Below are 288,358 nucleotides of genomic sequence, written 5' to 3' on the forward strand. Positions count from 1 at the left end.
TTTATGTACAGCTGTGTTATTATAGTTAACTAAAACCATAAAACTATTTTTGTTAAACTAAAATAATAAAATAAACTTTAACTGAAATAAAATAAACTGTTAAAATCTTAAATCTATTTATTTCTCATTTCAATGTAGTTTGTCATGATGTACGAAATTAAGAAAAGTAAACGAAAACACACACACAAAAAAACTAAAACTTTAAGGGAAATTATAATGAAATCAAATATAAAAATTAACTGAAATTATTTTATTTAAAATATTCCAAACTATAATAGTATTATTATTATTATAAATATTTTTAATAATTATTATTAATAATAGTTTTAATATTTAGACTCTTAAAAATATAATTTTAAAAAAGTATCTCAACTACTAAATAACCCTTATACTTAACCTCATACAAAAAATAATAATAATTAATAATAATAATAATAATAATAATAATAATAATAATAATAATAATAATAATAATAATAAATCATGGTACTACTTCAGTCCATATGCAAAGAAAAAAATAAATGAATCAAAAAGCATGGTAGTCCCATAATACATGACCAAATATAGTAGTTTGTATCTGTATTATTAAAAGCAGCATTGTTCCTCTGTCCAGAAGGACTGGAGGAGAATCAGCGTGACACTTCAACAAATAACAATATCACACTTTAGAGATTCAGAGACAAATGGAGTGATTTCTGGCCGCTCAGGACGAGCTGTAGGCAAGATTTCTGCCATTGCTCTGTCAGAATGATAACAGGTTCAGCAAACCATCCGTTTATCAGCTGCAAACAGACAGAAAACACTGAGAACAGCCTTTTACCACAGATCTGTCAAACTTCACTGTTGGAGAATGGCTAATGGTTCGTAAAGACATCACTGAATGAATGAATGAATGAATACATACAGAAACGCAGGAGAGCACGCAAATAAAATCCACTAATTCTGTAGATCTTGCATCTCTGTGTGATTTGTGCCATTTCATTATTAGTAGGAGTAGTATTTTAGGTTATAAACATAAAAAAATCGCCCTGATAAAAATAATAGCAACAATAATAATAAGCAAAAAACAAAAACAAAAAAAAGTTAAATAAAAACACTTGAAAAATATGATATAATGAAGACAACAGCAACAAATTAATATTAATAATTAATTTAATAAAATACTAAAACATTTATTTCTGTTATGTACTAAAATAAAAAAAATTATATAATAAAAATGATTTTAAATTAAAAATACATATATGGCTATACATTAAAAAATACAATGACAACAGAAATAATATCATTTTTGTTTATATAGTATTTTTATTTCATAACATTATTATTATTATCATTATATTTTAAACTATGAACCGTAAAATATGCTATAACAAAAATTATAACCATTATTATTATTATTATTATTAATTACTATTATTATTTTTAAGTGAAAATTACAAAGACTACATATACTATAATGACAACATTATTAACAAAATATCAGTTATTTTTTATTATTTATTATTGATTTATTTATTATTGTTTTATGGTCATTTGAAGCTATAGACAATAAATAACAATGACATCTGAAGTGAACTCTAGCGCCCCCTGGCGCACTGGGGGTTAATACACAAGCATGCACAAACTGACAAGTGCTGTGTATGTGTAAAATAGAGTTAAAGAGAGTATGAAAAAATGATAATGAAAAACTAAATGAGGTTTTTTACTATAAGGATGTTCTTATTGGATCTAAAGGGAAAATGAAACAATAAAAAGAAAGATATGCCATAAATCTTATTGAGCAAATGAGATTTCTTTCATCAAGATGCAACTCTGAGCAGATGGGAAGTGCAGCAGAATCAGCTCTTTAGCACCGCGGCGTCACCCAAACAGATGCTCCTGAAGAGCCATACTCTCTCTTTGAGGAGAAATGTGAGCTACACGACCCTCACTTCCCATCTCCATCGGAGGAAGAGATACTGAACTGGATCTCAATATGCATGATTAATTATGAGCAGTATAAGAGTGATGCTTGACTTCACAGAACCAGCAATAATCTACAGATTAACCAGGTTTCCATCCACCAGGACTTTTATTGCCAACTAAAACTTAAAAACTAACATTTATGTAAACTGAGAAAAAATAAACGTTAGCTGAAGTACAATATGAAAAAAATGTATTATGTAAATTAGTTTGTTAATAAATGTATTTTAATTCAGTTAGTTGTGAGGCCAACATTTCTCATTTTTGAAGCATAAAATTAACTAAAACGTACTGTAGCTAAACTAAAACAGAAATAAAAAAACAAAAACAAAACATAAAAATTATTTAAAATATTAATAAAAATATATTCTTATATTAACAATATTTAAAAAGACATTTAAAAAATAGTAAAAATCAAAGGAAAATTTAAAAGAAAAAGAAAAAGATAAATAAAAATGTAAATATGAATAAAAAATAAATACATTAACAATACTAAAATAGCTATTTGTGTAATTTTGGGCAAATATGGTTGGAAAGGTGTGTGTAAGAAAAACAAATGTTTGCTTAAAGTGAATAAAACTTAGTTATAGTTGAGGTACTAAATAAACAAAGTCTATTTATTATAAAAATAAATAGACATTTTAAACATTACAAAAAAATAAAATAAAATAATTTATCCAAAATATTAATAAAAGATACACTACTATATTAACAATACTAAATTATAAAACTATGCATTTGAATGCAAATTAGATGTGTTTTTGAGATATATGGTTTGAAAGGTGTGCATAGGAAATGCATATGTTTACTTTAGGTAGATAAAATCTAATTTTTGTTTAGTTAAAGTTGAAGTAGTAGAATAACTAAAAATTAAAATTACTAAACCGGATCTGAAATGAATCTTCATTATAAAAAAATTAAATTATATATTTTTTTTAATGATTAAAACTTTAAAATTAAAAAGAAAATGGAAACCATAAAAACTAATTTCTGATATTAATAAAACGATCTCTTTGTTAACAATACTAAAATAGCTATCTATGCTTTTATGCAAATTTCAGAATATATAGTGAGAAAAAATAAGACATGCATAGGGTTTGCATGAGTTTAGTTAAAGTTGAAATCTTATAAACTGAGGAGAACTCATGCAAAGTATTAATAAAACCTAGCAACACTAAAATTGAATTATTTTCATGTATTTTATGCACATTTTGGCATACATATAGTTGAATAGACGTGAATAAAATGCACATAAGAAATGCATACATCCACTTGATGTAGATGCATTTATATATTTAAAAAAAAGAAAATAGAAAAATGAGAAAAAAAGAAATGTGCTTAAAATGCAATGAAAACCCATTTAGCAAATGCATGTATAGATATGCATTAAAAAAAGTCATGTGAAATTTTCCCAGAAGTGATGATTCTGTTCTCTTGAACACAGGGAATGGAAACGCTGCTTTACTGACAAACTGTTTTTTTAGAATTTTGAATCAATTTAAATTGTCTTCCCTCACACACACACACACACACACACACACACACTGTGTCTTGTCTGATTTCTGGGGTCTCATCTGAACCCCTCCCTCTCTGGTCCAGCTGTGTGTGCAGTTGTTCTCAACATCTGTTCGTTTGGCAAAAGCCCCAGCATCCTTCAGCTGTGAGGTCCTGCACCTGCTGCTGGAGAACATGTGGAGCGACGGCTGGGAATCCAGCGCATCTCAATGATCATCAAGCTCACACTCGACTCAACACTTCCAGTCGACAGTCCCACAATGCAACGCCATGAACTCAGATATGGATTGCTGGCACCCTTTTCAATGCATTTCAGATCTCTTATATACAGTGGTGGCCAAAACGATTAGGACTGTAGTATTTCCACCAGATAAAAATGGCTTTAAGTCAGATATTTCTAATAGCTTATACAGTATTTTATTATTACTATTTTTATTCATTACAATATAATAATAATATATGACTATTTATAATTATTTAGCAAATAATGAGTATTATTATGAACCAACTATTGATTCATGTTTATATTTATATTATAAAAAATAAATTGTTGTTGTTAAGCTAGGAATTGCCCAGCACTACTATAGTTTATTTTGGTACTGCAATGCAATAAGGTGCTTTTATATTCAAGCACAAATCTCAAGCACACAGCAACAGTAAAGCACGGCACATTAGTGTGTTATTGTCCCTCTCGGCCCTTCATACGTCTCTGCTCTCTATTCAGTCCTGGTTAAGCTGAACTAACATGATAAGCTGCACGGAGCCGCATGAAGTAATGGAAATCACAGAGCACTGGAGTTTCTGGAAACTCATCAGGCTCCCACCGAGAGAGAGAGAGAGAGATGAACACATAGTCCACACAACAGCTCTTGGAAATGAACACTGGGGAAGCGTTAACGAACAATACCTGATACACAATATCTCAGCATCATATTTCATTCCTAGAATGCCACAGGAGGAGCCTCATGACACATTAACCATCAGCCAAAAACAGGAGCTTCCTCACCTCTGTCTTCAGTGGAGCGTCTTCTCTGGCTGAGAATAGCATAACATATACTATACATACAGTATGAATTCTGACCACAACGTGTAGTATTACTGTACACATGGAAAACCAGGTGAACTCTTACGAATATGAAATATTGAAACCCACAATGTAACATGATTAGCTTTTCATGCCATTGCAGCATACTTGATTATAGTTAAGAAGTTAAGAAAACAATAATTACTATTATTAGTAGTGGTAGTATTAATATACTTTTTAAGTAAAAAAAATATGGGAAATATGCTAATTAAAAATAAATAATAAAAATAATTTCAAATGTATTTTATTCAGCTCTAAATAATACACTATTATTATAAGCTAAAATGTGTTAAAAAAATAATATTATAATTGTTGTTATTCATTCGTTAGTTGTTGTTGTTATTAAAGCTAAAAATAAGCTAAATAAATAAAATATAGTAGAAACAATTATATTATTATAAAGTATTATTATTATTATTATTATTAATTTTACCATTTTTTTTTATCACTTTTACCAATAAGAGTAGTATTTGACTTGACAAATGAAAGACCATGATGAAATAAAATATTTGGTGGGACTATGAAAGTGTTATCATTTTGCACAAAATTGAATTAAAATTCAAAACAACTGTTTTTATTTCCATAAATAATGACCAACCATTGGTTGGAGGTTTAACTATATATTGCAGAAATACTGTAGTACTTTACTAGTCTGGATACAGTCTTACTGTTGCATATAATACATACTGTGTCTAAACAGCACAGTATTCATTAGTACGCTAGTGTTTTATTGTGTATTTCAGGCACTGAACAATAATATCTGCAAAGCATGTATTAATGTATTACTATCGTGTAAATATAATTAGTTTTCTTTATCATGTGAGACTTGACCAGATCCTGAAATCACAAAGGTACACACATTTATACACAAATGTAAATGAGCATTTAAATTGCATATAAACTGCAATAACCCGTTATAAGGGTTTCAGTTGCTCAAGCTGTTTTGTGTTATCATGGAAAAACATGACATCATGACACAGAGCCTGATGATTTCTGAGTCACTGTGAGTCAGCAGTTTTACACTAGTGGTAACCATCATCTTTATTGTGCTACATGTTAGGTTTTGTTATTTACATGTAAGCAATAACTATTTGTTGCTGCATAATATGATTCATAATGATATTAACACCAGAATCCAAGTAATCCAAAATATCAGACAGAATTTTTCTGATCATCTATTCACCCCTGCATGACTTTACTTTGTAATGTTTTTAATTGCATAATGCAGTTTGTTTGACATAGGGCCTACCGATTTTAGCAATATTTTACCTAAAAATTTGCTTTGGAGAGGGTTCCTGTATACTTTAAACAGCTTAATTAATATTCATGCCTTAATCCTTGGCCATACCCTTACTAAAATAATCCATGTTTTTAAACACATATACAGCCAAAAAATAAAATAAAATATAGAATAAGGTTACTATAGTTAAACCATGCTAACCACAGATTAACCATGGTTTTGTTACACTAACTATAGTTTAACCATGGTATTTGTAGTACAAGTGGTTATAAATGGTAATCAATACGAAAAAAAAAACTTGGTTACTACACTTTTACTAAGACCATTTTTTGTAGGATTCATATTTGCTAAACTAAACATATTTTACGCATGTAAGGATGCATTAGAGACATGTTTACAATTAAAACAGCTTAAAATCACTGTCAAATCCGCGTGGAACTTTTTACACATGTTTGCAGACAGAAGAGAGACTTTAAGAGGAGAATACAAACACACACCCTGTAAGAGTTTACAAAGGGTGTGAGAAACATCATCACCTACTGTTACAAATAAGATTAAGTGCTGTTGAAAGGGTTTTGTAAGTTTATTAAAAACGAATGACAAATGCCTCTAGGAAATAATAATGCAAGATTCTGTAAAGTCTTACTTCATGAATATGTAATACATCTAACGTGGTGCTAAAGCTCTTTTGCCGTTTCCAGGCTCGTAGGTTTAATAAAACTGTTTATTCAACAGTTTGAAGTTAAAGCTGCAGTAGGGAACTTTTGACGTTCTAGCGGTTAATAAACAGAACTGCTTGCATCTTGCGGAAGAACATCGTAGCCGGAACTACTTCTCTCTGTTTATGTCTATGAAGAATCACAAAGGTACTGGGTTACTCCGCCGCGGTAACCCCGAAGCAATCTAAAATAGTCCGAATATAAACACTTATTATAGGTGCACCCTAGTGATTCAGGACAAGCCAAAAACACGGTTTGGAAAATGGATTCATGGTGTACTCGCTTATTATATACATTTTTCTACATTTTGAACACAAACAAAGTTACGGACCGCAGCTCTGATTGGTTGTTTTTTACCGGGAGCGATGGAGTTTCTGCAAATGGCAATAGGACACTGGGAGGAGCCAGAGGAGCTTGATTTTTTCACAGATTATCTGTCTCATATTCTACTGTCAGGACATAATAACAGGTTTAACAAATATGTAAAAAATATATTTTTACAAAAGTTACCTACTGCAGCTTTAAGAGTCGCTAAGCGAACGTCAGGGTTTAATTAATATTCATGAGCAGGAAAAGCGGAAGTGGCGGTTAAGCCCGGCCCCTCCGGTATAAACTCACCTGTCCGCGGTCAGCTGAGCCAAGCGCAGACTCACGCGACGAGCAAATGGAGTCCAGACAGCTCTCAGGTAATTGAACTGGCTAAACATCTGGCAAATAAAATGAATGAGAAATTGAGCCTCTGTAATGCTTCTCTTTCATTTTTGTATACAGCGTTTTTTTCTTATTATTATTTGATGCAGTTTGAACTCTTTATTCAAATTTTTCATCCATTCAACCAATGACCTGCATAAATATTATATAGCACCTGAAAGAGTTTACTTGGCTTTTCATAAGCAATTTAGCCTATATTAATTTCTGACCTCTGACTTAAACTAGATAGATAGATAGATAGATAGATAGATAGATAGATAGATAGATAGATAGATAGATAGATTAAAGGGCATAGAAGTTAGACGTCCAAGGGCAGCTGGTTATAGAGAATTATTATTTAATGAATGATATTTGAAGATTTTAAAATAATTAAAATCTTTAATTAACTGTATATTTGCAGCTGCAGGCTCCGAGAGCAGGAATGAACTGGAGGATGGGGGCGTGGCCTGTTCCGTGATACTGTGTGACAACGATCCAAAAGTTCCAGGTGTGAGGGATGGAAAGGTAGGAAAGTTAAAAAAGCATTGTATTTAGATGGTTCACAATGAAGTTAAATTCATTTTCCTTTAACATCCACTGTGAAAGTATATTAATGCACATTTCTTCCTCTCAAGAATCACCCCTGGTCATGTGACAGCTCTGCATCCTCCTCTGATAGTGAGGATGATGAAAAAGACAAAAAAAAGAAGAAAAAGCTGAAGAAGAAAAGAAGCAAGGTACTTCGATTACGAAACAAGACAGAGCCCAGTAGCGAACCCTGAAGCATCCCGCTCATTCCACTTGCTTAACTAGAGCTTAATAAGCACATTAATTAACCTTTTACTGCATATTAATTTCACACCAGGAACTGTGTAGATACTGAACACTTGCTTTTGTTCCTGTTTTGTATATCACTTTGAATTAAATCATCTGCTTAATACATAAATATAACTGATATTTGACATAGATAAAGGAATGTTTTTTTGCATGCTAAACTTTATTAATCCAAGAATAATACATGCATTTTAGTACAAAACAGAGAAGAAAAGCATGATTATTACACTATTTTATGAGGTTTTCAGAATGCATGACCTTAATTTTTTTTACAACATTTAAAGAGAACAACTCCCTTCTTGTGCAAAGAGGGGAAAGAGCTGGAGGGCAGAACAAACACACACACACAGAAAAGTATGTCAACTGTCAGAAACAAGTTCTTGCAGGTGACAACTACTCTACACTTTCTCACACAGAAGTCCAGCTCATCTTCCTCATCATCGTCCTCTTCCTCATCATCATCCTCAACATCCTCATCCTCTTCATCCTCAGACAGTGACAGCAGTGAGGTGAACAGATTAACAAGTTTAACTGGTTTCATATTTAATTAACTTTTCAGTATGACAGTTATTGCACATGTTACAGTGTGGTTTTGCTGTCCTGTAATTAACTGTGGTAAGTAGAAATCTAGGGCTTGAAGTACTTGGGCAATTTGTATTTCTCACACATACTGATGAGTTGAAAGTGTCACAGTCTGCAGTGTTCTAGTGTGGAGATTTGTACTCTCCGACGTTAAACATAACCTAGAATGCACCTGTGCTCTACAACACCGCCAGTCAGAGTGACAGAGTTCACCAAATCAGCTTTTAACATTCATAAACACACACACACACACTACATCAACTTTGGTTATAGGGGGAACTTCAACTTTGCCTTGATTGTTTTTTGAAAGTAACATTAAAGCAAACACAAGAACAGTGTTTAACCAGTTTTTAGACTAGATGGTGTTTTATTTTTTATATTATATATTTATATTATTTATTTATTTATTTTCTTTGTGTTTAATTTTGAGCTGGACAGCTACTAATACTAATCATTGTATGCTCATGTTGAGTGGAAGAACAGCTCATTCTAATAAACATCTTGTTTTTGCATTCAGCCAAGGAATGAAAGTAATGGGGGTTTTTAACAGCGTGTGTTGTGACTTTCGGCTGAACTTTACATAAAGGCTGTGTTTATTTACCACTGTTTTCCTGCAGAGGAAGGAAAGTTGTCTGAGTCATGGCGTGCTTTTTAAAACAGGATTTGTAGAGTGTGTCTCATGGCTGCTGTCCTAATTATGAAATATGTGTGTTTACCACAAAACAACAACATTTACATCTTGACTTATCTGGGTCACGCTCCCAGATTTACTCATTCACGCATTCTCCTCAACAGGATGAAAAGAAGAAAAAGAAGAAAATGAAAATCAGCAAGACTGCAGAGCTAGGGATTCAAGCAGAAACCGGTAAGACGAATCGCAGGACAGGTGTTTCGTTGTGTGTGTGTCTTTCACTCCAGTGGTAATTTTACTTTATGAAACACCTCTGATTTCAGGCCTAAGATAGACAAACATTCATTTTATTTAAACAGACAAGTAAAAGCCTGAAATATCTGTGTGTGTGTGTGTGTGTGTGTGTGTGTGACACTACACCACAAAACCTTAAGTAACACAAGTATATTTGTAGCAGTTGCCAAGAATATATTGTATAGGTCAAAATATTTGATTTGGTGATTTTAATCGTTTATTTTTAATTTTACAAATTATTTATTTATGTATAATTATTTATTGCTATTCTTAATTTTATTTATTATAATTTATTGGGATGTATTTTTAATTGATTATTTTCTTTTTTGATATATGGGAATTTTTTTGAGATTTTATTTGAGTCACTGGTGGTCATTGTATTCTTTTGTTGTGTGGAAAAACAACTCGTTCTGCTGATCATCTTGACTTTTTCCAAGTGATCATCTTAAGTGTGTGATGTTTTCAGGTCTGGAGGGAAACACTGAATTAACCCCTGCAGGAGAAACTAAAGGAGACGAAGACAAGAAAAAGAAGAAAGACAAAGTAATTTCTCTTGTTTAAGACTGTCTCTGCCGTGTTATGTAAATTACCTTACTTTTTAAATTTTCAGAATAATGTCTCACATTTCATTCATTGCCTCAGTTTTTGTTTGCTCTCTTTTTAGTTCATATATTAATGAACTTTGCTTAATTTTTCCCAGGATGCAGCTGCAATCACTTCAGACAGCGAGAATGACAAGAAAAAGAAGAAGAAGAAAAAGAAAAAGAAACACAGAAAGAAACTGAAGAAGGACAAGAAAAGGAAGAAGAAAAAGAAGATGAAGAAGAAGAAGGTATAAAATTGCTTTAGTTTTACAGAATCCGTCTGGAAATCTGAAATCTCTGCATCTTCTGTATTTCTTAGGATTCCAGCTCATCTTCCTCCTCTGACAGTGAGGATGACCACAAGAAGAAAAAGAAGAAGAAAAAGAAGACCAAGAAGAGGAAGAAGAAGAAGGTAAAGCAGTGCATTAGTGTGATTTGTTGTTTCTATCTGTCCGTGTCTGTGTATGTGAGTGAAGTTAGACTTGACAAACTAAAATAATTGAAATAAAAAATTAATTTGACATTTCTTTAAAAAGCAGAAAACTTAAACTAAAACTAAGATGAAAATGGACAAATAGAAAATGCAACCATTCGAAATATTGCATTTTCATAATTGCAAGTTTATATCTTATCTTATATCTTGAATTGTGAGATAAAGTCACAACTACTAAGCGAGTTTCCATATTGTTTAATGCAAGTTCTCTCTTCTCTCAGGAATCAAGCAGTTCTTCCTCTGACAGCTCCAGTGATGATGAGAAGAAGAAGAAAAAGAAGAAAAAGGAAAAGAAGGTGCATTGCAGTTTAAAAGCATGAAATGCACCTGAATCACTCTTTTTAATGTTTGTGGAGACTAGTTTGAGTTCAAAGTGTTCAAATCGAATTGACTAATTGAGCTGACTATGCCTTGCAGGATTCAGGAGGCGACTCGGCATCGGCTGCAGAGAAAGAGGAGAAGGTAAGAAACCGCAGGATTGAGCTGAAGTCTCTGTTTGCTGAGAGTGAGTGTCAGAGTAACTCATGCAGCTCCTCTTCTGTCTGTCAGGAGCCTGAGCTCAAACACCAGGATGGAAAGCTCACAGAAGACACATCTTCATCTGGTGAATGCTTTAGTCTGTTCCTTTATTTGTGCAGATTTGAGTCTAGTCTAACCCTGTTTAGATTCTTTAATCCTAATTCTGGTTGGAGAAGGCAACATTTATATAACTTTTACAAAGGATTGACATGGTAATGCATGTGTTTTTATGGTTTGGAAAAGTCATAAAAATGTATAATATCTTAAAAGTCTCATAGAAACTTCTTTAGTAATGTAATAGAATTTAATTTTTTATGTTTTATTTTATTAATAATGGTCTAGTTATTATGTGGATCTAATCTTTTATGCAGGGTTAAACCTAAAACCTTACATTTACTTTAAATAAAATTATTTAAAATATACTTTAAAATATTATTTCAAATAAAATGGGCATTGAGCGAAGTAAAATTTAATAAAGTAGAACTTTAGTTCTCAGGAAAAACAACGTCTCATTTTCATTTAGTTTAACCTGATGTAATAAAATAACTAAAACTGAAACTGAAAAAAAAAAAAAAAAAAATTATGAAAACTATATACACATACAGTATTACTAAATCAAAAAATATATATATTTTTAGAAATTAATCTAAAGAAATACAACACAAGAAAACATTTAAAAATAAACTGAAAAAAATAAAAACAAATATTATTTTAATTTATTTTTACAAAATAGCACTGCGTGTGAGGAGCCTGCTTTACTCCGAACATGTTGAATTGATGTCTAATGGTGGTCACATGACTCATGTAAGCGACTTCCTGTCCTGTGCAGCACTTCCTGTGGCGTCTGCGGGTTTGACCGATGTCAGGGACGACGGTCACCTGTCTGATGATGAGGCCGAGGGAGCAGACGACAAACAGAAAGACAAAAAGAAGAAAATAAAGAAAAAGAAGAAGGTTTGTACATTAACACAAAAACATTGCTTCATTAATCATCCAACAACGTGTGTGAAAACACGCTTTCCCGTGAACCGCGCTAGTAAAAGTGAATCTTCTCTGTATGGAGGTGACAGATCTCCATCTCTCACTAATAACAGATTAGCTTTATTAATCATAACTTGGCAAAACATGATTTTCATGTCTTATACTCGTCTCTGTCTCTTTTAGAAGGAATCCAGTTCCTCCTCTTCATCGGACAGTTCTTCAGACAGTGAGGATGACAAGAAGAAGAAAAAGAAGAAAACCAAGAAAAAGAAGAAAGATAAAGTAAGCTTTAAGCTTCATCATAAACAGCTGCATATGTTATTGATGGGCTGGTTCAGAATTTACTTTTGTAAAATGCATTATTCAGACCGTAGAAGCAAATTGAAGCTGATTTAAAACGAATCAAATTCTACTCTAAACTAAAATTGAAATAAAATGAAGGGTGGGGTTTTATCCAGTGTGAATTAACTCGATGGAGAAAAGGCATTGTTCAGTATGAGAAATACAAGAACAGTTAATGTGATTACTAAAAATTAAAACCACTAAAAACATGCAGTACTTAAATAATAATAAAAAAATATTATTCCTTATTAAGAGCTATTATTCCTAACAGGACTCCAGCTCCTCTTCATCATCCGACAGCAGCTCCTCATCCTCCTCAGACAGCGACAATGACAAGAAGAAGAAGAAGAAGAAGAAGAAGAAGAAAGTGAAGAAGGTAAAGACTAGCTACCTGACCTTGAACTGATTTCCTACGATTTCTTAGCAGTTCTCTGACGAACAAGGCTTTTCTTGTTTCTCAAGGATTCATCTTCATCATCGAGTAGCTCCTCATCTTCTTCTGACAGTGATGATGACAAGAAGAAGAAGAAGAAGAAGAAGAAGAAAAAGAAGAAGAAGAAGAAAGTAAAGGTCAGATTGATTTCTATTCTTAAATGTAATATATGAAATACATTTCCATATATGAAGTCTTATGTTATGTGAGGTAGAAATGTATATGAAACCTATTAGAAAGTAGAAATGCATATATATATATATGTGTGACAAACACCGACTGAATAATTGCTCTGCTCTCGTTTCTCAAAGGATTCATCTTCATCTTCGTCATCAAGTAGCTCCTCATCTTCTTCTGACAGTGATGATGAGAAGAAGAAGAAGAAGAAGAAGAAGAAAAAGAAGAAGAAGAAGAAGAAGAAGAAGCATAAGAAAAAGGTAAAATCTAAAAGTAAAATCTCTCTTTATTAAATATTCACACGGAGTACATGAGAAATACATGAACCCTGAATATATTTGACCTCTCCATCCTCAGGAGTCCAGCTCCTCATCCTCCTCCTCCTCCTCAGACAGCGATGATGACAAGAAGAAGAAGAAGAAGAAAAGTGAAAAGGACAAGAAAAAGAAGAAAGACAAGAAGGAAAAGAAGAAGAAAGACAAGAAGAGTAAAAAGGTGGTTTCTCGTCAGTTCCTTCCATTAGAGACTCGTCTAAACCTGCAGGACTGGTTTAACACCTGGTTAACCCGCATTACCAGTCAATAAGATGTGAAGAAAATGTTGCAACTCATTTTAGAAAGTCAATCATTCGATTTTAAATAATTTATATATATACAGTATATATGTATATGTATATGTATCTATGTGTGTGTGTAGTATATGCAATTTCTATGTGCTGCATTGTTGTCAGACAGTCCTGTCAAGGTCAGATATTTGATGTAGTTTGTCTTGTTGCTTTTGTTTTAATCCCAGGACTCAGGAAAGTCTTCTGGATCAGAAAACAACCATGATGACAAGCATGTATGAGCTAATCCAAGCTGGTTTGTTTTAATCAGTGTTAGTTCTCAAGCATTATGACCGCTTTTATTTTCTGTAAGATCTAGAGGAAATTCACTTCTCCTTGTCGTGTGAAATGGTGGTGTAGTTCTCTCCCAGCAGTTAAACTGAATCTCTATTGTTATTCCTCTACAGAAGAAAGCCATATCAGATGATAAGGACGGAGAAAACTCCTCGGTGAAGACTGAAGGAGGGCCAGGGGGTTCGGGGTCATTCGGCACGAGAGATTTCAGCTGTGGCTCTCAGGTTTCTTCTTCTCTAGTTTACTCCAGCCTGCCTTCTGAAAGCCAGAGCCACACAGAGAGCAGCAGCGCCTCCCGCAGGCCTCTGTCTGCCATCGAGAGCCTGATGGGATATCCTGAGAGAAACACGCTGGAGACCGGCAGAGCCACGAGCAGCAGATACACCTCACACTTCACATCATGAGAAACACTTACACACAGTGCCATGTTCTGAGGGGTTTAGAGTGCTGCAGTGATGACGTATGTGTGTAAGACTCCTGCATGATTCTTACATCACATCTGTGTCCCTGGAGCACAGAAGCAGTCATCATTTGTAGCAATAGACAACAATACATTGTATGGGTCAAAATTAAATATTTTTCTTTTATGCTAAAAATCATTAGGATATTAAGATCATGTTCCAAGAAGATATATTTAGTAATTTTCTACCCTAAGTATATCAAAACTTAATTTTTCATTAGTAATATGCATTGCTAAGAAGTTCATTTGGACACCTTTACGGGTGATTTTCTTAATTCACCCATAAAGTAAAGTAAAATAGTTGTATCTCTCAGCCTCTTATGACTGGTTTTGTGCTCCAATGTCACAAATTAACAACTTAAGGCCTTAGAGGTAAAAAGCTAAACATAGGCCATACCCAGCTAACAAAAATATGATCTAAGAGCATTTTTCTAGCATTCCCATTAAGTTACAAAAACAGGATTTCTGTCTGTTCGCGTCACGTTCAAAATCTCTTTTAAATGCTTAAAAGGTGTTCTTTTTTTCAAACATTAAGTGAACATTCCATCTTATCATTTGGCAAACGTTATGGAAATGTTACTTTTGAATGTTCTCTGAACATTCCGAAACAAATTGTTACATTTAAAAAGAAATATAAGAATGTCCAACTAAAATTTTTCCGAAAAAAAAAAAAAAACAATTGTGTGAATGATATAGAAATAATGCTTAGAATGACTTTTCCCCCCCCTGCAATCTCCACTGTGATCTAAACTATTAACTAAACATTTTATTTTTCATTTGGGGAGCCCTGGAATATATATTTAACCATCTGATACAATCACTGAATGGCCACAGTACCTTTTTTTGTTATAGTGCTACGAAGATAGACTTTAAGACGTGAATGTTTATGATCAGTGTGTATTTGTTTTAGTCTGTGGTAGAGGGAATAGAATACAGCATTTAACCCACACTGTTGTCTATTGAATAATTATGTATCTTGCCTATTTCGGAGACTATTATGATTGTGAATGATACTATTAAAAAGCATGCAAGCGAACCACATGCAGTTCATGTGAAAATGATTCGAGGAGTGTTTTCTGTCATCATGTGCTGGAATAATCAGAAGCAGAGCATTTGTGGAGCAAAGGGCGTGAACAGAAACCAGATTCTTTCCTGAAGCGCCTCGGGCTGGGGCCATTTTTAGAGAAGTTCATCTACTTCCTGCCAGGGAGATATTTCTGGAGGATTTTTACATTGGGTGGAAACACAAGAGGAATAAAATCAGGGGGGTGTGTGCTTATTGCAGCAGGTTCCAGATGGCTTATTTGACATTTAAGCATTTGGCAGACACTTTTACCCAAAGACTTACAGTGCATTCATTTTAAACACTCCAAATGCTCATCATTCTGAGCGTTATACTAAAGCAGAGACACACCTGACACTCCTGCAGACTGATGTCTGGATACCAGAGGAAGAGCTTCAGAAACCGGTTGTGTTGGATAATCCTGTTTCTGTCAAAGCCCATGTTAACTCTTAAAACAGGATTTAGTGTTTTTAATGACTGGTTATATGAAATTGTTCACATTCACAGTAGTGCTAGTAGATACATGCATACATAAATACAGTACTTATTATCAACAATTATATTACAGTCTTTCTCAGTGGCTTTGGTGCATTTCTCAGATCAGAAATACAATTCTTAAAACTACTTATTGAACATGCACATCATCTAGTCACTTGTGCATATTATAAAAAACAGTTTTTCATTCTCTTAAACAAGTTGTGATTGATTTGGTACATTCATGCAACTGATGTGTTTTTGTCTAAGTGTCCATATTTCTGTTGCTTTCTTTCTTTCTTTGTATATCAAAATGACATTGTTATGTCTTTTTATTATTTATTTATTTATTTATCCAAAAGGGAGGGACATAGGGAGATATTGTGCTTTTTTAAAAAAATATAAGTTGTTGAATGTGTTTACACTTCAGATTAAAATTGTTACAGAAGACTCATACAAGCACTTCCCAAACAAAAGAAAACACATAACAAAAAAGAAGTAACAAAATATCAAATTAAATCACACCACACAACATAATTAATAAACACAAGCTATTTCTTATTTAGTCAGCTCACTCGACTACTCATCGACGTCTCTTAGCCAATCAGCTGAGACTATTTAATTAATATTCATGAGCAAAGCCGTCGCTAAGCACAGTAAGGAGTTTCGCTCATTCGAATGCATACTTACCGTTGTCTGTCTTTCAGCCAATCAGCTGCGGCGAATCTTCCGTCATGTGATTAATATTAATGAGGCACAAAAAGCAACTGTTTGGAAGCTCTGAGTCTGGGTGGATCCCGGTAGAAACATTATGTGGATGATAAATACTGCTGTCTTCTCGATCAGATCACATTCACTGCTTCATCATGGACTTCGATCTGGGCTCAGGTAAACAGATACAACAGTTATATATCTGTAAACACACACTGGTTGATTTCTAAGAGAAACTAACAGCTTTATTCCTGTTTTGAGCAGCTGTTGGAGATGATGAGGTGAAGAAGCAGGAGGGGAACGAGGTGGAGGGGCTCTTTGGGTTTGGAAAAAAAGATAAAGACAAAGAAAAAGATAAAGAGTGTAAGGACAAGGACAAAGATAGTGACAAGCCAAAGGTAAGAATATTGTATCATGATGCTCAATGAAAGTTTTCTAACACAGAGAAAAGTCTCTGTTATAAGAACATCAGCATGCATAATTACACATAATTTATAAATTACTGTAAATTTATAAAAAAAACTGTAATATCAATATGAAATATATAATATATATTATCAATAATGATGTTAAAATAACACATTTGGAAAGTGTTTATAATGTGAACTGACAGTTAAATCAAAGTGTTTGCATTGTCTTTTTAACCCCTTCCATTCCAAACACCTTTAAAGCCACTTTTCAGCTTCCTGATGTGTTTATAATCAGATTACAGAATCAAAATGTGTTGTGAACAGTGTTTTGTGTTGAGTTCAACCCAGAAGACTCCTTTCAAGAGTTCAAAAAATGTCGCTCAGCCCTTAAGGGGTTAACAATGACGTTAGAGATGTAAGAGATGTTACTACATGCTGGTGTATAGAATGTGATGCATTATACTCTTTTATGCATGCTTTTTTTCAGAGTGATTGCAAAGAGGATAAAGACAAGGACAAGTGCAAAGACAAAGACAAGGATAAGTGCAAAGACAAGGAAAAGGACAAGTGCAAAGACAAGGAAAAGGACAAGTGCAAAGACAAGGAAAAGAAGAAGGATAAAGAACACAAAAAGGGGCACGGGCATGATCATGGACACGGACACGGTCATGGACACGGACATGGTCATGGACACGGACACGGCCGGGGACGTGGACACAGATCATCCTCTTCATCCAGTGATGAGGTAACTTTGTGCTTTTACTACTTAATTAAAACAAGCCCAAATGAATTTGGTTTTGTGAGACACAGAAGGAGATCTTAAGCATATCAACTTCTTTTCTGTTGTTTTTTTGGTGCAGTTTGCTACCATTAGTTTGTCTATGAGCAGTCAAAGATTGAGTTAAGAGCAGGTTACTAACTTTTTATTCACATTTGTTAACCGAGGATGGATAAATGACGTGATAATGGCATCTCATAAAAACGGCTGATCTTGAGGCGTGGTGCACACTTACAGTCGTAAAGATGCACTATCTAGGGCACATGCTCCATTCTTCAGTTTTGCTTGACTACAGTTCAAAACAAAAGACTCAAATGAATCATTCTGATGATCTGATTGGATGAGCCATGTTTGAAGCTAATCTTCATAAATGTTCTACCAGTTGACTCACTTCCGTCATGTTTCATGTTCTTCATTATTACATGAATTTACTATATTATAAAACAAACCTGGCCAGTTTAAATGTGTCAGACTACTTTAAAAGCACCTGGTTGAAGTCGAGTGCTTTCATAGTCTGCTAGATGGGTCCGCCCCTGTAAAGCAGACAAACCGGTTTACTTGTTGAAGAGAGGACAAAAAATACACTCAAAAGATTTTTTTTCTGCAACCAGATGCATGAGATTTGTGTTTCTCAAATCATTTATGTAGAGTTAAATGCACTTGAACTGTCTTTTTTTTTTCATAGAAAATGAAAGTTAACATTAACTCTCTTTGTTTGCAGGACTAAAGCTGAAGACTGAAGACATGAGTAGGCCGGGGCAAGTTGTCACATAGGGAAAATGTCCTAAGGGATTCATGTTTATAGTAACAGGTTTTGAGTCAAAAAAAAATCCCATTGCAGAAATACTTGTTTTACATGTTGTTTTCAAACACCTAGTTGCAGCATTTATATTAAATTACAGTAATATTTTTGCAAACTAAAATTTCAGTAGTATTATTATCTGTTACATGAGTTCTGTGATGTACTGCATATACATTATCTATGAAAATCACCTGTTATTTTTTTATGTGTTAACAGTTTTTTGCAGTTTGTTTTGCTGTTAAAGACATCGTACAGCCTGTAATACATTTGAAATATTATATTGTGGAAAATGTATTGATTTTATGTTAGTATGTCATATTACAAATAATATATGTTTTCTCAAAACAGTTCCCATTCATGTTATTTATCCCATATATCGTGACAACATGGCCCAGTATATGTACACTGGATAATAATAATAGACATGTCCGATACTTGTTTCAGGTTTGTGACTAATGAAAAAGTGACAAAATAAACTTATTGTGAGAAATAAATTGGTGTAAAATGTTGTCCTAGACTCCTTTATTTACAATACAGTACAACACTATATACATATAGAGAGAGAGGGAGAGTGAGAGAGTGTGTGTGTGTGTGTGTGTGTGTGAGAGAGAGAGAGACCCTGGACCACGAAGCAATAGCCAAAAATACATAGTATGTCTCAAAATTATAGATTTTTCTTTTATGCCAAAAATCATTAGGATATTAAGTAAAGATCATGTTCCATTAAAATATTTTGTACATTTTCTAACATAAATATATCAAAACTTCATTTTGATTAGTAATATGCATTGCTAGGAACTTCATTTGGCTTTTTTCCCCTCAATATTTAGATTTGTTTTATAAGAGTGTGTGTATGTGTGTGTGTGTGTTCTGTATATGGGCGTGGATATGTTGTTATTGAAATAGGAGAGGAGAACAGATACTTCCGTGAATGCACACCTGAATAAATCACCTGAACGCGAGATTATACTTCGAGACCGCTTAGTCACACAACCTCATTAATATTCATGAGCCAAGCCTTGTGCTTATTCGCCGATTAACTGTCGTTTACCTGCTCGCGCCTATCGTTCAGCGAATCACATAACCCGACTGGGCGGACGTCAGATGACGTAAATTATATATTAATGAGACAAGCTCTTTTACTCTTCGACTGAAAACACAGAGCTTCACAAACGTCGATAACTACAGCAGTTCAACATGGCAGGTAAACCGCTGCAAAGCGAATTCAACATTTAATCTTTTTTATTTCTGAATCAAGGAACGAATGCATTGTTATTCACTCTTTCTCTTTCTCCAGATGAAGAGGTGAAGAAGTCAGAGGGCAAACAAGTGGAGGGGATCTTTGGGTTTGGAAAGAAGGATAAAGACAAGGAAAAGTCCAAAGACAAGGTAAACTCATTTATACATGATAATCTGATCAGAAACAACCATTAAAATTAAAATAGCCACTTGAGATATTAGTGTTGTGACTAATGGGTTAAAGATCTCAGAAATCACAGAGTTTCCTGTTTTAAAAACAAAAACATGTGATCATTATTGACATCTAGTGAGTGTTATTCTCTACAGTCTTCAAGATGAATGGAAAGTATTGATAACGGCTGTGTGGAAAACATCAGATATCTCTCAAAAAACTTTGCATATGGAAATAAGTTTGATACTGTAACAGATATTGAATTTTAATGATCTCTTTCGGGACAGTTGTCTTCTTCAGTTCAAGATTTTAAGTTCATATCTGTCAGCAGCACATCCATATATATATTTAAATAAAGGAACAAACTATTTCATGTGTCCCGTCCCAACTTCCTGTTTAAATAGGAAATATGAGTGTTCATAATCACTGACAAAGACTGCAGAAATCTAGTGACCGTCTGCTGTTTAATGGAATATGCGATGTTATTTTAATTGTATTTATTGGTTGTTTTCAGAGTGATTCTAAGGATAAAGATAAGCATAAGGAACACAAAGGTAAAGAACATAAAGACAAAGACAAGAAGAAGAAGAAAGACAAGGATCACAAGAAGAAGGACGGTCACAAGTCTTCGTCTTCCAGCGATTCGGTAACAGTTTTGCTTTTTTTTAAAACATAATTTTAATGCACAGCTACAGTTTGAAGATATTAATATGAGGAGCAAAGTTTAAGCCGGGAGTGAGTTATATTGTATTTATTAGCATTAATTATGACACTATGACCACAGGCAGCAGGGTTGGGCTCCATAAAGGCCGTGATAGTGGTGTCTGGTAAAACCAGTTGATCTGGAGGTGTGGTCCAGCTGAACGACTGGAATACAGACTTCATTCCTCAGGGTCTCCTGGAAAGTGTAGCTGTGACTCCTTTACCGTCCCACGCAGCATTCCTGCAGTTAGCACACATTTAGAGACACCCGGAATTCTGGAACTTAACCAAAATAACCGCTTTATTTATACACCGATAAGATCTCTGTATAAACACACCAAACAATACGCTAGAACCTTGTTATAAGCAAAACAATAACCTGTTTCGTGAGGACCGATCACCTCAGTATCACCTACACTTCTACAGGGAAAGTAGTTCAAAGAGAATTGATGAAAAAGTTACCTGATACATTGGTATTTTAAATAACAATGTGTCAACTATAAAAATATGCTATACTAAATATATATATATATATATATATATATATATATATATATATATATATATATATATATATATATATATATATATATATATATATATATATATAATAAAAAAATAAAAAATTATTTTTAATACACTAAAATAAATTACCTATATCTATCATATATATATATATATATATATATATATATATATATATAATAAAAAAATAAAAAATTATTTTTAATACACTAAAATAAATTACCTATATCTATCATATATATATATATATATATATATATATATATATATATATATATATATATATATATATATATATATATATATATTAGTATTATAATTTTCATTTTAACAAACTAATGAAATTATAAATAAACTAAATTTTAAATTACATTTAAATAGTGTGTATGTGTATGTGTGTGTGTGTGTGTGTGTGTGTGTGTGTGTGTGTGTATATATATATATATATATATATATATATATATATATATATATGCATGCATGCACGCACACATGCATACTGTATACATACACACACATATATTTGTATTATTCAAAAATTGCATACGCACACACATAGATAGATAATTGTTCCTGCTAGTCTTATGTTAACATGCATAACATTTTATATTTTTATTAATACGCTTTAGAAACCGTGTGCATTTTAGTATGTTTTCACCCATAGACATTCATAATAAGTGTATTTACCGTAACCTTTTTTTATTTTTTATTAAATGTGTATCACTTGCAACACTACCGAGATCTCTGCGCAGCAGTGCTAGAGATGCAGAATGAATGGTAATGTGGCAGCGGAGGGGTTTCGTGATGGGTGCAGTGTTTGATCTTTCATTCTGCGTGGTGTTCAGGATCATTTGTAGACGACTCGCGGCGAGAGTTACAGCAGAGCGTGAGCTGGTGATAAAAGCACATATCTATCACACAGTGACTGCAATGGAATGAAAGTGTGCACTTTAAGAGTCTCTCAGAGGCGATAACTGCCTCACATGGCCCTTATGTTCTTATAAAAATCTGAAGGTTAACGTTCGTCTTTCTCTCTCTGTTTTTTTTCTAGGACTAATGCAAGACTGAAGATTCATCTGATACCTCCAATATCATAATGTAAAATCTTTATTACATGATTTGTGTAGATGTATACATGCAATATTATGCAATGCAGGGGTGAATATTAAATCTTATGAAGTTTTCATGAAGTTTTTGAGCTGTAAGTACAAACTTCCACAAGGTGGCGCCACTTACATGCCAAATCCTGAGTGAGGCACTGGAATAAAGAAACTTATCAGCTATTGTGTGTGGAATTGTTTTCTGGTTTAATATATTCTGAAGTTTGAAATAAGTTTTCATCCATTATTTGATCTGATATTAACTTTATCAGTGGTTGCTGGTTAGTGAGCTGTTATTGTTTTGTTAAATCGTGCCCAGTTTGTTGTACGAATGTAAATTTGATCAATTTATGTGTGTAATATTCAAACTTAAAGCATTCAGCACAAATTAATTGCTATATATTCTCAAAATAAAACTTGATCTAGTAACTTAGTTCATTAGAAATCGGTTAAAGTGTGTTCGGTTATCCCACATCCTCTGATTTTCACAAAAAGTCAGTTGTCAGCATGACAATATCTTTGTCTAAACAGCACGCTTATGCAAATGCATGGCTGATTTTGAAGCTTTCAGCACAGATCTGTCTTGTTTGAGCACGATTTGTTTGCTTATTCATCTATGTTTGAGCATGGCACAGATAATTCATCTGAACAGCAGGGATGAAACGCAGCTGCTTCCAAACTCTGTTTTGGACGTTGTTTGCTGGGCTGAAGACAACTGTATGCCAGAGATAAGAGAACAGGACGATTGTTGCCCAGAGGCGGAAGAGAGGGATATTTCTCTCTGTCCGTCAGACTGAAACAGTCTTTCTCTCTTATTCTGTGCCAAATGCCTGCAGGATAAATGCAAAGCACTGGGTTGCTTTTTTTTTTTTCAGCCACACCCTGTCAATCTTTCACATGCATATTTGATCAAACACACTGAAGATGCTGAAAGTTTAATTGGGGGAAGAGTTGGCTTGTTTCGGTGGTTGGAGATGTTCGGTGCGGTCGAGGTCAGAGATCTGAACATCAGCAGAATCTCAGCAGCATCTGCTGCTCTGCACATTTCTCACAGAAGATGGATGTACATGCAGAGAGGTTTTTCCTCAGGTGTGTGAGGGGTTATTAGCTTTACTTTAAGGACAAGTTGGTCCCAGAAGTAACTAAATCATCTGTAAAAATTAAATTTAACATGAATAAATAAATAAATATTTTAAATATATAATAAATAATTACATTTAGTAACTGAAAACATTTTTAATGGATTACTTTTTTACTTTTTTTTATTTCTGTATTTAATAACTTTTATTTTCTTTGTTTTTTTGCTATAATTTTATTCTTTGAATATTTTTATATTTATTTATACATTCATTTATTGTTATATTTATTTATTCCCACGTCTTTTAATTAGTTACTTTTAGTACTTAATTTTCCTTTTATTATAAAAAAGGTTATATTTTTATTCTTTATTTTTAAATGTATTTAGGCATTAATTTATTGTTACTTTTATTTATTCCCACATCTCCATATTTATTTATTTATACATTATTTTATAAGCCAAAAAATGCTATTTCAATATAGATATTCAGTATCTTTCTGTTCTTTCAATATAGCTACAGTACTGTGTGTTTGGCTTGTTCTGTATCATAAATGTCAGATGGATGATAGACAGGTGTTTTATTGATTCTATCTCTAAACAGGTTTATTGATCAGTTAATCTATTCATTTGATCTTTGACAGACTAATTGAGAGCTCAAAGTGTAATAATTGTATATTACTGAACACTATAATAAATATAATGCAGCCACAGGCAAAAAAAGATCATTTATCCTCTCACATGTAGAAAGCTTGTTAAAATGGACTTGTTTGTATGGTGCACAAAATAATAGTATAATATACAAATAATTAAAAATATTTTAAATTAAATAAAATACAGTAGTAAAACTAGTTTACAAATGGACCGAGAATAAATCAATTTCACAATAAAACATTTTATTGTTTAAATGGTTGACTGTAAAAATATAAAAGTGGTTAATTTAATAATACTAAATGTCATTCAATAGAATGTGTTTTCCTGCGCGCACCTGACGCGCGGTCACACCGGGGCGCGGCGCCGCCGTGCGTGCGTGCGTGCGCGCTGCCACCTTTTCGCGCCAGAGGAGGGCACAGTTACCTCGCGCTTCGACTGGCGTCAGCGGTCTCTAGGCAACAGGCCAGTTGTCAGTCAGTCAGTCAGTCAGTCAGATTTCTCAATCGGAGCGGAGAACGGGAGCAGCGGCTTCGGTAACGGCCCTTTCAAAGATCCGCTGCACATTTAACCGGTTCACCGGGAGCAGCATGTGATTACAGCTCGGTGTCGTGCTGAAGAACAGATCCGGACACCCGGTACCGACCAAACCGGACGCGTTAACGCGGATCCCGACTCGAACGCGAGGCGAAGGTGTTCTCTGAGGGAATTTTACGCGCCGATTTAGCTCTTAGTTTCACATGTGGTCGTTGAAATATTTAAAAAATGCTTTATATTTAATTCGTGACTTTGATTTTAAGAGACAGTTACTTTCCCACCATCAAACTGTGGGAGAAAATCCTGACTTTGAACTTCATACTTCACACCACGACGACTTTCCCTCAGAAAAATGCTGAAATTTCATAATTCTGACCTGTGGATTGCTTGGCTGTTCTTCTTTTGCGTGAATGGTAAGTTTTATTATAATTATTATAATTTATGTGCAGCTCCTACACTTGCTTTTTATTTGCTTTTCAGTTCTTATTTATAGCGCTAATTGTTATGGACTAGTTGCGGTGACGTCACACAATCCTATACTTACAAGGAGTGTAAACAAGGTCTCGGGAGTAGTTCAGGATTTGATGTGCTAGAGAAAGTTTGATAACTTTCATGTGAATATGTTCCCGTTTTGTGTATGTCTTGGTGTGTGTTTGTGTCAGACACCAAAAATGCTCACGAATGACCTGTTTTCAGTGTTTTACACACACATACACGCTGCTGGGGTTTGATTCCTTGTGTGTTTTTGGCATGCAAAGTACAGTGTGATCTGAACAACACAAAGCTTGATGCTGGGAAATCGTGAGTGGGTCATGATGATCATGGAAGCAGATACATTGATGGACGGGCCAGACGGAGAGCCATAATCCAACCAGATTATGAAGAGCACTGCTCCACGTGATGCTTGTGACAGACAGATGCACGCATACACTCACACACACACTTACACACTTTCATTGTACCATCCTCTGTGGCATTCGGGTGATATTTGTTTGCAAATGTTGGTCCACACAAGGGACTTGAATTTGCACTCCAGTCTAGGATTGTATATTCATCCACTATCATCCAGATCAGCATATTGGATGTATCAACTGTGGAAAAAGTGGCTTTGTTGTTTCCTTGGGTTCTTTGGAATTTCTTAAGCTTCTGTAAACCATGTCTGAAGTCTATTTGTCACCGTAGATTCAGAGTAGAGTTTCGTTCAGACAAAACATTGTCCGTGTCTGAATATGCATTCATCCCCTACTGTATAATATGCAGTAAGCAACTCCTTTTGCATGCTAGTACACGTTAAAGTAAAAGTGTGAACACATTAATTCGTCCATTTATGATATCTTTGCACAGTTAAGGCTACTCAATGCCTGTTCAAAATTCAGTGTAAAGGTGCAATGCTTCATGAAAAAAAAACAAAAAACAAAAACAGACTAGTGCATTTCCACAGCAATTACAACTCTATGCTTTAATACTTGTGTCAGAGCAAGCAGGATTTAGTCACTAAATGCTACTTTCTGAGAAGCATTAAACAGTCTGCGTTAAGACACCTGAATGACACTTCAGAAGCGCCTCTGTGCCACCTTTGCAATGTAATTTGGCATTAAAGTTTGTTTCGCGCAATCATTTTTGCACAGTCCAACTTCCCTTTAAAATCAAACCAAACTGAATTCAATTTGATAAACAAAAGAAAGAAAAAACTTTATGATTTTTTAGGAGCAAAGTCAAATTAGGTTGAAATTTTTTTCCGAATTGTTGCCAAATAGGTTTCCCAAACCTTTTGTTTGTACTCACTGTATAGTGAACATTTTGAACTTCCAGAAAATTGCACACAAACACAATGAGATGCTATTAAAGTGAAATATTGTTTTGTTATAATAATATTGCACAATAGACTTTAAGAGAGATTGATGATAAATACAATATTTTCACATATCATTTCTGGGCAGTGTGTATTGACAGTATTGATTTTGTTTTATTGCCCTGCTGATTATTTTCATTACGAGTTTGAGTGCTGATCAGTGTTCGAGTCTTTTAGTAACACTGAGGTCTTGTTATAATTTTACATAATATTTAGAAAAAGTTTTAGTAATTTTATTATGTGTTTGAATAATTTTTATTAGTTTTTTATTCATTTATTTTTAATTTATTTAAAAAAAATTAATTTCAGTTGCAGTTTTAGTTATTTAAGTGCATCAAGTTAATTGAGAAATGTTGCTTTGGCAATTAGCAGGGAAAAAGGATTTTATATTTTATTTTACATCAAGTAATGAAAATATTATTTTTATGGTCTTATTTTAACTACAAATGGAGATGATGCTTAGTCTTGCAAAAATGATATGTACAACTTTTTTTGTACCATATAGTTTGGCATTGGCCTAATTCAATCTCCATGCAAGTTAGTTTCTCTCTCCATCTCTCTGTAAAGCATGTTGACGCTAAGCAGATGAGATAACAGCCCTGGATGTGTGTGTCTATTCAGACATGTCTCATTAATACATGCATGTTTGTGATAGCGTTTGCTGGTACATCCATGTAGGGACTCCACTGAACAAATACGCAGCGCTGTCGTCTCCAGCGCAGGATTCATTTACAGAGCACTTCCAGGTGTTTAGTTCTGTTCAGGAGCGGCACCCTGAGCGATATTCACTTTAAATGTGGGTGTAAAGTGTCATGAGAGCCAGAGCAATGGGTCGGGCTCCAGCGAAACCCTGTGTTTTTGTCCCACAGAGGCCTGTGCTCGTGGCGTTATGGATGTTGTTGTCGGAAACTGGGGCGTCTTCCAGAGCTCGCTGTATTTCCTGCGCCGCTGTCACTGTCAGTTTAGAGACATGTCCCTGCACATGATCACCGGATCTTCGGTCATTAATTTTGCATCTTCTACCATTAGGAAATGGCCAGGCAGCACGAAGGAAGGGCCACGGAGAGGCACCTCGAGGGCATGTGAGGGAAAAATGGGCATGCAAGTCTGAACTTTAAAAAGAAAAGTAGATCGATCGATGGGGACAGGGTTATGCACAGCCACTGACCAAGTCGTCATCTGAGGCCTGAGCTGCAATGAATGATTTCTTACAGTGTTTTGAAGGAGAGCTAGAGAGAGAGAGAGAGAGAGAGAGAGAGAGGGACGGAGGTTTCTCTTTGCTTGAGTTCTAATCATTGTATCGCTCTGCCTCAGGCTTCAGGAACCACAGCAGCGAACAGATCAATTCTGCCAATTAAAGTTCATCCGAAGCGGTGCTGCACTTTTTGACCCTGCGCTGAATGCAACTTCGCTTGAAAATTAAACCAAACTTAGTTAACATAAAAATGGATTTATCGTATAAAGTTTGCAGATAGTTTTCTTATGGATAGGAGCAAAGTTGAATAAGGGTGAATCTTCCTGCAAGTATTTTGTCTGATTTAACTTTAGTATCTGCTTTCATAAAATCTATTAGCATTTTTTTTTTCTTTTTTGTTAAATAATTTTTATTGATTGCATTTAATTTCCATGTACATCTACATTCCAAATATTGCTTTTTGCTCAACTCTTTCTGAGTGCAGTTTTTATAAAATACTTTTTAATGAACCCTCATAAAGTTTAAGTCAATTAAAAGCTAATTACTAGAAAGTAGTGTTGCACGGTGCACCGATACTTCAAAAGTATCGCGATTCTCGCAAATTAAAAACGTCACAATTCCTAAATTTAAGACGTATTTCATGTTGGTGTGTGTAACGCACGCTTCCAGTGCCTTCCTATGGACGTCTGTGTTTTTTCTCCTCATGAAGCAGCAAAAAAGCACTACAGCGAGATGCTGCATTAGTGGCTTTACTAAAACTGATCTGGCTTTACTAAAATGTGTGCATAATCGCATTAAATAGTTTAAATAAATTGTTCAGATGAACAAAGCATGAGGTTTTCTTGCATAATTAACATTTTAACTGTTTGGTCAGACAGTTTATATATAATATTCACATTAATCAGGGATTAAACATGGAGTTATGTTCTGTATGCTAAATATGAAAACGAGCGTATCTGCACAGCTCCTATAACTGCGCTTTGTATCTGCTGATCGAGATTTAGATGCTTGGCTCACTGACCCGGTATACTCTCAATCATTTCATTCACGAACAAGATGTATCAGTTCATTCAACTCATTCAAGAATGAGAAGATCTCTCGATCTCGTTCAGTGAAGGGCGGATTCGTTTCATTACATTCAACAAATCACATGCTCCGTCACATCTCGAGTAACTTTTTGAAAGGGTTAAACAGTTCACAGAGCTGTTCACGAGCTGCGCATGCGCTGCTGATAGCGCCGTGCTCGCGCGCTGCTATGCAGGGAGGAACTTCAGTGAACAAGAAATGAGAAAATAAATAAACTGGCTGAGTTTTCTCCTCTGAAAGAAAAGGTTGCACAACTGACAGAATAATTTTTACTTGAATGCCATTGCTTAAATTGATATTATTTATCTTTTGACATTGTTTAATATAATCACTGTTCATATTTTTATTCAAAGTTCAGAATCAAGATAAATTTATTACTGTTATGTTTCTTACGATAACTGAGATAATGCTGCTAAATTTATTCTTTCTTTACCTTGAATGTCATTGGTGTAATTTATTTTAAAATTTTGATATTTCATATTTTGTACAAATGTTTAATATATCTGCTGTTCGTATGTTCTTTTATTAGTGTGTTATATGATAAGAATGTTGTCCTGGTTTTAAAATAAAGCACAGTAACGATATTTGAGTGTATTTTCCCTTTTCAGGAAAAGTATCGAAAAAGTATCGAAATCGCAATTCTTGACTAGGTATCGGTATCGATAATTTTGGTATCGTGACAACACTACTACGTAGAAAGCTTGTTGGTCCAACAATGTGGGAACCCTTGTTTTCTTCTTCTTATTATTATTATTAATATTATTATTATTTATACAGCTATAGTATTTATTGATATTTTGAGTTAGCTTTTATTGTATATTTTTAGTTTTAGTTTGAGTAATTTTTTTATGTTCAGTTATCAGTTTTATTATGAAAATGTAAAATTAATTAAAACTTTTACATTATAATTATTAAAAGTAGAATCAATTTATTACTATTTCTATTTGGGTTCATTTATGTTTTCAGTTTCTAGTAATTGTAGTACTTCAAATATTTATTTTTATTTTTAACTGAAGTTTAATTTTGTAATTTAGTATTACATCATTTTCAGTTTTATTTCAATTAATAATTTTTTTTTTTCGTTTTAAGTTCTAGTAAACAAAAACAACACTCGTTAGAGCACTTTTTGGCACTAAGTAAAAACTGCAAATATGGCCTTACATTAAAAAAAAATAAAAAAAATTTTACTTACCCATTCCACTTTTGTGTTTAAAGAATTGAGGGTCAAACTGATGATGATGATGCCAATATAAATGCTTTTTTCTGCTAAAAAGCGGAGCAGCTGGAATGTGCAGAGGACAGATGGAAGTTTCCACCTCGATTATCTTCAGCTAAAAATATCCACTCAAAAATTAAACGACCACTGGGACTGCTAGCAAAGTGCCTGAGAGAGAAAGAGACGGGATAGGACGACTGCCATCCTTGGGTTTAGGGACAAGGAATGAATAAATGATATGAGATTTATGAGCGAGATAGAGAGTCACCTTCAAGAGATGTGAGGTCAGCAGCGGGCTAGAGGTCTAACCACAACACATCTCACCTGATTCCTGCTAAAACACCGCTGGCTAGATCAGTGCTTCTTCTCAACTGGTGGTTCGTGACCCAAAAAAAGACAGCAGGAAAAGATCATGTTAAATGCATGCACTAAAACCATTAAGACCGCAAAATAAATAAGAGATACATTCCAGTTTTTAAACCTCCTGTGTGTTGGGGTCAATTTGACCCACACTTGATTTTCAAATTGCTTGAAATTCTGGTTAAACTATTTAGATCTTTTTAAAATTTGGTGGATATTTCTCATCATCAAAGAAAAATCATTCAGATTTTGGATCTTAATCACTGGACCTTTGCCGCACACAAAAAGTGTGAGGAAACCACTTTACACTCACAAGGGTTTGAAAAAAAAAAGACATAAAAAGGCAGAGGAAGTATAAATAGCAATACGTATTTACATTAAGTACAAATAATGTCAGATACTATTAATACTTGTAACTACTAGAACCTCAGTATGCAAAAAATGTCCCATTTCTATTAGTTTCTGACAAGCTTCAATAGAGGATTTCTGTTTATTTTTAAATGAATCTTTAGTTTTTAGTGTCGATTTTTGGCGAATTGCATGCAAACCAATGTACTTTAGGTCAATTTGACCCATAATACTTTTTTTTGGAACACAACAGATTTATATTATGATTAATATAAGTAATGGCATATACTCCAGAGTTGAGTTTCACACAGAAATGGCTGTAAATGAATTGACTTTCAAGTGGAGAAGCTCTCTCTGGAGATGATATCCTCTCTTAAACAGTTCTCTGTTCGATAGTGTCTTTTAAAGAAGAATGTTCTTTCAGGAACTGGGCCGATCAGAGACTCACCGAGCTGTTCAAAGCAGCAGATATTCAGAGGAAGAAACCTCTTTATTAGGGCTCAAGCCCGAAGGGGCGAAGAGCCCTATTGTTCTTCTAAGGATTATTAGGGCTCAAGCCCGAAGGGGCGAAGAGCCCTATTGTTCCCCTAAGGATTATTCTTTTTCTTATTATTAGGGCCCGAGCACCGATGGTGTGAGGACCCTCTTGGAATTGCTCCGTTTATTAGGGCTCAAGCCCAAAGGGCGAGAGGCCTATTGTTTTCCTTAGGATTATTTTTTATTATTATTATTATTATTATTAGGGCTCAAGCCTGGAGGGCGAGAGCCCTATTGTTTTCCTTAGGATTATTTTTTTTTTTTTTTTTTTTTTTTTTTATTCTTCTAATTTTTTTCTAAGGTTTCGGGGGCTTTTGGGGTCCTTAACATGCTCAAAAACTCTTGAAAATTGGCACACACCTTGGAACCTGCGGCCATTAGGGCCGGGCAGAGTCTGATACACGGGCGTGGCACAGGGGCTCTACAGCGCCCCCTGTAGTACCGAGGGGCCATATATCATGCATACTTGCACGTATACATATGAAACTTGGTACATATATATAACTCATCAAACCAAACAACTTTCACACTGCATGTCATAAGCTCCGCCCAACAGGAAGTTGGCTATTTAGGGTTTTATGAAAAACACATGCTCTGGAATTTGATATACTCCTCTGAGGAACTCCACCCGTTCACCACAAAACTCGGTGAACACGATCTCAAGACATTGGGGATGCTAAATTGCGAAGAGATTTTTGATATCTCGAACGGTTTGCCCGTGGCGAGGCGTTGAAATTATGGCGAGAAATGAGAAACAAGAAATGTATAATAACATCCACATACATTTGCCGAATTTGATCAAACTTAATTGGTTTGTTCGTTGTATGATACCGATCGTATATATGTGACTTTTAGGAGTCAAAGTTATAGCGCCACCAACTGGCAGCAGGAAGTGAATCATTTTCAGAACGCTTTGAATTCAGCATCTTATTTTTACTTGATTTGCTTCAAACTTCATCAGAATAATGACAAAACACGGCCGAAGACAATCTGTCGTGGGGATATTTATATCTAATATAGTGTTGCCATGGCAACGTGTCAAACTTGAATGTTCTGTTCTGGTGATTTTTAGGCAGATAACTAGCTCAGATTTACATGAAACTCGAAACAGATATCAGTATTAAAGATAGCTAGACCATGGCAAAAGCTTTTAAAAGGGCGTGGAAGAGGCACTCTATAGCGCCACCTTTTGTCAAAAGTGGGGGGATTAGTTTTAGCTACAGACACCAAACTTGGTACATAAATTGTTCTTATCAAGACGGACAACTTTCTAATTCGCAGTCATAAGCTACGACCAACAGGAAGTTGGCTATTTTGACTTGAATATGGAGTTTTGGGAATTTTCTTTTGTGAATTAATGCATACTCCTCCCAGGGGAAGTACACTATACACACCAAACTTTGTCTACATTAAGAAAAACCATTGAGGAACTTAAATTGCGAACGGATTTTGGTTAGCTTGAACGGTTTTGTCGTGGTGAATTTTTGAAATGACAGTAAAAAGGGAAACATTAATTGTCTTGTATGTTTAAATTGCAGCTTCCAAACACTTCAAAGCATTTTTTCATACAAAGCTCAAATCATTCTGAGGAAATATGCATAGTTTCACGACTTTACAACACTGTATGGATAAAAGAAAATTAAAAAACTGTCAGACTTCTCAACTTACATGATCTCACTCTGGCCACCCTGTCTGTGTGAGGAAAGGGAGGGGGAGAGTGAGGGGGAGTGTGAGGGGGTTGGTGACTGTGACAGTGTGTGTGGACTGTAGGGAGGGGCTGTCTGGCAGAGAGAGAGAGAGAGAGACCTAATCATCCCTTTAATAATCAGAAAAAAAAAATCTGTATTTTAAATTGTTATTGTTTTTGTTGTTGCTAATGGTGGTGTTTTTTCCTTTCATTACAGGTTAAGAAATCTCTTAGGCCTATCCTTTTCTGACAGTTTTAGGGATTTAAAAACATCCTAAGAACACTAATTTGTGCTGCAAATAATAATTTCAAACTCATTTGATACTGACCTATGACAACCTGTGACGTGACATGACATTTATTAATCTCATGGATGTAACAGTAAAACTCTTCAACTGACAGAAAAAGCTGCAATGCAAGCAAAACTATTTCACAAATGCTTATAGGTCATTAAAATCACTACAAAACACTAATACATTATTTAAGGATTTGGTAACACTGTAAAATAATGTCTAATTTGTTAACATTAGTATATGCAATGGTAACACTTTATAATAATTGCACTCATTAGCTAAGCATTAGTAAATAGTTCATGATTATAAAGCCTTTTCCCTTAATAATAGTCATTATTAAGCAGTAATACATCTATAAATAAATTGTTCTTGGTTTAAAAGCACATATATTACAAAGGAGATTAAAGTCTCAGTTGTCTTATAAAATAAATAAATAAACACAACCCAGATTCAGAATTCAGAAATATTTATATCAAGATGCAATAAAAGGAAACTGTACACTTGAATAGCTTTTATGCGATTCTTGAAGGATTAGCATCACCTCCTCTTGTAAGATGGTTTGAGGAATATATCTTCGAGATTTTACCGCCGCTCCCTATATGCATAGTATGCAGTCTTCGTAGGGCACCAACTCCCAGAGGGGGCACCATCCCAGTTGCTCAAAAAAACAAAAAAAAAACATGCGCCATTCTCCCATCTGCGCTCGCGACCGCTCACACCTCATGTTTGCGGCTGAATGTTCGTAATTGATGGATGGACATCTATGCCTGGGTATAGGACATCAGCAATCCGGCACAGAGAAAAGAAAACTAAAGAAAATAAAACAGGCATAAAGTTGTCTTGACATTGGACTTTCTAGAGTCTCAAATTTAGGGCCGGTCTCTAAAGTTACATGTGATATTGTTATACACTTTAGTAGCATTTGAAGAGAATGACTTACAGTCATAAAAACAACTGTAATTGTTCATCTAGGTGACAGCTATAATGCACAATTAAATTGAATGTTTGATATTTATTACAACAAACTGTAAGTCATATGTAAATTATGCTACTTTTTCACATGGGCTCAAATGCAAATTTGAAGCTCAATAGCATTTGAGAAGAAAGACTTGCAGTCATAAAACAATTGTAATGTGTTCATATAGGTGTCAGCTACAATGCACACCTTATACATTTTTTATAAATATTAAAATAAAGTGTTACTAAAGTTATATATATTGTTCTGTGTATGTGATTTCAAAGTCTAGATTGGTCGGATTAACCCTTTAACTGCCGCATCCCTTAAAACTTGATTGTCAGAGGGTTACTGTAAATGCTTATGCCTGCTGGGCACAGTTATCCTGATGCCACCGGGGTGGCGTTGCACTGATGGCTTGAGCCCGACATCGCTGCTTGCAGCTATATTTATTATTATTATTATTATTATTATTATTTTTTTCCAACGTCTCGGGGGCTTTTGGGGCCCTTAACATGCTTAAAAAGTCTTGAAAATTGGCACACAGATTGGAACCTGCGGCCATTAGGGCCGGGCAGAGATTGATACACGGGCGTGGCACAGGGGCTCTACAGCGCCCCCTGGAATATGGAGGGCCATATATCATACATTCTTGCTCGTAGACGTATGAAACTCGGTACACATATAAATCTCATCAATCCAAACAACTTTTGTATTGCATATCATGGGCTCCGCCCAACAGGAAGTTGGCTATTTAGGGTTTAGTATTCAAATTTTTCGTCAAAGTTGTGGGGGCTTTTGGGGTCCTTAACATACTCAAAAACTCTTGAAAATTTGCGCACACTTTGGAATCTGTGGCCTTTAGGAGCCTGCAGAGGCTGGGACCCGGGCGTGGCACAGGGGCTCTACGGCGCCCCCTGGAACACAGTCAGAAATGTTGATGTATAGCTCACACATACTTGCACATATTCATATGAAACTCAGTACACATATAGATCTCATCGTGCCGAACAACTTTCGTATTGCATGTCATAGGCTCCACCCAACAGGAAGTCAGCTATTTAGAGTTATGTAAAAAGCGCATGCTCTGGAATTTGAAATACTTGTCATAGGTTTTTTTCTCGATTGCCGCCAAACTCGGTCAACATGATCTCAAGACACTGGGGATGAAAAATTGCCAGGGGATTTTTGATATCTCGAACGGTTTGCTCGTGGCGAGGCGTTGAAATTATGGCGAGAAATGAGAAACAGGAAGTGTCTAATACCATCCACATACATTTCCTGATTTTAATCAAACTTCATCAGATTATTCGTTGTATGATGTCGATCGCATATATGTGACTATTAGGAGTCAAAGTTATAGCGCCACCAACTGGCAGAAGGAAGTGTGTCATTTTCAAAATGATTTGAATTCAGCATCTTATTATTACTCGATTTGCTTCAAACTTCATCAGAATAATGTTAAAACACAGCTGATATAAATCTGCAAGGGGGATATTGATATCTAAAAAATTGTTGCCGTGGCAACATGTCAAACTGGAATACTTCTCAGGTGATTTTGAGGCAAATAACATACTTAGAATTTCACAAAACTCTGAACACACATCAGTATTTCTGATAGGAACTTAAATTGTGAATGGATTTTGGATAGCTTGAATGGTTTTGCCGTGGTGATTTTTTTAAATGACCTTACAAAGGGAATCATTATTGTATTTTTAAATTGCAGCTTCCAAACACGTCAAAGAATTTTTTCATACAGATGAAAAAGTCATTCTGAGGAAATATGCATAGTTTCACGACTTTACAACACTGTATGGATAACAGAAAATTAAAAAAACTGTCAGACATCTCATCTCACTCTGTCCCTCTGTTTGAGTATATGTGCTTCAGACTTCCATTGTCTGAGAGAAATAGCGCCCCTACAGGTTCAATTCCCGGACTTTTACTTTCACTTTTAAATCGGTTAAAAATACAAACAAATACTTAGATTTAATTCACACTGACAAGCTAAACCAACATATCTGATTATTACCGGTTCAGGGCTCATGGATAAATTATTTCTGGCCAGAGATACGTGAGAAATAGGAGAGATGAATCACCGCTGTGATCACGAGCGTCTGGAGTAAAGAGCTCAGAGAAAACGAATTTATTCCTGTTTTAAAGCTTTTAAAAATAAATTATTACAGCGATATCACACAATCAACCAATTAGAACACACCAAGAGCTAAATTAAGATGTTTTTGAACTGTTTGTGTGAAAATGAAATATTTGCAGCTGCCTATCTGAAATCACCGCCTCCGATCAGCGCGTACAGTGTCCAGCTCAAAACAAACGAATTTATTCTTGTTTAAGAGCTTTTTTAAATAAAATATTACCACAAATGCACACAATAAACCCATTGTAACACAACAAGAGCTAAATGCAGGTGTTTGTGACCTGTTTAAGTGTGCAAGACTATTTGAAAGCGCGACTGGCAGAATAACATATCTCTCGAGCTGCAGGTTTCTGTCTTTCGTCGTACGAACGAACACATAACGGACAAGATTATTTCAAAACACATAATAGCTTGGCGACTATAAACGAAAACAGCCACGTGAACATAAACTGGATCTACTGGATTTGAATATTAAAGTGACCACATTTACCACTTGCTTCTGTCTTCAATTTTAATCTATATAAAAAAGGAAACTCATTCGACTTGGCTGCTTTTTTAATGTGTGCGTATTTATTTATTTATCTTTTTAGACATTTTGTATAATTTCATAGTTTGTGTATTACAATTATAAAAACAAAAATAAAATTAGCCACTCACATAGAAATAGCTTAGGCCTTAACCTTTTTCTGACAGTTTTAGGGATTTTTAAAAATCCTAAAAAAACCTTATTTGTGCTGCAAATAATAATTTCAAACTCATTTGATACTGACCTATGACATCCTGTGACATTATATTTATTTTAATTTACATAATCTCATGGATGTAACAGTAAATCTGTTCAGCTCACAGATCAATACTAAGCTGTAATACAAGCAGAACTTTCACAAATGCTTATGAGTCATTTAAGGATTTGATAACACTGTAAAATAATGTCTAATTTGTTAACATTAGCAAATTCATTGATAACACTTTATAATAACTGCACTCATTATTAAATAGTCAGTTCATGCTTTATAAAGCCTTGTCCCAATATTAATAGTCAGTAGTAAGCAGTTTATAAATACAGCTATAAATAGCTTGTCCTTGGTTTATAAGCACATTTATTAAAAATGAGAGTAAGTTATCTTCCTATGAAAAATAAAAGATAAAAATAAACAAACAACAACACAGATTGATACAGAACTCAGAAATGTTATTGTGGATTTATGATAAAGCCTGCAAATGAATTCATACTCCTACTCATACTACTCCATACTCCTTTTTCAACATGATGCCAATATACTGAGATGTTAAATTGTGAATGGGTTTAGGATAGCTTAAATGGTGTTGCCATAGAGATTTATTAAAGTAACATAAAAAAATACAATAGTTATTTTACTATATCTTTACAATTTTTCATTCTAAATCTTCATAATTTTTTATATAAGTAGAAGTCCTCATTTGAAGGAAGCACAGTAAGTTTCATAGCTTTATCACTTTCAAGAGCCAGCATAAAATTTAAACTATCATAACTTATAAATCAAGCTTGCAATTCTTAGTACCTATAATGGCCACCAGAGGGAGCTATAGGATTACTTTTAAATAATTATTGTAGAAACGAGTATGATTTAAATCATTTATAGAAATCTTTCAAAAAAAAATGAATTGTATATATTTTACTGATAAAATGACCCTCACTTAATTAGAATAACAAGCTGAAGTATTTTGAACTGTATATTAAGAATAATTCTTTATAGGCTTTATGGACAGATACGTTTTGAGTGACTCTTGAAGGATCAGCACCACATCCTCTTTTACCACTGTTTAAAGAATTAATCTTACAGAATAGGTGTGAATGAATTTTGGATAGCTTGAATGGTTTTGCCGTGATGTTTTTTGAAATAATAGTAAAAAAGGAACCAGTAAATGTCTTTTTATTTTTTTAAAGTGCAGCTTCTAAACACTTTAAAAAAAAAAAAAAATGTACACATAGAAGACCAGTCATTCTGAGGCATATTTCCTCAGAATGACTGGTCTCATGACCATAGTTTCATGACTATACAACACTATATGGATGATAGAAAATTAAAAAAAAACTATCATACATCTGATGTCACTCAGTCCCACTGTCACTGTGGGTAATGTGTGTGTGTGTGTGTGTTAAGTGAATTAGGTGTGAAACTATCAGGGTGCATTTAGTCTCCAGCGCCAACATTTTACAGAACTGCCACTTTCCTGGAGTCTCCAGAATTACTCGGTGTCGGACTCTGAGAGACTTAAGATTCCAAAAAATGATTTAATTAGAATACCATGAAGTATTGTGAAATACTATATATTAAGGCTTTATATATAGGCTTTATGAACAGATTAGAGTGACTCGTGAAGGACCAGCACCACCTCCTCTTGTTCGATGGTTTGAGGAATATATCTTCCAGAATCCAGGATTAAGATTTAGGAGCTCATTTTTATTCCACCTCCTTTCCTGAAAAGTCTGTCTTGCAGAATTGACTAAAAATTAATCTTCACATTAATTACTAATTATTTTGCAATTCTTTTTGTCAGTTCTTCTTGACCTGCTTTTTTCTTCTTCTTTTCTGACCTCATGACCCAGTCAGTATTTTTTGTACAATGGTCAAGTCTTAACTTATCCATTTCTGTATTGCATTTGTGTTTGATATTTCTCATGGGTATTTCATAATTTTCGACCTTACAGTTTGAGTTAAAAGTCTATTTTAGCGCATTTCATCTGTAAAAGAAAACATGCCTAATAATTCTGCACACATGAATATAAGGAGTTTTTCTCTTCCAGCTTTCCTGGACTATTGTATAGCACTCATAAATGATTAAATAAAAAATAATGGTAGTTATTAAGATTTATATGGTTTGGAATTGGTAAAATGTACTTGGAAAAAAATCACAATAAAACAATGTTTTCATGTTTAAGTTTGGAATATTAACTGACATGAATGAATGCTATATAAATATTGTTCATGTTAACATAATGTTTATAAATGAAATCTTATTGTACAGTGTTACTAATATATATATTGTTCTGTGAATGTGATTTTAAAGTCTAGATGATTCGGATTAACCCTTTAACTGCCGTATCCTTTAAAACCTCACTGCCAGAGGGATATTGTGAATGCATGTGCCCGCTGGGCACAGTTTACCTGATGCCACCGGGGGTGGCGATGGCATTGGTGGCTTGAGCCCGCCATCGCTGCTTGCAGCTATATTTATTATTATTATTATTATTATTATTATTTTTTTCCAACGTCTCGGGGGCTTTTGGGGCCCTTAACGTGCTTAAAAAGTCTTGAAAATTGGCACACAGATTGGAACCTGCGGCCATTAGGGCCGGGCAGAGACTGATACACGGGCGTGGCACAGGGGCTCTACAGCGCCCCCTGGAATATGGAGGGCCATATATCATACATTCTTGCTCGTAGACGTATGAAACTCGGTACACATATAAATCTCATCAATCCAAACAACTTTTGTATTGCATATCATAGGCTCCGCCCAACAGGAAGTTGGCTATTTAGGGTTTAGTATTCAAATTTTTTGTCAAAGTTGTGGGGGCTTTTAGGGTCCTTAACATATTCAAAAACTCTTGAAAATTTGCGCACACTTTGGAATTGGTGGCCTTTAGGAGCCTGCAGAGGCTGGGACCCGGGCGTGGCACAGGGGCTCTACGGCGCCCCCTGGAACACAGTCAGAAATGTTGATGTATAGCTCACACATACTTGCACATATTCTTATGAAACTCAGTACACATATAGATCTCATCGTGCCGAACAACTTTCGTATTGCATGTCATAGGCTCCACCCAACAGGAAGTCAGCTATTTAGAGTTATGTAAAAAGCGCATGCTCTGGAATTTGAAATACTTGTCATAGGTTTTTTTCTCGATTGCCGCCAAACTCTGTCAACATGATCTCAAGACACTGGGGATGAAAAATTGCCAGGGGATTTTTGATATCTCAAACGGTTTGCTCGTGGCGAGGCGTTGAAATTATGGCGAGAAATGAGAAACAGGAAGTGTCTAATACCGTCCACATACATTTCCTGATTTTAATCAAACTTCATCAGATTATTCGTTGTATGATGTCGATCGCATATATGTGACTATTAGGAGTCAAAGTTATAGCGCCACCAACTGGCAGAAGGAAGTGTGTCATTTTCAAAATGATTTGAATTCAGCATCTTATTATTACTCGATTTGCTTCAAACTTCATCAGAATAATGTTATAACACAGCCGATATAAATCTGCAAGGGGGATATTGATATCTAAAAAATTGTTGGCGTGGCAACATGTCAAACTGGAATACTTCTCAGGTGATTTTGAGGCAAATAACATACTTAGAATTTCACAAAACTCTGAACACACATCAGTATTTCTGATAGGAACTTAAATTGTGAATGGATTTTGGATAGCTTGAATGATTTTGCAGTGGTGATTTTTTTAAATGACCTTACAAAGGGAATCATTATTGTATTTTTAAATTGCAGCTTCCAAACACATCAAAGAATTTTTTCATACAGATGAAAAAGTCATTCTGAGGAAATATGCATAGTTTCACGACTTTACAACACTGTATGGATAACAGAAAACTAAAAAACTGTCAGACATCTCATCTCACTTTGTCCCTCTGTTTGAGTATATGTGCTTCAGACTTCCATTGTCTGAGAGAAATTGCGCCCCTACAGGTGCAATTACCGGACTTTTACTTTCACTTTTAAATCGGTTAAAAATACAAATAAATACTTAGATTTAATTCACACTGACAAGCTAAACCAACATATCTGATTATTACCGGTTCAGGGCTCATGGATAAATTATTTCTGGCCAGAGATATGTGAGAAATAGGAGAGATGAATCGCCGCTGTGACCACGAGCGTCTGGAGTAAAGAGCTCAGAAAAAAACGAATTTATTCCTGTTTTAAAGCTTTTAAAAATAAATTATTACAGCGATATCACACAATCAACCAATTAGAACACACCAAGAGCTAAATTAAGATGTTTTTGAACTGTTTGTGTGAAAATGAAATATTTGTGGCTGCCTGTCTGAAATCACCGCTCCGATCAGCGCGTACAGTGTCGAGCTCAAAACAAACGAATTTATTCTTGTTTAAGAGCTTTTTTAAATAAAATATTACCACAAATGCACACAATAAACCCATTGTAACACTACAAGAGCTAAATGCAGGTGTTTGTGACCTGTTTAAGTGTGCAAGACTATTTGAAAGCGCGACTGGCAGAATAACATATCTCTCGAGCTGCAGGATTCTGGCTTTCGTCGTACGAACGAACACATAACGGACAAGATTATTTCAAAACACATAATAGCTTGGCGAATATAAACGAAAACAGCCACGTGAACATAAACTGTTGAGAAATAAATCTGAAGTGGATATACTGGATTTGAATATTAAAGTGACAACATTTACCACTTGCTTCTGTCTTCAATTGTAATCTATATAAAAAAGGAAACTCATTCTTGGCTGCTTTTTTAATGTGTGCGTATTTATTTATTTACCTTTTTATACATTTTGTATAATTTCATAGTTTGTGTATTACAATAAAAACAAAATCTCATGGATGTAACAGTACATCTGTTCAGCTCACAGATCAATACTAAGCTGTAATGCAAGCAGAACTTTCACAAATGCTTATGAGTCATTTAAGGATTTGATAACACTGTAAAATAATGTCTAATTTGTTAACATTAGCAAATGCATTGATAACACTTTATAATAACTGCACTCATTAGTAAATAGTCAGTTCATGCTTTATAAAGCCTTGTCCCAATATTAATAGTCAGTAGTAAGCAGTTTATAAATACAGCTATAAATAGCTTGTCCTTGGTTTATAAGCACATTTATTAAAAAGGAGAGTAAGTTATCTTCCTATGAAAAATAAAAGATTAAAATAAACAAACAACAACACAGATTGATACAGAACTCAGAAATTTTATTGTGGATTTATGATAAAATCAGCCTGTAAATGAATTCATACTCCTCCTCATACTACTCCATACTCCTTTTTCAACATGATGCCAATATACTGAGATGTTAAATTGTGAATGGGTTTAGGATAGCTTAAATGGTGTTGCCACAGAGATTTATTAAAGTAACATAAAAAAATACAATAGTTATTTTACTATATCTTTACAAATTTTCATTCTAACTCTTCATAATTTTTTATATAAGTAGAAGTCCTCATTTGAAGGAAGCACAGTAAGTTTCATAGCTTTATTTTTTTCAAGAGCCAGCATAAAATTAAAACTATCATAACTTATAAATCAAGCTTGCAATTCTTAGTACCTATAATGGCCACCAGAGGGAGCTATAGGATTACTTTTAAATAATTATTGTAGAAACAAGTATGATTTAAATCATTTATAGAAATCTTTCAAAGAAAAATAATATGAATTTTATGTATTTTACTGATAAAATGACCCTCACTTAATTAGAAAAACAAGCTGAAGTATTGTGAACCGTATATTAAGAATAATTCTTTATAGGCTTTATGGACAGATAAGTTTTGAGTGACTCTTGAAGGATCAGCACCACATCCTCTTTTACCACTGTTTAAAGAATTTATCTTACAGAAGAGGTGCGAATGAATTTTGGATAGCTTGAATGGTTTTGTCGTGGTGATTTTTTTTTAAATAACAGTAAAAAAGTAACCAGTAAATGTATTTTATTTTTTTAAAGTGCAGCTTATAAACACTTCAAAAAAATGTACACATAGAAGACAAGTCATTCTGAGGAAATATGCATAGTTTCATGACTATACAACACTATATGGATGATAGAAAATTAAAAAACTATCATACATCTGATGTCACTCTGTCCCTCTGTCACTGTGGGTAATGTGTGTGTGTGTGTGTGTGTGTGTGTGTGTGTGTGTTAAATGAATTAGGTGTGAAACTATCAGGGAGCATTTAGTCTCCAGCGCCAACATTTTACAGAACTGACACTTTCCTGGAGTCTCAGAATTACAATGTGTCAGGTTCTGAGAGATCTAAGATTCAAAAAAATGATTTAATTAGAATACCATGAAGTATTGTGAAATACTATATATTAAGACTTTATATATAGGCTTTCTGAACAGATTAGAGTGACTCGTGAAGGACCAGCACCACCTCCTCTTGTCCGATGGTTTGAGGAATATATCTTCCAGAATCCGGGATTAAGATTTAGGAGCTCATTTTTATTCCACCTCCTTTCCTGAAAAGTCTGTCTTGCAGAATTGACTAAAAATTAATCTTCACATTAATTCCTAATTATTTTGCAATTCTTTTTGTCAGTTCTTCTTGACCTGTTTTTTTCTTCTTCTTTTCTGACCTCATGACCCAGTCAGCATTTTTTGTACAATGGTCAAGTCTTAACTTATCCATTTCTGTATTGCATGTGTGTTTGATATTTATCATGGGTATTTCATAATTTTCGACTTTACAGTTTGAGTTAAAACTCTTTTTTTAGCGCATTTCATCTGTAAAAGAAAACATGCCTAATAATTCTGCACACATGAATATAAGGAGTTTTTCTCTTCCAGCTTTCCTGGACTATTATATAGCACTCATAAATGATTAAATGAAAAATAATGGTAGTTATTAAGATTGATATGGTTTGGAATTGGTCAAATGTGCTTGGAAAAAAAATCACAATAAAACAATGTTTTAATGTTTAATTTTGGAATATGAACTGACATGAATGAATGTTATATAAATATTGTTCATATTAACATAATGTTTACAAATGAAATCTTATTGTAAAGTGTTACTAAAGTTAAATATATATTGTTCTGTGAATGTGATTTTAAAGTCTAGATGATTCGGATTAACCCTTTATCTGGCGTATCCTTTAAAACCTCACTGCCAGAGGGATATTGTGAATGCATGTGCCCGCTGGGCACAGTTTACCTGATGCCACCGGGGTGGCGATGGCATTGGTGGCTTGAGCCCGCCATCGCTGCTTGCAGCTATATTATTATTATTATTATTATTATTATTATTATTATTATTCTTCTCCAAAATGAATCGCATTTTTGAGGGCCTAAACATGCTCGAAAAGTCATGAAACTTTGCACACACCTCAGAACTGGCGAAAATTTACGTCTGATATGGGTTTCAGAAGTGGGTGTGGCAAAATGACTCAACAGCGCCACCTATACACGTTCAACGGTGTGCGCCTCGAGCTACGTTTCATGTACATGTATGAAAATCGGTATACACATGTAACTCTCCAATACCTACAAAAAAGTCTCTTGGAGCAAAATCCGAAACCCAACAGGAAGTCGGTTATTACTAATATTATGAGCAAATTTTGTGTCATTTTTGTCATTTCCATGCGTTGTATTTTAATGAACTCCTCCTAGAGATTCATTCAGATCAACACCAAATTTGGTATGCCTAATCTGAAGGCCTTTGCGATGTTAAATTGCGAAGCTTTTGAGTTTTCGTTAATGGGCGTGTCCGTGGTGGCCTGGCAATTTTCGATGATTCGCCATGAAACAGGAAGTTGCTATAACTCACACATACAATGTCCAATCTGCCCCAAACTTCACATGTTTGATGAGACTCCTGACCTGAACAGATTGACATGCCCATATTCAGTTATAGTCATAGCGCCACCTACTGGCAACAGGAAGTGACATATTTTACACTGCGATGAACTACTCCTAGAAATTTTATGACATCAATGTATTTTTTGTGGTCAGTCTAATATAAAGGCCTGTGTGATGTTTAGTTGTGAAGATCTTGAGTTTTCATTAAAAGGCGTGTCCATGGCGCCGTCACGAAGTTCGATGTCTCGCCATAGGAATAGAAGATGTTATAACTCAGGCATAAAATGTCCGATCTTCCCCAAACTGCACATGTGTGATAAGAGTCCTGGCCTGAACACATCTGAAGGCCAACATTCCATCAGGTGTGGCAAAATGGCTCGATAGCGCCACCTATACACTTTCAACAGAGTGCGCCTCGAGCTATGTTTCACGTACATGTACAAAAATCGTTATACACATGTAACACACCAATACCTACAAAAAAGTCTCTTGGCACGAAATCCGAATCCCAACAGGAAGTCGGTTATTTAGAATTTTCTCTGCAAAATTGGCGTTGTTTTTGCCATTTTCAGGGGTTGTACTTTAACGAACTCCTCCTAGAGATTTATTCAGATCAACACCAAACCTGGTCAGTGTAATCTTAAGCCTTTTGCGATGTTAAATTGCGAAGATCTTTAGATTTCGTTAAAGGGCGTGTCCATAGCGGCCTGACAAATTTCGATGTTTCGCCATGAAAAAGGAAGTTGCTGTAACTCAGATATACAATGTCCAATCTGCCCCAAACTTCACATGTTAGATAAAACTTCTGCCCTTAACAGATCTACATGCCCACATTCAGTTATAGTCATAGCGCCACCTATTGGCAACAGGAAGTGACATGTTTTACGCTGCGAAAAACTACTCCTATAATTTTTTTGAGATTAACATACATTTTGTGGTCAGTCTAATCTAATGGCCTGTGCAATGTTAACTTTTGGAGATCTTGAGTTTTTGTTAAAGGGCGTTTCCATGGCGCCATGACAAAATTTGATGTCTTGCCACAGCAAGAGAAGTTGTTGTAACTTAAGCATAAAATGTTCAATCTTCCCCAAACTTCACATGTTTGATAAGAGTCCTGGCCTGAACACATCTGAAGGCCAATATTCCATTATAATGATAGCGCCACCTGCTGGCAACGGTAAGATTGGCACATATATGGGATATACTTTGATATATTCCACTTATATTTAGGACATTAAATGCATATTTCTCAACGTTCACCTTTTTACTAAAGCAACACGATGGCGGTGAGCCCGGGTGCGAGGGCCCGTTCATCGCTGCTTGCAGCTTTAATTAGGGCTCAAGCCCAAAGGGCGAGAGGCCTATTGTTTTCCTTAGGATTATTTTTTATTATTATTATTATTATTATTATTATTATTATTATTTTTTTCCAACGTCTCGGGGGCTTTTGGGGCCCTTAACGTGCTTAAAAAGTCTTGAAAATTGGCACACAGATTGGAACCTGCGGCCATTAGGGCCGGGCAGAGACTGATACACGGGCGTGGCACAGGGGCTCTACAGCGCCCCCTGGAATATGGAGGGCCATATATCATACATTCTTGCTCGTAGACGAATGAAACTCGGTACACATATAAATCTCATCAATCCAAACAACTTTTGTATTGCATATCATATGCTCCGCCCAACAGGAAGTTGGCTATTTAGGGTTTAGTATTCAAATTTTTCGTCAAAGTTGTGGGGGCTTTTGGGGTCCTTAACATACTCAAAAACTCTTGAAAATTTGCGCACACTTTGGAATCTGTGGCCTTTAGGAGCCTGCAGAGGCTGGGACCCGGGCGTGGCACAGGGGCTCTACGGCGCCCCCTGGAACACAGTCAGAAATGTTGATGTATAGCTCACACATACTTGCACATATTCATATGAAACTCAGTACACATATAGATCTCATCGTGCCAAACAACTTTCGTATTGCATGTCATAGGCTCCACCCAACAGGAAGTCAGCTATTTAGAGTTATGTAAAAAGCGCATGCTCTGGAATTTGAAATACTTGTCATAGGTTTTTTTCTCGATTGCCGCCAAACTCGGTCAACATGATCTCAAGACACTGGGGATGAAAAATTGCCAGGGGATTTTTGATATCTCGAACGGTTTGCTCGTGGCGAGGCGTTGAAATTATGGCGAGAAATGAGAAACAGGAAGTGTCTAATACCGTCCACATACATTTCCTGATTTTAATCAAACTTCATCAGATTATTCGTTGTATGATGTCGATCGCATATATGTGACTATTAGGAGTCAAAGTTATAGCGCCACCAACTGGCAGAAGGAAGTGTGTCATTTTCAAACTGATTTGAATTCAGCATCTTATTATTACTCGATTTGCTTCAAACTTCATCAGAATAATGTTAAAACACAGCCGATATAAATCTGCAAGGGGGATATTGATATCTAAAAAATTGTTGGCGTGACAACATGTCAAACTGGAATACTTCTCAGGTGATTTTGAGGCAAATAACATACTTAGAATTTCACAAAACTCTGAACACACATCAGTATTTCTGATAGGAACTTAAATTGTGAATGGATTTTGGATAGCTTGAATGGTTTTGCCGTGGTGATTTTTTTAAATGACCTTACAAAGGGAATCATTATTGTATTTTTAAATTGCAGCTTCCAAACACGTCAAAGAATTTTTTCATACAGATGAAAAAGTCATTCTGAGGAAATATGCATAGTTTAACGACTTTACAACACTGTATGGATAACAGAAAATTAAAAAACTGTCAGACATCTCATCTCACTCTGTCCCTCTGTTTGAGTATATGTGCTTAGACTTCCATTGTCTGAGAGAAATTGCGCCCCTACAGGTTCAATTACCGGACTTTTACTTTCACTTTTAAATCGGTTAAAAATACAAATAAATACTTAGATTTAATTCACACTGACAAGCTAAACCAACATATCTGATTATTACCGGTTCAGGGCTCATGGATAAATTATTTCTGGCCAGAGATACGTGAGAAATAGGAGAGATGAATCACCGCTGTGACCACGAGCGTCTGGAGTAAAGAGCTCAGAAAAAACGAATTTATTCCTGTTTTAAAGCTTTTAAAAATAAATTATTACAGCGATATCACACAATCAACCAATTAGAACACACCAAGAGCTAAATTCAGATGTTTTTGAACTGTTTGTGTGAAAATGAAATATTTGTGGCTGTCTATCTGAAATCACCGCCTCCGATCAGCGCGTACAGTGTCGAGCTCAAAACAAACGAATTTATTCTTGTTTAAGAGCTTTTTTAAATAAAATATTACCACAAATGCACACAATAAACCCATTGTAACACTACAAGAGCTAAATGCAGGTGTTTGTGACCTGTTTAAGTGTGCAAGACTATTTGAAAGCGCGACTGGCAGAATAACATATCTCTCGAGCTGCAGGTTTCTGTCTTTCGTCGTACGAACGAACACATCACGGACAAGATTATTTCAAAATACATAATAGCTTGGCGAATATAAATGAAAACAGCCACGTGAACATAAACTGGATCTACTGGATTTGAATATATAAAGTGACCACATTTACCACTTGCTTCTGTCTTCAATTTTAATCTATATAAAAAAGGAAACTCATTCGACTTGGCTGCTTTTTTAATGTGTGCGTATTTATTTATTTACCTTTTTATACATTTTGTATAATTTCATAGTTTGTGTATTACAATTATAAAAACAAAAATAAATTTAGCCACTCACATAGAAATAGCTTAGGGCTTAACCTTTTTCTGTCAGTTTTAGGGATTTTTAAAAATCCTAAAAAAAACTTATTTGTGCTGCAAATAATAATTTCAAACTCATTTGATACTGACCTATGACATCCTGTGACATTATATTTATTTGAATTTACATAATCTCATAGATGTAACAGTAAATCTGTTCAGCTCACAGATCAATACTAAGCTGTAATGCAAGCAGAACTTTCACAAATGCTTATGAGTCATTTAAGGATTTGATAACACTGTAAAATAATGTCTAATTTGTTAACATTAGCAAATTCATTGATAACACTTTATAATAACTGCACTCATTAGTAAATAGTCAGTTCATGCTTTATAAAGCCTTGTCCCAATATTAATAGTCAGTAGTAAGCAGTTTATAAATACAGCTATAAATAGCTTGTCCTTGGTTTATAAGCACATTTATTAAAAAGGAGAGTAAAGGGTCAGTTATCTTCCTATGAAAAATAAAAGATAAAAATAAACAAACAACAACACAGATTGATACAGAACTCAGAAATTTTATTGTGGATTTATGATAAAATCAGCCTGTAAATGAATTCATACTCCTCCTCATACTGCTCCATACTCCTTTTTCAACATGATGCCAATATACTGAGATGTTAAATTGTGAATGGGTTTAGGATAGCTTAAATGGTGTTGCCATAGAGATTTATTAAAGTAACATAAAAAATACAATAGTTATTTTACTATATCTTTAAAATTTTTCATTCTAACTCTTCATAATTTTTTTATATAAGTAGAAGTCCTCATTTGAAGGAAGCACAGTAAGTTTCATAGCTTTATCATTTTCAAGAGCCAGCATAAAATTAAAACTATCATAACTTATAAATCAAGCTTGCAATTCTTAGTACCTATAATGGCCACCAGAGGGAGCTATAGGATTACTTTTAAATAATTATTGGAGAAACGAGTATGATTTAAATAATTTATAGAAATTTTTCAAATAAAATAATATGTATTTTAGGAATTTTACTGATAAAATGACCCTCACTTAATTAGAATAACAAGCTGAAGTATTGTGAACTGTATATTAAGAATAATTCTTAATAGGCTTTATGGACAGATACGTTTTAAGTGACTCTTGAAGGTTCAGCACCACATCCTCTTTTACCACTGTTTAAAGAATTAATCTTACAGAACAGGTGTGAATGAATTTTGGATAGCTTGAATGGTTTTGTCGTGGTGATTTTTTGAAATAATAGTAAAAAAGGAACCAGTAAATGTCTTTTTTATTTTTTTAAAGTGCAGCTTCTAAACACTTTAAAAAAAAATGTACACATAAAAGACAAGTCATTCTGAGGCATATTTCCTCAGAATGACTGGTCTCATGACAATAGTTTCATGACTATACAACACTATATGGATGATAGAAAATTAAAAAACTATCATACATCTGATGTCACTCTGTCCCTCTGTCACTGTGGGTAATGTGTGTGTGTGTGTGTGTGTGTGTGTTAAGTGAATTAGGTGTGAAACTATCAGGGAGCATTTAGTCTCCAGCGCCAACATTTTACAGAACTGCCACTTTCCTGGAGTCTCCAGAATTACTCGGTGTCAGGCTCTGAGAGACTTAAGATTCCAAAAAATGATTTAATTAGAATACCATGAAGTATTGTGAAATACTATATATTAAGGCTTTATATATAGGCTTTATGAACAGATTAGAGAGACTCGTGAAGGACCAGCACCACCTCCTCTTGTTCGATGGTTTGAGGATTAAGATTTAGGAGCTCATTTTTATTCCACCTCCTTTCCTGAAAGTCTGTCTTGCAGAATTGACTAAAAATTAACCTTCACATTATTTCCTAATTATTTTGCAATTCTTTTTGTCAGTTCTTCTTGACCTGTTTTTCTCTTCCAGCTTTCCTGGACTATTGTATAGCACTCATAAATGATTAAATAAAAAATAATGGTAGTTATTAAGATTGATATGGTTTGGAATTGGTAAAATGTGCTTGGAAAAAAATCACAATAAAACAATGTTTTAATGTTTAAGTTTGGAATATTAACTGACATGAATGAATGCTATATAAATATTGTTCATGTTAACATAATGTTTATGAATGGAATCTTATTGTAAAGTGTTACTAAAGTTATATATATATATATTGTTCTGTGAATGGGATTTTAAAGTCTAGATGATTCGGATTAACCCTATAACTGCCATATCCTTTAAAACCTCACTGCCAGAGGGATATTGTGAATGCATGTGCCCGCTGGGCACAGTTTACCTGATGCCACCGGGGTGGCGATGGCACTGGTGGCTTGAGCCCGCCATCGCTGCTTGCAGCTATATTTAGGGCCCGAGCACCGAGGTGCGAGGACCCTCTTGTATCTGCTTTGTTTTTTATTATTATTATTCTTCTTCTTCTTCTTCTTCTTCTCCCGAATGAATTGCATTTTTGAGGGCTTTAACATGCTCAAAAAGTCATGAAACTTTGCACACTCGTCAAACCTGGTGAAAATTTTCGTCTGATATAGGATTCAGAAGAGGGTGTGGCAAAATGGCTCGACAGCGCCACCTATACCAAGAAAATCAACAGCCTTCCAGCTATGTTTCACGTACATGCACGAAAATTGGCACACATATGTAACACACCAATACCTACAAAAAAGACTCTTGGAGCGAAATTCTAAACCCAACAGGAAGTCGGTTATTTTTAATATTATGAGCATATTTTGTGTAATTTTGGTCATTTCCATGTGTTGTATTTTAACGAACTCCTCCTAGAGAGTTCTTCAAATCAACACCAAATTTGGTATGCCTAATCTAAAGGCCTTTGCGATGTTAAATTGCGAAGATCCTGACTTTTCGTTGAAGGGCGTGTCCGTGGCGGCCTGGCGAATTTCGATGATTCGCCATGAAAAATGAAGTTCCTATAACTCACACATACAATGACCAATCTGCCCCAAACTTCACATGTTTGATGAGACTCCGAACCTGAACAGATTGACATGCCCATATTCAGTTATAGTCATAGCGCCACCTATTGGCAACAGGAAGTGACATATTTTACGCTGCGACGAACTACTCCTAGAAATTTTATGACATCAATGTCTTTTTTGTGGTCAGTCTAATCTAAAGGCCTGTACGATGTTCAGTTGTGAAGATCTTGAGTTTTCGTTAAAAGGCTTGTTCATGGCGCCGCGACGAAGTTCGATGTCTCGCCATGGGAATAAAAGAAGTTATAACTCAGATATAAAATGTCCGATCTTCCCCAAACTTCACATGTGTGATAAGAGTCCTGGCCTGAACAGATCTGCAGGCCAATATTCCACCGGGTGTGGCAGAACAGCTCTATAGCGCCACCTGTACACTTTCAACAGAGTGCGCCTCGAGCTATGTTTCACTTACATGTACAAAAATTGGTATACACATGTAACACTCCAATACCTACAAAAAAGTCTGTTGGTATGAAATCCGGATCCCAACAGGAAGTCGGTTATTTTGAATTTTCCCTTCAAAATTGGTGTTGTTTTTGCCATTTTCAGGGGTTGTACTTTAACGAACTCCTCCTAGAGATTTATTCAGATCAACACCAAACTTGGTCAGTGTAATCTAAAGCCCTTTGCGATAATAAATTGCGAAGGACTTGAGGTTTCGTTAAAGGGCGGGTCCATGGCGGCCTGACAAATTTCGATGTTTCGCCATGAAAAAGGAAGTTGCTGTAACTCAGACATACAATGTCCAATCTGCCCCAAACTTCACATGTTGGATAAGACTCTTGACCTGAACAGATCTACATGCCAATATTCAGTTATAGTCATAGCGCCACCTATTGGCAACAGGAAGTTACATATTTTACACTGCGACAAACTACTCCTAGAAATTTTATGACATCAATGTCTTTTTTGTGGTCAGTCTAATCTAAATACCTGTGTGATGTTTAGTTGTGAAGATCTTGAGTTTTTGTTAAAAGGTGTGTTCATGGCGCCGTGATGAAGTTCGATGTCTCGCCATGGGAATAAAAGATGTTATAACTCAGGCATAAAATGTCCGATCTTGCCCAAACTTCACTTGTGTGATAAGGGTCCTGGCCTGAACAGATCTGAAGGCCAATATTCCATCGAGTGTGGCAAAATGGCTCGATAGCGCCACCTATACACTTTCAACGGAGTGCGTATACACTTTAAACGGAGTACGCCTCAAGCTATGTTTCACGTACATGTACAAAAATCGGTACACACATGTAACACACCAATATCTACGAAAAAGTCTCTTGGTACGAAATCCGAATCCCAACAGGAAGTCAGTTATTTCGAATTTTCTCTGCAAAATTAGTGTTGTTTTGGCCATTTTCAGGGGTTGTACTTTAACGAACTCCTCCTAGATATTTATTCAGATCAACACCAAACTTGGTCAGTGTAATCTAAAGCCTTTTGCGATCTTAAATTGCGAAGATCTTGAGGTTTCGTTAAAGGGCGTGTCCATGGCGGCCTGACAAATTTCGATGTTTCGCCATGAAGTAGGATGTTGTTGTAACTCAGGCATAAAATGTCCAATCCTCCCCAAACCTCACATGTTCGATAAAAGTCCTGCCCTGAACACATCTGAAGGCCAATATTCCATTATAATGATAGCGCCACCTGCTGGCAACAGGAAGATTGGCACATATATGGAATAAACATTGATATATTCTACTTATATTTATGAGTTTAAACGCATATTTCTCACCGTTCACCTATTAACTAAAGCCACTCGCTGTCGGTGAGCCCGGGTGCGAGGGCCCGTTCATCGCTGCTTGCAGCTTTAATTCTTCTTCTTCTTCTTCTTCTCCCGAATGAATCGCATTTTTGAGGGCTTTAACATGCTCAAAAAGTCATGAAACTTTGCACACGTGTCAAACCTGGTGAAAATTTTCGTCTGATATAGGATTCAGAAGAGGGTGTGGCAAAATGGCTCGACAGCGCCACCTATACCAAGAAAATCAACAGCCTTCAAGCTATGTTTCACGTACATGCACGAAAATTGGCACACATATGTAACACACCAATACCTACAAAAAAGACTCTTGGAGCAAAATTCTAAACCCAACAGGAAGTCGGTTATTTTTAATATTATGAGCAAATTTTGTGTAATTTTGGTCATTTCCATATGTTGTATTTTAACGAACTCCTCCTAGAGATTTCTTCAAATCAACACCAAATTTGGTATGCCTAATCTAAAGGCCTTTGCGATGTTAAATTGCGAAGATCTTGAGTTTTCGTCGAAGGGCGTGTCCGTGGCGGCCTGGCGAATTTCGATGATTCGCCATGAAAAACGAAGTTGCTATAACTCACACATACAATGTCCAATCTGCCCCAAACTTCACATGTTTGATGAGAGTCCAAACCTGAACAGATTGACATGCCCATATTCAGTTATAGTCATAGCGCCACCTATTGGCAACAGGAAGTGACATATTTTACGCTGCGACGAACTACTCCTAGAAATTTTATGCCATCAATGTCTTTTTTGTGGTCAGTCTAATCTAAAGGCCTGTGCGATGTTCAGTTGTGAAGATCTTGAGTTTTCGTTAAAAGGCTTGTTCATGGCGCCGCGACGAAGTTCGATGTCTCGCCATGGGAATAAAAGATGTTATAACTCAGGCATAAAATGTCTGATCTTCCCCAAACTTCACATGTGTGATAAGAGTCCTGGCCTGAACAGATCTGCAGGCCAATATTCCACCGGGTGTGGCAGAATGGCTCTATAGCGCCACCTAAACACTTTCAACGGAGTGCGCCTCGAGCTATGTGTCACGTACATGTACAAAAATTGGTACACACATGTAACACTCCAATACCTACAAAAAAGTCTCTTGGTACGAAATCCGGATCCCAACAGGAAGTTGGTTATTTTGAATTTTCCCTTCAAAATTGGTGTTGTTTTTGCCATTTTCAGAGGTTGTACTTTAACGAACTCCTCCTAGAGATTTATTCAGATCAACACCAAACTTGGTCAGTGTAATCTAAAGCCCTTTGCAATAATAAATTGCGAAGGACTTGAGGTTTCGTTAAAGGGCGGGTCCATGGCGGCCTGACAAATTTCGATGTTTCGCCATGAAAAAGGAAGTGGCTGTAACTCAGACATACAATGTCCAATCTGCCCCAAACTTCACATGTTGGATAAGACTCTTGACCTGAACAGATCTACATGCCAATATTCAGTTATAGTCATAGCGCCACCTATTGGCAACAGGAAGTTACATATTTTACACTGCGACAAACTACTCCTAGAAATTTTATGACATCAATGTCTTTTTTGTGGTCAGTCTAATCTAAAGACCTGTGTGATGTTTAGTTGTGAAGATCTTGAGTTTTTGTTAAAAGGTGTGTCCATGGTGCCGTGATGAATTTCGATGTCTCGCCATGGGAATAAAAGATGTTATAACTCAGGCATAAAATGTCCGATCTTGCCCAAACTTCACTTTTGTGATAAGGGTCCTGGCCTAAACAGATCTGAAGGCCAATATTCCATTGAGTGTGGCAAAATGGCTCGATAGCGCCACCTATACACTTTCAACGGAGTGCGTATACACATTAAACGGAGTGCGCCTCGAGCTATGTTTCACGTACATGTACAAAAATCGGTACACACATGTAACACACCAATATCTACGAAAAAGTCTCTTGGTACGAAATCCGAATCCCAACAGGAAGTCAGTTATTTAGAATTTTCTCTGCAAAATTAGTGTTGTTTTGGCCATTTTCAGGGGTTGTACTTTAACAAACTCCTCCTAGAGATTTATTCAGATCAACACCAAACTTGGTCAGTGTAATCTAAAGCCTTTTGTGATCTTAAATTCCGAAGATCTTGAGGTTTCGTTAAAGGGCGTGTCCATGGCGGCCTGACAAATTTTGATGTTTCGCCATGAAAAGGATGTTGTTGTAACTCAGGCATAAAATGTCCAATCCTCCCCAAACCTCACATGTTCGATAAAAGTCCTGCCCTGAACACATCTGAAGGCCAATATTTCTCACCGTTCACCTATTAACTAAAGCCACTCGCTGCCGGTGAGCCCGGGTGCGAGGGCCCGTTCATCGCTGCTTGCAGCTTTAATTAGGGCTCAAGCCTGGAGGGCGAGAGCCCTATTGTTTTCCTTAGGATTATTTGTTATTATTATTATTAGGGCTCAAGCCCAAAGGGCGAGAGGCCTATTGTTTTCCTTAGGATTATTTTTTATTATTATTATTATTATTTTTTTCCAACGTCTCGGGGGCTTTTGGGGCCCTTAACGTGCTTAAAAAGTCTTGAAAATTGGCACACAGATTGGAACCTGCGGCCATTAGGGCCGGGCAGAGACTGATACACGGGCGTGGCACAGGGGCTCTACAGCGCCCCCTGGAATATGGAGGGCCATATATCATACATTCTTGCTCGTAGACGTATGAAACTCGGTACACATATAAATCTCATCAATCCAAACAACTTTTGTATTGCATATCATGGGCTCCGCCCAACAGGAAGTTGGCTATTTAGGGTTTAGTATTAAAATTTTTCGTCAAAGTTGTGGGGGCTTTTGGGGTCCTTAACATACTCAAAAACTCTTGAAAATTTGCGCACACTTTGGAATATGTGGCCTTTAGGAGCCTGCAAAGGCTGGGACCCGGGCGTGGCACAGGGGCTCTACGGCGCCCCCTGGAACACAGTCATAAATGTTGATGTATAGCTCACACATACTTGCACATATTCATATGAAACTCAGTACACATATAGATCTCATCGTACCGAACAACTTTCGTATTGCATGTCATAGGCTCCACCCAACAGGAAGTCAGCTATTTAGAGTTATGTAAAAAGCGCATGCTCTGGAATTTGAAATACTTGTCATAGGTTTTTTTCTCGATTGCCGCCAAACTCGGTCAACATGATCTCAAGACACTGGGGATGAAAAATTGCCAGGGGATTTTTGATATCTCGAACGGTTTGCTCGTGGCGAGGCGTTGAAATTATGGCGAGAAATTAGAAACAGGAAGTGTCTAATACCATCCACATACATTTCCTGATTTTAATCAAACTTCATCAGATTATTCGTTGTATGATGTCGATCGCATATATGTGACTATTAGGAGTCAAAGTTATAGCGCCACCAACTGGCAGAAGGAAGTGTGTCATTTTCAAAATGATTTGAATTCAGCATCTTATTATTACTCGATTTGCTTCAAACTTCATCAGAATAATGTTAAAACACAGCTGATATAAATCTGCAAGGGGGATATTGATATCTAAAAAATTGTTGCCGTGGCAACATGTCAAACTGGAATACTTCTCAGGTGATTTTGAGGCAAATAACATACTTAGAATTTCACAAAACTCTGAACACACATCAGTATTTCTGATAGGAACTTAAATTGTGAATGGATTTTGGATAGCTTGAATGGTTTTGCCGTGGTGATTTTTTTAAATGACCTTACAAAGGGAATCATTATTGTATTTTTAAATTGCAGCTTCCAAACACGTCAAAGAATTTTTTCATACAGATGAAAAAGTCATTCTGAGGAAATATGGATAGTTTCACGACTTTACAACACTGTATGGATAACAGAAAATTAAAAAAACTGTCAGACATCTCATCTCACTCTGTCCCTCTGTTTGAGTGTATGTGCTTCAGACTTCCATTGTCTCAGAGAAATAGCGCCCCTACAGGTTCAATTCCCGAACTTTTACTTTCACTTTTAAATCGGTTAAAAATACAAACAAATACTTAGATTTAATTCACACTGACAAGCTAAACCAACATATCTGATTATTACCGGTTCAGGGCTCATGGATAAATTATTTCTGGCCAGAGATACGTGAGAAATAGGAGAGATGAATCACCGCTGTGACCACGAGCGTCTGGAGTAAAGAGCTCAGAGAAAACGAATTTATTCCTGTTTTAAAGCTTTTAAAAATAAATTATTACAGCGATATCACACAATCAACCAATTAGAACACACCAAGAGCTAAATTAAGATGTTTTTGAACTGTTTGTGTGAAAATGAAATATTTGTGGCTGCCTATCTGAAATCACCGCCTCCGATCAGCGCGTACAGTGTCCAGCTCAAAACAAACGAATTTATTCTTGTTTAAGAGCTTTTTTAAATAAAATATTACCACAAATGCACACAATAAACCCATTGTAACACAACAAGAGCTAAATGCAGGTGTTTGTGACCTGTTTAAGTGTGCAAGACTATTTGAAAGCGCGACTGGCAGAATAACATATCTCTCGAGCTGCAGGATTCTGTCTTTCGTCGTACGAACGAACACATCACGGACAAGATTATTTCAAAATACATAATAGCTTGGCGAATATAAACGAAAACAGCCACGTGAACATAAACTGGATCTACTGGATTTGAATATTAAAGTGACCACATTTACCACTTGCTTCTGTCTTCAATTTTAATCTATATAAAAAAGGAAACTCATTCGACTTGGCTGCTTTTTTAATGTGTGCGTATTTATTTATTTATCTTTTTATACATTTTGTATAATTTCATAGTTTGTGTATTACAATTATAAAAACAAAAATAAAATTAGCCACTCACATAGAAATAGCTTAGGCCTTAACCTTTTTCTGACAGTTTTAGGGATTTTTAAAAATCCTAAAAAAACCTTATTTGTGCTGCAAATAATAATTTCAAACTCATTTGATACTGACCTATGACATCCTGTGACATTATATTTATTTTAATTTACATAATCTCATGGATGTAACAGTAAATCTGTTCAGCTCACAGATCAATACTAAGCTGTAATACAAGCAGAACTTTCACAAATGCTTATGAGTCATTTAAGGATTTGATAACACTGTAAAATAATGTCTAATTTGTTAACATTAGCAAATTCATTGATAACACTTTATAATAACTGCACTCATTATTAAATAGTCAGTTCATGCTTTATAAAGCCTTGTCCCAATATTAATAGTCAGTAGTAAGCAGTTTATAAATACAGCTATGTAATGTGTGTGTGTGTTTGTGTGTTAAGTGTGTGTGTGTTAAGTGTGTGTGCTGAGTTTGTGTGAATGTGTGGGAGAGGGGATGGGCTTGGTGTCAGAGAGAGAGAGAGAGAGAGAGAGGGAGGGAGATTTAATCATCTCTTTAATCACCAGCAGAAAAAAAAGCAATTTTGTGTTGTTGTTGTTTTTTCATCATTACAGCTTAAGAAATATCTTAGGCCTCAACATCAACTGTTGCTGCTTTATATAGCCTTCTCCCAAAATTAATAGTCATTAGTAAGCATTTTATAAATACAGCTATAATTAAATTGTTCATGGTTTATATGCACATTTATTTTGAGGAGATTATAGGCTGTAATCTTCCTAAAAAAATAAATAAATAAAAAAAATAAACAAACACAGAACTCAGAAACATTTATTTCAAGATGCAATAAAAGAAAACTGCACACTATATATACATATATATACAATTGCATAAGTTTATATATATATTTTTTTTATCAAGTGTACAGCTAATAATAATAATAATAATAATAATAATAATAATGCATTTTATTTAAGGCGCATTTCAAACCACTCAAGGTCACCGTACAACAAGTAACAACAGTAACAATATTAAAACAAAAAATAACAGCAAATAACAATGTCAATAAAAAACCACAATAATATTAGAATAGCACAACATATTGTGGAATACTATATTAAGACTTTATATATAGGCTTTATGAACAGATAGGTTTTGAGAGATGCTTGAAGTACTAGCATCACCTCCTCTTGTACGACGGTTTGAGGAATATATCTTCCAGATAGTACCGCCGCTCCCTATATGCAGAATACGCAGTCTTCGTAGGGCACCAACTCACAGAGGGGGCACCATCCCAGTAGCTCAAAAAAAATAAAACATGCGCCATTCTCCCATCCGCGCTCGCCACCGCTCGGACATTTGCGGATGAATGTTCGTAATTGATGGATGGACATCTATGCCCGGGTAAAAGACATCAGCAATCCGGCACAGAGAAAAGAAAAATAAAGTAAAAAACAAAACAAAAACAGGCATAAAGTTGGCTTGACATTGGACATTCGAGAGTCTCAAATTTAGGGACCATCTCTAAAGTTACATGTGATATTGTTATACACTTTTCTAACGTCAGTAGCATTTGAAGAGAATGACTTACAGTCATAAAAACAACTGTAATTGTTCATCTAGGTGACAGCTATAATGCACCATTAAATTGAATGTTTGATATTTATTAAAACAAACTGTAAGTCATATGTAAATTATGCTACTTTTTCACATGGGCTCAAAAGCAAATTTGAAGCTCAATAGCATTTGAGGAGAAAGACTTGCAGTCATAAACCAATTGTAATGTGTTCATTTAGGTGTCAGCTACGATGCACAACTTATACATTTTTTATATATATTAAAATAAAGTGTTACTAAAGTTATATATATTGTTCTGTGTATGTGATTTCAAAGTCTAGATGGGTCGGATTAACCCTTTAACTGCCATATCCCTTAAAATTTGATTGCCAGAGGGTTACTGTAAATGCTTATGCCCGCTGGGCACAGTTTTCCCGATGCCACCGGGGTGGCGTTGCACTGACGGCTTGAGCCCGCCATCGCTGCTTGCAGCTATATTTATTATTATTTTTCTTCAAGGTTTCGGGGGCTTTTGGGGTCCTTAACATGCTCGAAAACTCTTGAAAATTGGCACAGAGATTGGAACCTGCGGCCATTAGGGCCGGGCAGAGACTGATACACGGGCGTGGCACAGGGGCTCTACAGCGCCCCCTGGAATACTGAGAGCCATATATCATACATACTTGCACGTAGACACATGAAACTCGGTACACATGTAGATCTCATCAAACCAAACAACTTTTGTACTGCATGTCATAGGCTCCGCCCAACAGGAAGTTGGCTATTTAAGGTTTAGTATTCGTATTTTTCGTCAAAGTTGTGGGGGCTTTTGGGGTCCCTAACATACTCAAAAACTCTTGAAAATTTGCACACACTTTGGAATCTTTGCCCTTTAGGAGCCTGCAGAGGCTGTGACCCGGGCGTGCCACAGGGGCTCTACAGCGCCCCCTGGAACACAGTCAGAAATGTTGATGTATAGCTCACACATACTTGCACATATTCATATGAAACTCAGTACACATATAGATCTCATTGTGCCGAACAATTTTCGTACCGCATGTAATTGGGCTCCGCCCAACAGGAAGTCAGCTATTTAGATTTATGTAAAAAGTGCATGCTCTGGAATTTGATATACTTGTCATAGGATTTTTACCCGATTGCCACCAAACTCGGTCAACATGATCTCAAGACATTGGGGATGAAAAATTGCCAGGGGATTTTTGATATCTCGAACGGCTTGCTCGTGGCGAGGCGTTGAAATTATGGCGAGAAATGAGAAACAGGAAGTGTCTAATACCATCCACATACATTTCCTGATTTTAATCAAACTTCATCAGATTAATCGTTGTATAATGTCAATCGCATATATGTGACTATTAGGAGTCAAAGTTATAGCGCCACCAACTGGCAGCAGGAAGTGTGTCATTTTCAAAATGCTTTGAATTCAGTATCTTATTTTTACTCGATTTGCTTCAAACTTCATCAGAATAATGTTAAAACACAGCCGATATGAATCTGCTGGGGGGATATTGATATCTAAAAATATTGTTGCCGTGGCAACATGTCAAACTGGAATACTTCTCAGGTGATTTTGAGGCATATAACAGGCTTAGAATTTCATCAAACTCAGAACACATATCAGTATTAATGATAACTAGACACTGGCAAAAGTTCATAAGAGGGCGTGGAAGAGGCACTCTATAGCGCCACCTTTTGTCAAAAGTGGGGGGGTTAGTTTTAGCTACAGACACCAAACTCGGTACATAAATTGTTCTTATCGAGACGGACAACTTTCTAACTCACAGTCATCAGCTACGACCAACAGGAAGTCGGCTATTTTGATTTGAATGTGGATTTTTTTTTACATTTAGCTGTGAATAAATGCATACTGCTCAGCGGAGAGTAACACTATACACACCAAACTTTGTCTACATGATGCCAAAACATTGAGGAACTTTAATTGCCAAAGGATTTTGGATAGCTTGAACGGTTTTGACGTGGTGATTTTTTTAAATGACAGTAAAAAGGGAATTATTAATTGTCCTGCATTTTTAAATTCCAAACACTTCAAAACTTTTTTCATACAGAAAAAAAGTCATTCTGAGTAAATATGGATAGTTTCACGACTTTACAACACTGTATGGGTAACAGAAAATTAAAAAACTGTCAGACATCTCATCTCACTCTGTCCCTCTGTTTGAGTATTATGTGCTGAGACTTACATTGTCTGAGAGAAAATGCGCCCCTACAGGTACAATTCCTGAAAAGGAAATTCGACTGAAAGGGAGGAGACTCTCTTTTAGTTTCATTTTTAAATCGGTTAAAATACAAATACCGGGTCAGGGCTCATTAATAATTGATGTGTGGTCAGTGATACGTGAGAAACATGAGAGATGAATCATTGCTCTGAGCAGGAGCGTGTGGAATGATGAGCTCAGAAAAAAACGAGTTTATTCTTGTTTTATAGCTTTTAAAATTAAAATATTAAAGCGATATCACACAATTCACCAATTAGAACACACCAGGAGCTAAATTCAGATGTTTTTGAACTGTTTGTGTGAAAATGAAATATTTGCAGCTGCCTATCTGAAATCACCGCATCCGATCAGCGCGTACAGAGTTCAAAACAAACAAATTTATTCTTGTTTAAGAGCATTTTTAAATAAAATATTGCCATAAATGCACACAATACACCCATTATAACACAAGAGCTAAATGCAGGTGTTTGTGACCCGTTTAAGTGTGCAGGACTATTTGAAAGCGCAACTGGCACAATATCTCTCGAGCTGCAGGATTCTGCCTTTCGTCGTACGAACGAACACATCACAGACAAGATTATTTCAAAATACATAATAGCTTGGCAAATATAAACGAAAACAGCCACATGGACATAAACTGTTGAGAAATAAATCTGAAGTAGATCTACTGGATTTGAATATTAAGTGACCGCATATACCAGCTGCTTCTGTCTTCAATTTTAATCTACATATAAAAAAGGAAACTCATTCATCTTGGCTGCTTTTTAATGTGTGTACGTATTTATTTATTTATTTATTTATTATTTTGCTCTAACAAGAATTAATCTATATTTAATTAAACCAATTACATTTTATTTTACATTTTATTTGTCCAATTCTGCATCTATACGCCTAAAAACCTAAAACATGCTCTATTATACTATTATTAGCAATTTCTTTATCGTCCAATTTATCTGGTGTACACACTTTTATTTTCATAATAAACTTGCTTGTTAGATTATACACAGTTACAGTGGTCTATAATAAATATTAACAGGTTTTATTCAAGCTGTTTAGAATGATTGCAGTAGGCTAATTTTTTTTAATGTAAATAAAAAAAAATAAAAAAAAATAAAAAAACATTGGAAAACAATAACTGTTGTACTTTTTCATACATTTTGTATAATTTCATAGTTTATGCATTATAGTTATAAAAACAAATAAATTTAGCCACTCACATAGAAATCTTAGGCCTTATCCTTTTCTGAAATTTTTAGGGATTTTTAAAAATCCAAAAAAACCTTATTTGTGCTGCAAATAATAATTTTAAACTCATTTGATACTGACCTCTGACATCCTGTGACATGATATTTATTTGAATTTACATAATCTCATGGATGTAACAGTAAAACTGTTCATCTCACAGATCAAGACTAAGCTGTAATGCAAGCAGAACTTTCACAAATGCTTGTAGGTCAATAAAATCATTACAAAAGAAAAATAATTTAAGGATTTGATAACACTGTAAAATAATGTCTAATTTGTTAACATTAGCAAATGCATTAATAACACTTTGTAACAACTGCACTCAATAGTAAATAGTCAGTTCATGCTTTATAAAGCCTTGTCCCAACATTAATAGTCATTAGTAAGCAGTTTATAAATACAGCTATAAATAGCTTGGTTTATAAGCACAATTATTAAAAAGGAGAGTAAAGGGTCAGTTATCTTCATATGAAAAATAAAAAAATAAAAATAAACAAACAACAACACAGATTGATACAGAACTCAGAAATGTTATTGTGGATTTATGATAAAATCAGCCTGTAAATGAATTCATACTCCTCCAAGAAGACACAATTATTTCACACCAAACTTTTTTAACATGAAGCCAATATACTGAAGATGTTAAATTGCGAATGGGTTTAGGATTCCTTAAATGGTGTGGCCATAGCGATTTATTAAAGTAACATAAAAAATACAATATTTATTTTACTATATGTTTAAAATTTTTCATTCCAACTCTTCATAATTTTTTATATACGTAGAAGTCATCATTTGAAGGAAGCACAGTAAGTTTCATAGCTTTATCATTTTCAAGAGCCAGCATAAAATTAAAACTATCATAACTTATAAATCAAGCTTGCAATTCTTAGTACCAATAATGGCCACCAGATGGAGCTATAGGATTACTTTTAAATACTTATTATAGAAACAAGTATGATTTAAAGGCACACTAAGTAGGAATTACTCCCATCTAGTGGTGAAATTGTATTTTGCATTCAAACTAATTTTGCTCTCCAGCACCTCGCTTTTTCAAATGTGCGTTGCATCTACGGTAGGCGATATGTACCAAAAAGCTTTGACGGGATGTCTTCTAATAGCACTTCGTCGAGTTTTCCTTCAGGTGAACAGGTGTGTTATTTCAAACAAACAGCAACATGACCATAAACAAACGAATGTTACAGTATGAATTACTGACTGTGGAAAACATGAAATATTGTAATTAGTAGTTATGTCTTCTTTATTCGTTATATTTTCTGAATAATGTGCATTGTTAGATATAAAAAAAAATATTGTAATATAGATTGTAACACTGACTTACCTGTCGAGAAGAAAACTGGCCACTTCAGCGTCTCTTTTGAAATCTTTGAAATTAGCTCTTTCCACCTAGAAAAAGCTTCCCCGACATTAACTCTTGTTTTCTGTAATCTACGGTCACGTTTCCTTTTACGTTCTATTTTTGACTGTTTTGGCGACGATGTTTTCTTCTCCTGTGGCGCGGAATATGTATGGTCCATAATAAGAATGCAATCCAGACTTTTAAACTTGCCGGTGCAGTTTCAAGCGCCTCTCACTGCTCTGCACCTGCGTTTCTGGCTCTGACTGAAAACGCGCTGTGGAAACGCGTTGGCTTAGTACTTTTTGTCCCTCTCTGCTATTATAGTTTTGCAAGATGGCGGAACTACATGGAAGCCTCCGTCGACCTACCCGTCCCATGTATATAAAGATAATAAATACTTCATTTACGAGGATTAGTTTAAACATTGGCATAGGTATTTGTACCCCATTGAGGGCATATTTATGAATAAAAATATTGATTTTAGATAATAAAATACCTAAAAAGTTACTTATTGTCCCTTTAAATCATTTATAGAAATCTTTCAAAAAATAATATGAATTTTATGTATTTTACTGATAAAATGACCCTCACTTAATTAGAATAACAAGCTGAAGTATTGTGAACTGTATATTAAGAATAATTCTTTATAGGCTTTATGGACAGATACGTTTTGAGTGACTCTTGAAGGTTCAGCACCACACCCTCTTTTACCACTGTTTAAAGAATTTATCTTACAGAACAGGTGCGAATGAATATTGGATAGCTTGAATGGTTTTGTCGTGGTGATTTTTTGAAATAAGAGTAAAAAAGTAACCAGTAAATGTCTTTTATTTTTTAAAAGTGCAGCTTCTAAACACTTCAAAAATATGTACACATAGAAGACAAGTCATTCTGAGGAAATATGCATAGTTTCATGACTATACAACATTATATGGATGATAGAAAATTAAAAAACTATCATACATCTGATGTCACTCTGTCCCTCTGTCACTGTGGGTAATGTGTGTGTGTGTGTGTGTGTTTGTGTGTGTGTTAAGTGAATTAGGTTGTGAAACTATTGCAATTCTTAGTACCAATAATGGCCACCAGATAGAGCTATATGATTACTTTTAAATAATTATTGTAGAAACAAGTATGATTTAAATCATTTATAGAAATCTTTCAAAGAAAAATAATATGTATTTTACTGATAAAATGACCCTCACTTAATTAGAATAATATGCTGAAGTATTGTGAAATACTGTGTATTAAGAATAATTCTTTATAGGCTTTATGGACAGATAAGTTTGGAGTGACTCTTGAAGGATCAGCACCACATCCTCTTTTACCACTGTTTAAAGAATGTATCTTACAGAACAGGTGCGAATTGATTTTGGATAGCTTGAATGGTTTTGTCATGGTGATTTTTTGAAATAACAGTAAAAAAGGAACCAGTAAATGTCTTTTATTTTTTTAAGTGTCTAAACACTTCAACAAAATGTACACATAGAAGACAAGTCATGCTGAGGAAATATGCATAGTTTCATGACTATACAACACTATATGGATGATAGAAAATTAAAAAACTACCATACATCTGATGTCACTCTGTCCCTCTGGGTAATGTGTGTGTGTGTGTGTGTGTGTGTGTGTGTGTGTGTGTGTGTGTGTGTGTTGTGTGTTAAGTGTGTGTGTGTTAAGTGTGTGTGCTGAGTTTGTGTGAATGTGTGGGAGGGGGGATGGGCTTGGTGTCAGAGAGAGAGAGAGAGAGAGAGAGAGAGAGAGAGAGGGAGGGAGGGAGACTTAATCATCTCTTTAATCACCAGCAGAAAAAAGCAATTTGGTGTTGTTGTTGTTTTTTCATCATTACAGCTTAAGAAATATCTTAGGCCTCAACATCAACTGTTGCTAGCCTACTCCCAAAATTAATAGTCATTAGTAAGCATTTTATAAATACAGCTATAATTAAATTGTTCATGGTTTATATGCACATTTATTTTGAGGAGATTAAAGGCTGTAATCTTCCTAAAAAAAATAAAAAAAATAAACAAACACAGAACTCAGAAACATTTATTTCAAGATGCAATAAAAGAAAACTGTACACTATATATATATATATATATATATATATATATATATATATATATATATATATATATATATATATATATATACAATTGCATAAGTTTATATTTATTTATTTTTTTATCAAGTGTACAGCTAATAATAATAATAATATTGCATTTTATTTAAGGCGCCTTTCAAACCACTCAAGGACACCGTACAACAAGTAACAACAGTAACAATATTAAAACAAAAAATAACAGCAAATAACAATGTCAATAAAAAAACACAATAATATTAGAATAGCACAACATATTGTGGAATACTATATTAAGACTTTATATATAGGCTTTATGCACAGATAGGTTTTGAGAGATTCTTGAAGTACTAGCATCACCTCCTCTTGTACGACGGTTTGAGGAATATATCTTCCAGATAGTACCGCCGCTCCCTATATGCAGAATACGCAGTCTTCGTAGGGCACCAACTCCCAGAGGGGGCACCATCCCAGTAGCTCAAAAAAAATAAAACATGCGCCATTCTCCCATCCGCGCTCGCGACCGCTCGGACATTTGCGGATGAATGTTCGTAATTGTTGGATGGACATCTATGCCCGGGTAAAAGACATCAGCAATCCGGCACAGAGAAAAGAAAAATAAAGTAAAAAACAAAACAAAAACAGGCATAAATTTGGCTTGACATTGGACATTTGAGAGTCTCAAATTTAGGGACCGTCTCTAAAGTTACATGTGATATTGTTATACACTTTTCTAACGTCAGTAGCATTTGAAGAGAATGACTTACAGTCATAAAAACAACTGTAATTATTCATCTAGGTGACAGCTATAATGCACCATTAAATTGAATGTTTGATATTTATTAAAACAAACTGTAAGTCATATGTAAATTATGCTACTTTTTCACATGGGCTCAAAAGCAAATTTGAAGCTCAATAGCATTTGAGGAGAAAGACTTGCAGTCATAAACCAATTGTAATGTGTTCATTTAGGTGTCAGCTACGATGCACAACTTATAAATTTTTTATATATATTAAAATAAAGTGTTACTAAAGTTATATATATTGTTCTGTGTATGTGATTTCAAAGTCTAGACGGGTCGGATTAACCCTTTAACTGCCATATCCCTTAAAATTTGATTGCCAGAGGGTTACTGTAAATCCTTATGCCCGCTGGGCACAGTTTTCCCGATGCCACCGGGGTGGTGTTGCACTGACGGCTTGAGCCCGCCATCGCTGCTTGCAGCTATATTTATTATTATTATTAGGGCCCGAGCACCGATGGTGTGAGGACCCTCTTGGAATTGCTCCGTTTATTATTATTATTATTAGGGCCCGAGCACCGATGGTGTGAGGACCCTCTTGGAATTGCTCCGTTTATTATTATTATTATTAGGGCCCGAGCACCGATGGTGTGAGGACCCTCTTGGAATTGCTCCGTTTATTATTATTATTATTATTATTATTATTATTATTATTATTCTTCTTCTCCAAAATGAATCGCATTTTTGAGGGCCTAAACATGCTCGAAAAGTCATGAAACTTTGCACACACCTCAGAACTGGCGAAAATTTACGTCTGATATGGGTTTCAGAAGTGGGTGTGGCAAAATGGCTCAACAGTGCCACCTATACACGTTCAACGGTGTGCGCCTCGAGCTACGTTTCATGTACATGTATGAAAATCGGTATACACATGTAACTCTCCAATACCTACAAAAAAGTCTCTTGGAGCAAAATCCGAAACCCAACAGGAAGTCGGTTATTCCTAATATTATGAGCAAATTTTGTGTCATTTTTGTCATTTCCATGCGTTGTATTTTAACGAACTCCTCCTAGAGATTCATTCAGATCAACACCAAATTTGCTATGCCTAATCTGAAGGCCTTTGCGATGTTAAATTGCGAAGCTTTTGAGTTTTCGTTAATGGGCGTGTCCGTGGCGGCCTGGCGAATTTCGATGATTCGCCATGAAACAGGAAGTTGCTATAACTCAGACATACAATGACCAATCTGCCCCAAACTTCACATGTTTGATGAGACTCCTGACCTGAACAGATTGACATGCCCATATTCAGTTATAGTCATAGCGCCACCTATTGGCAACAGGAAGTGACATATTTTACACTGCGATGAACTACTCCTAGAAATTTTATGACATCAATGTATTTTTTGTGGTCAGTCTAATCTAAAGGCCTGTGCGATGTTAAGTTGTGAAGATCTTGAGTTTTCGTTAAAAGGCGTGTCCATGGCGCCGTCACGAAGTTCGATGTCTCGCCATGGGAATAAAATATGTTATAACTCAGGCATAAAATGTCCGATCTTCCCCAAACTGCACATGTGTGATAAGAGTCCTGGCCTGAACACATCTGAAGGTCAAAATTCCATCAGGTGTGGCAAAATGGCTCGATAGCGCCACCTACACACTTTCAACAGAGTGTGCCTCGAGCTATGTTTCACGTACATGTACAAAAATCGGTATACACATGTAACACACCAATACCTACGAAAAAGTCTCTTGGTACGAAATCCGAATCCCAACAGGAAGTCGGTTATTTAGAATTTTCTCTGCAAAATTGGCGTTGTTTTTGCCATTTTCAGGGGTTGTACTTTAACGAACTCCTCCTAGAGATTTATTCAGATCAACACCAAATCTGGTCAGTGTAATCTTAAGCCCTTTGCGATGTTAAATTGCGAAGATCTTTAGATTTCGTTAAAGGGCGTGTCCATGGTGGCTTGACAAATTTCGATGTTTCGCCATGAAAAAGGAAGTTGCTGTAACTCAGACATACAATGTCCAATCTGCCCCAAACTTCACATGTTAGATAAAACATCTGCCCTTAACAGATCTACATGCCCACATTCAGTTATAGTCATAGCGCCACCTATTGGCAACAGGAAGTGACATGTTTTACGCTGCAACAAACTACTCCTATAATTATTTTGAGATTAACATATATTTTGTGGTCAGTCTAATCTAAAGGCCTGTGCAATGTTAACTTTTGAAGATCTTGAGTTTTTGTTAAAGGGTGTTTCCATGGCGGCATGACAAAATTTGATGTCTTGCCACAGCAAGAGAAGTTGTTGTAACTCAAGCATAAAATGTTCAATCTTCCCCAAACTTCACATGTTTGATAAGAGTCCTGGCCTGAACACCTCTGAAGGCCAATATTCCATTATAATTAGGGATGGCTGACGCGAAACTAACGTTTCGACACAGTGTCGAGATCCCGAAGCGTAGATGTTTCGAAACACTGCTCCGAACTGTGATTCAAAACACCCATGTCACGTGACTATGGCTAAACGAAGCTTCTGCGCGTTTCACAAGTGTCTCGACCGACAGGTGGCACGCTTGCCGAGTCTGCGTTTGATTGACAGGGGCGGGAACAAACCATACAATCGCACATCTGTCTCAACTGCCACAAAGTTTAAAAGAGGAGTTAATGCACCTTCACCTCGTGGGTTTTTGTGAGAGGAGAAAGATTTTGAGATAGCGTTTACGATTTATTGACATTTATAGTGCGATTTAGTTAGTTATATTTAGGTTACATTTAATTTAAATATATTTACTGATAAACTAAAGACAGTGACAGATAGTTAGGATAGATATAGTGACACATTTATATAGGCTAAGTTAGATATTGACAGATAGCACAGTAGTTAGAGATATAGAATTTAGATAGATTCATATATATATATAGATAGATAGATTCATAGATATATAAATTTATATATAGATTCATATATTAATATATATATAGAGAGAGAGAGAGATTCATATATATATATATATATATATATATATATATATATATATATATATATATATATACTTTCATAAATATATAGATTCATAGATAGATAGATATATATAGACATTAATAGAATAGATAGAAATGGAGGCTCCACAGAAGAGATGCCGTAAATCTGTGGTGTGGGAGCATTTCCATTTGGAAACCCCAAATAAAGTGAGATGTATGTATTGTGATAGGCAGCTAGCCTACTTCAACAATACATCATCCATGATGCGCCATTTGAGGAGCACTCATCCTGCCATTTTGCAGTGTGCAGAGGATGGTAACATTCCCCCTGTACCTAGGCCTGCTACTGACACTGCTGGGCCATCTAAACAAGGTATACATTGTTTGATATAATATGTACTTCATGTAACACTGTTTAGAAAGTCCATAGTTTTAAATAGACTTAGGCTTGTGTCCACCAGCCTTACAACGTAACGTCAATCTTTTCCAAAACTCCCAATCATGTTGAAAACAGCTTCACTCTGAATATGTAAATGTAACATCTCACAAACTTAGTCACTGTATTACATAGATATTTTTATAGGCTTGAAGACAACATTTTGGTTTTCCTAATTGTTGTAATTTTATATTGTATTTGATCTGTCTTTGCACACTGAGCATAAACTTTTCCAAACTTGAAAAAGCTTTTATTTTTTTTGAAATTTAGTTTTGTGAAAGTACTTTTAATCTTTTATCTTTATTTTCTTTTAAAAGGCAGACAGAGGGAATTGGATGAGGCTCTTGTAGACATGGTGGTAAAGGATTTGCAGCCCTTCACTATCGTGGAGGATGAGGATTTCATGGCTTTTGTGAACAAACTTGATCCAAGCTATGTCCTCCCATCCCGGAAGGCACTTAAAACGATGGTAACCGAAAGGTACAACATTTCTAAGGAGAAGACAATGGAGGACCTAAAAAAGGCAGATTTTGTTAGCCTTACAGCTGACATGTGGTCCTCCATTAATATGGACGGATACCTTGGTGTTACTTGCCACTACATAACACCAGAGGCAAAGCTGGCAACTGTTGTACTGGGTGTAAGGAGGTTTTACCAAACACACACAGCCCAGCATCTCATGGAGGCTAAAGCTTTGCTAATGGCCGAGTGGGGAATAACCACCAAAGTTCAGTGTATGGTGACTGATGATGCATCCAACATGATCTTAAGTGCCCAGCTACTGAACCTTCGACATGTCCCATGTTTTGCCCACAATTTAAATTTAATTGTAAAAAAGGCCCTAGATCAAACCCCACTCATCAATGAAATACGACAGAAAGCCAGAAAGATAGTGGGGTTATTTAGATCCAGCTGCAAAGCAAAGGACAAGCTTGTGGAGATGCAGGGCTTGATGGGCAGACCAGCTCTGAAACTGATGCAGGAGGTGGACACAAGATGGAACAGCACTTACGACATGTTGCAGCGCTTGTATGAGCAACGAGAGCCAGTGGGTGCAGCGCTATCAAATTTAAACAGTGATACTGCTCCGCTGACAAGTTTTGAGTATAACATTATACAAGAATCATTGTCACTACTGCAGCCTTTCAAACTCGCAACGACAGAGTTGTCAGAGGAACAGAGAGTGTCTGCTTCAAAGCTCATACCACTTTACAGGATGTTGCAGCACAAGCTATCGCAGAAAAAAGGCCAATCAGCACAGGAATCAACTGCACAATTAGGTAGGCCACAATGACCATACTACTGTATGTAATGTATTGGCCACAACTGTCATATTATTTTTTATCAATATAACCAATATGGTTTGCTTGTGTTTTGAACACGCACACACCTGCAAGAAGGTCTGCACTCAAGATGTGGTGGGTACGAGTCATTCAGAGCCTTGGCTCTGGCTACACTGCTGGACCCAAGGTTCAAAAATGTGGGTTTTGGAAATCCTGCCAAAGCCCAGGAGGCTGAAAAGCAGATCACACTGGAGTGTGCTTCGCTGATGCGTTCAAACACAGCAACTCCTGGTAAGCAGTTTCACTCTTCATCTGACATTATGGAGTTATGTCATCTGAATAATTATGTGACTTATACTTCATATATGCTGTCAGTTTAGACTTAGTAACTAATTGTTGTTTTTACTTTCATTCAGAGCCACAGTCAACATCAGGCCCATCATCATCATCATCAACAACAACATCAACAACAGAAACCCAGGACAGTTTATGGGAACTTTTTGATAGTCGTATCCATGAAACCCAGGCGATACACAGTGCCACAGTAGAAGTTAAAAAGTACCTAAAAGATGCATTTTTGCCAAGAACCCATGATCCACTAAGTTACTGGAAAGAGAGAGCTGTGATTTTTCCTCATTTGTATGTCCTTGCTAAAACATATCTATGCATGCCAGCAACAAGTGTCCCTTGTGAGAGGATTTTTTCTAAGGCTGGAGAAACTATCAGTAAAAAAAGAAGTAGGCTAAGCCCTTCCACAGCAGAGCAATTAATATTTTTGAATAAAAATCTTTAAAAAAAAAAAAATTAGACCATTGTGGATTTATTTGTTTTATTCATTTTTCATGACCAAAATAACCTAGTTATTATTATGATATAGGATTATATAGGATATTATTATAGGATTTTAAAATATCACCACATTAACGAAAACAAAATATTTGTATTTATTTTTAAATGGCTTGTTGTCAAAGTTGTTTCAGATAACATGGGCAATTGGCCACTAGGTGTCACCGTGGAGACGGGTGTCGGTAAAGTTTCGAAGCCTCGAAACAAATACGGCACTTTGCTTCAACTGTTTCAGTGTTTCATGAAGCCTCGCTCTGCCCACCACTAATTATAATGATAGCGCCACCTGCTGGCAACGGTAAGATTGGCATATATATGGGATATACTTTGATATATTCCACTTATATTTAGGACATTAAATGCATATTTCTCAACGTTCACCTTTTTACTAAAGCCACACGATGGCGGTGAGCCCGGGTGCGAGGGCCCGTTCATCGCTGCTTGCAGCTTTAATTATTATTATTATTAGGGCCCGAGCACCGATGGTGTGAGGACCCTCTTGGAATTGCTCCGTTTATTATTATTATTATTATTATTATTATACTTCTCCAAAATGAATCGCCTTTTTGAGGGCCTAAACATACTCAAAAAGTCACGAAACTTTGCACACACCTCAGAACTGGCGAAAATTTACATCTGATATAGGTTTCAGAAGTGGGTGTGGCAAAATGGCTCGACAGCGCCACCTATACACGTTCAACGGTGTGCGCCTCGAGCTATGTTTCACGTACATGTATGAAAGTCAGTACACATGTGTAACTCTCCATTACCTACAAAAAAGTCTCTTAGAGCAAAATTCTAAACCCAACAGGAAGTCGGTTATTTTTAATATTATGAGCATATTTTGTGTAATTTTGGTCATTTCCATGTGTTGTATTTTAACGAACTCCTCCTAGAGAGTTCTTCAAATCATCACCAAATTTGGTATGCCTAATCTAAAGGCCTTTGCGATGTTAAATTGCGAAGATCTTGAGTTTTTGTTGAAGGGCGTGTCCGTGGCGGCCTGGCGAATTTCGATGATTCGCCATGAAAAATGAAGTTGCTATAACTCAGACATACAATGACCAATCTGCCCCAAACTTCACATGTTTGATGAGACTCCGAAGCTGAACAGATTGACATGCCCTTATTCAGTTATAGTCATAGCGCCACCTATTGGCAACAGGAAGTGACATATTTTACGCTGCGAAGAACTACTCCTAGAAATTTTATGACATCAATGTCTTTTTTGTGGTCAGTCTAATCTAAAGGCCTGTGCGATGTTCAGTTGTGAAGATCTTGAGTTTTCGTTAAAAGGCTTGTTCATGGCGCCGTGACGAAGTTCGATGTCTCGCCATGAGAATAAAAGATGTTATAACTCAGGCATAAAATGTCCAATCTTCCCCAAACTTCACATGTGTGATAAGAGTCCTGGCCTGAACAGATCTGCAGGCCAATATTCCACCGGGTGTGGCAGAATGGCTCTATAGCGCCACCTATACACTTTCAACGGAGTGCGCCTCGAGCTATGTTTCACGTACATGTACAAAAATTGGTACACACATGTAACACTCCAATACCTACAAATAAGTCTCTTGGTACGAAATCCGGATCCCAACAGGAAGTCGGTTATTTTGCATTTTCCCTTCAAAATTGGTGTTGTTTTTGCCATTTTCAGGGGTTGTACTTTAACGAACTCCTCCTAGAGATTTATTCAGATCAACACCAAACTTGGTCAGTGTAATCTAAAGCCCTTTGCGATAATAAATTGCGAAGGACTTGAGGTTTCGTTAAAGGGCGGGTCCATGGCGGCCTGAAAAATTTCGATGTTTCGCCATGAAAAAGGAAGTTGCTGTAACTCAGACATACAATGTCCAATCTGCCCCAAACTTCACATGTTGGATAAGACTCTTGACCTGAACAGATCTACATGCCAATATTCAGTTATAGTGATAGCGCCACCTATTGGCAACAGGAAGTGGCATATTTTACGCTGCGACGAACTACTCCTAGAAATTTGATGACATCAATGTCTTTTTTTGTGGTCAGTCTAATCTAAAGACCTGTGTGATGTTTAGTTGTGAAGATCTTGAGTTTTTGTTAAAAGGCGTGTCCATGGCGCCGTGACGAAGTTCGATGTCTCGTCATGGGAATAAAAGATGTTATAACTCAGGCATAAAGTGTCCGATCTTGCCCAAACTTCACATGTGTGATAAGGGTCCTGGCCTGAACAGATCTGAAGGCCAATATTCCATTGGGTGTGGCAAAATGGCTCGATAGCGCCACCTATAAACTTTCAACAGAGTGCATATGCACATTCAATGGAGTGCGCCTCAAGCTATTTTTCACGTACATGTACAAAAATCGGTACACACATGTAACACACCAATACCTACAAAAAAGTCTCTTGGTACGAAATCTGAATCCCATCAGGAAGTCGGTTTTTAGAATTTTCTCTGCAAAATTGGCGTTGTTTTTGCCATTTTCAGGGGTTGTACTTTAACAAACTACTCCTAGAGATATATTCAGATCAACACCAAACTGGGTCAGTTAAATCTAAAGGTGTTTGCGATGTTAAATTGCGAAGATTTTGAGGTTTCGTTAAAGGGCGTGTCCATGGCGGCCTGACAAAATTCGATGTTTCGCCATGAAAAAGGAAGTTGCTGTTACTCAGACTTACAATGTCCAATCTGCCCCAAACTTCACATGTTAGATAAGACTTCTGCCCTTAACAGATCTACATGCCCATATTCAGTTATAGTCATAGCGCCACCTGCTGGCAACAGGAAGTGACATGTTGTATGCTGTGACAAACTACTCCTAGAATTTTTTTGAGATTAATGTATTTTTTGTAGTCAGTCTAATCTAAAGGCCTGTGCAATGTTAACTTGTGGAGATCTTGAGTTTTTGTTAAAGGGCATGTCCATGGCATCATGACAAATTTTGATGTCTCGCCACAGCAAGAGAAGTTGTTGTAACTCAGGCATAATTTGTTCGATCTTCCCCAAACTTCACATGTTCGATAAGAGTCCTGCCCTGAACACATCTGAAGGCCAATAGTCCATTATAATGAGAGCACCACCTGCTGGCAACACAAAGATTGGCACAAATAGGGAGTAAACTTTGATATATTCCACTTATATTTATGAGTTTAAATGCATGTTTCTCACCGTTCACCTATTTACTAAAGCCACTCGCTGCCGGTGAGCCCGTGTGCGAGGGCCCGTTCATCGCTGCTTGCAGCTTTAATTATTATTATTATTCTTCTTCTCCAAAATGAATCGCATTTTTGAGGGCCTAAACATGCTCGAAAAGTCATGAAACTTTGCACACACCTCAGAACTGGCGAAAATTTACGTCTGATATGGGTTTCAGAAGTGGGTGTGGCAAAATGGCTCAACAGCGCCACCTATACACGTTCAACGGTGTGCGCCTCGAGCTACGTTTCATGTACATGTATGAAAATCGGTATACTCATGTAACTCTCCAATACCTACAAAAAAGTCTCTTGGAGCAAAATCCGAAACCCAACAGGAAGTCGGTTATTACTAATATTATGAGCAAATTTTGTGCCATTTTTGTCATTTCCATGCGTTGTATTTTAACGAACTCCTCCTAGAGATTCATTCAGATCAACACCAAATTTGGTATGCCTAATCTGAAGGCCTTTGCGATGTTAAATTGCGAAGCTTTTGAGTTTTCGTTAATGGGCGTGTCCGTGGCGGCCTGGCGAATTTCGATGATTCGCCATGAAACAGGAAGTTGCTATAACTCAGACATACAATGACCAATCTGCCCCAAACTTCACATGTTTGATGAGACTCCTGACCTGAACAGATTGGCATGCCCATATTCAGTTATAGTCATAGCGCCACCTATTGGCAACAGGAAGTGACATATTTTACACTGCGATGAACTACTCCTAGAAATTTTATGACATCAATGTATTTTTTGTGGTCAGTCTAATCTAAAGGCCTGTGCGATGTTAAGTTGTGAAGATCTTGAGTTTTCGTTAAAAGGCGTGTCCATGGCGCCGTCACGAAGTTCGATGTCTCGCCATGGGAATAAAATATGTTATAACTCAGGCATAAAATGTCCGATCTTCCCCAAACTGCACATGTGTGATAAGAGTCCTGGCCTGAACACATCTGAAGGCCAAAATTCCATCAGGTGTGGCAAAATGGCTCGATAGCGCCACCTATACACTTTCAACAGAGTGCGCCTCGAGCTATGTTTCACGTACATGTACACAAATCGGTATACATATGTAACACACCAATACCTACAAAAAAGTCTCTTGGTACGAAATCCGAATCCCAACAGGAAGTTGGTTATTTAGAATTTTCTCTGCAAAATTGGCGTTGTTTTTGCCATTTTCAGGGGTTGTACTTTAACGAACTCCTCCTAGAGATTTAGTCAGATCAACACCAAACCTGGTCAGTGTAATCTTAAGCCCTTTGCGATGTTAAATTGCGAAGATCTTTAGATTTCGTTAAAGGGCGTGTCCATGGCGGCCTGACAAATTTCGATGTTTCGCCATGAAAAAGGAAGTTGCTGTAACTCAGACATACAATGTCCAATCTGCCCCAAACTTCACATGTTAGATAAAACTTCTGCCCTTAACAGATCTACATGCCCACATTCAGTTATAGTCATAGCGCCACCTATTGGCAACAGGAAGTGACATGTTTTACGCTGCGACAAACTACTCCTATAATTTTTTTGAGATTAACATATATTTTGTGGTCAGTCTAATCTAAAGGCATGTGCAATGTTAACTTTTGGAGATCTTGAGTTTTTGTTAAAGGGCGTTTCCATGGCGCCATGACAAAATTTGATATCTTGCCACAGCAAGAGAAGTTATTGTAACTCAAGCATAAAATGTTCAATCTTCCGCAAACTTCACATGTTTGATAAGACTCCTGGCCTGAACACATCTGAAGGCCAATATTCCATTATAATGATAGCGCCACCTGCTGGCAACAGTAAGATTGGCACATATATGGGATATACTTTGATATATTCCACTTATATTCAGGACATTAAATGCATATTTCTCAACGTTCACCTTTTTACTAAAGCCACACGATGGCGGTGAGCCCGGGTGCGAGGGCCCGTTCATCGCTGCTTGCAGCTTTAATTATTATTATTATTATTATTATTATTCTTCTTCTCCAAAATGAATCGCATTTTTGAGGGCCTAAACATGCTCGAAAAGTCATGAAACTTTGCACACACCTCAGAACTGGCGAAAATTTACGTCTGATATGGGTTTCAGAAGTGGGTGTGGTAAAATGGCTCAACAGCGCCACCTATACACGTTCAACGGTGTGCGCCTCGAGCTACGTTTCATGTACATGTATGAAAATCGGTGTACACATGTAACTCTCCAATACCTACAAAAAAGTCTCTTGGAGCAAAATCCGAAACCCAACAGGAAGTCGGTTATTACTAATATTATGAGCAAATTTTGTGTCATTTTTGTCATTTCCATGCGTTGTATTTTAACGAACTCCTCCTAGAGATTCATTCAGATCAACACCAAATTTGGTATGCCTAATCTGAAGGCCTTTGCGATGTTAAATTGCGAAGCTTTTGAGTTTTCGTTAATGGGCGTGTCCGTGGCGGCCTGGCGAATTTCGATGATTCGCCATGAAACAGGAAGTTGCTATAACTCAGACATACAATGACCAATCTGCCCCAAACTTCACATGTTTGATAAGACTCCTGACCTGAACAGATTGACATGCCCATATTCAGTTATAGTCATAGCGCCACCTATTGGCAACAGGAAGTGACATATTTTACACTGCGATGAACTACTCCTAGAAATTTTATGACATCAATGTATTTTTTGTGGTCAGTCTAATCTAAAGGCCTGTGCGATGTTAAGTTGTGAAGATCTTGAGTTTTCGTTAAAAGGCGTGTCCATGGCGCCGTCACGAAGTTCGATGTCTCGCCATGGGAATAAAAGATGTTATAACTCAGGCATAAAATGTCCGATCTTCCCCAAACTGCACATGTGTGATAAGAGTCCTGGCCTGAACACATCTGAAGGCCAAAATTCCATCAGGTGTGGCAAAATGGCTCGATAGCGCCACCTATACACTTTCAACAGAGTGCGCCTCGAGCTATGTTTCACGTACATGTACAAAAATCGGTATACACATGTAACACAGCAATACCTACAAAAAAGTCTCTTGGTATGAAATCCGAATCCCAACAGGAAGTCGGTTATTTAGAATTTTCTCTGCAAAATTGGCGTTTTTTTGGCCATTTTCAGGGGTTGTACTTTAACGAACTCCTCCTAGAGATTTATTCAGATCAACACCAAACCTTGTCAGTGTAATCTTAAGCCCTTTGCGATGTTAAATTGCGAAGATCTTTAGATTTCGTTAAAGGGTGTGTCCATGGCGGCCTGACAAATTTCGATGTTTCGCCATGAAAAAGGAAGTTGCTGTAACTCAGACATACAATGTCCAATCTGCCCCAAACTTCACATGTTAGATAAAACTTCTGCCCTTAACAGATCTCCATGCCCACATTCAGTTATAGTCATAGCGCCACCTATTGGCAACAGGAAGTGACATGTTTTACGCTGCGACAAACTACTCATATAATTTTTTTGAGATTAACATATATTTTGTGGTCAGTCTAATCTAAAGGCCTGTGCAATGTTAACTTTTGGAGATGTTGAGTTTTTGTTAAAGGGCGTTTCCATGGCGCCATGACAAAATTTGATGTCTTGTCCACAGCAAGAGAAGTTGTTGTAACTCAAGCATAAAATGTTCAATCTTCCCCAAACTTCACATGTTTGATAAGAGTCCTGGCCTGAACACATCTGAAGGCCAATATTCCATTATAATGATAGCGCCACCTGCTGGCAACGGTAAGATTGGCACATATATGGGATATACTTTGATATATTCCACTTATATTTAGGACATTAAATGCATATTTCTCAACGTTCACCTTTTTACTAAAGCCACACGATGGCGGTGAGCCCGGGTGCGAGGGCCCGTTCATCGCTGCTTGCAGCTTTAATTAGGGCCCGAGCACCGATGGTGTGAGGACCCTCTTGTATCTGCTTTGTTTATTATTATTATTATTATTATTATTAGGGCCCGAGCACCGAGGTGCGAGGACCCTCTTGTATCTGCTTTGTTTTTTATTATTATTATTCTTCTTCTTCTTCTTCTTCTTCTTCTCCCGAATGAATCGCATTTTTGAGGGCTTTAACATGCTCAAAAAGTCATGAAACTTTGCACACTCGTCAAACCTGGTGAAAATTTTCATCTGATATAGGATTCAGAAGAGGGTGTGGCAAAATGGCTCGACAGCGCCACCTATACCAAGAAAATCAACAGCCTTCCAGCTATGTTTCACGTACATGCACGAAAATTGGCACACATATGTAACACACCAATACCTACAAAAAAGACTCTTGGAGCGAAATTCTAAACCCAACAGGAAGTCGGTTATTTTTAATATTATGAGCATATTTTGTGTAATTTTGGTCATTTCCATGTGTTGTATTTTAACGAACTCCTCCTAGAGAGTTCTTCAAATCAACACCAAATTTGGTATGCCTAATCTAAAGGCCTTTGCGATGTTAAATTGCGAAGATCCTGACTTTTCGTTGAAGGGCGTGTCCGTGGCGGCCTGGCGAATTTCGATGATTCGCCATGAAAAATGAAGTTGCTATAACTCACACATACAATGACCAATCTGCCCCAAACTTCACATGTTTGATGAGACTCCGAACCTGAACAGATTGACATGCCCATATTAAGTTATAGTCATAGCGCCACCTATTGGCAACAGGAAGTGACATATTTTACGCTGCGACGAACTACTCCTAGAAATTTTATGACATCAATGTCTTTTTTGTGGTCAGTCTAATCTAAAGGCCTGTGCGATGTTCAGTTGTGAAGATCTTGAGTTTTCGTTAAAAGGCTTGTTCATGGCGCCGCGACGAAGTTCGATGTCTCGCCATGCGAATAAAAGATGTTATAACTCAGGCATAAGATGTCCGATCTACCCCAAACTTCACATGTGTGATAAGAGTCCTGGCCTGAACAGATCTTCAGGCCAATATTCCACCGGGTGTGGCAGAATGGCTCTATAGCGCCACCTATACACTTTCAACGGAGTGCGCCTCGAGCTATGTTTCACGTACATGTACAAAAATTGGTACACACATGTAACACTCCAATACCTACAAAAAAGTCTCTTGGTACGAAATCCGGATCCCAACAGGAAGTCGGTTATTTTGAATTTTCCCTTCAAAATTGCTGTTGTTTTTGCCATTTTCAGGGGTTGTACTTTAACGAACTCCTCCTAGAGATTTATTCAGATCAACACCAAACTTGGTCAGTGTAATCTAAAGCCCTTTGCGATAATAAATTGCGAAGGACTTGAGGTTTCGTTAAAGGGCGGGTCCATGGCGGCCTGACAAATTTCGATGTTTCGCCATGAAAAAGGAAGTTGCTGTAACTCAGACATACAATGTCCAATCTGCCCCAAACTTCACATGTTGGATAAGACTCTTGACCTGAACAGATCTACATGCCAATATTCAGTTATAGTCATAGCGCCACCTATTGGCAACAGGAAGTTACATATTTTACACTGCGACAAACTACTCCTAGAAATTTTATGACATCAATGTCTTTTTTGTGGTCAGTCTAATCTAAAGACCTGTGTGATGTTTGGTTGTGAAGATCTTGAGTTTTTGTTAAAAGGTGTGTCCATGGCGCCGTGATGAAGTTCAATGTCTCGCCATGGGAATAAAAGATGTTATAACTCAGGCATAAAATGTCCGATCTTGCCCAAACTTCACTTGTGTGATAAGGGTCCTGGCCTGGACAGATCTGAAGGCCAATATTCCATCGAGTGTGGCAAAATGGCTCAATAGCGCCACCTATACACTTTCAACGGAGTGCGTATACACTTTAAACGGAGTGCGCCTTGAGCTATGTTTCACGTACATGTACAAAAATCGGTACACATATGTAACACACCAATATCTACGAAAAAGTCTCTTGGTACGAAGTCCGAATCCCAACAGGAAGTCAGTTATTTGGAATATTCTCTGCAAAATTAGTGTTGTTTTGGCCATTTTCAGGGGTTGTACTTTAACGAACTCCTCCTAGATATTTATTCAGATCAACACCAAACTTGGTCAGTGTAATTTAAAGCCTTTTGCGATCTTAAATTGCGAAGATCTTGAGGTTTCGTTAAAGGGCGTGTCCATGGCGGCCTGACAAATTTCATTGTTTCGCCATGAAATAGGATGTTGTTGTAACTCAGGCATAAAATGTCCAATCCTCCCCAAACCTCACATGTTCGATAAAAGTCCCGCCCTGAACACATCTGAAGGCCAATATTCCATTATAATGATAGCGCCACCTGCTGGCAACAGGAAGATTGGCACATATATGGAATAAACATTGATATATTCTACTTATATTTATGAGTTTAAACGCATATTTCTCACCGTTCACCTATTAACTAAAGCCACTCGCTGCCGGTGAGCCCGGGTGCGAGGGCCCGTTCATCGCTGCTTGCAGCTTTAATTATTATTATTATTCTTCTTCTTCTTCTTCTCCCGAATGAATCGCATTTTTGAGGGCTTTAACATGCTCAAAAAGTCATGAAACTTTGCACACGCGTCAAACCTGGTGAAAATTTTCGTGTGATATAGGATTCAGAAGAGGGTGTGGCAAAATGGCTCGACAGCGCCACCTATACCAAGAAAATCAACAGCCTTCAAGCTATGTTTCACGTACATGCACGAAAATTGGCACACATATGTAACACACCAATACCTACAAAAAAGACTCTTGGAGCGAAATTCTAAACCCAACAGGAAGTCGGTTATTTTTAATATTATGAGCATTTTTTGTGTAATTTTGGTCATTTCCATGTGTTGTATTTTAACGAACTCCTCCTAGAGATTTCTTCAAATCAACACCAAATTTGGTATGCCTAATCTAAAGGCCTTAGCGATGTTAAATTGCGAAGATCTTGAGTTTTCGTTGAAGGGCGTGTCCGTGGCGGCCTGGCGAATTTCGATGATTCGCCATGAAAAATGAAGTTGCTATAACTCACACATACAATGTCCAATCTGCCCCAAACATCACATGTTTGATGAGACTCCGAACCTGAACAGATTGACATGCCCATATTCAGTTATAGTCATAGCGCCACCTATTGGCAACAGGAAGTGACATATTTTACGCTGCGACGAACTACTCCTACAAATTTTATGACATCAATGTCTTTTTTGTGGTCAGTCTAATCTAAAGGCCTGTGCCATGTTCAGTTGTGAAGATCTTGAGTTTTCGTTAAAAGGCTTGTTCATGGCGCCGCAACGAAGTTCGATGTCTCGCCATGGGAATAAAAGATGTTATAACTCAGGCATAAAATGTCCGATCTTCCCCAAACTTCACATGTGTGATAAGAGTCCTGGCCTGAACAGATCTGCAGGCCAATATTCCACCGGGTGTGGCAGAATGGCTCGATAGCGCCACCTATACACTTTAAACGGAGTGCGCCTCGAGCTATGTTTCACGTACATGTACAAAAATTGGTACACACATGTAACACTCCAATACCTACAAAAAAGTCTCTTGGTACGAAATCCGGATCCCAACAGGAAGTCGGTTATTTAGAATTTTCCCTTCAAAATTGGCGTTGTTTTTGCCATTTTCAGGGGTTGTACTTTAACGAACTCCTCCTAGAGATTTATTCAGATCAACACCAAACTTCTTCAATGTAATCTAAAGGCCTTTGTGATGTTAAATTGCGAAGATCTTGAGGTTTCGTTAAAGGGCGTGTCCATGGCGGCCTGACAAATTTCGATGTTTCGCCATGAAAAAGGAAGTTGCTGTAACTCAGACATACAATGTCCAATCTGCCCCAAACTTCAAATGTTGGATAAGACTCTTGACCTGAACAGATCTACATGCCAATATTCAGTTATAGTCATAGCGCCACCTATTGGCAACAGGAAGTTACATATTTTACACTGCGACAAACTACTCCTAGAAATTTTATGACATCAATGTCTTTTTTGTGGTCAATCTAATCTAAAGACCTGTGTGATGTTTAGTTGTGAAGATCTTGAGTTTTTGTTAAAAGGTGTGTCCATGGCGCCGTGATGAAGTTCGATGTCTCGCCATGGGAATAAAAGATGTTATAACTCAGGCATAAAATGTCCGATCTTGCCCAAACTTCACTTGTGTGATAAGGGTCCTGGCCTGAACAGATCTGAAGGCCAATATTCCATCGAGTGTGGCAAAATGGCTCGATATCGCCACCTATACACTTTCAACGGAGTGCGTATACACTTTAAACGGAGTGCGCCTCAAGCTATGTTTCACGTACATGTACGAAAATCGGTACACACATGTAACACACCAATATCTACAAAAAAGTATATTGGTACGAAATCCGAATCCCAACAGGAAGTCAGTTATTTCGAATTTTCTCTGCAAAATTAGTGTTGTTTTGGCCATTTTCAGGGGTTGTACTTCAACGAACTCCTCCTAGATATTTATTCAGATCAACACCAAACTTGGTCAGTGTAATCTAAAGCCTTTTGCGATCTTAAATTGCGAAGATCTTGAGGTTTCGTTAAAGGGCGTGTCCATGGCGGCCTGACAAATTTCGATGTTTCGCCATGAAATAGGATGTTGTTGTAACTCAGGCATAAAATGTCCAATCCTCCACAAACCTCACATGTTCGATAAAAGTCCTGCCCTGAACACATCTGAAGGCCAATATTCCATTATAATGATAGCGCCACCTGCTGGCAACAGGAAGATTGGCACATATATGGAATAAACATTGATATATTCTACTTGTATTTATGAGTTTAAACGCATATTTCTCACCGTTCACCTATTAACTAAAGCCACTCGCTGCCGGTGAGCCCGGGTGCGAGGGCCCGTTCATCGCTGCTTGCAGCTTTAATTAGGGCCCGAGCACCGATGGTGTGAGGACCCTCTTGTATCTGCTTTGTTTATTATTATTAGGGCCCGAGCACCGAGGTGCGAGGACCCTCTTGTATCTGCTTTGTTTTTTATTATTATTATTAGGGCCCGAGCACCGATGGTGTGAGGACCCTATTGGAATTGCTCCGTTTATTATTATTATTATTCCGCTTCTCCAAAATGAATCGCATTTTTGAGGGCCTAAACATGCTCAAAAAGTCACCAAATTTTGCACACGCCTTCGAACTGGCGAAAATTTACGTCTGATATGGGTTTCAGAAGTGGGCGTGGTAAAATGGCTCGACAGCGCCACCTATGCACGTTCAGCGGTGTGCGCCTCGAGCTACATTTCACGTACATGTATGAAAATCGGTACACACATGTAACACATCAATACCTACAAAAAAGACTCTTGGAGCAAAATTCTAAACCCAACAGGAAGTCGGTTATTTTTAATATTATGAGCAAATTTTGTGTCATTTTTGCCATTTCCATGCGTTGTATTTTAACGAACTCCTCCTAGAGATTTCTTCAAATCAACACCAAATTTGGTATGCCTAATCTAAAGGTTTTTGCGATGTTAAATTGCGAAGATTTTGAGTTTTCATTGAAGGGCGTGTCCGTGGCGGCCTGGCGAATTTCGATGACTCGCCATGAAAAATGAAGTTGCTATAACTCAGACATACAATGTCCAATCTGCCCCAAACTTCACATGGTTGATAAGACTCTGGAACAGAATAGATTGACATGCCCATATGCAGTTATAGTCATAGCGCCACCTATTGGCAACAGGAAGTGTCATATTTTATGCTGCGAAGAACTACTCCTAGAAATTTTATGACATCAATGTCTTTATTATGGTCAGTCTAATCTAAAGGCCTGTGCGATGTTAAGTTGTGAAGATCTTGAGTTTTCGTTAAAAGGCGTGTCCATGGTGCCGTCACGAAGTTTGATGTCTTGCCATGGGAATAAAAGATGTTATAACTCAGGCATAAAATGTCCGATCTTCCCCAAACTGCACATGTGTGATAAGAGTCCTGGCCTGAACACATCTGAAGGCCAAAATTCCATCAGGTGTGGCAAAATGGCTCGATAGCGCCACCTATACACTTTCAACAGAGTGCGCCTCGAGCTATGTTTCACGTACATGTACAAAAATTGGTATACACATGTAACACAGCAATACCTACAAAAAAGTCTCTTTGCACGAAATCCGAATCCCAACAGGAAGTCGGTTATTTAGAATTTTCTCTGCAAAATTGGCGTTGTTTTTGCCATTTTCAGGGGTTGTACTTTTTAACGAACTCCTCCTAGAGATTTATTCAGATCAACAACAAACTTGGTCAGTGTAATCTTAAGCCCTTTGCGATGTTAAATTGCGAAGATCTTTAGATTTCGTTAAAGGGCGTGTCCATGGCTGCCTGACAAATTTCGATGTTTCGCCATGAAAAAGGAAGTTGCTGTAACTCAGACATACAATGTCCAATCTGCCCCAAACTTCACATGTTAGATAAAACTTCTGCCCTTAACAGATCTACATGCCCACATTCAGTTATAGTCATAGCGCCACCTATTGGCAACAGGAAGTGACATGTTTTACGCTGCGACAAACTACTCCTATAATTTTTTTGAGATTAACATATATTTTGTGGTCAGTCTAATCTAAAGGCCTGTGCAATGTTAACTTTTGGAGATCTTGAGTTTTTGTTAAAGGGCGTTTCCATGGCGCCATGACAAAATTTGATGTCTTGCCACAGCAAGAGAAGTTGTTGTAACTCAAGCATAAAATGTTAAATCTTCCCCAAACTTCACATGTTTTATAAGAGTCCTGGCCTGAACACATCTGAAGGCCAATATTCCATTATAATGATAGCACCACCTGCTGGCAACGGTAAGATTGGCACATATATGGGATATACTTTGATATATTCCACTTATATTTATGACATTAAATGCATATTTCTCACCGTTCACCTTTTTACTAAAGCAACTCGCTGGTGGTGAGCCCGGGTGCGAGGGCCCGTTCATCGCTGCTTGCAGCTTTAATTAGGGCCCGAGCACCGATGGTGTGAGGACCCTATTGGAATTGCTCCGTTTATTATTATTATTATTCCGCTTCTCCAAAATGAATCGCATTTTTGAGGGCCTAAACATGCTCAAAAAGTCACCAAATTTTGCACACGCCTCCGAACTGGCGAAAATTTACGTCTGATATGGGTTTCAGAAGTGGGCGTGGTAAAATGGCTCGACAGCGCCACCTATGCACGTTCAGCGGTGTGCGCCTCGAGCTACATTTCACGTACATGTATGAAAATTGGTACACACATGTAACACATGAATACCTACAAAAAAGACTCTTGGAGCAAAATTCTAAACCCAACAGGAAGTCGGTTATTTTTAATATTATGAGCAAATTTTGTGTCATTTTTGCCATTTCCATGCGTTGTATTTTAACGAACTCCTCCTAGAGATTTTTTCAAATCAACACCAAATTTGGTATGCCTAATCTAAAGGCCTTTGCGATGTTAAATTGCGAAGATTTTGAGTTTTCGTTGAAGGGCGTGTCCGTGGCGGCCTGGCGAATTTCGATGACTCGCCATTAAAAATGAAGTTGCTATAACTCAGACATACAATGTCCAATCTGCCCCAAACTTCACATGGTTGATAAGACTCTGGAACAGAATAGATTGACATGCCCATATGCAGTTATAGTCATAGCGCCACCTATTGGCAACAGGAAGTGTCATATTTTATGCTGCGAAGAACTACTCCTAGAAATTTTATGACATCAATGTCTTTTTTGTGGTCAGTCTAATCTAAAGGCCTGTGCGATGTTAAGTTGTGAAGATCTTGAGTTTTCGTTAAAAGGCGTGTCCATGGCGCCGTCACGAAGTTCGATGTCTCGCCATGGGAATAAAAGATGTTATAACTCAGGCATAAAATGTCCGATCTTCCCCAAACTGCACATGTGTGATAAGAGTCCTGGCCTGAACACATCTGAAGGCCAAAATTCCATCAGGTGTGGCAAAATGGCTCGATAGCGCCACCTATACACTTTCAACAGAGTGCGACTCTAGCTATGTTTCACGTACATGTACAAAAATCGGTATACACATGTAACACAGCAATACCTACAAAAAAGTCTCTTCACACGAAATCCGAATCCCAACAGGAAGTCGGTTATTTCGAATTTTCTCTGCAAAATTGGCGTTGTTTTTGCCATTTTCAAGGGTTGTACTTTAACGAACTCCTCCTACAGATTTATTCAGATCAACACCAAACTTGGTCAGTTAAATCTAAAGGGCTTTACGATGTTAAATTGCGAAGATCTTGAGGTTTCGTTAAAGGGCGTGTCCATGGCGGCCTGACAAATTTCAATGTTTCGCCATGAAAAAGGAAGTTACTGTAACTCAGTCATACAATGTCCAATCTGCCCCAAACTTCACATGTTATATAAGACTTCTGCCCTTAACAGATCTACATGCCCATATTCAGTTATAGTCATAGCGCCACCTGCTGGCAACAGGAAGTGACATGTTTTACGCTGCGACAAACTGCTCCTAGAAATAGTATGACATTAATTTTTTTTTTTTTTTGTGGTCAGTCTAATATAAAGGCATGTGCAATGCTAAATTATGCAGATCTTGTTTTTTTTTAAAGGGCGTGTCCATGGCGCCATGACAAAATTTGTTGTCTCGCCACAGTAAAGGAAGTTGTTGTAACTCAGGCATAAAATGTTCGATCTTCCCCAAACTTCACATGTTCGATAAGAGTCCTGCCCTGAACACAACTGAAGGCCAATATTCCATTATAAGGATAGTGCCACCTGCTGGCAACAGGAAGATTGGCACATATATGGAATAACTTTGATTTATTCCACTTATATTTATGAGTTTAAATGCATATTTCTCACCGCTCACCTATTTAGTAAAGCCACTCGCTGCCGGTGAGCCCGGGTGCGAGGGCCCGTTCATCGCTGCTTGCAGCTTTAATTATTATTATTATTCTTCTTCTCTAAGATGAATCGCATTTTTGAGGGCCTAAACATGCTCGAAAAGTCATGAAACTTTGCACACACCTCAGAACTGGCGAAAATTTACGTCTGATATGGGTTTCAGAAGTGGGTGTGCCAAAATGGCTCAACAGCGCCACCTATACACGTTCAACGGTGTGCGCCTCGAGCTACGTTTCATGTACATGTATGAAAATCGGTATACACATGTAACTCTCCAATACCTACAAAAAAGTCTCTTGGAGCAAAATCCGAAACCCAACAGGAAGTCGGTTATTTCTAATATTATGAGCAAATTTTGTGTCATTTTTGTCATTTCCATGCGTTGTATTTTAACGAACTCCTCCTAGAGATTAATTCAGATCAACACCAAATTTGGTATGCCTAATCTAAAGGCCTTTGCGATATTAAATTGCGAAGCTTTTGAGTTTTCGTTGAAGGGCCTGTGTGTGGCGGCCTGGCGAATTTCGATGATTCGCCATGAAACAGGAAGTTGCTATAACTCAGACATACAATGACCAATCTGCCCCAAACTTCACATGTTGGATGAGACTCCTGTCCTGAACAGTTTGACACGACCATATTCAGTTATAGTCATAGCGCCACCTATTGGCAACAGGAAGTGACATATTTTACGCTGCGACAAACTACTCCTAGAAATTTTTGACATCAATGTCTTTTTTGTCGTCAGTCTAATCTAAAGGCCTGTACGATGTTAAATTGAGAAGATCTTGAGTTTTCGTTAAAGGGCGTGTCCATGGCGCCATGTCAAAGTTCGATGTCTCGCCATGGGAGTAGAAGTTGCTGTAACTCAGTCATAAAATATCGGATCTTGCCCAAACTTCAAATGTTTGATAAGAGTCCTGGCCTGAACACATCTGAAGGCCAAAATTCCATCAGGTGTGGCAAAATGGCTCTATAGCGCCACCTACACATTTTCAATGGAGTGCGCCTCGAGCTACATGTCATATACATGTACGAAAATCGGTAAACATATGTAACACACCAATAGCTACAAAAAAGTCTCTTGGTACGAAATCCGAATCCCAACAGGAAGTCGGTTATTTTTAATTTTCCCTGCAAAATTGGTGTTGTTTTTGTCATTTTCAGGGGTTGTATTTTAACGAACTCCTCCTAGAGATTTATTCAGATCAACACCAAACTTGGTCAGTGTAATCTAAAGCCCTTTGCCATTTTAAATTGCGAAGGAATTGAGGTTTCGTTAAAGGGCGTGTCCATGGCGGCCTGACAAATTTCGATGATTCGCCGTGAAAAATGATGGTGCTATAACTCACACATACAATGTCCAATCCGCCCCAAACTTCACATTTTTGTTAAGACTCTTCACCTGAACAGATCTACAAGCCAATATTCAGTTATAGTCATAGCGCCACCTATTGGCAACTGGAAGTGACATATTTTACACTGTGACAAACTACTCCTAGAAATTTTATGACATCAATGTCTTTTTTGTGGTCAGTCTAATCTAAAGACCTGTGTGATGTTTAGATGTGAAGATCTTGAATTTTTGTTAAAAGGCATGTCCATGTCGCCATGACGAAGTTCGATGTCTCGCCATGGAAATAAAAGATGTTATAACTCAGGTATAAAATGTCCGATCTTGCCCAAACTTCACATGTGTGATAAGGGTCCTGGCTTGAACACATCTGAAGGCCAATATTCCATTATAACGATAGCGCCACCTGCTGGCAACAGGAAGATTGGCACACATATGGAATAAACTTTGATATATTGCACTTATATTTATGAGTTTAAATGCATATTTCTCAACGTTCACCTTTTTACTAAAGCCACACGATGGCGGTGAGCCCGGGTGCGAGGGCCCGTTCATCGCTGCTTGCAGCTTTAATTATTATTATTATTCTTCTTCTCTAAGATGAATCGCATTTTTGAGGGCCTAAACATGCTCGAAAAGTCCTGAAACTTTGCACACACCTCAGAACTGGCGAAAATTTACGTCTGATATGGGTTTCAGAAGTGGGTGTGCCAAAATGGCTCAACAGCGCCACCTATACACGTTCAACGGTGTGCGCCTCGAGCTACGTTTCATGTACATGTATGAAAATCGGTATACACATGTAACTCTCCAATACCTACAAAAAAGTCTCTTGGAGCAAAATCCGAAACCCAACAGGAAGTCGGTTATTTCTAATATTATGAGCAAATTTTGTGTCATTTTTGTCATTTCCATGCGTTGTATTTTAACGAACTCCTCCTAGAGATTAATTCAGATCAACACCAAATTTGGTATGCCTAATCTAAAGGCCTTTGCGATGTTAAATTGCGAAGCTTTTGAGTTTTCATTGAAGGGCCTGTGTGTGGCGGCCTGGCGAATTTCGATGATTCGCCATGAAACAGGAAGTTGCTATAACTCAGACATACAATGACCAATCTGCCCCAAACTTCACATGTTGGATGAGACTCCTGTCCTGAACAGTTTGACATGACCATATTCAGTTATAGTCATAGCGCCACCTATTGGCAACAGGAAGTGACATATTTTACGCTGCGACAAACTACTCCTAGAAATTTTTGACATCAATGTCTTTTTTGTCGTCAGTCTAATCTAAAGGCCTGTACGATGTTAAATTGAGAAGATCTTGAGTTTTCGTTAAAGGGCGTGTCCATGGCGCCATGTCAAAGTTCGATGTCTCGCCATGGGAGTAGAAGTTGCTGTAACTCAGTCATAAAATATCAGATCTTGCCCAAACTTCAAATGTTTGATAAGAGTACTGACCTGAACACATCTGGAGGCTAATATTCCATTGGGTGTGGCAAAATGGCTCGATAGCGCCACCTATACATTTTCAATGGAGTGCGCCTCGAGCTACATGTCATATACATGTACGAAAATCGGTAAACATATGTAACACACCAATAGCTACAAAAAAGTCTCTTGGTACGAAATCCGAATCCCAACAGGAAGTCGGTTATTTTTAATTTTCCCTGCAAAATTGGTGTTGTTTTTGTCATTTTCAGGGGTTGTATTTTAACGAACTCCTCCTAGAGATTTATTCAGATCAACACCAAACTTGGTCAGTGTAATCTAAAGCCCTTTGCCATTTTAAATTGCGAAGGAATTGAGGTTTCGTTAAAGGGCGTGTCCATGGCGGCCTGACAAATTTCGATGATTCGCCGTGAAAAATGATGGTGCTATAACTCATACATACAATGTCCAATCCGCCCCAAACTTTACATTTTTGTTAAGACTCTTCACCTGAAAAGATCTACATGCCAATATTCAGTTATAGTCATAGCGCCACCTATTGGCAACTGGAAGTGACATATTTTACACTGTGACAAACTACTCCTAGAAATTTTATGACATCAATGTCTTTTTTGTGGTCAGTCTAATCTAAAGACCTGTGTGATGTTTAGTTGTGAAGATCTTGAATTTTTGTTAAAAGGCATGTCCATGTCGCCATGACGAAGTTCGATGTCTCGCCATGGGAATAAAAGATGTTATAACTCAGGCATAAAATGTCCGATCTTGCCCAAACTTCACATGTGTGATAAGGGTCCTGGCTTGAACACATCTGAAGGCCAATACTCCATTATAACGATAGCGCCACCTGCTGGCAACAGGAAGATTGGCACACATATGGAATAAACTTTGATATATTGCACTTATATTTATGAGTTTAAATGCATATTTCTCAAAGTTCACCTTTTTACTAAAGCCACACGATGGCGGTGAGCCCGGGTGCGAGGGCCCGTTCATCGCTGCTTGCAGCTTTAATTATTATTATTTTTTTTATTTTTTATTAAACCTTCCGGGGGTTTTTGGGGGCCTTAACATGCTCAAAAACTCTTGAAAATTGGCACACACATTGGAATCTGCGGCCATCAGGACGCCACAGAGACTGGGACCCGGGCGTGGCACAGGGGCTCTACAGCGCCCCCTGGAACACAGTCAGAAATCTTGAACCATAGCTCACACACACTTGCATATATTTATATGAAACTCAGTACACTTGTAGATCTCATTGAGCTGAACAACTTTCGCGCTCTATGTCAAAGGCTCCGCCCAACAGGAAGTCAGCTATTCATGGCTGTTTAAAAAAAGCATGTTCTGGAATTTGATATACTTGTCATAGGTTTTTTACATGATTGCCACCAAACTCGGTGAACATGATCTCAAGACATTGGGGATGAAAAATTGCGAGGGGATTTTTTATATCTCGAACGGTTTGCCCGTGGCGAGGCGTTGAAATTAGGGCAAAAAGTGAGAAACAGGAAATGCCTAATAACATCCACATACATTGCCTGAGTTTGATCAAACTTCATCGGTTTGTTCGATGTATGATACCGATCGTATATATGTGATTATTAAGAGTCAACGTTATAGCGCCACCAACTGGCAGCAGGAAGTGAGTCATTTTCAAAATGCTTTGAATTCAGCATCTTATTTTTACTCGATTTGCTTCAAACTTCATCAGAATAATGACAAAACATGGCCGATGTAAATCTGTTGTGGGGATATTGATATCTTATATATTGTTGCCATGGCAACGTGTCAAACTTGAATATTCTGTTATGGTGATTTTGAGGCAGATAACAACCTCAGATTTACATGAAACTCAAAACACATATCAGTATTCTTGATAGCTAGACAATGGAAAAAGCTTTTAAAAGGGCGTGGAAGAGGCACTCTATAGCGCCACCTTTTGTCAAAAGTGGGGGGGTTAGTTTTAGCTACAGACACCAAACTCGGTACAAAAATTGTTCTTATCAACACGGACAACTTTCTAATTCACAGTCATCAGCTACGATCAACAGGAAGTCAGCTATTTTGATTTGAATGTGGATTTTTTTTTTACATTTAGCTGTGAATTAATGCATACTGCTCAGAGGAGAGTAACACTATACACACCAAACTTTGTCTACATGATGCCAAAACATTTTAAACAACTTAAATTGCCAATGGATTTTGGATAGCTGAACGGTTTTGTCATGGTGATTTTTTTAAATGACAATAAAAATGGAATTATTAATTGTCCTGCATTTTTAAATTCCAAACACTTCAAAACCTTTTTTCATACAGAAAAAAAGTCATTCTGAGTAAATATGGATAGTTTCACGACTTTACAACACTGTATGGATAACAGAAAATTAAAAAACTGTCAGACATCTCATCTCACTCTGTCCCTCTGTTTGAGTATATGTGCTTCAGACTTCCATTGTCTGAGAGAAATAGCGCCCCTACAGGTGCAATTACCGGACTTTTACTTTCACTTTTAAATCGGTTAAAAATACAAATACATACTTAGATTTAATTCACACTGACAAGCTAAACCAACATATCTGATTATTACCGGTTCAGGGCTCATGGATAAATAATTTCTGGCCAGAGATACGTGAGAAATAGGAGAGATGAATCACCGCTCTGATCACGAGCGTCTGGAGTAAAGAGCTCAGAAAAAACGAATTTATTCCTGTTTTAAAGCTTTTAAAAATAAATTATTACAGCGATATCACACAATCAACCAATTAGAACACACCAAGAGCTAAATTCAGATGTTTTTGAACTGTTTGTGTGAAAATTAAATATTCGCGGCTGCCTGTCTGAAATCACCGCTCCGATCAGCGCTTACAGTGTCGAGCTCAAAACAAACGAATTTATTCTTGTTTAAGAGCTTTTTTAAATAAAATATTACCACAAATGCACACAATAAACCCATTGTAACACTGCAAGAGCTAAATGCAGGTGTTTGTGACTCGTTTAAGTGTGAAAGACTATTTGACACCGCGACTGGCAGAATAACATATCTCTCGAGCTGCAGGATTCTGCCTTTCGTCGTACGAACGAACACATAACGGACAAGATTATTTCAAAATAGCTTGGCGAATATGAACGAAAACAGCCAATTGAACATAAACTGTAGAGAAATAAATCTGAAGTGGATCTACTGGATTTGAATATTAAGTGACCGCATATACCAGCTGCTTCTGTCTTCAATTTGAATCTATAAAAAAAATGAAACTCATTCATCTTGGCTGCTTTTTTTAATGTGTGTACGTATGTATTTATTATTTCGCTCTAACAAGAATTAATCTATATTTAATTAAATCAATTACATTTTATTTTACATTTTATTTGTCCATTTCTGCATCTAAACGCCTAAAAACATAAAACATGATCTATTATACTATTGTTAGCAATTTCTTTATCGTCCAATTTTTCTGGTGTACACACTTTTATTTTCATAATAAACTTGTTTGTTAGATTATACACAGTTACAGTGGTCTATAATAAATATTGACAGGTTTTATTCAAGCTGTTTAGAATGATTGCAGTAGGCTAATTTTTTTAAATGTAAATCCAAAAAAAAAAAAAAAAAAAAATTAATAAAAAACATTGGAAAACAATAACTGTTGTACTTTTTTTTTATACATTTTGTATAATTTCATAGTTTATGCATTATAGTTATAAAAACAAATAAATGTAGCCACTCACATAGAAATAGGCCTTATCCTTTTCTGACAGTTTTAGGGATTTTTAAAAATCCTAAAAAACCTTATTTGTGCTGCAAATAATAATTTCAAACTCAAAAAGTAAATAGTCAGTTCATGCTTTATAAAGCCTTGTCCCAATATTAATAGTCAGTAGTAAGCAGTTTATAAATACAGCTATAAATAGCTTGTTTTTGGTTTATAAGCACATTTGTTAAAAAGGAGAGTAAAGGGTCAGTTATCTTCCTATGAAAAATAAAAAAATAAAAATAAACAAACAACAACACTGATTGATACAGAACTCAGAAATTCTATTGTGGATTTATGATAAAATCAGCCTGTAAATGATTTCATACTCCTCCAAGAAGACACAAGTAGTTCACACCAAACTTTTTTTAACATGAAGCCAATATACTGAGATGTTAAATTGTGAATGGGTTTAGGATAGCTTAAATGGTGTGGTCATAGCGATTTATTAAAGTAACATAAAAAAAATACAATAGTTATTTTACTATATCTTTAATTTTATTCATTCCAAACTCTTCATATTTTTTTATATACGTAGAAGTCATCATTTGAAGGAAGCACAGTAAGTTTAATAGCTTTATCATTTTCAAGAGCCAGCATAAAATTAAAACTATCATAACTTATAAATGAAGCTTGCAATTCTTAGTACCAATAATGGCCACCAGATGGAGGTATAGGATTACTTTTAAATAATTATTGTAGAAACAAGTATGATTTAAATCATTTATAGAAATCTTTCAAAGAAAAATAATATGAATTTTATGTATTTTACTGATAAAATGACCCTCACTTAATTAGAATAACAAGCTGAAATATTGTGAACTGTATATTAAGAATAATTCTTTATAGGCTTTATGGACAGACACGTTTTGAGTGACTCTTGAAGGTTCAGCCCCACATCCTCTTTTACCACTGTTTAAAGAATTTATCTTACAGAACAGATGCAAATTAATTTTGGATAGCTTGAATGGTTTTGTCGTGGTGATTTTTTGAAATAACAGTAAAAAAGTAACCAGTAAATGTCTTTTATTTTTTTAAGTGCAGCTTCTAAACACTTCAAAAAAATGTACACATAGAAGACAAGTCATTCTGAGGAAATATGCATAGTTTCATGACTATACAACACTATATGGATGATAGAAAATTAAAAAACTATCATAGATCTGATGTCACTCTGTCCCTCTGTCACAGTGGGTAGTGTGTGTGTGTGTGTGTGTGTGTTTGTGTGTGTGTTTGTGTGTGTGTTAAGTGAATTAGGTGTGAAACTATCAGGGAGCATTTAGTCTCCAGCGCCAACATTTTACAGAACTGACACTTTCCTGGAGTCTCAGAATTACTCGGCGTCAGGTTCTGAGAGATCTAAGATTCCAAAAAATTATTTAATTAGAATACCATGAAGTATTGTGAAATACTATATATTAAGGCTTTATATATAGGCTTTATGAACTGATTAGAGTGACTCGTGAAGGACCAGCACCACCTCCTCTTGTTCGATGGTTTGAGGAATATATCTTCCAGAATCCAGGATTAAGATTTAGGAGCTCATTTTTATTCCACCTCCTTTCCTGAAAAGTCTGGCTTGCAGAATTGACTAAAAATTAATCTTTTTTCACATTAATTCCTAATTATTTTGCAATTCTTTTTGTCAGTTCTTCTTGACCTGTTTTTCTTTTCCAGCTTTCCTGGAGTATTGTATAGCACTCATAAATGATTAAATAAAAAATAATGGTAGTTATTAAGATTGATATGGTTTGGAATTGGTAAAATGTGCTTGGAAAAAAATCACAATAAAACAATGTTTTAATGTTTAAGTTTGGAATATTAACTGACATGAATGAATGCTATATAAATATTGTTCATGTTAACATAATGTTTATAAATGGAATCTTATTGTAAAGTGTTACTAAAGTTATATATATATATATATATATATATATATATATATATATATATATATATATATATATATATATATATATATATATATATTGTTCTGTGAATGTGATTTTAAAGTCTAGATGATTCGGATTAACCCTTTAACTGCCATATCTTTTAAAACCACACTGCCAGAGGGATATTGTGAATGCATGTGCCCGCTGGGCACAGTTTACCTGATGCCACCGGGGTGGCGATGGCATTGGTGGCTTGAGCCCGCCATCGCTGCTTGCAGCTATATTTCTTCTTCTTATTAGGGCTCAAGCCCGAAGGGGCGAAGAGCCCTATTGTTCTTCTAAGGATTATTCTTCTTCTTATTATTATTTTTTTTATTTTTTATTAAACCTTCCGGGGGTTTTTGGAGGCCTTAACATGCTCAAAAACTCTTGAAAATTGGCACACACATTGGAATCTGCGGCCATCAGGACGCCACAGAGACTGGGACCCGGGCGTGGCACAGGGGCTCTACAGCGCCCCCTGGAACACAGTCAGAAATCTTGAACCATAGCTCACACACACTTTCATGTATTTATATGAAACTCAGTACACTTATAGATCTCATTGAGCCGAACAACTTTCGCACTCTATGTCATAGGCTCCGCCCAACAGGAAGTCAGCTATTTAGGGCTGTTTATAAAAAGCATGCTCTGGAATTTGATATACTTGTCATAGGTCTTTTACTTGATTGCCACCAAACTCGGTCAACATGATCTCAAGACATTGGGGATGAAAAATTGCGAGGGGATTTTTGATATCTCGAACGGTTTGCCCGTGGCGAGGCGTAGAAATTATGGCGAGAAATGAGAAACAGGAAATGTCTAATAACATCCACATACATTTCCTGAATTTGATCAAACTTCATTGGTTTGTTCGTTGTATGATACTGATCGTATATATGTGACTATTAAGAGTCAACATTATAGCGCCACCAACTGGCAGCAGGAAGTGTGTCATTTTCCAAATGCTTTGAATTCAGCATCTTATTTTTACTCTATTTACTTAAAACTTCATCAGAATAATGACAAAACACGGCCGATGTAAATCTGTTGTGGGGATATTGATATCTGATATAGTGTTGCCATGGCAACGTGTCAAACTTGAATGTTCTGTTATGGTGAGTTTGAGGCAGACAACAAGCTCAGATTTACATGAAACTCAAAACACATATCAGTATTAGTGATAGCTAGACAATGGCAAAAGCTTTTAAAAGGGCGTGAAGGAGGCACTCTATAGCGCCACCTTTTGTCAAAAGTGGGGGGGGTTAGTTTTAGCTACAGACACCAAACTTGGTACATAAATTGTTCTTTTCAAGACGGACAACTTTCTAATTCACAGTCATCAGCTACGACCAACAGGAAGTCGGCTATTTTGATTTGAATATTTAAATTGAGCTCTGATTTAATGCATACTCCTCACAGGAAATGTTCACTATACTCACCAAACTTTGTCTACATGTTGAAAAAACATTGAGGAACTTAAATTGCGAACGGATTTTGGTTAGCTTGAACGGTTTTGTCGTGGTGATTTTTTGTAATGACAGTAAAAAGGGAATCATTAATTGTCTTGTATTTTTAAATTGCAGCTTCCAAACACTTAAAAAAAAAAACATACAGAGATCAAATCATTCTGAGCACATATGCATAGTTTCATGACTTTACAACACTGTATGACTAAAAGAAAATAAAAAAAACTGTCAGACATCTCAACTCACTCTGTCCCTCTGTTTGAGGAATGTATGTGTGCTGACTGAGTGTGTGTGTGTGTGTCTGTGAGTGGGGGATGGGCATGAGCTGAGTGGCAGACACAATGAGAGAGAGAAAGAGAGAGAGAGAGAGAGAGACTTAATCATCTCTTTAATCACCAGAAAAAAATGTATTTTAAATTGTTATTTTTTGTTGCTTTTGCTAACATTGCTGTTTTCATTACAGCTTAAGAAATCTCTTAGGCCTTATCCTTTTCTGACAGTTTCAGGAATTAAAAACAAAATTCTAAAAATACTTATTTGTGCTGCAAATAATAATTTCAATCTCATTTGATACTGACCTATTCCATCCTGTGACATGACATTTATCTTAATTTACATAATCTCATGGATGTAACAGTAAAACTGTTCAGTTCACAAATCAAGACTAAGCTGTAATGCAAGCAGAACTTTAACAAATGCTTATAAGTCATTAAAGGATTTTATAACACTGTAAAATAATGTCTAATTTGTTAACATTAGTAAATGCATTGGTAACACTTTATAATAACTGCACTCATTAGTAAATAGTCAGTTCATGCTTTATAAAGTCTTGTCCCAACTTAAATAGTCATTAATAAGCAGCTTATAAATACAGCTATAAATAGCTTGATCTTGGTTTATAAGCACATTTATTAAAAAGGAGAGTAAAGGGTCAGTTATCTTCCTATGAAAAATAAAAAAATGAAAATAAACAAACAACAACACAGATTGATACAGAACTCAGAAATTTTATTGTGGATTTATGATCAAATCAGCCTGTAAATAAATCATACTCCTCCAAGAAGACAAAAGTAGTTCACACCAAACTTTTTCAACATGATGCCAATATACTGAAGATGTTAAATTGCGAATGGGTTTAGGATACCTTAAATGGTGTGGCCATACCGATTTATTAAAGTAACATAAAAAAATACAATAGTTATTTTACTATATCTTTAACATTCTTCATTCCAACTCTTCATAATTTTTTATATACGTAGAAGTCATCATTTGAAAGAAGCACAGCAAGTTTCATAGCTTTATCATTTTCAAGAGCCAGCTTAAAATTAAAACTATCATAACATATAAATCAAGCTTGCAATTCTTAGTACCAATAATGGCCACCAGATGGCGCTATATGATTACTTTTAAATAATTATTGTAGAAACAAGTATGATTTAAATCATTTATAGAAATCTTTCAAAGAAAAATAATATGTATTTTAGTGATAAAATGACCCTCACTTAATTAGAATAATATGCTGAAGTATTGTGAAATACTGTATATTAAGAATAATTCTTTATAGGCTTTATGGACAGATAAGTTTGGAGTGACTCTTGAAGGATCAGCACCACATCCTCTTTTACCACTGTTTAAAGAATTTATCTTACAGAACAGGTGCGAATTAATTTTGGATAGCTTGAATGGTTTTGTCATGGTGATTTTTTGAAATAATAGTAAAAAAGGAACCAGTAAATGTCTTTTATTTTTTTAAGTGCAAGTTCTAAACAATTCAACAAAATGTACACATAGAAGACAAGTCATGCTGAGGAAATATGCATAGTTTCATGACTATACAACACTATATGGATGATAGAAAATTAAAAAACTACCATACATCTGATGTCACTCTGTCCCTCTGGGTAATGTGTATGTGTGTGTGTGTGTTTGTGTGTTAAGTGTGTGTGTGTTAAGTGTGTGTGCTGAGTTTGTGTGAATGTGTGGGAGAGGGGATGGGCTTGGTGTCAGAGAGAGAGAGAGAGAGAGAGAGAGAGGGAGACTTAATCATCTCTTTAATCACCAGCAGAAAAAAAAGCAATTTTGTGTTGTTGTTGTTTTTTCATCATTACAGCTTAAAAAATATCTTAGGCCTCAACATCAACTGTTGCTAGCCTACTCCCAAAATTAATAGTCATTAGTAAGCATTTTATAAATACAGCTATAATTAAATTGTTCATGGTTTATATGCACATTTATTTTGAGGAGATTAAAGGCTGTAATCTTCCTAAAAAAAAATAAAAAAAAATAAAAATAAAAAAATAAACAAACACAGAACTCAGAAACATTTATTTCAAGATGCAATAAAAGAAAACTGTACACTATATATATATATATATATATATATATATATATACATACATATATATATATATATATATATATATATATATATATATATACAATTGCATAAGTTTATATTTAATTTTTTTTATCAAGTGTACAGCTAATAATAATAATAATAATAATAATGCATTTTATTTAAGGCGCCTTTCAAACCACTCAAGGTAACCGTACAACAAGTAACAACAGTAACAATATTAAAACAAAAAATAACAGCAAATAACAATGTCAGTAAAAAACCACAATAATATTAGAATAGCACAACATATTGTGGAATACTATATTAAGACTTTATATATAGGCTTTATGAACAGATAGGTTTTGAGAGATTCTTGAAGTACTAGCATCACCTCCTCTTGTATGATGGTTTGAGGAATATATTTTCCAGATAGTACCGCCGCTCCCTATATGCAGAATACGCAGTCTTCGTAGGGCACCAACTCCCAGAGGGGGCACCATCCCAGTAGCTCAAAAAAAATAAAACATGCGCCATTCTCCCATCCACGCTCGCGACCGCTCGGACATTTGCGGATGAATGTTCGTAATTGATGGATGGACATCTATGCCCGGGTAAAAGACATCAGCAATCCGGCACAGAGAAAAGAAAAATAAAGTAAAAAAACAAAACAAAAACAGGCATAACCGGATTAACCCTTTAACTGCCATATCCCTTAAAATTTGATTGCCAGAGGGTTACTGTAAATGCTCATGCCCGCTGGGCACAGTTTTCCCGATGCCACCGGGGTGGTGTTGCACTGACGGCTTGAGCCCGCCATCGCTGCTTGCAGCTATATTTATTATTATTTTTTTTATTTTTTATTAAACCTTCCGGGGGTTTTTGGAGGCCTTAACATGCTCAAAAACTCTTGAAAATTGGCACACACATTGGAATCTGCGGCCATCAGGACGCCACAGAGACTGGGCCCCGGGCGTGGCACAGGGACTCTACAGCGCCCCCTGGAACACAGTCAGAAATCTTGAACCATAGCTCACACACACTTTCATGTATTTATATGAAACTCAGTACACTTATAGATCTCATTGAGCCGAGCAACTTTCGCACTCTATGTCATAGGCTCCGCCCAACAGGAAGTCAGCTATTTAGGGCTGTTTATAAAAAGCATGCTCTGGAATTTGATATACTTGTCATAGGTCTTTTACTTGATTGCCACCAAACTCGGTCAACATGATCTCAAGACATTGGGGATGGAAAATTGCGAGGGGATTTTTGATATCTCGAACGGTTTGCCCGTGGCGAGGCGTTGAAATTATGGCGAGATATGAGAAACAGGAAATGTCTAATAACATCCACATACATTTCCTGAATTTGATCAAACTTCATTGGTTTGTTCGTTGTATGATACTGATCGTATATATGTGACTATTAAGAGTCAACATTATAGCGCCACCAACTGGCAGCAGGAAGTGTGCCATTTTCCAAATGCTTTGAATTCAGCATCTTATTTTTACTCTATTTACTTAAAACTTCATCAGAATAATGACAAAACACGGCCGATGTAAATCTGTTGTGGGGATATTGATATCTGATATAGTGTTGCCATGGCAACGTGTCAAACTTGAATGTTCTGTTATGGTGAGTTTGAGGCAGACAACAAGCTCAGATTTACATAAAACTCAAAACACATATCAGTATTAGTGATAGCTAGACAATGGCAAAAGCTTTTAAAAGGGCGTGAAGGAGGCACTCTATAGCGCCACCTTTTGTCAAAAGTGGGGGGGTTAGTTTTAGCTACAGACACCAAACTTGGTACATAAATTGTTCTTTTCAAGACGGACAACTTTCTAATTCACAGTCATCAGCTACGACCAACAGGAAGTCGGCTATTTTGATTTGAATATTTAAATTGAGCTCTGATTTAATGCATACTCCTCACAGGGGAAGTACACTATACACACCAAACTTTGTCTACATGAAGAAAAACCATTGAGGAACTTAAATTGCGAACGGATTTTGGTTAGCTTGAACGGTTTTGTCGTGGTGAATTTTTGAAATGACAGTAAAAAGGGAAACATTAATTGCCTTGTATGTTTAAATTGCAGCTTCCAAACACTTCAAAGCATTTTTTTATACAAAGATCAAATCATTTTGAGGAAATATGCATAGTTTCACGACTTTACAACACTGTATGGATAAAAGAAAATTAAAAAACTGTCAGACTTCTCAACTGACATGATCTCACTCTGGCCACCCTGTCTGTGTGAGGGAAGGGAGGGGGAGAGGGAGGGGGAGTGTGAGGGGGTTGGTGACTGTGACAGTGTGTGTGGACTGTAGGGAGGGGCTGTCTGGCAGAGAGAGAGACAGAGAGACCTAATCATCCCTTTAATAATCAGGAAAAAAAAAATCTGTATTTTAAATTGTTATTGTTTTTGTTGTTGCTAATGGTGGTGTTTTTTCCTTTCATTACAGGTTAAGAAATCTCTTAGGCCTTATCCTTTTCTGACAGTTTTAGGGATTTAAAAACATCCTAAGAACCCTAATTTGTGCTGCAAATAATAATTTCAAACTCATTTGATACTGACCTATGACAACCTGTGACGTGACATGACATTTATTAATCTCATGGATGTAACAGTAAAACTCTTCAACTGACAGATAAAGCTGTAATGCAAGCAAAACTATTTCACAAATGCTTATAGGTCATTAAAATCATTACAAAACACTAATACATTATTTAAGGATTTGGTAACACTGTAAAATAATGTCTAATTTGTTAACATTATGCAGTATAACATAGTATGCAGTCTTCGTAGGGCACCAACTCCCAGAGGGGGCACCATCCCAGTTGCTCAAAAAAAAAAAAAAAAAAAAAAAAACATGCGTCATTCTCCCATCCGCGCTCGCGACCGCTCACACCTCATGTTTGCGGCTGAATGTTCGTAATTGATGGATGGACATCTATGCCTGGGTATAGGACATCAGCAATCCGGCACAGAGAAAAGAAAACTAAAGAAAATAAAACAGGCATAAAGTTGTCTTGACATTGGACTTTCTAGAGTCTCAAATTTAGGGAAGGTCTCTAAAGTTACATGTGATATTGTTATACACTTTTCTAACGTCAGTAGCATTTGAAGAGAATGACTTACAGTCATAAAAACAACTGTAATTGTTCATCTAGGTGACAGCTATAATGCACAATTAAATTGAATGTTTGATATTTATTACAACAAACTGTAAGTCATATGTAAATTATGCAACTTTTTCACATGGGCTCAAATGCAAATTTGAAGCTCAATAGCATTTGAGAAGAAAGACTTGCAGTCACAAAGCAATTGTAATGTGTTCATATAGGTGTCAGCTACATTCACACCTTATACATTTTTTATAAATATTAAAATAAAGTGTTACTAAAGTTATATATATTGTTCTGTGTATGTGATTTCAAAGTCTAGATTGGTCGGATTAACCCTTTAACTGCCGCATCCCTTAAAACTGATTGTCAGAGGGTTACTGTAAATGCTTATGCCCGCTGGGCACAGTTATCCTGATGCCACCGGGGTGGCGTTGCACTGATGGCTTGAGCCCGACATCGCTGCTTGCAGCTATATTTCTACTTCTCCTTCCTTTTGTACTTTTATCTCTCCAAGAGCTGGTCCTCGAGGTATACAACCTGGTCTCACAATAAATTGTTCAAGTCGACAGAGATTCGAGTCTATTTCAAGCCAAAGTTTAATCTGTTCTGGGGAAAGTGCTCACTTAAGAAAAAAAGTTTCAAAAGGAGGTTTTCACAGCGGTGGCCAAGAAGAACCCATTTTCGGTTCCCAAATAAACCTACAGTGAACAGTTCTTAACAGTGTGAAGAATATAAGAAAAATCCAATAGAAACGTTTTGCATTATACAGAACCTTTTGTGTGAAGGAAAGATTCCATGGATGTTAAAGGTTCTACATGGAACCTTCATTGCCTATAAAAAAAAATTATCCTTCGATCTATTGAAAATATATCTGACAATAGTGAAGCAGTGTTTGTTCACAGACAGATGTCCCAGACGTCTTTTGATGGCATCTGTCTGTGATGTCACTCATCTTATGAAATTCAAACGATTTTTTTGTAATTCCAGAGGATTAAGCATGTTAGCCGATGGAAGCATGATGGTGTGCAATGTTTCTGTCTCGTATCCCAGTTTAATATCCAGAGAAAATTCTCGAAGCGTCTGAGCAGCAGCATCGATTGACCCATCCTAAAGACTGGTGAAACAGATCTGGAAAACTATTAGCATATCATTTTGCTATATTTTTTGGCATAGTGGTACAGAAATTAAAAGCTTAAGCTTTGAGATCTGTTTACACTGTATTTGATGACATTTTAAATTTGATTTGAACTAGTGAAAATATTCTGTTTCAAATACTTGTTTCAAAAGAAAAATGAATCCTTCTAAAACACACACACACACACACACACACTCCAGATGTTGTTTGTAGAGCGGGTGTCATGAACGATTCTGTGGGTGTGATTACAGAGGCTGATATAAATCAATAGGTCAGAGGGGTGTGTGTGTGTGTGTGTGTGTGTGTGTGAGATACTGGTAGCACCACTGTCCAGTAATTCACAACAAAGAAGGTCCTCTCTATCTCATTCTCTCAGTTTATCATTTTCTCTGGCAACCATCATTAACGTCCATTTTTTTGCTGTGTTTTTATTATATTGGATATTGCTTCTCTGCAGGAGAAACATATTATTTTATTTTTCTCCTTTAGAGGCTTTAGCATAAAAAACAACTAGATTTTTATGTCCCTTACGAAAGGAAAATATATTTACCAATATATTTCTTAAAATATATTGTAATATATTATTTTCCCTTTTTATTTTCTAATATTTTATATATTTGAATACATTTATTAATATATTTGTGATACATATATTATATAATATATGGCAAAATATACAAATGATTGCCGCTTTCAATATATTGCAATATTTTGGAAAAAAATAAATATATATAAGAATATATGCGTAATATATTACATGATATTTTCCAATATACTGCAATATATTTTTTGTTTCATTAGGGGTGTCCTCCACAACAAAATGTGCATAAAGTTAGCAAAATCTCACAGAATGCTTTGGATTTGTAGGTAGTTGCCAGCTTTAAGTTCTGTTAACACAGTATTTAGGCCTAATTCTGTTTTAGATTTGATTTAAAAATGCTATATTTGCAAATGCTGATGTTTACTAGATTTTTACATATTACAAATTTGAGTGATTGTTCCTGTGCTAAAATCTTCAAATGCTAAGGATTTGTAAATTAGCATTTTCATTCAGCCCTTTTGTCATTTCATAATCATTTACAGTATTTGGCTGAAATGGGAGGTTCACTATGATATAAAACAGTCCAAATAACGGTGCACTGACACAGTATTTAACATTTTTCTATGTGAATATATTTGTTACGCAATTTTTTGCATATTCTGAACAAAACACAAGTGATTTTTCCTGCTCTAATTCCAAATTGGAATGTTCATTTAGCCAGAATTCTGTGTTAGTGTCATTTGTAGGTGTTTATCTTATAAATGAGTCATTTCTAGCTTCTCAAATCAGTATTCAGTCCACTATCACTATAGTTATCATGAATGAGTTGTGTGTGTTTGCCGTTTGTGTTTCTGTGCGCTTTGAGATAACAGTAGTGTGGCTACTCTTGAGTCATTTTCCTCCTGTCTTGTCTGGCTGTAGTATTTACACCTTCTCTCTCTATCAAGGGGAATCAATATCTGGCTACAGAGAGCGCTTGCTGTGGGCAGTTAACATGAAAACGGTGTTAAAGTCTAATCAATAGACATTACTGATTTAAATAGATCGCTTGTGCAGGTGGACGCACGTGTGCTCATTTGTATTGTATTTGAGAAGAATGCTCTTTTCTTCTGATGTGTGTAGGAGTCATGTTTTCAGAGGGAAGTGTTGTGCTTTTACAGCTCAGGGTTTCTTCTGTTATCTCAGGTATTATTTATGAAGAAATGTTTGCATTAATATTAAGATCTCTGACTTTCGGTTGCTGATTTTGCTGTCTTGGCACAGTTTGAGACATTGTTTGGATCGCTTATGAAACTCTAGAGGACAAACCTATGAGGTCATTTTCTCAGGAGACACTTTAAGGAAGCAGAAGGATTTGAATTTGCTATTTGAATCGCTGTTTGCTTTCCAGTTTGATGAAACAAACAAATGAAATGTTAAAGAGATCTCATCTGCGATTTCTTTTTTCTTTATAAAGGCATTTCTACTATTTCTGCTGACCACTGAATGAATCAGTTAGTTTGAATAAATTGGTTAAATAAATGATTCACCGAATCACTCATAAAGAAAGTCCCTCATTTAATTCTTGAATGAATCAGTGTGTTTAAACAAATCAGTTGAACGATGTTATGATTCTCAAGTCAGATGTTCTGTTCCTTAATTAATCAGTATCTGAGAATGAATCGTTTGAGTTGGTGATTCTTTGACTCACTCATAATGATTGTGATTGTGATAAATAATTGAATGACTCACGCATAATGATAGTCATTTATTTGGTTCACTTTAAATACACAACTGAAATAATAATAATAAAAAAAACTTTTTACTTTTTTTTACATTATTTTATTAAATTATTAATTTTTTTATTTAAACTTGTTACAGCTTGTTTTTGCTTAGTTAAGGTTGAAGTACTAAAATAAAATTTTATTAAAATGTACAATTATTTAAATAAAAATGTAAGATATATTTCTTAAAATTAAAATAAAACAACAAAATAAAACATTGTATTCAAAATCTAATTCAAAATATTAGCAAACATGATTCCTACAAACACTGATTTCTCCAGTACAAATGTACCGTCTCCACCTGTTAATGTGTTCAGGTGGAGTCAGAACATCTCAAACATCTGCACGTTAGAGCTTTCTATCCGAATAACCTCTTGATTTATGCAGAGACAGATTCATACCTCTCGTTTCCCACCACCGTATGGAATTCTTGAACCGCAGAAGATCATCTGTCCTGTCAGATCCGTCGCTTCCTCTTCAATCTGTTCATTCTGACACCGGAAGAGCGGATGGAGGGCTGCAGGAACTGTGTGGCTCATTTCTTACCCAAGACGTTTAGAGATTGCAGCTGAGGCTTTACTTCTGCATGAGAAAATATCTGAGATTCATTTTAGCTTGAAAGAGAAAGAAAAGCTTTTACTTATGGCCACTAGGATGAATGTATGTGTCGTTCCCCTATGGAAATAATATTTTAAAGAACTGTAATGTAGACATTTGAAGCTCTTTATTTCTTCCCCTGGGAGTCCAGCCCACTTTAATATTTCTTTCAAGCAGTAATTAAACTGTCTGAATGTTCACTATCCTTATAAATGTGTGAAATGGGTAATGAATGAATCATTGACTCACTAATAAACACAGTCCAAAATTAATAAGTGTCATAGAATGAATAATTTTTGCAACTCACACATAATGATTGTGACTTAATTAATTTCTAAATAAATTAATGTGTTTGCACAAATTAATTAACTGACTCAAAATCAGTTAAAAAGAATGATTTATTTACTCACTCGTAATAATAGCCGCTATTTAATTGTGTGTTTGAACTGGTCATGATTCATTGAATCACTCATAATGATAGTCACTTGTTTTGTTCCTGAATGAATCGGTGTGTTTGCACGAATCGGTTGAATTAATGATTCACTGATTCGCTTGAAATGATAGACACTTGAATGAATCAGTGTTTTTGAACAAATCAATTGATCGAATGACTCACTCACTCGGCAGACTCGTAATGATAGTTTTTAGTTTAATTAATGAATATTTAGTTCATTAATCATACAAGTGATTTAACAATTCACTCATAAACAAATGAGTCATTTCTGAGTAAATCATAATTAGTTTTCAGTGAATCATTCGAATGAATGATTTGATATCTCCCTCATATGTAATCTACAGAAAAAGTTGTTGAAAAAAACATGTATCTTAATACCGACCTATTTTCTTATTGTTGTATAAAATAAATTTGACTCCTTTAAATCTAAAATCTGAACATTCACTTCTAGGAAATAAAGTATTAGACACACTGACTGCGAATAGAGCTTTAAACACAGTGAATGCACAGAAAACGCTGTTTGCTGCAGGTCATTTGTCTTCATATATGCTCGGGGAACGCGTCTCAAACCAACCGTTTCACCAGATAATTCTCTCCTGTTTCTGCCTCTGAAACACACACACATTAACACGTAGTCCCTCGCGAGGGCCGTTTGCTTCACATACACAACACCTCTTTGTCACGTTGACATTCCAGCCCTACAACTGAACCGAAATTGACCACAAGAGCCGAGATCATTAAGGAGATAATGAAAGGACTAATGACACACACACACACACACAGAGCAGATATTAGTGTCAGTGATCTCTGTGTGATCCATTAGTGTGATCCTGCACAGAAAGGCTTTTTTAAGTAGATTCAGGCTATTGGAAAGGTTTTAGTGGACATGTGTGTGCGTGTGTGAGATAAGGATGATAGTTTGTAAAACAGAGAAGTGCTCCTTTGTGTATTTGGGCCAAATCTTCCTCTAAAACATGCTTAGCTGAGCAGATTAGTGGGCAGTGATTTTATAGATTTATAGATTATGGATTTTTGGATTTGACGTATCAGTCAGACAGCACTTACATTGATCTACTGCTCTCACTTTCTCTGTGTCTCTATTTGTCCGTCTTTATATCTTCTTATTTTCCCTCTTAATTTGACCTTTTATATATATACAGTAAACCGATCAATACATCTGACGATATACATAAGTGTTCAAAAATGTGTGGTCAGTAAAATGTTTTACTGTTGAAAGAAGTCTCTTCTGCTGACCAAGGCAAGGCATTTATTTAATAAAAACCAAACTGTAAAATCAGTAAAATTGTGAAATAGACCTATTATTATAAAATCAAAGTAACTAATAAATAAAATGTGATGTATGCTCTGATGAAAGCTGTATTTTCAGCATCATTCCTCCAGTCTTCAGTGTCACATGATCTTCAGAAATCAGAATAATATGATGATTTACTGCTCAAGAAACATTTCTGATTATTATCAATGTTGAACACAGTTGTGCTGCACAATATATTTGTTGAAACTGTGATAGATTTTACTTTTCAGGATTCACAGATGAACGGAAAGTTCAAAAGAACAGCATTTATTTGAAATATAAATATTTTGTAACATTATTGTCACTTTCGATAATGCATCCTAACTGGATAAAAGTATACTTTTTTTTTTAATCTTACGGACCCCAAACTTTTGAAAGGGCGAGCGCATATAAGTATGAGTGTCACAGTACACAAAATGTATGTTTTGGTTGGAGTATTTTGTGTTAAATAGGTTGTTTTTCAAAAGCTGTTTATTTCATTGATTTCTATTGATGACTGCCATGTTAACATTTTAATTGTAAGCCTATCATTTATTTTATAGTAGACCTGTTTTAAAACACCTTATGTATTTTGTGGAGCAAATAGCCTAATCTTTTGTTATCCTCATCAATTATTAATTGTAATTATTGCGGGGCAAATTAATTGTAATTTTAATTTAATAATAAAAGTAACTTCATAATCATCTTCATAATTATAATAGGCCTAATAAAAATAAGAATGTAACTGGCCACTTTATTTTCAAGATGCCAAATATCTTAATATCGCCAAAAGGATATATAGTTATAGTCTCACAAACCTGCTTCTAACGAATGTAAAGCTCTCTCTATCATCAGTGTTTTTGTTCTTGTCATTCATCAGTCACCACTGTTTCAGTCTAAAGCTTAAGATGCTGTTAATGACGGCTCTTTATCTTCATCCGTGTTCCTCAGACTGTCCATCATATATAATTAATGCTGTTTTCTGGTCGACTAAACATCAGTGACAAACTGCTCATTTCCAACAGACTGAAACCAAACGCATCAGCGTTTAGAGCAGATCTAACGCAGACAGAAGTGCTTGTTTCACTGGACTTTATTGCAATTCTCACCGTCAAGAACTCGTCCAAAGTCCCTCTACGGTAAAAACCGACAGTGATGGATTTAGTTTTGGAACGGTAACCCATCTCGCTCTTTTCCCAGCTCACATCCGTCCAGAAATAGCTAAATATTTCCTCTATCTCGCAGCTCCCTCGACTCAACAGTTTTCTCTCACTTTCTCAGGTGCTTTTTAATGTGATGTGTACACTTTTGTAAGCATCTCTCTGAGACACAGTGATTTGTGCATGTATTAGTCCGTTAATAAGCCAGTCTCTTGTACAGTTAAACAATGAAGTTCCCTGAGCTCTGGCTTCAAGACTTTACAACACATGACCGGAGCGTGAAACCTGATATTATGGATCCTGAATACGACTCGGAGAAAAGTGTGATAAAAGCCAGACTCCCCTTCAAATGATTACACGGCCTCACTCGATGAAAATGAGCTCAATTATAATTAATCCTGATTTAAATACTGCTGCAGGAATTAATTAGACATTAGCATAAGGCTGAGTTCTTTGATAGTCTGTGTGCGTGTAGCGTAGAGAGAAAGAGAGCGAGATCGAGCGCTGTTTGCAGATAAGCTAATATTAAATCTGGGCTTTGCCTGATATATACATGTGCAGAAATGCATTTAATCTTTCTGTGCACCTGTGAAAGTAGAAAGCTGAAATAATGATGCTTTTTAGCTCCAAACATGCAGCATTTGTGTGTGAGGCTTAAATGATTCTTCCTGTTTCTTTCTGCTGCTGGATCATAAAACTTTCATTTCAGTCATTATTTATTATTATTTCACATTATCCGGTTTAGCTTTTTCTCAGAATATTCGATTTGATCTGAATTAAGTTCATTTTCATTTAATATTTATTCACCGCTGCATTAAATGTTAAAGTGATCACATTAAATCTTGTTGCATTAAAAAATCAGCACACATGCACTACAGACAGGAAGTGATGTCATGGAGCTCATCCTGTTTCCTGTCCGATTCTTCCGTTTGTCTCACACGACTGATTTAGACTCAGGTGTGCGTCTGTTAGACGGGCATCAGCTGATTTGGGGGAAAAATGCCCACATCATGCCAAAAGAGGTTGTTTTCTTCAAGCTTGAATTGTTGATTACATGATGTGTTTGATTTATTAGTTACTGGAAGCAGTAAGCCACCACTGCAGTGATTTTAGCACGGTAAAAGGTTGTTTTGAACAGCCTCAAGTGGTTTATTTCTTCACGTGGTCCTGAAACTGGCCGCTGTAAATACTGTGGCATTCTCCTCGTACCCTCAGCCGTGCCAGGCGTTCTGTTCTAGAGCCGGTTTCTGTGGTGATGGTTGTCCTAGTGAAGGCTTTGGAGCCAGACACGGCTTGTGTGCTTTGTTCCAGGTTATTAGCATGTGAATGCATCACTGCAGAAGAGTTTCCCTGAAACAACGAGCTCCCTGTTTGAGCGAACCTCGTGCAGGAGGGGCTTCGATACACGCTACTGCCCTAGAACTCTTCGTGACGCTCGGACCGTTGCCTTCAGGCTCTGTTTGTCATGTGCTTTTACATGTGGCTTGTTTAGTGTTGAATCAGCGACCATGCAATGCCCAGAGGAAGGTTTTTATTGCTCAGAGGTTGCTCTTTTTTATATCTCATATACCTATTTTGAGAAATGGTTGAGTTCATATTGAGATGTCAAACTTTTGATAGCTTTCAGTTTGAGTTTTACTCATGAACATCTGCTGTGCTTTTCTCAGGAACATTTTAATTGCTCAAAGGTGGCTCTTTCGTGTCTCATATCTCTACATACATTAGAATGTTATTTTATTGAGAAGTTTTTAAGTTCATAATGAGACTTTTTTGAGCACCGTTTTAGACACCATCAAGATGATTCGTGAAAGGAATCTAGAAATAAATCCGAGATGCAGGATATTTTGCATCTGATCTCCTTTTTTTCCTCATAGATTTTTAGGGGAGTTAGCCAAATGTGTGATGTTAAAATAATCTTTAGTTTGTGTGTTTTGAAATGAAGGACATTCAGTCACCAATCTCAGAAGTTGCTCATTTATGTCTCGGCAGATTTCTCAGATATGCTTCCTTGAAAGATCCGAAATGTTGACTATGAGATTGAGATCTGGGTCTTTTGATAGCTTTGGAGCACAGTTTGAGACATTGTTGAGACGTCTTCTACTCGTCTAGTGGACACGTGACATCACTAGGGGTTATTTCAATGGAGAAAAATCTAAGAAGTTGGAGATTTTCCATTCGATCTCATTCCCGTCTGGGAAAACTAATTGAGACGTTAAATATTACTATGTAAAGTTTGACTTTTAGCTTGTTTAATGATAAGCAATCATGCAATGCCTATAGGCCTGAAATATGTTGAGTTCACAGATGGAGATTCATATTGGCACAGATGCTTAGAAGAAAACACTGCCAGTTTCTGAGCAAAATACGTATATCATACACTATATAGACAGCCCGTGATTACCAAAGCGCTCGCTTTCACACTATCGACCTGCTGGAGAGCTGCTGATGAGGGCTGATTTCAATCAGTGACACAAATACTGTAGCAGATCACACAAAGGAACGAGGATCGATGACAAACATCAATGATCACGAAGCTGATGTTCGCTCGGATCCTTCAGGACACGAGCCTGATGGTGTTTGACTGTCTCTGTATTGATTTACAGCCGGGACCGCAGGCAGACGGATTTCACAGGGACCAATTAAAAGGTGTAATTGATGAGGTGCCACAGGCTGATTTACACTAAAGTGTCAAAAACCCCATGTGTGACAGAGAGAGACTGTTAGCTTCGTATCTGTGTTTTTCAGGTTCTACAGTTTATATATAGATAGATATGGATTGAAAGATCCCGTCCTGATGCGAGTGAACAGGATGTTTGAACTCACACTCGCTGGGTAATAATACAGTATGGTGAAGTTTTCTCCAGGGGGAAGGATTGTTATGGTTGTGTTTACTTCCTGTGTGAATAAAAGCTTCCAGCGTCTCCGTAATCTGTAAGAGCAGCACGCAGCGTTTATTCACGTAATCCACGCAAGACTTTAAAACAGCACACGGATTACACGTGTAAATTCCTACCTCTGCTCGTCCGCTAACCTCTGAACCCCGCGGCATCAGTTTATCCTGCAGTCAGTATCCTTACACAGACACACGTGTGTTTTCATCAATGCAGTTTGCTACATTTGCAACTATTTTATTTGATTAAAAAACAATATATATATATATATATATATATATATATATATATATATATATATATATATTTTTTTTTATTTGTATAATAATTTTTTGTATTTTTTTATATTATTTTATTTGTATTAAACAAATATTTGTATAATATAGGCTATATTATATTTGGATAATTTGCTGTAATATCCATCCTTGTGGTTTCAGAAACAGGTATTTTATTTTATGTATATCATATTTCTTATTTTTAATTAGCTTGTATTTTATTTTTTATGTCTTTTTATTATATTTTTTTATTTGCATTTTCCTAAGTGTTACTCATCTTTACACTATTTTATTTTATTTGTATAATATTTTTTCTAATTAGTTTCTATTTAATGTTTTTTACATTATTTTTTTTATTTTTTATTTATTTTTATTATATTTTTTTATTTGCATTTTCCTAAGTGTTACTCATCTTTACACTATTTTATTTTATTTGTATAATATTTTTTCTAATTAGTTTCTATTTATTTTTTTTACATTTTTTTTTTTATTTTTTTTTATTTTTATTATATTTTTTTATTTGCATTTTCCTCAGTGTTACTCATCTTTACACTATTTTATTTTATTTGTATAATATTTTTTCTAATTAGTTTCTATTTAATTTTTTTATTTAATTTTTTATTTATTTTTATTATATTTTTTATTAGCATTTTCCTAAGTATTACTCATCTTTACACTATTTTATTTTATTTGTATAATATTTTTTCTAATTAGTTTCTATTTAATTTTTTTTACATTTTAATTTTTTTTTTTTTTTTTTATGTGTATAATCGGTTGTGTTATTCATCCTTACACAGGCACAGTGTTTCATGCACTCTTTGTGGATGGTTTGATCATATCCTCATCTCGTCTCTAGCGTGCACACAAAAGCCATGATAGGCATCGATTATAAAGGTTGTAAATTGGACTCCTAATGCTTTTTAATGACAGAAAATTAATTGACACAGAAACATGTGTTCATCTACATGTCGGTTTCTCTCTAACACACACATGCTCTTCCACTGGCTGTTTTAGTTTCCATCTCTTTAGTTTCCGTCATTGAAATGAATGTGCATATAGTTCACGTATGTCTAAATTAAGCTTGCATGAGCCGTTCTGAAAGGTACGTTGAATGATTAATGATCTTTGTGATTTAATCTAGGTTAAGTCTCAGGAGATTAAAACAAATCAATATTCATGCACTCGTTGATATGTTCCTTATTAAAAAGTTTTACACTTTATAGTACATTAAAAAAAATGAGGTGGTTTTAAATGATGGTTCTAAACTTTAAGGTGGTGCAAAAGAGTAAATCTTGAGCTGAAATATGTGACAGCCAGTGATGATGCAGTTCTGTAGGGATAAAAGTGTTGCATTAGAGTCTCATCACTGTTGATTGGTGAAATGTGTCTAAACCATGTCTGTTTGTGTAAGATTTCATGTCCATCTATCACTTCATGACATCCAGCACTAAGGAATCAATAGCACACAGTTCAGGTTGAGTCTCAGTCTCATCCACTGGATGGTTTGAGATGTCAGACAGCGCGCTCATTTAATGTGATTGAAGGTCCAGTATTTACTTCGAAACGGCCATACGACTGATGGATGTGACACCACAGCAACCTTGGATTTGTTCTTTTCAGACTAAAGCCGATCGGCCCAAAGCTACAGAGACATTGAACGATACCAAGATAAACTCAATAAAGTGAGAACATTTTTTTTATTTTTAGATATTTTTTTATTTTCATTTATTTTGTTTATTTATTTTTATTTTATTTGTGTAATATTTTGTCAACTTTATTTTATATTTTATTATTTATTGTATTTGTTATCATTTTTATTTCATTTTAGTTTTCAATATAATTCAGTAATATAATTGTTTTATTTTTTTGTATATTTTTATTAGTAATTTAATTTTATTTTATATAGTACATTTTTATTTTATTTTATATAGTACATTTTTATTTAATTTTTTAATTTTTTAATTTTATTTTATTTTTTGTTATTTTATTTTATTTTATTTTATTTTATTTTAAAGCAGGTAAATAGATCTGTCCCATGGCCCACTCTTAAATAATAAATAAATAACCTGTGGTTTGACTTGAGGCAGCGAGCCATGAGAGCCACAGCTGCTTAGAGAGCAGGTATTGATCTGTTTCCCATCAGCTGGTTTAATGCTAATATAGCTCTCATGGTAAAGGGTTAACAGTGTCACATTCCTCTAGCAGACAAGCAGCGTTCACCATTGTTGAGCTGAGTTTATGGCTCAAAAAGCTCTTTCAAACTGTAGTTCAGAAAACCTTGTTTTCAATTATGTTTATGTTTGTCCTACAGTTCTTCAAGTGAATGGAATAAATACGTCGTTAATGTTTTGTTTTATTTTATTCTATCTTACTTTATTTTATTTTTACACCACAGAAATGGAAACCGGGCATCTATCAAATTAAGATGTGTTATTTTAACTTGCAGCCTCGCTGATAAAACGCGTGTCTGTAGTATAAAATGAAAAAAGGTACTAAAGCAAAAAGAAAAAATAAATATTATTGATCTAGTTAATTTAGTCAGATGTACACAATAGGACACTTCAGCAACTGTTGATATGTGGGTTTTTTTTCAGACTAAATCTGATTGACCAAAAAAATAATATACAAAAGCCAATGAAGTGAGAAATGTATTTAATAATTTAATTTGATATAATTCAATAATTTATTTTATTATTATAAATGAGTTCAGATTTAATGATTTTTATATAATCTGATTTATTTTAATTATTAATCATTATTTAAATATCACTTAAATATATTTATCTTTATTATTATTATTATTTGTCTAGTTTAATTTGATTTTATTATTTTGTTTTGTATTTATCTTGTGTGATTTCATTTTTTATTTGTCTTGCATAATTTTATTTATTTATTTTTTACACACCAGCAAACACAGCATCTGTCAGCTAAAGGTGTGTTGCATTTGAAGATCCATTGAAAAAAAAAACTGTGAATTTGTAGATAAATGCAGAAATAGAAAGTATAACTTGTACTTCAGTCTGTGTGAAACAGCAGTGATGTTGACGAGATGTAATTGATGATTTCTCCTGGAGATCAAAGCCTGAGCCGATGTCACAGTGAAGTCTGCACCTACTGATTTGTGCTCCATCAGTGCAAGGCGTCTGTGCGAGTCTGCAGCTGTAGCCATGGAAACAGACGTTCTTCTGGAGCCGCGTGCTGTTAGCAGCCATTGTTTGCCGCGGTAATGGGATGGAATTCTCGCTAAAGTGAATCAGTGGCTGAAATTAACTTCAGCACCAGAGCAGACGGTCAAACACACTGTAGTTACAGCAGCAAAGTGAGACGCCAGGAGAAAAAAACCTTCACGGTTAGCAGTGCTCAAAGGAAAAAACCACGCAAACAAATTGGAGGCGGTTCAGATGATTCAAAATGACAGTATGCGCAAGAAAAGACAGAGTGACAGAAAGAGAGAAGTGGCTCACGGGTTGTTCCCACTTCGTCTGCTGCCAGGAATCGAGTTTTTTTTTCACCAGCCAATTTTTATCTCTGATCCAAACCCTGCTGTCTAGATAGGGCTCTGCCTACAAAGACAGCATCTGGAATAAAAACAATGGAGTTTAAGTTTCTCCGTAGTCAGAAAGTCCAGGCGTCTCACAGATACTGCTCACCTCAAGCACTCGAGATTAGTGATCGACCGATATTGATTTTTTATAACCGATACCGATACCGATTATTTGTATGTTTATGTACCCGATAACCGATATGCAGAACCGATATTTATTTACTGTTATACTTCTGTTTCTGACAATTATTACAAAACAAATGAGCTGAACAAACCATTTTATTTATAACAATCACTCCCTCCTTGCTTACAAAAAAACAAAGCATTATATTTATACACAAATAAATAGAGGGGTCTGAGTCCAAAAAATTTAAGCGCACTGTTACTAAGTGTCTTTGTTTTAAAATAAAAGCTTTGATGAGGTAAAAAAATAAAAACAGGTAAAAAAATAAAGCACAAAAATTATTCTAACATATTGGTGGGGGCGGGAGGGCTATTTAGGAGTGCATAGCTAAATAGTAGTGTAACTTAATACTCCCAGTTAAGCAGAACTAGGTTTTAGTGTAGAAAACAGAGTCTTTCAGCATTCTGCCCAGTAAGCCTGCTTCCTTCAAAAATTTCATGCAGTGGCCGTGCTTGAGGCTTCCTGATCATCAACCCAGTCAGGTGCTGAGAAATATGAACGAACTTTTTTTCCCGAGACTATATAAAGTTAAACAGCACTTGTCAGTTGGCATTTTATGATCTAGATTCAATCTAACATTAGATCATGAAATGCCAACTGACAAAGTGCTGTTTGACTTTAATTTAATCAACCGCGATCACGCATGGAGATAATAAATAATTAATTTCCACAAAGCGGTATATGTAGCCTATATGTGTATTAGCGAAATAATTGTTATGTAGTAAATGATAATATAATCTAGGGTGTTTAAACAAGATAATCTTGTCAAAAGTTTCATTCAGTGACATTGCCTGAGGCTTCCTGATCATCAACCCAGTCAGGTGCTGAGCAATATGAACAAACTTTTTTCCCGAGACTATATAAAGTTAAACAGCACTTGTCAGTTGGCATTTTATGATCTAGATTCAATCTAACATTAGATCATGAAATGCCAACTGACAAAGTGCTGTTTGACTATAACTTAATCAACCGCGATCGCGCATGGAGATAATAAATAATTAATTTCCATAAAGCGGTAGGCTATATTTATATGTGTATTAGCGAAATAATTGTTATGTAGTAAATGATAATATAATCTAGGGTGTTTAAACAAGATAATCTTGTCAAAAGTTTAATTCAGTGGCCGTGCTTAAGCCTCCAATGAACAAACTTTCTCTTCTAGACTAATGGTGAGCAAATACAACAGATAAAGACTTAAATTCAACGCTTTTATTTTCAACATGCACTCATTCATATCTGTTTTATTTAATTCATGAAAAGATACGTCTTTATTGGGGCAGGATATGATGAATTACACTACGTGACTCAATGAGTTCGTCTCAATTGTTTAGAAACAAGCTGCATAAATTAACTATATCAGGAATTTATGTCTCAGATCTCATTTGTGCATGTCTGTTATGTTAAATAAAGTTTATTAATCAAAGCAAACCAAGTAGAACATATATTTACCTGTGCACTGCAATGGCGGAAATCTCAAAACGGCCACAAGATGGCGCCGTAAATCGGCGAATCCGATATTACAAAACCGATACCCGATTATGGAAAAATGCTTAAATATCGGGAAAAATATCGGTAAACAGATACATCGGTCGATCACTACTCGAGATCTAATTCATAGTTTGGATTTGTAATTTATTTTGTATTTGATGTTAGGAAATATGAATTTTTTAATTTGAAAGTGTTTGTTTGTGACTAATGCATGTGACAGTTTGAAGTGTTCTTGAAATCCAGTTAGCCCCGAAATACAAAGACACTACATTTTATTTGAATTCAAAGATTAATGTTAAATAAAAATAAATACATTTCAGATGTATTTGAATGCAAATAAAATAAAATGAATAAAAAAAATATATAATGCAAATTAAAAATATCAAATATAATACAAATAAATAAAATAATCAAAAATTAATTTTGTATAATTTTATTTCATTAATTTATTTTATTTTTACACAACATAAATATAAACACATCTATCAACAACTTTATATTTTAATTGAATACAAAATAAAATGAAACAAAATATTGTACAAATTAAATATACAAATAAAATAAAAACAAGATAAAATGATAATAAATAAAAATAAAATATATTTAAAAATAAGTCAGAATTGTTATTATTTTAGTTTGTCTTGTAATTTTATTTTTATTTGTCTTGTGCATATATATATCTATATATATATATATATAGATATATATATGTGTGTGTGTGTGTGTGTGTGTATAGCTGATTGCTGGAACAATCGGTTATCTGCAAAAATCCATGCCGATAGTTTTCCACGTGACGCTGCACGCTGAACAGAGCGAGAAACTTCAGACAGAAAACCCTGCCGCGCCTCAGATCGCCATTCACATAGTTTAACATTAAATTACATTATATTCACCCCGAATCATTGTTTATGTACATAATGAATTGTATATTGACCATTTCCATCGAAATGCTTGTCTTTCTGTGGCTCTAATAAAGTCTGTATAATAATTAATAATAATTCCTTACTTTTATATAGCGCGTTTCTAGGCACTCAGAGTTTAGATATAATATATAATATTAATAATAGATTAATAAAATAGTTTAATCCGTTTCGTTTCTCATCCAACACGCAAGAAGTTGAGCTGAACATCTCTTCACTGGCTCCGCGTGTGCAGGGCACGGACAGCTTCAGAGAGCAGGAAAGGGACTCTTATTTTGTACAGTCGGCTGTTCTCTTCCTGCTATCTGTGCCTCAGACGTGTAGCTGATGGCTACTTACAGCAGGATAATGCACCATGTCACAAAGCTCAGATCATCTCAGACTGGTTTCTTGAACATGACAAAGAGTTCACTTTACTCAGATGATCTCCACAGTCACCAGATCTCAGTCCAGTAGAGGAGGAACGGGAGATTTGCATCATGGATGTGCATATTTATATATATATTTTATCCTTCGGGAATTCAATAAAATGTTTCTTTTTGGCAGGTTCTTCCACCACACCATATAAGAGTTTGGTAATACCTGTGCTCATTATGCTCAAAACCAATCCTGTTTATTTAAGTTTAAATTCTTTTTGCTTGATTGTGATGACATACTCTTAAATCGATGACACAGAAAAGCATATGTGCTGGAGAATATAGTGGAGTCACATTAAACAGTTTTAAAGCGCAGAGCAGCAAACAGAGAGTTTTTATCGGTGTCTGAGGGACTTTGACTGCAGCTTTTATAGTTTGATGGAATTCATTTCCCAAGCCTCAATACTCCAGAGTCCTGCCAAGACGTTTGCATCTGAACAAATCTATTAGCAACGCAAAGTGTTCGACTCAGAGACTGCAGAATAATCTTTTGGGTTGTTTTTTGGACATGCTAATTAAGTTGACTGTACAAAACCAAACCTGATCAATAATGTCTGATTGTGTTGCTCACAGCGCTGGTTTTTCTATGGACAGCTGACAGGAAACACTCAATAGCGCAGTCGAGAGACTCGATCTGGATGTGCCAATGGCTTCGGGATCACACACAGATAGCGGAGAATCAGCTCGCATGGAAAGAGACGCTCAGATAGTTGGCTGGTAATTACATCATGAGCTGGGGTGGTTGGGTAAGTTTTAATTAGCTGTGCAATGAAGTGTGAGGAAAAATCAATCAACATTGGGCTTGTGTTGATGAGAGAGGCCGACTCAGGATACAGATTGTGATGAGATGCTGGCTGTTTGGATATATTGTCCAGCTCAATTGTTTTTCCGAAATAAAGCAATGGGATTACATGGAGAGTCTGCTGAAGTTTCAAGGATTGGAAATTAATTTTTTAATGAAAAGAATTCCAGCATTATTGACTAAAACTATTTAAAATAAAATTGAAATCAAATAACCGAATAGAAATATGAAATGAAAAACTTAAAATAATTTTAATAAAATGCTGAAATAAAATATAAATATTAAATGAAAAACCTAAACTTAAAATACTTTAACTTAAAACACTAAAAAAAAACACTAATATTAAAATAAAACATAAAAATAAAATTGAAAAATATATAAACAAAACTTAAAAAAATAATGAAATATCTACGAAATAAAATACTAAACGTAAAAACCTGTTGAAAATAAAATAAATAAAAACTCAACAGGAAAAACATAAACAAAAAAAATAAACAGACAAATTAATTCTTAAATAAAGTAAAAAAATTGCTTGAATATTAAATGAAAAAATTAAAGTTAAACTTGTTGTCTTGAAAGCTAACTAAAATAAAAGAAGTTTAAAAAACTGAAATGAAAATAAATTAAAAAAGCACATCACCAAATTATTCAAACAAATGCATTGAATCTAAAAATAAATCTTAATTTAAAATATTAATAAATAATATAATAGTATATGAATAATAATAATAATAAAGAAGCACTGGACCCCAGTAATCTCATTTGAGTTTCAGACTGTATCAAACATTCATCTCAATAATATGATACCGAGCAATCAAAATATGATTAAAATCTCTCATCAAATTTTCTCCAAAACAAACAATTTGAGCTGATCCACATCTCTTTATATCTTATATGCTCACGCTGTATTGCTCACATATTTTAGTTTTTATATATGAAGCAATTTTGAGAAACACCTGACACTACTAATAACTGATTGAAGTCTCGTGAGCTTTAAAAGAGCGATCCCATCCTCTTCAGAGTCAGGTCAGCGTCTTCACTGATGAGTCCAGGGCAGGTTTGTTTAGACACTAGATGTGGTTATCAGGCTTAATTACTATCATTTACAGCTTGTTAGAGCCAACGCTTATTTTAGAAGTATGCAAACTCACACACAAACACGTCTTCAGTGTTTAGACACTAAACAATTACAGTCTGAAGAACATAAATAGTCCCTGCGTCTCTGTCCTCCTCCGAACACGTGTAATCTCACATGTCATGTGCGTTTGACTGACCCAGTCTGTGCACGGACAGAAGCTCATTTCAGAGAGAAACAGAAAGAGAGAGAGAGAGTATTAGCAGAGGCTCAGGATGTCTCTCGCTCTCTCTCTCGCTCTCTCTCTTGTATGGGTATTTCTAACAGATGGAGTTTCTCTGGATGGCTCTCCCTCAGAGAATCATGGGAGTATTTTAGTCCAGAGTAATCCTGACCATCTGCTATCTTCCTCTCTGCCTCCAAGCTTGCCTCTCCTGGCCCTCCATCCGTCCACCCAGTGCCAGTTTGAGCGCCCGGTCCGTCTAATGCCCCGACCCTTCATTTAGCCGCTCTGTCCTGCTGCCCCCCTGCTGTCAGCACTGTTTTATTGCCCCGGTCTCCTCCTCTGACGCCCACAGCCATCTTCCAGCGAACGCCCTGATTTTCTGCTCCAGCTCTGTTGTCACAACAGTTTTACTGCCTCAGACTGAGCACCTGCATTTCCTGCAGCTCAGACACTAGATTCACTTTAGATAAACTCGAAAATAATATGTAAGCTTACATTCAAGATTTAGGCATTTAAATTGCATGGAAAACGTTCATGCATTTGGATTGTTTTAACATAAACTCATAAACTTGCCATGCATATTTGTACACAATAACCAGGTGTATGTATTTATCATCGATCAGTGTGATTTGTTTACTGTAGCTCAAACAGTACATTCACTCAAAAAAAGGATCTAATTAAATTGCATGCATGCATTTGGTTTACAGTAATAACATAAACAAGCTAATGTGATGCATATTTGTCAGTCATGCATAAATGAAACATCAGATTATTTAAATCATTTAAATAGATGCAAATATTTAATAATACTAACTGCCGGGATTATTATTATTTATTTTTTTTGAGTGCAGAAATCTTACCTGCTTCTTACCCTTTTCATTTATTTGTCACATTAAGTTTATCATATTATTAGTTTATTATAATTGTGTAGTCCAATTGCATGGAAATGTACATTCTATTCAAATACCTAAATCCTAAATGTTTTTTGTATAACCTAAAAATGGTCAATCTAAATTAATTGGTTTCATTCAAGCCAAAGCTTTTATTATATTATGATGGTGTTTACATCTTGCAATTCATGTTTTTTTGTTTTTGTTTTTGTTTTTTACCACAGAATACATTTTTAAATGCAATTAACCTTAATCTAATTCTCAATTATTAATTCGAACGATTCTGTGTATATCTCACAATTCTGGCTTTTTACCTCTGTACTGTGAGAAAATAAATTTGTGACATAAACTCAAAATTGACTGAGTTGTGTGCTAAAAAAAAGTCGCAATTAACTTTTCAGATTTGTATTTTGTGGTGGAAACAACTTCCTAATAAATTATCTGGTTTTACTCATGTCAAAAATATTATTTAACATCACAGAACCAACCTATAGAAATCAATTTGCACCCACAAAACTTAATATATAGCTATAATATATAATGAATAGCTCTTCAAGATAACAATAGCAGGTTCCATTTGTTACAGTGTGGGGAATGCATGAAGCAATAAAATGCAAACCTATAAGTTGCATTGGATAAAAGCGTCTGATAAATGCATAAATGCAACTCCTCTAATGCTGCTTTCTGCATTCCCAGCATGCATCTGTCCCTCCAGCAGAGGCAGAGCAAATCTGAGCGCACTGGAGCATTACAGCATGGCCATTTCTGCTGAGTGTGTAGATGTAGAGAGAGACTGTGGCATATAAACATGAACACACACCGTCAGTGTTTTTGATCATTAGACGCATCTAATGTAATCTTCCTCTCCCAGCATATGTCTTTATCATTCTTATGAGATTACAATAATTCTTCAATTCCTATTCAAAACAGCAGCTGATCAACTCTAAATGATAATCCACTTATAATAATGAAGTGTTTGAGAGTTACATCAGCGCATCAGATATTCCTCACACGCAGCAGAACCAGATCAATCTGACTAATATATTCAGTCAGACGTATCGCTCATGAAATCTGCCAAACGTTTTAATTTGTCTATGTTCAGATCCAATCATGCTGACTGATTGGAGGACGTAATGAAATTTTCATGTTGAGGTTTGTGTAAAACATGTCTTTTATTTTGCTCCTGTGGTTTTCATAGAACAGCGCTTTCAATTATTAATTGCTATCAAACTCTTGAATCTTCACTAAACAAACATACTCTCTCTCTCTCTCTTTCTCACACACACACACACACACACACACACTGATCGCCTGCTATGAAATATTTGTGTACTTTTAAGGGTTTGAATTGCTGTCTACTTTATTGTGCCCAAAGGATTTTTATGTACACTGATGCTGTAAACGTACAGAATACATTATCACTCACACAAATTCATAAATAAATAAGGTAAAAAATAAAACCATGTAACACATCATATCACAATAAAGGAATAAAAATGATTGAAAACCAATAAAAATACTATTTAAAACATTATAACACATTAAAACAAACCATCAAATATGTCAGTAGAAACACATCGTTTTATTTTTACGTAATTTTTCATTATAAAATGTATTATAAATTTGTGATTTGTGTTATGATTGCAATTATTAACTTAGTTTAATTTAGTTAATAATTAAAGCAGTTTTATTTATCATTTAGATTTTTGAATAAGTTTCTATTTTTATATTTTCATTTTATATATATATATATATATATATTTATTTATTTATTTATTTTTTCAAACATGTCTGCAAAGTTTGTATTACTTTATATTTTGGTAGTAGTTATTTTAGTACATCATTAAATTAAATAAAAATGAGAAATGTTGCTTTGGCAGATAGGTGAGAAAAAAACTGATTTTTGTTTAGTATTTTATTTCATTTCATTAAAATTTTATTTTATATCTTGTTACATTTGTTTGGCTTTGGTTTTAGTGAACTATAATAACCCTGAATTAAACCTATAATAGTTTTTGTTCATTTTCTTTTTACTCTTTTTTCAGGATAGTTTTTTTAGTATTCTAGTTTCAGTTTTTATTATTATTATTATTATTATTATTATTATTATTATTATTATTATTATTATTATTATAGTATTATGTTTAATGCAGGCAGGTTGTTTCACATTTTGTAATATATTGTATCCAAAAACAACACATTTTTACTTTTTATGTTTTCATTACTTTTTAGAATAACCCTAGACCGGACTGTTTTATTCTTTATTCATTATAGTTCATTTATGGATCACTTTACTGTTTGAGAGACATCCAGTGTGTGTGCATCGTACCGTGTGTTGAATATGATCGTATATTCTGTGCTCGTCTGAGGACACTCTCTAGAGACTCGTATGACTGTTGTTCAAACCGCACAGATTTGGCAACACAAGCACGCTGTGCATATTGAATCACGACAGCACAGTCATGCAGACAATCAGATCCTGACACGTGTAACAATACTACAGACATGATAGCACACATAATAGAGTATCTCGTGAAAACAATAAAGATGCAGCCCATCTAGGGACCAGGCAGCGCACCGCACGGGTAAATGAGGTACAATCACCCATTGTCCCATCACAGATCACAGCACGCTTAGACTTCATCACAATGATTCAGCTCACAAAAGCACAGAGCTCCAGCTACCAGTGAGAGACAGAGAGAAATAGAGATGGTCCCACATGCAGAATAAAGGACAATGGGACGCTCTCCTCCTCTAGAAACACAGGTTCGTTTATGTAAATGAGCAGACTTCTGCTGTTTTATATGAAGCCATTGCTTTCTGAATCAGATTCATTGGTGTCATGGTTTTACTGCTAGTTCAAGTGGTCTTATGAGAACCTGATAGTTAATAGTTGCTCTCTAGTTGCTAGTTGTGCAGTGAATTGGATTTTTGTCAGAGCTGTTATTACATCATCACTGGAGCACTGGATTGACCAATCAGAGCACAGAACTGCTTTATTATTGTTTTATATATATATATTTCTATCTTTTTTAAAATCTTATTTGAATTCATTTAGGCTTCCTAAAACATATGTAAAATGTATTTTTTCCCTGCAATTATGTTTTTATTTAATGTATTTAATATATAAACATAATATATATATATAATGTATTTCAAATTAATTATAAAATAATTTTTGTCAATGGTTTGAAACATGAAAATGGTTTAGTATATGTCTCTCTCTCTCTCTCTTTCTCTCTTTATACACACACACACACACACACACACACACACACACATGAATATGTACATATATACATACATTTATAAATGTATTATAGTTTTGTTTTTTGTTAACAATATCATTTTATTATTTACTTTATTTTTCTATCATGGAACAAAGTGTGTCTTGTCAGATTAAGGTCATTGATGGGAACAGTTTTGTCTCTAAAGTGTATCTAAATACACACACAGACACGAGGATTGACTTTTCCCCTCTCCCACTTTGTAATACTTAGCTTCCCGCATGCGTGACATGTGCTGATTAATGTGTGTGTGTGTGTGTGTGTGTGTGTGTGTGTGTGTGTGTGCGTGTGTGTGTGCGTGTGTGTGTGTATGCGTGTGTGTATGCGTGTGTGTGTGTGTGTGCGTGCGTGTGTGTGTGTGTGTGTATGCGTGTGTGTGTGTGTGTGTGCGTGTGTATGCGTGTGTGTGTATGCGTGTGCGTGTGTGTGTGTGTGTGTGTGCGTGTGTGTGTGTGTGTGTGTGTGTGTGTGTGTGTGTGTGTGCGTGTGTATGCGTGTGTGTGTATGCGAGTGTGTGTGTGTGTGTGCAGTCAGAGATGTCAGTGGTCTTGTCAGCACAGACAGATGCTCCACAGGCGTGTGTTAAAGCAGAGATCCTCTCTCTGTGGAGCCGCAGCCGGCCGTGGGTCTGCTCTGACACACACACGGTCCACAGAGATGCTCACGTTACTGTACTCAACATCTCAAGAAGACCGTGTGTGTGTCCAGAGCAAAGAGGAATCACAGATGAGCTCTCCGTAACACTTCAGCTGTTCATACTAGACCGATCCGAATCATGAACTGATTCCCAAAACTATTTACATTTTTATTAAGTTACTTATATAAGTACTTTTTAAAACAATTGTTTATGCATAATGTTACATAATAATAACTCACACAGTCTCTCACACACAGACTCTCTCTCACACACAGACTCTCTCTCTCACACACACACACACACACACACACACTCTCTTTCACACACACACACACACACACACCGCTGGATGTGTGAGACAGGAAATAAAGGCTTGTGCTTGGGCTCCAGAGGAAGTGGCTGTGTTTTATTCATCACTGTTGTTCTTGGGACACTCTGTCACACTGAGACATTCACTAAAGACTGCTGTACCAACACAACTTCCTGTTTCAGTGGGAAATACATCAACACAGGAAACAACTTCTTCCTTTTCTGCTGCTTCTTCTTTTTTCTCCTTCCTTTTCCTATTCTTCCTTTGCTCTTTATCTTCTTCTTCCTCATCCTCTTCTTCTACGACATCCAAATCTTTTTTCTTACATTTTCCTTCTTTGTCTTATCTTACTTTCTTCTTCTTCCACACCGTTAGACATTTCATAGGGTTTTTACAGTAACATACTGGCAACACTATTTCTCTTCTTCTTCTTTCTTTATCTTTCTCCTTCTCCTCTTCTTACTTTCTTCTTCCACTTCTTTTTCTGCTTCTTTTTCTTCTTCTTACTATTTCTGTTCTTTCTTTTATTTTCCCCTTCTTCCCCATCCTCTTCCTCTTCTTCCTCTTCTTTTCCTTTCCTGAAGTGTAATGAATGTGCTACTTCTTCTAGTTTGCTTGTTAGTTGTCTGCAGAAGTCGTTGTATATCTTCAGTTGTTGCTGGTTTGATTTCTGCTCACATCTGAGCAAGTTGAAAGCCATTTTTCTTCCTCCTGTCAGGATGGATCGATCTGATGGATTGCTCTGTACCTTCACTCATGTTTACGCCGTTGGTTTTGATGAATGCTAATGCTAATGCTCAGTCCACAAGCAGGATTGCAGCGCACTTGTGTCCGTGCACATGTGATGTTGAGAAGTTGGATTTGAATCTAAAGAGTTTTTCCGTGTGACTTCACATCATGAGGCGAAAGAAAGGTCCAGTGAGGTTCAGCGATGTCAGGATCGCGTTTAGCTTTTCATTCAGGGAGGGAGAAATCTGCGGCTCATGGTTTATTTATGCCAAATGAATTATTGAAGTTATGATGATATGCCTCTCTCTTCTCTCATATAAACATAAGAAAGAATAATCATAAGCGTCATTTGCCATCATCTCATCTCGAGTGCATGTGTGTGTGTTCAAGTGTTTTGCATTTAATCTCTCTGCTCTCTATTCATCCTTCTTCTCCTCCCTCTTTCTCTCATCCGTCCTGATCTCTACCCTTCACTCTGTTTCATCTCCTCTCATTCCCTCGTTCTTTGAACCTTCGCAGAATCTCACAATGAAGCTTTCAGTGCATCAAGAAAAATCACAACTCGAGTCTCTTTGGCTACTTTTTTACAAATTTTTCTCTGTTAAATCTCATGAGCAATAAAATAGCAACTTTTGAATTGCTTCTCTGACAGTCACCTTTCATTTAGAAGCATTTCAATACGAGTATGTTACTTTAATGGTTGAGAAAGTTGGCTTTACTGTTGCATTAACCGTAGAGTCTCGGAGTAACATGTTTTTTAAGTGTTCTGTGGCTAATCGAGCCCTGAAACCAGAATCAAAACAACACATTCACTTCTCTCCGACGTTCCTCCATGTCCTTCTGTTTCGTCTGAGTCACAAGTTCACAAGAAAACAGATTAGCGTTGCATCCAGAGAGCGACGGGCGCTTTTGAACAGAAGTTGATTGTCTTCAGGGGCCTCAGGACTTTGGAGACAGCTTGAAAAGGGGACGGCAGTTCGCTTCATGAAAGCCAAAACACAGACGTTGTAGCTCGAGGAGTCTTTAATTGTTTGAAAGGGAAGAAACCATTCTCTCGGGGATCCCAAACAAACCCGCAGCGGATCAGATCCGTTGGGAGTTTAATTGGTGGTATTTTAGCAGAAGCTAAAGATGATGGCAGAGTTTCAGACATTTTCTTCAAATAGAAAAGCGATGATAATGTAGGCATTCACAACACATTTACCTTCCTCTGTGAGTCATTTCTGAAGCAAACCGAATGCTCAGCATGAAATGATGTAGGTCAGGAGTTGATTTCATCCTGTGGGATTTGATTGGATTGCGTCTGCTCTGCACGAATGTAATATTATTACTGTGCTTGCCAGGTACATCTGTATTGAGATTTCTCTTGGGGTTGTTTTCTGCGTCATCTTTTTTGATGAATTAATTCATCTTGTTCTAATGCACAAACTCTAGAAGAGAAGAGAAAAGACCCAGAATGAGAATAATGACAGAAGTGAGTACTGTAATAAGATGAGGTTTACTCTAATCTGATTTCAGATTATTTCTCCTTGTTTTAACAGTTTGCTGTGTTTTAGAGCCTCTCTTGTAATAATTACAAATACACTGGAATAAAAACATTGGTGTCGAAAAACTTCCCACTCAGAAATAGTTTGGAAATTCTGGTTAGTTACAAACAAATGGCTTTTACTTAAATGGTTTTGACACTATAACACTTTTATATTTATTAGATCTAAGTCTGGTAAAGTTTTGGTAAAATCAACCAACTGTGTTGACGTCATTTACACAACGAGTCACAAATCTGTCATCTATATATCAAACTATTAATATTTTGATGAAAGATTATTAAAACAAATATTATTTAGAATTATATTATATACAAGCATTGATACATCATGTATAATAACAGTCGCTGTCCTACAGAACATGCAAATCTAGTTGGCTAATATTACTTTTTGGAGAAAGTACGTTTTAAATAAACATTATTAATGCAAACAATTTTTATTAAATAATTATAATATTTTAATAAATAGAATATATGTGTGTATATATATATTTATTTAATTATTTTAATATTTTTTAAATTATAAAATCAAATATTCTTGTATTGATGCATCATGCATAATTACCATTAACACATTCATTTTGATTTTGGATTATGAAAATGTAATGAATTGAATTGATATCTGTGCTTTTGGTAAATATATTGCATTAGAAACGGCATGTTTGCCATCAAGGTTCTGTTAAGATTAGGCTGAGGTCAGAGGTCAGCAGGACAGACGTGTCACAGAGAGTCCTGGAGTCTGACCGCATTGATCTGAGCCAGAAATACTCTCATCATTACACAAACCACAGCTCCTGCCTAACCTGCAATTTATGCATAAAAGCTTTAGAAGCCGCATCAAGTGGCACTTCAGACAGCTTTGCTTCGCTCTCTCTCTGTGATGGAGGAATATTGCTCATGAAGCTGGCATTATGCGAGCTATAGTTTATTATCAAATAAATGCAGACTTGACGAGCAGAAGAGACTTCTTTAAAAACACAAAAACCTTACCGATCCCAATTTGATTTAATGCATAATTGAACCATAACTCTTCGATTTCTTTGGTATTTTCCTCCCTACTCAATTCTGTTTTAGAGCTGATCTTTTTTGGCTTCTCCAGTTAAAAGCAGTGGTTCTCTGGCCACCCATCGCCTGGGTTTATTTATTCATACTCGGAGCCGAGAGCTGTCAGAAAGAAGCGTGGCCTTGCAGATGAGGAGAAGTTATTCCTCTGTATCTCAACTCTCTTAGGAGCGTCTTAGAGGCCAGAAACCCTCGGGAGCTCATTGATTGGATCACATTTATATCCAGGCAGCCTGATGGTCTAACGCATGCCACCCAGAAACAATATTAACGCATGAATACATTTTTCAGGCATTTCAAATTGTAATTTTTCATTTGGGCGCTCCAGTGCGGGTTTAGAGTTGTGGATGGGACAGAGAGACGAATGGAGAGCGTTTCCTTTCATGTCTGATATAAAGAAGCCTCTGTGTGCGTGACATTCCTCATAATGTGATTCATTACGACTCTCAGAGAATGCAGAGTCCCAGATCCGTCTCCTGAACATCTTCCTGTCACCCCGTCGCCCGCCTGCAGGCTCTTCCAGGTCACATTATAAATCCATAAGCATAATTCTCATCATTTATTACTGACAGTTCTCTCTAGTTTTTTATGCGTCATAGTAAAAAATATGTTTGCTAATAATGTTTCACATAAAAAATGTTATATGTATAAAAATTATATTTATTTCTAAATTTAAGTCATTTAACAATTAATAAATGTTGCATATATAACAATTTTTATTAATATAATTTCCACTTAATATTTCTAAATTAAATTAATTTAAATATCAATGTATTGTACATGTAATAATGTTTTAATTTAATAATTGTAAATTACATTTAATTAATAAACAATTTAATATAAAATGTTGTTTTATTAATAATCAGGTAAAACTTAAATTATTCATTTTTGTTTTGTTTTATTACAGTCAGAAGACAATGGAGATGTGTGTAATTGTCATTAAAAGTCACAAGGCAAAACAATCCAAAAATAGACTTTATTTTCTTTATGCAGTGTTTTTTTTTCTTCTTTTGATTTGATGAGTTAAACATGACCTAGACGCATGTTTTCTGCATATATAGAGTCATTTTATTGTTACATTTATGCACTTGGCAAACCCTTTTATCCAAAGTGACTTGCATTGCATTTAATGCATGTTTATATTTTTCCGGGTTCCTGTATTCCTGGGAATTGAACCCATGCTCTGTAGGCTTCATCAGACATCATTAAATGTGTGGTGTGAAATGGGATTGTTCCTCTGGAGGATTTGATCATTAATCACAGCTTTGTTTTAAAGTGACTTTCACACCTGAACTCACCTTCTTCAAGCGGAGCGGTCCTGACGTCTGCGTCCCGAGCGAAAAACATCACCAGTGCACATTCTTGCATTTGTCTGCAGAGTGATTCAGTAACAGAGCTGTTAATGAGATAAAGATATCTTGCTTAGGCTGTTTTCGGGGGAGAAAAGGAAGTTGCATAATTGAAGCATAAATGACTCTAGCTTCATTAATCAGAGAGTGTAGTTTTTATGTGGTTTAAATGAATGATCTTGTATCTTGTCTCTGCAGGTTTAATAGGAAATGCTGTTTAAAATCTTTAAAGGTGTAAGTCCTTGTAGACAAAGAGTTTTTGCATTTTTTTAAGTCTCTACTGCTCTTTTATTTGATTAGAAATACAGAAACAGTGTAAAAAAATTTAAATATTATTATGATTTAAAATAAGTGTCTGCTATGTGAATATCTGTTAAAGTCTAATTTATTTCTGTGATGCGCAGCTGTATTTTCAGCATTGGTAAGGTTTTTGTGTTTTTAAAGAAGTCTCTTCTGCTCGTCAAGTCTGCATTTATTTGATATAAAATACAGAAAAAATGTAAAATATTATTCTATTTTAAAATAGCGGTTTTCTCTGTGAATATCTGTTAAAGTGTAATTTATTTCTGTGATGCTCTGCTGTATTTTCAGCATCATTCCTCCAGTTTTCAGTGTCACATGATCTTCAGAAATCAGAATAATATGATGATTTACTGCTCAAGAAACATTTCTGATTATTATTAATGTTGAACACAGTTGTGCTGCACAATATTGTTGTGGAAACTGATACGTTTTATTTTTCAGAACTTCTTACAGTGATGTGAATGTCAAGGAAACATTCCATTGTATCATTTTGCAACATTATGCGAATGTTACTTTTAAACGTTCTCTGAAAATTCTAAAACTAGGAACATCTGAAAAACTTGAGTTAAACGTTCCATGGATGCTGTATGAATGACATTTCTGTGCTAATGTTTTGAAATCATTAATAAAGACCAGATGACTGTAAACAGACGTTCATTTGATGTTACCAGAAGAACTTTTACCAGAAGGTTCCCTAACACCTGGGTTTCTAATCTAGATCAACTAAAGCGGTTCCTCAGTCTGTGTGTGTTTAGGAGTGCTGGGTTCTTCCTGATGAAGCAGATGAGTGGGGTTTGGTAATGAGGAACAGATGTCTGGAGGCATTAGGAGTGAGATGGAGGTTGTTGAGAGTCTCGTGGGTTGAGCTGAGGAGCAGTGATGGATTGTGGGATGGCAGACCTGTCTCTCTGGCGCCCGAGGCGGTGTCGAGGCTCTTCTGCATGCTTCCACTGGCTGCTGTCTGATTCTGTTTGAATGCTATTGTGGTTTTACAAACTCCTTTTCACATGACGCTGTTGTCCGCGCTTGCTGTGACATGATCGCACTCGCTTAAAACACACACATGGACGTCTTATTTGCTGTAGAAATGTCATAAATGGCACAGAACACATAGAATTAGATGTGAAATTCTAAAGGGGAAAAAAATAATAAATAATATTTTCTTGAAAAAAAGAAATGTACAGTATATTCCAAGTCTTTAAAATCTTGTTGATACAAAGACGTAAGGATGTGTAATTTGGGGAAAAATTCTAATTGAGATTTTCTGATAAAACAATTTAAAGTGCAATAATAATGCATCTATGGAGGACATCACAATTAATTAGTATATGTCAATATAGCTTTAATAATAATAATAATAATGTTTGTCTGTGTGTGTTTTATATAGAGAGAGAGAGCCATGCTGTGATTTCTGTTTTATTTTGATTAATTGTCCAACTCTACGTACAAAACTGTTAGTTATTTGCTCAAATATTATTTTTAATTAATTAATTTTTATGTGTTATCATTTAATTTGTAATTTAGCTAAGGTTTGATCTTTAAAGTGCTTTTAAAGCCATTACATGAATAGCATGAATACGTTCACAAGACTGTGACACTATGCTGATTTTAGAAGCTTTGACAGAACTTATGGATCTGTGTGTGTGTGTGTGTGTGTGTGTGTGTGTGTTAATTAAACACTTTGAGTTTAATGCTGCGTATCATCAGAAATGTGCTGCTGAGAGACTCTCAGGCTGAAGATCTCACAGCTCATTTAACAGCAGTGTGTGTGTGTGTGTGTGTGTGTGTGTGTGTGGAGAGGGTCGTCTCCTCTAATCGCCCGTCTGGCCACCAGCTGTGGTCACATGGTCAATCACATGACTGTTGATCCCTCTCTGGTTCTGATGTCCAGACGAGAAGAAGTGAAAAATCTTTCTCTTTAAGAGTGTTTAATCTCTGTAAGTTCTCGGAGTACTAAGTAATTCTCAGTAAAAGTGTGTGTGTGTGTGTGTGTGTGTGTGTGTGTGAAATCTGCTGGATTCTTTCAGCACAAGCTCTTATAAGTTGAACCACGCTGATATAACGCTCTTTACAAAGAGGAAGAAGCAACATTGATCTGATCTAAAGCTGCAAAACTGATCCAGAAACACTCACACACACACTACAGTCATGAATTAAACATTATTGCTCAGCGGCTGCTCTTTCATACCTCTGGAAAATAATGTTCTATTATAAAGTATATATGAATATATTTTTACACTTGTGGACATGTAGGTCACATTTAAAAATGTCTCAGTTGCATTGCATTAGATACAAAATATATTTCTGAACTCGTGACAAAGAGAAATGTTATGAACATATAACCTAATATAAAAACACAAATATATATATATGTGTGTGTGTGTGTGTGTTGCTTTATAAAATATATAATAAAAGAGGTCATACGAAAAAATAATATATAAATAAATAATAAAAATAATTATTATAAATATACATATGTGTATATTCATACAGTACAATGTCATAAAATAAGATACAATTAAAAATATATACCATATTATTTTAAAAATGTAAATAAATAAAAATTGCTTTTTTTGAAAAATGAATTTCTATGTGTGGCTTCATGTTTTAAAACCCAACAAACTTTAAATATTTGTTATATATATATATATATATATATATATATATATATATATATATATATATATATATATATATATGTATATATATACAAACACACAATATAATGTCATAAAATATAACAAATTATTAAAATATGCAATATATAAAATAAGAGATTAGATGAACACTTAAGAGATCTGAGTGATTTTCTCTCCTGTGATTATCATGAACTCAGATGTGCTTCTGTTTTATCACCTTTGTGTTTTTGTGCATTTTAAGCACTCTGGTTTCTCAGGGTTATTTTTAATCTGCGGCAGCTGCAACATTTCACAAGCAAGAGTGAAATTTGTGTCAACAGTTATTTACAGAGACAGTAAACAGGCCCGGATCTAATCGCCGGATAACGCTAGTGTCCTGAGTGTGTGTGTGTGTGACTCGGGCCTTCAGGAGTCCCTGTCTCTGGTGAGCGGGGCGCTCTCGTGTTTCTTGATCTGGAGTGCAGGTCTATTCCAGGGTCTGGCTTTGGGTTTCATCTTTGTAATGTCTGAATACCAAGCCGGCAGGGTGTGTTGGTCTCCGGAGCTGTGAGACGCTGCCTCTCTCTGGAGCTTTCTTGGCTATTTTCACCTCTGCTTCGAGCCGACAGACGCTGAGACTCGTCTGACTGTGTCCAAACATGGTTACTTTGCCGCAGATACAATCAGAGCTCAGGGGTCAAATGCATGAACTGCTTAGACTAGTCTTTAAAATGTAGATTGTTTTCTTAAAGTTTTCTTCAAATGACTGTCATCACACTGCATTATTATTTAACTAGCTCATTTAACTTTCTTTAACTAGCTTGCTCAGCAAGGTTTACTTGTGTTTGTATGAATATATACATATATATTAAATGTAAAAATTTTATTATAATATTTATAATAGTTATTATTTTATTTTAATAATAATTTATGTGATGTATACATTATAATGTTATGCAAATCAAAAAAAATATAATTAATGTGAATATGCATTATTTTTAAGCATAAAACATCATACAAAATATGCAAATATAAAATTAAATAAATACACATTATACATATATATATATATATAATTTGTAAAATATGATTGTGATAAAATAAAAAAATAAAAAAAAGTTCTCAACATACAATATTTAATTTATGCTGTTTAATTTTATAATTGCATAAATAAAAATTAAGTATCATACAAATGTATATGAATAAGGTTTTTATTAATATATTTTAAAATGAGTAATATAAAAATATCAAATAAAGAAAAAAATATTAAAATGATTGATGTCATAATCATTAATTTTAGTGAATGAAAGTTGTTTTTGTAGTTTTTAGTAAATGCACTGAAGGTGACTGTGCTGTGATTGGCTGTTACTGTTTACTGTGCGTGGAATGGTGCGTTGTGATTGGCTGTTACTGTTTACTGTGCGTGGAATGGTGCGTTGTGATTGGCTGTTACTGTTTACTGTGCCTGGAATGGTGCGTTGTGATTGGCTGTTACTGTTTACAGTGCGAGGAATGGTGCGTTGTGATTGGCTGTTACTGTTTACAGTGCGTGGAATGGATGTATCGCATTCTTTAAAAAAGGAGACTGGCGTTTGTCGTGGTTTGGATATATACATACATTATTAAATTGTATGCTTTAAAAATACTTTAATGTATGTATATTGGTGTGTGTGTGTGTGTGTGTGTGTGTGTGTGTGTGTGTGTGTGTGTGTGTGTGTCTTTTCCCAGCCAGATATTCTCGTGATCAGCAGTGATGATGTGACGCTAGCGTGTTGAATGTTTTCTGGGAGTTTTGTGTGCTGAGACTGAACGTGAGAGAATATGAAGATCACTTTCTGCATCTTGTTCAAGCACCAATTAAGCACACACCCGTCGGAGGCCGTAAAGTGTGAGATTTCACAGAAAACGCGTGAAATCTTGCAGGCAAGGTTAAAATTATACCCGTCTCAGATCTCTGCCTCCTTCTGCTCTTCACCTGTGTCGAGAAACACATTCACATTCATATTTGATACATACAGATTCTGCCCTGAATGCTTGGCTGGAGTTTTATGATCTAGATCCGTCGACTTCATGCTGGGAGTCTAATATTTTCATTCAGAAACACTCTCATGCTGTTATGTGGATAATATCTGAATGTGTTTGTGTAAGATAACATTTCAGAGCACATTTCACATGTTGCATTCGTTTTCTTAACCATTTGAGCACCAACACGTTTTATGCACAAGAGAAATGAGTTTGAACAAACAAAGCTAGTCTTGGTTCCTGATCTGTTTGGGGAAGCTAATGGAGCTGTTCTTGTTTGAGTCTCAATATATCAGATCAGACTCCAGTAATTGATATTCTAAAGCCATTTAAACACGCCTCCAGCAAACTCTGCTTTATTAAAGCGGCGAGGGGAACTCGCACAACTTTTCTTGACTATCCAAGCTGAATTTTAAAGGTGCTGCGACTCTGCCAAGAGGCTCTTATGAAGAATATTTTATCATTAATTATCTTTTAAAAGCAAAAACATCAGTTGATAGATGTTTATTTCCATTATCCACTTTTTAGCTTCCTCTGACACTTTTCTTGTTGAGTTTATAATATTTTTTTAATGATTATTTTATTTATAGTTTATATATATATAATATATATATATATATATATATATATATATATATATATATATATATATATAAAATGCGTAAAAAATATATAAAATACATACATTTATAAATAAAATATATAAAGAATATTTTACTATGTGTGTGCATTATTATTTTAAGATATTAATTAGAAATCAATGAATAAAAATTATTCACTTAGATTTAAATATTCTAAATATAACGCATCTTGTTGAGGCTTTAATAAATTATTTTTTTCAATAAATATGTATTTTTTATGACTGTAGTTTTTAGTTATTATTAACTAGTCCTAATAATCATAGTTTTTATTATATTTAATATTTTATAATATTTTATTATAACTTTTTGTATTACATATACGTTTTGCATTACATGTTTAACATGTTAAATATTATTTAAATATAACAAAAATAATTAATTGTTGAGGTTATAATTGTTTTTGTAATAAATAATTATATTTTATAAAATGTTCACTATGAAGTTGTATATATATTAAGTATTGTATAACTTTCACTATAATATTTCTTTATATTTTTATATAATATTTAATACATTTTGTATGATGTATACATTTTGCATTATGTTTTACATAAAAAGGTTATACAGGTATTATTAAAAAAATATATATATATATATTTATATATTTTATAGTTCATAAAATAAAATAACATATATTACATTTTATGTTAAATAACATTTTAAGATGTCAAATCAGTATTATTTTATAATAATAACAAAAAACTGACAATTAAATAATTTAAATTAATAATTTAAATGCTTAAATATTAATTTAAATATTTGTGTATTTTATGAAACTGCTGTAAGATTTTCCAAAGGTATGTATTCAACTGAAGTCTTTATGCAGTACATTAGCATGAACACAAGTGTGCTTTAGTGTAGTCTATATTTCAGCTGTCACTGGCCTGATCACTGCACTTTTATTTTTAGCCTCATCAGCAGTTCTGAACACAGGCATCTATAAGCCAAACACCTTCATTCGCATTATTTCAGGAACAAATAAAGCTGATTTATGATGCAGGCTCTCAGAGGATCTGTGGTGAATCTCTGACGAAAACAACTGAATCTGAATTAGCAAGAGATTTCTGCCTCATCCCATGCATTCCAGACAGATTAGGTACAGAACTACGGATAAAACCATTAAAAAGTTAGTTATATATAAAAAAAAGATATCAAACATACATTATCTAATATTAAATGAATATAAAAATATTAAATTAATTTAGCTTTTTTTCCAGGATAAAATTCAGTTCACCTTCATGTACTAAAATAAAAATAATTAAAACAACAGATACATATACATATAGTAAATAAATAAAATAATGATAAAAATCACAAAAAAATTAACAAAGTTTGTACAATTAAGTACAAAATTAGTACAATAGTAAAACTTTAAGGATTATTTAAAATGAACATGAAAATATACAAATAAAAACGTATAATATTAATGAAAACTGTAATAGTATCTCAGTGATATAAATAACAATAATTATTAGATTATTAAAATAAATTAAAAATATATATTATTTCTAAAGTCATTTTTTGTTTTATACAAAATGTTGGGATCACAATCACAAAACAATCACTTTTTTTTCCTGATTGAGAATAATGTTCAATCACAAATGACACAGAATGAAGGATACTCAATATGTTACGTCATTAATAACTAATAAAAACTATAGACATATAAAAAAAAAGACAAATCACAAAATGAACACAACTTAACTATATTTAAAATGAGCACTACTATACTTAAAGCATTAAAAGAAACTAGCTTCTCAGTGATTTTAGAATAATTGTACAATAATTTTTACATTTCTAAAATAAGAATAAATAATAATTTATAAAAAATGTGTATGTTTTATGCAAAATGTTGGGATATATATATATATAAAAAAATAAATAAAAAATAAATAAATCTAGAATGAGCTGAAGACCTGTGAACACCTGTGAGTGACACAGAACCCAAATTATGTCACGGTTACGTCATCCAGTAAATAAGCTGCATGTGGATGCTGATATGGGTCAGAAGAGGGTTTCGGTGGGGTTCAGGTGTGTGTGGGACGGGTCTTCATGAATGACGTGGATGAGTTATATCAGGACTGAAAGCAGACTCTTGATTGCTGTGGCGATGACTGATGAACAGGAGGTAATTATCCACTCTATATCTGATTATCTGACTCCTTCACCAGGCTGATGGAGCGAATGAGCATCATTTAGAAACCTCTAGCTACTTCTTTTTTTTTGACGAAACTGGGGTGTTCACTATTTTTGGTATTTCTCGGTATGCATGAGCACACTGAGACAGATATGCATGAATTAAGTCTGAAAATCACTCTTAAGTCTAGTGAGCTGCCTATTCAGTTTGAGTTTCCTCCGCCAGGCATTTCTATATTTTCTAGTGTGACTAGATAAGAAAAACTTATATACAAACTTAACAAAATATATAACAACCTTAATAATATATGTTTTATAGAGACCTATAGAGGAGGCATCAGTGAACAAATATTACAAATATACTGTCTTTATGTTTTTTGTACATTAATTTGAAGGTTGAATGTGAAGTATTGCTTTAAAACTTTAATAATCGCGATCAAATGTGGGATTAATTTTTTTTTTTTTTTTATTGATTGACAGCACTAATATTTATAAAAATAAATGCTATACACAATATTTTTATCATGTATTTATTGTTTGTGTGTGTGTCATTTTTTAAAGAGCATTATGATTTTATTTATATATAAAAAAATAAAATAAAAATAGGAAATGAAAATATGCAAAATATAATTTCTAATTTTTACAATTTAAATTTTAGGGTGAAATATGAGCTGGAAGTATTCTCGGCAAACTTTGTGAATAAAATCATAAAGTCCCAAAATCTTTGAAATGTCAGATCTGTTGTGTTTTCACCCGTTCACCTGCAGGCCCCTGCACTCCCGTATCACTACCCATAATCCCAGGCCGCTCGTATCTGTAGACGAATCATCCACTGCAATAATACATCAGATCCTCGCATGCAGGGCTTCCCTGCTGTCATATCAGCATCTCACACAACAGCGAACGAATTACGCAATGGGCCACTGGGCCTTAATAGTGCATAAAACCCGATTACAGAGGATTATCTGTTCTTACAGCCCCGCCCCCTCACTCTCACTCCGCCTCCAGGGGGCGGGGCTTCTGTGACTCATGCCGTAAACAGTAGATCCAGATGGGTCCGTGCTAAGCAGCTTAGACTCGCATTAATCATGAGGCTAAGTTGGTGTCGCTGCAGTGTTCGCTAAGGGTCCGCGCACACACACAGTAAATATCGGTTAAAGCTGGAGACACAATATGGCAGCGTGTGTCACGCCAGCCGGAAAACATGAGCTCACTGATAACGAACATATTCTCATCATTCCCCAAAATGTCACAGTAAGATTTCTGAGCAGAATCGATTGTGGAAGGAGCTTTATTTTCCAGGCTGTGACAGTCACAGATGTCCCGCTCTATCACTCGTCCTTAAGGGCCGTTTAAGCTTATTGTGTCATTATACATCGTTAGCTCACATACACAACACTATTTAATAGATGCTTTACCTGCTGAAACTGGAGGAATAAAAAAAGCAGTTATTTTTATATTTTATTTATTCCCACATGTATTTATTTTGACATTTATTTATTATTTTTAATTATTTGGAGGATCAAACCTGCAAAAAAAAAAAAAAAATGCCATAATTTTTTTATATTTATTTATTCCCACATGTATTTATTTATACATGTATTTATTATTTTATTTTTTGGTGGACCAAACCTGCAAAAATTAACTTCAATTTTATTTATTTATTTATTTATGCAATTCTGGAGGACCAAACCTGTGAAATAAAACTTAACTGTTTGTTTGTTTGTTTGTTTGTAAAACAAATAAACAAATAATTAAATATTTATAACCGTTAGAAAAGTTGGAAAATGAATAAAGAAATGTACAATAAATTAAATACACCTAATTTTAATTAAATTTAATTATTAATTCATTTTTGATTAATTTATTATTTTCATGATTTATTTTAAACCATTATTTTTTAAATATATGTTAACTTAAATTTGTTTATTTATTTATACATTTATTTTTCCCACATGTATTTATTTCCATTTCTATTTATTTATATACACATTTATTTAATTATTATGTAATTACTTTTTTTCGGGGTTCGATCCACTATAGTTTATGTTTTAGTTTACTGTATGCTATGTTAAGAAATATGTAATTAAGGAATAAATGACTTATTTATAGTACAACTAATTTAATTTCATTTAGTCATTCAATTTTTATTTTAATATTTTCAGTATTTGTTTTAAATTCCTTTTTTTTAATGTTTTTTTCTTTAGTTTTTCCATTAGTTATGTGTTGTTATATATATAGATGTATAAAGCGAGGCGGACTGATTCTAGCTGTAAGTGTGTTAATGTGATGGCAGAGAAAAGCTCTTCTGTTGGGATATTTTATGCATGTATATCATAATAAGTTCTGTTTCTCACAGGAGGATGCTGCTTCGCTCCTAAACGAGAGAAAGAGATGCATGAATTTATTTACCTACATGAATATTCAATAGCTAGGATACCAACACAAAGCAAAGATTGTTTTATTCAGCAGTTTAGAATAATCTGCATATCCATCCATCTGTTGTTCTATCTATCCTTTTATCACTCCATCCATTGTTGTATATATCTATCTTTTTTTCTAGTTTATATTTAAAACTTAAATTGTATTCTGTAAATGTTAAGTGTCATTTACAGCACACATGTTATAAACATGTTATAAACTAAATAGTGACCTAAAATTGTAAACATCTTCATTAACTGGTTTTATTTAAAAAAAAAAAAAAAAGGATTACTTAACATCACTGAATCAACCAAATGACATTAATTGATGCAAAAAAAAAAAAAAAAAAAAAATCAGTTATGTATGTCACACTATAAATAAAATAAGACCAAGTACAGTATAAAATTAATAATTTTTTTTAGAAATAGCAATTAAACCATTCTACAAGCATTATAAAATGTAGCTTAAAATAATTTTAGATGAAGTATAGTAGATGGGACTTAAATAAAATAAAGAAATAATAAAATAAAAATGTAGATTAAAAAAATTTTAAGTGGAGTGTACCATATCACAGTGTAAAATAAAACCAAGCAATAAAATAAAAATAAAATAAAAATGAAAAATTTAATTTCCAACCATTTTAGATGGAGAATAGCATTTTACACTGTAAAATAAATAAAAGTGATTATAAAAATGCAGTTTAAAGCAATTTGATACTGAAAAAATAAATTGAATAAAATACAAAGAATTATATATCCATTAAAAATGTTGTTTAAAATCATTTTAGATGGAGTTTAACATGCAGGTTATCACCTTTCACAGTTAGCCAAGTCTGGACCTTATTTCTTTCTCTTTGTGCGTGTAAAGCGAGTCTATCCTTGCCATATATCGACTCCCTTTGGTCGAAACCGTGTCAGGATCCTGTCAGAGCTCTTTGCTCTTTTTAGAGGGTGTCGCTGTTGGACAGTGTTTTCTCTACTTCCTGTTGGCCTTCTGTAGCTAATCATAGCTCCATGTAGCTGTTTTTATTTTATATTTTTTCTTTATAATCTTTCTTACTATCACTGTCTGTTTGTTTTGTTTTTTTTAATTGTAAAATATAACTTAATTCACACCATATTTCTGATATTACCGATCAATCTTATCAGATTAACTTTGATCGTTCACTCTTCCGTGACTGCAGCACACCTGCAAAGCGTTAGCACTCGTTAGCTTGTCATTAGCGTTTTCTTTTCTCCTCTCCTCTCCTCTCTCACGCTGCAGTTTTCCACAAGGTCATCAAACAACCGCAGTGAGAATATTTCATCAAGCACGGTGAGTAATGGCTTCTCCTACAATTGTTATTTGCACCTCTTGCCACATGTACAGTTTATCTATCTCTGTCGCTGATGAGGGATTCACATGTGATAAATGCAGGGAAACAGTTAGGCTGACAGAGAAGATTTCAGAATTAGAGACACGCATCCAAACTTTAATTGAGGACAGTAAGAATGCTAGGGCTCTAGATATGGCTTTGGATGCGTCTAGCTCAGGGATTCCTGTACATTGTCCGGTTCCAGCAGAGCCCCTGCAGCAGGGCAACTGGGTGACGGTGAGGCAGCGTAGTCGTGGGTCAAAACACCGCTCTTCTGTTCCGATCAAAACATTAAACAGGTTCTCCCCACTCAGTGATGCACCCACTGAGAAACCTGATGAAAGTGCTCTAGTTATTGGCGATTCTATTGTACGGAACGTGAATATAGAGACACCAGCCACCATAGTCAAATGTTTACCGGGAGCCAGAGCGCCTGACATCTTGGCAAATTTAAAAGTGCTGGCTAATGCTAAACGTAAATACAGTAAGATTGTTATTCATGCCGGCGCTAATGATGTTCGACTTCGCCAGTCGGAGATCACTAAAAATAACTTTAAAGAGGTGTGTGAACTTGCAAGCACGATGTCAGACACTGTAATATGCTCTGGTCCCCTGCCTGCTTACCGTGGTGATGAGATGCATAGCAGATTGTCATCACTCAATGGCTGGATGTCTAAGTGGTGCCCACAGAATAACATAGGTTATATAGACAATTGGACGAGCTTTTGGGGCAGACCTGACCTGTTTAAAAGAGATGGTCTTCATCCCTCCTGGGGTGGCGCCACTCTTCTGTCTAGAAATATGGCAAATAGTCTTAGTGTTTATACTTGACTAACTGGGGCCCAGGTCAGGAAGCAGACAGACTGGCTAAACCGACCGTCTGCTAGCTGCCTCCCGTCACAGAGGTCAGTTAATTCTCAGCACATAGAGACTCTTTCACCTAGATATCACACTATAGAGACTGTGTCTGTTCCCCGAACTAGAAAATACAAAAAACGTCCAAACCAAGTTAAGGTTAACAATTTAATTGAGGTTCAACAAATAAAAAACAAATGCAATATGGATAAACAAATTATAAAGATTGGCTTATTAAATATCAGATCCATTTCTACGAAAACACTTTTTGTAAATAATATGATAACTGATCATAATATAGATGTGCTCTGCTTGACAGAAACCTGGCTAAAACCTGATGATTACATTATTTTAAATGAGTCCACCCCCCAAGATTATTGTTATAAACACGAGCCGCGTCTAAAAGGCAAAGGGGGAGGAGTTGCTTCAATTTATAATAACGTTTTCAGGATTTCTCAGAGGGCAGGCTTCAAGTATAACTCGTTTGAAGTAATGGTGCTTCATATAACATTATCCAGAGAAACCAATGTTAATGATAAATCCCCTGTTATGTTTGTACTGGCTACTGTATACAGGCCACCAGGGCACCATACAGACTTTATTAAAGAGTTTGGTGATTTTACATCTGAGTTAGTTCTGGCTGCAGATAAAGTTTTAATAGTTGGTGATTTTAATATCCATGTCGATAATGAAAAAGATGTATTGGGATCAGCATTTATAGACATTCTGAACTCTATTGGTGTTAGACAACACGTTTCAGGACCTACTCATTGTCGAAATCATACTCTAGATTTAATACTGTCACATGGAATTGATGTTGATAGTGTTGAAATTATTCAGCCAAGTGATGATATCTCAGATCATTATTTAGTTCTGTGTAAACTTCATATAGCCAAAATTGTAAATTCTACTTCTTGTTACAAGTATCGAAGAACCATCACTTCTACCACAAAAGACTGCTTTTTAAGTTATCTTCCAGATGTATCCGAATTCCTTAGCATATCCAAAACCTCAGAACAACTTGATGATGTAACAGAAACTATGGACTCTCTCTTTTCTAGCACTTTAAATACAGTTGCTCCTTTACGCTTAAGAAAGGTTAAGGAAAACAGTTTGACACCATGGTATAATGAGCATACTCGCACCCTAAAGAGAGCAGCCCGAAAAATGGAGCGCAGCTGGAGGAAAACAAAACTAGAGGTATTTCGTATTGCTTGGCGGGAAAGTAGCATATCCTACCGAAAAGCATTAAAAACTGCTAGATCTGATTACTTTTCTTCTCTTTTAGAAGAAAACAAACATAACCCCAGGTATTTATTCAATACAGTGGCTAAATTAACGAAAAATAAAGCCTCAACAAGTGTTGACATTTCCCAACACCACAGCAGTAATGACTTTATGAACTACTTTACTTCTAAAATCGATACTATTAGAGATAAAATTGCAGCCATTCAGCCGTCAGCTACAGTTTCGCATCAGACAGTGCACTATAGACCCCCTGAGGAACAGTTCCACTCATTCTCTACTATAGGAGAGGAAGAATTGTATAAACTTGTTAAATCATCTAAACTTACAACATGTATGTTAGACCCTGTACCATCTAAGCTCTTAAAAGAGGTGCTTCCAGAAGTCATAGGTCCTCTTCTGACTATTATTAATTCCTCATTGTTATTAGGACATGTCCCCAAAACCTTCAAACTGGCTGTTATTAAGCCTCTCATAAAAAAGCCACAACTTGACCCCAGAGAACTAGTTAATTATAGACCAATCTCGAATCTCCCTTTTCTGTCCAAGATACTAGAAAAGGTGGTATCCTCACAATTATATTCCTTCTTGGAGAAAAATGGTATATGTGAGGATTTCCAGTCAGGATTTAGACCGTATCATAGTACTGAAACTGCTCTCCTTAGAGTTACAAATGATCTGCTCTTATCATCTGATCGTGGGTGTATCTCTCTATTAGTTTTATTGGATCTTAGTGCTGCGTTTGACACAATTGACCACAACATTCTTTTGCATAGACTTGAACACTTTGTTGGCATCAGTGGAAGTGCATTAGCATGGTTTAAATCGTACTTATATGACCGCCATCAGTTCGTAGCAGTGAATGAAGATGTATCATATCAATCACAAGTGCAGTATGGAGTACCTCAAGGCTCAGTTCTAGGGCCGCTACTCTTCACGCTTTATATGTTACCCTTGGGAGATATCATCAGGAAACATGGTGTTAGCTTTCACTGTTATGCTGATGATACGCAGCTCTATATTTCCTCGCAGCCCGGTGAAACACACCAATTTGAAAAACTAATGGAATGCATAGTCGATATAAAAAATTGGATGACGAGTAATTTCTTACTGCTAAATTCAGAAAAAACAGAGGTGTTAATCATAGGGCCTAAAAACTCTACTTGTAATAACCTAGAACACTGTCTAAGACTTGATGGTTGCTCTGTCAATTCTTCGTCATCAGTTAGGAACCTAGGTGTGCTACTTGATCGCAATCTTTCCTTAGAAAGCCACGTTTCTAGCATTTGTAAAACTGCATTTTTCCATCTCAAAAATATATCTAAATTACGGCCTATGCTCTCAATGTCAAATGCAGAAATGTTAATCCATGCATTTATGACTTCAAGGTTAGACTACTGTAATGCTTTATTGGGTGGTTGTTCTGCACGCTTGGTAAACAAACTACAGCTAGTCCAAAATGCAGCAGCAAGAGTTCTTACTAGAACCAGGAAGTATGACCATATTAGCCCGGTCCTGTCCACACTGCACTGGCTCCCTATCAAACATCGTATAGATTTTAAAATATTGCTTATTACTTATAAAGCCCTGAATGGTTTAGCACCTCAGTATTTGAATGAGCTCCTTTTACATTATACTCCGTTACGTCCGCTACGTTCTCAAAACTCAGGCAATTTGATAATACCTAGAATATCAAAATCAACTGCGGGCGGCAGATCCTTTTCCTATTTGGCGCCTAAACTCTGGAATAACCTACCTAACATTGTTCGGGAGGCAGACACACTCTTGCAGTTTAAATCTAGATTAAAGACCCATCTCTTTAACCTGGCATACACATAACATACTAATATGCTTTTAATATCCAAATCCGTTAAAGGATTTTTAGGCTGCATTAATTAGGTAAACTGGAACCGGAACACTTCACATAACACCGTACTTTCTACATCATTAGAAGAATGGCATCTACGCTAATATTTGTCTGTTTCTCTCTTGTTCCGAGGTCACCGTGGCCACCAGATCCAGTCTGTGTCCAGATCAGAGGGTCACTGCAGTCACCCGGATCCAGTACGTATCCAGACCAGATGGTGGATCAGCACCTAGAAAGGACCTCTACTGCCCTGAAAGACAGCGGAGACCAGGACAACTAGAGCCCCAGATACAGATCCCCTGTAAAGACCTTGTCTCAGAGGAGCACCAGGACAAGACCACAGGAAACAGATGATTCTTCTGCACAATCTGACTTTGCTGCAGCCTGGAATTGAACTACTGGTTTTCGTCTGGTCAGAGGAGAACTGGCCCCCCAACTGAGCCTGGTTTCTCCCAAGGTTTTTTTCTCCATTCTGTCACCGATGGAGTTTCGGTTCCTTGCCGCTGTCGCCTCTGGCTTGCTTAGTTGGGGTCACTTCATCTACAGCGATATCGTTGACTTGATTGCAAATTAAAACAGACACTATTTCAACTGAACAGAGATGACATCAATGAATTCAATGATGAACTGCCTTTAACTATCATTTTGCATTATTGAGACACTGTTTTCCAAATGAATGTTGTTCAGTGCTTTGGCGCAATGTATTTTGTTTAAAGCACTATATAAATAAAGGTGATTGATTGATTGATTGATTTGGGAATCTCAGATCCTCTCCCTGAGCGTGGCATCTCTCACACAACATGTCAAAGATCTCCTCAGCATCTGTGACAGAAATAGAGCGCTGAATGCTGAATTTGAGCACGGCAATTAGGAAATGAATATAGCCCGTTCTTCCCAGGGCCCTGGGAAAGATAAAGAGATGAAAAGATGAAGCTGTGGGATGAATAGCTGGTCTGATTGAGGAGGACATGATGGAGGGCTCTGGGTGGGATGAAAGACATGAGTGGCTCACATGTGTGGAGGAATGCGCTAAACACTGGCAGAGATGTATTTCAGCATGCTCTCCAACATCTTGTGTGCTACAAGCATACGTATGTGACTTGTCTTCAGCATGTGTGATTCAGTTATTTTGGAAGCGTTATTTAAAGGTTGCACAAACGTTTCTCGCATCGTTCTACTGACTTTACTTTTACACAAAGACATGAAGTTATACAGACGTTAAAAGTGTCCAGTTTTCTTGATGTTGTTAGAAAATGAAATCATGAAAACATCCTGAGAATATCGGTCCGCTAACGTTTTCTCAACATTATGAAAACGTTTATAAAGAAGAAATAACATCATAAGTACTTTCTGAGAATGTTGTTCTAACGTTATGAGGACGTATGTTCAATATTAAGTTATTAGAACATTTTGTCCTAACACTTGTTCCCTGTTAGCTCGGTTGATATCAGATTTTCAGAAATATAATTGACAGTCACTTATAATATGACATTTAAGAAATCAAAATGGCTTTGCTATGTTTGCGTGACAGATATTGGTCCTCTAAGTCATTTTACAATCCAAGCTGCGAAGGATAAATGATGCAAAACCAAAACTTTTTCTAAGAAGTTTTTGCTAACATTGCCATTAAATTATGAAAGAGTTATTTCTGAATGTTTGCAGAACATAGTTTTTCTCAAATCTTAAAAAAAAAAGAGGTTTTTAGTTTTGTGAACTTAAGGGAACATTCAATTCAGCAACATTTTGGGAATGTTACTTTTAAATATTCTCAGAATGTTCTAAAATTTGTAGCAACATTTGAAAAACTTTAGAGGAACGTTAGATGAACTAAAATGTATCAGTGTTGATTTTTATTAACTTATTTTAATCCATTTTTTATTCATTTGTTTATTTAAGCTTACTTTTATTATATATTTGTTTATTTGAAAGCTTTTCTCTCTTTGCTCTAGAACGAGTCAATCTGTGCAAACAAAGAAATCACATTAGTTTAAGATAATGCACTTTAATATTCAGATCATTTTCTGATCGTTATGTCTTTAAGCACTCGTATATTCTTCTACTTATCTCTTTCTCTGTTCGTACTGAGGACATTATTTGCCTGTAACTCTGGCAGTGAGTAATTTTTGATTAAATCTGTGCTTTGGTCGTTTATTTCGAATACAATATCATGTAAGGAGCTCCGCAAACTCCTGACCAGTTTTCCCAGGCATTATTTCTCATGAATATTTATGAGGGAGGTCTATTGGAATATAAATCATGGAATAATTTACACAGAAACTGAATAAGGCAAGCTCATTTTCCTGGAGCTTATCTCTCTGATTGTATCAGTATGAATCAGTGGTAATGATTTTCAGATTTCATCCTCATTCATAACATCTTTGCTCGGTCTTAAGTTTCATATTTAATGTATGTTTGCATGTGTGATAAAATTCGTTATAGAGACAACTATTTTGAAATCTGTAATCTGAGGGTGCAAAAAAATCAAAACACTGATAAAATCACCTTTAAAGTCACTGTTTTATATGTAAATACATATATTTAATATCATATTATATTATATTGACATGAAATATATGTGTGTTAATAATTCTGTATGCTGACATAAATAATATTAGGGGCAACTTAAACCATAAATTATTATAATAAATTTAATTATAAAAAATATATATTTTTATTTATATATATAAAAAAAAAAATTATCTGAAACCTAATATAAAAAGGGAACATTTCTCGTTGTAAATTTGTTTCGTTTGATATACTAAAATAACTACAAATAAAATTAAATATTGACTATATACTCAGACAAAACACTGAACAAAATTACTAAAACTTTAAAATTAATAACAATTAAAAATTAAGTCCGCTCCAAATTTGCTAAAATACCACACACACAAAGAAATCATATATATATATATATATATTAGGGGTGTAACGGTTCACAAAATTCACGGTTCGGTTCGATACGATACACTGATGTCACGGTTCGGTTCGGTTCGGTTCGATACGTTTTAGATACAGCAAAATGTAAAAACATCTCAACTTTTCAGAATGCCGCAAGCGCACCGCGGGTCATGTGACAAGAACCAACCAATCAGCTTCATCCTTTCCCGTAACAACGTTGAGAGCTCAGCCAAGATGAAGGAACAGCTGATCATAGTTGTATATGGATTGCAATTTTGAAATAAATTTAGTAGCAGAGCTACTGCAAGCGATTTTTAGAGCTGCAAATCCATTTATCCTTCGCTGAAATTTCCGCGTCTCATGGAGAGAGCACGTCATTGTTGCTTAGCAAAGACAGACGCCTCATGAGCGCTTCTGCCCGAGCGCTTTGGAAAGGAGGAGAAAGACGCGCTTAGCGTTTTCCATGCGTTTTTAGGAGCGATATGTGAACGGCCCCTAAGGCGCTCGCTCACTCAGCACGCGCTGAAGGCTCGTTGCAAAATGTCTAATGCATTTAACAGACCAGAAATATAAGATCCTAAAATAACCAACAGGTCTGGTGTTTGGGTTGGATTCCCTGTAAGCTATAGTGTCTAAATGCTGCAGGGATAGTTTGCTGCGTGCATGTTTCTCCGTCTTTTCCCAGATAGTACTGACGCATATATCCCAGATATTCCCGCAGTTTTTTTTTTTTTTTTTATTCCCGCTGGTGTACCCTGTCATGTTGCAGATGCGACATACTGTTGTTTTTTTATCCACCACTCTCTTGCCATCACCATTATAGCTTAAAGGGAATCCAAAGTGCACCCAAACACCAGACCTGTTGGTTATTGGAGGATCTTCTCATTTCTAGTCTGTTAAACGCATTGGCTATTTTGCAACGAGCCTTCAGCGCGTACTGAGTGAGCGAGCGCCTGCTGAGTAGCCTAACATAAACATATAAGATGGTGTTTTTTTCTTCTTCGGGAGTGTCAGGGGCGTTGCCTGTTACGTTGTTTGGGTTATTGGGCTACCTTGTTGAACGCATATCATTATATTTCTTTCTCTCTCTTTTTTTTTTTTTCAAATATAATTAATTACTCCAACGAACCGTTCGGTATACATAATGCGTACCGCGTACCGAACCGAAAGCGTCGTACCGAACGGTTCAATACGAATACGCGTATCGTTACACCCCTAATATATATATATATATATATAAAATACTAAAATTACTAAAACACAAAAATAATTAAACGTACTAAAAGATAAATAGATATAAAAACTAAAAACTTATCTCAATGATACTAATCAAACACTATATGAACATATTTGATTGAATGTATGTGTATATTTATTTTGTCATAGTGTAAAGCTCCTACAGTATGTGTGAGGTTTCCAGAGGAAGGGGTTTCTCGAGCAGTTTGTGGTGTTCTGGATGAAACTCGTCCGTCTCTCGTGGCTCTGAAAGCCTGCTGTGACTCGTGTGGATCGATGCTCTCTTTATATTCCAGTCCTTCTCCTCTTCTGTCACTTATTGATCTTCATCCAGCTCACAGGAGCTCGACAGACGGAGACCCAGCCGACTTCAGACTGATTTTTACTCAATTTCAACAGAAGTCAGTTTATAGCATGTGTGTTCTTCATTAGTAAAACATTTATTATGTGTGTGTGAAGAATGGACATAATATTAAGACTTATTCACCAAGACACTGTGATATTGAAATGTTCCTTGCAGTAGTTTGGAACGGATTTCATTTGAATTTCTTAGTAAATGTGAACTTTTGGTATTTTTTATTTTGTGTGTGTGTGCTTTTGTAATTTTTTTTTTATTGTGTATTATGTGTAGAGTATTATGAGAAGTAGTTTGATTACAGCATTTATTCTTCAGCTCAGTCTCATATTCACAATAAAACAGTTTGAATGTCCGCTGTAGAAAGCCATCTGTTTTTACCTGAGCAATATTTATGTATTTATTCATTTTATGTTATGTTATTTTTAGTTATTTTACATGCACGTTAAACTAAATTAAAATGAGAAATGTCACCTTGGGCAACTAGCTTTTAAATTTTTTTTTTTTTTTTTTAACTATTTCAGTTCGTTTTATTTATTTTAAGTATAGTTTTAGTTTTAATAAACTATAATAATCCTGAATTAGTATTTCATCATATTTAATATCAACATTTAACAGCATACAATTAACAATTTATATATATATATATATATATATATATATATATATATATATATATATATATATATATATATATAAACACAATAATGTGTATATTATATATTCTGATAAATTTGTTGATATATAAAGAAAAAATTTTTTTTCCCCTTTTTAATAGTTTTCGTTTATTTGTTTAGTTTAGTTTATTAAATGAAATCTGATAAATTTAGTTGGCTATTTTTTTATTTTATTTTTTATCTCAGTTAGCATTTGTATTTCTACAAAAAAAAATAAAAAATTTAATTCCCAACAATAATAACAAAAAAAAATTTTATGAAATAAAATTTTATACATTTTGTGAGTTTAAAAAAAATAAAAATAAACTTAATTCAAAAGTAAAAAAGGATTTTACACTATTTATATTTACACTATTTTTTTTAAGTTTTCAGAAAACAAAATGCATTAAAAGTAATTTTGCTTCTGAAGTAAATGTATCTTGATTTATGAATGCATATATATTTGTGCTGATGTTTGCAGTGAATTCAGTGTGAAGGACAGTTTTGATTGACATGAACAAGCACACGTACATCTGTCTGGCGTCTGCAGGAACACAGCTCTTGCATATTGTCTTGTTGCTACTCGACAGCTTTATAGTGCGTCTACCACTGCGATTGGAGTTAGGTAAATGAAAGTCATTAATCAAAGCTCTGGGACGACTCTCATTACACACTGCAGCAGAGCAAACAGAGCGCATTCATAACACACAGCAAAACAAGCTTTCCAGCGCCCAACATGAGCCGTTTCAGCAGAGACCGCACTTTGCTGCGATTCAAATAAGATAAAAATGCTAATTCTGCAAAGGTTTGAGCAGCTGCCTTCCAGATCTGTGCCAGAAACTTTTGCACGGCCGTTTCTTAGAAATCAAAGCGGAGCACATGCTTCTTAATACTGCAGCAGTTCTCTTTAATAAAAAAGTAATAATCTTCCCCAGCGCTGCCATTACAGCCTTATTAGAAATCCTGACGCGTGGCTAAGAGCCCAAGATCTAGCGCTACACATCTATATCTGTCTTTATCAAAAACTTCTAATGGATCCTCATAAATAACATTTATTGCATGCTAGATGTTTCTGTGTAGTCGTTAATTCTTTATTGCACCTTACTAAGAACTCAAGAAACTCTTTAGGTTTTCACTCATACTTGGGATTTTCAATAGACTACACAAAAATAATTGACTTTGAAACTTTTTTCATTTAGAAATTGTCTGAATGATTACAAAGAAATGCTATGTAACATTAAATTAAGCATGAAGTTCAATAAAAAATAAATGAAATGTATTCCGATAATCTATATTTTTTAATTTCAGAAATCATTTTTTACGCTGGTTTGTATTAAAAGCTTCAGGTCTAAATTCTGTCTCCATATTCCTGGCCAGGTCACGACCTTTGACCTCTGCTGACCTCGGGCTAGGCTGGGGTCACCTGAGAGTGAAAGTGCTGATGTATTTCATTAGTCTGAACCAGAAATAAACCACCCTGAGATCCAGATTTAGCATTAATTGGCTCTTTGCAGAGTCTTTGATATGAGAAACGCTGACCGACTGCAACCAGCCAACTATGAGGATTTATTTGTGTACTTTACAGAATTTATGAATACATAATGAGTCTAGGAGATAGGACGATAGGAATATATACTGTTCAGAAGTTTATTTTTAAGAAATTGATACTTTTATTTTGCGAAGACGCATTAAACTGATAAAAAGACTATAGATAAATATAAATATAAAAGTAAATAGATTTATAATGGTACAAAAGATTTCTGCTTTTCTTTTGAACTTTCTATTTATCAAAGAATCCTGAAAGATAAAATATATCAAAGTGTCCACTAAAATATGAACTGTGTTCAACACTGATAATAATCAGAAATGTTTCTTGAGCAGTAAATCATCATATTTTCATGATTTCTGAAGATCATGTGACACTGAAGACTGGAGGAATGATGCTGAAAATACAGCGGAGCATCACAGAAATAAATTATAGTTTAACAGAGATTGCAGTAAAAAAAAACACTTATTATAAATGGTAATAGTATTTCACAATATTACTGTTTTTATAGTATTTTTGACCAAATAAATGTGGCCTTGATGTGCAGAGGTGACTTAAAAAAAACATAATACATCTTACCGACCCCAAACCTTTTAAAACAAAATAAAATATAGGATCACATCAGCAAATATAAACATGGTTTGTTCTGATCACAGTGTGTTTGTGCACCAAATCAATTTAAATAATAATAATTATGCATAAAATAAAATCTAGGGAAAAAAACAAGTTTAAAGTAACAAAATAAAATTGAATTTTGCTTTTGTTTATTAATTTTAAATGTGATCAGATTAAAGGTACATTATTCCACATGGGGGAAAAAATCTTAATATTTGAGTTTTTATTTTAGTGCTGACATAACCAAGGCTAATTTCAACCAAATCCTGTTTTAGTTAGTTTTTATTTGTAGTTTTTACTCTTTGCATTTAGTTTCACTCGTCTCATTAGGGAAGTAAATGTTTTTCACGCTGACTAATCAGAGAGAGCACAGAAAATGATTGTGCAGACATCGACTAACCAAAAGAGCTCATATTTGACACTTTTTCAGTGGTTCGTCAGTCTCGTTCTCATCAGAGATCCAGGGGATCGTGAGTCAGTCGCAGGAAGGCCCTCGTCCAGCGGGAGATCTCACTCCTTCTGATAGCCGAGGGAAGCTTCTTATCAGCGCGAAAATGAACGTGCCATGAGTGAGAGAGGCTATTTTTATCCTCACAATATTGTTGCCCTGCCAAGCACCCTGGGATAACGGCCAAATGCGGCGTAGAGGTGCCAGGTAACGGGAGTGATCTCACATCACACCAGCGCTCAGACGCTGATCCTTCAAAGCTCAGGACATGCACTGCAGTGTTTGAGAAAACATGCAAGTGAGCGTCATTGGAAGAGAAATGTTTGAGACTAAGAAGATATAAAAATACTTACGATGTTTGTCGAAGTTTCTTAGCAAATCGGAATTTGGTATCTGAGCATTTTTGAAATATTTTGCAAAGAGAGATTTGACAGATTTTTTAATAACCAGTATCAATACCGATTATCGGTATGTTAAAATGTCCGATAACCGATATGCAAAACCGATATTACATTTTTTACTTTATATTTTGTATCACAACAATAAAACCAACAAGAGCAGCAACGTTATTAATAATATAAACAGTTTTATAAAAAAATTTACCTATAAAAAAACATTAGTTTTATAAAAAATATTCAAATAAAAAAACGCAACAGTAATATTTACAATATTTTACAGTTTAAAAAAAAGATTCCAATAAAAAGCAACAAAAATACTAACAATGTTACATTTTCATTCAAAAAAATTAAAAAGGAAATAATATTAACAGTTTGTTACAGTTATATAAAAAGGATTAAACTATACAAATCAACAATCATATTAACAGTATGTTACAGTTTTATAAAAAAAAGTTTACATTATAAAAGCAGCAATCATATTAACAGTATTTTAGTTTTGTAAAATTAACTATAAGAAAGAAGTTAAAAAAAATTATTAAACTATAAATATTAGTTTTATATAAAAAAGTTTAACTATACAAATCAACAATCATATTAATAATATTTCAGTTTTATATTAAAAATAAAATACAATTAAGCAACAATTAACAATTTTATAATTTTATAAGTCAATTCAAGTCTGCTTTATAAAATAATTAAACTATAAAAAATATATAAAACAACTGCATCCTTTTGTTAAAAACTACATTTGGTTTAAATGTTCGAATTTCCTCCTTAAATGTTGTTTATTATGATAAAAATAAAAAGAAAACCCAAGTGTATTTAATGTTGGGCGTAAATCTGGGAATGAGTCTTGCTTGCGAAACTGATCTGAAACTGAATATTGGAAAAATATTTTAGTAAAACTGATTATCGGTTGATCTTTTTCTCGGGAGAAACATCAGTTGCTCTCCATTTAATCAGATTTCTCTGCAGACACAGTGGAGATATGAAGTGCTCTCATTGGGTCACACTGGGACGGAGCGTGTGAGTCTTTAATGAGTTAAACTGATCTCAGATCAGAGGATATTTTTAACACCGTGTGGGAGGGACTGATGAAGCATTGCCTGTTTTAGCTGACTAAAGGAAAGGTGTAAGAATAATTTTTGAATCTGTTTTTGCTGAAGTGGAGCAGTTACAGACTGAACTTTATGGAACTGACCTTTACTTACAGTGTGACATCATTTCCTGCTTCGCTGGCTGATAAAAAGTAGCTGCCTACCTAAGCAACATTTCTTGGCATCATAGTCATGTTCCTAATGTTGCATGCAATGCTACCCAAGACTGTGTGTGTGTGTGTGTGTGTGTGTGTGTGTGCGTGCAAATACAAACTATACACTAGTGCTCAACAGTATAGGGTTAGTAAGATTTGTTCAGTGTTTAAAAGAAGTCTCTTCTGCTCATCAAGGCTGCATTTATTTGACCAAAAATATTTTAGATAATTGTGAAATATTATTACAATTTAAAATAACTGTTTTCTGTGTGATTATCTGTTAAAGTGTAATTTATTTCTGTGATGCTCCGCTGTATTTTCAGCATCATTCCTCCAGTCTTCAGTGTCACATGATCTTCAGAAATCATGAAAATATGATGATTTACTGCTCAAGAAACATATAGTATTAATATTAAAACAGTTGTGCTGCTCAATATTTTTGTGGAAACGGATGCATTTTATTTTTTAGTATTAACAGACAAATAGAAAATTCAAAAGAACAGCATTTATTTGAAATAAAAACAATTTAAAACGATATAAATGTCTTTATTGGCACTTTTGATCAGTTTAATGCACCACTGATGAATAAAGGTATTAATTTCTTAAAATAAAAAAACGTTTGAAAGCTTGTGTGTGTGTGTGTGTGTGTGTGTGTGTGTGTGTTATTCATGGGTTTTAATATACAGTGTCACATCTTGAAATCTGACACCTCAGGATTCATTTAAAGTGTGAAACTTTAACCATTAAATGCCTAAAAAGGATGTCTAGGAAGGCAGTTTTCTTGGTTTTGAGACACAGCCGTCATGTTCATCGTGTTGTATGTCGTTTGGCTTTGTCCATATTTTTATTTCCTCTTCATGATACAAAGTGAGCAGGTGGCTTCTTGCTATGATCAGCATCCTGTAAACATGGGCTGTGTGTGTGTGTGTGTGTGTGTGTGTGTGTGTGCCAGCGACCCTCTGAAGGGAGCAGGAGTTTTTTTCCGTGTCACTTCCATCTTTACATTCTCTATTTTAATAGCTTCACAATCTTTATAAACCAGTATCATTTTTTCTTATTTAATTTTTTTTAGGTACATGATTAAAGATTGCACAGAGCTAAAGTTAAAGTGTTTTAAAGTTAAAAATGCCAGCTCTCAGACCTCAAACAGAACATGAGGATGAAGAGGTTTGGTCTGTTTGTTCTCATCAGGAGTGTGTGTTTTGCTCAGGTGATCAAATGTAGCAGAAAATACACACAATCCCAGAGCTTTGAAGTGTGTGTGTGTGTGTGTGTGTGTGTGTGAGAGAGTCCTGAGGCAGACTCAGGATATATGTGTAACTAATATTAATTAGTAGTTTTATTCTGTTTTTCCAGTGGCACCTCACAGTCACTTCCTTCCTCTCGTTTATTCCCAGAGCGTGTGACGAACGAGTTGCGTGTTGCATTATGTAAAACTAAATTCATTAACTATGTAAAATTTCTTAACCTCATAAATATCATGTATTCAATGCAGATTAATTAAATTAGCATCGTTTGAATGGATTATTTGGTTGTAATCTTCTTTCTCTTTAATTGCATGTGATTCGTTCAGAAGAACTCCTTCATGTGTCACAGTAATAAAGTGCCTGTCAAATGTCACTTCATTTATGAAATAAGATTCAGATCAGAATGATGTCAGCTGTTTTACATCTTATTTATATTAACGCTTTATATTAACTCTTATTTGTTATATTTCTGTTTCATTCTTTTATATTTTATTTATATTTATTCTTATTTTATCTTTATTCCAATTTCCACTTATTTAGATTTATTCTTATAAATAATAGTTCAAATAAATAAAATATGAAATGCCTTAATTATTATTTTTCATTTTATTTATATTTATTCTTATTTTATTTTATTCCTATTTCAATTTTATTTAGATTTATTATTTTAAAATAGTAGTTAATATAAACAAAATATAAAATACCTTAATTATTCTTTTGCATTTTATTTATATTTATATTTATTCTTATTTCATCTTTATACTATTTCATTCATATTGACTCTTATTTAATTTCTTCTTCATTCTACTTTACATATTCTTTATATTTACACTTATTTTACGTTATTTAAAATAACTTTTATTTTATTTTTATTTATTTGGTTTAGCATTTTTTATTAACTCATTTTTATTTCCATCTATTTAAAATGTTATTTCTAAAAGAATTGTTCATATAAATAAAATATAAAATACCTTAATATTTTTTTTGTCCATTTTATTTATATATTTTTTTATTTTATCTTTATACTATTTTATATTTCATTTATATTGTTTAATTCCCTCTTTATTCTGTTTTACATTTTATTTACATTTACACCTATTTTACATTATTATTTATTCTATTTAGCATTTTTAACACTTTTTTTATTTCCATCTATTTTAGATTTATTCTTATAAAATAATTGTTCATATAAATAAAATATAAAATACCTGAACTATTCCTTTACATTTTATTTATAATTATTCTTATTCAATTTTTATACCAGTTTCAATTTTATTTAGATTTATTATTTTTTTAATAATAGTTAATATACATAAAATATAAAATATTTAACTTTAATTATTCTTTTGCATTTTATTTATATCTAATATCTTCTTTATTATATTTTAGATTTTATTTATATTTATTCCAATTTTATCTTGTTTGTATTTATTCTTATTCTATATTTGAGCAAGAGATCTGGCTGATGATTTTGACAGTATTTTGTGCTTGAATTGTTCCCTGTAACACATTCATGAAAGAGAGAGTTTAGAAGAATGAGATGGATAGACAGATCCACCCCTCCCCTCTCTCCCTCCCTCTCTCTCCCTCTCTCTCTCTCTCTCTCTCTCTCTCTCTCTCTCCTTCATTAATAAACACTAAAGTTGACATTAGTGGAGTGAAGGCTGCAGGAGACTCCAGGCCGAGCGAGGTGACTTTCCCAATTAAATGCAAGGGATGGAGACGGAGCTCCTCTCCATAAATACAGAAACAGAGTAAGCAGGTGTCAGAGTGCTCTTGTACTCCCAGCAGCCCGCAGAGAGACGGATGGTGTGTTTAGAAACACACTCACACACACTGCAGAATACAGTACTTCTCACTGCGGCTGGACAGTATGTAGAAAATAATACTAGTACTATACTGTGCACTTTTTGTGTATGCATGATATAAATACCCAGATGATGTTCTGTGTTTGCCAAAATATGACATTTGCAACAGAGAACACAGTGTGAGATACTGTGTCCCACAATGCAGTGCACTTCATGTGACCTTCCAGTGTAACATCAGCTACAGTCTAACATCAGTTTCTTGACTCAGTGTTTGAGCAGTCTGCCAAAGTTAATGCACTTTTTACACTGAATCAAAAAAAAAAAAAAAAAAAAAAAAAAAAAATATATATATATATATATATATATATATATATATATATATTTTTTTTTTTTTTTTTTTTTTTGCATTTGCATTTGTCATTTTTATTTCAAAGGTGATCATTAATAAAATTATTTAATTAGATTAGATAATTAAAACAATTTTAGAAATGTTTTTACTAGTATTTTAGCAAATGCATTTTAACAAAATAATTTAAAGTTTGCTATTTTTAGCATTTAGTGTTTTTATTTCACAGGTCTTTCACTGAATTAAAGATGAACATATGAGATCTTGTGAGTGTTGCACATATACTACATTTGCATACTGCATACAGTTTCACATGCTGCTTTTAAAAAAGTTGCAGGTTTTTCAATCATAATCTGTTTTCTCAGTCTTTGTGAGGAGAGGACTGCGAGTGTTAATTTGTTGGACACAATGCAGTAGTCTGCTGGGCTTTGAACGCTTCTGAGAATGAAACAGGATTACAACACGATCCACAGCTCGGAGATTATGTGTGCGAGGATCCTTTGTGGATTCATCTGAGCTTGACTGTAATTAGGATCTGTGAAATGCATTAGTTATGTTCACAATGGAGTTCAGGCTGACTGCATGAGAAGCTGTATCCCAGAATGCAATGCACTCGACTTGACCTTCCATTTCTCTTAAAGGAATAGATGCATAAGATGTAGATGTGTTTGTTTCTTCATCAGATTTGGAGAAATGTAGCATTGCATTAGTGTCTCATCAATGGATGCTCTGCAGTGAATGGGTGCCGTCAGAATGACAAATGAATTTGTTTCAGCTTTTGTCTTCTCCAGATGTTCACTGATGGACTGGAGTGCTGTGATGTTTTTATCAGCTGTTTAGACTCTCATTCTGACGGCACCCATTCACTCCAGAGCATCCATTGATGATACACTGATTTTTTATGTGAACTTTTTCTTTAAGTACAGTTAATCCTGTGCGGTTTGTTAGCATTTCATTCTGAGCTGTCACTCACTGATGACTTGCAGCTGGTGAGGATCTGTCTTCCTCCCACGTGATTGGCCGGATGATCATCATGTGATATTGTGTAAACGAGGCATCTCTCCTAATTAGAGGCATTGTGCTGTTCATGCAGATGCTAATCCAATCAAATTCATGAATGAGGATGTGCTTTTTTTAAATAAACAATGTAACCATAAATAGCATTAAATAAATAACTGCACCTGGTAAAATCACGTGTTTATAGATGAAATACTTTGCTGTTCATAATGAGCCTGAGTTCAGATAACACCCGCAGACCTCGGAGGACGTAACCCAGTTTAAGATGTTTAATGTGTTTAGCTCATGAGTGTGTATCATTTGACACGGTGATTGAGTTTGACCTTATCACACCATCAAAACAGGATGTGAATTTTAGTTGTATTTTTACCCAGCAGGTATTTCTGAATTTAATAGTTTAAAATTATCCATTGGCTCAGGGAAAAATTATGTATGTGCATTCTGTATGCTTTTTGTATTTTTGCAAATTTAATCTACATTTATACTGCAATGTTGTTTCAATTTCATTTTTAAAATTACAATTTCAGTGTTTTTTGGGAAAAAAAAATATAATAAGATTTTGTGTGTTAACATTTATTAATTTTAGTTAATGCTACATTATTAAAAGTGTCCTGCACCTACTAGAAAAAATATATATATTTTTAGAAATAATTAATATTTTTTTGGTTTGAGTGTATATTTTTATATCATTATCATTCTCAATAATTAAGTTGAGTGTATTTTTTACCCGGTTGGCAGTGTTTGGTGTGTTTTATACAGTTTTATGACTTCTGTGTGTGTGTTTTCTCCTCAGTGTGTGTGCGTGCGCTGGAAGTGACGGTGAGTCAGAGCAGCGTTCAGGTGGCCAGAGGTCAGGCGGCTGTCCTGCCCTGTACATTCACCACCAGCGCCGCCCTCAATAATCTCTACATCATATGGATGGTCACACCGCTGGCAAACGCCAACCAGCCCGAGCAGGTGATAAACCAAACCTCACACAGATACACTGACCTTAACCACACTCACATGCACTTAACATCCATATTGTGCTGCATTCTGGACTTCAGCTGGAAACAATTCAGGAAAGTGCTTTATTATATCCATAAGGATTAACCCTACCAATGCATTTTACAGTCTGCATGCATTTTTTTTGACGTAGTTGTCTGTAAGCTTCATAACTTAATATGTTTTCAGCTAAAACCATATTGCATCTTATTAACAACCTCTTAGCAGCAAGTGAATGTGCAAAGATTTAAATGTTTTACAGTGTTATCATGTGTTTACTACATTAACCTTCATTTTTACTATTACAAATTTTGGAAATTCTTTCAAAATTGGTGTGATGAAAGAAAAACATATTTTAAATATTTGTGAGAAATTGTGTTTGAATATATTATTAAATTAAATTTATATGAAGATATAAAATGAGAATTACCATTGACTATTATTTATTTAAATTTATTTTACGCTTATTCATAAGCATTACTATGAAACCTACATATTAATTTTCTAACAAAACAACATCAATATTACTCTGAAAGGATTTCAAACTAAATATATTAATTTTACTTGCATATACATGGAATTTCTGATGAAAAATATAAAAATTTATGCTTCAGTGGTTCATCAATATTCATCAAAAGTCCCAAAAGTGTGTGATTTATGGGAAATAGGCTAAATATAATTTACAGAAGTATTCTTGAGATTATTGTAGATCCATAGATGTACAAAAGGTCTAAATAACATTATGCATAAAGCCTCGGTTGATTCTCGGGTCAAAATTGACCCAGAATCTTTCTTGTTAACACATTCATTTGATTGAATGCAAGTTCGTTGATTTGAATGGAAATTCAAAGAAAAGTCTTAAATCAATCTTCACATTTCATAGTCTCTCTTTCAAGACAGCATGCAACTGTAGACTTCCTGTTGAGATTTCGCACCTTCCCTGTGTTCATTAACAGACTTAAAAAGCTGAAGAGAAGGGCAGAAATCATGAGGATGTAGATCAGGTGCTGGGACAGAGACAGTGATTCATTTACTTAAAAAATGACCGTCATCTGACTTTGTGCATGGATGCAGTTCAGCGCCCCGTAAACATGCACCAGAATGACCACAAACATTCCCATGTTTACTGCTGGAGTATATATGCTGAAATGGCAAATAAACAAGTAAGATCAAGAGAAACTGCAAACCCGGGTCACGGCACCAGAAAAAGGACGTTATTATTTTTGCAGGCTGTTATAATGATTGTTTGTTTATGACTACTATATTAGAATATAATTAAGCAGCTTGTTCATTAGTACCAGACTAATGAGACTTACCTCGTTGAGAACGGTTGATTACATGCGAGTGCAACTGCACAGTGTTGTTTGTAGCTTTTTCTTTATTTTTCTGAAAACTAATTAGAGACCAGTTCTGCAAGCGGTTTCGTACATCACGTGTTTGCTATTATAGTTATTCAGAGCTAGATCTGATTTTACACACGAAAGGTCAAGAATTCACACCTGAATAACGTAGCATGACTTAACTAGCGGGTTTAATCACACAAGGCTTAAAATGAACACTCGCCAAGCACCAAATGCGAGGAAACATGATGAGCTTTTAAATATATATGAAAAAGTGTTGCTTGCTAGTTGGCCAGTAACTTTTTTATTAATTCTAACAATGCCTGAGCATGCATTATTATTGTTGTTGTTGTTGTTGTTTATCTTTTATTTATTTACTTAAAATAACAATGCAATTACAATACTTGCATTTGAATATTGGTATTCTAAAAAACATTGTCCTGTTGTTATATAAAAGGATAATACTATTAGTAATAAATATTATAATTATTAAATGAATTATTATTAATGTATAAATTAAAATTATACAATTTAAAACATTTTTATTGTTATAATAATATGATATAATTATATTTATATAATAATATTAGTAGTAAATACTACCTTATTTTATATTCCCTTATTTTTTTATCACTACCACTATTATTAATAATAATACTACTAATAATAATATATTTATTATTAATAACTAATAACAAAATAATTATTATTATTATGATTATTAGTTATTTATATTATAGAAATAAAAAAAGTAATATCACTATAAGTATTTAATATTAAAAAATGTGTAAAATAAATTAATATGTACAAACATTTAATAAAAATTGCAATTAGATGCATTTTCCTAATTTGTTCTGCCCGTTATTTTAATAAAGTAATACACATACAGTTTCATGGTTGGTGAAAATGATTTATGGCCAGTCACTGGCCATTGGCAGGTGTTTGTCTGAATGTTATCTAAATGTTTTTTTTAATTGTAACTGCTTGTATCAGAATGTTCAGAGAACATTGAACATTAATATTCCAGTAATGTTTGGAAAATGATACAATGGAACGTCCACACACACACATCTGTGCACTGCCTTCTGGGTAATGCACTCTTGTTAAAGCTCGGCCTCGGACATGAGTTGTGTGAGCTTTAGCACGGCTTCGAACACAGAGCACAGGTTTATCGCCTCAGCCTTTGATTCCGTCTGATTTATCTTCATGAATGACTGCAGGCCAAACCCCATTCACCTGCTGCACACACACACACACACACACACTTACCTGTGTGTAACTCTGTGAAGATAACCCAAAAACACGCACATATACTAACCTATCTGTATCTCTGTATATGACCTAAACACGCTCACACACACACACACACACCTGCCTCCAACTGTTTCAACAAAAAGTGCACAACAAACGAATCTTCTGCACTAATTAACCCAGAGCTGCACAGGCCAGGACACAACAGCTGCTCGTTACACAAGCACAAAACACACACACACACACACCAGAATTATACTGCTACACATGCACACGCTATCTGACAAGTTCAAAAAGCATTATTGTACTTCTAATCCACTTCATCCTTTTTTTTCTTATTAGTTGCTAAAATGTTACTTTAGTAAAATGTTACTTTAGTATTATTTATATACTATAGTAATCTAGTATTTATTAATATTTTGAATTATTATTTTTAATTTACTTTTTCTATTTTTTATTTTATTAAACCAGTTTTTGTACATTTGTAATGTGAATTGTTTTTATTGTTTTACTTTTATTGTTCTAATTTTTTTGTTTTAATAAAGCTGAAGTTTTAGCAGCTTTGTCGTATATAATGGCAATATATTTTTATAGAAATATTTTTAAAAATATGTTTTAACATTTTTTCATATTTTTTATATTTATATTAATTAATTAATTAATTTATTTTAATTGCAGTTTTAGTCATTTTTGTATTAAAGTGTATTTTAGTTAGTTTCCAAGACAATATTTCTAATGTTTTTCTAATTAGTTCTTCTGATATATTTATATTTTAGCTTTTTTTCATTTACTGAATATAAATGTTTTTAGTGGTTAATATGACTAATGCATACGAATATGTACTAATATGTGTATTTAATATGTATATCTAACACTGTAGTACTGTATCCCACAATGCACTGCATTTAACATGACCCTCCGTTCCAGTGTGAAGAAAGAAAAAGTGTTTTAATGGTTTCCTGTGTACTCATCTTGTAATTTGGCTTCCAAAAAGGAATAATTTTTTTTGATAAATTGGATTTAAAAAGGCAAATTCATATAATTTTCTTCTCATAATCAAAGTCATGTGACAAAAATAGCAAGTGCAGTGCATGGGCATGTGTGCCGTATCCCAGCATGCTCAGGTGAGGGATTTACAGCGGCGTATCTTTAGCATATGTGGAGCTTATGATAAAGACACATGCTATCGGCCGTCTGACCTGCTTCTGATCAGATCACCATCTCTTCACGTCCGTCTGTGTTTGCTGTAATCTTCTGCGTTCAGCGGCAGATTAAGACGTCCAGCAGATGTATGTGTGTGTACAGGTTCAGCCCAAAATCCTTCCTGTTTTGTTCATTTTGCAAGTTCAGCTAGTGCCTGCTTTTATTTCTAGTAAAACTACTTTGCACACTTTATTAATAAGAATATTTGATTCTGTCATATTTATGCATGTTTTTCCACAAGCGTGTCATGAAGTGACTGAATCAGTGAAGAGACTGAATGGAGGGCGGAGCAGAGGAGATGTCAGGGGGAGGGGCTTAATGATTGACAGCTCGTGATGTGGCCGGAGCCAAGTCAGTTTAGCGCTGATGACCATCTGCACACATGATGACCTCCTTTCATCTCACTGCAAGCCAGTGTGTGGAAATCTGCTTAGTTTTGGATCTGAAGAGTTATTTCAGTATCACTGAGATACTATTACATTTTTTATTTATATTTTTAATTATTTTATTTTAATTTTGGTAACATTTTATATTAAGGTGTTCTTGTTATACGTGTTACATGTACTATAATAATAACAATAAATTAGGCATAATTTTATGCAAGTAACCCTAAGGCAAGCCCTAACCACATAGTTAGTATAAATAATTAATATTACTTACAAATTTTGATTTCTCTTTTGCAAAAAAAAAAAAAAAAAAAAAAAAGTTTTTATTTATTTTTTTTACTCCAATTCAGCATTTTTGACATTTTTTTCTCAGAATTGCAAGATATAAACTCTTGGCAAAAAAAATGCAAAACAAACTCAATTCTGAGGGAAAAAGTCATATAAATTCTGGATTGCAAGAAAAAATAATAATTCTGAGGTTACATTCTGAGTTAAGTAAAAAATCGTAACATAAAAATCATAAATAAATAAAAATAAAAAATAAGCTATTACCATTTTCTTTTTCCTTTCCTTTTTTTTATATCTGTGGTGGAAATTGGCTTCCATACAAAAAAAAAAGAAAAAAAGAAAAAGCTTATCCATAATTTAATAAATGTACTTAAATTAAAGTTTAAACTAGATTTAAACTTGAAAAGTTTCCAAAGAATTTGCTTTGTTAAAGTTTTCACTTTCAAAATCGCTTCAAGTGATCATATCTATCATATTTGCATACTGGTTTGTGATTGGTTGCTGTCGTCTTTGCTCAGTTGGGGCTTAAAAGATCATTAATACTCAGAAAATATTAAAGCTGCTGTGAGCACCAGTGATGCATGGCTAAGCAAACAGCACTAATAAGAGCTCATCAATAATGTGCACTTTTGAGACGTTATGATGAAGAATTAGGCGGCTGATAACGTGCATTAGAGCAACATCCATTTTTCTTTTTCTGACATATATACCTATCACTCCCATCTTATCCTATTACACAGCTCATATCTCACACACACACACACACACACACACACACACACACACACACACACATTGGCTGTGGGGCTTGAAGTGCTGCCTGTTCCTTTGTGTGTAAGAATCTCAGAGTCCATGACAGCATCATTTACTGAGGCTCAAATACGCTGTGTGTGTGTGTGTGTGTGTGTGATCATTCAGTCTCTAGAAGGCCACTGAAACCCTCCCATGATCACCAACACACACACACACACACACTGAAGCAGGTTTCTTTTAATGTGCCAGATCACAGAAGCTTCTAACAAAGATCAAAGTCCTTTAAAAATGCTTTATACTCTGTGTGTGTGTGTGTGTGTGTGTGTGTGTGTTGAATATTCCATCAGATCTTCTTCTACACGAGCATCTGATGGACATGCTGACACTCAGACTGACCAAAGCTTTGCTCAAAATGCTGAATAATTAAACAATTTTAATAATTGATCATTAGGAAAATAAAACGCATCCTTGTTAAACCTGTTAACACTCACTTTTTAACATCACGCATCAAAATCGACTCTGTTCACTTGAAAAAATTCATGTTCCTGGTCTTTTTGGGGCTGATTCATCATTGCACATTAAAATAAATAAAAACTTGCTTTGCCCAGGTTTATTACTGTTAACTAAAATTACAATCAAACTTCATTATTTCATTAACTGTTATAAAAATCGAATTCATTTCAAGTAATTGTATCACTGTTAAATGTTTACGAACATTATAATAAACACTGTATAGATAGCTAGGCTATTTCAGCTCCCAAACTTTCAGTTTAACTGTAGCCTATTTAGAAAAGAACAAGAATTAAAAATATAAGAAGATATTAACATCAAGCCAAAACGAATTCATTTAGGCTGAAACGAACCTGAAACCAACGTTGCGTCTCATTCGACACCAAATCAAATGTTTCTGTACTCGCGTTGCATTTGAATGCAAAAATATTATTTATTATGTAGTTCACTCGAGTTCCATTATTCACTCAAGGTTTCTTTCTAACAATAGAAACAACTACTCCTTTCAGTCATAAATATAATATGAATTGTAAAAGGTTTGTGTTTATTCATGTACATTCACAATAAAAACAAATCTTTGTGCTTTTGTAAAATAAAGACAAATAACAAACAAATTCACAGCACAAAAGTGAACCGAAACTCTGCATGCTAGGCTACTCGTTGCACAGTTTTTCTTTTGTTTTATAAAATGTATTAGTAAAGTAAAAATATATTTCTGATGAGATATTATACGACCATGTTCTGTTGGCTGCTACTTTTTGCGCATGTAAAATGAATCCCCATAAATGAACTGATTATGTTTGTGTTTGTGTTGGCAGGTGATCATCTATCAGAGCGGCCAGGTCTTCAGTTTAGCCAATCACATGAACGGCCGCGTGGGCTTCGTCTCCACCATGCCCAGCACAAGTGCCTCGATCTTCATCAATAACACACAGCTGTCGGACACAGGGACGTACCAGTGTCTGGTCAACAACCTTCCTGACCGCGGGGGGCGCAACATCGGCGTCATCGGCCTCACTGTGTTGGGTGAGCAGTCTCTCACACAAAGGTTTTCTTTGCTCAGTTGAGATGTGTGCATCATCTGAAAGCTGATTAAATCATCTCTCTATTGATGTGTGCTTTGTGAGGAGGACAGTATTTGACTGAGATACAACTATTTGAAAATCTGGAATCTGAGGGAGCCAAAAAAAATCTAAATATTGAAAAAAAAATAATCTTTAAAGTTGTTCAAATGAATTCTTAGCAATGCATATTACTAATTAAAAATTAAGTTTTGATATATTTACGATAGGAAATTTACTAAATATCTTCATGGAACATGATCTTTACTTAATATCCTAATGATTTTTGGCATAAAAGAAAAATGTATCATTTTGACCGATACAATGTTTTTTTTGGCTGTTGCTACAGTGAAGACGTATGAAGACCAGGGTCACATTTGTAAAACAGAACATATTATATACATACCATTACAATCATATTTCTTCTATTACAAAAGCAAAACTATGTAACACAAGAGAAAAAAGAGAGAGAGAAAAACATGCAACTCAGAAATCATTTATTTAGCTATTACTCGTTCATATAAAATCTAAAATGATGTAAAATTATAAAAAAAAAATTATTCAGTTTTAGTGTTATTTAATTATTCATATATGATTCTAATTTTATTTATGTTTTAAATGGGATTTATTTATATTTTTAGTTTTCAAGTTGAGTTTTTTTCTTCTGATTTTGCATTGGTTTTTTTAAGGTATTAGTATTTAGGTTTCATTTATTTTTTATTAAATTAATTAGCAATTAGCAATTATAGTTTTTTATTTATATTTTGAATTTTCCTTTATATCTTCAGTTTTTTAAATTAGTTAAATCTTTTTTTATTTTATTTATTATTCTGTTTTATTGTTATTTCAGTATTACTTATTTACTATTATTGTTTATTAATTGATTAAATTTGAATTACCTTATATATTTTCATTTTTTATTTCAGTTTATACAAAACATTAATTATAATTTTTTAACGTCAACAAAGGGCTTGCTGATCTCTAGTGATGTCTAATTCTTGTAATGGATCATTTGTCGGCAAAAGGTGAGAGATCTGGCCATAGTTTCCCGACTGCTGTTCTATATGCATGTATGTAATATGTTACATGTTGGGATTGTCATGTGACCTTCAAACATTGACATTGTCTCGCAGGACCACACTTTTGGCATAAAGTCTAGTTCACAAGCTCTTCTGCAGGTTATAAGAGCGCTGATGTATATGAAGCTGATCTTGTCTGTGCACTGCAGTTCCTCCGTCCATCCCGTCCTGTCGGATTCAGGGGTCGCTGGATGTGGGCAGTGATGTGATGCTGTTGTGTGGTTCGGACGAGGGCATCCCGACGCCCACCTACGCCTGGGAGAAGCTGGAGTCGGTACCCAAACTGCCCCACAATGCCATGCAAGGTACTAAACCCCTGCCCGTGGGAATCCCGTTTTGCCCCACGTTCTCGGGTAAATGCACAGCTCTTGACTCCTGCTGTGGCGTGACCTTTGCCCTCCCCGGTCCACCGTGTGTGTCTGTGAGATGACCTGACCTGCTCTCTCCATACGCCACGCTTTAGATCACGGCTACAGTCATTGCAATGTATCTTCAGCATCTTCTGCTAATCAAGGCTGCATTTATTTGATTAAAAATACAGTTAAAATAGTGAAATATTTTTACTATTTAAAAGAACAGTTTTTTAGGTGAATATATAGTAAATAGTAATTTATTCCTGTGATGCACAGCTGTATTTTCAGCATCATTCCTCCAGTCTTCAGTGTAACACATGATCTTCAGAAATCATGAAAATATACTGAAAGTTAGTTTAATGTAATAACAGCACAGTAGCCTTATTCTAAAGATGGTTGTTATATATTTATGCTTCATAAATCAATCAGTTTTGGCCTCTAAAGCTTTCACAGCTGTGAGACATTTTTACTTTCTGGTGCAAAACTGCGATCATACCGCCACCTAGAGGCCATTCATTTAACTGCAAAATCACTTTTTCTCGTTTTAATGAAATGTTTTGTATTATAATTTTTTATATATATATGTCTGTGTTATGTACTGAGTGTGATTTCTTCCACAATCCTACAAAGTACAGTAGTCTTTATTTTAAGAAGCCAAGAACATGTCTGGTCATGTAAACTTTCTATCTTAATTGGTTGAAATGATTTAAGCACAATCTGTTCAATATGTCATTTTGTCAGCTGTTTTTATGTTGTCATTGTCATCTGTTAATATTCTCCCATCAGGAAACCTGTGAGCGGTCATTGAGATGTTGTGTGTTGTTTTGTGTTGCTCAGATCAGATGCAGGGTTCGGTCACGCTGAGGAACATCAGCTCCAGCACATCTGGACTGTATCAGTGCACATCATCGAACGCCATCGGGAAGAGCACCTGCGTCCTCAACCTGCAGGTCGTGGCACGTGAGTCATTCCATGTTTTACACAGATTCTGGTTTTCCTTTTTCATTTCTCCAACATGCAGTATTTTCCATTTAAATGTGAATTCTTGTTATTGGTTTAATCACATTTTAATATTCAAAAAACATGTCAGATCAATTGAATTCATGCAAATTTAGCAGTTGAATAGTTTATACATTTTTTTTACTTTACAATTACTCAATAATTACCCGACTTAAATTTGCATGTTTATTTTATTTTATTAATCTTTTTATTTTTTTATTTTTTATTTTTTTTTAGTTAATTTCAGGGTTTTTGTTTTGATTTATTTCATCATACATTATATATATATATATATATATATATATATATATATATATATATATATATATATATATATATATATATATATATATATATATATATATATATATATTATAAGGCATAAAATAAATGAACTTTTCAAATAAAATGAATGATTACTTTTCAAAATGTAATCAAATAAAACTGTAATAATTGTTTGCCAAAAAAATTGCTACATAAAACAGTTCCAATTTAAATACCAAAAACGTGGAAGGAAAAATTATGATATTACTTTGAAAATAAACTTTTAGTAATTTTTAAGTGTATTCCAATGTATAATAGTAATATTATTTTAGTATTTTAGTAATAAGAATAAGTTAAACTGAACTTTTTGATGGCTTTTTGAGTTTCTGTGTGTTTTTGACGATTATATTTTGTGGTTTATTATTCGCAAACATACCACAATTCAATTTCAATTTAAGCAATCCAAAAGAATGTCTAATTAACTGAAATCATATTTCTAGAGCCCTATGTTATTTCTTTGATGTGTTCCTCTAAAATCAGCTGAATTCTACCATTCCACATCATACTGTGAATTCCATTTTTCTGACTGGATTCGGTGTTTTTTGAGGAAGTCCAGTGGTTTTAGGAGCTCATCATCAGGTTGAAGTGTGTGTGGTTGTAAACCTCATTAGAGCCGTGTCTCTGTGTGTGTTGTGTGACAGCACAGCCTCAGAGCGTCGGTCTGATCGCAGGAACCATCGCCACAGGCATCCTGGCGCTCCTCATCTGCTCTTCACTGGTGCTCGTCACGCTCTTCTACTGGAGAAACAAGAACAAGTACGAGGAGGAGGAGATTCCCAACGAGATCAGGTGACTCCTCATTCATCGGTGACAGTTGTATATTCCCAGACATTTCACATGATCTCAACAGGCCTGTAAAAAACATTTTAAAACTCTAATTATATGCTGATTTTATTAACATTAACATTTATGTGAATATTATCAGTTAGCAACAATTTAATGTTTTTCTACTAATTCTATTTTTACCTTAAATGTAATGCTAGTTGAATGTTTATTTCTTTAAACAGGTTTCCTTGTGATTAGAATGTTATGAAACGGTTACAAGAAGCGTTTTTAGAATGTTCATCAGATACAAGTAACCTCTTGAGAACATTCCGAGAATGTTGACTTCATATACATAACATTCATAAAAGGAAAAACTAGTTCATGAGAACATTACAAGAGTAATATGGGACCACAAAACAAGTCAGAAGGGTCCATTTCTAAAATTCTGACATCATCAGAAGCTGAATAAATCATCTCTCCATTGATGTGTGGTTTATTAGGATCAGACAATATTTGTCTGAGATGCAACTATTTGAAAATCTGGAATCTGAGGGAGCAAAAAAATCATCTTTAAAGTTGTTCAAATGAATTCTTAGCAATGCATATTACTAATCAAAAATTAGGTTTTGATATATTTACGATAGTAGATTTACTAAATATCTTCATGGAACATGATCTTTACTTAATATCCTAATGATTTTTGGCATAAAATAAAAATGTATAATTTTGACCGATACAATGTATTGTTATCTATTGCTACGAAAACACCTCAGAGACTCAAGACTGGTTCAGGGTCAAATATTACAAGAATGTTTCCTCTCAACAATATGAGAACACATCGAATCTTAATAACGTGAGAATGTTCCATAAACATGAATTATGTTAACATAAAAAATAACCGTTGTTGTGAATGTTCCTGTTAGCTTCTACTCTTCCCAGAAATGTCCTCATTTTAAAGAGTATGGAATGTGATCTCTGCTGAACTGAGCTCTTCCCGTCCCTCCCTCCTCACACAGAGAGGACGATCTCCCTCCGAAGAGATCCTCATCGGTCAAAGCGTTCCAAGCGGACGCCTCGTCTTCAGAGAACGACACGCTGACGTCCACCAACACCTACAACAGCCGCTACTGGCACAGCCCCAAACCCAGCTACGACACCGGCTCCTACACGCGCTACAACGGCGACACGCGGCAGACCTTCAGCGGCGCGAGCGCTCCGTACGCTAACGGCAGCCACACCCTGCCGCCGCCCAAGACTCTGGTGGTCACCACAAACTCCGCCCCCTCTCCGCCCGTCATGGCCCGCAGTAACGGCTCTCTGAGCCTCCGCCCGCCAGCCTCCGCGACGCCAGCCGTCACGATCGGACAGCAGCACACACACACACACACACACTCGTACGCCGTGAGCCAAGCCACGCTGGAGCGCATGGGTGCCGTCCCCGTCATGGTGCCGGCGCAGAGCAGAGCCGGGTCACTCGTCTGATGATGCCACAAAACTCTTTTATAACCGAGTTCAGCTGATGCCAACTGCTCTGCGTCCTGCGCTGGTTTTCATAATGCCTGTTTGCTTCTTACTTTCTTCATTTTACTGCAAGGCCCCCGAAATCACCTGTTTCTCAACCCCTTCACCTCCTCCAGAGAAACTATCTGAATGTGCATGATGCTTCGTTTGATTCGAATACAGCTTACTGCTTTCTAACACTGAATCAAAGAGTTGGAGTAGTGGCACAAATGATCGGCGTACACTAGTATTTCCACCAGCTGGTCCGATCTGATATTTCTATCTCTTTCCTTATCAGTTAACTTCTATTAAGCATCTTAAAAAATAGAAATATCTGACTCAAAACCGTATTTATCTGGTGGAGATACTAGTGTTGTAATCATTTTGGCCACACGTATATATACTGTATATGTGTGTGTGATCAGATCCGGCCGCAGTGTTTGACGCTGAAGTGACTGTGGCCTTGGAGTCTTTCATTGATCTGTCTTAACAATCCTAACTCGACACTACTGACTAGAGCCGTAGTCTACCTCTAAAACACTACAGATCGAGTCTAACCCACAGTGTAGCTCTCATCATGGAGTCCCTTCAGTCGGGTGCTGCTCTCTGTCAGACAGAAGCCAGCTTCATTCTGATCAGATGTGGTTTTTTAAATACTGTACATAATGTAACTACTTGTAGAATAGAATTTGAATTAAAACATTCTTTTGCCCAAATCTCGCTTGTGTTTTTTCTTTAAATGAGTGTTGGGGGTAATGCAAGTTATTTAATCAGATTATTTTTAGGGAGAAACAGATCACAGTTACAGGAGTTGATGGAAGTGACAAAGGTATTGTTTGAGGAACATTGTTTTGAGATGTTTCTAAAAGTTTTCTTGTTTGGGTTCTAACATTATGTAACAATTACAATGTTCTGCTAACTTTATTTCCACCCAAAATATAACATTATCCGAACGTTTATTTATAAGAACATTGATGTCATTTGTTGTTGTTGTTGTTGTTGTGATGAAAACGTTATTTAAACTTTTTTTCCTTAAAAGTTCTAATTTCATTTTTACTCCAAATTGAACATTTGAACATTTGTGTTTTATACACTGAGGATGTTCAAATGTTTTCTCGTCATGAGTGTTATTTAAAGGTCACTAAAGTACAAATAATTTAAAAGCCTTTTAAGAAAGCTGATTTCAGAACGTTTTCTCTCAAGTAAAAAATAACATCACGAGAACGTTCCGAGAATAATGTTCTAAGAATGTTTTCTTTCAGCATTATTAGAATGAATATCATATAAGAACTACCATAGACATTAATTCAGCGTGGGAACATTTAGTCTCAACATTGTAACATCAGGTAAAACTGTAAGAACGTTCGCGGTTGTGTTTATTGTAAATGCACAGTGCTGTTTTGTCGTCTGCAGCTTTAAATGTGCGACAGCTGATTGGCTGGCAGTGTTTCTAATGTTCCTCAGCTGGAAAGGAAAGTGCTTCTAATGATTTCGTTCCGCGGTGTTGTTATTGTTAGTTGGGGTGAGTACTTTACTTTTTCTTTGCCTAATATATTGCTTTGCATTATATGTTCTGAACATTTAAATCTCATCTAACGAAGACGTATTACTGAAAGAATTCAGACGATTTTATCTAAAGTGACTTACAAGTGAGTACAATAGAAGCAATCAGATCAACAAGAGAACAAAGGTAATATTCTTGCTCAGTTTCTGCAGACTGTATGAGCCGTAAAATCCTGGAGGTCCAAATATGACACTAAAGAAAAAAAAATAATGCAAACTTTTTTTTTTTTTTTTTTTTTTTAAGTTCAATGAATTTAAAAAAAGATTTTAAAATCTTAAAATATATATATATATATATATATATATATATATATATATATATATATATATATATATATATATATATAATGACTAGTATTGCATATGTCAGGCTTTAAGGGGTTAAATGATTGGTTGAGAATCACTGTTTTAAAGCAGCTGAACACACCAATAGATTTCTGAAGAACTAGTGGAGAATGAAAAGATCTTTGAGTGAATCTTCCGTGACGTCAGACCTTTTTAAAAACCTCCGGAGTTCTAAATGGAACTTTCATTCTTTAGGACACAATCTCATCATTGTTGTCAGACTTTCATACTCCGGTGTTCTGTTAGATGGAGTTCTGCTACAAATATCAAAGTGAGACTTTTCTTCTTTAAAGCTGGAGTAGATAACTTTTGTAAAAATATATATTTTTACATATTTGTTAAACCTGTCATTATGTCCTGACAGTAGAATATGAGACAGATAATCTGTGTAAAAATCAAGCTCCTCTGGCTCCTCCCAGTGTCCTATTGCCATTTGCAGAAATACATCGCTCCCGGTAAGAAACAACCAATCAGAGCTGCGGTCCGTAACTTTGTTTGTGTTCAAAATGTAGAAAAAATTATATAATAAGCGAGTACACCATGAATCCATTTTCCAAACCGTGTTTTTGGCTTGTCCTGAATCACTAGGGTGCACCTATAATAAGTGTTTATATTCGGACTATTTTAGATTGCTTCGGGGATACCGCGGTGGAGTAACCCAGTACCTTTGTGATTCTTCATAGACATAAACAGAGAGAAGTAGTTCCGGCTACGATGTTCTTCCGCAAGACGCAAGCAGTTCTGTTTATTAACCGCTAGAGCGTCAAAAGTTACCTACCGCAGCTTTAACCATTTCAGTTCAAGCCAGTCTGCTGAAACAGTTTCTGAATAAAATCGTGACACAAACACGATGTGTGGCTTTAACCCATGTGAATGAAGTAGACAAATGTGATTGTGTGTACATATATATATATATATATATATATATATATATATACACACACACACCTCACAGACGCTGATTATACAAACCACACCCACATAATGACAAACTCCTCCCACTCATTTCATAAAAAGTTTACTGGACAACCCAACTTGCACATCTAACCAACAGTCTACGATCAAACCAAACCACACCAGCCGTCTGTACTATAGTGTTTTTGAACCATACTATAGTAAAGTACTTGAATAAATTTTATAGTTGCTGTGGTAATTTAACAATTATAGTTATATAATCAAATGAATTTACAATACTAAGTTTATATTACAAATATATATTATACTACAATAAACTAAAGTTTACTATAGTAAAAAACTAAAGTATACTACAGTATTTATCACAGTTTATCAGTTAACAATACAGTATGCTGTAGCATTCATTAACAAAGTGTTGTGAATAATATTAATATAAAACTAATATTTAATAATATTGTCATTTGTCTATGCAAAGATTTGATTTCAAAAACAGTATCATAGCTACAAAACTATTTCTGGTTATGGTTTTAAATCTGTATTTAACCTTTTGAGTGGCCTCAAAGAAAACAAGGTGACAGTAATCAGTGTTGAGTTCTAGTCTAATTGAAATGAACTAATTAATGTAGTTCATTAATGCGAAGTACTGGAATCTTTTTAAGTGTTTTCAATTATTTATGCATATGTTTTTACTTTTCTTACAAAGCATCAAGCAATAAATCAAATAACTCAAAAAAAGTGATGAAATCTACATTTTTCTTTAAGTGACGAAGTTATTTCGTACAATAAAAAAAATTCAACAAACGTGTTTTGGAGTAATTAAGTCCTATTTTTCCACTTGTTAAGTGGAAAGTCATTATTACAGAATAAAATTACGTTACAGTTTCAAAAAAAGAATCAAACCACCATCCACAATAAACCAAACCTTTTTTTAATAATTAGGAAAATATAAGAAAACAACCAAATAAAAAGCAAAAGGCCAGGAGAACATGAGTAAAATGTCGGACATGGAAACTCTTTATTATGAAAGAAACATCAGAACCAAAACATTCCCAGAGCAGCTCTCTGGGCTCTGAACACATGCACAGACACACACAAGGCATTCTGGGAGTAAGAGGTCAGAGCGGCATGCGGTTCCCCTCCACACTGATCTTCACCGCGTGACCCGTCTTCGTCGAACGCTTGATGTCTGCGAAACGCCGCATCTGTTTATCCACACGCGACATGCCCTTCTTCAGCGGAGCCTGAGACAGAGAGAGATGATAAGTATGATAAAATAATAAATTACAATGAAATAAAATTAATTATACAATATTGATCTAGAATTCATTAATTATAATAAAATAATTGCTATTAAATTATGATCACTTTCATCAGTTAGCATTGATAAAAAAAAAATTGAAAAATGAATTACTAGATTACATTTTGAAATTATGGTAATAAATACATTGAATTATATTAAAATATTCAATTAAAATGAATAAATTATATACTACATGTTTAAATGTTAATAAAATAAACTTCAGAATTTAGGGAATTTAGTCAATAAAAAAACAAAACAACAACATTAAAACAGGCTTTAGTATCTAATAAAAAAATAAAAAAAACTGAAACCTGCTATAAACGAAGCAAATAAAAATAAATAACTGAATAAAAAAAAAAAAACAGGAAAATACTAAAATCAAAAATCAAGTCAAATAAAAATATGCACTTTGAAAACAAATATTTGCTTCTATAAACCCAAAACAAACCAGTTAAAAAAAGAAAAAAGTATTAAATTCAGAAAAAAACAATAAAACTGCATTAAGAGGAAACTGCTCCAATCAAATACAAGCCAGTTAAATTGCACTTCTGCATTTATTTAAAACAAATAAATGCAGAAATATATATATATAAAAGTTATAAGCAAAAAATAAAAATGTCTACCACTTCAATCAAAGCCAAGCTAAAACCCACTGAGCTGTTATTACACGTTACGTCCAAGCTACAGAGACAACAGCTCAACAACATGAAGCCTGGAGTTTAGTGGTCATGTGACCGTCACAGACCCTCTAATGTTCACACACACACACTGCGTTACAGTCATTGACCCCGTGTGACTGCTGTTAGTTGGTCTTTGTGCAGGGTCATGCAGACACTTACTGCCCCCTCAGTCAGGAGCGTGTAACTACAGCGGCATCCGGTTTCCCTCAATGCTGATTTTCACAGCTCCCTGCGGCCGACGCTGCTTCCTCTGCTCTGCAAAACGCCGCTTGTGTTTCTCCAGCAGGCTGATGCCCTTCCTAAAGCCCCTCTACCAATCACACAACAGTAAAATCTCCTCCACCAATCAGCTCACGAGGAGAAAAAAACCTACGCATCATTGTTCTCTCTATGCTACCTCACGCTTCCTGTGCAGGCTCCTCCCTCTCTTTAGCGGAGCATGAGAAACTTGTCAATCATTCCTCTAGAGTTAAGCCCCGCCCACTCACATGCCCCACCCACTCACTCTGTTTGATTCCATATCCACGTTCCACTTGGGACGAACCACGTAATCCTTATTAGAGGGCATGGGCACACGAGCTCGAGCACAGAACCCCGGGTCACCCGGCCGCAACGCCCTGAGGAACACAAATACTAGATCAGATCATCCAAAGAAAACAAATAATGATTTACACAATTTATATAATGCATTTATAAATTATAATATAATAGATTTCCTAAAAATAATATTAAATCCATCATTTTCATTAATTAGCATTCATACAAGTATTATAAGGAGTTACAACATATACACAATATAGTTATAATATAGTGAGCACATTTCATTGTAATAAATAAAATTATATATTAATACATTACAGAATATTTAAATAAACTATAATTCAAAAATAACTAACTCAAATTATAATTAATAAATCATAATTTTATAAATAATAAATTATACAATTATGATACATGTTTTATAATAATTCAATTACAAATTTACATTCATTAGGATTAACAAAAACTATTAAAACAAATGTTTATAAAATATATAAATGTATATTACTGAACACACATACACATTTACATAAATATAAAAAATTATGATAATTTATTTTGTGATCACTTTCATTAGCATTTATAAAAATGTTGAATAATGAATTGGACAATTCTATAATAGATTTTGAAATTACAATAATAAATACATTATAATAAAATATAAAATGATAATTAACAAAATATATAAAAAAGGGAAAAAGAGAAAATATTTAAATAGTAAAAAAAATCAAATACAATTATCTTCTGCAATTTTTTCTTAACATTAAGCACATTTATAGAACAAATCAGTTAAATTACAGGGAATTTAGTCAATTAAAATTAATCATTATCTATTTGGGATCTGTCTCTGTAAACATGTCTTGAGTGAAATATAACTAAGACTCACTTCTCCTCTCCGGTGAGCACTTTCTCCAGATCTCTGCGAGGAGTCTGTCCTCCTGAACTGTGGGAGGAAGCAGACTGAGAATGAGCCAATCACACGCATCCGCTCACGTCACATGCTCTCAGGCAAACATGCAGTCTGCTCAGCGTTTGCTCGTCTGATCCACATCGGCCGGGTTTGAAACAGTGCAGCACACACACACACACACACACACAGTGCAGAGACTCACAGGCCTTCAGTGAGTAACACGCTTAAGATTAGAATGAATAAAAATGGGGTGATGGAGAGGGTGAGTCTGGGGTTAAAGGTCAGGACATTCTCCTCTATTGAGACCGACCGAACAGAATCTGAACAAATGGAAAGACAGAAGAAGAATCTGATTCAAACCGAACCTGAATCAGACTGAATGGAATCCGATCCATAATAGCAATTTTACTGATAAAATTTTAATCGAGGTAAACAACGAACAAGAAATCTTAAAATTTTGCTGTGCTTATTTGTAGGTTTAAACAATATAATATTAATAATAATAAAATTTTAGAGTTGTACTGAGATAAAATTCAATTTTATTATTATTATTATTACTATCATTATATAATTTAAAATAATGTTACACCATCACATAGAAAAAGCCTAGAATTTATGATAAATATTATTTTTTATATATGAAAATATTGTACAATATTATATTTCACAAAGTTTGGTTTTAAAGATAAACAACATACGACTATAATAATATACAACAACGACTATAATAATATATGTTTATTAATTATTAAGTATAATTATTACGGTTTTTGCTATAATAAGAATTAAAAATTATTCGAATAAAAAAAAAAAAAACTTCACAGAAAAATCTACTATTTAATAATAATAATTATTACTATTATTATTAGTAGCGTTTTATTTGTTTATTTGTTTTAATACAAATATAGAATTTATTGATAATAATATTTAGAATTTTCTTTTCCCAGCAAAATGTATTGGTTATTTACTACTCGTAACCAAAATTTCAGTTTCTCAATAATCACACAGCCCTGATTCTAACTGTATGAAATATGAACCGAGATCACCTGATCTAACAGAATCTGATTCAATAAAAGAAAAGAATAGAATGATTGTTTCTATCTTTCACACACACACACACATCTGTGTTAGAAACATTACTGATCTTGAGACGGTCCAGAAGATTCGTGCTCAAACACACACACACACACACACACACACACACACACACACACACACACACACACACACACACACACACACACACACACACAGAACCTGTGCGCCGGGGCAAAGACGTCTGGCTCTTCCTGTCTCTCAGACGTCTGAGGCTCTCTTACACACACCACAGGAAGAGGAAGGAGGGACAGAATGACAGTGAGGAGAGACAGATGATTGACAGACGGAGAGCGTATGTGTGTGTGAGCGTGAGTGAGTTTGTGCACGTGTGTGTGTGTGTGTTAATGTCAGTGTGTGCATTTGAGTGAGTGTGTGTGTGATCGAGTGTGTGTATGCATGTGTGAGTTTGCGTGTGTGTGCGCGAGCATGTATGTGTGAGCGTTTGAGCGAGTGTGTGTGTGTGTGTGTTACCTGAGGCGTCTGCGCGGGGCGATCTGCTGGTCCAGGTCTCTCTGCTCTCTCTCTTCTCTCGTCATTCCCTTGTAGTTGGATGATAAACCGAAGATGGGCCGTGACCACTCGTCTACACACACACACACACACACACACACACACAACCAGGGCTTGAAAACCTGTTCACTCAGAGCAGAATCGATATTTCAACTTTTCTGTTCCTGCGTTCCTTTGCATTATTATTGTTCTGAAACCAGTTTGCATAGAAAAAAATACCAGTTAATAACGTTATTTTTAAAACTTTTTCTTAGCCTATAACAATAATAATAATAATAAAGTACAGCATTTTCTACTTAAAAAAGCAAAACATTCAAAACAGTCAAGATTTGCTAAATAAATAAAACTTTTTTCCGCCGCCTCGTTTTCCTTTCTGTAACCTTTGGATCGCGTCACAAACTGAAAGCCAGGACTTTATTTTTTCTTAAATGATTTAAGTGAAATACATTCATGTGTAGGCTAATATAGGCTTCTCCTGTTAATGTAATCCAGTAGTTTATTCTGTTTTCTCCATTCACAAGTGTTTCTGTTGACAGGAAATTTAAAATATTAAATGGAACGACAGAACCGCGTTATTAATCGCTTAATGGCCATTTCAAATTCACGATTCTGTTTGGAGCTATAACATTTGATTTCATTTCGGTTTTTCTGGTTCTGTTCCTGCACAACACACACAAATCACTGCAGGAACACACACTCAAACAGATTCAGACGTGGTAAAGCCAAAGTGTTCGTACTGATGAGTTTGAGCGCGAGGTCTTTGTTCGGTCGAGACTCTTTCGGGTGTTTGTAGAGGTACATGACGGCTCGACCGATTCCACTGAGCTTCAGTGTTTCCTGACTCACGCTGGGCAGCTGGGAACACACAAATGAGTCAGAAATATCAATTAAATGACGCTAATCATCATCATAGAATGTAATAGAAAAAAAACACAGATAAAAAAAACAAAACAAAAAACACACACAAGTAGATAAGTATAAAGGTAAAAGTATATCCCCCTAACTAATAAAAATAAATAAAAAAGAATGTAATAAATATATTTAACAAAAGAAAATAAAAAAATATATATATATCCTCTGACTAAAACATGACAAATAAAATTAAGAAACGTATTAAATATAATAATAATAATAAAAATATTAGTAATAATAATACTAATAAGGCAATACTAATTAGTAAAAAATAAAATAAAAAAATGATCCAAACGTAATACACAATCATGGAATGTAAAAAAACTAATTAAAAATAAATACAATTCGAAATAATAAACTATTTAAAATAGTAAATGAATAAAACAACATCCCACCAATACACAAAGACAGAATGAAATAATAAAAATATATTTAAAAACATTTTTAAGGAGTGCAGACGGACTTCCTGCAGGATCTTGAGGAGCTCCTCTCGTATCTTGAGCGCTGGGAGACTCTTATCGGGGAGAGGACTGATCCACTCCTTTATGGCCATCATCACACCGCTGTCTATGAACGTGTCCTTCAGATCCTGCCTGCACACACACACACACACACACACACATTTAAACCAATCGAGATGATTTGCTTTTGTCCTGAAACACACTTGTGCTGCTCCTTCCACAGGAAGAGGAAACACTCACTTCTTTAAATGCATCACCACTGTGGGCAGCAGCATGAGCTTCTTCAGAGCTGGTTTCTTCTGACTGTTCAGAGTCCGGTCCTCCTGAAACACACACACACACACACACGTTACAATCAGGATATTTCTGAATTAAAATTGTAGTTGAAAGCATGTCTAATTGACTCATATCATGAAACTTCTATAACTCAATTTACTAAATTTGTAACAAATTAAACTTTTTAGGGCCAGTTTTCCCCCCTAGATCTCATTTTATTTTACTTTTTGTGGTTTAATATTCACAGACACTAGTCCATATTGCTATTTGAACTATTTAAATATGTCTAGACTCAATTTCTCAATTTTATTAAACGTTTTCAACATCACAGAAATTTTACTTCTGCTCAAGGATGCATTTATTTGATCAAAAATACAGTAAAAATAGTGAAATTATTTTACAAGCTAAAATAACTGTTTTATGTGTGAAAATATTGTAAACTGTAATTTATTTCTGTGATACTCCGCTGTATTTTCAGCATCATTCCTCCAGTCTTCGGTGTCACATGATCTTCAGAAATCAGTATAATATGATGATTTTCTGCTCAAGAAACATTTCTGATTATCATCAATAATGAAAATAGCTGTGCTGCTCAATATTTTTGTTGAAACCGTGCTACATTTTAGTTTTCAGGCTTCACAGATGAATAGAAAGTTCAAAAGAACAGCATTTATTTGAAGTAGAAATCTTCTGTAACATTATAAATGTCTCTACTGTCACTTCTGATTAATTGAATGCATCCTTGATGAATAAAAGCATTCATTTCTGCCCCTGAACGTTTGAACAGTAGTGTAACCAAACTCCTCATAAATCAGCAGCCTGTCACAGACGCTCCGCTATATATAACCCAGACTCTCTAACACACACACACCTCTGCAGCTTCTGTCATTTTGGTGATCATGGCGCTCACGACATCATCGGCGTCACTGATGAACGTCCCTCCGTCTCGATTGCGTCTGCGTTTGCCGCTCTGAGCTTTCTTACGGGCCAACATGATCTCGAAGTCTGACATGAAGGACATGCTGAAACACACACACACACACACACGATTATAACATGCATGTGAAAAGACTAGGGATGTAACGATTCACAACTCAAGATTCGATTCAATTCATGATTTTGATTTCACAACTCAATTTTCTCACCTTTTTTTTTTATTTTAATAAAATGAGATTGAAGACATTATTGTATTTTTCTTTGTGAATTTTAAATATATTGTTGCACTCGTGACCTCTACTTTAATATGCATCGTTCAGACACAGGATGAACAGAAATACCACATAAACTTTTCTAACGACGTCAGTTCCACTCAGAGATACACTTATATAAACTCCTGCTCCAGTTGTATCACGATTTGTTTTGCATCTCAGCCGATCACATATTTGAATCGATTTTAACCAGCTCAGGGTTCATCGTTACATCCCTAGTAAAGACACAAGGCTTTATAGCAGCAGGAGTCTCTTCATTGACTTCCTGTTTGCTGTGAGTGTGGTATTACTCTTTTCCTCCTCGGTCCACATCTTCATCTGAATCAGAGTCGTTCTCCAGTCCCTTGTGTCCCGGCGCCTGAGACTGCGGTCGCTCGGCCTCCAGCTCCTCTTGATTAAAGCCCTGAACACACACAGGGTCAAAGGTCAAGAGAAAGAAAGTGACGTGTGTGATGTGGCAGAGACAGACAGACAGCGAGAGACAGACAAATGCAGAACGTGTGCTTACTGTAAACTCCTCCTCTTCCTCATCCCCGGATTCTCCGAAGATGTCTGCGATCATTTTCCTGAGGAACAGAAAGAGATGTTTACACACACACACACACACACACACACACGGGCAGACAGACAGATTACTCACTCTTCCTCGTCGTCGCCGGAGTCGCTGTCACTGCCACTGCCGAACAGAGCCTTCTCGTCCTTCTTCCCTGTGTCCTTCTTCATCGCGTCCTCCTCATCCTCGCTGTCTGAGCCCAGCTCCTTCAGTTTAGCTGCTAAACTCTTATCAGGAGCTCCAGAGCCTTCATCACTGCCGGAGTCTTCATCAGACACCAGCCTGCTCTTCTTCACCTCTGCAGAGACACAAGCACCATCATCATCATCATCATCGGGTGACATCATAAAGCGAGTGTTCATGACAAACAGTAACTCTACCTTTCTCCTCATCTTCATCACTGTCTGACAGAACAGCCTTCTTCCTCTTCACTGAAAGAGAATTCACAACCAAAACCAGTGAAAGTTCATCTAAAAACTTCATTTTATCATTATGATTAACAATAAGAAATCTAAATTTAAATCTGATTAAAATATAGATTAAAATATAAGCCATAATAATCATAATAATAAATGTATACTATAATATATAAACGCAAAACTAATAAAATAATTTCTAATTTTTAATCAAAGTAGTGATTCTTAAAAATATATAACATCATTACAATTTAAGTCAAATTAAAATAGCATATTATATTGCTAAATATAATTAATATCACTATAAAAGAATTCAAAATATAATACATACATATGGACACACACACACACAAAACATTAATTTTATAATTAAATATATGATTATACATATACATCTCAATTTAATTTAATAAAATTAAGCATTTAGAATTATATAATACTCGTTTCTGCTTTCATTCTGAGTAAACAAACATACCAGGCTTCTCATCTTCATCTTCATCATCACTGGCCAGAGCCCGTCGTTTAGGCCCTTCATCCTCATCACTTCCTGCTTCCTGTTTTTCCTGTTTCGTTCTCTCCTCTTCTTCTTCACTGTCTGAGTTCATCACAGCTTTCCATTTTCCCTCCTCCTCCTTCCTCCCTCCCTCCTCCTCCTCCTCTTCTTCTGCATCAGAGTCTCTCAGAGTTTTCTGTTTGGGTTTGTCCTCGTCTGAATCGCTGCCCGCGTCTGATTTAGGGCTGTGTTTCTTCTCTGTTTCCTCCGGCTCTGAGTCGCTGGCTGGGAGTGGTTTCTCCTCCTCTTCCTCCTCAATGTCCGAGGTACTCGCTCTTCGCTTCACAGGAGAGCTGCCCTCCTCTTCCTCATCACTGTCTGCGGGCCGCGGCGGCTCAGGCTCCGAATCGCTTGCATCTCCTCCTCCATGAGCCTCGTGATCCGAGCCGCTGTCTGCGTTCTCAGACCTTCTGTCGTGAACAGCGTCCTCGTTATCACTGCCTTCATCCTGCACGAGTACAACAATCAGAAAACAGCGATTCAACCAGGGGTCTCCAACCTTACATCATCCGGGAGCTACTTTTACAGAATGAAAGCAGCAGAGAGCTACCAATGTTATACAATACTTCTTTATATATATATATATATATATATATACTTTCCAGGATTTTCCAGAAATGTTTCACACTTTTGCAAACCTATTAAAAAAAAAAAGTATTGAAACACACGCTGAAATCATTTAGTGAAGTTTTAGGAGAAAAGCCAACAAATAATATTAGCAACAAATAATATTAACTATCCACTTTTTGTTTACATAAATAGTGAAAAGAAAAAATGCAGTTATATTTTAAACAACAAAATATTCAAAAACATGACATCTACTGACATGTACTACATTTTCAAATAAAGCTTTGACCATTTTTTTTTAAATGAAATGATAAAAAAATCATCCTTCATATCTTTTCTTAATAAAAGGTTGAGTCAGAAAGATAAATGTAATTTTATCTGCGCCATAAACAGTTCTGCATATCTAACGTAAATGCTAAAAATCTCAACACTTGTGATAAGAAGCCAGTCTATTTTCAATCAACCAGTTAAGATTTAAAACAAAAATCTGGTGAGAAATGTAGCATTGCATCAGTGTTTGATCAACGGATGCTCTGCAGTGAATGGGTGCCGTCAGAATGAGAGTCCAAACAGCTGATAAAAACACCACAGCACTCCAGTCCATCAGTGAACATCTGGAGAAGACAAAAGCTGAAACAAATCCAGGGTTAAAATACGAGTCCATAATCCATAATAACACTTCCTCCAGTGAAAAAGTCTCTTGTTGTCTCTCACATCAAAATCCAGACACATATCTCTTAGAGCCGTTTAAACGCTGCTTGATCTGTGTGGACTTCTTTCATCTTTTGTCTTCTCCAGATGTTCACTGATGGACTGGAGTGCTGTGGATTATTGTGATGTTTTTATCAGCTGTTTGGACTCTCATTCTGACGGCACCCATTCACTGCAGAGCATCCATTGATGAGACACTGATGCAATGCTACATTTCTCCAAACCTCGTGAAGAAACAAACTCAATCCTAATCTTGGTTAGGAAGACCAATATATTTTCAGTTTTGGGTGAACGATTTCTTGAGGTCAAGCACTGAACCCAAATCATCAGACGGACCTCAGACGGTGGTGATCGGGGTCTGGCCTCCTCCTGCTCGTCCTGGACTGGGGTAGCGCTGCCATCATCTGAACAAAGACAAATCCTTGATTATTTGATGCATTATATGGTAACTCATGTTTATCAGACTCCTACACCGTGGTATTTACATGGTGCACCATTTATACAGCACAATTTTCCAGTGTAAATGACCAAAAACATGCCATTACCAGACGTTAGTACCAGTGGGTCCTGTTTGAAATGGTTTAATTTTAAATTGTCTATTTATTTATTTTTACTATTAACACAATGTTTAGGTTTTTTCAGGTTTGTAGGTGTCCAGGTACAGAAACCGAATAATTAAATGTAGTCTACACTGTAATAATTACATATAAAAGCAAACCTAAATATATTCAGACACCTGCAACATTTCTCCCATTATCAAAGTTTATTTGCTATGGTTTAGAAAATGGTAATAAAATATGACGAGAACACAGAGTTACTGTCAGAACAAATTTATCTTGATAAAGTCAGATAACTTTGATAGAAAGGTGTGTAATGGATTACAATCAACCAAAACTTCAGACAACTGTTAGCATGACAATATTTACACAATACTTTGTTGAACAATTACAAAGCAATGCTTCATTTTGTTCAGTCTGTGGTGAGAAAAGGTTGCAAAATAAGGAAAAAAAAAACAATAAAGCAAAACATGGTCAGGTCAAAGTGTTGGAATAAGTTTTGGCCCCAATTTTAATAAATTTAACTAGTCATCCACTGTATGAAGAATTTTTGGGGTATAATATGTCACAGTTTGCTTTTATTTAGCTATACTCACTTATATTAATGTATTATAGTTTGACTGTTGATAAATTCTTATATAAACTACAAAGTAATTCAGTCAAGAGCAGTGAGTGATTTTCTTTCTTTCATTTTATGGGGTTAATATTACAGCAGCTAGTAAAAAAAAGGCGCGGTCCCTTTAAGAGACTATGCATCGATTATAATGATAAACATCCGATTTATTTCTAAACCATTTACTTCCACTTAAGACATAACCGATAGTTTTTTTCGAACACACTTTCCAAGACGGGTTTTAGTACACATTTTGCCTGTATTTGTCGGTACAAAAAAATCAAGAAGAGGCAGAGAGCTGGGTTCAGAGAGCTGCCCGTGAGACGCGGCTCTCTCTGCGCGCGCGTAACCCACTCAGTCGAACTTTCCCGCGTCTTGTGTTTGAATCATTTCGTTTCGTGACCTCGCGCAGTAGTGGCTTGTCAACGGTCTCAGCGTCTTTTTAAATTGGCCTCATCCCGATGGCTGAGATCGCGGGGGGCCTATAACCGTGACCGCCGTTCACCTCATTAGCGATGGCCCTGGGTATTACCATAGTGTTTGTTCAAAAAACATGAAATATCATGGTACTTTAATTATAGGGTACCTGAGTGGATCTCCTCGTCTTCATCCATCTGGACCGAGGACAGAACAGAACCGAACACACACACACACACACACCCCCCCGAACAGACGCGGAGCTGATATCGGAACCCGGCTCTTCTGTGGATCAGCGGGGATCTTCTATCTGTCCTGGTTTCTCAGCACACACATGAACTCTTATCACTTAAACTGCTGATATATTGTTACTGTTTGCCAGTATTTGTCCCTGTTTTCCTTTCCTCTAAAATGGTGTCGTCGCCGCTCTGGGACGCATGCGTGCAGACGCGCCGACGCTTTAATATTACGTCAGTAAAAACAGCGTCATTTGAATGGGCGGGGCATAGACGGTGTATATGGGGCGGGGCTCCGCAAACAGCCGGGGGCCAAATACTCTAGTTTATTCAAATAATTTCACATTTAGAAATCATGTTTGCATTAACATGTAGTGTGTTTGGGTGTGTGTGTTTGTGTGAATATATATATATATATATATATATATATATATATATATATATATATTCTTCATTCTATGTAAAAAAAAAAACAGCTGTGTCTTATATATATTATTATCAATTATTTAAAAAAATGTAAATAGTTATATTATTTTAGTTTGAATAATATAACTTAATTCAAATAATTTAAATAAACTAAAAATAAAAATAGTAATTAATATATATTATATATTTAATGAATAAAATAAAATTATTTATATTATTTTAGTTTGAATAACATAACTTGATTTAAATAATTAACAATACTTTTACAATGTAATTTTCATAACTATATATATATATATATATAAAACATTTTAGGAATTTGGCAACTAATTAAAAAAATCTTTTAGAAATTCCTGATTATTGGATTTAATTAATATTTGTTTGATTTTCATAAGTTCAGATGCTTGTTTATATTAAATAAATTACATAAATATATTAACAAATAAACAAATAAACATTTTTTAGTAATTTTTTTTATTTGATGAACATGTTTTTTTATTATGAAAATATGAAACTGAAAATGACCGGGCAACAAACAAAAGTGTAGTTTTGGGTTTTGTATTTAATAAAACAACAACACTGCACAGAATTCATAGTTAAATAGCTTTTAATCCATTAGTTAGAATAAGACACAGACTTTTAAGACATCAACAATAATAGTAATATATTGTGCATCACATTATATTAACCGCTATAAATGTTTATGTATTTATTTTTTTTCAAGTGTGGATTTAAAGTCAACACGAAACTGCATTCCCAATCCATTTGACTTTCTTAATCAGACACATACTCAATAAAACAAGGTAAAGTCCATCAAACGGTTTAATTTTATCCACAAGGAAGCTGTGGATAATGAAGTGTCTCTATATTACAGAAAGTTGAAAAATAAGGACTAGTGAGCTGAAACGAAAGATGTTAATACATTTTGATAATGCATAAAGAATAGCATGCACTGATGAATCGTTCACAGTGAGACCAGAAACATGCATTAAGAAAGTAAACGGTCAGTTATGATTTCATGTTGACTTCGGTATCCTAAATATTCACCGTAAGTGTGCATTTCCTTCATAGTTCAGTGTAGAAGCGTGTTTTACTGCAGCACGATATAAAAACAGGTCAAAAGCCTTTAGTAAAACCAACAGCACAGCCTAAAATCAGGAGAACAGTCAGTGTGGATGAAATGAGCTGGACCAGATCACCACACACACACACACACAAACAAACATTAACCGTCATACACTCAGTGTTACATCCAGCTACTCTTTCAGAGATGCTAAACAGACGTTTAGTTTTTAACTAGTTGCAACATTAAGGTTTCCCTCTTTTTTCCCTTATCTCATAGTGACCTCACTTGACCTCTGACCTTCTGGTCCCTCTCTAGTTTTTCTCCTCTTTGTCGCGCTCTTCATCCCCGGAGCCGCGGAGGAACTGACGGCGAGAGAGTTTCTCCGGGTCGTGTGATGCCATGTTACTGAAATCACGGAAAATATCCTGAAATGTTTCATCGTCTCCTGAAGAAAAGAGACCAGAAGGATTTGTGCTTGTTGTTGTTAGAGAGTTTCACTGTAAACAGAACGTTTGATTGTGGTTTTCTGCTTAATATCGGAGTATGAGAAAATCCTGGAATGTTAAATATTCAAGGCTGTAAACGAATGTTGTGAAAACTGATTTTCTTTTTTAAACAACAGCAGATACTGTTCTGATAAATATAACTAATTTTTTTGTTAATTTATTATAAGTATTTTCTTTAATAATTTGTAAACATTAAAAAGTAATTGTGTGTGTATATATATATATATATAAATAAAGAATTTATTTTATTTTGTAATTAAAACAATGTAATGGTTTTTAATTTAAAACTTTGTATTTATGATAGTATTGAATAACAAAATAATTTTAATAATTGTAAAATAATAAAGGTTTATATAGTTAATTTTAATGATTAGGCTGCTGCTGCCATATATATATACACACACACACTTATTGATTTTTATTCCATTATTACTATTATTTTAACTTCGTTATGCAGTATATGTTGGTATGGTAAGGTTGTAATCTTTCTGCATTTTGTGTTGTTGTTATTATTGCTATTATTAATATTATTTTTACATTTATGTATGCATATATAAATAAAACATTGGTTTTAATTATTAACCAAAATATTTGTAATTAAAATAATGTACATTTTTAATATAGAATTATGTAATTACAATAATATTTTATATTATAAATATATTTTATATTAATTCACTTTTAATAGAAATAAATTATTTTAAATTCTACAATGAATAAATGTAAAATTTTAATTAAAATTATTCTTTAATATAATCAATCAAGATATTTAAATAAAATTATTTCAGAATTACAATGCTTTCACCATATATATATATATATATATATATATATATATATATATATATATATATATATATATATATATTTATATATAAAATTATTGTTCTTTCATTCTATTATCATCTTTTTTTAAACGAATGTTGGTGTGAGAAAGTTGATTCTGTATTTTGTTACTTTGGATCGTACAACAAAATTTTATGGAATAAAAAAGTACAACAAAATTTTATAGAATAAAGAAATAACAATTGCTATGTTGCCATGAAAAAATCCAAATTAAAATGTGTGTAAACTGGAATATAGCATAAAACATCTGCAGTTTATGCACATTTATTGGATAAAGAGTTTATAATATTAAGATATATTCCAAAATGCTCATAAAATGGGTGGATGGAAACACAGCTAACATCTTACCAACAGATCCGAAGAATCCCTCTGAATCCCTCATTTCCTCATTCATTCGAGCCATTCTCAACCTGAAACACACACACACACACACACTACATTAATTATGATTTCTAGCACACACAGCACGCACAAACACACTCTGATCACTCACAAAGTGACAATGTCAGCGTGCGCGGTTTCAATGGCGATACTGAGGGGATCGTTTCCCTTTTCATCAGCTGCATACTGATTGGCTCCTCTCTTGAGCAGCAGACACACCTGCCTGAAGCGACCAATCACAGAACAGCATCACATTAAAGATCACCTCCAATGAAAACTGACTCATTTTAATTGCTTAATAAGGATGTAACGATGAACCCTGAGCTGGTTGAAAATCGATTCAAATATGTGATCGGCTGAGATGCAAAACAAATCGTGACACAATTGGAGCAGGAGTTTATATAAGTGTATCTCTGAGGGGAACTGACGTCGTTAGAAAAGTTTATGTGGTATTTCTGTTCATCCTGTGTCTGAACGATGCATATTGAAGTAGAGTTCATAAGCACCGAACTAATTTGTTTAGGAAGGAAACGCTGTATCATTGCTGTTCATAAGCACAGCTATGGTTTGTTTACAGTAGTTACCAAGGAAGGTTTGTTTACAGTGGTTACCAAGGAAACGCTGTATCATTGCTGTTCATAAGCACAGCTATGGTTTGTTTACAGTGGTTACCAAGGAAACGCTGTATCATTGCTGTTCATAAGCACAGCTATGGTTTGTTTACAGTGGTTACCAAGGAAACGCTGTATCATTGCTGTTCATAAGCACAGCTATGGTTTGTTTACAGTAGTTACCAAAGAAGGTTTGTTTACAGTGGTTACCAAGGAAACGCTGTATCACTGCTGTTCATAAGCGCCACCTGCTGGCAGAGAGAGAATCTGCATCTCATTCAGAGCTGGCCTGTGGTTTCCTTCAGATATGTTTTATGTATTTTTACACAAAACTAAAGTCAGACCATTCTGTTTTTGCTTCACATTTAAAAAAAATACAGTCTAACTTAGATTAAAAACTGCTCCTGCTGCATCTTTGTTTGTTTGATGTTTAAATACGGTGTTCGTCTCTCATTTTAAATGTGAAGAGCACAGACAAAGCCTTCGTTTGTTTATATAAAGAGATGTATTTTATTTGTGTAAATTGCTTATTTGATTTGGGGTTTGTTTTAAAATTTCAGTTAAGTTTTGTTATATTTCAATTTCAGAAAGAAACGTGCAGCAATAGCCTAATAAAACAACATCTTTTTCATTTACTCATTTTGATAAAAAAAAATAATCGTGAGAAAATTGAATCGTGAGTTGAGTGAATCGTTACATCGCTATTGTTTAATAAATGTTTGTGGCACAGTGGTTTTGATAATCCAGGTGATGTACCCCGTGTGTCCGTAGGTGGCAGCAGCGTGCAGAGCTCCCTGTCCGTGCTGATCCCTGTGATTCACATTCGCGCCGTTCTGCAACAAAAACTCACATGCCAACAGCGAGCCCTGCCAGAGAAAACACACACACACACCGTCACTGAAGCCGATAATCACACACATTAAATGTGACCTATAATTCCCCTTTTAAAAAAGATGAAAAATAGGTCTCTGATGTCCCCAGAGTGTGTATGTAAAGTTTTAGCTGAAAAAACCCCACTGATCATCTTTCATAGCATTTAGATTAAAACTAAAAAGTTAATATCATTTATAGGGACATTCACTAAAACAACATTTATTCTCAAACGTAATTATACCCAACTTCACGGTCATCTTGTGTTGAGTGTTTCTGCATTATATGAGTCGCTAAAGAATGAAAAAATATCGCAACACGTTTCAGATGAAAAAAAAGCGACTTATATTTCTGAAAATATTTTCATCACGGTTCATGGCTGCATTATTACAGCTAAAGGTGTGATTTAAGAACTGATCCAGGATAATGAAGCATCTCGAATGCTATTAAAATAAATATGATCAAGAAAAGAACAGTGGGAGTAACAAAGAATTTTTTTTTTTTTTTACAAATGCTATGAAAATATCGGTAATCGGTATCGGAAATCGAAATATCGGCCGAATGCTAGAAAAAGTGGTATCGGTGCATCCCTACTTGTAATGCCTCTTTAGCATTGACCTTGTATACTCTGTTCATTTCTGGGTTTCTCAGCAACAGAAGTCGTTATAGTTGGGTTTAATTTGGGTTAAAGCCAATTGGAGAGTACCACAAATATATTGTTGCATGCTCAAATAGACAGTGTTTTAATGACTTGAGAGATTGAGAGCGGCTGGTAACTGCAGTCGGACGAGAGAACGATGTCCGATTTATTGTCTCTCCCATAGACGCTGCATTAGAAACACCGTTAGCATTAGCACACTTCAAACAGCGCGCAGACTCTCGGCTGTCACTCACCCCGATGGCTGAACCAATCAGAGCCGTCCGTCCCTCCCGCTCAGGGTTACTCCAGTTCACCTCCGCCCCCTCAGCCAGCACCGTCGCCATGGCAACAAGATCACCGCTTAGCGACGCCTGATACAGCCTCTCACCGGCCCGTAGCTTTGCTGTGTCTATGACAACAATGAATTCAAATAATTATTATACTAAAAATTATTTTTAAATGGAATTCTAATTTATTTTATAATTTTAAATTTAAATAATTTTACTATTTTAATGATAAGATATTATTTTAATGAGTTAAATTAATATTGTGATATATTAACATTTACATTTAGCAGATGCTTTTATCTAAAGCGACTGAAGACAATAGAAGCATGTTAATTATATAAATGTATTTTTTAATTATATTTTATTTTATTTTAACAATACTTCAATTAACAATTACAATGTTTATTTAATTAAAATGACAGAACATTTAAATAAATGAATTTTAAATATTTAAAAAAATATTAACAAATATTTTAAGTATTTTAAATTATTTTAAATAAATGCAGTATTTTAATAGTAAAAGATCATTTAAATAAAATTATTAAATAATTTAAAGCAATTATCTTATCTAACTATACATATATATTTTTTCATTTTAAACATTAACAAAACATTTTTTTTAATTATACAAAAATAATTAATAATTACATATATATGTGTGTGTATGTATGTATATAATATAATTTTTTTTATAATAATATAAATATATATTTTAATATAATATAATATATAATTGTTTATCGAAAGCATATGAGATGTTTTATATTAAAATAATATTAAAAGACTATTACAGATAATTAAAGCTAAACACAAACACACTCACCAGCATCGTGACCATCAGGATCACGTGTCACAAATCTTTTCTCCACATACTTAAACCGGATCCACTTTTCTTTATCCTGCCTGAGAGAGACAGTAAACATGATCATTTACACATTCAGAGCGCTTAATTTATAACAACATACATGTTTCGTACCGTGGACTATCTGCGCTGGGCTTCTGCAGTCCATCCGCCGGGTTACGCTCATAAATGCCATTAATGACTTCATTACCCAGAACACACAGCAGCTGTGGGGGCGGAGTTATAGGCGCAGATCAACCAATGGCACTAGTTGCTGTAACTAGGTTTTGGAGATTTTGCTAAAAGAGTTAAAAAACGATGACAAACCTTTAACTGTTCCGGCTCCCAGGAGTCAAGAGTGAGTGATCGAACTTTGGACAGATGAACGCCGAGACTCCTGTCGACACAAACCAGCAAACTCACATTTAACCAAATAAATCCATTCAGTATCTACTAATAAAACTACGAATGATCCGTGTTTACAGACTTTCTAAGTTGTGAATGCTGTGTCCTGTTAATACACAACAAAAACAGTCATTTTATATTTACTATAATATTGTTTAACCAAAATGAAAGACTGTGAAAGGACCACTTCCCAGGACCACTGAGATATCATTATAAATTGATTTGAATTAGTTTTTATTGTTATAGATTTTTAATTTTAATTTAAAATAATTGTTTATAATAATTTAATTTTAATTTAATTTTTAATATTATTTGTTGGGGGGGGGGGTAAGTATAAATGTATATTTCTCATTTTTATTTTAGTTATTTTATGTTTTAGTAATTTAGTTTTTATATTTTTTAATATGCGTCTATACGGTTTTTACTCATTTTCATTTTAGTTATTTTAGTGCATCAAGATAAACTGAATGGAAATTAGAAATGTTTTCCTGGCAACTAGCTGAAATAAGTTAAGTTAAAATAAATATTATTTCATTTATTGTTTATTTAATTACAAGTGACAAAAACAGTTTTTATGGTTTTTTGGACTTTAAAATTCAAGGTGTGTCCGAATTCTCACACTTCTATGCGTTTGTTAGTAGAAATAGTGAAAAAGTGCACTTGAAATGCTTAAATGATGCACTTGATTAACTGAAAAACAACACTTCGTGACCTCAACTGTCAGGTTTAGTGACATACTAAAGAAAGAGCATCTAGAATCTGTTGTTGGATGATCAGATAAGTCACACACTCGATGGAGGAGTATCTAGCAGACATCACCTGTGGATCCCCGAGCACTCGATGCACATGGTGATGCCCAGGTTAACACTGGCCCAGCGAGGCTCCGCCTCCCCACAGTCACAGCAGCGCTGGTTACCGTTGCCACGGAGAGCCACGCCCAGAGCGGGGGGGTGAGGGGGCGGGTCCGGAATAGTTGTGGGGGCGGAGTTCTCCTTCACCTAAACAAACACAATATGCAAATAACAAACATGTTGATCAATGAAAGGATATTCATCAAAAAAGTATATCTTTTCAAACATGTGTGTTGTACCTGAGAGTTTTGCTCTGTTACTTGGTCACGGTACGCCATGTCTATACAACCCTGAACAGCATTAATCCACGCCACCTTCAGCTCCTCCGAATCCGCCTGTAACACACAACACCTGTGCACACACACACACACACATGATTACTAACACACACACACCCGCTAACAGTTTCTCTATAAACTGCCATCATTCATCTAGAAGACTGGACTGCAAATGAACACTTTCAGCTCTGAATCAGTTCAGCACATTCGAACACACAGAGTTCAGAGCCACACTGATGTGTGTGTGTTGCATCGTCTTACTTCTGCACTGACAGCAGCTCAAAACAGAAACGCCGGTCGATCACATCCAGAGATTTCACAGCACACAGACGCAGATCATCGAACAGAACCACTGGCAGCTCCTGAAACACACACACACACACACGCACATGTCACAAGAACACACACACGTTCCCAAACACACACACACACACGTCACAAAAACACACACATGTTCACAAACACACACACACCCAAACACGCACACACACACACGTCACAAAAACACACACACGTACACAAACACACACGTCACAAAAACACAGACGTTCACAAACACACACACATACAAACACACGTCACAAAAACACACACACACACGCACACACGTACACAAACACACACACGCACACAAACACACACACATGCACATGTCACAAAAACACACACACGTACACAAACACACACGTCTCAAAAACACAGACGTTCACAAACACACACACATACAAACACACGTTACAAAAACACACACACGTACACAATCACTAACACACACACACACGTACACAAACACACACACGCACACAAACACACACACACACGCACATGTTACAAAAACACACACGTTCACAAACACACACCCAAACACGCACACACACACATCACAAAAACACACAAACACACACACACATGCACATGTCACAAAAACACACACACGTACACACACACACGCACACATGCACGTCACAAAAACACAGACGTTCACAAAGACACACACATACAAACACAAGTCACAAAAACACACACGTTACAAAAACACACACACACGTACACAATCACACACACACACACACACACACATGCACGTCACAAAAACACTCAAACACAAACACACCCACGTACACAAATGCATAGACACACACGTCACAAAAACACACACACACGTACATAAACACACACACGTCACAAACACACACATCACACGCACATGCCACAAAAAAACACACACGTACACAAACGTCACAAAAACACACATATACATAAACAAACACACACACACACACAAGCACACATTCATGTCACAAAACACACACACACACGTACACAAACACACACACACAACTCACAAAAACACACACACACATCATATACACCTCACACACACATGCCACAAAAAAACACACATGTACACAAACACACAAACTCAAACACACACACACACTGTAAAGAGAAAGAGGTAAGATGAAGAGCCAGCTGTAGACTGATGTGGAGGCTTTACCTTGTGTGATTTGGAGTAGATTAACTGATTATTTTCAGTGTAAAACCAGCACCTGACAGACACAAACCATTGATAAAAACACTCAGCATTGATAAACAGGGTTAGGACGCTTAACAAACTCAAATCACTGCATCCTTTCTGTTACGTCAAATCAAATACACAACACTGTTTTTACTTATTTCATTTCAGCTGCAAGGGCAATATTTCTCACTTTCATATTTAACCTGACGAGCTCCAATAATTAACACTGAAAAAAAAAAATACTAATCAAAATAATACACACAATTATTAAAAACTAAAAACTAAATTCAAGACAATTTATTGCGACACTCAAACAAATATAGCACAAATTGCAAAAGTGAATGAAAGCTGTCAGTGCTGTTTTGGGTCACCTCTTCCAGGTCTTGTTCTTCTTGCGCGAGCGTTTGAAGAGGTAACCCTGAATGGTTCCTCCGTCAGACGGGTTACAGACGATCAGCGCTTCTCCAGACGCGTCCTGACAAACACACACACAGATTACACACACACACTCCTGAAAACACACTCTTCGGCAAAACACTTTGCATTTACTTTCATCTTCTTGTTCAATATTCAAGGGTTTTTACGTTTTCTGTTTTCACTTCAATTTAATTCAAATTTTAGTCACTTCGTTGTGGGGTTTTTTATATTAAATTTAACATTTACACCTTTACGGATTTATTTTAGTACTTCAATTTAAATGTAATAATCATATAATATATATTTTAGTACTTAAATTTAAATTTAAAAATCATATAATATAAATTTTAGTACTTAAATTTAAATTTAATAATCGTATAATATATATTTTAGTACTGAAATTTAAATTTAATAATCATATAATATTTTCTTTTAGTACTTAAATTTAAATTTAATAATCATATAATATATATTTTAGTACTTCAATTTAAATTTAATAATCATATAATATATATTTTAGTACTTAAATTTAAATTTAATAATCATATAATATATATTTTAGTACTTAAATTTAAATTTAATAATCATATAATATATATTTTAGTACTTAAAGTTAAAGTTGAGAAATGTAAAAAAAAAAAAAATTTTTGTAAAATAATATAAGTTAAATTAAATAAATAAATATAATATTATTTTACTAACTAGGATTTTAAAATACTTAATTAGGAAAAATAGGAAAAAAATAATTATATATAAAAATAATTATATATATAAAAAATAGTTACACACACACACACACACATACACATACATATATAAACATATCTTATTTTACTAACTAGGACCTTTTTATACTTAACTAGGAAAAATAGGAAGAAAATATACATATATAAAAATAATAATAAGCCATTTAATAATCAATATCTGTGGGTCCAGATCAGATTACTGCAAAAACTATTTTTATCTTTTTTTTTCTATTACAAATATCTAAACCAATTGAAAATATTCCTTAAAAGATACTTGATAATTACTTGAGAAGCTGATTCAAGTCTTCTATAGTGATAAATTGTTCAAAATAGAGTTTATGCTTAAAACAAGGAGAAAAAAGAATAAATGTGTCAGTGGGGCCAGAAAAACAATCTTGTTGTTTTCTGTGAATCAGGTTTATTCTTCTCGCCTCACTGAAAGATCTGTGTTCTTGTCTAACGCACGAATGCACTGCTTGCTTCTCAAGCAAATGCATCTCGATGGAAACATTTTTAGACATTTGTAACTGAAAACAAGAGAAAAATGCATTGTAATTAAATCATGTCCTGCAGTACGTGTGAAGTTCTCATTCCACTGAAGTAAGATGATGTTATTAATATTGAAGTCTGTTTTTCTGGTTATAATGGAGGGTTATGATCTCACTCTCTGCTGGACGAGCAGGTGTGTGTTCTCCAGGTCTTTCCTCTTGGCAGAGCAGTCAGACGAAAGCTGAGAGAGCTGCACAAAGATATGACTCATATTAAACACTGTGTGTGTGTGTGTGTGTGTGTGTGTGTGTGTGTAAGGTGTTTATTATGTGTTCGTGAACCTGTGAGGCCATCGTCTTCATCATGGGTTCTAGATCTCTCAGCAGATCGAATCCCTGATGGAAGAACGTGTTCTGAGCGTGAAAATACGAGAAGACCTGAAGGAGACAACGACGATGAGTTTAGTCTGGTTATGAGATGTTATTGTATTTACAAACCCAGTTTTGTGATTGACAGCTCACCGAATTCAGAATATCCAACTTCTGTTGGACCTTGAAATTATTCAGCTGCAAGAAAAGGAGAAAAACAATAATATTTATCTCTGGTGAAAATTCTCCCTGATAAAATAATGAAATTAATAAATAAGCTAGACATAGCAAATTTTTTTTTTTTTTTTTTTTTACTCGAGGGGAATTTATCTGGGTGAATTTCTCTAATAAAATAATTACAAATTGATTAAATAAATACTAAATATTTAGTTTCTCCCTACAAAGCAAATAAAACCGAATGAATTAATTAAAAAAAAAATGTTTTCTTTAACCCAGTTTTCCTAAATAGTTTCAAATAAAAAAAATACAGGAATATTTTTTTTTTATAAATAAACATAAAAAAAAAAAAATATATATATATATATATATATATATATATATATATATATATATATATATATATATATATATATATACATATATCTTTTTTTTTTTTGATTGTTCTGAAGATATTTCTCAAGGTAAATGTCTCCCAAAAACCTAAATTTTAACTAAAATTAAAATAAAAATTTTAAATATGTAAAATAAAAACATTAAAAAAAAAATTAAATTAGTTTTTTTCCATCTAATTGTTCAAGAAACATTAACATTTCTCAGTTTCAATTTAGTTTAAGATGATGTACTAAACTGAAACAATATATAGAAATATTTCTAAAAACAAAAAAATTACAGCAATAGCAAAAACAGCTATTTGTAAACCTTCTATTTATTTTCCCATCTAGCTGCAATGCAATATAATGTTCAGTTTAAGTTGATGTGCTAAAATTACTCAAACATAAATAAAAATTAATAAAAAGTATATATGCATGTCTGATAAAACTTATCTATTAAAACTATTTATTACCTCCTAACAAACCATATATCAATGGAAAGATGATTTATTCAGCTTTCAGATGGTGCACACATCTCAATTTCGAAACATTGACCCTTATGACCAGGGTCCAGGGTCACACAAGTCTGAATATGAATATGTAGATGTACCTGCAGGCAGTAGTCCAGGGCGAAGTGTTGGTAACATTTGCGTGTTGCGAGCAGCAGGTGAGTGGCTCGCTCAGCGTCAGCGGGTTTGAGTCGACTGACCTGAGCGTTTTTCACCACCGCGGTTTCCAGATCTTCTCCGATCCGGGTGAACTCATGGCGAGTTTCACGAATCTGTGGCAGAAACCTGCGACAGAACAAACCCATACGCTTCAGTGCAGTGAAAGTGTGTGTGTGTGTGTGTGTGTGTGTGTGTGTGTGAGACGTACTGTGAAAGCAGGTTTGTGAGCTGCTGGGTAATGGCTCTCTGAGTCTGATCAAACAGCATCTGCAAGGAAACACATCATTTTTAATGCACATGTGTGACTCTGGAGCACAGAAGCAGTCTGGAGTCTCTGGGGTGTATTTGTAGCAATAGACAACAATATAAATAAATACTGTCCTCCTAACAAACCGTACATCAATGGAAAGATGATTAATTCAGCTTCTGATGATGTATAAATGCATTGCACAGGCACAGAGAGAACGATGCATCTAACACACACTCACCGTCTGAAACTGGATCATCTCCTGCAGGCCCTGGTTGAACTGACGCAGACAGTTCTACAGAAACACACACAATCAGAGGTCAACATGTGCCGTCTAATCAGAGAGCTGGAGCCGTCAGACATCAGCGCTCACCACAATAACACCGTCGCTCTTATGATACGCTGTGAACTCAGCCAGGCCGGACAGAAAGAGCTGATTGCAGGACTTGTAGTTCTGACCCGCCTCCACCATCTGAGCGCACAGCTTCATCACCTGCACACAGACCTGTCAATCACTGTACTCTCTACTTCACACATCACACAGCATCAAAACAACCACAACACACGATCATCTGTGCACATGCTCATGTACTATACCATACACAAAATATGACAAATCAAGTCTAACTATAATATAATAGAAAACATGGCTGTGATAATACATAATAATGATAACAAATATGATTATGAAAAATATTACATGAAAAACATCAAAGAAAAAAATAAAATAAAATATAAAATATGATTAAATATGTAATACATCATACATTATATATATATATATATATATATATATATATATATATATATATATATATATATAAAGTAAAATTATTATATAAAACATGACTAATATAAAAATATACATTACAATTTAATATAAAACATCGCCATAATAAAAATATAATATAAAAACAAACTAAAATATAATATAAAACATTACTATAATGAAATCTAAAATAAATATACAAGTAAAAGATTACACAAAATACAAAATAATAAAACATAAAAATATAAAGTAAATAATACCATTAAACATGACTATAACAACATTTAAAAATAAAACTATAATCACAGGACTATAATAAACCTAAAAATAGAAACTAACATTTATAATAAAAATATTCAAATATCTATGGCATCAAAATCTTCACTGGTATTTTCAGAGGACCTCATTGGAAAAAATAAAGGCTCTAAAAATGTTTATGACATCTTACTTTCTCCACACGGCTCTCCAGTTCTGCAACATCACTCTCACATTTATCCAGAGACCGCCTGCACACACATATACACATACACACACACACACACACACACACACACGCACACACACACACACACATTAATCTGACAGCAGATACACCATCCAGCCCAAGAGCATGATGGGTAGAACACAAATGATATCTCCTTAATTAATATAAGCAACTGTTTGTCATTTCAAGTTTTTCTTCATTTTGAATTATTTACATTTTTGTTTCTTCTTTTGCTGCAGTACAACACTTGCAGTGTGAAAAATGTATTATTACACGTATACTTTGTAGTAATTTAATTTATATGAACATCTGAGGAATCATACAGTGTGTTATGAACGTGATATTAATATTAATATCGGCTCTGCTATACGCACATCTGAGGAATCATAAAGTGTGTTATTAACGTAATATTAATATCGGCTCTGCTATATGCACATCCGAGGAATCACACAGTGTGTTATTAACGTGATATTAATATTAATATCGGCTCTGCTATACGCACATCTGAGGAATCATAAAGTGTTATTAACGTGATATTAATATTAATATCGGCTCTGCTATATGCACATCTGAGGAATCATACAGTGTGTTATGAACGTGATATTAATATTAATATCGGCTCTGCTATACGCAAATCTGAGGAATCATACAGTGTGTTATGAACGTGACATTAATATTAATATCGGCTCTGCTATACGCAAATCTGAGGAATCATACAGTGTGTTATGAACGTGATATTAATATTAATATCGGCTCTGCTATACGCAAATCTGAGGAATCATACAGTGTGTTATGAACGTGATATTAATATTAATATCGGCTCTGCTATACGCAAATCTGAGGAATCACACAGTGTGTTATTAACGTGATATTAATATTAATATCGGCTATGCTATACGCACATCCGGGGAGACACACAGTGTGTTATGAACGTGATATTAATATTAATATCGGCTCTGCTATATGCACATCCGAGGAATCATACAGTGTGTTATGAACGTGATATTAATATTAATATCGGCTCTGCTATACGCACATCCGGGGAGACACACAGTGTGTTATGAACGTGATATTAATATTAATATCGGCTCTGCTATACGCACATCCGAGGAATCATACAGTGTGTTATGAACGTGATATTAATATTAATATCGGCTCTGCTATATGCACATCTGAGGAATCATACAGTGTGTTATGAACGTGATATTAATATTAATATCGGCTCTGCTATACGCACATCCGAGGAATCATACAGTGTGTTATTAACGTGATATTAATATTAATATCGGCTCTGCTATACGCAAATCCGAGGAATCATACAGTGTGTTATTAACGTGATATTAATATTAATATCGGCTCTGCTATACGCACATCCGAGGAATCATACAGTGTGTTATTAACGTGATATTAATATTAATATCGGCTCTGCTATACGCACATCCGAGGAATCATACAGTGTGTTATTAACGTGATATTAATATTAATATCGGCTCTGCTATACGCAAATCCGAGGAATCATACAGTGTGTTATTAACGTGATATTAATATTAATATCGGCTCTGCTATATGCAAATCTGAGGAATCATACAGTGTGTTATTAACGTGATATTAATATTAATATCGGCTCTGCTATATGCAAATCTGAGGAATCATACAGTGTGTTATTAACGTGATATTAATATTAATATCGGCTCTGCTATATGCAAATCTGAGGAATCATACAGTGTGTTATTAACGTGATATTAATATTAATATCGGCTCTGCTATACGCACATCTGAGGAATCATACAGTGTGTTATGAACGTGATATTAATATTAATATCGGCTCTGCTATACGCACATCTGAGGAATCATACAGTGTGTTATGAACGTGATATTAATACCTGAACGCAGGAGAGTCTCTGATGCACTCTTCAAAGTCCAGGAAAGTGTCCATGTCTTGCTCTGTCTTTATGAACTCAGTGTTTGTGATTATAGTTGGATCCAGACACAACTGACTCCCGCATCACTGTCTCCGGTGCAGATCATCATCCGCACACTCACTGACAGCAAACCTGCACACACTGCACACGGACCACACTAACACACACGACTCTTTAAATCATATCACTCGAGTTCTTTGCGATGTTTGAGTATGTCTCGAGCTGTGTTGACAGCTGCGGAGCTGTTTGTTCATGTTAACGCGAGTCGCTTTTCCGGTGCCGGAAGTCAAGCGCGTAGAGGATATCCGGTTCGACATTTATAAAACAAAAGCATGAACTATAACGTAAAATAAAAGCTAAAAATTATATATAGATATATGATATATGTGTGAACTATAATTTTTTGTTTTGGATTTGATTATTTAGAATACATTTGTATTAAATTACTATTATAAAATTAATCATTTAAAATGACTATTCTACAAATCGTTTTAATAAAAAAAAAATTTGGACAGTACCATACCATGTAATTTATTCATAATAAATTGCTATTAAAATTAAGATTATACAATAATAGTTATAAATTATTATTCTAGAATTTTTTGTATTACAAATATACAGTGTAATTTATAACGTGTAATAAATTGCTATTTAATTACATATATAAAATAAAATTAATAACCATTTTAAAAAGAATTTATTTTTTTTAAACTAATTTTAAAATATATGTATGGTTTGATAGTATAGTGTAATAATTACTTATAACAAATTGCTAATAAATTAATATTAATAATATAAAAATTATTCTAAAACAAATGTATAATTTTACTTAAAAATTATATATGTATGGTATTACAATGTAATTTATAATGTATAATAAATAGCTTTTACAAAAATACATTTAAAATTAATATTCTAAATTGAATTTATTTTGTCTTAAAAAATTGCTTTTACATTACTATTATAAGTATAAAAATACATACACCAAAGTGACACTGTACAATGTGAAATTACTGCAAATTACTGTTAATATACTATAATAAACATTTTCTTATAATAAAATATATATATGCTGCACTATGACACTATTTAATGTTAATACTCTGCTTGTTTAGTAAAAAAGAAAAACAAAGAAATTTGACACAAAAGACAGCAGTTCAGAGTTACACAGACCTTGTTTTAATACAGACAGTTTTACTGTACAGTAACAAGTTATTTACATCATTAGTAATGTCATATATACAAAAAATAAAACAACAAACACAAGAGATGGACAGCGTCACAAGGATGTAAGTTATAACTTAACAATAAAATAAATACTTAACAGTCAGAGAGATCGGACGCCCCTGGAGTCCAAAATGACTTGATACGAGTCTGATTCGACTGTAAGACCGGATGAGAAGGAGAGAGAAACACACACTTGACATCTACATCGAACAAGACACTGTGCAGACTCACACACACAAGTGTGCAAAGCAGTTAAAGGGTTAAGACAGTGTTTGTCTCAGACACAGTCGATGTTCAACACCAGAAGAGTTTGAAAAAAAAGCTTTTAGAAAACATTTCTAGCTTTGTCAAGGCGACTGTGACATTGTAAGTTTGTATGGCGTTTGAAATAGTATTTGATGTTGTGTCCACACAGAAAATATACTTCAATACTTCATGACTCGTTGACCTTGAAGAGAGAAAGTAAGTGCAGGAGATAAACACTGAAGACAGAAAATGCTTGAATTCAGATCAACTCGAGTCTACGCTTTCTAAAGTTACGTTTGTTCAACTTCCAATGCCATGAACTTATCATTTCAAAGTTGTAAAGTCAATCATACTTCGAAAATACAGCAGTGGTTCTCAACCTTGTGCACGACTTTTACCAGATCTTTGTGAGTTGCTGCATAACGATCAAGAGTACAATTACAATTTCAACCTGATAAAATATTTTACAGCTTGGCATTGAATGATTTATTAGCCTATATTTATGAAAATTACATTTTAAATTAAAAATAAATCACGTTGGATAAAACCATTGGCCAAATGCAAAAAGTTAAAAACTTGGTAAAATGTATATTCATCCTATGGATGCCTATAGAGTTATTCGATTTCATTTTTTGCATTCACTTTCCATGTCTAGAAACCAGTTTCTTCATATGTCCGGGTTCTTCCAAGATTACAGGAACTTTTGTTCTTCAAATAATTACTTAAGATGTGAAATAAAATATGAAATGCATTGGCTTTTAGTTTTTGGGCCCTTTTTAATGCTTGTTTTGTTTTATTTTGAGGCAATTTGAAGCCCTCTGATATGAAATCATGCGGACTGTAGTTTTTGACCAATGAGATTTCACAGTGGGCGGAGCTAGTGCAGACTTTGATTTACATAAAACAGCACTTTTATCATGTCACCTGGTTAAGACTGTATTTCATCAATGCTCTTTTAAAGCCAGCATACGAGAGATATCTGTAAAGCATCTGTTCTGAAGGAATGTTTCATGTTAAAAGTCTCTGTCGAACGTTTGCGTCTCATTAAGTGTGTGCATCAACATTTACTTCGCTGCTCCTCCGCTCGTGCTTTCACTCAGGTCCGCTGTAGAATACAGGAATGGACGTGTGTTTGAGGCTGATATGTGATTCCTCAGATTTCTGGTTGAGTGTTAAGGCATCCAGGAAGAGGAAGAGGAAGAGGAAGTGGAGGCACGGGGCAAAGCGGAGCGTTTGATTGGTCGAGTCTGATAAGTCAACACAGCTGATTGTCTCAACAAAGTTAAAGGTCTTCCCAAACCTAGTGAGCTCCCTACTCGGACAGCACTTTAAGGCATCACACACTTTTAAAATAGCTTCTTTAAGCTAGCATCACATGTATGATAAAGTTTTTCAATGCTGGAATGAATCAATGAAAATAGTTCAATACAATTAAAAAAGATATTAAAAAATATTTAGGTGGGAGACTTAATTTTTTGCTCATTACAATTAATCCTTAATTAATTTTATAGTTGTATTTACTAATTTAGCAAATTATCCTTTTCAAGCAAATATAGGTTTTATTTAATTAGACTTTATTTTATATTATTTCTTGAATTCATTGTTAGTGGATAAAAGTCTGCCAAATGCATAAATGTAAATATTTGGGTGAGACTTTATTTTTTTGTCCATTACAACACAGTTTTTTTAACTGTATTTATTGTTTTCAATCAAATTATGTTTTTAATTTAATTTAATTTTATATTTATTTTATTTCTTGAAAGCAATGTTAGTGGATAAAAGTGTCTCCCAAATGCATAAATGTAAATATTTGAGTGGGAGTCTTTATAATTTGCACATTACAACTCCTCTTTAATCAATTTTATAATTTTATTAATATTATTATAATTTAATAATTAATATAACATTTTATTAAATTGAATGCAATTTAATATTTAATTAAATTATTATAACATTTTATTTTAATTTAATTTAATGTTATTTAACATTTAATTTCATTTGAAATATTTCTTAAATGCAATGCAAGTCACTTTGGATAAAAGCATCAGCCAAATGCATACATTTTAAATCTTATGCTCATCTGAGGATCTTTCGAGAGTTTTTGGTGGCTAAGAAGGCAGCTGTCTATTTAGGCAGTTCACTAGGTTTTGAATAGAGCCAAAGAGCTTCAAGACAACATGAAACTGCATTCCCAGCACATTTAGCTTATGAAAAATGACATTTTAGAATGAAACTGAATATATTTAACAGCAAATAATGGAGGGCGGGACTAATGTTATCCATCGGGATTTGATTGGATCGTAAAACATGGGGTTTAAGACTATTGACAGACATTTGTTACTTATAGTATTTAAAAGAAAACCGGATAAACTTGGATTTCAGGTTGTCTTCAGTGAATATCATTTGGCTGAATGCTTGAACACTCGTGTGCTCTTCAGGGTCTGTGATATTGGTTCGACCCTCCGATGGCTCTTGATAAATCTCCCCCTTCTAGGTAGTCGAATAGTTTCCCCCAAAGCGATGATGTCACAGAGGAGGAGAACTGAAGGCACTGTGATTGGTTGGAGGTATGGCTGCTTCCAGTCGCGGCTGAGCGTCTGATTGGCTGGGTGAAGCTGTGTCACGTCCGAACGAGGCCTCTGATTGGCTGCGGAGCGTCTATGCTTCGCTGGTTGTGCTGTTTCGACTCAAATCCCTGATTCCCTGCAGGATCCGCTTCATGTGGCCGACTTTAGTCACTCCCAGATCCTGACACACACACACACACACACATTTTATTTTATATTTTCACTTTCAATTCTATAAAAAAAAATGTAAAACATTTTATTGTGTTTTTGTAATTTTTATTAGTTCTTTGTCTATAGAGTTTAAGTTTTAGGTTTCAATTTTCAGTACTTTTTGTCTCAAAAGACAATGGCAACTGCTGAAAAAAAATAAAATAAAAATAAATAATAATAATAATAATATATATTTTTTGGTTCAGTTTTAATTAATTATAATACCAGTAACCCTGTTTAGATTGCTTTATTTATTAATTTAAATACATTTTTATTTATTAATTTGTTTAAATCAATTTCTTTATATCAAATTAATGTATTATTATTTTTAACAATTCATTATTTTAATAAATCATTAGTTTTTCATTTTACTGAAATGTATTTATTAGCTATTTAATTAAACTGTATTCATTTATTTGAATTTAATACATTTTGTTATTTATTTAAATCAAATTGCTACTCTTTAATTAAAAATTAATTCTCGTTTATTATGAACAAAATTCATTTATTTGTCATTTTAAACTAAATTTAATTTACTTATTTTATTTATAATAAAAATGAAATAATCTATTAAAATAATAAATCAAATTGGTTTATTTATTAGTAATTTATATCAAATTTTAAAAGTGTACTCTTATCTTATTTATTACAGTTATTCTTGCAGCCCTGCTGGAAAAGTCCTGGAGTAGATGTGTGCATCTTGGAGCGCTCTTACCTTCAGGTCTCTCCTCTCCAGCTGAAGCAGCTCTGGTCCTCTGATATCATGTCTGATGAAGATCTCCTTATACTCGGACAGACAGAGCATCTCCAGCCAGACGCCCACTTCCTCCACACCCCACGTATTCACTGCTCACACAACACACACCTGGGTTACACTCATGCATGAGGCCAGAGGTCAAAGGTCAAAGCTCGGGTCGTACCTGGCATGTTGAAGGCGGCGCACGTCTCCTTGTTTTTGTTGTTTTTGTCTTTCTTGAATTTGGGCACGAGGCGGAATTTAGCGCTGCGACTGCGCTTGGAGAAATCGGACAGCTGACCCTGCACACAAACACACTTCAGACCGGAACACACTCACCGAAACATCCCCAAACCAGCTGGACGCCACGCACCTCGTCGTCGGCCGGCTCGATGAGCTGACTGATCCAGCTGATGTCTGTGAGTCTGCGTAACTGCAGAGCGACTGAACTCAACGCAGCGCTCAGCTGATCTCTCTGAGGAGCATCCAGCTGCTGCAGACACACACACACACACACAAACACACACACACACACGGGATTATTCTTTAATCATTTATATTAAGTGCTACATGCCATGAAGACGAACACACTCGCTAAACAAACATAAGTATACAGTACTAAACTATAGCACTACACTGCTAGGTGCAGTTTACTTTAAAACCAGTGATACACTAATTATGTTTATATTTATATATATATATATATTTATTTATTTTTTATTTTTTTTCATGTTAACTTTAGTTCAAGTTTTAGTAGCTTTCAAGTTTGAGTTTTTATCAGCTTTTAAAAAATGTCTATAGTTTTCATTAAATTTTAGATATTTTTAATACTCAAACTAAACAAGAATGCACTGGCAACTAGCTGAAATAAAGTTTTATATAAAATAAAAATATGTATTTTAAATTTTTTACATGTACATTTCATATACATGTTTACATTTAATATTTAAGCAATATATTTTATTTTATGTCAACGTTTTTTTATTTCAAGTAACAACTGTTTTTTTTTAAACCCTTATTTATTTCAAATTATTTGTATAATTTAAATCAAATTTTACGTTTGCTTATTTTTATTATTAACTGGAAAAAGTGCATGCAACTCGCTTATAAAAAAAAATGATATAGTGTAGAGTACATATTTTAAGATTATTGATATATGCTACTATACTACTGGAGCGTCTTTTATATTTAATATATTTTTTGTATTTTTCAGTTCCTTTAAGTGTTAGTTATTAGGGCGCGAGCACCGATGGTGTGAGGACCCTTTTGGAATTGCTCTGTTTCTTCTTCTTCTTCTCCAAAGAGCCTAAACATTCTCCAAAACTCATTGTCAAAAAACTTTAACTTTGCACACATGTCAGAACTGCAGAATATGTACAACTGAAACGGGTTTCAGAAGTGGGCGTGGCTAAATGGCTCGATAGCGCCACCTGTACACATTCAACGGAGTGCGCCTCGAGCTGTGTTTAACGTATATGTACAAAAATCAAGACACACATGTGATACATCATTACCTACAACAAATCCTCTTGGTACAAAATCCAAAACCTAACAGGAAGTACGTTAATTTGAATTACGTGTACGATTTATGTGCAGTTTTTTGCCATTTCCATGCCTCGTACTTTGACGAGCTCCTCCTACATTTTTAAATGGATCCTCTTCACAATTGGTGAGCGTTATCATAAGACCTTTATGATGTTACATCGCAAAGATCTTGAGTTTTTGTCAAGGGGCGTGGCCCCGGCGGTCTGACAAATTTGGTGACTTTCTTTCTATCTTTGTCTGATGTCATGAGTGTTTCTTTGGCTGATTTCTCAAATTAATTTGTCTCCCTAATATTAACTCTGATACAGTAAACACACACATTCCTCTGTCTGTTTCGCTCACCAGGCACATCTTTCCCGCGAGCAGCAGTTCGGTCTCGCTGTGCAGAGCTTTGACGTTACTGACCATCTCCATCACCACGTTACAGGTCAAACCCTACACACACACACACACACACGACGCGTGTCAAGGATGCCATGAGGAACCAAACCAGCAGTTATATCTAATCCAAACGCTAACTCACCCCGCTGCTTTTGGAGTTTGCGTACACCAGATCCATGGCTTTAGAGCTGGCGTTGACCGCATGAGCCAATTCCTGCTCGATAGTGTGATGAGACTGTGCCACGTCCCTGATACTAAACACACAAACATGCACGTTTAATCTTTAAATACAGTAGAAGGCTGCATTCATTTGATTAAAAATACTGTTAAAATTTGAAATATTATTGCAATTTCAAATATTTGTTTTCTATGTGAATCTCTGTTAAAGTGTAATTTATTTCTGTGATGCACCGCTGTATTTTCAGCATCATTCCTCCAGTCTTCAGTGTCACATGATCTTCAGAAATTATGAAAATATGATGATTTGCTGCTCAAGAAACATTTCTGATTATTATCAATGTTGAAAACAGTTGTGCTGCACAATATTGTTGTGGAAACTGTGATATATTTAATATTTCAGGATACTTTGATGAATATTTTTGAAATTGCAAATCTTTTGTTACATGTCTTTACTGTAATTTTTCACCAGTTTAATGCATCCTTTATGAAGAAAAGTACTAATTTCTTTAAAAAGCATTTATGTACCAGTGAATAAGTGCACCGGCTGCCTGTCCGAACAGACTGATCTGAGCAGTTTCCTCTTCAGAAACGATCTCCGGCTGCAATGCATGCTGGGAAACCAGCCGTGGAATCTCGCCTCTCTGTTTGTCCTCCCACGACTTCAGAGTGTTCTCGAACGCCTGCAAAACAGCCGTATGTGAGCAGCGTTTCACTCATCTGAGAGCTTCACCTCGACTTCCCATAATGCCGTGCGTCAGCACTGACCCGGTCTCTGGTGAGGGTTTGTGTGCGGTTCTTGTGGAGGATCCGGATGTATCCGGGCGGTTGGATCCAGGCTTCCCCGTCCACCTGCACAGGGACGCCTTCATCTCCCAGAATAGTGATCTTCACTGTTCGACACTGATGAACACACACACACACACACACACACACACACACACACACACACACACACACAGATGTTTAAATCATCATGTGAATTCACACACCATTGTATTTCAACCAACATTTTTAAACATAATTTTCTAAATATCATTGTTACTGTGTCATGAAATGTGGTTTTAAGTGTATTTCAGGTAAGACTGTAGTTGTTTAAAACACAAATCAAACTTTTAAATGGCAACGTATAATTTTTTCATGTTTATTTTGATTATTGTAAATTTTATTCAAAATACGGTATATGACTATTGGCTTAAAACCAAAAAATAATAAAAATTACATAGATGCACTATAATAGTACAGAAATACAATATATTTTTTTGTCTCTGGAATAATTAACTTTACATATCTAGAATTCTTTAATATATATATATATATTTACATATATATATATATATATATATATATATATATATATATATATACATATATATATATATATATATATATATATATATATATATATATACATTCACATTAAAATGTAAATATTAATTTAAAATTGTAGGGTCAATGCAATGTTTTTTAAAAAATAGAAATATAAATAAGAAAGGATGCGTTCAATTGATCAACAGTTATGTTAAAGACAAATATAACATTACAACATTTTTTATTTCAAATGCTGTTCTTTTTAACTTTCTATTCATCTGTGGATCCTGAAAAATAAAATGTATAACAGTTTGCACAAAAATATTGTGCAGCACAACTGTGTTCAACATTGATAATAATCAGAAATGTTTCTTGAGGAGTAAATCAGTATATTAGAATGATTTCTGAAGATCATGTGACACAGAAGACTGGAGGAATGATGCTGAAAATACAGCTTTGATAAATAACTTTTTTTAATAAATTGCATTTAAACCAATATTCACATAGAAAACAGTTGTTTTAAATTGTAATAATTTTTTTTGATCAAATTAATGCAGCCTTGGGGAACAGAACAGACTTCAAATACATAAAAAAAAAACTTTTTCTGTGTGTGTGTGTGTGTGTGTGTGTGTACCTGTGCGATACGGTGATGCTGTAGATTAATAACTCTAGAAACAGCCATCTGCATGCTGCCGAACACAGCCACCACCTCCAGGATCTTATCGTCAAACGACGGAGCCGTGAACGTCTGCGAACAAACACACATCACAAACACACACTTCCATATTTCACTTACACACTCAAACACAAGGAAAGTTGTGGCACAAACGTACATCATCCTCTTTAGTTCCGCCCCAGAAGTTGGTTCCTCCTGCGTAACTGGGAATATTCAGCACAGCGATTCCCTGCAGACTGGGAAGAGGGATCGGCCTCCCATCACACTACAAACACACACGGGTTAGGTTTGATTAACCTTATAACATGTACACACACACACACACACACACACCTCCAGCAGAACTCTCTGTTCCAGGTTCTTGTATGTTCTATGCAGAAGTTCTTTAGTTCCCAGGACTCCATACCACATCATGTTTTTAGTGCGACTTCTAAACAGAGAAAAAAAGAAAGATTTTTGTATGTATGTTTGTGTGTGTGTGTGAATGTATATATATATATATATATATATATATATATATATATATATATATATATATATATATATATATATATATATATATATATATATATATATATATATATATGTATATATATATACACACACACACACACCACAAACAGACACACACACACACACACATACTACAGTACCACTCAAAAGTTTGAAGTTTGATTTTATTTGTTAAAAAAATACAGAAAAAAACAGTAATCTTGCAAAATGTTATTACAATATAAAAAAATGGTTTCTATTTTAATATGCTTTAAAATATTATTTATTTATGTGACGCAAAGCTGAATTTCCACCAGCCATTAGTCCAGTCTAATATGCTGATTTGTTATTAGAATTATCAATGCTGGCAATTTTTTTTTTTTTGGGAAAATGCGATACTTTTTTCAAGATTCTTTGATGAATAAAAAGTTAAAAAGAACAGCATTTATTCAGAATTTATTAGAATGATTTCTGAAGATCATGTGACACTGGAGACTGGAGGAATGATGCTGAAAATACAGCTGTGCAACACAGAAATACATTACAGTTTAACAGAGATTCACAGAGAAAACAGCTATTCAAAAAAGTTTAAATATTTCACAATTTCCCAGTTTTTACTGTGTTTTTGATTAAATAAATGCAGCTTTGGTGAGCAGAAGAGACTTCTTTCAAAAACGTTTGCGACTATATTTCTGAAGTGTTCATGTACCTGCATTTTTCTGGATGCTCGTCACGTTTGTTGTTGAAGTCCAGAGAGATCTTGGCATCCAGACCGATTCCAAAATAATTATTCATCACACATTTCTCCGTGAACAGATCCCTGAAATACACAGAGAATCACCTTCCCATAAGCCTTTTTTAAATACAATTGATCGTTTGACATAGGAACAGAAATAAGTGACGACTCACAGGTTCTCCGGATCATAGTTGAATGGATCAGCGTTGACCAGCAGCCTGGTGATCACCGAACCGCTAAAAGACCCCCCCACACCCGCTCTGAGACCTACACACACATCACAACATCAGCTTCTGAACAACAACAAAACCTCCAATGCTTCCACACAGACTCTTACTTGGGTACAGGATCTTAGTGTTCAGCATGGGCATGTTCTCTCTACTTCCTGTCTGAGCAGGAAGTGAGGCGGAGCTACCTATGGACAGGCTTCCTTTACTGATGAGCTTCTCACATGGCGTCTTAGATGCTGCAATAGAGAGAGAAAATTAGTGAACGAGTGTCGCTGTGTTTCAGGAAGGAGTCTTTGTAAAAAGTAGTAGTCAACCGATATATCGGCAAGTATAATATATCGGCCGATATTTGGCATTTTTCAAATATCGTCATCAGTCGATACGTTTTTCTGCTTGGCCGATGTATTCGAGGAGGGATTTTATTGTGACAGTACGCAGAAAGGCAGTGCCTGATCACACACAGCTCACATTCTCCCTCTTGTTCACGGTCGTCGTTAACAGTTCTGTCTAATACGGATAAAAGTCCGTCTAATAGTCAGACAGAATTGTTAAAGGAATTAATGTATACAAAATGTATTCTAATGATTGCTGTTATATTATTAGTAATAGAAAGGCAAACATTATAATACTCTCTCATTTGCCGTCATCAAACTTCCTGTTTACCGTATTTTTCGGGCTATAAGTCGCACCGGAGTATAAGTCCCATCAGTCCAAAAATACGTCATGATGAGAAAAAAACAGTCGCACTAGACTATAAGTCGCATTTATTTAGACCCAAGAGAAAACATTACCGCGCTCTATGTCTTCAGTGTAGACTACAGAAGCACTGAGCAGCATACAGCGCCCTCTCGTGGCTGGAGACGGTAATTTTTTCTATTGGTTCATTTCTCTCGGTTCATTTCTCTCAGTTCATGTCAAATTAATTTTGATAAATAAGTCGCACCTGACTATAAGTCGCAGGACCAGCCAAACTATGAAAAAAAGTGCGACTTATAGTCCGTAAAATACGGTAATAATATTTTTAGTAAACATTTATTTATGAAAAATACTTTGTCATCTAAAAGTACAAGTATTTTTATTTTACACATTTTTTTTAATCCATTGTCAAATAATTTCAAATGTCTTAAATATGAATAAAAAAATTATATATGTGTCTGTATATATATATATATATATATATATATATATATATATATATATATCTGCTTTATATCGGACCCCTTGCTTTCCAAGATATCGGCTGTCTAAAACCCAATATCGGTTCGAGCACTAGTAAGGAGTTGCCTCACCTCGCCTGCTGGCACGCACTCGGCTGCTGTATGACGACTGCAGAGACAATGTTTCTGAACCATCATCCTCCTCTTCTTCTTCTGCCGGTAGCGAAGGCAAACGCTCCTCTGTTTGAGCGTTCTGTTCATCCACCGCTGAAACACCAAATCATAATAATCATATGCAATCTTTAGTTATTGAATTATAATGTTAAGTAGGGTGGGTTGGCAATATTACTCAGTCTTTATATTAATGATATCGATGCTTAAAACCCAAGGTTGATCTTTTAGTCTATGCTGTTTTGATGATGCAAGAACAAAGCTTTCCATGCAATAATTGTGATGAGCTTTGTGTTTGTTACTTTCGACAACAAAGTCAAAGCTTTCAAGTTCGGTTAATTTTAATCACAGAATTGATACATAAAAAATGCTGTTTTGCAGCTCTTTAATGTGGTATGATTGTGATCATCTCTTCCTCTTTACTACTAGTTGTAGCATGAAATAAACATGAATGAACATCAGAAGGTGCTAAAAGAAACCATACAGCTTCCTGAAAAAATTCATGCCTCGTGTAACCAATCAATCAGTGTTTCAACCACAGAAATATGCCAATATAACAACTTGTATTATTTATTTATTGTTTATATATTCATTTTTTTTTTCTATGTAATTACCAGCAAAATACACTACCTTTCTCGGTGTGCTCTATGATTTGTCTGATGGCTTTCTTCAGGCTATTGGCTCGAAGCATCAGCTGCTCTCTGGGTTTGAAGATGGCGGCAGGCGGTCGAGGCGAACAAGGGGCTGTGACTGTGGGCGGAGCAGGGGGCGGAGCCAGGACCACACCCTCCCCATCCACCTGCTCCTCAGCAATGGTGGGCGGTGGTGCAGACAACACACTGCTGGCTTGGGCTTCCTCATTAAGCGTTTTCAATAACGAGTCCAACTTTTCTTTCAGCACACCACACTGCACACAGAACATCTTGAGTCATTCATCAGCCAATCACAGAACATTCCAGGCCTTCCAACAGCCAATCACAAAACAGTGAGCTGTCCAACAGCCAGTCACAGCTGACCTTTTTAGCCATGGCCTCAGATTCTTCTGAGTTTTCGGTGTTTCTCTCGTAAGCACGTCCGACTTTCGCAACAAAGTCTTTCACCGTCTCACACAGGACTCTGAAAAACAAGCTTCTAGATAAACCACCAGCAAGAATACACATATAGAGAAAGGCTCACATATCCAGTACATACTTGGCAGATGAAATGACCACCGAATGCTGATCGGACGTCAGGATTTTAGAGAGATGAGCAGCAACTGAGTCTTCATATGTTAGAATGTGCTGCACCTGAAACAAGACGGCCAATCAGAAGAGAGGAGACACAGAACAGCCAATCAGAACAGAGGAAACACAGAACAGCCAATCAGAGCAAAGGAAACATAGAACAGCCAATCATTATAGAGAAAACATAGACCAGCCAATCAGAACAGAGGAAACAGAACAGCTGGAGTTATTTTAAAATCCAAGATTTTTATATACTATTTGACATACTATTAATTGAATAAATAAAGGGTAGGAAAAAGAAATTGCAACTGTTTATGGTGCCAGAAACCTTGACAAATAGTAACAGTGAGTATTTTCTAGTAACATCCATTTGCTTTATAGATAGTGATTAAGATTGTGATTATATATCAATATAGATATATATATATATTCTAGAATTTATTCATATTATGAATTAGCTTTTATTGCTATATTTAAATTTTAGTTGTAGTATTTTTATAATGTGCTTTTGACATGTTTATTAGATTTTTCTATATATATATTTCTATCTATATATTTCTATTTTTTCTATATTTTTCTAATCATCATCTCGGTTACCTCGGAGTCCTCACTACAGTCCTCTGTTACCGTGGAGCTGGAGTGTTGCCGTGGTAACTTGGTCTCATATACCATAATACTCCATCTAAGAGAAACAAAGGTGCTTAAATGTTTGTGAAGGACAGGAACAGACTGTGACGGTGACTTCAGACAGACTCTGACCTGTCCAGCATCTTAGTACTGGCTCTCTCCAGCTTCTCCAGGATCTGTGGTAACTGTGTGTCATCGTCACACGCCGAGCCCCAGCCCAAAACCCTGGCCAGGTCATTTCCTGTTCCCAGAGGAAGTACGCCGAGCTGGCACTGCAGGGCCCACACAAAACAACACACTTCAACACTCTTCCTGACATAAACCTGGAACTCAAACAGTAGAGCTTGGATGAAGATGGGTTTGATTCCCAGAGAATTCATGAACGGAGAAAACTTAAAACCTTAAATGCATTTCCTAAATGCTCCAAAATTCATGTAAAAATACATTTGAATAAACACACTGCTGATTTTCATCCATGCACAAAACATGCACCACCAGAAGGCAGCATAAGCAAAGAAACTGTGTCTTAAACTCTACTGTGTCCTACATATACTTATTGCATTTTTCCATTAATTTTCTTTTAATCATGTTGTATTTGTAAGAATTGATTTATTATTAATCATTATTAAGTATTATTATTATTTAACAATTAAAATGTATTTTCTTTTTGATGAACTATTAGAACTATTAAATCTGTTTAATAGTTTATTACAACCTAAAAACACATCTAAATGACTGAGTTCATACAAAGTTAACAATTTAATAATTTATTTCAATTTGTACAATATTAGGGAAAAATTTAATATTTAATTTGTTCCACAAATTAGAGTTTCATTTGTCTGGATTTATTACTTAATAGCACAATTTATTTACAAAAAATTAGCAGAAATCAAACATTAATTTAATTAATCTTTTCAAATTTTATCAAATTTTATCAATTCCTTTTATTTTGGGGTAAAACGGTGCTGCACAATATTGATACAATATTGAAGAAAAATTGTGTAATATTACCTAAAAATAAAGTTTTCATAATTTTATTATTGTTATTTGAGAAGTGCATTCAGCACGATACATTTCCGCCACAATTTCTTCAAATTGAAATGAACTTTTATTTTGACAGGTTGCAGTGAAGGCGGTAGTAATTTGATTTGATTTAACGGTTTATTTAAAAGGGGACAGTGCAATTTCATAAAACACGTGAACAAACATGGTTAAAAAAGCCAGAATTAGCCAAAAGGCTATTTTTCATCTGTAGTCCCCTGGCCAAGATGTAAAAAAAACATGAGGAAACCTCTTTTTTCTTTTTGTTTTGTAGTTTGTTAGTTTGATTATGGGTGTGTTTCTGTGATGAACTGTACCTGTTTGTGTAAAGTCAGCGCGTCTATCTCTGATAAAACCCACCCGACGCTGCCGTCTCCTCCACACACCAGAATACGAAACGTGTCGAACTTCTGAAACAGACGCAAGCTGCGACAGACACACAAACAAACACAGGTAAAGATGTCACTGAACAAATACGAACTTCATTTTTTGATTAGTAAAATGCATTGCTAAGAATCCATTTCCTCAATATCTAGATTTTATCCAGATTTTCATCTTGGCCAAATATTGTCCGATTTTTCCCTTATGACGGGTCTCGTGCTCCAGGGTCATGTGTGTGTGTGTGTGTGGACAGGTGTGTGTTTTACCCCAGGTGTGGCCCTCCGTTCATCAGATCGAACACTTGAGCAGGATTCAACAGCTGCTTGAAGCGCCGCAGGAACTTCACGCCCTGATTATCTCCACTTTTACTGTTCACGAACACCAGCAGCGGACTCGTGCAGGTCGGAGGACACGTCGCCTTCCAGAACCCTACACACACACACACACACACACACACACACGCTCTTAACACAGCTGTTTTAGTTTTACTCATATGGTAACACTTTACAATAAGGTTCTATTTCTTGTTAGATATTTGTTATTAATGGATTTGGGACTTTATGGTAAAACGTTACCATTTACATAGAATGATAATATTTAGTAATATCATGTACAGTTATATAAATGAAAGTTTTTCATCTACTATTACATTTATTAATTATATTTTTTATATATGTAATTACAATCAAAAGTGGTATCCGTTAATACTTTTATTGCACCTGAGCTAACAGTCTAATGTTAACAAAGATTAATAAATGCTGTATCAAATAACTAATTGGTGTTTACTGTAAAATTATTTATTTTATTATTTATAAATATGTTTGAATTAGCTTTTATTTAAATTTGTTAAGATTTTATTTTATTTCATTTTCAGTCATTTTAGTAATTTGTATGTGCTTTCACATTTTTATCAGTTTTTGTTTTGGGATTTTTTTTTTTCATCTTATTTTTTTTTTAAAGTTATTTTAATATTTTGTATTATGTGCTTTTATCATTATTATTATTTTTGAATTTGGGACTTTATGTAAAGCGTTGCCATATACATAGTATCATTATAATATTTATTAATATTTTAAATTAGCTTTTATTTTGATATTTCCAGCAAGCATTTATTTTAGCTTTGGCAATTTATTTCATTGTGCTTTTATAAGTTGTATTGGTTTTTGATTTTTTTTATATATATATATATATATATATATATATATATATATATTTCTATTTAGCTTTTCATTTCATTTTCATCACATCTAAATTCAGTTTAAGTCATTTTAGTACTTTAGTACTAACAAAAAATGTAAATTAAGCCTGAAATAAAACAAGTTTAAGTTTGTTTAAAGGCCAAGTTTGTTTACCTAATATTTATATTCTAGTTTATTCCATCTTTCTGTCAATAAACAAACGTGACTTTTACTAGTTTTAGTTATCAATGACACTTTTTCTTGTTCTAAATATTTTGCTTTTGACTGAAGCCTCACAGTATTTGCATTAAAATATTACTTTTATGTTGGATGTGCTGCCTATCAACGCTGAAACACTTTGAGTCTTCAGTCTATCCATTTCTGAAATAATGCCCTAATTTGTGATTTCTGAGAGGAGTTATTTCTGACACAGAGCTCTGATTGGATATTTCCATGAGATGGCTCTTTCTGATTGGTGGTCTCTGGGGAAGCGTTCTGATTGGACGCTCACCGTCTGAGTCGATGCTGTTGAGGGCGGTGGGTGGTATCACAGAGACTTTACACTGTCCCAGTGGGCACTTCGGAGAGAGCTGCTCTTTACACCCAGCATGCACCTGGAGAACAGTAGGGTATTTTAATAAATATGTAGTCTAAAATTAATTAAACATAACAAATGTAAGAAAGAGTGAGGTTTCATGCACTCACCATGGCTTTGCACCATAAACAGCGACAGTCCTGCAGTCTCAAGACGCTGCCGCAGGTTTTATCGCACACGGTGCATTTGGCGCTGACGGGCAGATTCCCCTCCAGCCACTGATGAGGCATCGAGATCTAGAGTTCACAAAGAGTTAATTACAGGAGTCACCAGCTCACATGTTAACTGAGATTCTTACACAATCAGGAACCTGTTTGCATGCATGCAACAGCTCAGTGCTCTAACATAGGCATAAAAATACATCGCATTTTAATACGTCTGAAGTATTTGAAGTATACATTTAGTACTAAATGAGGTCAGTAATGTTGTTGCAATGCATGTAATTCTGTCTTTTTGGCAAAAAAAAAATTATAATAATTAATAATAATATAGCCTAACTTTTGGTTTTGGTTACTATCAAATGTTAAACTTATTTAAGATATTATAAAATAAAAATAAAACATTAGATGAAATAAAACTCAATCATAGAACAAAAATAAAACAAGTTCATGCATGAAATTACTAACTGAAAATAAACAAAAACTAAACCTAAAATAAAAACTGAAAATTAAACCAAAATAGTTATATATATATATATATATATATATATATATATAAACAATGTAAGAAAAAATACATTAAAATGTAATGAAATATAAAGTATAAAATATATTAATAAATATTGTAACTAAAGTTGAAGCATTAAAATTACTGGAAATGAATCAAAACTAAAGCTGAAACTGAAATAAAAATTATTAAAAAAATTATTATAAATAAAATATTTTTTTTTATTAATATAAAGCTGAAATAAAATAAAATAAAAATTAGTTAGAACTAAAATAATTAACAGAAGACAAACACAAATAAAATATAAAATATAAATATTCATACAAAAAAAGTACTTAACAAAAAAAGGGCATAAATATAATTCTTTAAATATATAATCCAAGCACTAATATAATAGTTGTGCAACAGAGCTGGATTTGACCAGCACTCACCCCATCCTCATCCTCCAGGATGTCTTTGCCGATAGAGGCCAGTGTCGTCCACTTACAGTTATTAGTGGCTCTGACCGCACAACGCTTGTGAGCCTTGAACTTACACACTGCACAACAAACACAGTCCAGTGAACACACTCAAACATATAATACGAATCAGCCTGAACCAGAACATCTAGTCATTGCATATCAAATCAGAGAGCATGATGAAGAGCGACAGACCTTCGCAGGAGAGTCCGTGAGACGTGACTCCAGACAGAGCCTCGCGACAGACGTTACAGTACGTGGGGCGAGCGTGAGAACAGGCGTACCAGTTATGCATCCCAGAGAAATGATCCATGCTGAACTGAGTGGACTACAGCAGAGACACAACAACAGTATAACGTCATGATTTCTGAAGATGACACTGGAGACTGGAGGAATGATGCTGAAAATACAGCTGCGCATCACAGAAATAAATTACTGTTTAACAGATATTACAATAGAAAACAGTTATTATAAATTGAAATAATATTTCACAATTCTGACAGTATTGTTGTTTGAATAAATGCAACCTTAGTGAGCAGAGGAGACTACTTTAAATAAATCTAACTGAACCCAAACATTTGAAAATTTGAACTATTTGAATAAAATAAAATATTAGATGGAAAGTTTTAACCAAAAGATAATTAGAAATTGGCAACTAACTATAATATGTTTAAAATGAAGCACTAAAATTAGTAACCGGAAATAAACAAAAACTGAAATAAAAATCATTTAAACCTAAAAAAACAACAACAACTAAGATAATAGTAATTCAAAACAAACAAAAAAAGCATGCAACAAGATTAATAAAAACCTAAACTAAAATAAAAGCCCATTCAAAATAAGGATATATAATAATAGCAAAATAACTCTGTTACAGAGATGAATGGTTATATATATATTATTCAAATCAAATGCATGCAATACTTTTGGACGGATAGAAAAATCAAGCCACTTATTATATACACATTTTCTACAGTTTTTATATTGTTTTCCTTACAACTATTGATTTGTTCAACAGCGGTTTATTCCAGTGTAATCTGTCCTTGAGCAACTGCTCGAACTAGAAATTAAACCGTATTCTGATTCGATTTTGTTAAAATGATTCAAATGCTTGTTAAGAATGGAGAAAACTCACCTCAAAGTGTTCTCTGTTCTGAACACTCTTCAGAGCTGCGATCCATTCCTCCATCTCTTTCCTGTTTTCAGCACACAGAACCAGCCGACGACACGGAGTGATCACCTACAGAGAGAGAGAGAGAGAGAGAGACGGGGGGGGGGGAGAGGGAGAGCGAGAGAGAGAGAGAGAGAGAGAGAGAGACGGGGGAGAGACAGAGAGAGAGAGAGGGAGAGGGAGGGAGGGAGAGAGGGAGAGAGACAGAGAGAGAGGGAGAGAGACGGGGGAGAGAGAGAGAGACGGGGGAGAGAGAGGGAGAGAGAGAGACAGGGAGAGAGAGAGAGAGACGGGGGAGAGAGAGGGAGAGAGAGAGAGAGAGAGAGAAAAAACTCATGAGAAACTGAAGAAATCAGAATAGATTAGTTCAAGTATCATAAGCTGCTTTACCCACACGTAACCTTAAGTGTGTGTGTGTGTGTGTGTGTGTGTGTGTGTGTGAACACTCATGGCTCCAGAAACATGTGCTTCTACCACAAACGAAGTTCAGGGAACAAGGAACACACTGTCCACTTCTTACACACACACACACACACACACACACACACACACACACACACACACACACGCACACACACACACACCAAAGAGCTCTTGTTATCCAGATTGTATGGTGCCAACTAGGGCTGGGTGACAGACTGAAAATATTTCAATAATTCTGCTGTGATACGATTAAGTAACACTAAGAAGAATATTGGAAAGATTTTAAAGGAATAGTTCAACCCCAAAATGAAAATTTGATGTAAATGTGCTCACCCTCAGGCCATCTGAGATCTAGGTGAGTTTGTTTCTTCATCAGGTTTGGAGAAATGTAGCATTGCATCAGTGTCTCATCAGTGGATGTGCTACAGTGAATGGGTGCCGTCAGAATGAGAGTCTGAGAAAAACATCACAATAATCCACAAACATCTTGATGGATTTGTTTCAGCTTTTGTCTTCTCCAGATGTTAACTGATGGACTGGAGTGCTGTGATGTTTTTATCAGCTCTCATTCTGACGGCACCCATTCACTGCAGCACATCCACTGATGAGACACTGACGCAATGCTACATTTCTCCAAACCTGATGAAGAAACAAACTCATCCTAAATGTTGGATTACATGAGGTTGAGCACATTTTCATGAACCGTTCATTTCTGGATGAACTATATCTTTAACAAGCTATAGGCCATTCATTTCACCTTAACACTGTAAGATTAGATTAGTTTCATGTTGTTATTTTTTTTAGCTACTCATGAGTAAGAGAATGCGTTAAAAGATGTATAAATAGCATCTGAGTATCAAAAAAGTTGCATTATTACTCACAAAAGTCCACAGAGGCGTGTATTTTTCATGCTTCAGTGTGTATCTTCATGCATCGTTATAGTGGTGCATATAAATGAAATATTCAGTGACAACTAGTGTATAAAAGTGACTCGCTTCTTTTCTAACTAGATTTTAAATGCACTTTTCTATAAGGTCTTGTTTGTAAACATCAGTTAAAGCATTAGTCAACATGAACTAAAGGACAATACAAGGGTTTATTCATTGTCGATAATGTTAAAAGACAACTTTTAATAAAAAAAAAAAAATGCATTCATTAAATGAACTTAAACATATTTTCATTGTAAATAATATATTGTTCATTATGTTAACTATTTTTTTAGCAAACTAAACCTTATTGTAAGTTTCATCAACATTTTGAATCTCTTTTGCATCCCATTTTAAGCTTTCAAGTTATTAAGTACATAAACGTCAAATATCATTAAAAGGAGAATATTAAGATATACTTTAAAATCTCTGAGCACATTAAAAACCAGGGATTTAAAATCAAATTAAACCTAAAAAAAAATTTTAGTGGAGTTTGATGACAGAAAGATGATGTTTTCTTCATGTCAGCTCTGTCAGTAAAGTAAAAGGACCAAAGACGCCCCAAAACAAACCAAAGGCATTCATGCAAACTGATGTTCTCACTGAAATCACCACTTGTGATAAAATTAGAACAGAATGCAAAGTAGAATCATGTTCACTAGTGGCCACAAACGTCTGGAACTCAAACTCTTTCAGCTGTATCACGACAGCCAAACCATCAAGCATTCAAACGTGTGTGTGTACACTAACTTCCCAATCCGTTTCCTCCAGCTGTTGACAAAGACCCTCTGTTCCCACACAGTTAAAAATAACTCTTTCCTCCGCCAGCACACACACACACACACACACATATATATACAAACCGATCATATTATTCATTTCACAGAGGAGTACACAAACTGCCTCATAAAACCAACTAAAATATACAGACGCATGGATCAGCTGACACAGCGGAAGACACACACACACACACACACAGAGAGAGAGAGTCAGTGTGTGTCTGGTTAATGTCTTTGATGTAGATCTCGATGCCACTTCTATCTCTTAGACAAACACACATTATCAGCGCTGTCGTAACGCCAGCTGAACCGTGTCATACGACTCAAAGAGCTTCAGGGATTCAGTTAGAGCTGAAAACATCCTGTTTCTAACACTTTAACACACAGCATAAAGCACCTAGTGAAATACACTACAGTTAACCCTGGCTCAAAGCAATAGTAAAGTACTTCACTCAGTCTATCCAAGATCAGGATGAGTTTGTTTCTTCATCAGGTTCAGAGACATGTGTCATTGCATCAGTGTCTCGTCAATGGATGCTGTGCAGTGAATGGGTGCCGTCAGAATGAAAGTCTGATAAAAACATCACAATAATCCACAGGCAATCCAGTCCATCAGTTAACATCTGGAGAAGACAAAAGCTGAAACAAATCCAGCATTAAGATGTTTTTAACCTCAAACTGTTGCTTTTATCAGCTCTCATTCTGACGGCACCCATTCACTGCAGAGGATCCACTGGTGAGACACTGATGCAATGCTACATTTCCTCAAACCTGATGAAGAAACACGTTCTTGGATACAGTGAGGGGGAGAAATTTCAGGTAACTTAGATTTTTCGGTGAATTAATCACACTGTAGCACTGGGTTTCACGTTACTGTCCGAAGCATGAAACAACCAGGAAATCCAAAATATTAACCCATGATTAACAAATATGCTAAAACCGCACTTGAAGCCTCTGTGTGTAATGCATTATAATGGTATTCATAATGTACACTGCAACTTCTGATAAACCAATGACGTGAGTTTGGGGGCGGGACTAACCAATCTGTCTGACTAACCATTGGCAGAGCAAGCAGGAAGAGTGTTTGAGAGTCTGGTTTGAAAGCTTTAAATGTTGCAATTCTTCATGAACATGAGTCTTCGTGAGTCACGAACATTTCACCTTAGTTTTAAACTTCAACACTTCAAAGCCCAACTCTTGCACAACACAGGCTAGTGACGTCTGTTAGAGCACGCGGAGTCCTGAAGCACACGGAGAGGAAAACCAGCTGACCGTCCAAGCCAAATCAATCTGATCTGCTCCAAAATCAGACAGAAACACTTGAGTCAACGGCTCTTGAACAAGAAGGAACTTTTGTGACATTTATCAGATCAATTTCTCTCCAGTTTCTTTAACCCTACACACATTAAAATCCTACAATAGTTTTTAACTATTTGTTTTCCGGTCGTGTATTCCTTTAATAAAAGCGTATTCTGTTATTGCATCTGTAAGATTAATAGCTCTGTTGTTTTCCACATTTACTAGACGCTTTGGAGGAAAGTTTCTGCTGAATGAATGAATGCATGCAAAGTTAATGAATTTTTCCTCGCCTATTAGTAATTCAAGCTTGAATACTTAATAAAAGCCAAAGACGTCAATCTACATGTTTACCTAGATAGATAGTCATAGACTCGTGTTCAATGCTATGGAAATATATAAAAATAAAAGAAACACTTTTGTTCCGGAAATATTGCAGTTAAACCATTCAAGAGTTTTGTGTCAGTAAATCCTTTTTTTTATATTTTTGAAATAAGGCTCACCATTTATTTGATAAAAAACACAGTAAAAGCAGTAATATTTTGTAATATTATTTCAGTTTTAAATAAGTGTTTTCTATTTGAATATACTGTAAACTATAATTTATTTCTGTGATGCTCCGCTGTATTTTCAGCATCATTCCTCCAGTCTTCAGTGTCACATGATCTTCAGAAATCATGAAAATATGAGGATTTACTGCTCAAGAAACATTTCTGATTATTATCAGTGTTGAAAACAGTTAATATTTTAGTGGAAACTGTGCTACATTTTATTTTTCAGGATTCTTTGATGAACAGAAAGTTCAAAAGAACAGCACTTATTTGAAATAAAGATCTTTTGTAACATTATAAATGTCTTTACTGTCACTTCTGATCAATTCAATGCATCCTTAATGAAGAAAAATATTAGTTTCTTTATAACAGTCTTGTCCACCCTAACCTTTTGAACAGAGGTGTATGCAATTCATTTTGATCAATTTAATGGCATATTACTTAATTTGGCAAATATTTTAACCAAATGACAGCCCTGCTCTATAAAGTATTATTAACATGCAGATCTAATCTAAACACACACACACACACATATATACAGAGGCTCCTGTAATTCTGATCCCAAGGCCAATACACAACACTGGACACAATGTTCAAAACACACACACACACACACACCCCTATCTAAATAAAAACACACGACAGACTTGAATTGTTAACATATAAAGTTATTTATGGTGATTACAGATGACCAAAATCTAATCCTAGCCCTAAAAAAGAGCACACAGTAAAAACACATCAGTTTACTTCATGAATCATTTCCACATCTAAAGACATCGGCAGATATCCACAAAGCAAATATTTGCCAGATTTCCCTCATCTGTGAGTAACTGTATACCAAAAGTATGATTCAAATCCAACCCGCGACTCTTCTGTGGAACAAAAAGAAGATATCTGGCTTTTTTTATATCCATACACTGCGGTTTGTAGCTCAAGAAAGAAGCGTTGAAAGACACGAGGTGATGATTTTGAGGTGAACTATCCCTTTAAGTAAGCACACGCTCGCTCTCTTTCTCTCTTTCTCTCATTCCACACATTCTTTCCTCTTACTTATTTGCCGGCAAACTCCAGACGCTCTTCTTTAGTCTCTCTATCGCTCTCTGGTTTCCGGTCTGTGTAGGTTGATCAGATCCATGAACCGGCTCAGCCGCAAATCATTCCTACTTCTCCTTCCTCAGCTGATCCATGTCTCTTTCCTTCCCTCTCTCTTTCAAAGACTCCTCCCTGTTTCCATCACCATGACTCAGAGACCCTCCCACAACCCAGCAGCGGCCAGAAGAAATGCATATGAAAACACACACACACACACACACACACACGCACGCAGCCCAGAACGGACAGAGCATGGAAAAGCATGAGCTCCTCCCTGCAATTAAACTTGAATCAGTCCAAATGTCAGCTATAAATACACTTCAGAACACGCACATCTCAGGCCGCGCTGTTTATCAGATCCAGAATTTTCTCAGAAGCTTCATTTCCTCGCTGAGAACGTCACAGAAACCCAGTGTGTGTTTACTCAACTCCACTTTTAGCACCAAAGCGTCTCCAGAAGTCTGACCTAAGAGAGAGACTCTCAAAGCTAAAAAGAGCTCTTTAAAAAGGTTTAGTACGTTTTATTTTAGGGGTTATCCGTGGAGTTTAGCACTAAGACTTTATATTATAAACAAAAAAATAATAATCTTATGATTTTATCCCATATCTACAGATCAGAACATCACAGAGACGTAAGAGTGACGCTGAACACTTTTATGATGCTTCAAATAAATGCTGTTCTTCAGAACTTTCTAATCATCAAAGAATCTTGATTAATACAATTCATCACCGTTTCCACAAAAATATGAAACCACAAAACCGTCTTCAACATTGATAATAATCAGAAATGTTTATCATATCAGAATGATTTCTGAAGATCATGTGACACTGGAGACTGGAGGAATGATGCTGAAAATACAGCTGTGCAACACAGAAATAAATTACTGTTTACAGTATATTCAAATAGAGAACAGTTATTTTTAATTATAGTAATATTTTACAATTTTACTGTATTTTTTAAATCACACTGAACCCAGACCGTCAAACGGAAGTATATGTCATATGAATGTAATAAACAGAACCAATTGTGTGTGTGTGTGTGTGTGTGTGTGCACATGTGTGTGTGTGTGTACTCACGGTAAAGCTGTTGTTGACGTTCTTCGTGCTTGATTCTGCGACACTGGCATCCGTCAGATCCACTTCATCAAAGATAATTGACTGAAAACAAATCAGCAAACATCGATAACGTTTACTTCTACACACATCTACAAATATCTGCAAACACAAATTGTCTCCAGAAATAAACTAAAGCTTACAAAACGTTCCTCCGATGATGTCATCAAAGGTATACATATGTACATTATATTTGTTATTTGAATAAAACACACACACACACACACACAGACAGTATAATATAAATCATATATATGATAAAATATACATTCACAAATATATATACAGTATATATTTAATATTTAATTTTATTATAAAATAATCTACTTAAATGCTCTTTTAGGGTTTAGGTTAGTGCGTACAAATTATAAATAGCTTTAAATATAAATAATATAGCATAGGCTATGTTCTCATTTACACAGCTACTTAAAAGTGTGTGTGTGTGTGTGTGTGTGTGTTATTAACAGACCTTGGCCGTCTGAGCGTAGTACAGCGTTCTTCCCCGCAGTTTAAAGTAACGTCTCTTCCAGCGCTGAAAATTAGTCTGTTTCATCAACTTTCCTTCTTTTAAAATTGTCTAGAAGAAGAGAGAGAGAAAGGTATGTAAAAAATTCATTTTGTTCCAGTCACTCGCGTTCATTTACGTAATAAATGGCATCATCATCCTCCTCGAGCGGCTCTTTACACATCATAACATCTCCCACAAACCTGTAATGGAATTATATTTTTACACCAAGACACCACATACACTCCAACCTCAGAAACACACACACACACACACACACACACACACACACACACACACACACACACACACACACACACACACACACACACACACAGCCTGCAGTTCCATGTTGCACCTGAAGGGAGCAGCAGAGCTCAACACTTCACTCTGACATCTGGTTTCTGATTTGCAAGCATAACTATTAATATTGTTCACATTTGAGATTGATTCCTGCAGAGTTTGAGCTCCAGACATGAATAACTCTTTAAAGCATGTGTGTTGTGTTCATTCACTGAGTAATCAGACACACTGTTTTTACCCGCTAGATCAGACAAATGAAAAAAATCCCACAGACATTCAATCTCATCGTGCTGTACGACAGCAAACACACACTTAAAGAAATCGGACGCGGGATACTGCAACATTCAGACTTTAAAAACACATTACAAAACTAGACTTACTGCAGAAACAGGCTGATAAAGCATCATATCTTCAAAAGTCAAGGTCGCTTTGCTTCTACAGCGAGAAAAAAGCATGCAAACATTTCACGCATGAATTTGCAGCAACGTAATGAGACAAATGCAACTTAATCTGAATGCTTTACAAATTAACAGAACATAGCAGACAACAGGATTTATTGAGATGCATTGCCATATCAGCATCACAAGCATGTACAGATTGGTTTTACTGAATATGCATGCACAGTCAGTATGGAGTAGAAATGATTGAGTGAGATAAAACAGCACAAGCACAAACACAGATGGATGTTCGGAGAGTGTAACAGACTAACCTGGCCCCTAGTGCAATCCATGAGACACAGGTCAGAGCAAGAAACCTCTGACTGACATGAAGCTTTCACACACACACTCTCTCACTCATGCTGGTTTCCGCTGACAGTAAATGCCCTTTTCTCTGCCACTGAAGACACCTGTCATTTCAGCTCACACACACACACACACACACACACGCGATGGAGTCTGAAACACACAACAGCGATCAACCCACAGGAAGCTTGACCCGCTTGTGCAGCGCTCAGGCTTTGACAAGAGCTACCAAAATAGCTCACTCCAAGCCTTGATGCAGATAATAGAGCAGTTTCCTGACCGCACGCTAACTTTACATCTTTACATCCGCACGCGCTGCAGCATGAATGACATGAGCGTCTGATGCAGCTTTAATCAGCGTTATTAACTAAAACACTTGTTCTATACTTGAAATTAAATAAACATTACATGAAAATAATGAAAATAAATATTTAAAAATGCAAACTTATTTTACAGCTAGTTGCAAATGCAACAATTCATGTTGAAGTGCTAAAAAAAAACTACAACTAATGACTAATAAAATAAAAAAAAATATTTTAAAACAAAAATAGAAATGCACAACAAAATTACAAACATTTTCACTGAAATTAAAATGAAACCAAAAATATAACAATAAAATTTCATTCAAACTATTAGTGCTGTCAAATGATTAATCACATTAAATGTTTTTGTTTACATTGTATATATGTGTGTGTGTACTGTGTATATTTATTACATATATATAAACAGAAACACATGCATGTTTATATTTAAGAAAAATATATTTATATATAATATAAATTATTTGAACATAAAAATATAATTAAATACATGTTCATGATTTCTAAATATATACTATTCATGTGAAATTTATATATATATGGTACATGACAAATATTATAGTACACACATAGGCCTATATTATATAAACAAAAACTTTTTAGGATGCGATTAATCGTGATTAATCATCTGGCAGCAGTACAAAATATTATTAATTTATTTAAATCATTAAGTAAGTCTTTTAATTAAGAAATAACTGAAATAAAATATAAAAAACTCAGTTCATGTTGTACTAAAATAACTAATACTTAATAATTTATTATTCAATAGAAAAAAACTACATAGACATACTTTAAAAAATAAACTCACAAAATTAAAACGAAAACAGAACATTAAAAATCTAATTTAAAATATGAACGAAAACTAGTATGTGTTGCTAAACTGATTAAATACTAAAGAGAAAGCAAGCACGTGCAGTATAACACACACAGTATATAAGGAATATATTTACATATACTTCGCAAACATCACCAAACTGCAATCAACAGATGGCGTTTACAATCTGCTTTGTTGTACTACTTGGATCTGATTGTATAACTTTTGAGCTTTTTATCAAATGTTCAATGTCAAAACTTGTGAGATAACAGTTATTTGGACTGGAAGAGAAAGAAATCTCATATGTTTGTCTTAATGCTGGATGCGTTTCATCTTTTGTCTTCTCCAGATGTTCACTGATGGACTGGAGTGCTGTGGATTATTGTGATGTTTTGATCAGCTCTCATTCTGACGGCACCCATTCACTGCAGAGCATCCATTGATGAGACACTGATGCAATGCTACATTTCTGCAAACCTGATGAAGAAACAAACTCATCCTGATCTTTTAGTAGCCAGAGGGTGAGCGAACGAAGTCATTTATCCAAAGCGTTTGCTAAATGAAGACATTTAAATGTAAATAAATACAGATGATTAAACAGTCGCATCAAGAGCCTCTAGATTGACAGCGTGCAGCTGTGCGACAGCGAGTGTTCAACAGCTGTGAAAACTGTACTGCATAGTGTTTACAGTCACAAAGATGCTGTTCAGTAAAACGTGGATTTAACTCCTAACGAGTGCGCTGGAATCAGCGGAGCGCCCGCTGGTCAAACGTGACCTTTCAGTGGACAGATGCCTGCGGTTACTGTAACGCTTTCATCTCACCCCTGTCTGAGGAGCCTCAAAGAGCCCGTGATCGATCTGAAGCGTGACCTTTCTCCTCCTCACCACGCGCAGCACAGAACACAGACACGATGACTGCACAGAGACGAGACACGGCTTCTGCTTCTCAGAATTCAGCGGTGTTTACAGGCTGACCCTGCTGCACCCGGGCCACCCACGCTTTACTGTTAGGTTAACTTTACGAATGCCTCGCTAGACTTCAAGGAGTAGTGCACTTAAAATAACAAACCTTATCATTCACCCTCATGTCCATGTCTGCTCAAAGACAAAAAGGGGTTTCCAAGCATCAAAAGCAACAAAGTATAACACAGCTTTTAAACTTTGAGCCATACATTAGATGTGTCCGGTTTAAATTTTTTTTTTCTTTTTTTTTTTTTTGAGTAATTATGTTATGACAATTAAATTTTCAGTTACCATGATTTATGTAATTCAGCACAATAATAGTTTATATATATATATATATATGAAAAAAATATATAATAATAATAAATAAAAAAATAAAAAATATATATATATATATATATATATATATTTTTTTTTTTTTTTTTAAATATATATATATATATATAAGTACAGGTCAGAATAAGTATTGTTTAAATTTTTACATAAATATTTTACACTTATGACAATGGAATGGAACATTTATTTCACAAAAGTTGTTTGACAGTCTATAGTAGACACTTTGAAGTGTCTTAAAGTAGACAGTTTCTGTTTAATTAAACCACTTTTGTAAATTTGATGCAAACACCAAAATGGGACGTCGAACTTTTCCTGGACAATGAGCTAAATTTGACCTTTTGTGTTTCTGAATTAATTTTTTGCATTATTAATGCTTTAATGAAAGTATGGACAACATTTTTTGGCTGTGCATATACAAACAGGTAGGTCACGCTAAAATCACCCATGCGGCATTCAGTTTCAGTATAGTTTTTGCTCAACTTTTTAAAGGCAAGTACAGTAAAAATGGCCATCACCAAACAATCATTAAACTTTTACTGTTGATTCCATTAAGAAAAACACAAACATTTTTTTTTTTTTTGTATTACAAGTTTTCTGAAATTTTGGTTAAATACACTATTTAGGTATTTTTTTTATTAAGTGTACACTAATTTGAATAAATGTCCAGAACAGAAATCTTAATTGTTAAATATTGTCGAAATATACGATATACGATAATAAACGTTTTTACAGAAGAGATTTGGCATTTCTCTTTTTATCTGTGAATAACTTTAGCAGAGTCAACAGCCAAATAAAAAATAAAAAATGCAATTGAATAAAATACAATGTTACAATATTTTATAGAAATTAAGATTAATTCCATATAAACAACCCCCTCAGTAAAATCCTTCAGAATATAGGCCTAGATATGAGTCTGGTGTTTATAAGTGCTGCCGAAGTGGAGAAAAAACAACTCATTTTGACAAAACATATTTAAAAAATATATACATTTTCAAATATAATAAAAGACTCTGGCTGTGAATTTCCCTTCGTCATGAGAAACAACAGCGGTTCATTTTCTAGGTGAAAGCATCAGAGAATCATCTCACAAACCTAGAATGTGATCTCATCTCACTAACCATACGCACAGGTTTGTGAGCCTCTGTTACTTTATCCTAACCATAACCATAAATCCAGACCTAATTCACACAGAAAGCAACTGATATTTAGAGATAGCAAAAATATGATTTTGATGGTTTATTTTTGAGTCTTTTGAATAGATTACGCATTAATGAAACCAGATCCAGCATACTGCAGGAATGCACTAAATCAAAGAAATCTGCCAAAACGGCAAGATCAAGCTTTCAGGAAGTCTATTCTGCAAGAACATGTTCTCTTATTCTTTATCACTTTATCTTACATTCAGCTGTTTGTCAGGAACTGAACAAGCATGAAATGTCAAGACTATTACTAAGATTCTGATCGTAACTACTGATTTTTAATAAGTGTGAATAGTGATCAGATCTTTGGTTTAGCAGCTCAGATCTTAAAGCTGTAGGCTACACAACATCCGCTTTAATACAAAACATACATCAAATCTCCAGCCTTATTTTGCTTTACATAATTATGTTTTTAATGATAGTGGAGGCTAAACCCAAGTTACCGCAGTTTTACTGTAGTAATAATAATAGGGTTGCAACATTTCTGGAAACTTTCCAAACATCCCAGGAAGTAAAGTATCCAATATTTATGGAATGTTTTGCTAGAAATGTTCCACCCCTAAATAATAATAAATGATATCTATGATGTATGAATAAACCTATGCCTAGTAGAGAGTATAATTGTAAGGTTTGAACTTGTAAAACAAACTGGCCGACAGACAAACAGACGGAGAGATAGACATGCGGGTAGCCACAGTTTCCACCAAATTAAGAAATATTTTGAACATATTTTGCGGTAACAACATTTTATTTTGATGGTCACTTTTGAACATTCTGTTGGCAGTAAGCAACGTTGCACTTAGACGTCTCCGAACTCTCATGATTATAGTGTTAGCAGACTGTCTGATTAATATCCACTAACTCCAATCAGACATTCACTGACTTCCAGTAATTCTGCATCTTATTCTAGCCCTAACAACACCAGTCTACTAATACTAATACTCTACCAACACTCTATTGAGAGCTAGGAAATACATAGCTGCAACCTTACTTAGTCAACAGAATGTGTTAAAGGGACAATCGAAACAAACTGTTTGGCTATTGTTTCGAATATTATATATGATAATATGTAATTTCCATAAATTTATACATTATTTTCTATATTTTCCTCCTTTTTAGGATTATTTATGATTATATATATATTTTTACCACAGTTTTACTATAGTAAAATAACTGTAACTGCTGCAGAAAGTATGGTCCTTTTTAAGCGTTTGAATGTAACCGCCGCGCTTTCACTGAGCTGCAGATGTTACAGTGTTTCATTTTCAAATTCACAGATTCCAAACAAACAGTTACAATGTTGCAATCCAGCAGAACACGCGCGCGCGCAGTGCGCTCATCTCAGACCCGCGCGGTTCCGTTATATTCACACCCTCTCGTCTCAGCGACCGGTGACCGGTGTCGGTCGGAACCGGAGGCTCTGGACACGCAGGAAATGTCGCGGATCTCAGACGGGCCGCTCGCTCTGAGCTGAGGCGATTTTCGATTTGCAAACCCAACCTAAACACACACGCACGCGGTGTATTACCTTGCTCCGGATCTGACCAGACGTGGAGACCTTCCGTATGAGTTTCTGCGGGGATCCGTGCTCCTGCTCCGGTTCGCTGTCCGAAGACTCGGCCTCAGCAGCTGAAGCAGCACCGACCGCCGCCATCCTGCGCTCCAGCCCCCGGGATTCACGCTCTGTTCCAGCGGGACCAGCCTCACAGCGCCCCCGCACGGACAGACCAAGCACTGCCGCCGAGAGCGCCCTCTACCGGACAGAGGAGCTGTGACCGAGATACTGTACAAAACGAGCGTGGCCTAAAAATATTTAGAGACTCAGAAGCAGAGGTGGACAGTAGCGAAGTGTTTTCAATTTATTTACAAAATTATCTGTACTTTATCAGAGTGTTTTTTTGTGTGTGAATAATTTTACTTCACTATATTCCAAAGCACAATGTCTTGCCTTTTACTGCACTAAATTTTTAATTCAAGTTTATTTGTATAGCACTTTTCACGATACAAATAGCTGCAAAGCAGCTTTATAGAAAACATAAGTTTCTATTTTATTGTTTCTACATTATATTTAATAGTAGCTTATCAGTGGTGACTGTGAAGTTGATGTCCATATATGACAGAAATGTACAGTAAAATTTGTGCACTTAGTCAATGACATCAAACAGACAGTAAACACTGTTAACGGCAATGATTATATGTTGTGATTAAACTTAGAAAAATGTGTTAGTTTTGTTTCATTAATGAAGATTTTTTTTTCTTTTTTTACCTTTAATACTTAAGAACATCAAAAATGTGGTTCCTTCTTGTCCTCAAGTAAAACTTTGAATTACTTTTACTTGAGTAAAATTATGAGAGTACTAGATTTCTAATGTAATCAAGTATTAAATTGTATTTATTGTGAAAGGTAGTACAATAAAACATTCCTTATTATGCTTTGGAATGTTTTTAAATGTTTTGTTATTAAAAAGTAAATGTTTTCTAAAAGAAAAGATTATTAGAATGTTCGTTATCAGTTCTTAAAACTAGTAGCAAGCCGTTTCCTCTAAAAAGCTGTTTATTAAGCATAGTGAAGTCACTCCTCCATTGACATCCATTCAGAAATCGGCATCTGGTCTCTGTTCCCATAAAATGCCAAAGCAGAAGCGGAAGTGCTTGCCATTATGCTTTTTTGGCTGAAGGTTGCAGACTTGCCTTCTAGATGCTTTAGTTTACATTCAAGAGAAAGCTCATGCATGATGAACATAAACCATGCTGATTACTTTCTGGGAAAATTTATGCATTCATCATGGTACTCTCCAAAATGGTGAAAGACCTTAAATCGGGGAAAAGACTTATAAATAAATTATTTTATTTTTTGTTTTCTTTGTGCACAAATTCTCAGATCGGGACTTCAGATCGGGTTCGCGAATCATTTGAGTCAGATCGCGACCTCAGAGCGGGTTCGCGAATCATTTGAGTCGAGTCAGATCGGGACTTCAGAGCGGGTCCGCGAATCATTTGAGTCAAGTCAGATCGGGACTTCAGATCGGGTTCGCGAATCATTTGAGTCAGATAGCGACTTCAGAGCGGGTTCGCGAATCATTTGAGTCGAGTCAGATCGGGACTTCAGAGCGGGTCCGCGAATCATTTGAGTCGACTCGAGTCAGATCGGGACTTCAGATCGGGTTCGCGAATCATTTGATTCAGATAGCGACTTCAGAGCGGGTTCGCGAATCATTTGAGTCATATCGCGACTTCAGAGCGGGTTCGCGAATCATTTGAGTCGAGTCAGATAGCAACTTCAGAGCGGGTCCGCGAATCATTTAGATAGCGACTTTAGAGCGGTTCCGCGAATCATTTGAGTCATTTGAGTCAGATTGCGACTTCAGAGCGGGCCCGCGAATCATTTTAGTCATTTGAGTCAGATCGGGACTTCAGAGCGGGTACGCGAATCATTTGAGTCATATCGCGACTTCAGAGCGGGTTCGCGAATCATTTGAGTCGAGTCAGATCGGGACTTCAGAGCGGGTCCGCGAATCATTTAGATAGCGACTTCAAAGCGGGTCCGCGAATCATTTGAGTCAGATCGGGACTTCAGAGCGGGCCAGCGAATCATTTGAGTTATTTGAGTCAGTTCGGGACTTCAGTGCTGGTTCGCGAATCATTTGAGTCAGATCGGGACTTCAAAGCGGGTCCGAGAATCATTTGAGTCATTTGAGTCAGATCGGGACTTCAGATCGGGTTCGCGAATCATTTGAGTCATTTGAGTCAGATCGCGACTTCAGAGCGGATCCGCGAATCATTTCATCGTTTTATTATTTGCATCCTTTTTATTTTATTTTATTTTATTTCCTGCTCTGTACTTCAGTCTTTCTGTCAATGCTTTATACACATCATGACAGTCTGAATATTATGCATTAAATTTAATTCACCATCATTTATGTATTTATTTATTTTTACTTGTATTTTGCCAGGACCATTTCAGGCTTTACTTTTATATTAGGAGCTACAAATAAGTCAAATGAAAAAAAAAGCAATTGCTTTAAAATTGATTGTATGTTGTTTATAAGTTTTGGATTATTTTGACATAGTCTATCATTCAAGGGGGCTTTTTTGTTGTTGTTGTTGTAAGTGAATAATTGTAAGTATTGGAAACAATATAAAATGTTTGTTCATCTCAACTCTGTAAAGAGTTTAAAGTGCATATGATGGGATGTATATAATGTGTGTTTGTAGTAAGTGATGTTCTGAATGTGTCTCTCATGAATCAGAGGGAGGTATCAAGGCCTCACAGCGACCGTCCTCAAACAGGGATCCAATCAGGTGATCCGGTTCTTCGTCATGACCTCTCTGAGGAACTGGTACAAGGGTGAGAGTCTGCAGCATCTGAATATAAATATAAAACACTCAGAAAGAGTCTGAATATAAAAAAGTCACTGAATATAAAACACTCAGAAAGAGTCTCATCTGATCACATTGGGTGTTTTCTGGATGTGTTTTAGGTGACAATCCCAACAAATCCATCAACCCCGTCATCACCGGAGTGTTTGGTGCGATCGCAGGAGCTGCTTTGACTGCTGGAAAGCTTGGTCCCCCTCAGTTAAAAAATCCCATCTGCGCACCTGGCACAAAAGTATTCTTGTAAAATTTAAATCGACCCACTGATGTCTCATGGACTGTTGAAGCGATGTTCTTGCTACGTTTCTGGGTCTGGGAACATTTCAGTTACATTGCTGTCTATGGAGGGTCAGAGAGCTCTCAGATTCCATCAAAACTTTCTTAATTTGTGTTCTGAAGATGAACGAAGGTCTTACGGGTTTGGATGGAATGATATGAGGGAGAGTAACTCATGTCAGTTATTCATGTTCATTTTTGGGTGAACTATACCTTTAATTCTGAAAGTGGTGAACAATGTTTTTTAGTAATGTTATTAGAATGTTTGTTCAAAATGATTTGTTCTTAAAAAATTAGCATAAAAATGTAATTTATACATCATTCATGGAACTTTTCTGTTCCGAAACTTTTTGGACACTCATTTAGCATTTTTTTTTTTTATGTTACTTGTTTCAGAATTGTCTGAGAGCAATCAAAGGTAACTTTTTCATATGGTTCACAAAATTATAAAATAGAATGTTTCCTTAACATTCATGCAACCAAGAAAAAAAAAGTTTTTAAAACATTTGTGAACATTCAGAAATAACGCTTTCATAAAATAATGGGAACATTCGAACATATATTTATAAACTGGGATTGCATTCGATTATAAAAAATCAAACTAAGTATATTTTAAAGGTACTAGAAGCTTGCTTTGTCAAAAAGAAGTTAAACCATTTTAAATGTTAAAAGAATAGATAAAGTGTCTAAAATAAAAGCCACTTTCTGTTTATGAAACATTATTGGAACATAGTTCAACTGACTTCACACACCAACTAAAAATCCCCAAAACACAGCTGAATCAGTGAAATGTGCACAGATCAAGTACCCTTTACAAGCCAAAAGTCACATTTTGATGAATGAATGAAGTATTATGGATTATGGACTTTTATTTTATTTTATTTTGTGACCAGAAGCAACATTCTTAAATTAAAAACATCTTTACTTTGTTTTTCTAACAAACAAGCATCTTTTGTCTTCTCCAGATGTTTACTGTTGGACTGGAGTGTTGTGGATTATTGTGATGTTTTTATCAGCTCTCATTCTGACGGCACCCATTCACTGCAGAGCATCCATTCATGACACACTAATGCAATGCTACATTTACAAATCTGTTGAATAATGTACTATTCCACGAATTTAAAGTATTAAAAGACCACTTCAGCTGTTTCTTCAGCTGATTGATGGATGTTTCAAGAAAAAGCTGTGGACATTAAAAGCACAATAGCATCACAACAGCCTTATAACAGAGATAATGGAACAGTCTAGAATATAATAGCGAGGGTGTGTGTTTACACACTAATGTAATAAATACAGCAATGATTGCTGAGTGTGTAACTGTAGACTTGATCCTGATAAGTTTTGGAAGGGTTATGCAACACATACAGCCATAATGGAATTCCTCATAAAAACAATAAAGACAGCACGGCTGTGTAAAAGAAGAGCAAGACAGTACAAACCGGGTCAGGAGCTGGGCGGTGCTGTGAAGAAGCAGCCGTGGCTTTGTTTGTATCTGTGTGTTCAGTTTCACATCTGTGTTTCACATCTTGCCAGTGCATGCTTGCTCAATAACACACACTATAGCTCTCATCAGGATGCATTGCCTTCAAATAATAACACAATCTTTCCTAACAACACAGCATTGACTTCAGCAACATGCTCATTAATTCTCTTTCACGAATACACACAAAACACACACCTTTCACAGTAATTCACTCTTTTTACATGCTACCCTGTGAAGAAAACTGAGATGGTAAATGATCCTGCATAATGTGTGTAATTGTAACTACATTGTAAAAATATGTATTTTTTTGTTGTAAAAAAATCAGTTTTTCTACTTGCGAATTTCATGCATGATCCATTGTTTGAATTATTGCCAATTATTTGTTATTATTTGTTGATTTTACAAGATCATATCATCATTCAGCTCAATATAGTTTAATTCTGATTCATCTCAGTTCAGTTAAAGTATCAATATTGATAACAATATATACTATACAGTTGTGCTCATAGGTTTACATACCCCTCGCAGAATGTGCAATATGTTGATAATGGAAACAAAATAAGGGGGATCATGAAAACGGCAGGTTATTTTTTATTTAGTACTGTCCTGAATAAGCTATTTCACATAATAGATGTTTAATGAACAGAATTTATAAAAATCAAATAAATGACACATAGTATTAAAATTGAAGGGTATGTAAACTTTTAAATGGGGTTAAATGGGGACAGTACTTAATAAATAAATAACATGGGATTTTCATTATTCCATTATTTTCAGATTCTGCAAGAGTTATGTAAACTTATGAGCACAACTGTTAATTGCCTTCGCATAAAAGCATTTACAGTGAAAGTCAAGATTGCAGTGGGAAAAACGTTTTGAAACATTCACATGATGCACATATGGATAACAGAAAGGGAAAAGACAGTTATTGTTATTTTGCCCTTTTAAAAGCTATTCTCATAAAAACGTGAAACGTAACCACATGATCAACAAAACTGTCAAATAACAAACTATTTGGATATTTCTTTGTGGGGCAAAAAATACAAGCTACACATTACTGTAAACAAACACCATTTTCTTGTTTGTTCCTGCTCAAGATGCTCAAGCAAACGGTGAAATATTTTGAAAGCCGCGTTTTTTCAACAAACGACTTTCAACTATAGTTTAAGTCGTAATATGCAGACAAGATCTGCATCATAAACTGTGAAAAATAAAAATGACAGTCAGAACTGATTTAAATAAATAGCACAGCCTTCACTCTTCAATAAATTCAGTGTGGCGCTATAGCTGTCAAAATAAAAGACTAAAATAACAAATGTACTGCTGCATTATGGGATACTCTTCACAGATCCGTGATAAGATATTCTAGGTATTACTCTGACTCTTAGAGAAAGAGAATCCTCTGTATGTGTGTGTTTTAGTGTGTGTTTGTGTGAGATCTGATCTGGATCGGGTCGGAGGCCTGTCGTGTTCCCATCCTTCCCTGTATTATAAATCATCTCCAGAGACGCATCCGCTCTCTCCTGTTACAGTCCTGACGGAGCCGCGCCTGCTCTCACACTGCTGTGTCACACACACAAAGGCAGAAACTTTCTCCTGTTTTCTGTCTGCTATATTATTACTCATGATATTCTGGCGTAATGAGGTCACAGAGAACGGAGAGAGAGAAAAATCCCAAGTCCCAGAGGTCAAACACACACAAACACACTTGCGCAGGTGCAGGTATATAAATGCAGGGCGTCAGAACATCAGAGATTTTTTTCTCACGAGCAAGACGCTGCTTCACTGGAACATGGTGGGTGATCAATGTATCTGTCTTAATTACCTTATGTCTGTAACTGATGAAAATGACACTTATTTTTCACTTGGAAGTTTCGCAAATGTATACAGTTGATCAAACGTGACATTTTAAAGTTAAAATCTTAAAAGGCATTCTCTTGTGAAATGCATTTTTATTTAAAGCAACAAAGTCGCTATTGCAACTGGTCAGAACATGCAATCCAGCAATGACTCAAATGAAAATATTCTTGAATCTTCTTGATGTGAGACAGTGACATGATATTTGAAAGGTGCTCTGTAATTAGATTCAACTCTGTGATTTTGTTTACAGGACATGAGGGATATCGTGGGGGTGTTGGTGTGCTTATCTTTTGGACAGTGTGCTTTTATTCCTGAATTCCGTGGGACAGAATTTGGGTTAATTCCCCCTGACAACTTAACGCAAGGACCAACAGGATTTGTAGGGCCTGATTTATCCTATTGTCAGATGATTCTGGAAGCTCCGGTTCCACCCACAGCAGACCAGGTTCCTTGGTTCTGCATCTGCTCCGCTTGCTCTGGAAACCAAGGCAAGAAAGGAGACAGAGGCGACCGTGGACTGCCAGGTACAAACTCCACAGCATATTCTCACATATGCTCTGTTTATTATCATCGAGTGTTTTACTAACTGCATCTGTTACTCACAGGAGTTCCTGGTAGTTCAGGTCCAAGAGGCCTCTCTGGGCTTCGCGGACGTCCAGGATTCACAGGACGTCCCGGCATAAAGGGTGAGACTCAACAACAAGTCTCGTATGACACACTGATTTTACTTCAGTATGAATGTGTGTGTAGCAATGTTGGGGAGGCTAGTTTAAAATTGTAGCTTCCCATGCAACAATCTTCACATTTATAGTGAAGAAACCAATGGTTTAAGGTACTGTTTTGGATGCATTTCCAAAAACCAGTGTAAATGTAAAGGGATAGTTCACTGAAAAATGAAAAGTTTCTTTCTTCTGTTAAACATAAGAAAAGAATTTTGGTAACCAAACAGTTGCTGGTTGCCATTGACTTCCATAGTGCAAAATATATATATATATAAATATCAATAAGTCAATGGTTGCCAGCAGCTGTTTGGTTACCAAAATTCTTCAAAATACCTTGTTTTGTCTACAACTGAATAAAGAAACCCGTACAGGTGGAAGGTGAGTAAATGAAGGCAATTTTCACTTTTTACGGATTACGTCAAAGTAACAGACAGGAGTGTTAAAGTAGGGTTGGAACTGAAGAATACAGGAAGGTACCTTTCCAAAATGAGAATTGGAGACCCCTGGCCTTAGACCTTAAACTCTTAGTTTACACCCTGAAATCTGCAATTGTAACCCAAACTCTTAACTTACACCCAACCTTCTAAACCTAAACTTTACCTATTCCCTAGACCTATACCCAGCATTCCAAATCTTTAACCAAACTTCTAACTACACCCAACTCTAAACCTAATATTTTTTTTGACTTCCTAAACCTGCACCCTAATGTGTTAACCCACACCCAGCATTCTAAACGTTCACCCAAAATGTTTGGAAACAGTAGATCATAGAGACCATGGTCAGTTAGATTCTCTCCGAAACAGGTGTTCATTTAAATCAATCTTCTAACAATTGAAATTCACACACCCACAGGTGAGAAAGGTGACGCCGGAGATAAGGGTGACATTGGTCATCCCGGAGTTTCAGGACCAAAGGGAGACCGGGGATTTAAAGGTCAGTGAATCTTTGTTAATCTATCACCATTTACATACAAGCAATGTTTATCATAGGCCTTGGTGACCATGTTATTATATATGTGCTTCCCAGGTGATAGGGGTGACCCTGGTCTTGATGGTTCTATGGGAGAACAGGGTCCAAAGGGAGAAGATGGTCAGTGCCCGGAAACCTGTGTGCCCTTACCAGGGCCGGCAGGTGAGACAGGTCTTCCCGGCCCTGCAGGTGCACGGGGGTTACCTGGGCTTAATGGAGACCCTGGTCCCAAAGGGTTGAAGGGTGATCCAGGTGTGGTGGGTGAGCCTGGCGTTCCAGGTTTACCAGGAAAAAAGGGTGACTTAGGTCCACAGGGCCTGTGCAATTGTCCTGATGGGGCTCCAGGAGCCCAGGGTCAAACAGGTGAAAAGGGTCAGAAGGGAGACCAGGGTACGACAGGGCTGACGGGTCAATCTGGAGCCACAGGACCTAAAGGTAATCAGGGAGATGCGGGAGTGCCTGGGATGCCCGGACCTTGTTCACCCTCTGTGCAATCTGCTTTCTCTGCCGCCTTACTCACTTCCTATCCAATCCCGAGCCGGCCAGTGCCTTTCAAACGTATAATCTACAACACAAACTTGCAGTTCAACCCTGATAACGGAGTCTTCACCGCCCCGGTTAACGGAACCTACGTGTTTAGCTACCACCTGCAAGTGTCCACCCGTTTGCTAAAGGTCGGACTCTTCCACAACTTCGAGGCCATAGTGAAGACAACTACGCCAGTGGATATGAACACCGCCTCTCACCAGGTGATGCTGAGTCTGAACCAGGGTGACTGGGTGTGGCTGCAGGTGAAAGACACCACCACTAACGGCATGTTCACCGGCTCCGAGTCCAGCAGCACATTCAGCGGGTATTTGTTGTACCCAGAAAAATGTAATGACATGTTTGGAAGAGATTTCTCTGTAAACCCTGCTAACAATGGAACCGCTCCGACGTTCCCTGACCGTGATCTTCCCTGGTAACGTCTGTAAAGACCCATATGTATACCTTACCCACTTACCTATACCTTAAACCCCTAACCAACCCCTATATTCTAAACCACCACCTACAGCCCAGACAAGATGCTTGTGGAGAGCTACCATCCTGCAGATTTGAGCTCCAAACCTATTCAAACACAACAGCTAATCAAAGTGCTCCGGATTACATCAAAGTAACAGGCAGGTGTGTTGAAGCAGGGTTAGAACTGAAGAATACAGGAAGGTAGCTCTCCAAAAGAAGTGTTGGAGACCCCTGGCCTTAGACCCTAAACGCTTAATCTATACCCTGAAATATAAACCTAAATTTCACCTATTCCCTAAGCCAATACCCAACATTCTAAACCGCCAACCAAAACTTTTATCTACACCCTTGACTTACACCCAACATTCTGTACCTAAACTCTACTCTAGGTCTACTTCTTAGACCTGCAACCTAAACTGATAACCTACACTCAAGCTTCACTCAAACTTTTAACTGCACCTTAGACCTACTCCCTAAAGCTGGTTAGCTGTATATGCATACATTTTGTGTCGTGTGGGTGTTTCGTCCACACGGATACAGCGTTTTGGGAGAGTAAAACTTTTTTTTCTTTTTAAACCAGGTCCCAGAGTGGATAAATTTGAAAACTACGCCCTTGCGTTTTTGTGTGTACAACGAATCCGTATATTGTTGAAAATGATGATGTCATCGCCCGTAGTCAGACACCGCTATGTCACATAATGGCAACAAAAAAACATGATTTTTCTTTGTCTTTTTATTAACTAATATTAACAGAAATTAATATATGTATTTCTCCATGTTCGTTTGTATACTATGAGCAAAGTTTATTCGCAGTTTATTCCAAGTCTCCAAAAGAAAGGATAGGGAAAGCTATGGCTTAATCTGTTAACATTCACCCAAACTTTTACTACACCATAGGCTTACACACAACATTCTAAATCAACATTTTTTTTTAATCAACTCCCTAAACGGTTACCTCCTCCCCAAATTCTAAACCTTAACTTTTATCAACTCCCTAGGCCTGCACCCTAATCTGTCTAAACCACTCAACATTCTAAAACTTCATCCAAACTTCAGACCTACACCCAACATTCCAAACCCAATCTTTTATAAACTCCCTGGACCTGCACCCTAATTTTATACTACACACAACATTCTTAACATTTACCCAAACTTCTAACTTCACCCTAAACTCTTAACCAAAGTCTAAAATGATCCACCTCTCAACCTCAACCCCAAAGCTTCTATTGTTTCAATAATATCCCATATTTCACGTAGATTCTATTTTAAAGCAACTTTATGTAGTTTGTATGTAGAAGCAAACCTTCGGCTGAAAACAGAGCCTTCTCTTTTTCATCCTTGGAATGAATTCGTTCTCCAGGTGGATATGTGCGGTGGTTATTTACAGTGCATTTGCTGTATTATGACCCAATAATTCACAGCGAGAGGAATCAGTCGGGTTGGCAGACATGTTTTCAGCCGGATGTTTGTTTGAATAATGAGCAGGAATGCACCAATCAGCTGTTAAATCATCCTTCTAGCGATTCAGTAGACACACATTGTGAATAAGAGTGAAAATGAGAATGAGAACAGGGAAACTGGGTGGGCCGGTGCATGTACGTGCGTCTCAGGATAGCTGAGCAGAGAGAAGGATTTGAAAGGTAAAGAAAGAGAGGGGTTGAAATGTTAAACACCTGTTTGAGAGAGAAAAATAGTCTCATACTTTGAGCTTATATCTTTTTGAGTATGGATTATTCAGAGGCAGAATATTATGTTGGGAAACCTCTCATGGTGTGTGCAGGGAAGAGGGGACCCACCCAAAATAATGTTGTCCTTGGTGCTGTGAATTTTAGCAGAGACCATGTAACAATATGACACAACATAACATGTTCATGCTTATGTTCTGTGTATTGATTACCTTTCTATTTCCAATAAATTGTAAACTACTAATTAGACTCCTATTTTTGACTGTTTTTCAACCATCCACAGATCAGACCATGATGCACGTTAAGTGGCAAAATCCTCAGAAAGTTGTAGCCATTTTTATTTGAAGATTCCATTTGGAATTTTTCAAATGTAACAGCACTGTTCCAAAACCTAGTGAGCCGTCTTGCTTCTAGTGTCTACTTAGGCAACATCCAAACTTAACACCTTTTAAGTGACAAATTTTGATTGTAATGAGTTGAAGTAATATAACTACTAAAATATATAAAAATGAAAAACAGTACTGAAATCTGCAGTACTAGTATATAAACAACACAATACTCAAACATTAAAATACATGTCTTATTGTTAAAGGAACGAGGAATACTCCTCAACTGAAACTCAGATTACTAAAGGTAAACAGGTTTGAGTTTATCTCTGGATTGCTGCCATAAGAAGTAGCACACTAAATGCTGAAGTCTGCTAAGTAGGTCATAAGAATCCTGCATTTAAACTAATTTTACAAGACTTTACCACTTTATATGTTACAGGGCGATTTTGGTACAGAGATCAGATGTTCTGCTGTCACAAAGTGTTTTATTTCAAAGCATTTACAGGGAAATAACAGAATTTGCCTCTAATTTTCTATGCAATACATCCATTTGTGACAAATAAAATGCACTATTTATCAGTTTATCCTTACTGAAATCTAGTTATAATCTGAGAATACAAAGAAGCAGCCTTTTAAACTAAGATCATACATGGAATAATAATTTCATACATTTTAGGAGAGCTTTTTTTTGGTTCTTTTGAAACAAAATGCAAATATTTAGCAGCGTTGTTCAGGTTTACTACAATACACATAATTATGAATATATGCTGATTTGGCCAATTGATTTTTCTCTCCTGGCTTACATTAGTGCACATCTACATACTCTCAACATGCATCTTTATACACGTGCACACTCCATAGAGAAGGCTCTCAAGGCTCAGCTGGAGATTCATCATCGTCGCCGATGACTCCTTTCAGATACGAGCGTTTAAACTCCTCGAACACCAGGTCAACTGTGTCTTCACTAAACACACAAAAAGACAGACGAGAGACTCGATCAATGCCTATAGAATCACAGATGTGAAGAGGAAGAGGAACAGTAAAGCAGAAAACAGGAACAAAGGTGTTTTATGTCGACGACACACACCCCTGTTCTGATGTGAGAGTACAGTTTCTATTGAACACTAACAAGAGATTTACTGAAAGAACAACGCTCCACACAAGAGATGGGACACTGATATCAGTGATCCTCACGCTCTCATCTTTCCCTCCCTGAACTAAAGCGGATCCTTTATCGTCTCAAGAGTGTGTGCGCGTTGTTGCAGATGAAAGACAGGGAAGTGAACGCCACACATTGTGCATCAAACACGTGGAATCAGAGGCACGAGGACTATATAACACGAGGCTACTATATAACAGAACATACAGTGTAAGATTACATGAACCCCACTGAATATAAACCCAGATAATGCACAATCACAATGGAAAATATAACTGTGGCTTACCTCTCTTTAGGACGAGGAGAACAGGGAGAAAAGAGAAAACGTTCAGTTTTTATCAGATCAGGTCGAGTCACATTTGTTTCTATAGTGCTTTATACAACACAGATTGCTTCAAAGCAGGAAAATAACAGTGTTATAAAAAAAAAAACAGTGTTATATGTGACTCAGAAGCAGTCTACAATACATTGCATCAAAATTATCAATTTTTCTTTTATGCCAAAAATCATTAGGATATTAAGTAAAGATCATTTTCATGAAGATATTTTGTAATTTCCTACTGTAAATATAAAAACTTCTTTGTTGATTAGTATTATGCATTGCTAAGAATTAATCTAGACGAATTTAAAGATGATTTCCTTAATATTTTTTTAAATATTGTCCTCCTAACAAACCAGACATCAACGGAAAGGTTATTTATCAGCTTTCGGATGATGTATAAATCTCAATTAATTTTTTTTTGTTGAAAATTGAATGAATTAATTTGATTTTATCTAGTTGCAAAGCCAGCTTCTCACATTTTCACCTAGTTTAACTTGATGCATTAAAATAACTAATACTGATATAAAAATGAATAAAAACTACATAAACATAAAAAAAAAAAAATTCTAAAACTTTAAAACTAAGACAAAATTTAAATAGAAAATACTAATGAATCAACTCAAATCAAAAAAGTATTTTTTACTAATTAAAATCCCAATGAAAAAGCTATAGTAATAGCTCAGTTATACTAATATAACACTGGTATTGTTATGAGCACTTATATAGATTTTTCTGAGTTCAGAACTAGGTGCTAGGTGGATGAACATCTGGTTATTTATTCATGTTAATTAATGTAGGTTATGTGAGTGCTATGTATGTGCATTTAATTTAATTGATGTTATAAACCGAGGTTCTGTGATGAAAGAGAAGCGCTGTATTATCAGACCTGGTAATGTGATCAGCTCACCTGGATCAGGTTTGGGATGCATGAGTTTAAAGGGAACCTCCACAGCAACCTCACTGAAAACACACGATCACATCTTACAAACGTAGACACTCACAAAGTCTAGACAACTTCTGCTGGATTCAACACTCACCTGGATCCAACAATGCTGTAAGAGAGCAGAAACAAAGACATTAGCATCTTCTCTAACAACCAGTTATGAGTTAGCTTAGCATAACCTAAACTCAAAGCTGCTCACGCTCACTCACCCGGCTGCATTACACTTCACCACCACCCTATAAGCCACCAACATGCCCAGAATCTCCTTCAGCACTTCATCCTTCACACTGCACAGAATATTGAAGAAATAGTTCAAATTAGGCCATTCAAGATCAAGATGAGTTTGTTTCTTCATCAGGTTTGGAGAAATGTAGCATTGCATCAGTGTCTTATCAATGGATGCTCTGCAGTGAATGGGTGCCGTTAGAATGAGAGTCCGAACAGCTGATAAAAACATCACAATAATCCAGAGCACTGAGATGTTTGTGGTTTATTGTAGTGTTTGGACTCTCAATCTGACGGCACCCATTCAATTCAGAGCATCCATTGATGCAATGCTACATTTCTCCAAATCTGATGAAGAAACACACTCATCTTGGATGATTTTCAGCAAATGTTAATTTTGGGGTGAATTTTCCCTCTATGGATATTTAGGGTCTTAGATCATCCACGTACTGTACAATAAAAAACAAAAAAGTAATTTAAAAAAGAAAACTGCAAGTAGGCACACATTAAATGAAACATGACATTTTCAAGTGGAAAGGGCTCATTACAACTTTGAAAACGACATGTTTCTAGTGTATAGGTGCTGAATGATCCACACTCACACGCTGGAGGAGGCCAGGTTAGTGTCCTCGTGCTTTAGTTTCCCATCCAGAGCGAGTCCCAGTCTCTCACGGTTATTGTCCAGCAGAGGACAGAGAGTGTAAAACTTCTTCAGACTCGTCCCAGACGGCACAGTGTCCCTGTGACATCAGAAACAGAACACAAACGTTACAAAACAATGATACATAACTGACAGTGACATCACAAAGGATGTTACATTTGAACCTAGTGAGTACTTTCAAACATCAGAGATGTGCTTCACAACGTAAAAAGCATTTGTTGGCAGTAAGAGAGAAGTCTCTAATGCCCATTATTTATTTGACCAGACACTGTAAATACTGTAATATTACTACAATTTAAAATACCATATTTCTTAATATATAATTGCCTGCATTTATTTGATCAAAAATACAGAAAAAAAATTAATATTGTGATATATTATTACAACTTAAAATAATAGTTTTTAAATGTATTATACTTCAAATGATCATTTATTTCTGTGATGCAAAGCTGAATTTTTAGGATCATTATCACATGATCCTTTAGAAATCATTCTAATATGATGATTCATTATCAAAGTCGGAAACAGTTCTGCTGCTTAATATTTTTTCAGAACATGTGATACTTTTTTAGGATACTTTGATGAATAAAAAGTAAAAAAAAAAAAAAAAAAGAAGCCATGTTTTTAAAATATAAATATTTTGATATAATATACACTACTGGTCAGTAATTTGGGGTCAGTAATTTGTTTTTAAATTTTAAATAAAATCAATACTTTTATTCAGCAAGGATGTGTTAAATTGATACAAAGTGATAGTAAAGAAAATATATTATTAGAATATATATTATTATATATTTTTTTTTTTGGAATAAATGCAGTTCTTTTTAACCTTTTATTGATCAGATATATTAGACAGCAGAACTGTTTCCAACACTCATAATAAATCAGAATATTAGAATGATTTCTAAATGATCATGTGTTCGACTGATGTTACATGTGACACTGAAGACTGGAGGAATGATGCTGAAAATTCAGCTTTGCATCACAGGAATAAATTATTTTTTTTAAAGTATATTCAAATAGAAAACTATTATTTTAAGTTGTAATAATATTTCACAATATTACTGTTTTTTCTGTATTTTTGATCAAATAAATGCAGGCTTGATGAGCAGAAAAACCTTCTTTCAAAAACATTAAAAATAGTAATGTTTCCAAACTTTTGGTCTGTACTGTATATGAAATAGAAACCTTTTGTAACATTATAAAAGCCTTATATATATATATATATATATATAAAATACACAAAAAAAGTATTGTGCAATATTGTGAAACATTATTACAATTTCGAACTTTTTATCTATTTGAATATATATTAGAATATCATTTTATTCTTGTTTATTTACACATTTTTTATGCTTACGCTATACAGTATGCTCATTTATTATGTCGAGAGCATGTGACATCACTGTGACATCACTGACTCCGCCTCTTCTCATAAGAATGGTGTGTTTGTACTCACATGGTGTCCTCGTAGGCCACAGTTTTGACGTACTTGTCATTTGAGTAAAGCACCACATTGGTGACCTGCTCCACTGTCACAGAGAAACAGAAAACACTCTGTAACTCACTGAAAGCACACGTTCTCATCCGTTTTAGAGAGACAAGTCTTCACGCACCCGAGACTGACAAGTCCTTCACGTTCCTGTTGGAGCTGTTGTCGATGTCCACGCTGATGTTGATCTCCTCTCCGTGGTAATACGTCTGTAACAATCGACAATCTCATCGTTTATACCACTAATAAAAGTAGTGAATCTCTTGAATGTTTCTTCATGGTTGTGATTGCTGTAGATATGATGCAGGACGTCTCACCTCTTTCTCCAGACTGACACGCATGTGCAGCGGTTTATCAGACATGATGAATTCACAGGTGGTGTCGGCCGATGGAGCCGCTCCTCCTGTATCTGGAGCGTACTGGATCTTTCTGATGGCCAGCCGAACCGAGCTCCTGCAGAAACACATCGTGTAGAGAGACCCTCGAGACCACATCAACACCATCTTTACAGAGCATCACAACGTAAATGCTTATAAAATCTACATGCTTTATAGTTGCATTTAGCAGATTTGACCTGGGCGATGATATAGTTCACATTATGTGACAATTAAAAGAAATCATCATTTTAGATTTGCTATATAGTACACTGCATTACATATACAGTATATTGCATTAGATGTACTGCTGCATGCATGCAGATGAAGTTGGCCATACTTCTCTATATAAAGAGATAACACTGCTCGAATTAAGTACAATACTTGTCTATTACTAACTGTGTGATGCTGATTACTTGAGCAGGTCACACTTTCTCACAAAATGATGCATTGTATGGCATTTTTGCTTAGAAAGTGAAGCTGTCTTGTATTTTCCTTTAAACAGCAAAAAACGTCCACAAACATGATTCCTGTTTTCTTCTGAGCCAGATTGCAGCTCTTTGTTTAATTCTCAGCCCAATGAATTAAATTATTTCATGCTAGAATTATGGCCAGAGACAGAAGAAAATGCAAATGCACGTCAGACCTTTTCTGTCACATTTGTGGTTGTTTTACTGCATCCGAGAAACTATTGGTTGTGTGGAAAAAACCACACCAAAAACCAAATTCTTTAAATGTAATATTTAGAAAAAGCTGAATTCTTTATCTCCCAATTAGGTAAGACTTTTTTTCACAGTGCCGGACTCTGTCATACAGTTTGTATTTTGCAATGTCCTGGTCTTGTTCTGGTCTGGTTCTGCTCTTTTAGGTGGTCTTATGTTGGTCTGGTAAAGAACAGTGTGTGCCTGTGAATTTTCTAACCTCTTTTGGGCTTTTTCATCTTGATTTTCTGCACAAAACGCCTTCACCTCAAACTCCACTGCACAATGCTGCACAAATACATACATTTATACACTTTCCAATTAATCACACAGTTATTACAGTTAACTATATCTAAAAGCATGCGTGTGAGTTTTATATGTATATAAATAAATGAAAAAAACCCTACCTTTCCTACATCTGTGGGCCCCGGCTGCAGACACACTGAACACGGCAGGTTATCTGGAAACTGAGAGAAATCACAACACTTAAAGTAAAAGTTAATGTCCGTCTGGACAACTCTTGTGCTGTTCTCATTTATAAAAGCATCCCTGAACGACTCTCACCTCAAAGAAGAAGGGGTATGCGTTGTCTCCGAGTTTGCGCAGGATCTTCTCCTGTACTTTGGTATGAACGCTGCGCTCCTTGTCCTGCAGAGGAGGATAGATCTGTCGAGAGCACAGGAAGATGTCCCTGCGAAACGCCATCCCCATCACGTCCATATCCTCCCGACCGTACCGGAACGTACAGGACAGCATGACATACACTAGAGCAGAGGAATACAGACTAACTCATCCACACAGCTGCACACTGACATCTGTCTGTCAACCTGTCTCACCTTTCTTTCCTTTCACCTGCTCGGGGTCCACCAGCACAACACCGTCTGACACACACAACAGAGAATTAGATCCATTTAACCCAATAAAGTCCACGGTATCATGCAAATTAGGGCATCTCAGAGTTTTTTTCATCACTTTTTGTTCATATAAATATCAGCCTCTGCAGCAAATTGAATATTATTTAATAAAAGTGAGCTGCTTTTCCTCTTTATTCTCACTATATCAGATTATATGAGTCATAATGGGTCAAATGTTATACTTAACGAAAATTATATTTCTAAAGGCTCAATAAATTCTTCAGTTTCAAAAAAATTTCCTTTTCAGACTCATTTCATATATCTGGCTTCACAGTGTTAAAATCATTTAAAATGTTTTGCATTTTGGTAAAAGGCATTGATTATATGATTTTATTATTTCTTTCTAAAAACATGGTTTCCACTACCAACTGGGGGTTTATGAGTAAATGAAAACACACACACACACACACACACAAGACAATAACAGCTTACTAAAAACTATTTTTATATACATGTCATGTGACCAATAAAAGACTCACCAACAGGATCAACGAAATCACAGTGATCCACGAAATCCCGTTTCCCCATGTACACGCCCACCTATGACATCACACACCGTTAACCAATCACTGATGACTAACATTTAACTTATGATGTACACAACACAGACACAAAATTACACAAAACAGAACAGAAGGACACAATGACATGAAATATGAACACAAACGAAAGTGAACGGACGGACAGACGCTCACAGATTTGTCTCTGGAGAGTTTCTTGTAGATGATGCGTTTGGGACTCATTCTGTCTGCTGGAGCACAAACAGAAACAACGACCATCAAAACACACTTCATACATTTCTGAATTTGACAGATGCATTGCATTTGATCAGTCCTTGTTTTCCCATGACCTGCTACAGAAAGGCTGTGTATGTGAATATTCTCAATGTTGGAATCATGTGGCTATGAGCAGTGAATGTGTATCTGTAATCTCACACACACACACACACACACACATCAGCAGTTTCAGCTCTGAGCCGATGACTCAACACTAAAGTAACAGCTCAACACAAACACAACCACAGCTTTACTCTAATCTGTCACCAGTTACTATACTATAACTATTATTAATAATAATTATAATTATTATTAATAACTACATGTATATAATCATCATCATGTTATAAGTATTATTTAAGATGTACACTACTTTTAATAAATATTCTTAAAAACTATTATGAATTAATAATAATAATATCTAGCTTCCTGTCTATCTACATAATATTACTATATATGTGTTATAAGATTAAAAAACTAATTAACATTTTAACCTATTAATAATAATAATAATAATAATAAAAATATCTAATACTATATAGTTCTAAAATTCTAAAACTGACTGCAAATTAATTTGATAAAAAATCTATAAATCAAATAATAATAATATTCATAATTACTACTATATATTTCTAATACTATATATAATTCTAAAATTCTAATACTGATCGCAGATTCATTTTATAAAAAAGCTATAATCATCATCTTCATAATTACTTCTATAAATGTGTTACTTATAAAATGTCTAATATCCAATTTGATTGAAAATTTTAATATTGGCTGCAGACTCATTTTTATTAAAAACTATTAAAAAAGTAGTAATAATAATAATAATAATAATAAACATATCTAATGTATATTTATACTGAAATACCATTCCCCATAAATACTTATATATATTAATTATAGGACTTTAATCAAAATAATAATATTATCTGTTACTACTATACTATATATTTGCTATAAGATGTTAAATGTCCAATTGTAATAAAAATAAAAAATAAAAATTGGCTGCAGACTCACTTAATAAACTATAAAAAAAAATAATATCCATCACCACACACACGCACACACACACAAGTAACTCACCTGTCTGTCTGTTGTTGTAGTGTTGTGTGTGGCTTCAGGTAAACTGTGAGTGGACACTGGTTTCCTGGGCCAGTATTTGTAAGCTGTGACTCCGCCCACTGCTCGCCGTTCGTTCCCCACGGTTCGACTCTTTCCTGTCAGTGAGATTAGCGTCTCTGGCTTGCAGAGGTAATGAAGATGCACAACTAATCCAATCACACGCATATAAAGACACTGACAGGAACATCATTCTTCCAGCACACGTGCTATTATTATTAAGTATAATAACCTTACACAGATTATGTGGGCTCTGAGGACTGAAGGAGGTTTCTTTGAAGGTGAAGGGTCAGTTGATACAGAGACGATTCTCAATGTGGACCTTACCTTAGTTTACAAATCTAGTTCAAGTAGCATACAGTGGTGGCCGAGAAAATTTGGATAACTTTATTGAATTCCATGCATTTCTGTATCAGGAAATAACCAATTATCTGACCTTTGGAAAAATAATACCTCAGATGAACAACAACACATGACATATCACAAAATGCAAGCCAAAATGCAAAAGCCATGTTAAAGCAACATGTAATAAAAACTTCAAGTGTTTTAACTGATAATTTGTTCATTATTGTAATCTTGTAAGGTTTTACCCATATTTCATCTGAACACACTGATTTAAAATGTCCCTGAAAATGATAAAAAAAAAATCAACCCCTGAATAACACTGATGTGCCGCATCTTTTACTAGATCTAGTGGTGTCAACTAAGGTTATTAGCTGGTCTCTTACCAGTACACTGCACGGACCAATCAGAACACAGGATTGGAACGAACCATTACATAATGCATGTTTGCGGGTGATTAAAGAAAGATCATCAGCAGGTGTCTGTGGCCTGCGATTTAAGAGCGTGTTGTCAATCTCAGCAGTCTGAGAGCTGATGTCAGCTCCTGGGATTATACACCCAGAGAAAAGACCCTCTTATCGTTCTCATCTCATTTACACAGAGGTCTCTGAGGATGCTAAGAAAAGATACATGTGTCACTCATGCACAGCTTTCCAGTTTAAAAAAGACAAAGATGCATGAAAGTAACGTCCCATTCATTTTATGGTGTGCAAACTTTAAGCAGACATATACAGAAACCTCATATACATCAGCAACAATTATCTTCCACAGTCCGTTTAAGCCGGCTCCCATTCTTAACCCCACCCACAAACACATCAGAGAGGGTGGGGCTAATCAGCCACACCCACAAATGCTTCAAAGGGGTGGAGCTAAACAGCATCAAAGGGGTGGAGCTAAACAGCCACACCCATAAGTCATCTGTAAAGAGTGCAGTCCCCTCCACTCAAAATCTGAAACCAAGTGCACTTGTTAGGCACCTCGACAGACTGCAGCGTTGATTTCGAGGGGACACGAGGATCTTAAACACCAGTTCTAGTATTTGGATGAGTACGATGGTGCATTGCAGTCTTTTTGTTTAAGTGCGAGCATCACCGGATGTGCTGCTTGCATCAGGAGGAATCAAAAGTGCATTAGTTTTCCTGTGCAAAACAGCTCAAGAAGGGTGTCTGCGTAGAGTTTGATACAGTATTTGAAACCGACTTCATGCTCAGAGAAAACAGTGTTAGGATATGAGCTTGTGTGCAGCAGATTAAATAAAAATAAAGAACAGAGCATCGCTTTCTTCACTAAAACACACTTATCTTACTGCATTCATTCAGCATCACACATACATGCTCATCCTGGATCCAGGGGGAGGGGCTTAGGACAAAGAGTGCAGTGATTGGCCAAAATAATTGACAGTCTCATTTTCATTTGTGCAAAATTAAATATGGTGTCTAGCTGAACTATGGCTTTATAAATTATTTTCTCTACTGAACAGACACCTATTAATAAGCTGATTTCTCCTGACGGTCTACAGGTAAAGCTCTCAAAAAGTTTAAATTATATTTCACCCCAAAATTAAAAATAAATTACATTTTGCATAAAGAAACTAAAGGCTGTTTTTGGAAAACTTTCTATATAGCGAAATAACTTTTTACCTTTAGATTTTAACACGTGGGCATTTTTTTTTTTTTTTTATCACATTTGCCAGCAACATTTTTTATTATGGATGCCGTTCGAAATTACTTTATGGAAAGAAATATCAAATAAATTTAAATCAAAATAAAAGTTATAACTTAAATGGCAGTTGTACTGGCTTTAATATATGCAGATTTTAATAAAACACTTCATTTAAAAGGATTTTTAATCGCCAACTAATTTTTCCATTCACAACAAAGACATTGTTGCACTGCAATAAAAAAAGAGGGTTCAATTCGTGTTAATATCACAAAATGATTAATTATTAATAATGTGAGATTAATCCAAAATAAAATTGGGTTCCTGCTCAATACATACATGCATTTTATTCATGGGGAGATGTGGGATTTCCAGAACTCTAGGAAAAATATTAACCAGTGCCATCCATAGAGCAGCATTCAAAACACACACACACACACACACACACACACACTTTAATGGCCTGTTTATGTATAAAGGCAAAAGCATAAACTCTGACAGTAAACACTATTTAAAGCCATGTTAAAACAAACCGTACGAGTCACCGGTGTAATTTCCATCTCACATCGAGTGTGTGAGAGACGGACAGTACATGAAAGCTGATATAAATATGTACGTGTACGGTGCCGTGCGATCATACAGGCAGGCAGCACTCGTACACCCATAGCCAAACAGATGGCATTGTGGGAAAGGTAGTTCAAGAGGCCAGAGGGACTTTCCTTCCGTCTTCAGTCTATTTCATCCAGGCGCTGCGGAGTCACATGTCAGACCAAAGCACGGCCTTGCTGCCTTTCTCAACGCTGGCCACAAACGTCCCCGACGGAGACCAGGACACCGAATTTATGGCAGAACTATAAACAGGACAGAAAGACCGTTTATAGAATTGCACTGGCAAATGGTTCATAAACTGGTACATTTTGATTTATGCATATACACAAAAAAAACTGCACAAGGAGACTGAGAAATTGAGTGAATTAAGGATTAAAACTGAACAAAAGTTCTTCCAACAAGCTCGGAGATCAATTTAATTCAAAGTAAAACATGTTCTCAGTCCCCACCGACAGATATTGGTTTACGTTTTAAAAGCATTTTGCTTTTAAAACTTCAAACTTCATTTTGTTCAGTTTCTCAAAACAAAACTTCCTACCTTCAATTTCTAGCTCAAGCTAAATTAATTTTGATCAAAGACTTTAGATTTGTACCAAAAAAAAAAAATAAATCCTCAAGTGCATGCAACACTTAATACCATGATTTGATGACTTTAAAGAGACAAGTGACTGAATGCTCATTTTTGGGTGAAGGATCCCAGAAAACTAAGATCTTTTTGACTCACAGAGACACAGTATGTGAATTCGCTGTGTACATGTAGTAATACCCAGATCACCTGCTAAAATGTGCAGTATACAACCTGAAAAGTGATTGTATCCCACAATGCAATGCACTTATCATGGTTTCCCCATTTACACCGTAATAAACCCAAAAGCATGATCCTCTTCATCAATCGGACTCAGATTGATAAGCAGTATATAGAGGACATCATCTTTTACATCACAACCACAGGTCATTCTGCGTCCTGCTCACCTGTGACCCTTATCAAGGGTTTTGTCTAGTTTCCCCGTTAGAACGTTCCAGATGTACAGAACACCGTCTGCAGAACCGGCCGCTACATAACTCCCATCAGGACTGAAAACACAAACACGGATCAGAAAGGAGCGCAACCGATGCAGTCAGGTGATTAATGAGGCTTCAGCTGATGGAACTCATTTAAATGCAACTGTGACATCATCAAAAGTAAAAGCTTGTGGATTTGAATCTTTAAAAATAAAATAAAAGCAATGGATCCTTTTCATAAAACTGATGTTTAATCAAAATAAACATTAAGGCGAGGGTGTTTCAAAGGCAGAGTCTATGGGAGGGACGGTAAATTTGATCTAGTTCTCTTCCAACTGCAGTTATCAGCCGCTCTCAGTTTTTGTTCCTTTTTTGCAAACTTTATTTGCATGTCAAAAAAATAAAAATGCACTGTTGCTCTCACCTGAACGTGACCCTGGTGAAGTCTGAACCACACTTGAAACCTTGAGCACTGCAGAAGCACAGGAGTAATACACACAAGCATTTTTATTAGAAACCAGTGCATTTCAAGTTGAATGCATGATAAAGTGAAAGTGTGAGCCACGCACTTAAACGTCTGTCGCACTGCATTACAGCGCAGGTCGATGATCTTCACCAGATCGTCACGAGAGCAGCTCAGCAGCTCGGTCCGGTCGTGATTGAGGTCCAGAGACGTGACACGTCCCAGCAGCTCCAGCTCATGAACGATACTCTCAGACCTAAACACCACAAACATTAGTGATCGGAGACGGAAGTACTGGAGCAGTGCAACCCAACTCAGACAAATCCGGACTCACCTGATGTCCCAGAAACGAACTTTCTTATCGAAGTGCCCGCTCATCACACACTGCTCCGTGCAGACGATGTCATTACAGCTAGAGCCAGCAAACACCGTCTTCATGCCTGAGAAAGAGTTTGATTTCGCAAGCTTAGTAGGTTGAGATGCTTAAAAGCAACAAGCAACTTTTATTAAATTCTGAACAAAACAAGGATTTTTTTTTCTTCTAAAAGAATTCTTAAAAACATTACCGTTTATTTTAGGAGATATATTAAAACCTAATCTTGATGCAGTTAATAGGAACTTAAATATGACTTATTTGAATTAAAGTGAATGTGTCATTTAACATCTTATTAGAAAATGCATTGAAAGTTGAAACCAGTTGAAAAAAACTTAAACTAAACTCTTAAATTAAAATTCAATAAATTAACTAATAATTAAAATGTTATTAAAATACAGCTACAATAAACAAAAAAGGTAAATAATTCAGATTTTAATATTTAGTAATTTTTAAAATTTCATTTGAAATTCTGATGCATTAAGTTGAAAAAATGAACTAATATTTAATGTTAATTCAAATGAGGGGTGTCAGCCGTAGTCATATTTGGGTTCATTACACTCATTCCGATCTTGTGATGGGAACTGCTGAATGCAACTTTTTTAATGGTTTCATGGTGCTCACTGATGCATTTTAAAACAAATCAACAGGAGTATGACACAAAGCTTTGTTTTGTTTAGAAGAGAAATAATAGGTTAGCAGACATGTGTTACACCATGACGATGCTTTTGGAGTCATGCTGAAACATTTAAAACCATAAGCAGATTTTTTTATATTTCCATATTTCCCTAAGACTTCACTGTCTCACCTTCAAAATTTCAGTTTTATTTTGTCGCGCACTTTTAAAAATCACCGTTTTTGTATCTCTTACCGGGGTAAAACATTATTTTCTGGCCATTAATTAAGAATTTGTTCCCTCACTTTCAATAAATCATGGGTTTTCCAGAGAACAAATGAAACATGGACAGTGGCCACAAATTGATAATTCGTTGGAATTAACTAACAAGTTGTAAGAATAAATTATACTTGTATCCGTCCTGCTCGACCACCAATTAATCATTGACATTCCTAATTCTATGTAATATTAAATTAACTAGAATTTCTCAAATTAGATTTTTTTTTTTTAAATCATGTTGCACTTAAAGTTAACACCTGTTGGAAAGTTGAAAAGCTATTTAAAAAAAGAAAAAAAAAAATTCTGAACATCTTTTACAAGTCCCATTGAGCATCTCATTCATGCACTGGAGTCTCTTACAGACTTTGCTGCGTAAATCCCAGAGCTTGAGCGTTCGATCGTAGCTGCCAGAGACAATCCGAGTGTTATCGAGCAGAAACCGAGCGGATAAAACCTTCCCGCTGTGTCCTGTGAGGGTGTGCTTGACAAATAAAGAAGACAATTCATTTAATGCACATGCAACTAAACTGAGGCCAGTCATTTCTAGCAGTAAATGAGATGGAGTTGAACACAGATTCAGGTCTCAGTATGATTTTTGAGATCAGCTGACCAGGCTCCTTCAGTCTGGCCCTCCTCTAGGTTTGTGTTTCTGTGGGACGTTTCTGTCAGAGTCTCACTGGATTCTCTAAAGAGACTCTTATTCAGCAGAAACATCCATTATATCAGCCGCCACATCAGACCAGGGCTGCACAACTAGAGCATGCTGGGAGCATTAGAAGAGCTGGCTGGGAGGACGAGGAGACGTGAAGGAGACCTGGACATCAGCCCTTTTACATCACATCACTGACCTCTGAGCCAACATAGAAACCTTGTATGCATGCAATTAGTAAAATGTGATAACTTATGCATTTAAAGACTAAAACCATCAATAATTAAATCTATGAATAAGAGATGGTCAATGACTTTAAACCGTCATAACATTTCCAGAAAAGTGTGCATTAGACTAAACTACTCGTGCATGCACGGCTGTGTCTTCAGTGAAATCCTCACCCTCAGTCTGAAGTCATCAACCGTCCAGATTCTGCTGGCAAAATCATTCGACGCAGCCAACAGAGACGAGCCCTGCGGAGCACAAACACACTGCAGTCAGTCACCACAGGAACACACACACACACACACACTTCACTGGTGGAGATTTGGGAAGATGTGAATTACATGTAGTTCATCATGATATAGCCAGACTTTCTACCTCAAATAATTTAAGGATTTGTGACTTTTAGTTCATATCCATCAAATCTTTGAGGTCATCCATATATGAACTATGACAAAATAAATGCATAAATAAAAGATATATAAAATTGTCAATCAATTACTGAGGTTACTAGGGCCCCATGAAATACTTTTTATTATTTCCAAAATTCAGTTTTACATTTGTTTTCTGGGCTCTGTTTTAGATATACATAAATTCATGTCTAGTCAACTGAATAAAAAAAAAAAAAAAAAAAAAAAAAAACTAAAATGTAAAATCAGGGGAAAACTTAAAAAGCCCTCATCCATTAAGAGAATATTGGGTAACACTTGATTTTAAGGTGTCCTCGTTACCATTATAATAAATTACGCCACAGCTATTTACTATTATAATAAATTATGCATAGTGCAAGCAACACTAAGCCAAATAATACAGTAAACACATGCAGTTAATTAATACTACTCAGTTCTTCAATGCATAATTACTCTGCAACAAGGACGCCTTAAAAAAGGTAACCGAATAATGTTTAATTAAAAATAAATTAACTTTAGTGAACTTTCTGGCATAATTAAGCTGAAACCAAACTTGGTTCGCTGGTTTTTAGTAAAGAACATAAGAGTTTGTGTGTGTATTTAACATTTTAATCAAATTAAATGCTTGAACACTCATTCATAAAAAAAATAAATAAAAACTGGACAAATCCTTCTGGTTTCTGCATCCCGAAAATCATAGGACTCTAGGTTAAGACTACCGTATTTTCCAGACTATAAGTAACACTTTTTTTTCATAGTTTGGCTGGTCCTACGACTTATACTCAGGTGCGACTTATCAATATTAGTCATGAACCAAGAGAAAACATTACCGTCTCCAGCCGCCAGAGGGCGCTCTATGCTGCTCAGTGCTCCTGTAGTCTACACTGAAGACAGAGCGCCCTCTGGCGGCTGGAGACGGTAATGTTTTCTCTTGGTGCTTGGTTATAAATAAATGGCCATAAACTTATGGTCCAGTGCGACATGTTTTTTTTCCCTCATCATGACGTATTTTTGGACTGATGCGACTTATACTGAGGTGCGACTTCTAGTCCGAAAAATACGGCTATCTGACTTATTCTTTTAACTGCATCCTTAAAGTTTACGTATTGTAATGTAGACAGAATAACTCACCGTACTGTCAAACTCTATACTGGTGATTCCAGCATTACTGCCCGTCAGCGCACCTTTAGGTTCACATCGCCCTGGAGAAACAAATAAAGTCTTCCTCAAACCACACACACATAAGACACACCTGAACATCTACTGCGTCTTTGTTTCAGGAGGACACAGAAATTGTGGTTTCTTGTGAAACGGAGCTGGCATAAAGCACAACTTGGTCAATTTCCTCTTTGAAACGACTGAAGGTCTCAGCTTGAAAACTTGAGATCATGAGCCTGTCAGACGTTCTCCTTCAGTCCGGCCCTCCTGTGTGTGATGTTACTGTTTGTTACGGCTGTTTTCAAGTCGTCTTACTCTCTAGAAGACTTTAAATATACAGCAGAGGCATCCATAATATCAGCGGCCACACCGAACCAGCGATGCACGACTAGAGCAAGCCGGAGAAAGATGAAGCGAGGCTGCTGGGAGGAACAGAAGGACTGGACGGAGACGAAGGCTTCGGACCTTTTACATCTCATCACTGACCTTTGAACCCTGCTGAAACGGTGCATGATATAGATATACCGTACCAGAAACGACCTCCCAGAGCTTCACCCTGCGGTCCATTCCTCCCGTGGCAAGCAGACGGGAACCGGGACTGAACCTCACGGCGTTCACTTCTCCATCGTGAGCATCCTACACACAAATACATTATGGGTTCTGCTTTTAGAGACTTCAATTAAACTTTGTTTCAGGCTCGTTTACAATCTGGGTTTTGTGTTGTGGGTCAAATTGACTCCCACTGACTCCCATGCAATTCATCAAATCCTAACTTGCTGGAGACTAAAAACTAAATATGAGAAATTAAAACCGCTACATCCTTTGTGTTGAAGTAATGATAACTAGTAAAAAAATAAAGGAAAATGTTATCTATAACACTCACGAAGACGTGCAGCGCAGTGGAGGGAACTCTGACATCAGCGCAGGCCGACGGCACCTCTGCACTTTCTGTAGACGAGCCGAACGAGTTCACAGAGCGACGTCTTCTGAGGGAGAGAAAGTGCATGGGTCACCGGACTGAGCTGAACTCGTTATGGAGGAGCTAATGGTTTCTTGCAAAACAGGCCATCTTCATAAACAGGGTCATTCATGGACTGAAGCATTCAGAAGTGCATGACTGAAACTGTGCCAATGGTTTTAACATGGCAACATTTGAGAAATGAAAAACTCATCGTCGACACAAAAATGTGGTTGGATGAAGGTTTTAAGAGACTTTATATTAATAATGTGCAAAATACAAACCAAAAAATAAAGCCAATTTAAAAAAAAAAGTCAATTATTTTATTTTTTATAAATTATGCATGTAAAATTTTAATGATAAAAAGCAGAAATGTCCATATTTTGATAGTGCTTTTAAAAAAAAAAACTACTAAGTAAATTGCAATTGAGTCATTAAAAATAAAGCATAGCTACATAGTTTAAGCGACTTTTAAAATGTTATTGTGATTTAATAAGTGAAAGAAAAATGACAACTCTTGTAAAATGCAATAAAACTTTCTATATCCATCCAACTTTCTATAAATAAAAACACATCAAAATTTGAGGTGGAGCAACATTTCAAATTTGTCCTAAAACCAAAATGCGCTTTTTTTTTTTTTATCAACTTCAAATATTGATAACTGTGCATTATAATTGCAATTTTTAAATGCAAATACATGCATGTTTTATTTTACAAAAAGGGTTTGTCTCCATCAGGTTTGCTTTGATTGCAAAGCAAATCTTTTAGCTAAAGACCACATCCAGTGTCACACTGAAAGCATTATATATGGTTACTGAAGTGTGCTAATAATTTGCTCAATTATTGAATGCAAAACAAAATACATAGCAATGCATTCCAGATGACCATTTCAGCGGGCAAACCACCCACCCAGACAAAACTAACACAACTACACACAGAGCAACAGGCAGTCTGCAATGATCACACAACTATCCAAAAAGAGAGTAGCATCCTGCAGGCCATCACACACACGAGGAACAGGAAGTGTTCAGAGCAGTTACCCACAATCAGGGGCGTAGCTACGTGGTGCTCATGGGTGACCAGAGCCACCCGAATTAAAGCTTGGCCACCTCTGATGCACAACAGATGATGTTTCTCCGCTCAAATATACAACACATGCAGCCTCTAACTGAACCAAGAGATAACGTCACCTCTTCACTTGAAGCAAAGAAGCTCAAAGATGCTTGGTGTGTCAACTTACCTGCAAGACGCCAACTCAAAGATCAAACATTTACATTGAAACAAGGTTTAGCGTGACAATTCAATATTTCCTGGTTCTACAGGCTCTCACACAGGTGTGCTGAGAGGGCAAAAAACTCCGAGTTCACTTCCAATCCAGGATTTCTAGACCGATTTACTGACATAATTCTGTTAGCATGCTTCTGGGTTCATATCAGCACAGATTCACTTCATATACACACACACACACCACAGTGTGCATCACCTGGAGTCAGATGGGACGAAACCAGGTTGGACAGAATCAGACAAGCTGCAGACACAGAGAGAGTGTAGAATGAGACACACACACACACACACACACACACACACACACACGAGATGCACATCTTAGGATAATAGTGTTCTGCAACAGTGAGGAGTTTTCTTAAGATTCTGAGCTTAAATATGACCTGGAGACGTTCTAGACAAGTAGTGCACAAAACGAAGATAAAAGGAACCTTGTGTCCACACACACAGACTGAGACGTACATGAAGATATTAGAGATGGAGTCCAGGAGTCCGGCAGCAGGAGGAAGAGGCTGAGACACTCGTCTGCTGAGAAACACACAACGTTAGCTACTGCATTTAGAAAAGAGCACGTGTGGTGACGTCTGTAACGGAGTGTGTGTTTACCTGGGTGTTCGACTCCTCGGTCTGCTCGGTGACGTTTCACCTGCTCCACCCGCTCCCTTCCCAGCATCCTCTGGGAGAACCTCAATGTCATCATCTCTAGACCAGCCAGAAAACAGCACCCAGTGAGATTTCACAATAATTGAACATGACTCCAAACAGCTATAAAAACTACCCCCCACCAAAAAAAAAAAAAAAAAAAAAAAAAAAAAAAGATAGAAGAGAAAATTATGCCAGGTTTTTAGAAATTTTTATAATTGAAAAGGCTCAAATAAAATCTAATGTTACTCTAAAAACAAAAAGTTAAATTGTAAAATTAAAATGCACTAAAAAAAATAAATAAAAATAAATAAATAAAAAACTGGAAAAACACCCAATTTAAAATAAGAAAATGTGGCTTTGTAAACTAACTTAAAGTACTACAAAACGTTACATTTAAAACTGAAAGAACTAAAACTGAATAACATATAAAACGACACTAAAATAACACTATACTTTTATGACAGAAATTTCCATCATTGTAAATCAAAAGGTTAAAATTGCCAGGTTTTCCACCAACAGACCCTGAATTAAAAAGCCTTGTTCATCTCAAACCTCAAGCAAACTCACGGCTCTATGGGAAGAGGTTCCTTCGCTGCGTCCGCCAGCTCCTTCTGAAGCTTCGCCTGTCTGCGCCTGCAACCACATTAACCAATTAAACAGTTTACACACAATTAAACTCTAATCAACCTCTCAGACCGTTTCAAACAACCAATCAGGAGAAGGATTATAATGAGCTCATTTCTGCATGGAGACTCAATCAGCAAGATGGGGAGTGTTAGGCTCACACACAAATGAGCCGTTAACGACGCCCATATATGGGCCGTTTACAGACACGATGAGCTTCTGTTGTTCATAAGTTAATGCTGATGCAAGAGAAAGAGTGTTGTATTGACACAAACAGAGCAATATCAAGCTGACCTGGAGTCCTTCTCGTTCTCAGCGTTCAGTTTGTTGGCTTCCTGCGCTTTCTCGGCCATCCAGCGTGTCACCAGCTCCTGATTGTCCTCTGTGGTTTTCCGTAGTTTCTCCTCCAGGGCGCTGAACGTGATCTGCAGGGCATCGTACTCGTCTCGAAGCGTCTGATTGGCTCGTTCCAGATCGGCCAGAGAGTTGCGCAGATCGCGACATTCTCCTTCTAGATGAGAGATCTGCTGCTGATAGTCCTGCATCCTGACAACACACACACGAGAAACATGAAACATTCACACACTGGAGACACACACGCACACACACACACACACTGAACTCACTTGGCTTCATTACTCTGGATCTCTTTGTCTTTCTGCTGAATCTGGTTGTTTAGTTCAATCACGCTCTGGGCCAACTGCACAAACACAAAGACAGGAGATTTTCATTGGCAACATTATTCAGATACTTCTATAGTTGCTTCTATATTTTGAATTCACTTTTTGATTTTTAGATCTTATGTTTTAAATTTAATTAATCAAGTTAATAGTCTTGTTTTTGTCATTTTTATGACTTTTTGTTTTAAATAAATACGTATAAAGCTAAATATAAAAAAAACTGTAATTATGACAAAAGCACATAACAGAATTCTTAAAAAAAATAAATAAACTGAAAATATATAATTAAAACCTAATTCAAAACATTAGAGTATATTATAATAGCACATGAATAATACTTAACAGTTGTCAATATTTTTAAATATTAAAATAATTATTTCTGGTTAAAGTTTTAGCAGTTCTGTCATTCTACTAGCGTTTAAAAAAAATCTTATTTTTTTATTAGTACTTCAAGGTAAACTATACAAAAATCTTTTTTTTTATTTTTTTTTATTAAAGTTTATTTTATTTCAAGCATTTTATTAATGCTTCTGGTTTCAGTATATCCTAACAGATTTGTCTTTAAAATAAAGACATTTTCATTTTATTATATATATATATATATATATATATATATATATATATATATATATATATATATATAAAATACTTGCCTAAATCTGCTTTTACAAAAACGATTAAATTACAAAAAAAATGCCAGACAGAGGAAATTTCTAATTGTGACGAAAGATTATGACTGATTGCAATGCTATTATTGTTTTTGGAAGTTGATCTAAACACTCTGATGAATGTAAATCTTGGAAGGGTCATGCTTCTGAATGCTGAAGAGGCTGATGTGTGAGTAAATGTGTGAGTGCTGTGGCTTAGCAGAGCTGGTGTTCACCTCTCCTCGTTTCTTGTGCAGCTCCGTCAGCTCCTCTTGATGTTTAATTCTCATCTGAGCCATTTCCTGCTGCAGGGAATCACTGCGACCGCCCTCGAGGACCGGACTACACACACACACCAAACACACATCATGTTATGTTTTGTATTCACTATGCCATAATTCATCATTGGTTCCCTCTTCACACAATGCTCTTCCTCTTAACATGTTTTCTCTTTTTTTTACGTTAACACGGATTAGAAAAGATGTCACTAAACTCAATATTTCAGGCACAGAGCTCTATATTCCGTGGTTTGAGTCAGAAGTGATGGAGAAAGTTTTCCCATGAGCACCTGAGGTCGTGTCGGTTCTGCTGCTCATATTTCTCAGTATGGAGATGTTCAGAAAAAACAACCTGAAGATCAGACTTCTCCAACAACCGGTTATCTGGAGACAACGAGAAATAGAGGAATTGTGTATTAACAGGAAAATAATGTCAAAGAATGTGTTATTATTATATTATATTTGGTATTTTGCATTTAGGTCATCAGAGAAAACATATCGGAGGAAGACTTTAAAACAAATTTACTAATATTACTACTACTAATACATAATCTTATCTCACACAACAATAACAAACTAAAAACATAAAATAACTAAATAAAGATGCATGTATCTTACACTGGTGTATGATCTCCTCGAAGGCCTGACGCTGAACTCTGTCTCTCTGTTTCAGCTGCTCCATAACGTGACGCTTCCACAAACACTCGACTCTACGGCCCGCCATCTCCTCCTGCACACGCACACACACACACACACACACACACACAGAGAGAGAGAGAGAGACACAGACGCAGACAAACAGACAGAGACAGACACACACACACACACAGAGAGAGAGAGACACAGACGCAGACAAACAGACAGAGACAGAGACAGACACACACACACGCACACACACACACACACACACACACACAGAGAGAGAGAGAGAGAGACACACAGACGCAGACAAACAGACAGAGACAGACACACACACACACACACACACACACACAGAGAAACACACAGAGAGAGACGCAGGAACAGACAAACAGACAGAGAGAGAGACACACACACACACACACACACACAGAGAGAGATACACACACAAAGACACACACACACACACACACACACACACACACACACACAGAGAAACACACAGAGAGAGACGCAGGAACAGACAAACAGACAGAGAGAGACACACACACACACACACACACACAGAGAAACACACAGAGAGAGACGCAGGAACAGACAAACAGACAGAGAGAGACACACACACACACACACACACACACAGAGAGAGATACACACACAAAGACACACACACACACACACACACAGTGAGAGAGAACCTGTCTTTCAAAGCAAACACAATTAACCCAGAGTAGAGTGTTTCTTAATTCAGTGCTGGTTCAGTCCAGGAGGAAAAGAGGAACATCTCTCCTCTACTCAGGAGGAAGTGATGCAAGACCAAACACAACAGAATTACATGTTTAAAACGAAATTAATGAAACACACTGATCCTAGATAATTAACTGTATTTGGGGGAAAAAACTAGGCTGCTTTTATTAATACCTAACACCCATTCAAATGACATACTTGTATATTTTAGTGCACATTTGTAATATTGATCTTCTTTCATAGCAGAATTAATCGTATTACACGTGACTGATCAGATATTAGTATCGATCAATAATAATCAATAACACAGGGTTCATATCAGTCAGATTATGAGATCTGCCTTGTCACTTCAGCTGCAGGATGGAAATAAACCTCAATCAGAGACATTTAAGACTGATGACACATACATCAAGATTCCAACAAATTAAAGGGAAAATATAAACAATAATGACTTATTTTAATGCGATTTATCTGATCTGCAGCGGCTAATCGCTGCACTTGACTTTCACTTTAGATAAATAGCAGGTTTACTTTACCTCACAGCATCTGAACGCGTCTCCGCTTGTTTAGACGGACTCTTTTTAATGATAAAAAGGATTAATCTGACTAATAAAAGCCGAACAGTGTCATAATACGTTTAATCGGATAGGTTTCATGCTAACCCACTCCAGACAGTAGGACCACGGTCGCCATTTTGGCTCAACAGACGTCTGTTTCCTGCTGCGCCGTCGCTGGAGATCTACGTCATGGCCGCGGGCTTCCCACGTTTTGCCTTGATATTTTTTTTGTCTAAAAAAAATAAAATTAAAAAAACTAAAAAAAAAAAAATATATAAATATATATATATATATATATATATATATATATATATATATATATATATATATATATATATATATTCAAAACAAATATAATTAGTATTTTCAGGATAATATGGTGAGTAATTTATAATTAGGTTATTCTTTTGTGCAGTTTGGAAGCATTTATATACATTTATGTAGATAAGACAATAGGTTAATTTTTCAAACGATCGCAAATGCTGTTCCCATTTAGCATTTTGGTTAAAAAAAAAAATAGATACATCATCTGTTTTTTATTGTCTGATGTGTTTGCATTTTCGAGAAATATCAAGATAAGGTTTATAAATGTATTGATGAATCTTTATTGTAATTTCCAATCCAAGGTGTTTAGCTAAAGGGACCAAGTTAATTATTATAAGATCGCGACTTCAAAGCGGGTCCGAGAATCATTTAGATCGCGACTTCAGAGCGGGCCCGCGAATCATTTGAGTCAGATCGGGACTTCAGATCGGGTTCGCGAATCATTTGAGTCATTTGAGTCAGATCGGGACTTCAGAGCGGGTTTGCGAATCATTTGAGTCGAGTCAGATTGGGACTTCAGAGCGGGTTCGCGAATCATTTGAGTCATTTGAGTCAGATCGGGACTTCAGAGCGGGTTCGCGAATCATTTGAGTAATTTGAGTCAGATCGGGACTTCAGATCGGGTTCGCGAATCATTTGAGTCAGATCGGGACTTCAGAGCGGGCCCGCGAATCATTTGAGTCGAGTCAGATCGGGACTTCAGAGCGGGTTCGCGAATCATTTGAGTAATTTGAGTCAGATCGGGACTTCAGATCGGGTTCGCGAATCATTTGAGTCAGATCGCGACTTCAGAGCGGGCCCGCGAATCATTTGAGTCGAGTCAGATCGGGACTTCAGAGCGGGTTCGCGAATCATTTGAGTCATGTGAGTCAGATCGCGACTTCAGAGCGTGTCCGCGAATCATTTGAGTCGAGTCAGATCGGGACTTCAGAGCGGGCCCGCGAATCATTTGAGTCAGATCGCGACTTCAGAGCGGATCCGCGAATCATTTGAGTCGAGTCAGATAGCGGGTTCGCGAATCATTTGAGTCAGATCGCGACTTCAGAGCGGGTTCGCGAATCATTTCATCGTTTTATTATTTGCATCCTTTTTATTTTATTTTATTTCATATAAATTTAATTCACCTTCATTTATTTATTTATTTTTACTTGTATTTTGCCAGGACCATTTCAGGCTTTAATTTTATATTAGGAGCTACAAATAAATCAAATGAAAAAAAAAAAGTCTTCTAGCAAGCAATTGCTTTAGAAATGATAGTATGTTGTATTTAAGTTTTGGATTATTTTGGCATAGTCTATCATTCCAGTATGCTTTTCTCAAACAAACAAAAAATATATAATTTTTTTTGTTTTATGTGAATAATTGTAAGTATTGGAAACAATATAAAATGTTTGTTCATCTCAGATTCGTCACTCTTGGTGTAAACTGCAATTCAATGTAAAGAGTTTAAAGTGCATATGATGGGATCTATATAATGTGATGTTTTAGTAAGTGATGCTCTGAATGTGTCTCTCAGGAATCAGAGGGACGTATCAAGGCCTCACAGCGACCGTCCTCAAACAGGGATCCAATCAGGCGATCCGGTTCTTCGTCATGACCTCTCTGAGGAACTGGTACAAGGGTGAGAGTCTGCAGCATCTGAATATAAATATAAAACACTCAGAAAGAGTCTGAATATAAAACAGTCACTGAATATAAAACACTCAGAAAGAGTCTCATCTGATCACTTTGGGTGTTTTCTGGATGTGTTTTAGGTGACAATCCCAACAAATCCATCAACCCCGTCATCACCGGAGCGTTCGGTGCGATCGCAGGAGCAGCGAGTGTGTTTGGAAACACGCCGCTGGACGTCATCAAGACCAGAATGCAGGTGCACAGATCAGTTATCAAGATTATTATTCACATTTATTTAAAATGTATTCAGAATTTTGATTTATAAAGCACTTTAAAAAATAAGAACGTGCTGTATAAAATAAATAAAAAAAAATACAGGAAAACTAAATATTAGAAGAAACAAGAAAACAAATCAATATCATATTAAAATCTAAATAAAATAATCAGCTCTTGATATTTATGGTTTCTTGCCCCAAATTTCAGTTCTTTTTTTTCAATCAGCTGAGATTGTAGCACTATGTTGGTAATTACTGTAACTTGCTATTATAAAATAACAATGTTTTTAAGGTGAAGTGTGTACTAGAGAACTTCTGTTGGAAATTAAGTTTTAATGAAAGTGTGTTTTTTTAGGGTTTGGAAGCTCATAAATATAAAAACACAATGGATTGTGCCCTGAAGATCATGCAGCATGAAGGACCAGCGGCGTAAGTGTGTGTGTGTGTGTATGTCTCTGAGTGTGTGTGTGTGAGAGAGAGAGTGTGTGTGTGGGGGTGTGGGGGTGTGTGAGCTTGTTTATGTGGTTAATGAGGACACAAATTTGTATAATGACATGGGTATGACACAGGTATTACAATGAGGAGGTGGTTTATGAGGATTTTTAGTGTCCCCGTAATTCAAAACGCTTATAAATCATACAGAATTAGTTATTTTGAAAATCCAAAAATGCACAAAGTTTCCTGTGGGGGTTAGGTTTAGGTGTAGGGTTGGGGTAGGGCAATAGAAAATAGAAAATACAGTTTGTACAGATTAAAACCAATTACGCCTATGGAAAGTCCCCATAAACCACATATACCAACTTCATTTCATTTTCATTTTGGCATCACTTTGATAGCGAATAACTTTACATCTGAGGCATTTAAAGACTCTGTTTGTCCATTATTTATTTCTAAAGATACATGACAATGTATAAAGGGCTCCATTACCTTCTATGTTACATTATGGCCCCGTATAAACAGTTTTTGTAAAAATAGGCTAACGATTGCGTCATAACCACTCGACTCTCTGTCATATTACGGTACAGACAGGAGGAGAGGCTTGCAGGCAATTAACTTAATGTGCGTACTGGCGTTACATTTTAAAATATTATACAAAATAATTAATCAGAATACTTACTCCTGCTCACTCACGACAAAGAACTCCGCGCTCAAGCTCGCCGTCCCTGCAAGATTAACGATGGCAGTTTGCACGCACAGCTACTACAAGATTTACATCGGTCAGACAGGTTGCTGACGTCATCAAGCTTAGTTTGAGTCTGCGCGTCAGAAACGGAAGTGCTAAAAAACGCTAAAAATGGGCTTCACTTGTCTCAATTGAGTTCCAATGGGGTCGCTGTGTCCATTTCTTTTACTTTCTATGTTTGTGCCATATCCTGTGATGTGTATTGTTCTTGGCCTTTTCTTTGTAGATCTAGACTGAAGGCTTCTTAGACTAAATGCTAATGTGCTAATAAAATTATTTTATATTAACAGTAAAATTTGTGATATTGTGTTAAAAAGTTCCCAAAATGTATTTTATTTTAAAGTTTGTGTAAACAAGGTCTGATTTTGTACAAGATAAACCAAATCTCACAAATTACTTCATATATCTACACTTCAAATTTGTTTAAAGAAATTAATACTTTTATTAAGCAAGGATGCATTAAATTGATCAAAACTGACAAAAAAATAGTTTTACAAAATAATTATATTTCGAATAAAAGCTGTTGTTCTGAACTATTCATCAGTGAATCCTGAAAAATTTAATGTATCACAGTTTCCACAAAAATATGAATGGTTTTCTACATTGGTAATAATCAGAAATGTTTCTCATGTAGCAAATCAGCATCAAGGTTATTAAATAAATAACTAATAATTAATAAGTAAGCATCACGAGCGGCCTCGGGAGTCAGATTGGGACTTCAGAGCGGGTCCGCGAATCATTTGAGCCGAGTCAGATCGGGACTTCAGAGCGGCCCGCGAATCATTTGAGTCATTTGAGTCATATCGCGACCTTAGAGCGGGTTCGCGAATCATTTGAGTAGAGTCAGATCGGGACTTCAGAGCGGGTCCGCGAATCATTTGAGTCGAGTCAGATCGGCACTTCAGAGCGGGTCCGCGAATCATTTGAGTAGAGTCAGATCGGGACTTCAGAGCGGGTCCGCGAATCATTTTAGCCGAGTCAGATCGGCACTTCAGAGCGGGTCCGCGAATCATTTGAGTAGAGTCAGATCGGGACTTCAGAGCGGGTCCGCGAATCATAGCCGAGTCAGATCGGGACTTCAGAGCGGGTCCGCGAATCATTTGAGTCGAGTCAGATCGGGACTTCAGAGCGGGTCCGCGAATCATTTGAGTCGAGTCAGATCGGGACTTCAGAGCGGGTCCGCGAATCATTTTAGCCGAGTCAGATCGCGACTTCAGAGCGGGTCCGCGAATCATTTGACTCAGATCGGGACTTCAGAGCGGGTCCGCGAATCATTTGAGTCATTTGAGTCAGATAGCGACTTCAGAGCGGGTCCGCAAATCATTTGAGTCGAGTCAGATCGGTTTTCAGATTTATTTTTAATGTTTATCCAAATTTAGCCCCAAAATAAATGAATAAATAAATGTCAATTTAGCAGAAAAAAACTTTTATTTCGCACCACAAAGCCATTAACATAAACTAGTGAAGAAATATATTAGACATCATGTCTGAAGCACTGTTAAATATATTGAAATATATTTTGAAAACACTTGATGGTCACGCGCTGAACTGGAGCGGAGGACGTCACCATGGAAACGGGGCTCAGCCCAACTCTCAAGCAGCTGAACGGACGGTTTTTCATGGTTGTTTTCACTAATTTCAGGTAAGTTTGATCCCTAAATTACACAAATGTTACATAAAAGGGTCCCTGAAACTTTCTTTCATGTAAATGACACGCTTTCGTTGAAAATGTACTTTATAGAAATGGTCAGTGTCTTCAGAAATAGTCCGTTAGCACCTTAATGCTAACTACAAGAGGTAACTTTATATGCATCTTTCACAATATATTTTGCCTACATCAGCATGAATCTGTAATTTTCTTATATATGTGTGTGTGTTTACATAATATTTTCATAATATATGTGTGTGAATTAAATCTTGCACATACATGTAATAAAGTATTTATCATAATGTGCTGTAAATAGCATTAAAAGAAAGATATCAGTTTTACTGTTGTGCATTAATGTCAGTAGTGATGTTGTACAATGAGGACAGAAAAAGCCACCAGTGTACAGTGAGCCACAGTGCTTACCAGTACTTACCAGTGCTGAGACGTACACTCTGCATGACAGTGGACCTAAGCAAAGGTCTCTGCAGGAAAGTCATGGGAGTTACCACATCAAGGTGTTTTTAGACCATGATACCTGATTGGCTGACGTAGTGATGGTAGGTTTAGGGGTAGGGTTAGGTAAGGGGGATCATTTTGATTGCATGATTTAGAAACACCCAGCAGTTTGAAAACACACACTAAATCATAAATGCCCACTTTTACTCTGCAGAGACCTAGGTCTCACCTTAAGTGCCAGAGTTGACAACCCCTGATATACTAATTAGTTAATAATCCCTCATGAAGAATGAGCACACTTTAATTTGTACATTTTGCACAAGGACAACCATTGTTTTTGTATTATTAATTTACATTTTAGTTACTGTTTTCTTTCTCACTTTAGATGCTGGAGAAAAAACAGTGAGGCTAAAGCATTCAAAGTGGAAACATCTGCCCTGGCTCATTAATCCAGAATTGGGAAGAAGCAGAAGATCAGAGATCAGGCAGAGATCATAGTTTATTGTCTTGAAAAATTATATTCATACAGAAAGAAGGATTAATTTGATAAGTTTATAGTAAAGACTTTTAAATTGATAAAAACAAATCAAAATAAATACTACTCGTTTGCAAGGTCTATTAAAATAATAAATGTAATGGTTTCCACAAATTATTGGGCATCACAACTGTTTTAAACATTGATAATAATCAGAAATGTTTCTTGAGCAGCAAATCATATATTATAATGGTTTCATGTAACACTGAAGACTGGAGTAATTGTGTTAAAAATTCAGTTTGCAGGCATAAATTACATTCTACAATGCATCCACATAGAAAACAATTATTTCTGTAGTTATATTTCACAATATTACTGTTTTTACGGTCTGTTTAATCAAAGGAGGCTTAAAGATGTGATCAAGAATTTACATGAAAGATGTAATGTGTCAATAAATGTGTCAATATACTGTGAATTGTCTCATTTTCACTAATTAGGAATACGAAAAATAATTCACGGTTGTAATTAGGTTTTAATCTTTTCAACTTTAACTTTTCACCTAAATTTTAACTTTGTTTAGACGTCAGCCAATGACGTCTTTTTCGACGTCTTTTCAATGAGTATTTGCTGGGTCAGATCGGGACTTCAGAGCAGGTTAGCGAATCATTTGAGTCATATCACAATTTCAGAGCGGGTTGGCGAATCATTTGAGTCGAGTCAGATCGGGACTTCATAGCAGATTCGCGAATCATTTGAGTCGAGTCAGATCGGAACTTCAGAGCGGCCCGCGAATCGTTTGAGTCAGATCGCGACTTCAGAGCGGGTCCGCGAATCATTTGAGTCATTTGAGTCAGTTCCGGCATTCAGAACGGGTTCGCGAATCATTTGAGTCGAGTCAGATCGCGACTTCAGAGCGGGTCCGCGAATCATTTGAGTCATTTGAGTCAGATCGGGACTTCAGAGCGGGTCCGCGAATCATTTGAGCCGAGTCAGATCCGGACTTCAGAGCGGGTCCGCGAATCATTTGAGCCGAGTCAGATCCGGACTTCAGAGCGGGCCCGCGATAACAGGTTGTCTTCAAAGGAAACGAGCGCATGCTAGACGCTATTTCCAATAAACTGAAAATAAAATAAATCTCTGGGATTTAACTGAAAACTGCAGTAAAACTTCTAAAATTTCACAGAATTGGTTTACTCACAGAAACAATGACAAAACACACAAACTAGCAATTTCAGAAAATAATGAGCTTCTCAAAACACCAGAACAGACCATGTAACATTTATATAACATACTAAAATCGATCCATAGCATGACAATTTACATGATATATAAAGTTAATGGGAGATTTAATGAGAAACAAATGTACAGGGAAGTGATGTGATGCTGAAAAGAAAGTTTTGATTAATATTTTGATTTCTTTTTTTCTTTTCTTTTTTTAGTAATTTTTGTTGTAATTTGTGTTAGTTTCAATAGTTTTTCTACATTTTTATTTCAGTTTTAGTTATTTAAGTACTTCAAGTTAAACTAAATGAAAGTTTTAAAAAGTAAAAAAAAAAAACATTCAAGTAACAAAAGATTTTGAAAAAAATAACTCTACTGTAAAGTACGTTTTTTGTATCAGAATTGAGTCAAAGCTGATATTTTACATGCATGCAGAGAATTATAAAAAAAATGATCTAACAGGATCTTATCTGAAACACTGCCAACATTTGCTGATTGAAACTTGAAAACTGAAGTCTTTTCATATAAGCGGAGAAAGTTATATACATTCTGAGGCAAGATTATGAAATAATGAACCATGTACATACATTCATTTCATTAAATAAGCTCAGTTTGTTGACTTCTGAAATGCATGTATAAAAAAAAAATACACATTTCCATGTACAAAAAAATGAAGGTAAAACGAGAGGCTCAGACGTAAGCTTTAGAGGCGCTGTTTTCTGACGCTGGCGCTGGCATGTAGATCTTCTGCGGCTGTGTGGAGCTGTATTTATAGTCATGACCCCTGAGAAAGAGAGAGAGGAATTCATCACAGATGAGTTTTCGAGCTGTGATCTGTCTCTGGTAAGAGACTCACCGTGTTTGTGCAGGTCTTGAGCTCTTGAAGGAAGAACAGAGGATTCCTCCGCCCAATATAGCCATAGTTGCAGCCGCCCATCCCAGATACAGACCGGCTCCCAGCTCATACCTGAAACATACGCATGCAAGCGTGTTTATTCATCTCAAACAGCATTTACAAGATAATCCAAGGTGCCTAATGTCCAAAAGTGTGCTTTTTCTCATGTAAAAGCTCACTTCACAAGTCTTTCTGCTGTCAGATCTTGACTGATTGTGATCAAGTAAAGGTCAGAATAACTCCAGTGGGATTTCCAGATGAACTCTTCCTGGACTGAAGCAGTTCAGCTTTACTTGATTCTCCATCAATCATGTTTAAGAGTCTCAAATCTGATCCTCAGGATCTTTTGAGGAGCGTTTGTTTCCAGAAGCTTTACTTTCACTGTTCCTCAGCGGAGGAATGATCTTCACAAGCCTCCAGAACATCTCACATCTTCTGATCTTCTCTCAGTCAGCACTGGATTGCATTGCATTATATGTTTTGATAATGTTTTATAATCTTATAAAACATATTATTGGAGATATAGAGTGACGACTGATATTTATAAGGACATGCATCCCTAACAATATCCAGCGACTACTATATTGTCCCCAGCAATAAACTTGGATATTTAGATCTTTTCATAAGTATCTGCTCACTGTTATAAAGCTCTCAGGATTTCTTGATGTAAATCAGAATCTGCAGCAAATTGCATATTCTGTTGATAAAACTGAACAGTTTTTTCCCCCTCTATAATCTCACTGTATCAGACTATATGTGGACGAAATATGAGATTCAACAGAAACACATATGCACACTCTTTTTTAATATTTAGCATGGAGGTTAAATAACCTCATATTTTACTCACTTTGTTCCTCCGTAAAAAGGATTAGTGAACTCCTGAACGACTCGAGCGGCGTACCACGACACAGCTACCATTACACACACACCTGACAGAGAGAACAGACAGAACATGTGAAACTGCTCAGATCATTCAGTCCGAGTGTGTGTTATTACACTGACCTGACAGGATGAACATGATCCCGGCGGTGAGGCTGATCTTGCCCTTCGTCTCCTCAGATGTGCTGCCCAGTTTAGTGCACTTGAGTCCCATCGCGGCCAGAATAACACCCAGCAAACCCAGAATGAGAGCGATTATCATCAGAGCCCGACAGGCCTGGATGTATCCTACAAAACACACACACAATAATTGACATGCAAACACATAAATGACTAAGAGCGCATGTACCATGGGAGTAATAAAGATTGTAGTACATGCATATGATCTTTGAACATTACCACGAGGCAACGCCATGGTTTTCTCTCATAAAAAAGATAAAAGCTGCTTTTAAAGTGTACTAATAAGTACACTTGAGCTACTAATGTGTGCTTTTAAAACACTAATGTACCCATTAAGGGGCAAATATATAACATTTACAAGGAAATAAGGTACAAAAACATATCTTTTAGCTTTTTGTACCTTTTTTCTGAGAGTGTAAAATTAATATCAAAGTCCAGATCATATTTCACCCCAAAAGGGAAAGAAAAATATATTATTCATAATGAATTAATTAAATTTTGCATGAAAGTAAAGCCTGTTCTTGAGACAATGTTCTTTTAATTCTGACTTTGCTTTTTATTTTAATTTAAATTTATTTTTTAAATTATCATAATAGACTTTAATTAATTTTCATTTATTCTGATTAAAAAAACACATTTTGTTTTGAAAATACTGTCAAAAATGCAAAATATAATTGCTTACACTTTTCTACAATTTTGAAGCACACTTTCATTCAAGAAATTAATACTTTTATTCATTAAGGACAAATTCAATTGATGAAAAGTGACAGTAAAGACATTTATAATGTGAAAAATCATTTCTATTTAAAATAAACATTGTTCTTTTGAACTTTCTGTTCATCTGTGTATCCCGCAAAATAAAATATATCACAGTTTCTACAAAAATATGAAGCACACAACCGTACTCAACATTGATAATAATCAGAAATATTTCTTAAGCCCCAAAGCAGCGTATTAAAATGATTTCTGAAGACCATGTGACACTGAAGACTGGAGAAATGAGGCTGAAAATTAATCTGTGCGTCACAGAAATAAATTACACTTTAACACATATTCACATAAATAACAGCTATTTTAAATTCTAATAATATTTCACTATTTTTAAACTATTTGTTGACTTTTTTTTTTAAATCTGACCCAAAATTAATGAAATACCAATTCTAGTGTGCTATATAAATACGGTAATGATATATAAAACAAAAGAAATACAACATTTTATAGTATATGAAATGAAGCCTATTCTTTTATTTTTATTTAAAGTAAATTGTACTAAATTAAATAGTTATACCATGACGATATTTGTAAATAATAATTCTAAATATGTTTTTTTTTCCATTGTAAATTTGTTACAAAATACCAACAATGTTGAAAATGACAAATCACATGACCCCTTATCCCCTCAGTCCATTTTTCCTAGTTAGTGTGTGTGTGAGGTGTGTGTGTGTGTGTGTTACCGGACAGAGACAGCATGGACTCAAACTGCTTGCAGCTGGTGATGCCGGTGCTTGCCTCAGTACACGACTGCCACAGGTTCTGATAGTACCACACCGACGTGATCAACTGATCCGCAAACGTCGACGTGCGCCACGAATCATTCACCAACGATACGAAGGAGAGCAGCCAGCCTCCCAAACACATCAGAAACCCCAACAGCTCAACCCCGGTCGACATGATCAAATCCACACAGTATCCAGTAAACTCTAGAATCAATCCCCAAAAGAGCGCCGGACCAGGATGAGATGCGTTTGACTGTGTCAGTGTGTTATAAGAGTCATAAAACCATAAACCATCGTCCCTCCTGTGTGGCCTGCACTAGATAACACCATGGCAGTCAATACAGGAAGAGTCATGTGACTCCGCTCGATAGAGAAAAGTTTGAATTTGACCTCCATAATAGCCTCTAAAATCCTTCACCTGTAATGAGCTTAAACTGGGGGCGAGGTGTGTGTAGCTTAAAGAATGAGAAAGTCAAACCATAGATTTTGTGTGTGCCTGAACACACTTTATACAAATCATAGCCGAAGCAAGGGGTCGTTTGTATCTGAGGAAGGGTTATCAAGATGAACTTTGAATGAAGGCTTAAAGTCTTGCATGAATGTTTAGGAAGTCTTCAAGCCAGATCAGTGTTTGATATTTTTGTGTATACTTTTATTTTAGTATCATTGATATAGCATAATGGGTTTTTGTTAACATTATGAGTTTGCCTTTATTGTTCTGTTTTCACTTCTCTTACTCTTTAGTTTTTTTTTGTCATGTTTTTTATTTTTATAAAATATGTGTAAAAAAAAGATAAACATTGCATTGGCAACTAGCTCAAAGAAAGTATTTATTTTTATTTTATTATAATAACCCTAATTATAGTATTAATTAATATTTAAAATGATTTTTTTTTAATATTTTTAGTTTTCATTAAATTTTTAGTTAAGGTTTTAGTAATTTTGTTAATTATATTTATTTATCTTAATTTTAGTACTTGAACTTATGTATTTTATTTAATATTTACGACAGTATTACCAATTTTCATGTTATTTTAATTTTTATTTATTATTATTATTTTATTTTTTATTCAATTATCTTTCTGAAAATGATTTTAGTTTTAGTTAAAAAAAGTATTTTTACTTTTATTATAAGTATTTTTTTTTAAGTAAATCCACTTCCTGTAAATCAAATTTCAGTTAATCTTGCTGTAGATTGTTGCCAATTTAAATCTAAAACCCATAAATTAAAAGAAACCAATTCTAAAATCCTAAATTGAGTTAAACTGCAAGCATGGTTCATTTGAGACACTTCTGCAGAAAACTGTGCTGTATTCTAGAGTAAAGGTGTGGGTGTTTTATGAGTTTTTATGACTAGTATAACCTCGTTTTGTCACAGGATTGAGCCAGAGCGTCCAGTAAAACACTCATGATACTGTATCACTGAAACCAAGCAGCAGTGTGACGTAATGTGAGCGAAGTCCACGTGGAGTGTGTGTGTCTCACCTGAAAGGCCCAGAACGGTCTTGAATCTCTGGCAGTGAATGGCTCCGAGTGAGTTAGATGCACACGACATCCACAGGCCTTCAAACTGAGAGCTGGCCGTCACCACAGCCTCCCCGTGACTGGATTTCCTCCACACGGCTGAGTTGATAGAACTGGACTCCAAACACCAGCCCACGATTCCCAGAAACATTCCCATCAGCTGAAACACCGTCGATGCCATCCTGAGCCAGGGATTCTGAGACTATTCACTCTGTGCTCAAATGTTTACATGCACCTTGCAGATCTGAAAAACGTGCATTATTTTTTACCAAAGGGATCATATAAAATGCATGTTATTTTTTTTATTTGATGCATGAAGATGCATTAAGAGCTGGGAGCTTTCGGCAGACACTTGAATATTTCCCAGAGCACAAAATAAGTCAAACTTACTCTGATCTTTCACCCCCTGGATCTTAATAGAGGCGTATGAGTCCCTCAGCTGTCCTCAGTGTGAAAAGATGGATCTCAAAATCATACAGTCACAGCTGGAGAGGGTTCAAAAACACAAAAGATGCTGGAAAACCAACGAATTTGTGGGAGCTGAAGGACTTTTCTGAAGAACAGCAATTAGTACAACTGCTCAGGACAAACATAGGACACACAAACAACCATCACTAAACAAAAACACAGTATTAAGTATTTCTTTTTCAAGACAGGACAAAATAATGTTTTTTTTTTTTTCACTAAACAAGTAACATTTTACAGATTCTGCAAGGTGTGTGCGAACTTTTGAACGAAACTGTACTCTCAAAATAAAGGATCTTCAATGGTTCTTGGGTTAAGTTTTATAGGGCTCATAATTTGCTGTTTTTGAAGATGCTTCTTCACATCAGTATATTGGATTCTAGGTTCTTTGAAGCACCAAAACACAAATAAAACCAGAAAAGGAGATTCATCAGGCTGGAAAAACACATTAATGAACAAACCCGTCTAAAAATGCTAATATGGTGCACGCAAAAGGGTAAAATATCAAAGTTTGATAGAAATTTTAATGAATCCCCGAACATTTTTCTAATAACTGATTATATTACACATCACAATTCAGTGGAAGTTCGAATTTTTTTTAAAAAATAAACACTTTCTTAATAATCATAACATCTCAGGACTGTGTTTTAAGGTTTCATGACCCTTTAAAGTTTCATAAAGAACCATCAACTCTTGAAGAGAACTATTTCAGCACAAAGGTTCTAAATGGAACTATTGATGTCATTAAAGAACTTTAAGTATTTGTGAGACAATCAGACGTGTTCTTTTCATGACTGGTCAAATGTTTGACTTCAAACTCTTGTGAAATAAAAACAATCATGCAGGGCTTAACTTAGGAACTTATTAATCTGATAACATGCATATAAATGTGCTTCTCTCATTATGATGATGATGTACAAAGCCTTTCAGGAACCAATGCTATTTTAATATAATTGAAATACTATTACGGTTTCATCTGTATTTTTAAAACTAGGTTTTCTTTGAGTTGCTTTAGTAATTTTGTCACTTTTATTACTATATAGTTTTATTTACCATCGTTTTACATTGTTAAACAAAATGAAAATGAGAAATATTGCCTTGGCATCTAAAATAAAATCAGTTTACATTTTTTTGTATGCTTCATTTGTTATCTAAATAATAGAAATAAAGCATACTTAAAACAAAAGACACTTATATTTAAAAAAAGTTTAACAGTATATCTAAAAATATTTATCAGTTTAGACCCAAAGCACAATCAGAAATTGCTACTGATCACTATATTGATGAAAATGAATTTTAACACGCACCTGTTTGGTTCCCATCGGACTGCGATCTAATAATCAAGAATAATTTAGATAGGTGTCCCCTGAAATTGTGGCTTTTGAGCAGGGTTTTCCGTCTATATGTAAGACAGCAGTGATGGGCGAGTGTCACTGAGTTAATATTGGCTTTAGGTCAATAACCCTCTTCAAAACACAAAAAGGGGGCAGAGAGATGGCCTTCTGTCCAGATGAGAGCCGTCTCTTGATTCAGGGTCATCCGTCTGTTTCACACACTTCACAGGACACTGCTCACGCCACGATCAACAAACACAACCAGAGGCTTTATTCCACTCAAGTGCTTAAAGATCAGTTACAAATGACATTCATGTCCAGAAGTTTGGGGTGCTTTTGTAAGACGTTTCATTTGATCGAAAATGAACAATTCTAATTTAAAAGAAGTTTCTGTGGGAATAGGTGGTAAAGTGTAATTTATTTCTGTGATGTGCATTTCTAAAGAAACATTTCTGATTATTATCAATGTTGAAAACAGTTGTGCTGATCACTATTTTTGTGGAAACAGTGATGCATTTAATTTTCCAGGATTCACAGATGAATTAGAAAGTTCTAAAGAACTTTCAATTTATTTGAAATAGAACTCTTTTGTTACATTCTAAATGACACTTTTGATCTATAAAAAATAAAAACCTTACTGACCACAAGCTTTTGACAACAGGAAAAAACAAAAACCTAAAACTCTAACATTAGGCTTCACTTTGTTTTGTTTTTTTGCCTAATTTTTAGATTTCTTGTGAATTTGGGGTGAAATATGAGCTGGATGTTCCTTCAAGAAACCCCAAAAAACTAAAAGACTGCAAAATGAGTGACAATGGGAGAGAAAAGAGTGATGCGACGGAGGTTAAGGAGTGATAACTGAGAAACAGGAAGAGGCGAGCGATACAGTGACTTCATGAAAACATGAGGAAGTGGAAAACAGACGCATTGTTCATGAGCCATTATGATACCATGACTGTTACTGAACTTTGGTCTATCTGAGAAAACAACACTGAAACGGTTTCTACTGATGA

The 288,358-nt window shown here is 35.5% G+C and overlaps 12 protein-coding genes, 1 long non-coding RNA gene and 2 other non-coding genes across 33 annotated transcripts; 6 read left to right on the top strand and 9 right to left on the bottom strand.

Moving 5' to 3' along the window:
• The first annotated feature begins 7,093 nt into the window (after window positions 1-7,093).
• Window positions 7,094-15,474, top strand: LOC127973139 (uncharacterized). 5 transcript variants are annotated; one of them, XM_052577224.1, is made up of 19 exons: window positions 7,094-7,206; window positions 7,632-7,735; window positions 7,846-7,947; window positions 8,461-8,553; window positions 9,422-9,491; window positions 10,018-10,094; window positions 10,252-10,383; window positions 10,455-10,547; window positions 10,850-10,924; window positions 11,046-11,090; window positions 11,178-11,232; window positions 11,977-12,101; window positions 12,312-12,410; window positions 12,742-12,846; window positions 12,933-13,040; window positions 13,215-13,340; window positions 13,438-13,575; window positions 13,873-13,920; window positions 14,203-15,474. In XM_052577224.1, the coding sequence occupies exons 1-19, from the start codon at window positions 7,185-7,187 to the stop codon at window positions 14,380-14,382; spliced, it is 1,797 nt and encodes a 598-aa protein (XP_052433184.1). In that variant the 5' UTR covers window positions 7,094-7,184; the 3' UTR covers window positions 14,383-15,474. The 5 variants fall into 5 exon arrangements, with proteins under 5 accessions (XP_052433184.1, XP_052433183.1, XP_052433186.1 ...); XM_052577223.1 differs by having other exon boundaries at window positions 10,252-10,378; window positions 10,453-10,547; window positions 14,092-15,474; XM_052577226.1 differs by lacking the exon at window positions 14,203-15,474 and adding an exon at window positions 14,092-14,118 and having other exon boundaries at window positions 13,873-13,940.
• Window positions 15,475-16,713: 1,239 nt separating this feature from the next.
• LOC127973140 (uncharacterized) lies at window positions 16,714-19,185 on the top strand. Of its 3 annotated transcripts, none has more exons than XM_052577228.1 (5): window positions 16,714-16,863; window positions 16,951-17,084; window positions 17,584-17,631; window positions 17,680-17,841; window positions 18,596-19,185. In XM_052577228.1, the coding sequence occupies exons 1-5, from the start codon at window positions 16,842-16,844 to the stop codon at window positions 18,599-18,601; spliced, it is 372 nt and encodes a 123-aa protein (XP_052433188.1). In that variant the 5' UTR covers window positions 16,714-16,841; the 3' UTR covers window positions 18,602-19,185. The 3 variants fall into 3 exon arrangements, with proteins under 3 accessions (XP_052433188.1, XP_052433189.1, XP_052433187.1); XM_052577229.1 differs by having other exon boundaries at window positions 17,584-17,628; window positions 17,677-17,841; XM_052577227.1 differs by having other exon boundaries at window positions 17,584-17,841.
• A 599-nt stretch (window positions 19,186-19,784) lies between these two features.
• LOC127972708 (putative uncharacterized protein DDB_G0292636) lies at window positions 19,785-22,597 on the top strand. The gene is made up of 4 exons (XM_052576433.1): window positions 19,785-19,880; window positions 19,974-20,065; window positions 20,602-20,733; window positions 22,366-22,597. The coding sequence occupies exons 1-4, from the start codon at window positions 19,874-19,876 to the stop codon at window positions 22,369-22,371; spliced, it is 237 nt and encodes a 78-aa protein (XP_052432393.1). The 5' UTR covers window positions 19,785-19,873; the 3' UTR covers window positions 22,372-22,597.
• Window positions 22,598-24,484: 1,887 nt separating this feature from the next.
• On the top strand, window positions 24,485-175,760 carry LOC127972224 (immunoglobulin superfamily member 11-like). 2 transcript variants are annotated; one of them, XM_052575568.1, is made up of 7 exons: window positions 24,485-25,090; window positions 163,042-163,205; window positions 169,782-169,989; window positions 171,253-171,408; window positions 172,294-172,416; window positions 173,426-173,568; window positions 174,561-174,918. In XM_052575568.1, exons 1-7 carry the CDS (start codon window positions 25,030-25,032, stop codon window positions 174,768-174,770), a joined length of 1,065 nt encoding a protein of 354 aa, XP_052431528.1. In that variant the 5' UTR covers window positions 24,485-25,029; the 3' UTR covers window positions 174,771-174,918. The 2 variants fall into 2 exon arrangements, with proteins under 2 accessions (XP_052431528.1, XP_052431527.1); XM_052575567.1 differs by having other exon boundaries at window positions 24,488-25,090; window positions 173,421-173,568; window positions 174,561-175,760.
• On the top strand, window positions 70,522-72,651 carry LOC127972225 (zinc finger BED domain-containing protein 4-like). The gene is made up of 3 exons (XM_052575569.1): window positions 70,522-70,838; window positions 71,219-72,475; window positions 72,601-72,651. Exons 1-2 carry the CDS (start codon window positions 70,601-70,603, stop codon window positions 72,193-72,195), a joined length of 1,215 nt encoding a protein of 404 aa, XP_052431529.1. The 5' UTR covers window positions 70,522-70,600; the 3' UTR covers window positions 72,196-72,475; window positions 72,601-72,651.
• LOC127972226 (uncharacterized) lies at window positions 75,584-83,956 on the bottom strand. The gene is made up of 3 exons (XR_008157047.1): window positions 82,690-83,956; window positions 79,577-80,288; window positions 75,584-77,673 (listed from the first exon to the last, which is right to left on the bottom strand). It is a non-coding gene; the product is annotated as an uncharacterized LOC127972226 (long non-coding RNA).
• Window positions 175,761-178,774: 3,014 nt separating the features above from the next.
• LOC127972781 (protein IWS1 homolog) lies at window positions 178,775-190,620 on the bottom strand. 3 transcript variants are annotated; one of them, XM_052576556.1, is made up of 16 exons: window positions 190,319-190,605; window positions 188,899-188,966; window positions 187,207-187,732; window positions 186,696-186,746; window positions 186,403-186,613; window positions 186,271-186,328; window positions 186,053-186,165; window positions 185,426-185,576; window positions 184,519-184,601; window positions 184,281-184,410; window positions 183,643-183,760; window positions 182,867-182,978; window positions 181,274-181,330; window positions 180,353-180,464; window positions 180,007-180,157; window positions 178,775-179,108 (listed from the first exon to the last, which is right to left on the bottom strand). In XM_052576556.1, exons 1-15 carry the CDS (start codon window positions 190,344-190,346, stop codon window positions 180,032-180,034), a joined length of 1,944 nt encoding a protein of 647 aa, XP_052432516.1. In that variant the 5' UTR covers window positions 190,347-190,605; the 3' UTR covers window positions 178,775-179,108; window positions 180,007-180,031. The 3 variants fall into 3 exon arrangements, with proteins under 3 accessions (XP_052432516.1, XP_052432515.1, XP_052432517.1); XM_052576555.1 differs by lacking the exon at window positions 180,007-180,157 and having other exon boundaries at window positions 190,319-190,620; XM_052576557.1 differs by lacking the exons at window positions 178,775-179,108; window positions 180,007-180,157; window positions 180,353-180,464; window positions 181,274-181,330 and adding an exon at window positions 182,419-182,611 and having other exon boundaries at window positions 190,319-190,606.
• Window positions 190,621-191,400: 780 nt separating this feature from the next.
• On the bottom strand, window positions 191,401-206,876 carry zgc:162872 (BAR_ACAPs and ArfGap_ACAP domain-containing protein). 2 transcript variants are annotated; one of them, XM_052576673.1, is made up of 22 exons: window positions 206,535-206,876; window positions 204,616-204,673; window positions 203,772-203,891; window positions 203,640-203,693; window positions 203,360-203,418; window positions 203,094-203,277; window positions 202,086-202,130; window positions 201,906-202,001; window positions 201,740-201,814; window positions 200,284-200,387; window positions 199,892-199,943; window positions 198,655-198,755; window positions 198,355-198,466; window positions 198,084-198,262; window positions 197,187-197,256; window positions 196,995-197,086; window positions 196,842-196,921; window positions 195,986-196,140; window positions 194,978-195,087; window positions 193,723-193,833; window positions 193,578-193,639; window positions 191,401-192,322 (listed from the first exon to the last, which is right to left on the bottom strand). In XM_052576673.1, the coding sequence occupies exons 1-22, from the start codon at window positions 206,585-206,587 to the stop codon at window positions 192,189-192,191; spliced, it is 2,106 nt and encodes a 701-aa protein (XP_052432633.1). In that variant the 5' UTR covers window positions 206,588-206,876; the 3' UTR covers window positions 191,401-192,188. The 2 variants fall into 2 exon arrangements, with proteins under 2 accessions (XP_052432633.1, XP_052432632.1); XM_052576672.1 differs by having other exon boundaries at window positions 203,772-203,903.
• Window positions 206,877-207,729: 853 nt separating this feature from the next.
• LOC127972622 (diacylglycerol kinase delta) lies at window positions 207,730-238,828 on the bottom strand. Its single transcript, XM_052576265.1, has 30 exons — window positions 238,669-238,828; window positions 232,425-232,532; window positions 231,920-232,000; window positions 225,740-225,844; window positions 224,800-224,932; window positions 224,578-224,684; window positions 223,591-223,716; window positions 223,397-223,499; window positions 221,974-222,136; window positions 221,644-221,752; window positions 220,418-220,557; window positions 220,256-220,340; window positions 219,627-219,721; window positions 219,452-219,551; window positions 219,066-219,342; window positions 218,397-218,531; window positions 217,215-217,343; window positions 217,051-217,144; window positions 216,851-216,961; window positions 215,983-216,079; window positions 215,807-215,914; window positions 215,608-215,721; window positions 214,431-214,565; window positions 214,191-214,345; window positions 213,628-213,739; window positions 213,447-213,539; window positions 211,933-212,052; window positions 211,744-211,861; window positions 211,539-211,669; window positions 207,730-210,794 (listed from the first exon to the last, which is right to left on the bottom strand). The coding sequence occupies exons 1-30, from the start codon at window positions 238,792-238,794 to the stop codon at window positions 210,705-210,707; spliced, it is 3,600 nt and encodes a 1,199-aa protein (XP_052432225.1). The 5' UTR covers window positions 238,795-238,828; the 3' UTR covers window positions 207,730-210,704.
• A 6,121-nt stretch (window positions 238,829-244,949) lies between these two features.
• LOC127972854 (complement C1q and tumor necrosis factor-related protein 9-like) lies at window positions 244,950-249,758 on the top strand. The gene is made up of 5 exons (XM_052576682.1): window positions 244,950-245,071; window positions 245,387-245,660; window positions 245,742-245,822; window positions 246,711-246,791; window positions 246,885-249,758. The coding sequence occupies exons 1-5, from the start codon at window positions 245,069-245,071 to the stop codon at window positions 247,790-247,792; spliced, it is 1,347 nt and encodes a 448-aa protein (XP_052432642.1). The 5' UTR covers window positions 244,950-245,068; the 3' UTR covers window positions 247,793-249,758.
• A 550-nt stretch (window positions 249,759-250,308) lies between these two features.
• On the bottom strand, window positions 250,309-258,588 carry LOC127972618 (S-arrestin-like). Its single transcript, XM_052576259.1, has 16 exons — window positions 258,500-258,588; window positions 257,330-257,385; window positions 257,114-257,174; window positions 256,557-256,601; window positions 256,285-256,484; window positions 256,128-256,187; window positions 255,941-256,008; window positions 254,963-255,098; window positions 254,770-254,854; window positions 254,613-254,685; window positions 253,095-253,232; window positions 252,477-252,554; window positions 252,362-252,376; window positions 252,232-252,284; window positions 251,289-251,292; window positions 250,309-250,807 (listed from the first exon to the last, which is right to left on the bottom strand). The coding sequence occupies exons 2-16, from the start codon at window positions 257,375-257,377 to the stop codon at window positions 250,714-250,716; spliced, it is 1,158 nt and encodes a 385-aa protein (XP_052432219.1). The 5' UTR covers window positions 257,378-257,385; window positions 258,500-258,588; the 3' UTR covers window positions 250,309-250,713.
• Window positions 258,589-259,561: 973 nt separating this feature from the next.
• On the bottom strand, window positions 259,562-273,541 carry LOC127972616 (autophagy-related protein 16-1). 8 transcript variants are annotated; one of them, XM_052576253.1, is made up of 20 exons: window positions 273,356-273,541; window positions 272,052-272,163; window positions 271,724-271,817; window positions 271,392-271,497; window positions 270,455-270,528; window positions 270,123-270,374; window positions 269,772-269,837; window positions 269,166-269,261; window positions 269,022-269,084; window positions 268,759-268,803; window positions 267,201-267,300; window positions 266,848-266,953; window positions 266,291-266,361; window positions 264,929-265,000; window positions 264,239-264,359; window positions 262,945-263,050; window positions 262,717-262,866; window positions 262,572-262,619; window positions 262,118-262,219; window positions 259,562-261,387 (listed from the first exon to the last, which is right to left on the bottom strand). In XM_052576253.1, the coding sequence occupies exons 2-20, from the start codon at window positions 272,155-272,157 to the stop codon at window positions 261,294-261,296; spliced, it is 1,872 nt and encodes a 623-aa protein (XP_052432213.1). In that variant the 5' UTR covers window positions 272,158-272,163; window positions 273,356-273,541; the 3' UTR covers window positions 259,562-261,293. The 8 variants fall into 8 exon arrangements, with proteins under 8 accessions (XP_052432213.1, XP_052432212.1, XP_052432211.1 ...); XM_052576252.1 differs by having other exon boundaries at window positions 267,201-267,303; XM_052576251.1 differs by having other exon boundaries at window positions 269,022-269,087.
• On the bottom strand, window positions 264,458-264,727 carry LOC127973196 (small Cajal body-specific RNA 6). Its single transcript, XR_008157256.1, has one exon. It is a non-coding gene; the product is annotated as a small Cajal body-specific RNA 6 (non-coding RNA).
• LOC127973197 (small Cajal body-specific RNA 6) lies at window positions 266,523-266,804 on the bottom strand. Its single transcript, XR_008157257.1, has one exon. It is a non-coding gene; the product is annotated as a small Cajal body-specific RNA 6 (non-coding RNA).
• A 6,977-nt stretch (window positions 273,542-280,518) lies between the features above and the next one.
• LOC127972676 (claudin-15-like) lies at window positions 280,519-285,790 on the bottom strand. Of its 2 annotated transcripts, none has more exons than XM_052576362.1 (5): window positions 285,508-285,790; window positions 282,470-282,634; window positions 282,315-282,396; window positions 281,429-281,539; window positions 280,519-281,356 (listed from the first exon to the last, which is right to left on the bottom strand). In XM_052576362.1, the coding sequence occupies exons 1-5, from the start codon at window positions 285,725-285,727 to the stop codon at window positions 281,263-281,265; spliced, it is 672 nt and encodes a 223-aa protein (XP_052432322.1). In that variant the 5' UTR covers window positions 285,728-285,790; the 3' UTR covers window positions 280,519-281,262. The 2 variants fall into 2 exon arrangements, with proteins under 2 accessions (XP_052432322.1, XP_052432321.1); XM_052576361.1 differs by lacking the exon at window positions 285,508-285,790 and adding an exon at window positions 283,981-284,274.
• Between the last annotated feature and the right edge of the window lie 2,568 nt (window positions 285,791-288,358).

This window comes from Carassius gibelio, chromosome B15 (genome assembly GCF_023724105.1).
Source record: "Carassius gibelio isolate Cgi1373 ecotype wild population from Czech Republic chromosome B15, carGib1.2-hapl.c, whole genome shotgun sequence".
NCBI classification, from domain to species: Eukaryota; Metazoa; Chordata; class Actinopteri; order Cypriniformes; family Cyprinidae; genus Carassius; species Carassius gibelio.

Coding starts and splice junctions, on each gene's coding strand:
- LOC127973139 (XM_052577222.1), top strand. CDS start 7,185: ATGGAGTCCAGACAGCTCTCAG. Junction 12,102..12,311: donor AAATAAAGAAAAAGAAGAAG/GTTTGTACATTA, acceptor TGTCTCTTTTAG/AAGGAATCCAGTTCCTCCTC. Junction 12,847..12,932: donor AGAAGAAGAAAGTGAAGAAG/GTAAAGACTAGC, acceptor TTGTTTCTCAAG/GATTCATCTTCATCATCGAG.
- LOC127973140 (XM_052577227.1), top strand. CDS start 16,842: ATGGACTTCGATCTGGGCTCAG. Junction 16,864..16,950: donor GGACTTCGATCTGGGCTCAG/GTAAACAGATAC, acceptor TGTTTTGAGCAG/CTGTTGGAGATGATGAGGTG. Junction 17,085..17,583: donor AAGATAGTGACAAGCCAAAG/GTAAGAATATTG, acceptor GCTTTTTTTCAG/AGTGATTGCAAAGAGGATAA.
- LOC127972708 (XM_052576433.1), top strand. Junction 20,066..20,601: donor AGGAAAAGTCCAAAGACAAG/GTAAACTCATTT, acceptor GGTTGTTTTCAG/AGTGATTCTAAGGATAAAGA.
- LOC127972224 (XM_052575567.1), top strand. CDS start 25,030: ATGCTGAAATTTCATAATTCTGACCTGTGGATTGCTTGGCTGTTCTTC. Junction 163,206..169,781: donor ACGCCAACCAGCCCGAGCAG/GTGATAAACCAA, acceptor TTGTGTTGGCAG/GTGATCATCTATCAGAGCGG. Junction 172,417..173,420: donor CAACCTGCAGGTCGTGGCAC/GTGAGTCATTCC, acceptor GTTGTGTGACAG/CACAGCCTCAGAGCGTCGGT.
- LOC127972225 (XM_052575569.1), top strand. CDS start 70,601: ATGGAGGCTCCACAGAAGAGATGCCGTAAATCTGTGGTGTGGGAGCAT. Junction 70,839..71,218: donor TGCTGGGCCATCTAAACAAG/GTATACATTGTT, acceptor TTCTTTTAAAAG/GCAGACAGAGGGAATTGGAT.
- LOC127972781 (XM_052576555.1), bottom strand. CDS start 190,346: ATGGATGAAGACGAGGAGATCCACTCAG. Junction 186,329..186,402: donor TCCGGCGACGACGAGGAAGA/GTGAGTAATCTG, acceptor TCTGTTCCTCAG/GAAAATGATCGCAGACATCT. Junction 182,979..183,642: donor CCTCGCGCTCAAACTCATCA/GTACGAACACTT, acceptor GTGTGTGTGTAG/ACGAGTGGTCACGGCCCATC.
- zgc:162872 (XM_052576672.1), bottom strand. CDS start 206,587: ATGGACACTTTCCTGGACTTTGAAGAGTGCATCAGAGACTCTCCTGCG. Junction 204,674..206,534: donor AGAGACTCTCCTGCGTTCAG/GTATTAATATCA, acceptor ATGTGTGTGCAG/GCGGTCTCTGGATAAATGTG. Junction 201,815..201,905: donor TGAAGACGATGGCCTCACAG/GTTCACGAACAC, acceptor ATCTTTGTGCAG/CTCTCTCAGCTTTCGTCTGA.
- LOC127972622 (XM_052576265.1), bottom strand. CDS start 238,794: ATGGCGGCGGTCGGTGCTGCTTCAGCTGCTGAGGCCGAGTCTTCGGAC. Junction 212,053..213,446: donor TCGCGGGAAAGATGTGCCTG/GTGAGCGAAACA, acceptor GTGTGTCTGCAG/CAGCTGGATGCTCCTCAGAG. Junction 211,862..211,932: donor TCGAGCCGGCCGACGACGAG/GTGCGTGGCGTC, acceptor GTTTGTGTGCAG/GGTCAGCTGTCCGATTTCTC.
- LOC127972854 (XM_052576682.1), top strand. Junction 245,661..245,741: donor AGGCGACCGTGGACTGCCAG/GTACAAACTCCA, acceptor TGTTACTCACAG/GAGTTCCTGGTAGTTCAGGT. Junction 245,823..246,710: donor AGGACGTCCCGGCATAAAGG/GTGAGACTCAAC, acceptor ACACACCCACAG/GTGAGAAAGGTGACGCCGGA.
- LOC127972618 (XM_052576259.1), bottom strand. CDS start 257,377: ATGAGTCCCAAACGCATCATCTACAAGAAACTCTCCAGAGACAAATCT. Junction 254,855..254,962: donor GTGTCAGTCTGGAGAAAGAG/GTGAGACGTCCT, acceptor CGATTGTTACAG/ACGTATTACCACGGAGAGGA. Junction 254,686..254,769: donor GAAGGACTTGTCAGTCTCGG/GTGCGTGAAGAC, acceptor TCTCTGTGACAG/TGGAGCAGGTCACCAATGTG.
- LOC127972616 (XM_052576250.1), bottom strand. CDS start 272,157: ATGGCGGGCCGTAGAGTCGAGTGTTTGTGGAAGCGTCACGTTATGGAG. Junction 271,498..271,723: donor CAGAACCGACACGACCTCAG/GTGCTCATGGGA, acceptor GTGTGTGTGTAG/TCCGGTCCTCGAGGGCGGTC. Junction 263,051..264,238: donor GGATTTACGCAGCAAAGTCT/GTAAGAGACTCC, acceptor ACTCTTTCTCAG/GCATGAAGACGGTGTTTGCT.
- LOC127972676 (XM_052576362.1), bottom strand. CDS start 285,727: ATGGCATCGACGGTGTTTCAGCTGATGGGAATGTTTCTGGGAATCGTG. Junction 282,635..285,507: donor GACCGTTCTGGGCCTTTCAG/GTGAGACACACA, acceptor TGTGTTTTGTAG/GATACATCCAGGCCTGTCGG. Junction 281,357..281,428: donor TCAAGACCTGCACAAACACG/GTGAGTCTCTTA, acceptor TCTCTTTCTCAG/GGGTCATGACTATAAATACA.